At 41.2% G+C, this 288,358-nt stretch overlaps 1 protein-coding gene across 5 annotated transcripts; it reads right to left on the bottom strand.

The window, feature by feature from the left end:
* Positions 1 to 70,112: 70,112 nt before the first annotated feature.
* On the bottom strand, positions 70,113 to 266,524 carry CRADD (CASP2 and RIPK1 domain containing adaptor with death domain). 5 transcript variants are annotated; one of them, XM_060025372.1, is made up of 4 exons: positions 266,157 to 266,334; positions 264,300 to 264,603; positions 228,390 to 228,457; positions 73,489 to 73,595 (listed from the first exon to the last, which is right to left on the bottom strand). In XM_060025372.1, exons 1-3 carry the CDS (start codon positions 266,286 to 266,288, stop codon positions 228,420 to 228,422), a joined length of 474 nt encoding a protein of 157 aa, XP_059881355.1. In that variant the 5' UTR covers positions 266,289 to 266,334; the 3' UTR covers positions 73,489 to 73,595; positions 228,390 to 228,419. The 5 variants fall into 5 exon arrangements, with proteins under 5 accessions (XP_059881353.1, XP_059881355.1, XP_059881354.1 ...); XM_060025374.1 differs by lacking the exon at positions 73,489 to 73,595 and adding an exon at positions 199,774 to 201,430 and having other exon boundaries at positions 266,157 to 266,335; XM_060025370.1 differs by lacking the exon at positions 228,390 to 228,457 and having other exon boundaries at positions 70,113 to 73,595; positions 266,157 to 266,316.
* Between the last annotated feature and the right edge of the window lie 21,834 nt (positions 266,525 to 288,358).

Genomic DNA, 288,358 nt, shown 5'->3' with positions numbered 1-288,358 from the left:
AGATGGAGATGGAAGCCCACCCTGCAGGGCTCCCAGTAAGACTGCCGGGTCTATGGGCATATACGTTCAGATTTCAATAGCCAGGTTGTGGTAGCTTTGAATCGGACACAAAGTTGAGTAAGGACACTAAGAAAATTCCGGATAAAGGAAGCCAGGCCCGGCCGGCACCGACCCCAGCCACTTAGGCTGACAGACACTGCTGCTGTCTGCCACTGCCAGCCCTGTCCTACCCAGCGGCCAAGCGCGGGACTGAAGGCGGGGCCTCGCCTCCCAAAGCCAGTGCGGTGGCCTAATTGGCGCCAGGCTTCTTATCTGACTTTAGTTGTGTAAACTCTCAGGGCATATGAGAAAGCACGGCTTTCACCGCCTTTGTTTTTGTCCAGAAAGCTCTTGAATGGGCGGGTGAGTTCGAAGGCTGCAGTCTTCTGAGAATCGGAGTTTCTTGGAAGTTTTTAAGAGCCCAGGCACTATTCCCTGGAAAATGTGAGGTTCCTGGGGTTTATTAGAAGCTTAAACTTTTGGTCAAAGTTAAACATCTAGAAAAATGTTCCTGGGAAGTGTCGTCAACACCTTCTTAATTGGCTGCCTTGGCACTGTCTCAAGGCTGTGGTTTCTACTTCAGATACTGGAACAGGACCAAGCCCTGCTCGGGGTCCCCTTCTGGGATGGAAGATAAGTAAGAACCTCCAGCCTGCGTTTCCGAGTCAGGGAAATAAAAGGAGCCTGGCTGCGGGAGTTGCATGAATCATATTTACATTAGTGTTAGAAAGTGCATTTCTCTCCAGGAGATTATATCCCTTCAAGGGTTTGCCCTCCTCCCCTGGCCTCCCCTCCTACCTCCATCCCCACAGTGAGGGTGAGAGGCGAGAAAAGAAAACTTGGGACATCCCTGGTGGTGCAGTGGTTAAGAGTCCACCTGCCAATGCAGGGGACACGGGTTCGATCCCTGGTCCGGAAGATCCCACATGCCGTGAAGCAACTAAGCCTGTGCACCACAACTACTGAGCCCGCATGCCACGACTACTGAAGCGCACACGCCTAGAGCCCGGGCTCTGTAACGAGAAGCCCCCGCAGTGAGAAGCCCGCGCACTCAACGAGGAGTGGCCTCCGCTCGCCGCAACTAGAGAAAGCCCGTGAAGGCCCAATGCAGCCGAAAAAAAAAAAAAAAGAAAACTTGATTCTTCTTGGATGGATACCTTTGTTCTGGGCTCCAAGGGGCAAGGACTAGGACCCAGGAAGCCCCCTGTGTGTTTGCATCCAGATGGGCAAGAGCATGGACCACAGGACCTGGGTAGAAAGAACAGCCAAGGGGACGCCCCCCCATGCCTCCTCTTAGAAAGCTGTCCTCCAGGTTGCGACCTCCCAGCCTGCTAGGAGGAACTGGGACCCCTAGGGTCCTATAAGCACAGTGGTGTGACCCCGCTGTAAAACTGTATCTGGCATTCCTTCCACCTTCCTAATAGTTCATCTCATGGCCCTTCTACCCTTCAAAGGAGGCTGTTTGGAGTTTTTGCCTGAGTGATGGGAACTGAACAGCAGAAGAGAGAAAATGGGACCCTCTCCTGACTTTTTCTTTTGAAAGCTGTGCCCTTAAGAGGAACAACAACGACAACAAAAATTCGGAGGATGAATAATAGATTTGGAAGGTCCCTTGAGGAAGAGGAAAGCTTCTTCTGAATTCTCTTCAGATGCTGGGTGGAGGGGGTCAACTAAGGAGGAAAATCATGACTCCACAGGCACTTGTAGGCCCTGGGAAAGGAGAGCCTGCATTTTCATCCCAGGCACAGCCTGGGCAGGTGGTAAAGAGCAAGAAGAAATGGTCCAGAGATGTGTGTGTGCAGGAAGGGCTTTAGGTAACCAGGGAGCATGTCCTGGGCCCTGGTGAACTGACCTCTGTGTCTGAGAGTGATATGCAATCAATAGGCCCCTCAGACAAGCTCACTGAGTTTCTTGCAGCTGGGAATGACCCAAGAGGAGCACAAACATAGCTAAAAGGATGGGGTTCTTGCAACAAGAAAGGGCTCAGCAGCACACTGTATGGACTGGTGACTGAGCACTGAAGCAGGTGAGGAGACTTTGACCCGAGATTACATTTCCATCCCTGCTCCCCCAAGAAAACACAAGCCTATGACATAAATTAAGTTACCTGAGTGAGTTGATTGATATTCTTATATCCTATTAAGAGTAGAATTCCACTCTTGGAAAAAAATTAATAATACTTGGGTCCACTGAAAAAACACTGAAAAGATATACATCCAACGTTCAAGGTGGTTGCCTCTGGCAGTGGAATTACTAGAGCTCTCCTCTCTCTAATCTCTCTATTCTTTCCTTCCTTCCTTCCTCCCTTCCTCCCTCCCTCCCTTCTTTGCTTTCTTCTCTTTCTTTCTATGTATCTTCTTTTGTAATTTTTCACAATGAACTATTTTCTAATTTTCTCCAATAAACTTGTTAAGAAAAAGCAACACAACAGAATAAGAAAAATGAAAAATAATCAGCATTCAGGGTTTATTCCGTTTCAATCCGAGGATGAAGGCGTTTCTGTTGACATGTGTTTGATTTTCCTGTTAGACCCGGGACAAGCCAAGGATCTCCTGTGTGCTCTGGACTATCCTTCACCCTTCCTCTTCTTCCACACATATCTGGGATCTGGGCTTTCTAGAAAACCTCCAAGAATATTCTTTGCATAGAACCTGCTGTTTTTATCTGCTAAACTGGCTCTTGTCCTTCACGGTTTGGGAGTTTGCAGCTCAAAGTACATTTAAGGCACTTCCCTCCTTCATCCAAGCAGGATGCTGGCCCTCTCACTTGCCTATACTTGGGAGGCTAAAACAACTTATACATTTGTATCTGAGGGCAAAATCTAAATAATATCAAGGGCGTTTATCAAGAGGAGGGGATTGTGCTAAATTCCCATCTCCCTGTAACGTAGAGCAATGGCTAAATTAGTCATGTTCAGTTTCAGTTGGAAACAGTTTGATATGAACATCTGATAAGGAATTTGATTAACCATCATGTGAACTATCTACCTTGTATGTTTCTAATCATGGTCTGGAATCCCCGTGGTACCCAGCAGGCCTCTGGGGATAGCCTGGCCCCTGTACCACTCTGTGAGAACCCAGAAAACGAAAATTCACTTAAATCTTGGTCTACAGCTCAGCAAGTAAATTTATTGCCAAAAAAAAAAAAATCATATTCATTCTGGTTTCAAAGTTCTAGGCTGAAAGAATTTTGCACATTTCACACCATTAGTTACTACCTACCTCAGCCCCTACATATGGAATAATGAGGAAAAGGCTCAGGGTGAGTCTTGATGGCTTTCAACATCCAGAGGTTGCTAGACGGAGATTTTTAATAACTTCCTGATAATGTGATAAGTCAAAGACTTGACTCCTTTCCCCTACCTTCCCCCAGACATCCATGTCCTATCACTTCTACCTCCTACACATTTCTTGAATGAAAACAACTCTGCTCCATCTTCATAGTCACTTCCCCAGGTCAGACAGAGACGCTGCCATCTTAGCTTCCCACCTGGTCTTCAATAGGTGCCCACCTACTAAAATACAGGTGTGATCCTGCCCTGGTCCCTTCTGAAGTTCTGCAGTAGATCCCCATTGCTCCTAAATCTCCCGTTGCTCTTAGGGTAAACTTGCAACTCTTTCTCATGGCTTTCAAGGCTTTTCCTTAGAGATTACAAACCAGAAGCCTGTGGAATGATAGGTTTTGCTTGGCTCACACAGTGCTTTTCTAAATTTCAAGTACAGCCAATGTTTATAATTTTGAAAACTTTGTGTACAAATCCAAACGTATGGCTTCTCTTGAAAAATCAGGGTATCTGGTAACTCTGGGCACAGGTTCCCACATGGAAAGGGCCTCCTACATGGATGGGGGCTTTGTGTTCCAGTTCTGCGCCACGCCTGCTATATACCCTTCCTCTGGTTCACGGAGGCTACCTGTCTGATGATGCCGACAGGTGGGCTCCACATTACAGGGCCCTGATGGCGCTCCTGTTCCCTCTCTCACTGCTCTCCCCTGACACATGCCTGGGGGGAGAGTCTGGGGAGCTAACTTCTCTCAGTCTCCCTCTCCCCATCCCACCCCCTCATATGCACAGGCTGGGCTCCCTCTCACCTTGCTGCTCTGTAGAGGGAACCCACATTTGGGAATGTTTGATTGCAACTCATTCTTTGGGTCTCAGTTTAAATGTTCTCTTTCTTAGGATTGTCTGCCCCGGCCTCCCCTACCCAGGCCCCATCCCCAAGTCCTGTTTTAATTGTCCCTCCTTCGAATCCCCTATGGTGTAAGAACTAAATTTGACACTCAATATTACATGCTGCCTTGATGTCTGGTGAAATCAGGGGGGCCTCAAACGGCATAATGGCAAGTTCCCCTCCCCACTCTACTCCCATGGATAATTCCCCTAGTCAAACAGCCCTCCTTATCAAACCCCCCAGGTACAGTTCCCATTAATCCCTGAGCAGTGGGTTTCAGTTTCCTGGCAGCTCACAGAACTCGTCAAACAAGCCAACCACATCCTCTTGCAGGAACCAGGGGCCTCCTCACCCTCTTGATACTACAAGCCTACCTCTCACAGCCCCTGATGGTTCACTCGGCTCCTGAGTGCCATCCTTGTGTGACCTTGTATGGCGTGTGGTTTCCCCTGCCCCCCACCAGGCTGTGAGGATATGTGATTGATAAACTGCTATCAGTCTCAGCTGTCCAGTGCTGAGTGTTGCATATTCAGCCAACCCCATAACCCTAGGTCAGGAATCCCTCTTTCAGCAATAGGGTGAATAGGAGGTGACTAAAACAGCCCACACGTACCATAACTGCTTGCTTACTCGCCTCCTCCCCCACTAGATCACCGACTCCATGAGGGCAGGGGCTAGGAAGACAGGGATGGGTATACTGTTTGCCTCCAAATCCTCAGTACCTAGCACAGAGCCTGTCACATCACAGGTGTTCAATAAACTCTGGTTGACCATCTCAGCAGGGTGGTAAGTATCTTATCAGCGGAAGTATTCAGCCAGAGCAGAGGAAATAAGCACCTTTCAGACATTGTAGAGGTTTCTCCCGGGTGATGCTTACTGCACATTTCAGTTCTTAAGAGTCTGTGATTCCAATAGTTTGTTACTTTGTTTCTTCATCGAGTTATGGCAGTCCCTATCTTGCTGAATAGGACAAGGTAGACAACCAGTTATCTTTTACCATGAAGCACGCTCTCAATTTTCAAGATGCCGTCGCTAATGTTAATAGGCTTTGTTTTCAAGAACTAGGGCCCCAGTTCAATGAGCAGGACATGGCTATGCAACATACGAAGAGGCTGCACAATTGAGCCCATTTGTTCTAAAGAGCTCTATCACAGCCCCTGGTGTTTACTGGGAAAAAAAACCCTACCATCTGCAGATGGTTTAGCAACAAATGTATACCATTTCCATGTGTTAGTAATGCAGTTCTAGAAACGAATCTAATCAGAGTGCTGTTTTAGCAGGGAGGATGTTCTCACTTAAATCCAAAAAACCATTTCCATCATTTACAGATTTTTTTTTTTAATTTCCAGATTTTTAAGAATCAAAATCCAGCTGTCTTTCTGCAATATGCCATTTAGACATCTTGGAAATAAATCTACATGTTAAAATAGTAGCAACACTCATGGGTTATCACTGAACATTATAAAATATCACCCTGTAACCTGAGGGTACCTTAGAGAGGATATACTTACAATTTGGATTTCAAGAATGTGTCACTGCCTTTTCTTTCATTTATTGAGTTAAAATCCAAACTATTTTAGAACCATAAATTTTGTAATTTATGCAGAATTTATGCCCATCAGAGCAATCAGAGAAAGACCTTTCAGTGCTTCATTTTAAGCTATGCCTACACATGAAACTAGTCTGACTAAGGTCAATTCTTATTTGATCAAACCTTTGGCTTAAGTAAATCTTAATTTTGTTCAAACTCTATTTCAGGGGTGAAGAAGGATGTCCCATAGAGATAAATTATCAGAAGAAAAACACCAGCTCTCCACAGGAGACAACAGAGGTGAGTGGATCAGAGCTCAGGCCTTAGATTTCACTGCCCTGGGTCCTAATCTTGGCCCTGCCACTTATTAACTGACTCAGTTTAAACTTAACCACCCCCAACCTCATCATCTTAAAACGGCAACAGTGAGAATACTTCTGCCATGGTGATGTTGTGAGGATTAAAGGTGAAAATGAATACAAATGCTTATCACAGCTATTGGCACTCAAAAAGCATTCTATAAATGTTAACTATTATTTTTTGGTAAACTGGCTTCACAAAATGTCCTAGCAATGAAATCTTTGAAAATTTGATTCTGCAACTAACTATTGGAATCTGGAATTTGCCTCGTGGATTGCCAATGCCATTGGATCCCCACCAGTTCTCATGATTTAATTAATGAACATATAACTGCCAATTTCCAGAAGGGAGAAAGCCAAAGAAAAGTAGGGATGGTATTATAGACAATAACTCATTGTGAATCAGGAAGGGACATAATCTTTCTAGTCATTAATGAATTAGAAACCCAGCCAAGAGACTTGCCTGGTGGCGCAGTGGTTAAGAATCCGCCTGCCAATGCAGGTGATACAGGTTTGATCCATGGTCTGGGAAGATCCCACATGCCGCAGAGCAACTAAGCCCGTGCACTACAACTACTGAGCCTGCGCTCTAGAGCCCCACGAGCCACAACTACTGAGCCTGCATGCTGCAACTACTGAAGCCCGCACGCCTAGAGCCCATGCTCCACAGCAAGAGAAGCCACCACAATGAGAAGCCCGCGCACCACAACGAAGAGTAGCCCCCGCTCGCCGCAACTAGAGAAAGCCCGCGCGCAGCAACGAAGATCCAACGCGGCCAGAAATAATAATAAAAAAACCAAAACCCGGCCAAGGCATGAAGCCAAGGTATGAAAGGGGATCATCAGCACACAGAGGTGACTGACTGCAAATTTCCTTGGATCGTGCTTTGTGACCGCCTGGAGGGGTGGGAGGGAGGGAGATGCAAGAGGGAAGAGATATGGGAACATATGTATATATATAACTGATTCATTTTGTTGTAAAGCAGAGACTAACACACGATTGTAAAGCAATTATACTCCAATAAAGATGTTAAAAATTTTTTAAAAATTTCCTTGGATCCAGGAGCATTAGCCCCAGTCATCACGTGTTGTCCCTTGGGGCTTGTCATGCCATCACTGGTCTTGGCCATTTGGAGTCCAAGAAACAAAGCCAAGAGACTGAAATGAGAGTGGGCATCCAGAGTTTTCATAGTGAGAACATTCTAGTTTTCACTATGAAACCTGACTTGGAAAAGTGGGCCTTGGCACTGGCCTGTTTTTATCCCTCTCTTCAATGCCTGTCTTCTTCCTCTAGCCCTGATTTTCTGCAGCACCAACACACAACACTTAAGACATTGATTAAGGAAGACAGACAAGACCATCCTTCTTCAGAAAAGGACAATCACCCAGATAAAACCAAATATGCCCAGTATTCTGACAATTATCTCACCACTACTTATAGGAATGCAGGTAAGAAAGTCTATTCTTCTTTACCTCCCAAGATGCAAGTACTTAATGGGAACAGGGACACACAATTCCTTTATTGTGACCTCCATATCTAAATTTTTTCAAGGTAACATAATCTACACGCACAATTTGGAAATATGTAAACATCCCGTAGGCAGGAATCCTGGTTATCTTACTCACTGCTGTGTGCAAAGAAACTAGCACAGTATCTAGAACGTAGTATGTATTCATGAATATTAAATAAACAATGAATGAATGTATATGGGCTCACTCACTTTTGCGCTTCTATCTGAAATCTCTTTCTACCATGGCCCATTCAGCTAACTTCTACTCACCCTAATAGTCTCTGCTCAGTTGCCATTCATTCTACGAAATCATTTCTTTCATTTCAGGAAGGAGAAGACCTCTTTGCCTCTGTTACCATACAATCTAGAGCATGTCTCCATGTAAAGTTTTCTCTATGCAAACAACAAAACCCATTCTGGGGAGTTCAAGCAGAAAGTGACTTGTTAAAGGATATTGGGTGGCTCCCAGAATTTGGAGGAGGGATGGAGAACCAGGTGTGAATGCTACCTACCTAAACATAACAGCCAGGAAAGAGCCCGACCATGCCAGCTGCTTGACAGAAACACGGCAACAGCTGCTGCTTAGCACTGATCAGCCAGTGTAGACCTGAGGATGTAAGCATGGCTACTACCGCCTCAGAATAACTAGACACCTCTACCACTTTCCTCATCAGAAGATCCCATCACCCGTGCACTGCTGCAATCTCACGTTGATCACTTCCACCTCCGCTTGTACTAGCACAACCAATTAGAAGAATGTAGACTACGTACCTGACATCTAGCCACAAGGGGTTCTGGGAAACGTACGTTTTAGTTGTCCAGACTCTGTAGCAGAGGAAGGTGAACTAGAAGGTATGTTGAGTGAGTCATCCAACTCTATATGTGCTACGCTCCATGACACCACTGTCTCCTTCGCTTGGTATGAATTCCCTAAAATCTGAGAGAAAAAAATCAGCACCATGGAGGATCAATGCAGAAAATCCAACATGTGACCAATAGGAGTTCCAGAGAGAGAACAGAGAAATAGGAGAGAAAGAAATAATACAAATTAATTTCCCAAGATGGAGGACAAGAGTTTCTATACCGAAAGGTGAGAATTTAAAAAGACCCTTCCTAGATACATCTCTGTGAAATTTCAGAACACCAAAAATAAAGACCCTAAAAGCTTCAGAGAGAGAAAAGGGTCATCTACAAAGGAAAAAGAAAGAAACCGATGGGCATAGCAGCACTGGGTGCTGAAAGAAAATGGAACAATATCTTTAAAACTGAAGAAAAATGGTCTTTGACTTGAGTTCTATCCCAGATAAAATGTCATTAAATAATGATGGCAGGATATCTTTATATATGCAGGGCTCAGAAAGTTTACCTCCTATCCATTCTGCAGTTGAGAGTTACTTGAGAAGATGTGCTCCAGTCAAACGAGGAAGTAAATCAAGAAAGAGGAAGTTGGGCTTCCCTGGTAGCGCAGTGGTTGAGAGTCCACCTGCCGATGCAGGGGACACGGGTTCGTGCCCCGGTCCAGGAAGATCCCACATGCCGCGGAGCGTCTGGGCCCGTGAGCCATGGCTGCTGAGCCTGCGCGTCCAGAGCCTGTACTCCACAATGGGAGAGGACACAACAGTGAGAGGCCCACGTACCGCAAAAAAAAAAAAAAAAGAAACAGTAAGTCATAAGATCCAGGGGATGGTGTGCCCGATTTAAAGGAGAACCAAAGGGGAGGAAAACAACAGCTAATTATCGGTCCCAGAAGACCATCAGGCTACATTAGAGGAGGTAGGTAAATGGAGAGTTCCAGGAGGAAGGCTCCGGGGAGAAAAGAACCTCCATAAACTACACAGTATGCTGGAGACATTTTAGGAGCATAAGCAGATGATAAAGGCAGAGAATACAAAAATTAAGGCAATTAGAAATTCCAGGAAAAATTAAAAACTGTAAGAAGATAAATGTAATCATAGCACACTACTCTGCTCTCCAGAAAGATAATACTGTAAAGACTCTAATGATTTCTAATTTTTAAAATCAGCAAGACAAAGCACACACAGAAAAGACCAGGAGTATTATGAATCTTGTTAGTGTAAAACTACAAATTCAAATGAGAGATGTAAGAAGGAAAGAGAGAGGTGAAAGGAAGGAAGGGGTGACTATGTAATATAGGATGCCTTACAAATCGAGGAGTATAGTACCCAGCATCCTTAACCCCCTCTGCTAGTACTAGCACCTCAATTTCCCCTTGGGTCATTTCTCCTCCACAACATACAGGCTCAGTGAGACTGTTCATCCACATGACCTACACTCTCTAGCCAGTGGGTGAGCGTGTGGCCCAATGTAAGCCAATCAGACTTTCTCTTCCTGGTAAATTAAGAATCCCCACTGATTCACATAGGGGAGTACCCTAAAGACAGTGCATTAATCCCTGCTCCTTTTGGATTCCCAGAACAATTCTTATTCCTTGCTTTTCTAAAGCCTGACTCTTTAGCAAGAGCTGGTTTCAACTGATAAGATGTAATAAGATAAATAGAAATTTAATTACAGTGTTTTAAATTTCAAAACCTGGGAACTGAAAATAGTGACGTAAGTTTGTGAAGGGTGAGGGATTAGAGGAGGGATTAAGTAAGTAAAACTCTCATATCTTAACAGGAAGTCAGTGTAAAAAGTGTAAAGCTGGTACATCATGAAAGGGCAGCACTATAGCAAATTATTTATCAAGGTGGAGGCAACCATCAGAAAATTTAAAACTTTGAAATTTAGAAAGAGAAATGGTTTCTGGGAAAAAAAGGCACCAGGCTAGGGAGAAGTAGAAAAGGAGACTATTTCTTTTTGTCATAAACTCATCTTAACTTCTTAGTTTTTTCCCGGTGTGTATTTATTAATTTTTTTTTTTTTTTTTTTTTGCGGTACGCGGGCCTCTCACTGTTGTGGCCTCTCCCGTTGCGGAGCACAGGCTCCGGACGTGCAGGCTCAGCGGCCATGGCTCACGGGCCTAGCTGCTCCGCGGCATGTGGGGTCTTCCCGGACCGGGGCACGAACCCGTGTCCCCTGCATCGGCAGGCGGACTCTCAACCACTGCGCCAGGGAAGCCCCTGTATTTATTAATTGATAAAATTTTTAATGTTAAAGAGGTGGGAAAAATAAAGGTTTTTGGCCTGTCTATAATGGAGATGGCTCAGAATTTCAAATCCATCTTAAATAGACAGAAATAAGCTCTGGAAGCTGTTCTGGAAACTGGCACATTACCTAACATCCCTGTCTCAGACTCCAAGGGAGGAAGCAAGACTCCCTCCATTGGTGGATCGCCCCGGACTCCTGGTCTAGGCAGAAGCCACTGCCTCCTCTGAATGCCCTCACAGGGACCCCACCTGTGGATCACCTCGAGCATGTCTTTGCACTTTCTTACCATGCCCTTGCCAAGTTCAGAGAAGTTGGCACAGGATTCAGATGCTTTGGCTTGTTCTCTGCCCATCTCCTTACCCAACCTTCACCCTACCTTCCTAGAAAATCAGAATCAGTCTTATCTCTACTCTCAAGGGATAAAGAAAACAACATCTCCATATCTTTAAGACCATGAGATTTGTTTTGAATGTGAATCAATTTTTACTGTTCTGATAAGACAAGGATAGACCTTGATACTGAAGGTATGGAGACAGCACTTCTTCTGGGCTGAATTAGAGGAAATCAGAAGCTTCAAGGTATGTTTGTCTTTCTCTACCAAGTAAACTCTGAAGGTGACTGAAGCCTCAACAATGACCCAAGTCATAATAGGAGGCAAAAGGTGGCTACATGCGTCTTTTCCCCACCTTCACATTCCTGTACTCTTGGGCGAGAGTAAGCAGCTCCTTTTTCCACATTCCTCTGCCGTGCTCAGTCCTAGTTCTGAAAGATGGTGGGTGTTCAGAGGAGAGGAATGAAGGAGTCTGAGGCTGGAAGATGTGAGGGAAGAAATGAGATCAGTTAGAACTTTTCAGGCTGCAGACATACTGGAGTCAGGTAAAGAATTACTGACATTTTAAAGGCAAGCTGCCCAGCACCTTCAACGTGTCACTGAGTCAAATCTGGTAATTCCCAGAGGTGTCTCATATGTGCTCATGACAGTCCCCTCATCCTCTATTCTGGTTCTCCTGTTAAGATGTTTACTTCTTTGCTCAATTAGCAATTATAAAATGGAAGTGATAATTCTGGCCCATAAGAAAAATGCATGCAATCACTTAGCAAGTCAGAGGGAATATGCTCTGTAAAACCAAGGTACGGTCCTTTTCACAGTGTAGTACCTTGGACAGGAAGTACTGACATCAACAAATGGACTTATAAAATTTATCCAGCATATCATTTGGGCATATCATGGTGAGATTCTAATCCCAACCTTATGGATCAATATTGGTCCACTGGCACAACTATATGTGCCAATAGCACTATTTTAATAAATTACAAAGAACTATTATAGCAAATTTAAACTCAACTGAAATCTCAAATGATTACCGCTCAAATTCTAGCTCCATTTTTTAGCAGCTGTGTGACCCTACAGGGAAGAATCTAGATTTTGTAGGGCCTGAAGCATATACAAGCTGGGGAACATTTAAGAAAAAGAATATGAAATGCATAGATTCAAAATCAGTACAGAGGGACTTCCCTGGTGGCACAGTGGTTACGAATCCACCTGCCAATGCAGGGGACACGGGTTTGAGCCCTGGTCCGGCAAGATCCCACATGCCCCAAAGCAACTAAGCTCGTGTGCCACAAGTACTGAGCCTGTGTGCCACAACTACTGAAGCCTGCGTGCCTAGAGCCCGAGCTCCGCAACGAGAAGCCACCGCAATGAGAAGCCTGTGCACCGCAATGAAGAGTAGCCCTCGCTCTCCGCAACTAGAGAAAGCCAGTGCACAGCAACAAAGACCCCATGCAGCCAAAAATAAAATAAATAAATAAATAAAAATCAATACAGAGACTTGGAAGAGGCTTGTATAAGTGAGAGGACTGAACTTAAACTTTATTAGCTTCATTAGAGACCTGCCACTAGGTACCTGGGAAAGTTACATGACTGTTCTGAACAACAGTATACTTACCTATAAAATTAGGACTGTTCTGAACGATAGTATACTTACCTATAAAATTAGGATAATAATCATTACTCTGTGGAATTAAGGAATATATATATATATATAGATGATATATATATGATCTATCTATATATATAATTTTTGAGTTCCAGATGCTCTCAACACAAGATTTTATATATATATATGTAACTTGTTATGAATATTCAAATGTAGAGTCCATATAATCTAATGATTAGGTTAAATTTTTTTCTTTTCATGATTTCTGATTAATTGTGGTTTTATATGGATAGATCCCAATGGACACAGAGACTAGATGCTCAACAGCCAGTAACATAAACTCTCAGAATTGACAATAAAGCATGGAAATGGAGCAGCAGTTGTCAGACGGGATCTTGGCAAAGACAAGGAAAGCAATTTGAGGGACGGAGGTAAGTAGGGTGGCATGCTGCAGATTTGAATGTTGAGACCACTCCACTGCCACATCACCCTCTCAGAAAGGGTCTTAACCAACACAGCCTCGCTTGAGCTCATAGCCCCTATGAGGTAAAGGTGATGCTCATCCTTCAGAGGGTCTTCTTAGCCAGCTCATTCCACAGCCCACTTTACATGTGGCAGAGAATCGAGCCTAACACCTTCATCATCATTTACTGACTGTCTCTCAAATGTCAGATTATAGTGCTAAGTGCTTCACACGTGTTTTAATCTTCCAAGTGCCATTATTTCTATTTGACACTGAACCATTGGAGCTGAAGTTCAATATCTTTCCAAAGATTTGCAACTAGTAAGTGTCTAGGCACCAACGATTTTTCTAACTATGTTAACAGATTTGGAGCCCATTTGGGACCCGCAAAAGTTCTGGAACCAGCAGAAATTACTTCAGCCCTGGTCTGCATCTAAAACTGAATCCTTATCCTCTATAAGGGAGTATAATCTCCTCAGGAATTGACATGGATAACATCACTAAGACCACAGGTAGATTAGATCATTTCTGGGGCTGTTTCTTATTTGTCTCTGTATTGCTAATGTCTAGTACAGTTGCTTGCAAAGCAAATGTTGTGAGATGAGGGAGCAAAACGAATACTTTGGTCATGCGACACATGAGGGGCAGGGCCAGGAAACCCAGATCTTCTGACTCTTGGCTGTCGACGCTACTACTGTTGACACTACTGCTCCTTCTCTATGTCACTTTGGCTGCTGTAACAAAAAGACCCCAAATACAATGGTTTAAACACATAGAGGATTATATTCTTCTTATGTAAAAGTCCGTGTAGTCAATTCAAGAGAAGAAGATGCAAAGGAAAGCAAATCCCTTTCCTGTAAACACCTAACCAGGAAGCTTCAGTTATCACTTCCAGGCACATTCTACTAGCCAAACAGTCATATGGCCACATCCAGCCACAAGGAGTGCTGGGAAATGTAGTCTTTACACCCATCTAAAATTTCTATTAGCAATAAGACAGGACAATGGTAGTCCTGGCCATGGAGAGGCAAGTCACTGTGTACAGTGGGAAAAGGACTAAACTCAGAGATGAGTATAGAGGGGTTTTTCTCACCTGCAAAATATAATAAAAATCATAACTACCTTGACTCAGTTTTTTCAACTCTAAACAATAACAACAACGGTAATTAGCATTTACTGAGCATGCCCCATGCTCTAGGGGCTATACCATATACTTTACACATACGATTTAATTAAATTTTCCCAAGAACCCTCTAAGGCTGGCATTATTATTGTCTCTTTCATTTTAGAGATTAGGAAACCAAGCCTCAGAGGAGTTAAGTAGCTTGCCCCGTGTTCACAGTGAACGTGTGAGTCACAAAACCAGACCTGGGCTCGCTGACTCCAAAGCCCAAGCACGGCCCCTCGGCTACACCTTAAGTGGAGATCATCGCAGTATCAGCATTGCAGGGCTGTTGGGAGCATGAAAGGGGATGTGACGGATGGAGCACACAGTAGGCCTTCTCTACCTTCCTCAAGGAAGGCAGTGTGTCTTGCTGGGGCTTTAGGCTCCCTTGTCTGAGTTGAGTAAAGAACCTGGCTCCAGAATGGGGACTGTCCAGAAACAGTTCACAGTCGCTGGAGACAGGCTGGAGCCGAAAGGAGGAGGAATCAGGTTTGAGAGAGAAGAGGAAAAAAGCAATAAACTGAAAAAAATCACAGCTCTGCAGGCAATGGAATCTATTACTCAGAGATTAAAATGTCACAAGGAGTACACGTCAGCTCCAGACTTCGGAAAATGTTTTTTTCCATCATAATTACTGCTCGCCACTAACACAGAAGACTATTTCCTTTCCTAGGGAGGAGCTTGCCCCACTTGGTGTCTTTCTAGCGTTCTGCAGACCTCAAAGTTGCTTCTTACATTTGTTCAGAGTATTAACAATGGCCAACACCAGTAAGCACTTACCATGTACTAGCTACTTAGAGCTTATTAATCCTCCAATAACCCTGTGAGATGGACACTATTCATTTCATCCTGTCTTACAGATGACGAAACTGAGGCACAAAGGTTTTAGGTAACATGCCCAACCTCACACAGCTGGTGATGAGAGAATCAGGTTTCGAACCCAGCTCATCCGTTCAGGAGTGTGATCTCAATCACTCCTCGAAATTTCCCTCTCACAGCCCAATTCTGTTCATGGGAAAGTGGGAAGTAATACAAGTCCTCCCAGAAAGAACCTGGCAAGTCTTCCGTTTTTTTCTTCCACATTGAAGTACAATGTGAACCAAAAATCTGAGGCATGGAGGGAGTCCACGTCTAATGTCAAATCCAACCTCAGCTGGGGTTAGTAAACTACATTAAGATTCATACCCAGTGGGATCTTACTAGCTAACCTTTAAAAATGATTTTGTAGAAGAATATTATTAAGTAGGTGAGATCATAAACAGCATGTATAGTGTAATTTCCATTAAAAAAATAAGTTTCTAAACACACACACACATAACTGGAAACTCACACATCAAATCATCATGAGTCCTTCTACCTGAATAGCAAGATTATGGACAGATTCGTTCATCTGATGGCTCTCCTTCCCCCCGTTTCCATCCAGATCCCTATATTTTTAAATATTTTTAAAAATCAAGTTTACTAGCCTTTATGTGACTGATTTATTTATTTTTTACTAGAAGAAATACCTTAAAGCTGATTTTAGCCTAGCTGTGTCAGTGAATCTTTTAAAAAATGTTTCCTTTTTAGGTTGGGAAAAAAGGGAAAATTTAAAATAAAAATTCAGTATCAGAGCATTCATTTCTCAGATTTCTAAACAACAAATTAACACCTTATCGTTTATTCTGTGAAGTCATATTTTTATTCATTTAAAGGAAGATAAAAGTTGAAGAGGACAAGGAAGTATAACAAGAAAACTATGAGAAAGGAAAGGATGACCAAGAGACATCAAATATGGAAGGCATGCTGTCACCGGCCAGCATTCAAGAGCCTCCCAAATCTTGCCGGCATCTCCACTCACCAGGAAAACTCACAAAGGTGACTCAAGTTCAGGAACCATCACAGGCTGGTACCTGAAATCACCTGGAAAAACGCTGAGCATGGCTACCTCCTAAACAAACAAGGTACTGCTTCTTTCTCTTCTATTTTTTTGAACCAAAATTACACTAATAGAAAACTTGGAGGACAGCACAAAGAATTATTTTTTTTCTAAGCCATTTGGTAGTTAAGTTGCCTAACAGATGGCCCATCACTCCTGAATACTTCCATGTGCAATCGCAACAATCAAGGACATCATCCTGTATAACCACAGTCCAAGCTTCAAAATCAGGAAATGCACACCGATACACCACCATGGTCTAGTCCTCAGACCTCATCTGAGTTCTGCCAATTGTCCCGATCACGTCCTTTACAGCAAAACGACTCAGTCCAGAACCGAGCGACAGTCGTTGTCTGTCTCTTTTCAGACTATTCCTTTAGTCTGGAATAGTTTCTACGTCTTGTCTTTTGCAACCCGACACTTTTGAAGATTTCAAGGCCAGTTATGTTGTAGAATGTCCCTCAGTTTGGGTTTGTCTCTGTGCTGTGACTTTGTTAAATTAACATTTGTTAGGTTGGAGCACAGGGTGCTGGATGGTGAGATGCGGTTCAACAACAGATCATAGGAGAAATTGACGCAGAGAAACTTACCACTCGCAGGTCCCGGAGGAAGGACATGGCATCCCTTCAGGGGCCACCTGGGGAGGTGGAGGCAGAGTGCAGACAGAGGCAGCACCTGGGCAAGTGCCTTTCTTAGGGTCCAAGCGTGGAGTGCCTGGGGGTTCCCTGGGCAGGGCCACATGGGTCAGTTCAAATCAAAAGAGCAGGCAGATACTGAGGGCCTAACCCCTCAGGTTGTAGGTCTGGCAGGGAACCCAGAGAAAGGGTCAGCGAATCTGCGGTGGCCGTGAGGAGAGGCTGATCGGATTTTTGTTGCTGTGGAAGAATTAGCAAAGTGCTCTGACCACCACTGAGGACGTTTTCTTTCTGTGTGTGATAAACAGCAGGGCCAGGAGATGTGGGGAAACAGGGGAGGTAAAAGGCATTAAAAGAAAAAAAATCACAGGGAATTTAGCCTCACATTTGGAAATCATGTTCTCCTCCATCGTCGTAATTGAAAAGGCAGGGATCACATGCACACGTTATGGATCCAGTGCTCAGAGGCAGGTGAGGTCAGGATAGTTTTCGTCTGGATCTGCAGGCCAGTGTTCCGACAGAGCAGCAGAGGCCAACAGGCCTTCCTCATCCCGTCCCCAGTGCCGCCTCTCCTCTCCCCACTCCCTCCTTCTCCTCAACCTTCCTTTTCTCATCCTTCCAAAAGCAGTTAGTCAAGATTTCAGTGAGACCGAACTTCATGAAGAATGGGAGCCCCCCCAAGTTTTTGTTTTTAATTAAATTTTTATTGCGTAAAATATACATGTCATGAAATGGACCATTTTAATCATTTTTAAGTGTACAGTTTAGTGGCATTAAGTACATTGACACTGTTGTGGAACAATCACCACCATCCATCTACAGAACGTTTTTCATCTTGCAAAACTGAGACTCTGTCCCCATTAAACAATAACTCCCCATTCTTCTCTCCCCCAGACCGTGGCAGCCACCATTTTATTTTCTGTTTCTGTGAGTTTAGTTACTCTAGGTACCTCATCTGAGTGGAATCATACAGTAGGTGTCCTTTTGTCACTGGTTTATTCCAGTTAGCATAATGTCTTCAAGGTTCATCTGTGCTGCAGCCTATGTCAGAATATCCTTTTTAAAGGATGAATATTCCATAAGATTTTAAAAGTTATGTAACTACAGTAGTCTGCTAGGGCTGCAAAATATAGCAGGCTGGGTGGCTTAGACAATGGATATTAATTTTCTCACAGTTCTGGAGGCTGAAAGTCCAGCACTAAGGTGTCGGCAGGTTTGGTTTCCTCTGAGGCCTCTCTCCTTGCTGGCAGGTGGCTGCCTTCTTGCTGTGTCCTCACATGGCCTTTCCTCTGTGTGCTTGCATCCCTGGTATTCAAATTTCCCCTTCTTATAAGGACACCAGTCAGACTGGATTAGGGCCCATCGCAATAGCCTCATTTTAACTTAATCACCTCTCTAAAGGCCCTATCTCCAAATACAGTCACATTCTGAGGAACTGGGGGTTAGGGCTTCAACATATGAATTTGAGGGGGAAACACTTCAGCCCATAACAGTAACCTTCCTGAGAAATGAATTCCTCAACTGTATGAAAAGCACGGTGGCCACCCCATAGGTTGCTGGTTCAGAAGATGCCCATGAAGAGCTTGGCACGGCACTGGAGCATGGCCACCTTTCTACGAGATCAGCTAGCATCACTGTTTCGTTTTCCCAAATCCTAGTACGTGTCTTTCCAGCATATGTTGAGTGCACAGTTAACAACGTGTGTTACTTCTTTCATCTTGGATTGGGTGGGGTCTTGGACAGCAAGAGGAAGGAGACCCAAGAATACATCATTGCAGGACAGGAAAAAGATGGGGAGGCTAACACAGACTTCAACTGCTAAGTTCTCCTGTCCCAGCCAACCTGAAATTTTACAGCTGCCTTATTTATTTTTCTTTTTTGTGGTACGCAGGCCTCTCACTGTTGTGGCCTCTCCCGTTGCGGAGCACAGGCTCCGGACGCGCAGGCTCAGCAGCCACGGCTCACGGGCCCAGCCGCTCTGCGGCCTGTGGGATCTTCCCGGACTGGGGCACGAACCCACGTCCCCTGCATTGGCAGGCGGACTCTCAACCACTGCACCACCAGGGAAGCCCCTGCCTTATTTTAATGATGGGTGAGCATAACGGTTATAACTGACTGTGTGCCAGGCACTGAACTAGGCACTCTATAGAAGCTGTCTCATTTAATCCTCAAGTTGGTACTATTACTATCCCAGTGCTCAGATGAGAAAGCCGAGGCCCAGAGAGTTTAAATAACTTGCCATGTCATAGAGAGGCCAAGTGCTGGAGTCAGCATTCAGACCCAGAAGTTCTGCATGGTGAGCCCAAGGGGATCCAATGACCATTACATAAAAATTAAATACGAATATGAATAAAATGATAAAAGTACTATATAATAAGGGGGTATGGTTAGAGGATAGGATATGGCTATTTTCTGTCATTTAAAATTTTCTGCTTCTTCAATAGTGTCTGTGGAATTCATTATTTTTAATTTAAATTATTCTAACACAAGACTTTGCACGCTGGGGCACTTCTCTCTGAAGGATTAAAAAAAAAAAAAAGTGCATATACCATCTATCAGGTATTGCTGCCTAAAGAATTGGCCTGTTTGTCCTCACCTGGGATTTTAAGAGCAAGCATCCACCTGCCCCCTTACAGCCCCATCTGTCTCCATCAATAATAGATTTTCAAAAGACTGCTTTTTAAATTTTTTTCTTCTTTCTTTTTTTCCTTCCTCTCTTTGTTTTTAAAGAAATACATATGTGTGAGATCATATCAACTTATCCTTGGAATATGTGTGTGGCAAGCTCTGGGCCCCTCAAGTTTCAATGTGATGGATGTCTTGGATTTGAAGAGTTCTGGGAAGAATCACAGAGGGTTGGGTTGTTTTGTTTGTTTTCCTAAACTGTAGACTATTTTATTCTCAAAGCAGTAAGAAAACCCTAACCTCACCACACCCACCCTTCCAAGCCAATTTCTAGGTTGTTCCTCTAAGAAATGCATGAAGTCCCACGTATTCCCTGGTGGTCCAGTGGTTAAGACTCCATGCTTTCACTGCTGAGGGTGCGGGTTCGATTCCTGGTCAGGGAACTAAGGTCCCACATGCCATGCAGCATGGCCAAAAAAAAAAAAAAAAAGAAAAAAATTGGTGAAGTCCCTATAAACGACAGTAAGAAAATCCCTTCCTCTGCAAATTGTCTAACTTTCTGGATTCCATTAGAAGAACCATCTTTTTAATTTCTGACTTCTTTGCCCTGAACCTTGGACAGATTTTGATCTTGTATGATTGAATTTGCATGGGATATATAACATTAGAGGTAATTAAGTCTCCTCAGTGCTCTCTCAACATGACCCAATCTTACTTTCAGCTCCATGGAGATCTCAATGACATCTCCAGCTCACTCACCATGTATACACCATAAAACCTACTGGTTTCACAGCTAGTTACACAGCTCCTGAGAGGGTGGACTTTGACACACCTTGTCAGGTGACTGCTATGCTGGCCACAGCTGCCACTCCAAGCCAAAGACGTCCAATATGGGCCAGACCTAAGGAAACTGTGAGGTGGTCTGAGCTGAGAATGCATCCTAGTTGGGAAGCCCCACACTAAATGGTAAATATGCAGTCTGATCATCTTGAATGCTGGACGCAAAGAATATAACCACAGCACAAAGGCAGGAAGAGGAAATCTAGAGACAGAACCAGAAGCAGAGAGAGTCCTGAGCAGGGAAGACTCAGTAAGCAAAGAACAATGGTTTCTCCTCTTAAGAGAAGACTAGACTGTAGTAACTGGAATTGCTGTGGTCTCCCGCAGTTTTCCAGTTGTCCATTAGGTCTGAGCGTGTAGCTGCTGAGATGGTTTTCTCTGCTAACTCACTGCACACGTGTATTTCTATCAAAATCTCCCATCTCTTGTGGTGTTCTTAAGTGTACCATTTTTTTGTTTTGGGGTTTTTGTTTTTTGGTAATTGGAAAAAGCCCAACAACACCTTATCTAAAAATGAATTCATAATCCTCTCTCCCAAACCTACTCTTTCTTATTCATTGCCTATGTCTACTTTTGGTATCACTATCCCAGTTTTTCGATTTCTCCCAATACCTTACCAGTCTGTCAATCCATTTGCCAGGTCCTCTCAATTCTATCTCCACAATACAGCTCCAAGATATCAGGGTTGGGTAAATATTCCTCTCACATAGCACTACCCCCCAACCCTTCACTCTTGGCAGACATCACTTATTGATCACTGCACTCTTTCCACTTACCTAAGCAAGGCTAAAAGCCATAATAGATCTACTCCTTGAATGTTTATTTCATATATAAGGTATTATGCTAAGCATTTTGCATGCCTTATCTTATTTCTCATAGAAACCCTGTGAAAATACTCTATTGGTTTTTTCATTGTATAGGTGAGAAAACTGAGGCTCAGAGAGTGAGGAGAAATACCCTGGTTCCTCCCCCTTCCTCCAGTCTTCTGGTCTTTCTCTGTGGCCACCCACCGAAGGGACTCAGCTGGAATCAGTTGGCAGGGGAGCCAGGGAAATAAAGTTTGCAGGAGTTAGCTCCTTGTGGTGCAGAGCAAAGCAGAAAAAGAACAGGAATTGGATCTGAGACCAAAAGAATGCCTGGTGAGAAGCTTCTTCTGATTTCACAGTCAAAAGGAACGTGTCCTGACTCTGAAAGATGATAGCACTTGATCCAGAAATTTCCTTCTGCACTGAACACTATTTATCATAGTTGCTTGTGTATATAATATATTATTTGCAAGTCTTTTCTCCTTTGGTCGATAGCCTGTAAAATTCTCTTGGGTAAGATACAAGTGCAAATTATTATCACTCCTGTCGTAACGCTTAGCCCCACGCCTTGCTCAATAAATATTATTTGATGAGGAATGATGGATTTTCAATGCCTGTGCTTCTTTAGACTAAGGAGTATAGTAACATGTCAGGAGGGTATGCCAACTACAAGACAAACACCTTACATTTCCCTGGAGAGTCAATTTCACAGTGTGGCAAGTAACTTTAGACACAATTTTTATACGAAAACAAAAAATGAAATCAAACAAAATGTACATGGTTTTCTTTAAGATAAATTACTTCAAAAAATACTAGGCTCACCGCAAAAAAAAAAAAAGAAAAAAAAATACTAGGCTCTCTATGTATTCATTTTTTAATTCTTTTGTTTTTCAACAAGTATTGACTGAGCATTTTCTATATGCCTGGCACTGTTCTAGACAGACCTGATTCCTGCCTTCAGGGATCTTACAGTCTAGTGTAGAATTCTATAAAGGACCAACAGCAAATGTTTTAAGCTTCCTGGGCCAAACATTCCTTGTTGCATTACTCAACTCTTCCTTGTAATATGAAAGCAGCCACAGACAACACCGAAATAAATGAGTTTTTATGTTCCAATAAAACTTCATTACAAAAACAAGCAGCAGGCAGGATTCAGCCAATGGGTCATAGTTTGCTGATCCTGTCTAGCAGGGAAAACAGACATTAAATAATTTAGGATGACACACTGTTAGAGAATAATATAAGATGCTCTATGGGCAAAACTAGGGTAAGACACTTAGCCCAGGAGCAGGACCAACTTTGTGGGTGTGCAAGCAGGGCCACTCAGAAGGGACAGCGTGCTTGGTTTAATGCTCTGTTGTCAGAGTCTTGAAATTCTTAATTATATTTGAACTTGTGAAGTCAGAAAGGACAATGGAGCACGTGTGTGAGCAGAGCTGCTGTGCCAGGCATTAGTGCACACACGTGGGGGCTGGAGCACACAGGCGTGGCAGCGGGCAGCACCACGCACCCGGCCTGGCCTTCTGGTGAGCATGTGCACACCTGGGGCTGTCCAGAGCCCCTCGGAGCAACGAGGGCAGCCCTGCCTGGGACCTGGACCCAGATTGGTTGATGGCGGCAGCAGCAATAGCAGATGCAGTGGTGGTGGCAGCAGTGGCAGCCGTGGAGAGTGGAGTGGTTCCAGGGGCAGTGCTGGGACGCATGGTGGGAGATTGGCTAACCCGTTTCTCCCCAGAGCCTGTCCCTGTGGCATCTGCACAAATATTAACTCTCTAATATGAGCACCAGGACACTCAGGCACTCAGGTGGTAAAGCTTGTCAGTCAATTATTACAAATTAAGGGCGTACACATTGACATTGCAATAAAGCATGTCAGGGCCTTATTAAAATTCTTCAAAGAATTTAGAATTTCTGGTGTTGAAAACTGTTACAGCATTGCAAACCAAACATACACGGGCTCAGAAATAGAAATTAAATGTAAAGATTGTTCCATTCAATAGAATAGAATACTGCCTTCACACAAAGTTTCAGATAAACAATTAACAAGGAAGACAATATGTAAATGAATTTTCTTATATTTGAAGATACAGTGATAGAATGCATATCAGGCATTTTGAATTATATAAAAATCATGAAGCCACTTTGGTTTCTTATAGATTTTCACAAGTTGCAGGAACTGTCAGAAAATACTAACATTAAATTTGTGTATAAAAATCATATAATTAACTGATTAGGTAATATAAATGCTATATGTAAATACCACTAATTTAATTATTTATAAATAATATAAATTTGCATATTAAATTCAGAATTACATGAAACTGATTTGTATAAAGAGTTAACTCTGTAGAAAATAGTTCCACGGGAATCATCACCTCTAGAGGTACCGAAACTTATATTTCGAAATAATTTACCAAATGTGTACCCCAATGTTGTCATAGCCTATAAAACTCTCTTATCTGCTCTGGTAACAACTGCATTAGTAGATTTTAATTGTCAAAATTAAAGTTATCAAAAAATATTTGTAATTTTACATTTGCCAACAGCAAATGACGTTGCTTTCAAGTATATAAATTGAAAATTAAGTTATTAAAAGTACACATTTTTATGACCTAATGAATGAATATGTAGGAAAGCAAACCAGAAGAATCTCGGTATCATATTAATCAGTATTATTCATTGTATTATATAAAATTATGACATCAAAAATATGTTTTACCGTTAAAAAACCATCTGTGGGCTTCCCTGGTGGCACAGTGGTTGAGAGTCTGCCTGCTAATGCAGGGGACACGGGTTCAAGCCCTGGTCTGGGAAGATCCCACATGCCGCGGAGCAACTAGGCCCGTGAGCCATGGCCGCTGAGCCTGCGCGTCTGGAGCCTGTGCTCCGCAACAAGAGAGGCCACGATAGTGAGAGGCCCGCGCACCGCTATGAAGAGTGGCCCCCGCTCGCCGCAACTAGAGAAAGCCCTCGCACAGAAACGAAGACCCAACACAGCAAAAATAAATAAAAAAATTAATTAATAAACTCCTACCCCCAACATCTAAAAAAAAAAAACATTTGTATTGTTACTCATGTATCACTACACTTATCACATTTTATAAATAAAATTATTATAAATAATATAATATTTTAAAAGGAAAAGCTTTATATTTTACCTGTAACTGAACCTTTTTTCCCTGCTTTTCGAACAAGAGGTCTGTATTTTCATGTTGCCTTGGACCTCACAAATTACACAGTTGGTGCTGTCCAGGAATCCAGGCAAGCTTTCCTGAGGAAATAAGTAGAAAAGCCCAAAAGCAAGAGAGAGCTTGTCACACTAGGGCTGTGCTTCCTAAAGGGTGGTCCCTGTACCAGCAGCAGAATGGCAGATTCTCAGGCCCCACTATGGGAAATCTGATTTTACACTCCCCCCAGGTGGTCCTGACGCCCCTCAAGTCTGAGAGGCACTGCTGCAGGGGGACTGAGAGAAGAACAGTGGGTGTGTTGGGAGGTGGGGGAGGAGCCAGGACCAGGTTCTTAGGACAAGGAGGAGAAAATGGAGGTTTTTAAGCAGGAGTAAAAGCACAAGGTCCTCAAGGGTCAGTACATCCCACCCCCATCCCCTTCCTGATCTCGTCTTCTACTGCTCTCCGTCAGTCTCAGCCACACGGCTGTCCTCTGACACGTCAGGCAGTCCCCTGCCTCAGGGCCTTTGCGCCAGTTACTTCCTCTTCTTAGAATGCTTTCACCCCAGAGCCCTTTGCATTCTTTGGATGTCTGCTCAAATGTTACCTTCTCAGGAAGGCCTTCCCTAGCCCCCCTATTTAAAATCATCCCCTCAATGCACACATACACACACTCACACCTTGATCCCCTCTTCCGTGTTTTATCTTTCTCCCTTGCACATACCAACACCTAATATATTATACCACTTTCTTAATTTTTGGGTTAAGTGTCTATCCTCTCCCATTCCCCACTGGAATGCTAGTTCTACAAAAGTAGTGGCTTTATTCTGTTTCATTTACTGATATATTCCTGGGGGCCTAAAAATACTGGTAGAGAGGGAACACTCAATAAATATTTATTGAGTGAACAAATGAAGAGGTTTCAATTCAAGTAAATACATGACTATAATTAATAAGAAAGGGGTTCTCACAACCTGGTTAATAAAGTTGCTAGCAGTTGTTCTTAACTTGAGGCTAGGAGCTGGGTTTATTCATGGAGGTAGAGACCACCACAGCTCTGGAAAGGGAAAATCCATGTGCTCCCCTCCCCTCCTCGCTTGCAGGGGTTGAGGCCATGTTACCGTACTGCACAAAGGACTGTGAGTAGAAGAGGCACGACCAGACCATGGATGTTAATGGGAGTCTCTCCTCCACTTCTTCCGTCTCATTTGGCTGTGACCTTGCATGTCTGTGTGGAGCCACAAGGTCAACGCAGAGAGGAAAGTTCCTTAGGCTTTCTGTGAGGGAGAAATAAACCTTTGTTGTGATAACAGCATTGAGATTTCAGGGTTTATTTGTTACTGCACTGTAGCCTAGCCTAGCCTGACGACTACAGTCATTATCAACAAGCAGAGATAGAGAGCAAATTCAGAAAAGTTGAATCTTCTGAGCAATTCTACTATGAAGGATGTGTATTTGGTAGCTTTAAGGACGATCTTGGACCTTGTCCACAGGTGTAAGTATACAAAAATGCCACCTGACAACGTCCCAGTTCTAAAAGGCAGAAACTATGAAATGAACACATAAAAGTGTACAGAGGCAGAATCTGTAAGTATGGACTATGGATCAGTCTGTCTGGGTTTGAATCTCAGCTGCCCCACTTACTGACCTTGACCAAGCTAATTAGCCCTCTGGGCCTCAGTTTCCTCACATGTAAAGAAGGATAATAATTTTAACTACTTTGAGAATTGTTAGAGGATTGGATGAAGTAAGGGAAGTAAAGTACTGGGTTCTCAGTGCTTGACACAAACTCATTAAATTTTCACAGCAACTCCATGGGCTAGATACTATTTTTACCCTCGTTTTATAGATGACGAAGCAGTTGCACAGAGACATTAAATAACTTACCCAAGGTCATGCAGCTAGTAAGTAATGGAGCTGGGATTTGACCTCTGCAGTCTGACGGGAGGGACAGGGATGAATCCTGAGCTGGGAGTTAGGCGGACTGGAGGCAAATCTCAGCCCGAACACTCACTAATCAGTTGACTTTGAAACAGCAACTTAACTTTTTGCAGTCGTGATTTCTCTACCTCTTAAATTAGGGAAATAGTAATATGAAAGATAATAGTATCCCTACAACATCAGGCAGTTGTTGAAGGCCAGCTGGGACAGTGTTTATAAAGCACCTCCCACATGCCTGGCCCAGAGGAGATGCTTGCCGAGTGTCAGCTACTGTTGTAATGACAACATCCCGTGTGGCCACAGTCTGAGCAGCTGTCTGGAATAGAGTCACAATACGGTGGGCCACTGGTCAGTCTCTTCTGCTCCTCACTGGAGTTTATGGGGAGACCTATTCCCTTGCTCTGGTATCACACATCTAATAGCGCAGCCCAGGTAACCGAGGGCAGCCCCATTTCCATTCCCCAGGATACATGTGGGATGGGGGGGCTCCAAAGCAGGGTCCCCTCCATCCCACCACCACCACCATGACAGCTTTTCCCTAGGAGGTATGCATCTCTCATCCCCCTAGAAGCCTATTAAGGCTTCTCTCTTTGGGTCAGGCCAACCTGGCCTCCTATCTGCAGGTCAGAGAACAAGGGGATTAACAACTCAGGAAATCTCTGCTGTCTGCATGCACGCCCTGCTCATCGCCACTTTCACCCCGAGGCAAAAGAAGCTACTGATTTTCTGAATCATCGTCAACAACAAAAAAGTTCCATAGAATCATGACAACCAGCTCCGTTATATTGTTCAGATGCCAATTCTTTGAAAATCCACAATCCTCTGATGACAGCAATGTGGGTGCGGGTGAGTCGGGTGAGTGGATGGGGGAACAGGTCTTAAGGTTGGATATAGTCTTAGGTTTGGTTTCAACCTGCCTCCAGGGTAATATTGGCCTAGATGCTGCCATCATAGCTTGAGGACTCATTACTCCCTAGTGGTCACTGTGGGTTTTACCAGATAGAACAAAGAGCAGCAAAAGATACAGGAACAGTGTTTAGCTAAGGAAACGGCATTTCCCAGGGAAACAGCATCCTGTGAACTGTCTCAGCATTTTAGGTCTTTCTGAGATGTTCCTGTTTTCATCCTTCCTCAGTACTTCCTGTTTCTCTTTCACTTAGTTTCCTTCTCCTTCACTATGCCTATCTCCCTTTCTTCTTGATCTTTCTCTCCCCTTCCTTGCTACCCTCTTCCTTCCCTGCTTTCCTCCTCTAACAGCTATGATCTTTCATATGTGTTGAATCTGTATTGCTGTTCCCTGTTATTAACAACTAGGACAATTTATCCCCCCAAATAGAAGTGACCAGATTTAACAAATAAAAACACAGCGGCCAGGTAAATTGGACTTGTAGATAAACTTATACCAAAAAGATTATTTGTTGTTTTTCTGAACTTTAAATTTACTTGGGCATCTGATAGTGTATTTGGCAGCCCTACCACCAACTAATTGTAGGTCAGTGTGGGTCTCGAATAATGTTTGTCCTGTGAATCAGTGGCTTTTAGAAATGAAATAGATGTCCCATACTTGCTCTGTGGTAAACTTCATAACGCTATTATTTTTAAAAGGTGAGGAACCAATATTCCCTGAACCCTCCACATAGCGGTTTTTGATTTCTTGCTTTTTTATAATGCCTACATCTTTAAGGAGTTTTCTTTGAAGGCAGCTGGCCTTCTTAGGGCATCCCCAAGCCTGGCAACCCCTGGGCAACCCCCCCAGAGGCTGGAGAAGGCCGTAGCTCAGAGAGCAAAGAGTTCCAAGTGGTCAAATTTCAACAGGAATGTCAGGCCTCTGTGAGGGGGAAGGTTACTTCTGCAGGGGGTGAGGGGAAGGGTGGCTTATAAGATTTTTCTCTCGTTATCACATCTTTGCCTCTTATTTGCTATATTCCCACAGTCACAGTGTGCGTGGGGTTAGTGGGGTGGAGTGGGGAATACTCGCCCTTTCTTATGTTCCTTTGGCGCTATTTGAGAGTGAAGCTTACAACAGAAGGAGTGATGGCCAAGGCTCCCCAGATGACACTGAGGTCAATCACTGCTGACAGTTAATACCTAGTTAATACCTGGCCTCCAAGCCGGATAGCCTTCCAGTCCGCTGGTGGCTGAACAAACACAGCAGGCATTTAAAGGTCACGGGGTTGCATGAGGTCAGCAGGGCCCGACCTTCTGAAAGGTGTGGTCATCTCCCCTCCACGCTGAGAACGTTTTTAAACGACTCCAGAAGCTACAGCTCCTCTTCCCCAAGGCACTGCCAGGGCCTGCAGCCAGGCCCTGCCGTTTCTGAGTGGCGTGGTCCAGGCCGGGCTTTCTGCTCTCCCTGCTGGAGGCCCGCCATCCTTATTGAGTGTATTTCCAAGAAAGCAGTTGACAGGCTTGGCAGTGCTATTCCTGGAAATGTTCAATAGGCCATCTTCTGGCAGGGGCCGCTGCTGACGGATGGGTCGGAAGGGGAGACCACGTGCTCAGCGCCATCTCCACCCTGGCCTATTCCCAGGTGCCTCCGAGCAACAGCCGTCCCCAAATACCACGGGCTGTCAGCTGTGGGGGGTGCTGCGGGCCTCTGCGGGACTCACTTCCTCCCTGGCAGGGCAGCTGCCAGCGAGCTTGCTGCTAAATGAAGACAGGCGTCCTGCGACTATAAATTATAACACACAGCAGCTCCAGCTGATGCACTGCCTGTCCCGCAGGAAACTCCACAGGGGACACTTGCCCGCTGCCAAAGGGCATTCTAGACAGTGGCTTCAGCTCTTGTGGCAGCCTCGGGAGAGAGGCCAAGCCTGTCGCTGGGCAGAGGAGCCCTGGCAACTCCCAGAGGTTGGAACTTCCGTCTGATGTGGGGCGCACTCCCGACCTTGGCTTTTCTGCCTCTGCACTATTAACCTTTAGGGCCAGATACTTCTTTGTGGGAGTAGTCTGTGCACCGTCGGATGTATAGCAGCATCCTTGGCTTCCGCCTACTGGATGCCAGTAGCACCTGTACCTGTGCCCTCCTCTGCCAGTTGTGTCAACCAAAAATACCTCCAGACATTTCCAAATGTCCCCTGAGAGGTAAAGTTGCCGTTGGTTGAGATCCACTGGTATACAGGAAAGGAGAAGGGGGCCTTTTCAGGGTGATGCCAGAAAGAGACAGACAGAATCGCAGAATTTGGTCTCCATTTGAGCTGTGTGATGCCAGGCAAGTCAGAGAAACCTTGGGCCTCAGTTTTCTTTTCTCTAAAATGGAAAGAAACAGAAGGGCAAACCAAGGGAATGGGGAGATCAGTTGAGATAATGCATGGTAGGCACTTTGATAGGTATTAAAGCACCACAGAGAACATCATAGTAGTAGATTACCTGATGCTTGAATCCTTCCCTACCTCAAAGGGTCTGGCTCCCTTTGAAAGGAAAAAATAGCTGAACATTTATAAAATTCCCAAGACTCTTAAAAAAGAAACAAATACTTTAGAAAGCTTTTCTCTTTATTATTATTTTTTCTTCTGAATTCAAACAAGGTTAAGTATGCTATGACTGCCTGAGGTTAATGAACATGATTTTTTCTTATCTTCCTTGAAAGAGGTTTTGTATCTTTTCTTTTTTTTTTACCAACACCCTAGAAATTGCACCCCTCCAGTGAAAGAACAGAAAGTAAGAATGGGAGGGTCCTTCTATTTTCTTCATAAAATTAGTACCTTTTTCTTTATAATTTATAACAAAACCAATAAATGAAACCCCACAGCCCTATAGAAAGACACTGTTGCTTTAAATGAGCTTTGCTGTTATATAATTCTCTGGCTGACTTCACCCAGCCAGCTTTCAAGGAACTGTAAAGAAATCTTTAAACACTAATATTTCTCTTATTCACACTGGCAGGAAAACACAAAGGAAATGGACAACCTGAACTACGTCAACGGTAAAAAGTGAAGAGCCAAGTCCTTGACAACAGGGCTACGTATGCCACCCCCGCTCCCCTGCACCGGCCCTAGTCTTGGGGTCCTTGTCAAGCTCCAGGCAGCCATGGCCCTTCCTTTGTGGCTGTTGTCCATTGGAAGATCCAAGGCCACATGTGCTTTGGGAAACAAGATACTGTAATTAATCAAAGAAAACAAAAACAGCTTCTTTTCCATAATGGGCCCATCGAAGGGCTTTTCTAGGAAAACCCCGATCAAGCTGCTCCTTCTATTTCCCTAAAGGCTAACAGCCAAGGGACAGGGTTGGAGGGGTGTGTGAGGAGGTATCCATGGAAGTTTATTCCCAAATAGTCCCTTCCCAGAAAAAGACTTCATTGTGCTAACTCAAACCGCTGAGCATCAGCTAACAGCAGGGGCCCCGTGGAAGAAATCAAGTCTCCTCTTTCTGAGGCATCACTGATCCTGTACCGACCCAAGAACTCACCTTCTTCTACAGAATTATTCTGATCAGACAGGATTCCCAGAGGGGACCTGGGAAGTGAGACTCTGAACCAAACTAATGAGGAAGTGTCAGAAAAGGCAGCCAAGTAGCACTGTTGTAAAACCAACTCTTACCACATGCTTACCTTGTTAGAAGTAAACACAGTGTAATTCTGGCACAGTGGTTCCCCCTTACCCGGGAGGGATACATTTCAAGACCCCCCAGGGGATGCCTGAAACCTCGGATAATACTATATTTATATACTATAGATAATATGCTTTTTCCTACACGTAAATAGCTGTAAGAAAGTTTTGTTTTCAAATTAGGCACAGGAAGAGAATATCCCAATTGCCAGCATCACTACCCTTGTGCTTTGGGGCCATTATTAAGTAGAAGAAAAGTTACTTGAACACAAGCACTGTGATACTATGACAATTGATCTGATAACCAAGACACTTACTAAGTGACTAACAGGTGGGATGCGCTGGACAAAGGGATGATTCTCGTCCCAGGCAGGATGGAGCTGGAAGATGTGAGGTTTCACCACGTGACTCAAAATGGCATGCAATTTAAAGCTTATGAGTTGTTTATTTCTGGGATTTTGCATTTAACATGTTCAGACTGAGGTTGTCTGTGAGTAACTGAAACCATGAAAAGCAAAAGCATGGATAAGGGAGGGGTTACTGTGCTAGGTAAAGACAGGTAGGGTTGGGACTAGGGTGAGGAGGGTGAGGCATCACCTCTGGTGCAAAATTTAAAGATACCAAATAAACCCAGCCATCAAATAAATAATATAAATAACATTGTAATGCAATATTAAAAAATCAAAATTAATGTCAAAAATTCATGATGAACAAAATATCAAAATTTAAAGACAGGATCTGGTTTCACAAGTATTGTGTGTTCCCGGTGACCAGCACTTGACTTTGAATGGACTCATAGGTCTCGGTGAAGCAGGGTAACCAAAGGAGCCAGGATTCAGAGTCAGAGACAGAAGATCAGCCTATGGCTATGTGGCTTTCAGCATATTCCCAGCCTCTCTGAGTTCTGGTCCTCATTTGTAGAGTGGGCTTAATATTGGCCCCACCTGCCTCACAGGGGTTGTTAGGACCAAATGAGGTCTTGTTCACGAGAGCATTTGATAAACTGTTTATCTTTGAGAAGATAAACAAAGTAACCTAAGGCATCCTTGAAATAGATAACAGAAAGTATAATAATAATACTGGTAATTGTAGTAGAAAGTGATATGGGACATACTTGGGGAGGGAAGGAGAGAAAAGGCAGAAGAGAAGAAAAGGGTGGAGGCGTAGGGTAGGCTGTGTGCTGGGAAGTGGGAGGAGCCCTGATTCCAGATTCTGACCTGAATTCAAGTCTCTGCTCAGCTATTTACAATTTGCAGAACTTCGGCCCATTTTCCAGCCTCTCTGAGGCTCAGTTTTCTCATTCTTAAAATGGGGACAATAATGGATTGACCATGTGAAATAATGTGTGCACAGCACCCAGTATGGTCTGGTACAAACTAGGTGTTAACCCCTTTCACCACACACACACACACACACACACACACACACACACACACACACACACACACACCCCTCCCTGCGTGATTACACCCACACCCCAGACTTCTCCCGTGAAGAGTAAAGAAAGGGTAAGAAGGAGAGAAACAGGAGAGGAAGGAAGAATATAAGCCAAGATTGGAGGAGGTAAGAGAATAGAATAGAAAGGGGCAAAGAGAGAGGAAAGGAAGGAGGAAGGAAAGGAAGAGAAGAAAGTGGGCACACTCAGTAGATACAGATGATTTTACTACTGTTTTCCTTTAACCTTCCTACTAGCTTTATAAGTGATTGATCAGTAGATTGCTTGCTGTCCTAAGCTGAGAGCTCTCATAGGCGAGTCAGTTCAAGTTTCCTAGGAAACACCCATGGAAAGAATCAAGATCAACAACATATTTAAGATTTACCTGTGATGACACACATACCTCTGATTCTTTTGTTTTACCTGTAGGATATTTTAGAACATACCTCCGTTTACATATCCATTCTCTCAAGGGTAGACATTTAAGTTGTTTAAGGGCGCTTCGATTGTAACAGTAATACTTCATTTCTTAAGTTGGGTGGAAGGTATGGAGAAGTTCAATATACTAGTTTCTTGTTTTCTATGTCTGAAACAGTTGAGCTCATCTAGAACTCCTACTGATTTGGTCAAACTTCCAGGCTTTGCTCTTCAGTTCAAGACAGGCGGGATTTCTGGGGGTGGATGAAGCACATCCACATGAACGGTCTGTGTAGAGTGGGCACACTGCCGGAGTCTGCCCAGCAGCCACACTGCCACACAGGGGGACCATGCGCCTAGTGGCTCTGCCTGTCCAGGGGAGTGAAGGTCAAGCCACACTGACTGAGATGCAGCTAGAAGGCCTGCAGCTTCCCAGACAGACACCGCTACCTGAGATCTTGCCCTGCCTGGAAGCCTAAGGCCAGGCCCCACAGGCAGTTCCAGACCCAGTGCTGGGATTCTGTGGAAGCCTTGGATGAGAGATGCTGAAGGGAAAACAGTTTTCTCCACTAACATCTGAGCTCCTCTGAATCAAATCTCTGTACCTTTCATGGAACAAAGGGGGAAAATGTTTGTAAGCGTGGGGGGCTGACAGTCACAGTTGATCCCCTACAAGTCAGTCTGTGCATTTCCTTCCTAAGGAACTGGAGACATAAGAAGTGCCAGGAATCCAAAAGAATAAATCTTCTGGAAACTGTTCCTGTTTGCCTTTGGAATGTCTTGATCCTTCAGTAGATTTGTTTCTTAGAGACTGTTTGCTTTGGCTACAATCAAAATTGGTCTGCATTCCCCAGTATCCACCTGCTCTGTGGGGTGATTGTCTTCCCTCAAGCAGCTATGAGGGCTGAGTACCTGCCTCCAACAGACAGCCTGTTACACGGACAATCCACTAAATCATGACTTGGGGCTGGGATCTAGGTCAGGGACTAGGGTGAGAAAGTGAGGTGTTCACCTTGGACACAAAGGTTAAGGGGACATCCAAAAACTCAGAAAGTGAGATAAGTAATATTTTAATGAAACATTTTAAAAAATCAAAATTAATGCAAAATAATCCATGATGAACAAAATATCAATATTTCAAATAAAGATGGGGTCTATGCAGAATTAAAGGAGCAATAAAAAGTTTTACAGACAAGCAAAAGCTAAAAGAGTTCACCACCACTAAACCAGCCTTATAAGAAATGTTAAATGGAGTTCACTAAGCAGAAAAGAAAAGGCCACAATCGTCTTAGAAATAAGACAATTATGAAAGGAAATATCTCACTGGTAAAAGCAAACAATAGAAAAGGTAATAGATCAATCACTTATAAAGCTAGTAGGAAGGTTAAAGGAAAAAATGTAGTAAAATCATCTATATCTACAATAAGTGAAGAAAGACACAAAATTAAAACATGTAAAATGTCAAAAAAATAAAATGTGGTGGGGGGTTAAAAGTTAAAATTATATGGCTGTTATAATGTGTACAAGCTTAAGAGATTGTCAACTTAAAAAAAAATATACACACACACACACACACACACACACACACACACACACACACACACCCCTACCTCTTAGTAACCACAAACCAAAAACCTATAATAGATACACAAAAAGTAAAGAGAAAGGAGTCAAAACATAACACTAAAGACAGTCATCAAACCACAAAGGAAGAGAGCAAGAGAAGAAAGAAACAAAGAAGAACTAAAAAAGCAATCAGGAAACAAAATGGCAATAAGTATCAACCTATCAATAATTACTTTAAATGTAAATGGACTAAATGCTCCAATTAAAAGACATAGAGTAGCTGAATGGTTTAAAAAAAAAAACCCAAGATCCATATATATGCTGCTTACAAGAGACTCACTTCAGATCTAAAGACATACACAGGGTGAGGGAATAGAAAAATACATTCCACGAAAATGGAAATGAAAAGAAAGCTGGGGTAACAATACTTACATCAGATAAAACAGATTTTTAAACAAAGACTCTAAAAAGAGACAAAGAAGGGCACTACATAATGATAAAGGGATCAATCCAACAGGAAGATATAACACTTATAAATATATATGCACCCAACATAAGAACACCTAAATACATAAAGCAAATATTAAAAAGGGAGAAATTAATAGTAACACAATTATAGTAGGGGACTTTAACGCTCCACTTACATCAATGGACAGGTCATCCAGACAAGGAAACATTGGCCTTAAATGACATGTTAGATCAGATGGACTTAATATATATATGGAACATTCCATCCAAAAGCAGCAGAATACACATTCTTATCAAGTGCACATGGAACACTCTCAAGGATAGGTCACATGCTAGGCCACAAAACAAGGCTCCATAAATTTAAGAAGGCTGAAATCATATCATCTTTTCTGACCACAATGGTATGAGACTAGAAATTAACTACCAGATAAAAACTGGAAAAAACATAAACACATGGAGTCTAAACTATACTAAAAAACCAATGGCTCACTGAAGAACTCAGGGAAATAAAAAATACCTTGAGACAATGAAAATGGAAACTCATTGTAAAATCTATGAGACGCAGCAAAAACAGTTATAAGAGAGAAGTTTATATTGATACAGGCCTACCTCAGGAAACAAACAAACAAAAAATCTCAAATAAACAACCTAACCTTACATCTAAAGGAACTAGAAAAAGAAAAAAAAAAAAAAACTAAGTTAGGTGAAGGAAAGAAATAATAAAGATGAGAGCAGAAAAAAATGAAATAGAGACTAAAAAAAATAATTAAAAAATATCACTGAAACTAACAGGTGGTTCTTTGAAAAGATAAACAAAATTGATAAACCTCAGCCAGACTTATCAAAAGAGAGAGAGAGAAAGAGAGAAGAGAGAGAGAGAGAGAGAGAGAGAGAGAGAGAGAGGGCCCAATCAATAAAATCAGAACTGAGAAAGAAGTTACAACAGATATCACAGAAATACAGAGGATCATAAGAAACTACTATGAACAATTATATGCCAACAAATTGGACAATCAAGAAGAAATGCATAAATTCCTAGAAGCATACAATTCTCCAAGACTGAATCAGAAAGAAATAAAACAGCTGACCAGACCAATTACCAGTAATGAAATCTAACTAGTAATAAAGAAAAACACCCAACAAAAGTCCAGCATGAGATGGCTTCACAAGCAAATTCTACCAAACATTTAAAGATTAGTTAATACCTATCCTTCTCAAACTATTCCAAAAAATTGAAGAGGAAGGAATGCTTCCAAACTTATTCTGCAAGGCCAGCATCACCCTGAATCCAAAACCAGACTAAGACACCACAAAAAAAAGAGCAAATTACAGGCCAATATCACTGATTAATATGAAGGCAAAAATTCTCAACAGACTATTAGCAAACAGAATTCCTTTAAAAGGATCATACCACATGATCAAGTGGGATTTATCCCAGGGATGCAAGGATGGCTCAATGTCTGCAAATCAATTAATATGATATATCACATTAACAAAATGAAAGATAAAAGTCATATGATCACCTCAATAGATGCAGAAAAAGCTTTTTGACAAACACTCTTCACAACGTGTATATAGAGGGAACATACCTTAACAGAATAAAGACCATATATGACAAATCCATGGCCAACATCATACTCAGTGGTGAAAAACTGAAAGCATTTCCTCTAAGGTCAGGAACAAGATAAAGATGCCAACTCTCACCACTTTTATTCAAACTAGTATCAGAAGTTCAAGCCACCAAAATCAGAGAAAAAAAGAAATAAAAGGCATCTAAGTAAAACTGTCACTGTTTGCAGATGACATGATACTTTATTGAGAAAACTAAAGACTCCATCAAAAAACTATTAGAACTAATAAGTGAATTCAGTAAAGTTGCAGGATACAAAATTAATAAACAGAAATCTGTTGCATTTCTATACATTAATAATGAACTATCATAAAGAGAAATTAAGAAAACAATCTGATTTACACTGCGTCAAAAAGAATAAGATACATAGGAGGAAGTCTAACTAAGGAGGTGAAAGCCTGTACTCTGAAAAGTATAAGACATTGATGAAAGAAACTGAAGATGACAGAGACAAATGGAAAGATACCTTGCTCACGGATTGGAAGAATTAATATTGCATACCACCCAAGGCAATCTACAGATTTAATGCAATCCCTATCAAACTACCAATGGCATTTTTCACAGAACTAAAACTAATAATCCTAAAATTTGTATGGAATCACTAAAGACCGTGAATAGCCAAAGCAATCTTGAGAAAGAAGAACAAAGCTGGAGGTTATATGCTCATGATTTCAAACTACACTTCAAGGCTAAAGTAATCAAAACAGTATGGTACTGGCACCAAAAGGACACATATATCAGTGAAACAGAATTGACATTCCAGAGATAAACCAATGCTAATATGGTCAATTAATATGTGACAAAGGAGGCAAAAAAATGTTGAAGACAGCCTCTTCAATATATGATGCTGGAAAAACTAGACAGCTACATGCAAAGGAATAAAACTGGACCACTTTCTCACACCATGTAAGAAAATAAACTCAAAATGGATTAAAGACTAAAGATATTATGTCCTTGTGCACACTGCTGTATTTAAAATAGATAACCAACAAGGACCTACTGTATAGCACTGGGAAAAAAAAAGAGTATAGCTCTATGCTAAGTAGTATGGATGTATAAAAAAGAAGAATAAAATACTATCCCTGGTCTCAAAAAATAAAAAATAAAATAAAGATATTATATCTTCCTACTTAATAGAAGTTTCCATTAAAAATAAAATTTTAAATGCAATATTTTTAAAAAATCAAAATTGATGCAAAAAAGTACATGATAAACAAAATATCAATATTTCAAATAAAGAGGGGTCCACGCAAAAGCTCCTGAGTTGAATGCAACTGGGAAGTGCGAGGATCAGCCTGTCCTTTGTGAATCCTGGTATCACCATGGCAGGTCAGGAAAGAAAATGTTCCCTCATCCCAGAAACATGAATCTATCCCACAGCAGGATGGCAGGGTCCAACCTGTACCGACTAAAGCAAGCCACAACCCCACACCATGGACCCAGGCACAGCTTCAGGCCTCTTCCTCCCTCCAAGCCGCTCAGCCTCCCGTCCCTTCCCCTCCAGGACAATTCAGCCTCTGCCATACATGGATCTATACACATGTTTAATCATATATGGTACATACCATGTATAATCATGCATTAACTATTTACTCCAGAGGTCTCCAGTGGACTGCTGGAGGTCATCTTATTTAGCTCAGTTTTGTTGTTGTTGTTTTTTTTTTTCAATTAATTACTTAAAAATTGGGAGAGCCTCACCAAAAAGTCCAAATTTCTAGCCTATCTTTAAAAAGCCAAATTTCGGGCTTCCCTTGTGGTGCAGTGGTTAAGAATCCTCCTGCCAATGCAGGGGACACGGGTTCAAGTCCTGGTCCGGGAAGATTCCACAGGCTGCGGAGCAACTAAGCCCGTGTACCACAACTACTGAAGCCCAAGCACCTAGATCCTGTGCTCCGCAACAAGAGAAGCCACCACAATGAGAAGCCCATGCGCCGCAACTAGAGAAAGCCCGCTCACAGCAGCGAAGACCCAACACAGACAAAAATAAATAAAAAATAAATTAATTTTTTTAAAAAAGCCAAATTTCCAGCTTGAGAAATCTGTAAAAATCCAAATGTTTGGCAACTGATAACAACAACAATAATAATAATTTCCATTATTGAGAATATATTAAATGCTGAGCTCAGTGCTCAGTACTTTAGATATTTTTTCTCTTTTAACTGTCACAGCAATTCTGTACTTACCACACGCATTTTACAGATAATGCACCTGAGGCTCAGAATTCTTAAATAACTTGTCCCAAATCACACACCTAATAAGCAGCCCGACCAGATTCAAACCAGGGGAGTTTGACTCTAAAGCTCGATCTTTCATTCTTCTGTATCTTCCACCATCCTGGGGGCATGGACTAAACTACCGTTTTTCAAAAGTGTTCCAAGAAGCCTAAAAGGCCCTGTGTGAGTATTAGGGGGTGGGATGCCCCCACCCCCACCAGGAGGCTGGCTCAGGTCCCAGGGCTCCCGCTTTTATCATAACAGTTCCTTTTTTTTTTAAACCATTTGATATATTGGAGTCCGGTTCAAGAATTCTTTGAGGAAAGAGAATTCCGCTGCTCAGGAACAAAACCAAAACAAAGCCGCAAACCCAAACTGTCTTTTTATCTCTTCTCCACATACTATGATTTCCTGGATCATCAGGAAAACGTCCTCCTTCTCCCATTCCCAACCTACCAGATCTCTCTCCGTCTTATCGCATCACTCTGGTTCTGCCTTTGAGCATTTGGGTGCTCGTTGGGCCACTTCTTACAAATGGTGAATGGCCAAGTATCCAGCGACTTAGGAGCCATGGAGCCATGGACCTTCCTCACAGACCTGCTGTGGGCAGACAGGGGCAGTCTAAAACTGTGCTGAGGTCAACACAGGGTGGACAAGGGTGATGGGCTGAGGGCAGCAGAAGCTAAAATCCACTGAGCCTGGTAGAGAGGCTGTCCCCTTGCTTCTCTTAGGTCTTTTATGGGTCATCATGAATTTCAGTCCTGTCATGGCTGTCTGTGAATTGAGGGTATTCTTTTTTTTTTTTTTTTTTGCGGCATGCGGGCCTCTCACTGTTGTGGCCTCTCCCGTTGCGGAGCACAGGCTCAGAGGCCATGGCTCAAGGGCCCAGCCGCTCCGCGGCATGTGGGATCTTCCCAGACTGGGGCACGAAGCCGTGTCCCCTGCATCGGCAGGCGGACTCTCAACCACTGCGCCACCAGGGAAGCCCGCGGGTATTCTTTATGCAGTGTCAGGACAAGTGGCTTCAACGACTATCCAGGGTAGTGAAAAGAGCCCTGGCAGAACCAGAGCTGAGCTCTCTCAGTGCGTGGCGCTTTATGACCTTGGACATATATAAAATGTGCGTTGTTTCTCTCTGTGTACTTCACCCAACAGTCCTAGGGACACACGGCGACTACTTTCAAAAGCATAAAGTGACATAAGAATGGATATTGTGTTTTAATTACATGTACATGGTCTGATCAAGAAAATCAAGAAAAAGTGGGAGCTTCCAGATCCTCTTTGAAGACAGGATGCTGGAGCTAGCCTTGCCAATGTGATTTCAGCCTTGGATTCAAGGGCCATCCACTTACCAATGACTTCCAAATCCAAAACTCATTCAGATTTCTGTCCTGAGATTCCAACACATGGTTCCTACTCTGTATTGAATAGCTCCACTTGGATGTCCTGCACACTCCCCCAGCAATTTCCAAAATGGAACTCACCCACACCTCTCTGAAACCTGCTCCTTCAGCAGTGTTCTAGTTCAGGAGCTGGCAATCCCATTCATACCTCCCGGAAACCTGGGAGCCATCCTCGACTGCTTCCCTGTTTCATTTCTCATGTTTAATCAGTGTCAAGTTTCTGTGGATTCAGTTCACTCCTCAAGAAGCTCTTGGATCTCTCCAGTCTCTCCACCTCCAATGGTGTGACCTGGACTAGACCATGCCCGTCTCTGGCCTGGATGACTACAATTATCACCTATTGGTTATCCTGCTTCTGGTCTGTCCCCCATCCTGAGTCTCATGCTCCAAATCACCATTTAGGTCTTTCTGAAACACACACATACAGATCTTTCTAGAACACAAGCATGATCATGTTAGCCTCATGCTTAAATCCCTTTGATGGTTTGCAGTTTTTCTTAGGAAAATCCTAACTCTTTAACCTGCATGGCAAGGTTAGCCCCCTGCCCATCTCTCCAGCCATCTCTACTCTCAATACTCCAGCCAAACTGCATTTCTTTCAGTTCCCCAAACACATTCTATTTTCTCACTTCTACCCCTTTGCACATGTTCCTCCATCTGCTGAGGATATATACCCCCTGTGATGGTTAATTTTATGTGCCAGCTTAACGGGGCTAAGGAGTGAGTGGTAAAACATTATTTCTGGCTGTGTCTGTGACAGCGTTTCTGGAAGAGATTATCATTTGACTCAGTAGACTGAGTAAAGATCTCCCTCACCAATGCAGGTGGGTACCTTCCAATCGGTTGAAGGTCTGAAGAGAAGAAAAAGATAGAGGAAGGGTGAATTTGCTGTCTGCTTGAGCGGGGACATCTATCTTCAGACTGGGACTTCCACCACTGGCTCCCCTGGGTCTCAGGCTTTTGGACTCAGACTGAAGTACACCACTGGCTTTCCTGGTTCTCCACCTTGCAGAGCACAGATTGTGGGACTTCTAGGCCTCCATAACTGTGTTAGCCAATTCCTATAATAACTCCCCTCTTATATACATCTCTGTATACCTCCTGTGGGTTCTCCTTCTCAGGAGAACCCTGACTAATCCACTCCCATCAACTCCTACTCATCCTTGGGGTCTCAGCTTAGATGGCACTTTTTCTAGGAAGCTTTCAATGACCTTCTAAGACAGAGGTAGCTCCCCTTCTGTTGCATTTCCACAAGCACCCTGTCCTACCTTCATCGAGCTCTTACCATAATGCACAGGTTATAATTCCTTGTTGACTTAACTGCTTTCCCCATCAGGCTAAAAACTCCATGAAAGCATATATTCTGTTTTCATTTGTATCCTCCGTACCTAGGTCATAGCCAGGCACCTAGGATGTGCTCAGTAAGTTTTACTTTTCTGACCAGAGTGATCAGACTACCAAATGTATGAGTTGCCTTGTAGCAGAAATATTAAGAATCACTAGCGAGAAAGCGTATGCTTGTTAAGGACAACATTTCAGTCAGGTGTGCAAGTCAGACTGTGCTCTAACAACACCAAGAACTGACCATTAACACCTTGGCAATTTGATAACTTCTCTGTTTCCTAGAAGTCCACGTGTTTTGGGGTTTGTTTATAGAAGTTGTGAGACAAAGTCTCTTTCTATGTATTTGAGAACTTTCTGAGTTTCACTTAATTTCTTCTTGCCAGACTGACACACCTTTAAATCCTTGTTTGAGGCCCTCTGTATTTTGTTGTGACCTTCTGTAGCCTCCACTCATCAGTGACCCTGGTGTTGAAATCTCCTCCTGATGGCAGTGTCTAAAAAACAGCTGTTATTAAAAGTGTATCCATGTCTGGTGTCCAGAGGTAGGAGAAGCGTGGGGTTTTTATTTTCCACGTTTAATCTACATTTTAACCTCTTTCTCCAAAGTTTCCAAACTATGGGCAACTGGTTAAACTATTTTAATTATTGTATCTCCCCACACAGTTTCTCTCATTTTCAAACACAGGTAAATGATTCAAAATGCATCAGACTCTCCCTGGTGTCTGCGCTACAGAAAGTGCAAAGACCTGGATTCAAGTCTTAACTCTACCATTTACAAGCTTGGGACCTTGGACCAACTACCTAACCTCTCTGAACTGCATCTTTCTCCTCTGCAAAGCAAGAACGACACCAACCTCACACCTCACTCTCTGCCTTGGGTGTGGGAGGCACTGCATAAATGTTGATGCCCTTCCCAAACAGTTCTGCTATTAATTATACCCATGATCATACAATGGTCTCTGTGGAATCTCCACAGATTGAAATGATTTTCTGGGCTAATAAATCTCCACTGTTAGTAGGAGCAGTTGCCATCCAGTCTCAATGTCCATACTCACTAAAGCAGCTAAAACCTTTAAGACTCCCATTAAATGATAGGGTTGTTTGCTTTCTTCCCTGCAAAGCAGTACTCACACTCTCTGCTCATTCTCGTGGCCTTGGGGAGGGGGAAAACCATCCCACATGAGGGATGACCTCATCTGGACGCTGGGTCCAGAATTGAGTCACTGACCTCTCTGGACGCTGGGCCCAGAATTCAGCTGGACCACCATCAGGGGAAATAAAATCAGACAAAGAGGAAGGGGTGCAATGTGCAAAAGTTGAGAGTCAAAAAATTCTAGAGGAAGCAAAATATAAGAAGCTGGGGGCGTGGCCATCTTAGCTCGGCAGTTGGAAACTGCATAGATTTAGATTTCCCGAAAGTGATTCTTTACCTTTGCCCAGTACCTGGCGTCTACAGAGATTTTTCACAGCTGGTATCTCCTTTCATCCTTACAACTATCCTGAGAGGTTGGCAAATATTTTTATACCAATGGTTTAGAAGAAGAAACTGAGGAGAGTGTGCCCAGATCACACAAGTTTACACAAGATGGAGCTGGGACTTAACCTGGGGCTTCTAAGACCAGTGCTCTTTCTACCACATTCTCCTGCCTCTCATGCAGTTGGGGAAGAGGAAGATTCCAACAAATGTCAGGGGAGCATATATTCAGGAACCCCATCACAGTGCCACAGCGGGAAAACACGAGACTGGGGTATAAAAGATCTGGCCTCCATTCCCAACCATTAACTCTTGAGATGTCAGTCTCCTTACCTCTGCAAAGAATAGGCAGCAATAAATGATTCAAAGTTCCCTCTTGTGTTTCTATTTCTTGAATGTGTGTCTTCAGTTATTTTAATGTATAACCTAGAAGAAACGCCAAAAAAAATTTTTGGAGTACATCACAAGTTCAGCAGCAACGATGGTACCTTTGACCTGATGTGACCACTATGGCTGATTTTAAAAGTTGAGATTTTCATTCATGGTTTCTTAGAATTAGGCCTCACTAAACTTCAATTAACCTTTCCACATCTCAGTTTTCTCATATGAAAAACAGGGATGACAATACCTTCAGTACAGGCAAAAGGAATTTTCTACTCCTTCCTCCCTGCCATCTTGCTTTTTCCTAGCCTCCCTGCCACCAACCCAAGGGAAAAGGAGTTGCTCATCTGACTGGTCAGTGTCTGGGACCAGAAATAGAACCTTGTACAGTCAGCCCTCTGTATCCATGGGCTCCATGTCTGCAGATTCAACCAACCGTGGACCAAAAATATTTGGAGATAAATTTTATAAAGTTGCAAAAAGCAAAACTTGACTTTGCCACTCGCCAGCAATTATTTACACAGCATTTACATTGTATTTGGTATTATAAGTAGAGATGATTTAAAGTATATAGGAGGTTATACGCAAACACACACCATTTTACATAAGGGACCTGAGCATCCATGCATTTCGGTATCTGCAGAGCCCTGGAACCAATCCCTTGTGGATACAAAGGGACAACTGTAATTGGGGGCAGGGTTGCCACCCCAGGAGTGGTTCTCTTTCTTTTCTGTTATATACAGTTGGGTGGGCAATAGGACTCAGCCTTCTCTCTGACTCTCCACCTCCTCTATGTAAGTGCCTAAGAAGGTAAGTTATTAGTCACCTTATTTTCTCTGTCATTTTGTCATCTTTCCTCCATGCATCCTTCTAGAGGGTACTAAGATCCCAAGATTTAGATTCAGGAAGAAGTAAGAGGTTCTCTTTAGACCTCAAGGCCTAAGGCATGTGCTTTTATTCACTTTTAATCAAAACCTTAATGGGGATTACTGGATGGTGGCTCAGTTAATAAAAAGCAGTACTGTCTTCTTTGACTCTTTCTAGGAACTGAGGTAGCTAGTCTCCCAGACAGTCCCCCGTGAGCCCCCAAATTCCTGGTGTTCATACCCTTTGGCAGTCCCCTCCCACACTGTACAGGGTTGATGGGTGTGACCAAGAGGATAAGGCAGGAGTGATGGTATGTAACTTCTGAACTAGTGGTAAGAGACTCTGTGGCTTCTGTCTTGGTCTCTTGGATCCTTTACTCCGGGGAAAGCCAGCTGCCATGTTTTGAGAAGCCCTGTGGAGAGGCCTCTGTGATTCCTTCTAGAGCAAACCCATACTCTTCTCTTTCTGCCCCACCCCCACCCCGCCCCTGCACTGCCCCAGTGCCCAGCAGCCCTCATTATACTTCATCATCCTGATATGAGGCCTTGTCTGACTTCCCCTTGCTCCATGAGGCCAGGAAGGGACTATTTCTTACTAGTCTTTGAATCCTCAGTGCCTAGTGCAGTGCCTGGCACAGAGCAGTCTCTCAATAAATGCTTGTTGAATAAACAAATGGAAGGAAATTTAGTTTTATATTGATAATCATACCTCACAGGTAACTAATTTTTTTCCTTTTGTTCAAGTATCAATTTTTAACAGCTTTATTAGAGACAGAATTGATACACAAAGAACTGCATATATTTAATGTGTACACTTTGATAAGTTTGGACATATGCACACACCCGTGATACCTTCATGACAATCAAGGTAACAGACACTTCCAGCACAACACCTCCCAAGGTTTCCTTGTGTCCCTTTGGGGCTTTTGTTGTTGTTTTTGCTTGTTTGTTTTTTCTAGGTAAGAACACTTAACACAAGATCTACCCATCTAAGTGTGCACTTAACAAATTTTGAAGTGCACGATAGAGTCCTGCTAAGTATATGCACTAGGTTGTGTAACAGATCTCTAGAATGCATTCATCTAGCATAACTGAAACGTTATACCCAGTGAACAACATCCTCCCATATCCCCCTCCTCCCAGCCTCTGACACCACTATTGTATTCTCTGTTTCTCTAAGTTTGACTTTAGATTCCTTATGTAAGTGGAATAATTCAGCATTTGTCCTTCTGTGGCCGGCTTATCTCACTTAGTGTAATGTCTTCAAGGTATATCCATATTGTTGCAAATGGCAGAACTTCCTTCTTCATTAAGGCTAAATAATGTTCACATTTTAAATGTCAAAAGTATAAGGTTTGAAATTTTTCCTTCAGTAGAAGCCAAATATAGAAATCTATACTAGATTTCATAGACATTTAAGATCACTGAATAAGTCTGTGTGTAGAAATAAGGGACAAGTCTAAAGAAATCTCTGGAACTTAAGTAGGGGTTTCTATTTTGTCTCCAAATTCACCCTCATAATTTTAGTTCTAGTGTGTACCATAGGGTGAATCCCTTCTTCATAATTGGAGAACTTTATTTTTTCCCTTCTGTGTCCATATGCCTACTTAAATTATACCCAGGGTTTATCAAATTATACTCAAGCTGAATATTTTGGCCCCAAAGATGTATTCATTCTAAGTCTCTTACTGTTGCCACTTTGGGGGTAACTGTTTTTACTCAATTATACAGTCCCCTGAGATTGGTGGATATTAATTCCAAAGACTGAGAGGACCTCTATGAAGCAAAAAACTGGAGGGCAAACCACGAAGCCCAGGCTGACATTTTCTTTGTCCCCTAAATTTGCATTCTCAGAATTGAGCCAAAGGCCCCGTGAAATTTGTTCCCAGCTTTCTGTACCTGCTTTCTCCTTCCCTCAAAAGCAGTCTTCAGAAGTTGATCAGTTGATTTACATGTAGGTACTGAAAGGTTCAAAAACTCAGAAAGAGGCCAAATTTATTTTAAAGATGATTAAGAAGAAAAATGAAGAGTTACCAGAAGGAAGAAGTATAACTAGATATTATACTCATGCTATATCTACCTCTCTATACAAATTTAGGTATGGGGGTGTGTGTGTGTGTGTGTGTGTATGTGTGTGTGTATACAAAAACAAAGCAAACTTCTGTACACAAACTTAAGTGACTGTGTGTGTGTACATACATACATATATGTGTATATATACACATAGGTATATACATATATACAAATACTATATATGCATATATTTTTAAATCACCCACTTCTTTGGTATAGGGTACAGAGTTCTCATATTACTCTGGGATAATCTCCCAAGGAGCCATTTTATCTGAACACACAGTTCTATTTATCCAGTTTCTGATGATTAGTCTCAGGGGCAACTTTATGCAATACATACTGTCTATGACACAAGGCTTCTCTACTTAAATCAAATGTCCAAACTGAGATCCAGTAAGACAAACAGTACCTTCTCTTCTGCACGTGCCAGTGTCTGGGTATGTGGGATGGAATAAGACGCTGGTAGTGAGGAAGCCAAATCTTTTGAAAATCTTCATCCCCTCCCTTTTCCTAGATGATTCTGGGATTTAGATGTGCAACAAACAAAAAGAAGAGGGACATTTTCTTGGAAGCTACAAAAGACCAATTCACTTTTTTTTTTTTGAGCACTGCGAAACACACATAAAATAGAACATGTCTCTAAGAAGCTCTGACATATCTATCAGCCATGATCTCCTTTGTGTTAAAAGAAACCAGCCACAGAAATATTGTTGCTGCCAAAAAAGCGTTGTCTGCATCCCTTTTCACTTCCTCCCTGCAAGGATGCTTCATCAAATCATCACCAGAAGACAAAATCTGTTGCTTTGGGGCAGACAGTCAACGGAGGTTTGGTTGACTTTGTCACCTTGATGTGGTCACAGAGGTATTAGAGGTTGACCATGCAGCTGTTGGTTAAAAATGATAATCATCTGAAGAAAAGTACACATATACTGTCTCTACTTTCTTGGAACTGGGAGTTGGCTTCCTTGGACCATCTCCCCCTCCTTCCAGCTTCAAAAAAAGGAATTGCTAAATATTCAATTTGGTGTTTGCCTAAGGGTAGCTAAACAAGTCTCCTAGTGAGGTGTTTGTCTTTATTTCTGAGAAGGCAGCCTATCACTCAGTTTGATTCTAACAAAAATAAATCTCCCAAAACCAGCAGGGGAAAGGGGACTCATCAACAAAGGTCAACTAGAATAAATATCGTCTCTAGTTGAAAATAAGGTTTTCTGTCAAAGCTCCAGGAGCAATTGAAAGGCATAAAGAGATTTTTGGGTTCCAAAGAAGACCCGAAGACTCCAGCTGTCTGGTTGGTCTCCAAACATCAGGGAGTAAAGCAGTATTTGAATAGTGTCAGCAAAAGTTTCTTCTTCAGAAGTGTTCCTTGGGTGGTGATGGGGTGTGTGTGTCAGGAATATATGGTGGACCATGAGGGGGTCAAATATTCTGTTCTTATGCTCCCGAACTGGCACTTTCTCAATCATATTCTTAAACTCACAGTTGTTAAGATGATCATGAAGAACGTTAGCAGCAGCAGAATCGGAAAGCAAAACAGGGAGCTGCATAGCCTCATCCTAGGCTTGTTCCCTAACATTAGAATTGGTCTAGAATTCTGTAATTTTTCCCCCTGATCTCCAAAGAGACACCAGTTCCACAGCCAGAGCCAGTGTAAGAAAAAGTGTATTCAAAGCCTTCCTTCGGGGTGTGGCAACTACCTATTTTGCTCCTGGGTCAGAGAGTACATCTGAACTCCAACTGCCATCCCTCTTCTACTTGAAGAAAAAAAAAAGCTGGTTAGTTCAAGATCATGGACTGAGCCAAGATGGCTACTTCTCCTTCCTCCCAAACACTAGGGAAATGAGATACATAACATAAGACAAAGTCTTAGTCCTAGGTAAGACTGAGTCCTAGAAAATGCCAGTTGAATAGAAACTAAAGAAGTTCTGAGTAGTAGCAGACTGGCAGAAATACCAGAGAGATGAGAAACACAGCTGAAGGAGGGGGCTGCTGGATGAATAATTCTCTAGCCTGTAAACTTCATCAGAACAAGTCATCATTTGTCTTATTCATTATTGTATCCTCTCTTCCTCGTATAGCTCCTGGCACAAAGTGGATGTTCAATAGTGACTATTAAATATGAATACACTGGTTTTCCTAAGAGAAAAACAAACTCAGCGTCAGCAGGAGAGAAGTGTATTATGGGATATCGACCGAGGAGTTGAAGCACTGCCAGGCCACTGTCCCCCAAGTTGCACACTGAGGAGCTGGTTATGGTGTTTGCCCTCAGGCTCTTAGTAAAGAACCAGCCATGGGGGCCTCCTAGAATATGGATGGGGCCAGACAGAACAGTAGGGCATGGCCCAGACATTACTGAATTGTTATGTAAGGAAAGGCAACTTGGAACAGGTGTGAAATCCTCTGAGGTGCTCCAAGGGGTAACTTTCCCTACTTGCTTATTTGAGGAATGCCTCCACCCTGCTGGCCCATCCCCCTGCCCATAAACCTTGGGGCACAACACATCTGTCAGTCAGTCATCACATTCCAGGGGCATGCCTGGTAAGGGGTGTTGGAAGAGGACCGTAACAATTGCTCAGGAAATGATATAGCTACAAATACTGATAAATGTACATATGGAAATGAACAACCCACAGGGGGAGACAAGATGGTGGAGTAGAAGGATGTGACCTCACCTCTTCTTATTGAAACACCAAAATCACAACTAACTGAACAACCATCAACAAAAAGATGCTGGAATCTACCACAAAGATACCCTATATCCAAAGACAAAGAAGAAGTTACGGCAAGACAATAGGAGGGGCGCAATAGTGATAAAATCAAATACCATGCACGCTGGGCGGGTGACCCACAAACTGGAAAATAATTATACCACAGAAGTTCTCCCACAGAAGTGAAAGTCTGAGCCCTGCATCAGGCTCTCCAGCCTGGGGGTCTGGCAATGGGAGGAGAAGCCCCCAGAGAATCTGAAAATGAGCAATCCAGAACCATCAGACCTTTGAACCAAACTCAAAAGACTAAAAGCTGAACCAGTAAAGAACTTGTTGCAACAAAAATATAATTGAGGTTTTGTTCCTCTCCTGATAACAGGGAAAATAAAGGGAACAGTCAACAGGCTAGAGAAGAAACATAAACTGGCCTGAAAGAGTTAATCAATCTTAGATGTATTTTAACTGTTCCTAATCTGTAGTGTCTGTAATTAGATTTGTCCTTCACAAAGTTAACCTGTCACCCCCCTAACTTGATGTAAATTACGTTCTGCACCTATTACCCCCTAATTCTGTGTAATTTACATCCTGCACCTGGTATTTACTCTCCCTACACTTTCTTGTAGCAAATCACCCCTTGTAGCTGTTTGCATTTCAGAAAGAAGGTCATAGGCCGATAACCCACAGACAAAAGGATTCAATTATGGGGCTGCCAGGCCCAATTACCAGGCTGCCTGACGCCAGCAGTGACTTTAAAAATACTGCAAGAAGAACACAAGACCTTCACCACTTTGATCCTTATCACTTACCCTGGACTGCAAGTTCCACCTGTAAGACCCCTGTCATTCCTCAGGAGACAGGGGCACAGTTCTTGAGGCACTAGCGTGCTGTGTCTTCCCTTTGCCTGGCAGAGGAATAAAAAAGCCTCTCTATTTCTTTTCCTCCAGATCTCTGTCTCCATATTTCTATTCAGCATTGGTGAACAGGGAGCCAAGGTTTTTGGCAACAAACTGACATCTGAGGAATGAGCAAATGTAAGAAGCCTTGAAAATATTTTATTTAGTACCTGAGATACAATGGATATCACATCCATTAAACAAGAGTCAGCTGCCACAGAAAAAGCAGCAATCAGAGAAAAAGAAAGACAACTTAAAAATTAAAAATAATGATGAACAAATTCTAAAACTCAGTGTTGGAGATGAATTACAGAATAGATACAACTGAAAAGAGAAGCAGTGATTTGCAAGACCAAATCAAAGTATTTTTCCCTAAACATATAGCAAAAAAATCAAAGAAAAAAATTTTGAGAGAAAAGAAATATAGAAGATCCAGATGGAAAAAAACCTGTTTAGTAGGAATTCTAGGACATAATGGGGGAAGTGAGACCTGGCCCTCCCACCATGACTCCCTGGAATAGAGCTCCTGTGACTTACTGTTTTGCTGAGAAGAGGGTCTGGGGAGTCCTGCCTCAACAACTCCCTATTTGTTATTTCTGGTGAACAATCTTCAGTCATTCTATCTTTATTCTTATGTATATGTTGTGTCTTTTATTTGGCTGTTTTTGAGATATTTTTCTTTATCCTTCCTTTTCAGCCATTTAACACAATGATGTGCCTTGATATGAATTTCTTTTACGTATTTTCCTCTGGGGTTTACTGGGTTTCTTAGACTTATGGACTGATATTATTAAGCAAATTTGGAAAACTTCAGCCAAAAGTTCCTTAAATACTTTTTGCCCCATTAGTTCTCTCCTCTCCTTCTGAATAACACGTATGTTAGATTGCTTATTTTCCGATAGTTAAGTGAAGCTCTGTTCATTTCTTTTCAAGTTTTTTTTTTTTTCTCTTTTCAATTTGGTGATATTTGTTGACTTTTCTTCAGGTTCCCTGATCTTTCCTTCTGCCATCTCCAAACTGATGTTAATCACACCCAATGTTTTTTCAGGTATTCTATTCTTTATTTGAGATATTGTATTTTTCAGTTCTGCGATTTCCATATATTTCTTTTTGTTTTTCAGCATTTTCATAACTTTCCCCAAATCCCCATGTCTTCACATATTATATCCACTTTTGTATAAATTATTTAACATATTTATAATAGTAATTTTAAAGTCTTTTTTTTTTTTTGCGGTACACGGGCCTCTCACTGCTGTGGCCTCTCCCGTTGCGGAGCACAGGCTCCCGACGCGCAGGCTCAGCGGCCATGGCTCATGGGCCCAGACGCTCCATGGCATGTGGGATCTTCCCGGACCGGGGCACGAACCTGTGTCCCCTGCATCGGCAGGCGGACTCTCAACCACTGTGCCACCAGGGAAGCCCTGAAGTCTTTACATGCTAATTTCACCATCTGCTTTGTCCGTGGGTCTCCTTTTATTTGGTTTTTGGTTTTTGGTGTCTTTATTATGGGTCACATTTTTCTGCTTCCTTGTGTGTCTGGTAATTGTTACTGTACACTGGACACTGTAAATGACATACTGCGGACAATCTAAATTCTGTTATCTTCCTCTGATGAGTACTGGGGTTTTGCTCCAGAAGGCAGCTAAATTGCTTGTGGATAACATTACTCTTCTGCAGGCTTGTTTATCCATTTGTTAGGCTAGTTATATTTTAATTTTATTCTTAGTCTTAGGCTCATAGTCCTTAGCTCACAGTCCTGAGATATGGTCCTTATATCTAAGGCATGATGCTTCCAGCATATCATAGAAGTGCAAGACATATTTACCAAGCCCCTCTAATTTGGTAGATTTTAACTTCAAACTCTGTCTCCCCAGTACCAGGCAACTGCTGAAGTCTCTGCTCAGTTCTTTCAGCCATCCAGCTGTTGTTTTCTGCTCTGCTCCTTGGAGACTTGCCCTGTGCCTTTGCAGTTGAAGAGTCAGCCAAGCTTTTGAGAAGGTTTTGTACATAGATCTGAGGGCTCCTCCCAACCATCACTCCTACCCTTCTGGGATTTCCCTGCTCCCTTCAACTTCCAGTTGCTCTGGCAGCCTTGTAGTCTGGCCTCTAACTATTTAGTCCAATAAGTCTGTGCTCTGCAGACTAGTGAATGTCTGCAGGGGAAAAGCCAGTTAAATGTGAGTTATCTCTCCTCCTGTTTGTGCCTGATTTTGGTCCTTCTCCAGTGGCTTGAAGTAGATATATAAGCAGAGCTTATAATTATTATCAGTAGGATGTTTAGTCTGATACAAACTACTTGCCATTACTTGAAGCTGGAAGGCTTTATATATTTTAAACATAAATAAGTTCATGTTACATATTTTATTTTATAACATTTAAAAAATTGAACAGCATATTTTAGATATTGTTCTGTGTCAGTATATATTAATTGACCTGATTTCCTTTGTCTGACATATGGGTGCCCCAAGTATTCGACGATAAGGCTGTATAACAGAGATAAACTGTTAAGTGGAGTTGTGGGTTACGAATTAGACCTCTTTCAATGTTCATTGAAATATACTAAATTACCTTCTTTTGAATGCAGCACCTTATGAAGACTAGTTATATCTGGGTATGCAGCATCATGAATTTAAACAATCTTCTATTAATGTTTTTTTGGTTGTTTCAATTTTTCTTATTCCAGGCAATGATATAATGAACATCCATCCTTGTATGTTAATTTTTCTATAGAATCACTATCCTAGGGATGGAATCACTGAGTAACAGTAAATCCACATTTTAAATTTTAATATATTCAATATAATTACCAAGTACTCTCCATAAAGGCTATACACATATATACACTCCAAGAGTATATGAGAATGCCTACTTCTTCATAACTTTAACAACACTGGATAGTATTCTTTTAAATCCTTCCCATACACAGAAACCACCCTAATGGCATTTCATAAGAGGGGGATTGTCCAGCCCTCTTTTGCTGTCCTCAGTCTTGATTCTGAGCTATTGTCCCTTTCAATTTTCCAACACTGTGTCTCTGCCTTGCCCTTTGAACTAGACCATTGATGTCTGTCTCTGGGCCCCCCATCAAAAACCATTTGGATTCTCCTTCCAGGCATGCTTCCTGACTTTACTGGTAAAACATAATCTCCAGCTCAACCTGGCCCAGGGCTTTATTCTTTAGTGTTGCTCCACCATGAGTATTCAGTTTACCTCATTCCCTTCACATCCCCTCACTTACCTTCACAATTTACCTCACTCCCTCAATCTAAAATCGACATTTTTGTCTTTGTGAATTAAGGTCAGTGCAATCTCAACAACATATGTGCAATAATTGGTTCAAAAGTACTGTCTCAGTAAGAAATGCTCTAAAATGTCTCCAAAATTACTGCTGTAGCTTCCTTACCTTCCTTCCTTTTAAAAAGTAACCACTAAGAGAGCAAATAACATCTTGGGACATTTTCTCAGTAAAATATATGTGAAGGAAGAGTATAAAGCACTTCAAATATAAGAAACCAAACATACATATTTTCCTGTACTTTCTCTGGATCCCCACTAACTGACATGAAGGGATTTTTTTTGCAAAGACATAAATCTAAGAGGGAAAAGAGAACTGGAGACAAAATGATAGCCACAAAATGTTGCAAATTAGAAAACAGAAGAAGGAAAGACAAGTGACCTAGCAGACCCAAGAAAGCTATGTCCTAAGTGAGCAAGCTAAGTCACAGCCCATTTTCCAATACATATAGAACCCCAAAGGCTCAAGAGTTAGAAGCATCAGGGGTTTATGATTCAGGGAAAAAGGAAAGGACAGAAGTCTAAGGGGCAGCTAGACCTCCCTCCCAAATCCTCTTTCTTACTTTGTGCAACCAGGTGACAAATTCTTCTACCTCAGCAGAAAATGGGGATTCTGGACAAAGTAAAAACAGAAGGTCTCTGAGAGGAGGACACATGGTATAGCTGAGGGCAGTAACCATTTTGAAAGCAGAAGAATTAAATACTAAATATTGAAACCCTCCCCCTAAAGCTCCTGGCCCTCTTCCATAACATGGTTTTCAGAATACAATGCAGGATTATTAGAAGATTCTTCTCAAGAGGGAAGACAGTAGAAGCAAGAAAAGCTACAATCCTGCAGCATGTGGAATGAAAACCACATGCACAGAAAGACAGACAAAATGAAAAGGCAGAGGACTACGTACCAGATGAAGGAACAAGATAAAATCCCAGAAAAACAACTAAATGAAGTGGAGATAGGCAACATTCCAGAAAAAGAATTCAGAATAATGATAGTGAAGATGATCCAGGACCTCGGAAAAAGAATGGAGGGAAAGATCAAGAAGATGCAAGAAATGTTTAACAAGACCTAGAAGAATTAAAGAACAAACAAACATAGATGAACAATACAATAACTGAAATGAAAACTACACTAGAAGGAATCTATAGCAGAATAACTGAGGCAGAAGAACGGATAAGTGACCTGGAAGACAGAATGGTGGAATTCACTGCTGCAAAACAGAATAAAGAAAAAAGAATGAAAAGAAATGAAGACAGCCTAAGAGACCTCTGGGAAAACATTAAACGCAACAACATTCACATTATAGGGGTCACAGAAGGAGAAGAGAGGGAGAAAGGATCTGAGAAAATATTGGAAGAGATTATAGTCGAAAACTTCCCTAACATAGGAAGTCTAGGAAGCTAGGAAGCTCAGAGAGTCCCATACAGGATAAAACCAAGAAGAAACACGTTGAGACACACAGTAATCAAACTGATAAAAACTAAAGACAAAGACAAATTATTAAAAACAACAAGGTAAAAATGACAAATAACATACAAGGGAACTCCCATAGGGTTAACAGCTAATTTCTCAGCAGAAACTCTACAAGCCAGAAAGAAGTGGCATGATATATTTAAAGTGATGAAAGGGAAGAACCTACAACCAAGATTACTCTACCCAGCAAGGATCTCATTCAGATTTGATGGAGAAATCAAAAGCTTTACAGACAAGCAAAAGCTAAAAGAATTCAGCACCACCAAACCAGCTCTACAACAAATGCTAAAGGAACTTCTTTAAGTGGAAAACGCAAGAGAAGAAAATGACCTACAAAAACAAACCTAAAACAATTAACAAAATGGTCATAGGAACATACATATCAATAATTACCTTAAATGTGAATGGATTAAATGCTCCAACCAAAAGACACAGGCTTGCGAAATGGATACAAAAACAAGACCCATATATATGCTGTCTACAAGAGACCCACTTCAGTCCTAAGGACACATACAGACTGAAAGTGAGGGGATGGAAGAAGATATTCCATGCAAATGGAAATCAAAAGAAACCTGGAGTAGCAATACTCATATCAGATAAAATACACTTTAAAATAAAGAACGTTACAAGAGACAAGGAAGGACACTACATAATGATCAAGGGATCAATCCAAGAAGAAGATATAACAATTGTCAATATATATGCACACAACATAGGAGGACCTCAATACATAAGGCAACTGCTAACAGCTATAAAAGAGGAAATGGACAGTAACACAATAATAGTGAGGTACTTTAACACCTCACTTACACCAATGGACAGATCATTGAGACAGAAAATTAATAAGGAAACACAAGCTTTAAATGACACAATAGACCAGATAGATTTAACTGATATTTATAGGACATTCCATACACTTTATTCCCAAGTGCACACGGAACATTCTCCAGGATACATCACATCTTGGGTCACAAATCAAGCCTCAGTGAATTTAAGAAAATTGAAATCATATCAAGCATCTTTTCCAACCACAACACTATGAGATTAGAAATCAATTACAGGGAAAAAAATGTAAAAAACACAAACACATGGAGGATAAACAATACGTTACTAAATACCCAAGAGATTACTGAAGAAATCAAAGAGGAAATCAAACAATACTTAGAGACAAATGACAATGAAAACAAGATGATCCAAAACCAATGGGATGCAGCAAAAGCAGTTCTAAGAGGGAAGATTATACCAATACAATCCTACCTCAAGAACAAGAAAAACCTCAAATAAACAATCTAACTTTATACCTAAAGGAACTAGAGGAGGAAGAACAAACAAAACACAAAGTTAGTAGAAGGAAAGAAATCATAAAGATCAGAGCAGAAATAAATGAAATAGAAACAAAGAAAACAGTAGCAAAGATCAATAAAACTGAAAGCTGGTTCTTTGAGAAGATAAACAAAATTGATAAACATTTAGCCAGACTCATCAAGAAAAAGAGGGAGAGGATTCAAATCAATAAAATTAGAAATGAAAAAGGAGAAGTTACAACAGACACCACAGAAATACACCATAAGAGACTACTACAGGCAAATCTATGCCAATAAAATGGACAACCTGGAAGAAATGGACAAATTCTTAGAAAGGTATAAACTTCCAAGACTGAACCAGGAAGAAACAGAAAATATGAAAAGACTTATCACAAGTAATGAAATTGAAACTGTGAGGAAAATCTTTCAACAAACAGAAGTCCAGGACCAGATGGCTTCACAGGTGAATTCTACCAAACATTTAGAGAAGACCTAACACCGATCTTTCTCAAACTCTTCCAAAAAATTGTAGAGGAAGGAACACTCCCAAACTCGTTCTATGAGGCCACCATCACCCTGATACAAGAACCAGACAAAGATACTACAAAAAAAGAAAACTATAGAACAATATCACTGATGAATATAGATGCAAAAATCCTCAACAAAATATTAGCAAACAGAATCCAACAGCACATTAAAAGGATCATACAAGTGGGATTTATCCCAGGGATGCAAGGATTCTTCAATATATGCAAATCAATCAATGTGATACACCATATTAACAAACTGAAGAATAAAAACCATATGATCAACTCAATAGATGCAGAAAAAGCTTTCAACAAAATTCAACACCCATTTATGATAAAAACTCTCTGGAAAGTGGGTATAGAGGGAACCTACCTCAACATAATAAAGGCCATATACTACAAACCAACAACAAACATCATTCTCAATGGTGAAAAACTGAAAGCATTTCCTCTAAGATCAGGGACAAGACAAGGATGTCCACTGTCAGCACTATTATTCAACATAGTTTTGGAAGTCCTAGCCACGGCAATCAGAGAAGAAAAAGAAATAAAAGGAATACAAATTGGAAAAAAAAGGTAAAACTGTCACTGTTTGCAGATGACATGATATCATACATAGGAAATCCTAAAGATGCCACCAGAAAACTACTAGAGTTAATCAATGAATTTGGTAAAGTTGCAGGATACAAAATTAATGCACAGAAATCTCTTACATTCCTACACACTAACAATGAAAGATCAGAAAGAGAAATTAAGGAAACACTCCCATTCACCATTGCAACAAAAAGAATAAAATACCAAGGAATAAACCTACCTAAGGAGGTAAAAGACCTGTACTCAGAAAACTATAAGACACTGATGAAAGAAATCAAAGATGACACAAACAGATGGAGAGATATACCATGTTCTTGGATTGGAAGAATCAATATTGTGAAAATGACTATACAACCCAAGCAATCTACAGATTCAATGCAATCCCTATCAAATTACCACTGGCATTTTTTACAGAACTAGAACAAAAAGTCTTAAAATTTGTATGGAGACACAAGAGACCCTGGATAGTCAAAGCAATCTTGAGGGAAAAAAACAGAGCTGGAGGAATCAGGCTCCCTGACTTCAGACTATACTACAAAGCTACAGTGATCAAGACAATATGGTACTGGCACAAAAACAGAAATACAGATCAATGGAACAGGATAGAAAGCCCAAAGATAAACCCACACACCAATGGTCAACTAATCTATAACAAAGGAGGCAAGTATATACAATGGAGAAAAGACAGTCTCTACAATAAGTGGTGCTGGGAAAACTGGACAGCTACATGTAAAAGAATGAAATTAGAACACTCCCTAACACCATACACAAAAATAAACTCAAAATGGATTAAAGACCTAAATGTAAGACCAGACACTATAAAACTCTTAGAGGAAAACATAGGAAGAACACTCTTTGACATAAACCACAGCAAGATCTTTTTTGATCCACCTCCTAGAGAAATGCAAATAAAAACAAAAATAAACAAATGGGACCTAATGACACTTCAAAGCTTTTGCACAGCAAAGGAAACTATAAACAAGACAAAAAGACAACCCTCAGAATGGGAGAAACTATTTGCAAATGAAGCAACGGACAAATGATTAATCTCCAAAATATATAAACAGCTCATGCAACTCAATATTAAAAAAACAAACAACCCAACAAAAACTGGGTAGAAGACCTAAATAGACATTTCTCCAAAGATGGCCAAGAGGCACATGAAAAGCTGCTCAACATCACTAATTATTAGAGAAATGCAAATCAAAACTACAATGAGGTATCACCTCACACCGGTTAGAATAGGCATCATCAGAAAATCTACAAACAACAAATGCTGGAGAGGGTGTGGAGAAAAGGGAACCCTCTTGCACTGTTGGTGGGAATGTAAATCGATACAGCCACTATGGAGGACAGTATGCAGGTTCCTTCAAAGAGAAAAAATAGAATTACCATATGACCCAGCTATCCCACTACTGGGCATATACCCAGAGAAAACCATAATTCAAAAAGACACATGCACCCCAGTGTTCACTGCAGCACTATTTAGAATAGCCAGGTCATGGAAGTAACTTAAATGCCCATCGACAGATGAATGGATAAAGAAGATGTGGTATATATATACAATGGAATATTACTTAGCCATAAAAAGGAACGAAATTGGGTCATTTGTAGAGACGTGGATGGACCTAGAGTCTGTTATACAGAGTGAAGTAAGTCAGAAAGAGAAAAACAAATATCGTATATTAACACATATGTGTGGAATATAGAAAAGTGGTACAGAACCGGTTTGCAAGGCAGAAATAGAGACACAGATGTAGAGAACAAATGTATGGACACCAAGGGGGGAAAGCAGGGGGTGGTGGTGGGATGAATTGGGAGATTGGGATTGACATATGTACACTAATATGTATAAAATAGTTAAGTAAGAAGAACCTGCTGTATAAAAAATAAAATAAAATTCAAATTGAAAAAACAAAAACAAAGAAGATTCTTCACTGAAAAGCATCTTAGAATCCGAAAGAAAAGACTTAAAGATACTGACATTTGGGTTATCAAATTAAACTGCCCAGCCTCATCACCCTGCTTGTGACCTGGTGGTCTTCAAGCCCCACCCACAATAGAGAGCTAGTATTAAGCTTTTTAGTGCCCCAACTTAAAATATAAATGACAGCCAAGGATCACCAGACATTAAGAAAGACTCAAACATAACAGAGATTACAAATGTAGAGATTAAAGTAATTTGAAGGTAAAAGAAGGTGAAAACTGTCAGAGAGGTAAGAGAATATTTGCAAACATGAAGCAAAAGGATGCTATTTTAAAGGGAGTATCCATAAAACAAAAACATCTTAGAAATGAAAAAATATGGCATAAATTTAAAAATCCAATAAAAAGGTTGGATGAAAAATTTGATAAAATTTCCAAAAAACAACAAAATGACAGAAAATAGGAGAGAAAAGTTAACATTTAAGGAGGAAGCCAGAAAGTCTGATATCTAAACCCAATATGAGTCTTAGAAAGAGGGAAAAAAAGAAAACGGAAGAAATGAAATCACGAAAGGAAGATGAGATGACTCCATAGTGACTCTACAGTGAGAAGGCAGTAGATGATGCCTAAGCCTGGAAAACAATCATTGGCTCAAATGTTTTCTGAATTAGTTAACAAATGGAACAACACTCCTAAACTAAGTCCTGTAGGCAAATGAAGTCATATTATATGACACCTCCTCTGAAATACTGTGGTCCTGGGATGCAGGGCTCAGGACAGTATATGCTGCCCAGCTAGGGTGAAGGGCCAGGGCACAAGAAATGGCACCTCAATGCCAGTGCCACAGAATCGGGACATTGAACTTATGGTAATGTTTCCAGGTTACAAGCCGTTGTGCAGCACGCCGACCTTCCTCTCCCCATTTCCACAGCCATCGACTAGCATTCGTAGAAGAGATCATTATTGATAGCCTTCACCCTCTCATCTTTGGCTGTAGTTCACAGAACCAAGGGGCTTTATGAGAGGTGCCATCTTGGAGAGAAGGACCCAAAGGCCCAAGAAATAGTGCAACTGAGTCACCCTAATGGAAGGTTAACAAAATGAAGGAAACCCAGGACCTCAAGCACTGAGGGAGAGAGTGGGGAACCAGATTGTCCTCACAGGAACATTTGAGGCTTCCCTTCAGTATGACCCCATAGCTCGCTGATCTCTTCCTTCTTATCACTTGTCACAGCTTGTAACTTTTCAAGCTGATTGTAAGGTCCATGAGGATAGTATCTATGCTTGTTTTGTTTTGATGTCACTCATCTGCACTCAGCACTAGGAGGTGCTACCAAAAAATTGTTAAATGAGTGAACGAAAGATCCAGGTAAGAGCAGAAAAGTTGGAGCTGGCAAGTGAGATACAGAGCCCAGAGAAATTTCCTGAACTGAAAAGAAGAGGAAACCATGGTGACTTGATACAGGATGCCAACAGCCTGGACAGGAGAGGGAAGAGGTTCTCACAGGTGCCAATTGTGTCTGGAGATTCCAGCAGTTAGACACATACGCATGGGTTTGTGCCTGAAACAGTCACTGTGAATCCTGAATACTGGCCCCGTTCCTGCCAAGGCCAGCCCTGCCCTACAAGGGCGGCCACCATGGTTGGAGACCTGTTTAGTTCCTAGACATGGGGCTGGAAAGGGAACGCCTCAGGTTTTTACGTGGAAGCCCAAACTTCAGGTTGACCAAAACCACCTCACATCATCTTTGCTGGAATTAATAAACTCAGATGATAGGTCATGTCCCAATCGTGTGGATGATTTGACAAGATGAGCTGTTTGGTAGGCAGGACACAGTCACAGTCATCTGCAAAAGGCAGGAGGATTACTCCTCAGAGGGTAGAGTAGGCTAATGACGTTTCATTTTGAAAATAGTCTTGGAGTCCGTGGGGACAGAAGGAAGGCTTTGGGGTAGAGATAGAGAGCAACGAGGATTGTGAGTGACGTCAAGAAGAAGCTCAGATTTCATTTGGCTAAAAAGAGCCAGAATCCTCCCCAGAACACTCAGATACTAAGACAACTTCTTAGTACAGCCCCACAATTGTGGGAGAAAAACATTTCAACTGTTCATCTAAAATCGTTTTGCTAGGGATGGGATGTGGGATCTCCCTGCTCCGAGAAAGGGGACAGGCCTCTTCTCTCTGAGAATCTGGCTTTTCCTACACTTTCTCATGCAAAAGACCTATCAGGAGAAGGTCATGAATAGAGCACTTTTCCTTCAGCCAATGAGACAAACACCCTATTCAAAAGCTCTTGCCGTGCCCTGCCCACACACTGTCTCAGCCAGGATTATTTTGGCTTTTGACGAAATCCCACGGGGTAATAAGAGCAACCTCAACTCTGCTGTGCTATTTCACATGACTCCACGGCTGGCAGCAGGCGGGAGCTATTAAAGATCATCTATTTTATGAACATCACCCACTTGCTGTCTGCAATAATGAGGGGAGAGAGCTACCGACACCAAAAACCCAGCAGGTGGGCTGGAAACATTTCAGTATGAAGCTGACAGCCATGCTGGGGTCCTTGGCAGTACCTGGACTATATACTGGGGTTATAAAACCACTCACATGGGCCTGAGTTCAAATTTTGACACTGCTATGTATGACCTTGGCTGGGTTAGTTAACTTCCTTGAGCATCAGTTTTCTGACTTGTAAAATGAGGGAAATAAGGCTAAAATCCTGACTCCTAAGGTTGTCAGAGGATGGAATGACACAAGGCACTTGAAATCACCTTCCCTGAGCCTGGCTCCTAATAAATGCTCCACCAGCGCTGCCTTGCCTCCTTTGTCCTCCCTCCCCCACCTCTATGCTCACTGTCTGTGAATGCAGTGTTCCTGCACAATGAGTCAGCTGAGGCGACCAGGAATTGAGTTAATTGGACACGTTCTAGCATTGTCTCAAACAAACACCAGGACGAATCTCTGTGCGGCGGGTGACTGAGGAGGGGGTGGGGCTTATCACCCTAGGTTACCTGTTCTGGACGAGCTCTTCCTGTGCTGAGAACTGTAGCCGGACCCCCTGGCCAGGGCTAGGGAAGTTCTGTTTCAGCATCTGCTGCTGCCCCTGGGAACAGCTGAGGATCTGGACCTGGAGTGTAGGAACACTGTGGCCCAGTATCTGTTGATTCACTCTTTCAACAAATATTGAAAACCTGAATATAAGACAGACACCATCCATTCGTCATCAAATATTTCTATAACATTTATTCTATGCCTGACACTGATTGAAGCACTTTGCAAACATTATCTCATTGATTCCTCATAACAGTGCTGTAAGGTTGGTATTATTACAACCTGATTTCAGAGGTAATGAAACTGAAGCACAGAGAATTTACAGAACTTGCCCAAGAAACTTATACGCAAGACTTTTTGGACTCAGTGACAGTAGCATTTACAGTCCTCCATTGTACGTCTGGAGGAGGGATAAGCATACACTCATCTGTTCATGATCTCATTCACTTACTGAGAATTGCATTAATCACAAAGCGTGTGTCAGACTCTGCTTTAGGAAAGGTGGGGACACAAGACCCAGGTCTGTCTTCACGGAGCCTACAATCCAAGGAGGTGAATGCCAAGCGAGCCTCATTTTTATCCTTTGACTTTGCAACCAGCAAAGAGACAGCTGACTTGGGTCAAGGATGCCAGTGGAATAGACATCTTTGTATAAATGACCTTTATGGGCCATTAAACACGTGGCCTTTGCCCTTATAAGGCCCGGGCTAAGGAGTCCATCAAACACTTGCTTAGACCTTCATATTTCAGAAGAGAAATGTGTTTAAGGCTAATGCCCTCACCAAAACCCCAGAAAGGTATGCAGCCATAAGCACTGCCTAGTGTTCCCAAACTTCATATGTGTATCACTAATGAAGAATATTTTGTATGAGGGGTTAGGTATTTATTTTTACGTGTACTTTAAATCACATTTTAAAAATAGCACTGACCTATTACTTCAAACACACTATTGCTTAAAGAAAAAAAATTTTTGAGTTAACTAAAAAAAATATTGGCACAGGTGGTGCATTACAAATGAAAAATTGTCAAAGTGGTACTCAAATGACTGGAGTCTGGGAAGCACACAGTGATTCTCACTGGGGTCATTAAGGGCATTTGGGGTGAGGCAGCTCTTCACTGTGTAGGGCTAGTGCCCACAGTGCCAGCTGATGCCTAATATCTTTGGCCACTGCCCTCTCCATGGTAGTAGCACCCCCCTCCAATAATGCATGGTGGGTGATAACTCCCCACGAAGAATGCCTCCAAACATTTCCAAATGCCACATGGTAGAAGGCTGGGGGGATGTGGTAACACTCCTGGTTGGGAACTATTGCTAAACTAAAGTTAAGGTCTTGCCGGAGGCCTTACTGGGAAAACAAGCTATTTTCAGATTTTTTAAAATAGAATGAAAGTCAAGTTCAATTACCAAGTGGCTTAGTGGTGGGGGGTGGGGACCAGAGTAAGCAAATGAGAACCCAAATGAGAAGACGGCAAAGACATAAAAAGTCGTGGCAAGAGTGGGGACAGACAGAAAAGGCCTGGCGCTGCAGACAGAGCCTCCCTGGTTTGGGGCTGCCGTTAGGAGCAAGACCAGTTTCTTCCTGCTTGTCTGACAGGTGCCACCTGGCACCTGACAATGACCAGAGAGAGTGCCCGCTACCTGCTGACGAACAGGCAGTGCAACCTATTGCTTGAACTAAATGCAGTGTGACACCAAGCCAGAAAGGTATTCTGCAAGGATACAAGAATCATATGATGAAAAATGCAAAAGATTTATCAATCACTAAAGAGGGAAAGAAGGTCCCAGAAAGCCACGAGTCTCTTTCCAAGTGACCCATAACGTGCTGCTAACGGTGAGGATGAATGGTGAGGACGAGAATAAATTGATGCTATTTGTACACCACCCCAGATACCGTTCGTGCCCTTTAAAAATCTTGGTTATTTGTGGTACCTTTGAGCCCTACTTTCCCCAGCACACTCCAAGGTTTTGTGTCCTCTGCCTCAGTATGTCTGTAGAACACATCTTTCCAAAGTTGTTAACAGGTGGTCACGGAAAAAAAGCTTCCAATGTTAAGTTTGGTAAATACTGCACAATTCCATTTTGGAGATGCACAATGCACACTGGCACCTTAAAGCTTTTGAGAAGATTTCTTCTGTTCCCTTGGTAATTTAAAATGCAAAATCCAAACTCCTTGCCTGGTTTTAAAAGTCAGCTGACTTGCCCCACTTTACCCAATCGATGTAATTTTGTTGGGAGGCATACGCATCACTACTGTTCCTAGTATCCGTCTTATCCATCCTCACTTCTCGCACATTCCTTCCTCCTCTAGAAACCCCATTCCCAGCCTCTCCACTGACTTTACACTTCTGTCAAGCCTCAGCTCAAGATTCATGTCCTAACTACTGTTCCCCACAGTGAATTTTCTCCCTACTGTGACTTTTCTCAGAACTGTATCTATAAAAGGGGGTGGTGTCATGTCACGGTGATCCCTTCTAGGTTGCCTTGGGATCACTGTCTGGTTGTGTGATATATGCAGTCTGTAAGCAGCTTTGCTTCTTTTCAGCTTCTCATGGGAGCCTGTTACTATACTGTGGATACTACGGGTCTCGCAGAAAAAACACTTCTTGATATATACCCCGGTGGATGTGCCAACGGCTGGCTTTGTTCCCTTGTAAAACCAACTATCGCTATTTGTGTCTCTATGAATTAGCAACCCCCGGGTAATGACTGAACATATGTGTTCACACTGTCTACGTTTAATTACTCTGACGTTCCTCCAGTGAAATGAAATGTTGGCTACAACAGATTATATCTAAAACTGAATAACATTGGGAGTATTCAAAGTTAAGAGTCTGCTCCTGGAAATGGAAGTTGACTTTTCACCTGTATGAATATTAAGAAATTATTTTTATTTCTAATATATTTCCTAACTTCCACCACCCCCCTCAAAAAAATCCCTGCCTTTCTCATATCAGTTCATAACGATTCCATCTTTCCATTTGTTAAAAATGCAACCTTGATGTTTCACCACCAGTTTTTGTCATTTTAACACCTTATCCAACCCATCAACAAATCCACTTGGTTCTACCTTCACAATGTAATCAGAACCTGACCACTGCTCACCACCTCCACGTCACAGGATGCGTGCGCCTGGAAGCTGATTCTGAGCTGGAGCTGGGTGGGCAGGAAGGTGATTAGAGAGTGCTCCTGGGATCGACACCTGTTAAAGGGAAGGAAACAGGCTTAGAAAGGGGGGGAAGTGGGGCTGAGATACTGTCACAGAGAAGGCCTGAGCTGACTCCACAAGGAGCCCTGAGCTGGGATGGCCCTTGGGAGCTGCTCTGAACTGAGGTGGGCGGCCAGGCCTTTATACCGCTTCACCTATAGTCACTGAATGCAGGCTGCCCAGGAAGGGGCAAGGCCATTGTGCAAGATGGCTCTCCTCAGAGGGGGCAATTCTTAAAGAGGGCTGACAGCCAAAGGCTATCAGCTGGAGACCTCCCTGCTGCAGGAGGAATAAATCTTTCATTTCTGAAGGGGACCTGAGCAGGGTAACACGCATCCACTGCACTTCACATGCCCATCTTGACCCAAGTCTCCATCTTCTCATCAGGATTAGTGCAACAGCCTCTTCACTATTTCCCTGCTTCAGCTCTCTAAAAATGTCAGCTAGAGTGATCCTTTGGGACTGTAAGTTAGATGATGTCATTGCCTCTGCTGAAAACCATGCAGTAGCTTCCCATCTCACCCTGAGCAAAAGCCAGTAGCCTGTCAGACGCTCCCCCTCTGATCCTCCCAGCTCTCCGACCTCAGCCCCTACTACCTGCCTGCTTGCCCACCACACTTTAGCCACCCTGACCCCCTTGCTATTCTTTGAAAATGTCTGGAAAGCTCTTATCTCAAGCCTTCACATTTCATTCTTCCCGTCACTCAGAATGTTCTCTCGGGCCTCAGCGTGGCTCTCTCCCTCACCTCCAGGTTTTTACTCATGTCGCCTTCTACTCCATCCCCCTGGCTCTCCCTGTCCCTTTGTTGCATCCTTTTCCTCCATAGCAGGGAGCTCTACAAGTGGAGAAATTCTGGACTGTTGCATTGACTGCTGTACCCCTAGTATCTATAGCCATGCCTAGCACATAACATGTGCTCAGAAAAACAGATGTTGAATGAACTTCTGTAAGTTACAGAAAGAGTTTCCATGATTGGCCCAAGTTGAAAATCATTCCATGGGTTCTCTAGGTCCCTAAGAAAACCATAACAGCTTTGATTCCCCTCCTTTTGTTAAGCTTTAGTCATGCAGGTTTTCGGTTTTCTTTACCCAAATTAAAGGAGGAGTAGCTTAAGTGTCTTTTGTAGAACAGGCAATCGAGATGCCAGAATTCTGATTTTATCTCATACCCAAACCTTACAAAAACATCTTTTTCTTTCAAATTTGCTTTAGGCTCTTAAAAGTTGAAGAAGACATGGTTTTTGACAACGATGAAGTTTATCTGGGATGCTCCTGTGCTCCCTGAAAGCAGTGATGGTTAAGAAATGCCCCCGCTTTGTGTCCCAAGAAACAGCTAACCACCACAAAGGACAACCCAGCCTTCCCATATTCTCAGATAAGACCCGCCTCCATCCTTTCTCAGGAGTCCCACAGGGTTTGTGGATGACTCCCTTGTTCACTTGTCTCTATAAAACCCAGGCCTCCTTCCTTCTCTTTGAGACATTCCTCATTAACAAATGTTCTCCCTATTGCAAAATTATATCCATAATTGACTGGTGCAGATTGTCTTTCACACTTCATAAAGAGGGGACTTGTGTTGCGAGGATTTATTTTTAGCCTCAAAGATAGTATCCGTTGGAAAATCAACAGCTGACAATAGTAAGTGACAAAATAATTCTTGACAATAGACCACAGACAACCAAAGGGTCCACTCCCTTAGCAGAAAGCCAGCATGGAGCTCAGTTTCAGAGCAGGGAATAATTACTACTTCCAGAGGCTGACAGAAACTTGATTCAAGCAGGTGGCTGGACAAAAAGATAATGTTGGAAATAATTTCCTAGGATATAAAGTAGATGTGGCTCTATATAATTTTCTCCTGAAATTAATTAACTCCAGTGTGCTGGGCACAGAAGTCTCAGTCTTGCCCTGTCTAGGATCCCTGGTTCTAAAGAAACGGGATGGAGGCAGGATGCTCCTAGAAGCTAGAGGCTGTCATACATTACATGTCTGCAAGCTCTTACCTTTGCAAGAGACGGGTCCAAGAGGTCCACCAGCCTGCCCTCCTATAGGGCAGAAGATCTGTGGTCAGCTGTATAAAGATCACGGTTTAGATAAATGGCTTCAACTTTATTCCAATACCTTGGTTAGTCCTTCATAACAGAGTTTACATTCTTGTGCAACCCCACAGAAACACTTAGCTCCATTCTGTTGGACACAAGCCCTCCCAATACCCTACAAAGCCAAAAAATGATCAGTCAGGCTTAGATGCTAGTGAGGTCTGGTGCCCCTTTATAACCTATAGGCTTAGGGTTCTTGGGGTGAGTAACTTGGATTCAGGTGTACTGGGAATCCCCTAAAAATTATATGCCAAGTGGGGTGTGGGTGTTTGTGCGCACGTGCATGCGTGTGCACTTTTCTAAAGAATGACTCCACGGTCTTCTCACATTCTTAAAGGGATCCCTGCCCCCTGAATGGATAAGAACCACTACCTATTACAGACATTCTGGTCCTTCAAAGAAATATTCCCTAGGCAGAGCCCCCTCATCCTTGGCTTTGACACGGCCAGGAGCACCAAGTCCACCACCAGTCTATGAGTAGGCTTACTTACTTCATTTGTAGGCACTCGGTCTTCTCCCAGAATCCACAATGAGCCATTAAGTCATGCCAAGGACCTTGGTATCAGCTAAGTCTGATTAAGTCAATTCATCTGCTAGAAGCTGACAAGAGGGAGGTTGTAGGACCTAATCCAACCCATTTGATATTGTCTGTTAGGGCTGCTATCACAAAACACTACAGACTGGGTGGCTTATAAACAACAAGAACTTACAGCTCATAGTTCTGGAGGCTGGGAAACGCAAGATCAAGAAGCCAACATGGTCGCGTTCTGGCGAAGGTCCTCTCCTGGTTCATAGCTGGAGCCTTCTCACTGTGTCCTCACGGGCTGCAAGGGGCTCTGTGGGGCCACTTCCATGAGGGCGCCATCTTATGACCTCATCCCTCCCAAAGGCCTCATCTCCTAATTCCCTCACCTTTGGGGGTTAAGATTTCAACATATGAATTCTGGCGGCAATGGGGATACAAACAGCTTGGCAGAGCAGATATTTTCCACAAATATTCTCCATCAACAGTGTAATCCGACACCCGAAATAGCACTGGCTAGAGACAGAATGTAAAACTGAAATGGAAACATATGAGTATTACCAAGATGTTGGGTCTACTTTTTTCTTTTTCAGTACTGAAACCTGGATTTCATGGTCTATGTTTTGAATCAATAATAGCTTTTAGAGTTATTGCCACATATTCTGCATAATTTTAACAGACAAGCTTAATTGGCTCAATGAACTGTGTCTTTATGAGACTTTAATTTTCCTATAAAACAGCAAATGCCAACAAGATAGACATCCCTATTCTAAGCTGTCTACAGTTCTAAGAAGTAAACAGGCGGTTATTACATTAAAAACGTTCCTTGTATGCCAGCAACATCTAATTTTAATCTGTGGGACTTTTCGAGGAAGAACTAAGGGCTAGAGATGGCACAAAGAACCCCCACATGTGCCTGATATCTAAAACCTGAAGCCTGACCCAATTCGCCTGTGGTTAAATAAACACATGCTTCTCCACGTCCTTGTTGTCTTGATGTACAGAACGGGATAACATTGGCCACTTAGTCTATCAATGAAATTCTCTTAGCTTCTAGATTGCTTTGAGACAGTAACTTGGAGGCATCTCGTACACCCGTGGCGAAAAGTGCCATTTGTCACACTGGATGTAAAATAAATTAAGTGGAATCCTGGTATCCATATGCATTAACTTCCCTTTAAGGGACCGACATACTAACTTGGGCAGCACTTACAAATCTCAATTGAAGTGTCACCTCCTCAGTAGCCAATTCTGTTGCTCCCTCCTCTGTGATACTGGCCAGTGATCGTAATTGCTGGCTGTTGTGTTTGTCTCCTCAACAGGCTGAGATCCTACAGGGCAGGGACTATGTCTTATTTATCTTTGCACCTCTGCTGGCGCACACAAATTGCTAGCTTGCTGATTGTAGAGATTCATTTAATGATAGCCAGGTGTTAGATCAGAATCCCATCCCAATTCTGAATATGCTCTGAATTGTGCCTACCAGTTCACATTCCTTGTCTTTAAAGTCTTGATAAAAGTACCGAAGGACCATGTACTTCCTATTTTCATATGCAAATCACAGCAGGAAAGGGTGATTTTGACCCTCACGCTTCTCAGGGACCCGGTAGGGTGGAGAATATTAGACAAACTCTGATAGCTGAAATAATTCAACTCAATGATTTAGCAAAACATTTTTGCTGTGCCATGCACTGTTCTAAGCTTTAATTTTGTGGGAGCCTGATTGTAAGCACAGTACTGTTATTGCCCACATTACATATGAAGAAACTGGCACAGAAAGGTAGAGTAACTTGCCCAAGAGATGAGCCTTATATGAGTATTCTCCACGCCTCTCACCTCTGAAGCAAGGCAGAGTGAATCCTTTCTCCCCTGTGTTCCCACAGACTCACTACCCAGGCATGGACCTCATCATCTCATATTGTGATTAGAGATCCATGTCGGTCTCACTGGCCGAACAGTGAGTTTCTGGAGGACCGGGACTGTGGTGTATCGGTCACCTTTTTGCCTCGCCACTTAGCAGAGTAACTGGCTCACGGGAGCTTCCTGATAAGTGCCTGCTGAATAACTGAATGAGGGAAGTCTCTTCCTAAAACTACCACTTCTGAGGAATTCCTCAGAGAAAGGGATGAAGACAGACCCATTCTACTGCCTCAGTTGCCTTTGTAACCTCTGGTGGAATGTAAATATTTAACAAGGACTTTCCTTGCATTACTGTTTGTAATAGTGACAAAGGAAAAACCATTTAAAGATCCACTTAACACAAGAGGAAAGTGATCTGCAAGTCATGGTAGGTGCATATACTGGAAAGTATGCCACTACTAAAAATGATGGTGTAGACCAGCGGCTGCACGCAGATCAAATATGGCGTCCCACCAAATTCGGATCGACGCACAATATTACTGTCCCCCAGAACACATACTTGTAGGAAGAGAACACTGCGCTGAGTGGATCACATGCCACAGTGGAGAAGGCATCTTGCTGTAAGAAAGAGATTAAAAACTTAGAATAAAGCCCCAAACATTTATGGGAATGTGTTCAACTTTGCTTTTTGAGGATGTAAGAATGCACAGTGGGGACAGTCAATAGCTCTACTCAAGTAACAACAGGGCTCTAAAGGGGGACAAAGCAAACAGTGGGATTATGCTGGATGTTTTGACAGCAAAAAGACATTGTTATACTTAATAGCTAGTCTCTTTTAATTTCTTCAAATATGCTGCTAAAAATTATAGGATTTTAAAGTGTGCTCCGAACACAGAGGATGTTGAAAATCACAGAGGATGTTGAAAGGTATAGAAAAATCTTTAATGACATGGAAAGACAGTTATATGTTAAATAAAAGAAGCCAACTGTAAAACAGCATGTACGATACAATCCTGTTTTTATTACAGAGAGAATATGCAGGCATGGGAAAGGAACTGGAGGACACAGACCAAAACTGGGCTGTAAAAGTAGTTATCTTCGGAAGATGGGAGTGGGAGCAATTCTTTTTTTTTTTTTTTCTTGCTCATTGGTATTTTTTCACTGCTATAAAAAAGATGTACTATTTTTGTACTGAGAAAATTTCATAGAAGTTACAGTTTTTAAAAAGTTACGGGGCATACTCACGCACGTGCATGTGTGTGTGCGCACACACACACACACACACACACACACCAAACGAAAGTGGAGTTAGACTTTTTAATCATTTTTTTTTGTCAGCACCTACAAATGCTCTACCACCTCACTGTACTCATTAAGAATTTTATTGGGAGTAGGCAATCTCCGGGATTGTAGAACCTTCTTCCGTGCAAAAACACATGGACTCCTTGCAGGCAATGACCTATTGGATTCTCTTGGGAGGTAGGCAGATGCCATGTAGCATCACTCTTCTCAGTAAGAGGTAGAAATTAGGCAGTGATTTGATGTTCGGTTCTTGCATTCTGCAAATCTTCTGCAAGTGCATGAGCAGGCCCGAAGAGCTGCAGCTCCTAGTTGATGGTGGAGATGCCCTGCTCATTCAGGGCAACAAGTCAGCGCTCCAAAATAACCCCATCAGCCCATCATGGCAAGTTCTTCACAAATTGTCCTTCACTGCTGACAGAACACAAAGGTACCTGTGCATAACAGATGCCCTACAAATGGCAGGAATGCCCTGGGTAGTCATCAGACCCACTCCTAAAATGCCATCTAGTCAGAGGCAGCCGAGCCCAGTTATACTCGCTCATCCATACATGTGGTGAAAACAAAAGCTCCTCTCTGTTAGCAAACCCAGGGGGATGAATAGCGACCTAACAAGTCCAAGGTTCAAGATGACAAGCAGTTATTGAAGATGCCGTGGAAGAACAGTCTGTCACGGGGTGCAGTGATGGGGCCAAAAGTGTGAGGATTTCACAAGATAATGAATTAATGGCTGGACTCCAAAATGGAAAATTAGAGCTGATAAAGGCCAGTGGACCATCCTTCTGAACTGTTTGTTGAACCGTAAAATAACCGATTCTTTTTAGGAAAGGGAATATGGTTACTAGACATCTGAAAGGATGTAAGTAACTCACGACTGTCACCATTTTGAGCACCACTTTCTGTCCAACCTCAGCACTGTATATGCTTGCCCTCAGAATTTTTTTTCCCTTTGAAAAATTCTGAGTTAAGTTAGTATTAGGAAATAGATTCTCTAATTATTCAGAAGGATGGATCACAGATTGGGAATGTTCACCTGTGTCTCTCTTGATTGGACCCACTGTAGCATTAATAAAGCCACATCACATTGTACAGCTTAGCAAGAAACGTGGTAATGGCACTTCCTCCTACAGTACCCTCAGCTTTAGCCACTGTTCAGCTTGGTCTGGGAACTGCATCCGTGTTCAGCCACAGCAGCGAATTAACAGCTACCATTTCCCAAGAGCTGGTGATGGGCCAGGCACTAGATGAGCCTGTGGCAGATGTTATTCCTTTAATCATCACAAAAATCTTGGAGGTGGGGACAATCATTGCCTCACTCTACAAATGAGGAAACTGAGGCTTAGAGAAGTGTAGTAACTTGTCTGAGGAGATGCTGCTAGCAGGAGGAGGGCAGCAAGCTTCTTCCAGAGCATGTGAGAGAGAGGATGGAGCAGGATGGAGCAGCTGGAAAGGGCACACAGGACCAGTGCTGCAAAGACACACGCTCACTCATCCGGCCCAGGCAAATCGCTTCATCTTGATACAAGACGGGGCTCACCTCTCTTACCTAACTACTTCATAGGCTTTTTGTGAGGTCCATATGAGATCACATGTGTGAAAAGCCCTGAAAACAGTAAAGCATTTGACAAATACCATGTGTTATTAGCAAAAAGTCAGAAAACTAAATCACAGTCCTTAGGAGCACAACACTTCAATCATCAAGGCTTCAACGGAAAGACCACACTGCCCCCCAACCCCCAGTCCTTTAAATAAAGGGCGCGGGATTTTCTTAAGCAAATCTTTTAAAGATAAAGGGCTCAGGTATGCATGCTGGTACTTGAACTGGTTTTTGCAGGGAGCTTCAGTGTCTTAAATTTAATGCAGACACCCTGCCTGAGCGATTTATCTTGACTAGAGAAAGTAACCATTTCGCTGTTACTATTCTGTCCCAAAGAAAGGACTACTGTAGTTTTACACCCTTAATCTATGCAACACAAGAATGAAAGAAAAAAAACACAAGCAATACTTTCTCATGAGAGGGCCACATTACATACAGTCATTCAATTTTTATTATTAACATCATGATTGATAGCTAAGTCCACAGTTCAGTTCCCAGGCAACATAAAAGTGGATGTTTTATATATGGAACACCTGTATTTTTTCTTTTACATCTTTATTGGAGCAGAATTGCTTTACAATGGTGTGTTAGTTTCTGCTTTATAACCCGTATTTTTTGGAGCCACTAGGATCTACCAGTCTATTAAATGGCAACCACACAATTAAAACCTGCACAATTCAAATAATGTGATCTCCGAGCAATGAGAAACAATGAATTGTCAAATCACCGTGGGAGATCAACTGAGTCATCCCGCCTTTCAAGTAATGTCAAGTGGAAATCCCATTATCTGCTTTCATCTAAGAAATCACTAAAACAAACCAACCAGTCCCCCCAAATCTACCTGCACTGGGTGAGAGTCAGGATCCGGCACACGAGACTAGGGGATGGACTCCCCAGGTGCTGACGGGGCGCCATCATCCCAACATGTGCTGGAGCACCGAGGGGTCCACGTCCACGGCCTGGAGACCCCTGAGCAGGCTCTGGAAGGTGGCCTGCTTCCCGAAGCGCTGCCTCCAGCGAACCAAGGCCTCCACCATCTGGGACTGAACATTGTGGGGATGGTTGGCCTTACAGCGGTAGATGTCAGTCTGGGACAGCCCCAGAGACAGCACCACGGGCTCCCACTCGGGGCCCAGCCTCTGGGCCAGCTGGTTGATCTGCTGGTCGGAAGGGGAGCTGTGGAGGATGTGGGGGGGGATTCCAGCCAACCGGTCATCTGGGGAGGAGAAAGACACGAGGGTGAAGAGAGCGAGCAAACACATCAGACAGGGGCAGAAATTAAAAACGTGGCAGAATGACACACACTTCCAAATGGCAGGGGCCAACTTCTCCTAGTCTTCATGGCGGCTACTCAGTACAGAGCCGTACATAGGGGCTTAAGAAGTACCACCCAGCATCTTTGGAAATGTTTATGACAGAAAATTTGAAAACAAGAAAATAAAAATAACTTGAAATTCCATCAGGGAAACCCATTCATAATAATTTGATTTATTTCCTTTTTTTAATATCTTTATTGGAATATAGTTGATTCCCAATGGTGTGTTATTTTCTGCTGTATAACAAAGTGAATCAGCTATATGTATACATATATCCCCATATCTCCTCCCTCTTGTGTCTCCCTCCCACCCTCCCTATCTCACCCCTCTAGGTGGTCACACAGCACCGAGCTGATCTCCCTGTGCTATGTGGCTGCTTCCCACTAGCTATCTATTTTACATTTGGTAGTGTATATATGTCATTGCCACTCTCACTTTGTCCCAGCTTACCATTCCCGCCCTGTGTCCTCAAGTCTGTTCTCTACATCTGCATCTGTATTCCTGTCCTGCCACTAGGTTCATCAGTATCATTTTTTTAGATTCCATACATGTGTGTTAGCATACAGTATTGGTTTTTCTCTTTCTGTCTTACTTTACTCTGTATAACAGACTCTAGGTCCATACACCTCACTACAAATAACTCAGTTTTGTTTCTTTTTATGGTTGAATAGTATTCCATTGTATATATGTGCCACATCTTCTTTAAACATTCATCTGTCAATGGACACTTAGGTTGCTTCCATGTCCTGGCTATTGTAAATAGAGCTGCAATGAACATTGTGGTACCTGACTCTTTTTGAATTATGGGTTTCACAGGGTACATGCCAGTAGTGGGATTGCTGGGTCATATGGTAATTCTATTTTTAGTTTTTTAAGGAACCTCCATACTGTTCTCCATAGTGGCTATATCAATTTACATTCCCACCAACAGTGCAGAAGGGTTCCCTTTTCTCCACGCCCTCTCCAGCATTCATTATTTGTAGATTTTTTGATGATGACCATTCTGACTGGTGTGAGGTGATACCTCATTGTGGTTTTGATGTGCATTTCTCTAATGATTAGTGATGTTGAGCATCTTTTCATGTGTTTGTTGGCAATCTGTAAGTCTGTTTTGGAGAAATGTCTGTTTAGGTCTTCTGCCCATTTTTGGATTGGGTTTTTGTTTTCTTGATATTGTGCTGCATGAGGTGCTTGTATATTTTGGAGATTAATCCTTTGTCAGTTGCTTTGTTTGCAAATATTTTCTGCCATTCTGAGGGTTGTCTTTTGGTCATGTTTATGGTTTCCTTTGCTGTGCAAAAGCTTTGAAGTTTCATTAGGTCCCATTTGTTTATTTTTTATTTTATTTCCATTACTCTAGGAGGTGGGTCAAAAAGGATCTTGCTACGATTTATGTCATAGAGTATTCTGCCTATGTTTTCCTCTAAGAGTTTTATAGTGTCTGGCCTTAATTTAGGTCTTTGATCCATTTTCAGTTTATTTTTGTGTATGGTGTTAGGGAGTGTTCTAATTTCATTCTTATACAGGTAGCTTTCCAGTTTTCCCATCTCCACTATTCAAGAGGCTGTCTTTTCTCCATTGTATATTCTTGCCTCCTTTGTCAAAGATAAGGTGGCCATATGTGCATGGGTTTATCTCTGGGCTTTCTATCCTGTTCCATTGATCTATATTTCTGTTTCTGTGCCAGTACCATACTGTCTTGATTACTGTAGCTTTGTAATATAGTCTGAAGTCAGAGAGCCTGATTCCTCCAGCTCCATTTTTCTTTCTCAAGATTGCTTTGGCTCTTTGGGGTCTTTTGTGTTTCCATACAAATTGTAAAATTTTTTGTTCTAGTTCTGTGAAAAACACCATTGGTAATTTGATAGGGATTGCATTGAATCTGTAGATTGTTTTGTGTAGTATAGTCGTTTTCACAATATTGGTTCTTCCAATCCAAGAACATGGTATAACTCTCCATCTGTTTGCAGCCATAAAAGGGGTAATTGACAGTAACACAGTAATAGTAGGCAACTTTAACACCCCACTTACACCAACGGACAGACCATCCAAACAGAAAATAAATAAGGAAACACAAGCTTTAAATGACACATTAGACCAGATGGATTTAATTGATGTTTATAGGACATTCCATCCAAAAACAGCAGAATACACTTTCTTCTCAAGTGCACACAGAAAATTCTCCAGGGTAGATCACATCTTGGGTCACTGATCTATTTCTTTTCAGTCTTTTATACATAAAACATACATTTAGGATTACATTGCAGGTACTGCTTTGTAACATGCTTTTTTCACCGCCATCTCTTTTACTAGAGAGGTCAAGCCGAGGCTTCTGGGAGAATCTAAGGATGCCTGCAGGGTCCACCTCCCTCTGGCACTGGCCTGTGGGTGGAGGAGTGACACTCTCTCCTACAGGAATGGCTAGTGCTATAGGGTAAGGGGCTGAACAGAACAGCCACTCTTTCCTAACAAACTTGGACACCACCAAAAAAAGTGACAGCTTCTAACAGAAGCAGGTGCTAAGAGGCCCCCTGAGAAAAAGAAAACCTAGAGGCCATGAGGGAGCAGGAAGAGAGGTGAGCAGAGTTCACTGTCCCAGCACAAGTCACAGGAGGAGAGTAACCATCCTGGCTGAGCCCAGAGAAGGAGAGGAAGTACGTGCTGTGTAGGGGCAATGAGAGAACCTGACCTTGCACTTCCTAAACTGGAGCCCTATCTCCCCGAGGCCAGTCTGCTGAGGAAGTCTGACACTGAGTGAGTGACTACAGATGTGCTGAGAAGTGCTACTGGTTAAACAGAAGGCCTTCCAGAGGAAGGAGGTTAAAGCTAAGTCCCGAGCATGAGTAAGAAGGAACCCAGTGAAGGGAAAGGAAAGGAGGTGTGCCCTGTGCCGTGAGAACTGCGCATGAAAAGACCCCGAGGCAGGGGGACATGGCAGGTTCAAGGAAGAGACAGTCACTGTAGCAAAGAGCAGAGGTTGAGATGGACTCGAAACACCCAAAATGATGATGCCGGTGATGGGTTAGGCCAGGACTGGAACCTCAGACTTCAGTACAATAGCACATTATACTACACTTTCTGTCACCAGCATCACAGAAATTCAGGTCAATCCCACTTCACACTCTCCAGCTCACTGTTTTGATTTATGAATTCAATGAGAAGGCAAAAAGCATCCTGTTAGAATAGCTGATGTTTTCCACAGCATGTGCCTTTGGTCTCTAGGCAGTTGCCAATACCTTCGGCATGAGTTGCAAAAATATCGTCAAGGACTCTCTCTGGTGTCTGTCAAGACTGCTTTTTTTTAAATGACTAAGAAGCAAATTAGAATAATGATACTACTGACCAAACTATTTTATATTAACACTGACATTTTTACAGCTTTTATAAAAATATGGGCTCATCTTAAAAAATTCAAACAACACAAAAAAGTACAAAGAAGAAAACAAATTATCCACTATCCTACCATCTTACTGACAGTTTGTGAACATCATTCGGGACATCTCTTTAAGTGTGTATACTGTGAGAAGGAGAATATAACAAGTTTTTTTTCTAATAAGAGTAACTTAATTTTGCTTGAATATAACAGAAGAAAAAGCAGCCAAAGTGAACCTAAATGGCTTTCTGACCTGCAATTAAATGCTTAAAAAAACAAAACAAAAAAACAAACAAAAAACACATACACACAAAATATCTAATGCTGAGAAAAAAATTAATGAAAATTTAAGAGGTAAACTACATGTCTTCACACTGATGCTTTATAATGAACACTTTATATTTCCTCTTTTTCCTCATACGTCTAGATTTTTTTGCTTATATCATTTTTCTTCTGTTGGATGCATAACATTTACATGCTTCTGTAACAATAATCTTCTCCCAGCTGTCTAGTCTTAAAACTATATTTTTAATGGTTTGAATGTTCACCAGTGTTTTTTGTTGTTGTTACTGTTTTTTAACCATGGCTTTTGGGTCTGTTATTTTGATTTGAGTCATTTGGGTGAATCTCTTCATCGGGTGGTTTTCTTCAAGAAAGGTTCATGGTTACTATACTTCTTGAGTTCTTTCAGATCAAGACTGTCTGCTTACTGCCTTCACTGCTGAACAATATTTATAAAAATAATGTCATATTATTATATTCTGAATTATGAATATAATTTTATATTATTTAAATATTTTTATTCCTCTTACATGTGTAGAACTTGCTCATATTTTATGGTAGAGGATGCTGGTATGGAGAATTCTGATACTGACTTGAACATCCCCCTTTTTGTATTATTTGCTTTTTCTCTCTGGAGTTTACAGTACTGAAGCTTTAGACCAGGGTTTATCTTGGTCACTCTTCATCAGCCTTTCCATGTATGTGGCATGGCCTTCTCACCAAAGATTTAGTTCTTCCTCCCTTTCAGAAAAATCTCCCTGTGTTATATCTTTGCATTCTTTATTTCTATTCCTTATACTGGAGGGCTCTGCCTGTCCTCCATGGCTATCATTTTCTCTCTTACTGTTTTAACTCCTTTCCTGTGATTATCTCATGCCTTTCCCCCATGCCATTCATTTGACTGACAGTTAAGGCTATTCTGTATTTTTTTCTTCCTGGTTCAACTCTTATATCATATTTTTGTTCTTAATTTTTCTTGGCTCTTCAATCTATCTTTTAAAAATCCCTTTCTACTGCCACCCATGAGGATGGCTACTCAAAAAACAAAACAAAACAAAATAAGTATTGGTAAGAATGTGGAGAAATTGCAATCCCTATGCACCGTTGGTGGGAATGTAAAATGGTGCAGCTGCTATGGAAAACAGTATGGCAGTTCTTCAAATAATTAAAAATTGAATTATGATCCAGCAATTCTACTTCTGGATTATATTACCCAAAAGAACTGAAAGCAGTTACTTGAAGAGATATTTGTACATCCATGTTCATAGCAGCATTGCTCACAACAGCCAAAAGTAGAAGCAACTCAAGTGTCTATCGAGGTATGAATGGATAAACAAAATGTGGTATGTTATACATTAGAATATTATTCAACCTAAACAAGGAAAAAAATTCTGACTCATGCTACATAATGGATGATTCTTAAGGACATTATCCTCAGTGAAATAAACCAGTCACGAAAGGGACAAATACTCCATGATTCCATTCATATGAGGTACTTAGAATAGTCAAATTCAGTGGGACGGAAAGATTGATGGTTGCCAGGGGCTTGGGGAGGTGTAATGAGGAGTTGCTGTTTAATAGGGACAGAGTTTCAGTTTTGCAAGATTAAAAGAGTTCTGGAGGTTAGTTGCACCACAACATGAATGTACACTTAAAAATGGAAAAAGATAGCAAGTTTTATATTTTATAATTAAAAATAAAAAAAGAATCTTGTTGTTTAATCATAACATTGAGTTTTTATTTCTACTGGATTGATACTGAGCTCTTCTACAGCATGAAATAGTTGTGAGGTTGAGTTTCTTTGGACTCTGGGTTTTCTCCCAGACCAGATTGGTTGCATGTTTATTTTCTGCAAGCCGTGTTCCTATATTTCATTCCTCTGCTGTAGCATTTTCGCAGAGTTTTCATGACATTTAGTTTCATCTTGCTGATACTTAACATGAGTATCTCTGTCCAGAACTTCTGTTTGGTCTTGTACAGTAAGCTGATGCATCCTTGACACTCTGCTCACTCCATAGGGGTCCTGTTGCCTTTCTCCCTCTGAGCTACACTCTGAGGTTAGCTTGGCTTTCTATGCAGTGCTCTGGCGTGAAGGAGAAGTAGGACTCACAAGGCCAGCCCTTGCCGGGGGTCCTATGCACTGCCCTCTCTTTTGGAAGCCAGTTAAATGTCTTACAACAGAGCCCGCTCTGCCAGGGTGCACTCACTCCTGTGATCTCTTTCCCGTAACTGGGGAGATGGCTTGCTCCGAGCTGCCTTCCTGCCTCTGCTGAGGCTGTTGCCTGACATTCACCCACTCACCTTCTCAGGCAGCTTCTTCCCATACTGATCTGTGTTAGTGGGAATCCTCAGGATGCTGTCCCCTCACCTCCCTTTCCCGGCATTGCTCCTGAGGGGTCAGGATAGACGGTTTCCTTCATTACCTGCCACTGGTCAAAGTGCACAGCACAAAGCTGTGATTGGTTTTCTTGTCTGTTGGGTGGTTGCTGGCGAATGTTTTTGTTGTGAACTGCTTTTTGGGTCAGTTCATTGGGTGTTGGGGCGGGAGCATCTGTGGTTCTGCTACACTCTGTCATCATTCTGACTCCTGGCCAACTATTAATGCAACATATGCTTTGAGCCAATGATGTGGAAGTGAGGACGGTATTTGCTCTCCTTCCTCTACACTCTCAGGGTCACATATCCCTTGTGAATACTGCCATATAACTGGGAGGTGGCCAGCAATCTACGGACACAGGCTTGAGCAAAGATAATTGGCACATAAGCGCGACCCAGCCAAGAACAAATCAAGCCCTTCCAAGGAGATCTTACACACACAGAGACAATAATAGCTGTTTGTGTCGTCTGACCTCTATCTGGAAAAGTATCCTCATGAGCCTTCCAGCTCATGAATTCTGCTGAACATGAGGTTAATTAAAAATGAGAGTCCTGAGGCGGTAGTGTCAACTCCCAAGGACATACTACATCAAATCAGGTCGAGCTATAAATCAATCCACTGTGACCGCCTGGCCACTGTTCCTCAAAGCTTGATGTGCACACCACTGGTGGTGGGCAAAGTGATGCCAGGGGTACAGAGGGGAACATTCTGTATTAGAGTAGTCATGGATCTATTTTAACACGATTAGAAAAGTATAAATAGCATTTCAAACCCGTGACTGCAAGGATTAAGTAAATAAAAAAGCAGATACAGAATGACCAAAAAGTAAACAAAAGAGAAAAGTAAGTTTTAAAATAAAAAGTAAACTTAAATAAAAGCATTAGATTAGTGGTACAGGTGTTAAAAGATAAGGCAAGAATCGTACAAGTAGAACAGAAATGACTGAAGCTTGGGAAGCCCGGTGTTTCTCAACAGGTGCGCTGTTGGCATCTCAGGCAGGACAATCCACTGTGCAGTGCTGTCTCCACTGCACAGCAAGGTCTGGAGCATCCCTGCCTGGCCTGCACCTACTAAGTGCTAGTAACATCCCTTACCCCAGCCTTAGCACACATGTGCACATACCCTGGGGCAAAGCAGTACCACCCCTGGTTAAGAACCACCAGATACTGGGACAGAAGAATGGCTATTTTATAAAAAACCCTAAGCAGGGGGTTACTCCTTTTATACTGACAAAATGCTCTCCCTTATACAGATCCTATCTCTTTCATGCAATCCTTTAATTCCATTCTCAGTGAAGTTAAACCTCACCTGTTTCAAAAGAAACAACATTCTCTGATAAACTCATCTACCATGATGAAGCCAAAAATCCATTTGAAGGGATCAACACCCCCCAGTCCCCACCCCCCATCTCCCCACTTAGCCACCCACCCCTCTACCCTCCGTCTCTGTGGTCATGACGTGGATGAAAACAGCATACTGACCCCTCCTCTCTAACCAACTCTTCCTCCCACACTCATACTTATCAGTAGCTGCTCTGGGCTCAAATCTAAAACTCACACATAACTTTTCTGTTCCTTATATGACATTGCTGTCTCCCAAGCTCCTTATGTGCAGAGACCAAGTCTTCGACTTCTGTGCCCTTCCTTTCCAACCTTTAGGTTCGCCGAGTGAAGGAAAGTTCACAGGCCCAGTGACCTGTCTGGTTGACCTCTGCTTTGTACCCTGCATCCTACGATATGTGGCCACCTTAATGGTGACCCGAGAAGAGGACCTATACAAAGTTCAAAAGTACGGTTCAAAGACTGAAGGCCATGGAGTAAAGGAGCGGCACAGCAGACATGTAAACAGCTGCTAGGAAAGTCAGATAAAGCCATGGTCAGATGTCTAGAGTAACAGCAAGCATTTTAACTGTAGAACTGCGTTTTAAACTTCAGCTGTTTTGAAATATAACTGCAGATTTGGTAAGCACATATGAGTGCTTTATAAAGAGACTCAGTTGGACATGGGGGAGCACTTTGCAAAACCATACACATTCCTTTGGAGAGCTGGTGAGATAACCACTCTCCCTAACTCACTGACGGAAGTGCCGTGTGCTTCAGGTTTGTTGGACCAGAAAAAAAAAGTTGAGCTAAGAGACTGTCCCCTTCTGGTGCAGCCACTTTTCAGGAGAAAAGGCTAACCTCTTCCCCGAGGACATGTAAGGCCTCTGCTCAGGTCAAGTCTACTAACGTTCCATGGACCAAAGCAAGACATGTGGCCAAGCCCAAGACCAACAGGACAGGTAATTAAATCTCACAGGGTGGGAGGAGCGAAAATGTGCTGAGCAATAATCTGTAAACACTCACAAGTGAACTAATAAATTTTTAAAATGTAGATGAAGTGATATATTACTGGGAGTATATAAAATGCCAAAGTTGGTACAGGACAAAATAGAAAACTTCAATAAACCAATGTATTAAATATACCGAAGTGGTAATCAAAGCCCTCCCCTGCTAAAGAGCCCTGGGCCCCAATGGTCTTATAGGTTAGTTCTATCAAATATTCATAGAACTTTTCATTTCCTAACTTATGTAAGTTGTTCCAGAAAATAGAAAAGGAACAAAAACTAGCCCATTTTATTAAGTTCCTGTACCTTATATTCCAAACAACAAGGAGAACACAGAAAAGAAAAATCACAGGCTCATTTCAGTTATAATTTTAGATGTAAAAATCCTAAATATTAACTATTTGAGTTTTTAAAAATGTATTTAAAATAATACATTGTGAACAAGTAGAATTTATCAAACGATTACAATAATTTCAACATCATAAAAATTATCAATTAATTCAACATATCACTAGCCTAAAGAGAAAAGGCAGTATATTAATACATGAAAAAAAAAGGATACCTATTAGAATTTGATACCTATTTACCATTAAAATTTTCTTCTTTAAAAACTAGGAATATGGGCAACTTTTAAAACTTGATAAAATTATAAAAGCCTTCAATAAGCATTTGACTTAATGAAGAACTTTAAAATGTATCCTCTTTAAGAATGGGAACAAGACAAGTTATGCCCACTAGCACCATTACTATTGAATACAGTAGTGGAAGTCCTGACCAATGCTGTAAAAAAAGAAAAAGAAATTTTGTATTAACATTTGAAGGGAAGCATTTTCAGAGTATGATTTAATATGTAGAAAAAGGCCAGGATCAATAAACAATCCATTAGAACAAACAAGAGAGTTGAACAAAATTGCCAGATACAAGATCAACTCAAAACAAAAATCAACAAAACAGCATTTCTACATTCTGGCAATAATCAAATACAAGATAAAATAAAATAAAATAAAATAAGCAATGAAAACTATAAAGGATCTAGAAATTAAATTAACAAAGATCACATAAGACCTCTATGCGGAAAATTTTAAGCCTTCATTAAAAAAAAAAAAAAGACATAAAGCAAGATCTGAATAAATGATCATTCATGTGCTGGCTGGGAAGACATTATTATTACATAAAGATGATAATTCTTATAATGACAATTAAAATTTCATAATGGGGTAGGGAGAGGCTTTCTCCAAATCGGGGAAAGCTAGCTAATTATAAATATTTAAAAAGAAACTGGACTTTTACATCACACCATAAACAGTGACAGATTCCATGTGGATAAAGGCCCAAACATAAAAGGCAAAACTATAAACTTAATGGAAGATAACACTGGATTATCTTTATGACCTGTGGTGGGAAGGGACCTTTTTTTTTCGAGTTTAAGAAAAAAGTTTACTTAATTTTTTAAAATTGAAGTATAGTTGATTTACAATGTCATGTTAGTTTCAGGTACACAGCACAGGGATTCAGTTTTATATATGTGTGTAACATATATACTTTTTCAGATTCTTTTCCCTTATAGGTTATTACAAAATATTGAGTACAGTTCTCTGTGCTATACAGTAGGTCCTTGTTGGTTATCTATTTTATATATACTAGTGTGTATATGTTAATCCCAACTTCCTAATTTATCCCTCCCCTACCCCAGAAGTGACTTTTTAAATGACTCCCCCAAAGATGAATTTTTTACGTCAAAGGAGACTATGATTCAAGTTGACAGAGAATGGGAAAAGATATTTGTTAATGTCTAAAGCCAAGGAGGGAAAAATTTCTGCATTTATAAGGTACTCCTGAAACCAACAGGAAAAAAGGTAAGAATCTCCAAAGGAAAAAGGACAAAGGAATGACCAGGCAATTCAAATTAGAGGAAATGCAAAAGCAAGCATATAAAGAGATGCTCAAATGCAGAAATTTAAGAAACAACAATTGAAACAACAATGATAAATTACTTTATGTGCACAGAAATCTAGACAATACCAAGTTTTGGCTGGGATGTGGCCATGTAGGAAACTTTATTCACTGCTGGTGGGAATGAAGACTGAGCAGCCATTCTACAAGCAAGTGGGCAGCGTGAATAAAACTGAATACAGTTTTATTGTTCCTAGATGCATGTACCCAAGAAAAATTCTGAAAAAGATCGATAAGGGACATGCAGAAGGCTGTTTGTACATAGCTAAATCACTTGTGTTAGCAAACATATATACCTTATAACCCAGCAATCCTGTTTTGGGGTTTATATATCCCAGAAGAATTCTCATTCAGATCAGACCCCATGAGGGGTCATGTATGAGGTTGTTTATACCAAGTAACACTGGGAAGAAAAGAGCTGGAAGCAGTACAAGAGCTCAATACTAGGGGAGCAGATAAATAAATATGAAGGAGCATACAGGGAATAGAAAGAATGGACTAAGGTGAAAATGTTAAAAGAAGAATGATATCTATAACAATGCGAATTTTAAAATATATGTCTAAAACAACACCATTTACAAAAACACACATAAATAAGACTATGTATCGGACAGAATAATTAGTTATGGAAGGGGAGGAAATAGGGGGAGGCCGCCAGGCTGAGAAAACTAACATGACAGGCCACCTCCCAGGGCCCACATGTTAACCTGCATCCCTGAGTGCAATGGTTTTGCAGAGAAATCCCTTTGGCCCAAGGTCTGACTGGCTACCTGGAAATGAAAGAAAAGCACCTTGAAAAGAAAACTAATTAGAACCCCTTGTTCTGGTATATAATCACAGAGAACAATCTGGTCCTCACAGAGAGGTGGAGAAATAAACTGGTCTTTCTAAAATCGATTTTCAGCTAGATGAAGCCCCTGTTGCAAAATGCAAGTAAATCATACTTACTGTCATAGAAAACTTGATTTGCCATCAAGTCCATGGAAGGTCAACAACAAAACTATTAGCAATAATTGAGTTCTCACTGAGTTAAAAGGAGGGAGGCAGGGCAGACAGAGCTCTGGGCTAAGAATTGGCAGGCCTGGCTACTATCTAAATTTGAATCTGCCGCCAACTTGCCATAAAACTGGTGATAAGTCATTTAGCTTCTCTTGGATTGTTTTCTCATTTGGAAAAGGTAAAACCAGATGACTTTCAAGGCCTAATTTAGATATGACATCTATCATTATACTATCCTTTAAAAAAGCAATTTTATTTTCTGCATATCTCATGCTTTTTTTTTTTTTTTTTTTTAAGTGGTACGCGGGCCTCTCACTGTTGTGAGATAACTCTCCCGTTATCGAGCACAGGCTGCCGACGCGCAGGCTCAGTGGCCATGGCTCACGGGCCCAGCCGCTCCGCGGCACGTGGGATCTTCCCAGACCAGGGCACAAACCCACGTCCCCTGCATCGGCAGCCGGACTCTCAACCACTGTGCCACCAGGGAAGCCCTCTCATGGTTTTTGACTTCTCACTAATCAATAATTATTCACGTATTGTTGCATCACTTTTCCCTACATGTCTTCTAAGAGAGAACCAAGACCTTTGGGGTTTTAGTGATGCTTTTTTGCTTGTTCTTGCTTCCTAAATATCACTCATGGAAACTTATCCTTCCATTGCAAAAAAGTTAATTGAACATTGGTAGAGCAAATTTTTTCAAAACAGGATTTAAAACTTTAAAAGTTCATGTTACAACTTGCCGAGCCACTCATTTTTCTCACACACTTGTGCAGACCTGACCCAACTCCATCAATTTACCATTCATCCTGCCCCCTGAACACACCAGTCTGCCTGGAACCTTAGGGCCTTGTGCTAGCTGGTCCTTCTCCCTGGAACATTCTTCCTCTGACTTCCTCCATCGAGTGTGACTTCTCAATGAAACCCAGCCTGACTGCCCTATTCTCAGTGACAACTCCCATTCCACTCTGTGATCCCCCTTATCCACGTATCACCTTCAAACATATCATATATTTTATAGATGCATTGTATTTGTTGTTGCTGACTGGCCCCACTCCACACACTCATCCCATCCCAGCTAGAATGTAAGCTCCTCACAGGCAGGGGAATTTTGTCAATTTTGTTCAGTGATGCTCAATGATGTATCCTGGGCACCAAGAATAGTACCTAGCACATAGTAGGTTCTCATTACATAAATGAATATTGTTGGATAAATGAACAAATTAAAAGGAATGATCCATTACAATTACAACATACTCATTTAGCTGTGCTCTCTATGGCTACAGTGTTACCAAGTGCTCCTACTTTTAGTTACTTAGCACTTAAAAACCAAAGAAATTAGACTGTATCATCTGGGAGTATACAGAAAATTTTAAAGGGGGGTGGGCGACTCTATAACAGTAAGATGTTGTCAAGGTTCAGCATAGGCAGGTTCCCACTCTCTGTACTGAACTGGGCCACAATGAACTCCTCCCTCTACATAGATGGTTAATTTTAAGAGAGTTAGAACCACTGACAGACCCCAAGATGGTTTCTGGGTAAATACTCTGATTCCAACCTCCCAGTACCTAAGGAAATAAACAAAAGGTACTAAAAATGCAGCCCACCCCCCCCAAAAAAGATGGCAGAACCACAGTCCAATACCCCCCTGAAGCTGTATCAATCATTCAATAAAACTCAACTCTAAAAGAGAGACTGATATACCCAAATCTGGAGAGGAACAATGAATTAAGTGGGCTTTCCTATCACTTCTCCTCTGACTTCAGTAGACTAGGGATGGTAATTGCCACAGGGAAGGATGCAGAGATCAGAAGTAAGAACGGATTTGAGGATATACCAGTGAGTAAAGTTAAGATTCCTTAACTTTACCTGTGAGCTTGCCTGTGAGCTTGCAGTCTAGGAGAAAAAAGATTAAAGAGAATAAACATAATCAATAAGTAAACTGCCTAGTGTTTTTAGAGAGAAAAAGTAGAGGGCAGAGTAAGAGGGATCAAGAGTTGCAAAGGGGAATTGGGAAGATGGCGGAAGAGTAAGACGCGGAGATCACCTTCCTCCCCACAGATACACCAGAAATACATCTACACGTGGAACAACTCCTACAGAGCACCTACTGAACGCTGGCAGAAGACCTCAGACCTCCCAAAAGGCAAGAAAGTCCCCACATACCTGGGTAGGGCAAAAAAAAAAAGAAGAAACAGAGACAAAAGGATAGGGACAGGACCTGCACCAGTGGGAGGGAGCTGTTTAGGAGGAAAGGTTTCCACACACTAGGAAGCCCCTTCGCGGGCGGAGACTGCGGGTGGCGGAGGGTGGAGCTTCGGAGCCATGGAGGAAAGCACAGCAACAGGGGTGCGGAGGGCAAAGTGGGGAGATTCCCGCACAGAGGATCGGTGCCGACCGGCACTCACCAGCCCAAGAGGCTTGTCTGCTCCCCCGCCGGGGCGGGCTGGGCTGCGAGCTGAGTCTCGGGCTTCAGTCGGAGCGCAGGGAGAGGACTGGGGTTGGCGGTGTGAACACAACCTGCAGGGGGTTAGTGCGCCACAGCTAGCCGGGAGGGAGTCCGGGGAAAAGTCTGGACCTGCTGAAGAGGTAAGAGACTTTTTCTGCCCTCTTTGTTTCCTGGTACGCGAGGAGAGGGGATTAAGAGCGCTGCTTAAAGGAGCTCCAGAGATGGGCGTGAGCCACGGCTAACAGTGCGGACTCCAGAGACGGGCATGAGACGCTAAGGCCGCTGCTCCCGCCACCAAGAAGCCTGTGTGCGAGCACAGGTCACTATCCACACCTCCAGGGAGCCTGTTCAGCCCGCCACTGCCAGGGTCCCGGGATCCAGGGACAGCTTCCCCGGGAGAACACATGGCCCACCTCAGGCTGGTGCAACGTCCTGCCGGCCTCTGCCGCAGGCCCGCCCTGCACTCCATGCCCCTCCCTCCCCCTGGCCTGAGTGCGCCAGAGCCCCCGAATCAGCGGCTCCTTTAACCCTGTCCTGTCTGAGCGAAGAACAGACGCCCTCCAGCGACCTACACACAGAGGCAGGGTCAAATCCATAGCTGAGCCCCGGGAGCTGTGAGAACAAAGAAGAGAAAGGGAAATCTCTCCCAGCAGCCTCAGGAGCAGCAGATTAAATCTCCAGAATCAACTTGATGTACCCTGCATCTGTGGAATACCTGAATAGACAAGGAATCATCCCAAACTGAGGAGATGGACTTTGAGAGCAAGATTTATTATTTTTTTCCCCTTTTCCTCTTTTGCGAGTCTTCCTTCCTTCCTCCCTTCCTCTCTTCCTCTCTTTCTTTCTTTCTCTTTCTTTCTTTCTGCTTTTTCTCCCTTTTATTCTGAGCCGTGTGGATGAAAGGCTCTTGCTGCTGCAGCCAGGAGTCAGTGCTCTGCCTCTGAGGTGGGAGAGCCAACTTCAGGACACTGGTCCACAAGAGACCTCCCAGCTCCACATAATATCAAACGGTGAAAATCTCCCAGAGATCTCCATCTCAACACCAACACCCAGCTTCACTCAACGACCAGCAAGCTAGAGTGCTGGACACCCTATGCCAAACAACTAGCAAGACAGGAACACAACCCCACCCATTAGCAGAGAGGCTGCCTAAAATCATAATAAGTCCACAGACACCCCAAAACACACCACCAGATGTGGACCTGCCCACCAGAAAGACAAGATCCAGCCTCATCCACCAGAACACAGGCACTAGTCCCCTCCACCAGGAAGCCTACACAACCCACTGAACCAACCTTAGCCACTGGGGATAGACACCAAAAACAACGGGAACTACAAACTGCAGCCTGCAAAAAGGAGACCCCAAACACAGTAAGATAAGCAGAATGAAAAGACAGAAAAACACACAGCCGATGAAGGAGCAAGATAAAAACCCACCAGACCTAACAAAGGAAGAGGAAGTAGGCAGTCTACCTGAAAAAGAATTCAGAATAATGATAGTAAAGATGATCCAAAATCTTGGAAATAGACAAAATGCAAGAAACATTTAACAAGCACCTAGAAGAACTAAAGATGAAACAAGCAACAATGAACAACAAAATAAATGAAATAAAAAATACTCTAGAAGGGATCAATAGCAGAATAACTGAGGCAGAAGAACGGATAAGTGACCTGGAAGATAAAATAGTGGAAATAACTACTGCAGAGCAGAATAAAGAAAAAAGAATGAAAAGAACTGAGGACAGTCACAGAGACCTCTGGGACAACATTAAACGCACCAACATTTGAATTATAGGGATTCCAGAAGAAGAAGAGAAAAATAAAGAGACTGAGAAAACATTTGAAGAGATTATAGTTGAAAACTTCCCTAATATGGGAAAGGAAATAGTTAATCAAGTCCAGGAAGCACAGAGAGTCCCATACAGGATAAATCCAAGCAGAAACACACCAAGACACATATTAATCAAACTGTCAAAAATTAAACACAAAGAAAACATATTAAAAGCAGCAAGGGAAAAACAACAAATAACACACAAGGGAATCCCCATAAGGTTAAGAGAAACTCTGCAAGCCAGAAGGGATTGGCAGGACATATTTAAAGTGATGAAGGAGAAAAACCTACAACCAAGATTACTCTACCCAGCAAGGATCTCATTCAGATTTGATGGAGAAATTAAAATCTTTACAGACAAGCAAAAGCTGAGAGAGTTCAGCACCACCAAACCAGCTTTACAACAAATACAAAGGATCTTCTCTAGGCAAGAAACACAAGAGAAGGAAAAGACCTATAATAACAAACCTAAAACAGTTAAGAAAATGGGAATAGGAACATACATATTGAAAATTACCTTAGATGTAAATGGATTAAATGCTCCCACCAAAAGGCACAGACTCGCTGAATGGATACAAAAACAAGACCCATATATATGCTGTCTACAAGAGACCCACTTCAGACCTAGAGACACATACAGACTGAAGGTGAGGGGATGGAAAAAGATATTCCATGCAAATGGAAATCAAAAGAAAGCTGGAGTAGCAATTCTCATATAAGACAAAATAGACTTTAAAATAAAGACTTTTAGAAGAGACAAAGAAGAGCACTACATAATGATCAAGGGATCGATCCAAGAAGAAGATACAACAATTGTAAATATTTATGCACCCAACATAGGAGCACCTCAATACATAAGGCAAATACTAACAGCCATAAAAGGGGAAATCGACAGTAACACATTCATAGTAGGGGACTTTAACACACCACTTTCACCAATGGACAGATCATACAAAATGAAACTAAATAAGGAAACACAAGCTTTAAATGATAAATTAAACAAGATGGACTTAATTGATATTTATAGGACATTCCATCCAAAAACAACAATACACATTTTTCCCAAGTGCTCATGGAACATTCTCCAGGATAGATCATATCTTGGGTCACAAATCAAGCCTTGGTAAATTTAAGAAAATTGAAATTGTATCAAGTATCTTTTCCGACCACAACGCTATGAGACTAGATATCAATTACAGGAAAAGATCTGTAAAAAATACAAACACATGGAGGCTAAACAATACACTACTTAATAACGAAGTGATCACTGAAGAAATCAAAGAGGAAATCAAAAAATACCTAGAAACAAATGACAATGGAGACACGACGACTCAAAATCTATGGGCTGCAGCAAAAGCAGTTCTCAAAGGGAAGTTTATAGCAATACAATCCTACCTTAAGAAACAGGAAACATCTCGAATAAACAACCTAACCTTGCACCTAAAGCAATTAGAGAAAGAAGAACATAAAAACCCCGAAGTTAGCAGAAGGAAAGAAATCATAAAAATCAGATCAGAAATAAATGAAAAAGAAATGAAGGAAACGATAGCAAAGATCAATAAAACTAAAAGCTGGTTCTTTGAAAGGATAAACAAAATTGATAAACCATTAGCCAGACTCATCAAGAAAAAAAGGGACAAGACTCAAATCAATAGAATTAGAAATGAAAAAGGAGAAGTAACAACTGACACTGCAGAAATACAAAAGATCATGAGAGATTACTACAAGCAACTCTAAGCCAATAAAATGGACAACCTGGAAGAAATGGACAAATTCTTAGAAAGGCACAACCTGCCAAGACTGAATCAGGAAGAAACAGAAAATATGAACAGACCAATCACAAGCACTGAAATTGAAACTGTGATTAAAAATCTTCCAACAAGCAAAAGCCCAGGACCAGATGGCTTCACAGGCGAATTCTATCAAACATTTAGAGAAGAGCTATCACCTATCCTTCTCAAACTCTTCCAAAATATAGCAGAGGGAGGAACACTCCCCAACTCATTCTACGAGGCCACCATCACCCTGATACCAAAACCAGAAAAGGATGTCACAAAGAAAGAAAACTACAGGCCAATATCACTGATGAACATAGATGCAAAAATCCTCAACAAAATACTAGCAAACAGAATCCAACAGCACATTAAACGGATCATACACCATGATCAAGTGGGGTTTATTCCAGGAATGCAAGGATTCTTCAATATACGCAAATCAATCAACGTGATACACCATATTAGCAAATTGAAGGAGAAAAACCATATGATCATCTCAATAGATGCAGAGAAAGCTTTTGACAAAATTCAACACCCATTTATGATAAAAACCCTGCAGAAAGTAGGCATAGAGGGAACTTTCCTCAACATAATAAAGGCCATATATGACAAACCCACAGCCTACATCGTCCTCAATGGTGAAAAACTCAAAGCATTTCCACTAAGATCAGGAACAAGACAAGGTTGCCCACTCTCACCACTCTTATTCAACATAGTTTTGGAAGTTTTAGCCACAGCAATCAGAGAAGAAAAGGAAATAAAAGGAATCCAAATCGGAAAAGAAGAAGTAAAGCTGTCACTCTTTGCAGATGACATGATACTATACATAGAGAATCCTAAAGATGCTACCAGAAAACTACTAGAGCTAATCAGTGAATTTGGTAAAGTAGCAGGATACAAAATCAATGCATAGAAATCTCTGGCATTCCTATACACTAAGGATGAAAAATCTGAAAGTGAAATCAAGAAAACACTCCCATTTACCATTGCAACAAAAAGAATAAAATATCTAGGAATAAACCTACCTAAGGAGACAAAAGACCTGTATGCAGAAAATTATAAGACACTAATGAAAGAAATTAAAGATGATACAAATAGATGGAGAGATATACCATGTTCTTGGATTGGAAGAATCAACATTGTGAAAATGACTCTACTACCCAAAGCAATCTACAGATTCAATGCAATCCCTATCAAACTACCACTGGCATTTTTCACAGAACTAGAACAAAAAATTTCACAATTTGTATGGAAATACAAAAGACCCCGAATAGCCAAAGCAATCTTGAGAAGGAAAAACGGAGCTGGAGGAATCAGGCTTCCTGACTTCAGACTATACTACAAAGCTACAGTAATCAAAACAGTATGGTACTGGCACAAAAACAGAAAGATAGATCAATGGAACAGGATAGAAAGCCCAGAGATAAACCCACGCACATATGGTCACCTTATCTTTGACAAAGGAGGCAGGAATGTACAGTGGAGAAAGGACAGCCTCTTCAATAAGTGGTGCTGGGAAAACTGGACAGCTACATGTAAAAGTATGAGATTTGATCACTCCCTAACACCATACACAAAAATAAGCTCAAAATGGATTAAAGACCTAAAATAAGACCAGAAACTATCAAACTCTTAGAGGAAAACATAGGCAGGACACTCTATGACATAAATCACAGCAAGGTCCTTTTTGACCCACCTCCTAGAGAAATGGAAATAAAAACAAAAGTAAACAAATGGGACCTAATGAAACTTAAAAGCTTTTGCGCAGCAAAGGAAACCATAAAGAGGACCAAAAGACAACCCTCAGAATGGGAGAAAATATTTGCAAATGAAGCAACTGACAAAGGATTCATCTCCAAAATTTATAAGCAGCTCATGCAGCTTAATAACAAAGAAACAAACAACCCAATCCAAAAATGGGCAGAAGACCTAAATAGACATTTCTCCAAAGAAGATATACAGAGTGCCAACAAACACATGAAAGAATGCTCAACATCACTAATCATGAGAGAAATGCAAATCAAAACTACAATGAGATATCATCTCACACTAGTCAGAATGGCCATCATCAAAAAATCTAGAAACAATAAATGCTGGAGAGGGTGTGGAGAAAAGGGAACCCTCTTGCACTGTTGGTGGGAATGTAAATTGATACAGCCACTATGGAGAACAGTATGGAGGTTCCTTAAAAAACTACAAATAGAACTACCATATGACCCAGCAATCCCACTACTGGGCATATACCCTGAGAAAACCATAATTCAAAAAGAGTCATGTACCAAAATGTTCATTGCAGCTCTATTTACAATAGCCAGGAGATGGAAACAACCTGAGTGTCCATCATCGGATGAATGGATAAAGAAGATGTGGCACATATATACAATGGAATATTACTCAGCCATAAAAAGAAACGAAATTGAGCTGTTTGTAATGAGGTGGATGGACCTAGAGTCTGTCATACAGAGTGAAGTAAGTCAGAAAGAGAAAGACAAATACTGTATGCTAACACATATATACAGAATTTAAGAAAAAAAATGTCATGAAGAACCTAGGGGTAAGACAGGAATAAAGACACAGACCTACTAGAGAATGGACTTGAGGATATGGGGAGGGGGAAGGGTAAGCTGTGACAAAGCGAGAGAGAGGCATGGACATATATACACTACCAAACGTAAAATAGATGGCTAGTGGGAAGCAGCCGCATAGCACAGGGAGATCAGCTCGGTGCTTTGTGACCACCTAGAGGGGTGGGATAGGGAGGGTGGGAGGGAGGGAGATGCAAGAGGGAAGAGATATGGGAACATATATATATATGTGTAATTGATTCACTTTGTTATAAAGCAGATACTAGCACACCATTGTAAAGCAATTATACTCCAGTAAAAATGTAAAGAAAAAAAAAAGAAAGAACGAGGACTGACTGTTCCTGGAAGAAGTGATGAGACATTTCACAGGGTCTCAGGAGAGACTGCAGAGCACAGGTATTACAGTGTGGACCACACAAACAACTCAGATGAGCTCCCTGCTCCGCCCAACTCTTCTGCTGACATGTGCCCTTAAGCTAAAGAAAGTGGACAGAATAGGAAATATCCAGTCCTCAAGGGGCAACAAATAGGGGGATCACAGGGGTGCCAAGGAGAATCCACTCCATTCTGTTAGAGCACCAAAGGCTGAGCATGGCTGCCCCAACATGGGCAAGATGGAATGAAATGGAACAGCAACTAACATACTATTGTAACAAGTGATTTATTTTATTTTATTCTATTTATTTTTTAATTAGTTTATTAATTAATTTATTTTTGCCTGTGTTGGATCTTCGTTGCTGTGCATGGGCTTTCTCTAGTTGTGGTGAGCAGGGGTACTCTTCGTTGCAGTGCGTGGGCTCTAGGCGCACGGGCTTCAGTAGTTGTGGCACACGGGCTCAGTAGTTGTGGCTCACGGGCTCTACAGCATAGGCTCAGCAGTTGTGGTGCACGGGCTTAGTTGCTCTGCAGCATGTGGGAACTTCCCAGACCAGGGCTCGAACCCATGTCCCCTGCATTCGCAGGTGGATTCTTAACCACTACGGCACCAGGGAAGTCCCGTAAATGATTTAAAAAGGGAACATTATATGGGAAAAAAACTGACAAAAAATTCACAATCCTCAAGGAATAAGAGAAAGTAATTTGTCACAGAATAATTTAAAAGCATAATAGAAACATGAATACAGTAAAACAAGAGCTTAACAATGAGACAATAAAAATAAAAAAATGAGATTTTAAAAGAAGCTTGTCATACTAAAATGATAAATGGACGACCAAATAGCATCACCATGAAACTAATACATAAATTAGAAATACCAAGGAATAGCGTTAACGTGACCCCAGATTATATATATTCAGGAAAGGCTTGAGATGAGGGCAGAATTTAAAGCAATTAGAGAAAAATGATAGATATGGAGGAGAGCAAAACACAGTCCATTGAAAGGTTAATGGGGGCCTTCCCTGGTGGTGCAGTGGTTAAGAATCTGCCTGCCAATGCAGGGCACACGGCTTCAAGCCCTGGTCTGGGAAGATACCACATGCCGCAGAGCAACTAAGCACATGTGCCACAACTACTGAGCCTGTGCTCTAGAGCCTGTAAGCCACAACTACTGAGCCCGTGCACCACAACTACTGAAGCCTGCGTGCCGAGAGCCCATGCTCCACAACAAGAGAAGTCACCGCAATGAGAAGCCCGTGCACCGCAACAAAGAGTAGCCCCCGCTCGCCACAACTAGAGAAAGCCCGCATGCAGCAACAAAGACCCAACGCAGCCAAAAATAAATAAAACAAATGAATTTAGAAAAAAAAGGTTAATGGATATTCCTGAGGCAGAAAATCCAGCCCAAAGTATTCAAAAATCTAATACAAGAAAATATCCCTAAAACGAACATATGATGGAATCTAATGTCTAAATTGAAAGAACATACTCTGTTTTAGGAAAAATCTGATATAGAATAATCAACTATGAGACATATACTGGTTAAATAATTGAATTTCCTGTTCCAAAATATAATTCTTCAAGCAGAAAAAGCAAATTGCCTACAAGAAGAAAGTCAGTCAAATTTTTCAACAGTGCTTTAAGTGCAAAAGATAATGCAATTCCACCAAAATTTTAAGGGGAATAAAGAGTAGTCTCTGAATATTATTCTTAGCCAAGATGATTTTCATATAAAAAAGGTAATCAGCAGATATTGTTGAACATAAAAACAACTCAAGAATTCACTGTTTCTTCCGAACCTTCCTTTAAAAGCCTTGACAATCTAGTCAGTGCAATGTATAAAGTAAATATATCAGCAGTGGCATACCAAGGGTGGGTAGATGGAAATGGTTTGCTTCAGATGCAGGCAATAAAGAATGCATTGTTTATAGAGAATTTAAAAGTAGAAATAAAACCACTAAAAATCACTCTGCTTTTCATATCACCATGTACCAACAATCTAAGTAATGCAAATGATAAAACATCCCTCTTTTCTGGGGTGGAATATTCCCCCACCAGGCAGTCAGGATCCTCTAAGCCCCTGACCTGCTTCTTAATAACAGTGATTGGAAAGCCACAGTAAAAAGATCAGTACTGGATATTGAATTTATTTAAATATAAAACTAATTTTAAACACCTGAACAGAACATAATGTTACATATCTTGATTATATGAAAACAATAATATAACTAATCAAAAGCAAGGCTAGATTATAGAATAGAATGTAAACACTAAATTACCCTCTGTGAAAATAACAATGCAACTAACCAAAATCTAGAAGGAAGAAAGGAAAGAGTGAGAGTGCCTGTGAGCCCATTTATCATGGCAGGGAAATCTATACTGTCTGAAGTGGAGATGGCGGCAGTCAAGACAGGCTGTTATCTATGGTAGGAAATAAGCCCTGAATCTCATGACTTAACAGAACGGGTTAAGTTCTCACTCATACCTTCCACCGCAGGCCCACGTGACTCTTCAGGGCAGTGCCTCTGTGAGCTGGTGCTGCATTCCATGCCACACTGACGTTATGCTCCTCCACATTCACATATCACATAAGATAAGCACTCACGCCCACCAAGACAGGAAGAGAAAGGGTGAGAGACTGGAGATCTGGCAATTAAATACATCCATCTGTACGTGATGCTAGTCACTTCCGCTCGCATTTTGTGGCTAAAGCAAGTCACACCTAACTTGAAAGGAGTGAAGAAGTACAATTCTCCTATACCCCAGAACAGGGAGAGAACTGGGTGAACACCAATAACGTCTACCAAGAAATATACCTGGAGAAAAACAAAAGCCAGAACCAAAAACATCAAGTTCATCACCTCTTTTCTGAACCTAAGAAAAAAAATAACATCTCTTACTGTGAAAAAAAATATTTATTTAAATTTCAGTAATTTCTTAATTTTCACTTAGTTTCTTTTTATCCAGTTAACTTCAAATAAAATTAAAAATGTATTTAGTTTTAAAATTTAAAAATTAGCACGATTCCACTTTTATGAAAGCATTTCTATCTATGTATCTATCTATCCACCCATCTACCTATCTACCTACCATCCATCCATCCAGCTTCTCATCTACAAACATGCTTAGAGAGATGTCCAAATGTCCAGCAGGATGTTCACTTAATGAGGCTTATTTATTTTTTTGTTTGTTTTTGCGGTACGCGGGCCTCACACTGTTGTGGCCTCTCCTGTTGCGGAGCACAGGCTCCGGACGCGCAGGCTCAGCAGCCATGGCTCACGGGCCCAGCCACTCTGCGGCATGTGGGATCTTCCCGGACCGGGGCACGAACCCGTGTCCCCTGCATCAGCAGGTGGACTCTCAACCACTGCGCCACCAGGGAAGCCCCATGAGGCTTATTTCTGAGTGTTAGGATTTTTTATCTTTTTCTTTTTACTTATCTGCATTCCTTGGATTTTTAATAATGAGAATGTATCATTTTTATAAACACAATAGAGTCATTATTAGAATATGAATTAGCCAAAATAATGCCTGGCTTTCAATTATCAAGCCTTAAAATCACCAGATGCTAAAAAAAGGAGATTTTTACATTGCACTAGGAAAGGGAGGGGGCAGGAGAAAATGTGGTATTTCATGATTGTTATACACTGTTTGAATACAAAATGGGTAAATGCTCATAGCTTCAGGCCAGGCAGCTGGTTTGAATAAGGTATGTAAAAGGACATACATTTCTATTTTACCAATTTTTAAGTCTTTTATATCTTGCTGGTACAGGTCATTCTTACCAAATATGTGGTTGCTTATTGAGTTTAATAGAGGTGTACTATAGAAACAGAGTTGGTTTTCCCCATTTTAAAAATATGGACATTAAATGCAAAAGTACAATTAATAAATTGAAGAGGAAATATATCTTCTAGTCAGAGCAGACTTACCCATTACGCACAGTGGGGATAGCGCTGAGAGCCCATAGTACTTTTGAGGGCCTGTGAAAATGTTTTAATTTCTTGTAAAAGTCAGAAGAAAAAATAAACTTTAGGTCAAAAAAAATATTTGAATATATAATATTAATATAGTCATCTATATAACAACCCAGTCCTAAACTGTACTTTTTCATATTTTTTTTATGGAGGAAAAGGCCCACAAAGGCAGCAGTGCCTCCAATCCATGAAAGTTCATAATGTGGCCCTGTTTCTAAGTCACAGATTCATTGGCAGATGGCAAAAATTACTTGGTTTATTGAAACATGTACTTAAAACACTACCTTTCCAAATTAAAAACAGTGTAGTTGTTGACAGACAAAATTCCAAAGTGCCTTGTCAGTTCCTCAGAGTGCACAGATGGCTAATGTTAATTCTCAACATTAATGACACTTTTTTCACAGTCTAACGGCATTAAAGATTCCTTTATATGAAGTTGCATTAAAAGGATATAAAGTTTTGAGGGTTTTTTTTCCTTTCTAAATAGGGAAAATGAACTCCTTAATCACATTAATCATGTTATTTCCCACAGATAATTGTTCTCCCAAGTCTTCAAAATTGTTTAAAAATATTAGTAAATTTATTTTAGTCTTCAAGAGATCAAATACATAAATATTTAAACTGATACTCAAACTGAAGAAAACAAGCTGCCCCCATGGTCCCTTGATTCTGTCTTTGCTGCTGGTCCCTGGGCAGTAAAGAGAGTTAGTTTAAGAAGCTTCAATTGCATACTGAAATCATAAAATAACAACTCTGACAGATTTAAGTTTTCCTTCTTGGTCCTAAACCTGCTTAGGAGAAGGACAAGATAATCAAGGAGTGCTTACAGAACTTGACTTCAGGCATCAAAAGTACATGCCTTTGAAGGGAGTTCAGCTGGGTTGAGTGGCTTTGCGATAAGACCAAAGAAATAAAAAAGGATGAAGGTCACGTAACTTTGCCAAGCAAAATCTTTCAAAGCTATGATACAACAATAATCTTAAAAATGAAACTCTCAGTCCTCTTATCAGCAACCTAGGGAGAGAGATAGAAGTCAGACTTTTTAATTTACTGCCTTCCCCTTCCCACAACTGGAAGGGACAATGAATGTGGTGACTGACATAATCAGGAGTCAAAATAATTTGGATAGATTGATGGAATGACACTAACGAGATTTAATTTGTTTGGGGATAAATGTGACATCCTACCAAACTTAAAAAATCAATCATAAAGATACAGACCGTTTGCAATCTGCCTCAAATGCAGTTTAGGAGAAAAGGTTCAGATGTTTTAATTGACTGCAAATGCAATGTGACCCTAGCAAAAAAAAAAAAAAAGAAAAACTGACACAATGTTAGTTCCAAATACTGTACGTAACTTTGGAATCAGGAAGAGGGAGATGACAGTCTCACAGATTCGCAATAGTCAGACTGACCCCTTCCAAATCAATGACCTGATTGCATATTATTGGGACAGAGAAGCAGGCAAAGCCTGAATGAAGGTCTGCCCAAAGACATTAACGTGTAAGCGCATATGACCTCAGTATGAAAGCAAGCATTTGGCATCTACCACGGTGAACTATGAGCTCTAGCGAGGTGGAAACTGTGTCTGTCTTGTTCATAGCAAGGACCTAGCACATATCTGGTACCTCACAGCTGCCAAGAAATAACTTTTAAGACTTTAGTTTAAAAACATATGGAGCAGTTGCATTTTATACAGGGGATGCATTCAGAAGAACTCACATAATGGGAGACTAACCTGGCAAAGCACAGGAGCACTGTCTTGTAGCAAGAGCTTAAGCACTGCAGAGAATTCCACTTGGCTTTGGGATTTTGTGATTCTTGGCAAAATTTAAATTTTCTAGGATTTGCATTATTTCAAATTTTGTACCTGAAGTGTGACTTCAGTAACAATTTTTACCAACTAATTTGAATATGCCTAATATCAATAAAATGCAAGGGCACTCTGAGGACAGATACATTCATTTAGCAAATATTAATCGAGGTCTATTATGTACCGGCTACCTTTTAGTGCTAATCATTCAGCACTGGGCAAATTTAGCTATTTATGTAAACTGTCTGCAGTCTGTCTAAAGCACCTCCACGGAACTTAGGGCTTTACAGCTATCTGTCTAAACCAACTCATTAATTTCACCAATGAAAATATAAAATGAAAGGAATTAAAGTTACTTGCTCACTCTCACAATTAATTGGCCACGGAGCTCTGAAGACAGTGACCTACAGATGCCTATCCCAGCGGGGATTCAGTGCCTGCTTACAGCTGCAAATGAGCAGCTGAAGTTAACAATTTGGGGGCACATTTATGAAGGGATCTCAGAAATAATACAAGATCATAGTTAATAAATATTCTTTTAATCTCCTTTTTAACATTCCCCCCAAAATGAAAAATTTTCCAGACTATGTTTTTCTGTTTTTTAACCAATTTCTTTTACAAACATAGATGTATTAGAAGCATGTGCATGTATGTGTGTGTGAAACTGAAAGAAAAGTTTAACAACAAATCCTTACCTTTACTATATGTTATCCTATTTTATTTTACTCTAATCCTGATCAGCAACCACTAAATTGACTTTGCGTTCCACTAACATGTAGCAACATTGTTCTAGTGTACATTCTGCTGGCTTATTACTACTCTCCCATTCAATAATGGGCTCACATGTCATCTCCTCTGAGAAGCCTTCCAGGACTCCTCCAAGCACAATCAACCATGTCCTTCTTTAAAGCCGGACATGAGTGACAGTGAGGATATGGGAAAGGGGCAGATTTAGGAGAAAATAGGAGGTAGTGCTGGAATGCCTCTCTGTGCCACACCTGAGCTTCACGTCGGAGCAGGAGTCCCTCAAGCTCAGGGGTGAGAGGGGCTTCTCACCCCTGATCGATTTCTTGGGCACCGAGCACTTCCTGGAGCATCATAAGTACTCATTAAGCAATTGTTGAAATAAATCCTTTAGGGAGCTGATGAAAGAGCTGACCCTGAAAGCAAATAAAAGAGCCCATCCATCAGAGGCTGCACACTGGGAGCCAATGGACTGAATTTGGCCCACATATGTGTTTCATTTGGCCTGTGCAGTGCAAAAAACTACAGAGACAGCATTTGAAAATACGGAGATTTCACAAAATGCTAGATTTGTGGCTTTGCTTGTCAGTTCACCAGAGTCATCCTCAGGCTGGTCACCTCCGAATCTCCACTCTCTCCACGGCACACATGAAAGGCCAGGTGCCAGGCTGCTTTCCCATGTCCAGGACCTCTCCCAGGTCCTAAAGGTGTGTGATTCGTGACTCTTGTACTAAGCAATGGGAGAAAAGCATGTGGAGTGAATGAGCCTCCAGCCATCTGGGGGAAGAAAGGGAGCATAGCAAAAAGGACCCCTCCCACTCAAGAAAGCACAGACGTATCTGTGTATCTGTGATCTTTTCGCAGGGGTGAAAGGCTGCTCGAGAGAACTGTCTTTATTCTCTTTCTCTCTCTCTGGGAAGAGATGAAAAAAAAGGCAGAATCATAGGAAATAAGGACCAAAATCAGAACATTTTATTTTTCCTTGTATCCGTTGGCATTGAATAACACCATTTTGCACAGGTGGGTTTTCAATAAACTTGGAAGAAAGGCTGTAGAAAACTTTTTAAATGCTGTACTGGTCTCAAAATTCCAGTTGTTCAGATATAAAAGTGGTGTTTGAATGCCTTCCTCCCATGGGCACATCCTGATGAAAGCCCTAAAACTCTCAATCAAAATTATTCTCAATCAAAATCCCAGCATATTTTAAAAACAGAAATTGACAAACTGAGTCTAAAACTTATAAGGAGATGTGAGGGCCAAAATAATTTTGAGAAAGAACAAAGTTGGAGAAATTATACTACATAGGGAAGCAAGAAAATGTGTCACACTTACACCAAACTAAGGATGCTGAGTTATGTTTTACTAATGTATGCAACTCTAATTTTGTTTAGCACTGTGTTGATTACAAGACTTATTCTAAAACTAAAGAAATGAAGAGAGTGTGCTATTAGTAAAATGATAGACAAATAGATCAATGGAACAGACTGAAGTCCAGAAATGGATCTATACCTTTATGGACAACTGATTTTCAACAAAGGTACAAAGGCAATTCACTGGAGAAAGGACAGTCTTCCCAACAAATGATGCAGCCACAATTGGCTATCTACATGCACAACAATAAAGAGAAGTTCAATCCACACCTCATACCATACACAAAAATTAACTCAAAATTGATCATAGACCCAAATGAAAAACCTAAAACTGTATAACTTCCAGAAGAAAACATAGGCAAAAAAAACCACAAAACATTCGCAACCTTGGCTTAGGTAAGGTTTTCTTAGAAACAACACCCAAAGCATGATCCACATAAGAACAAATTAATAAAGTGGATGTTGTCAAAATGCAAAACTTCTGCTCTTTGAAAGACACTGTTAAGAGGATGAAAAGACAAACTACAGACTGGAAGAAAATACATGCAAATCATACTGACAGGGACAGAGTAAAGGGACAAAATAGGTGACTAAATAGTTAATCCCACCAACGGATCGTAAGTAAAGAAAAAAGTATGGGAGATCCCTGTAAGTTACTGATCACTCAAGAATGCAGGTTTGCTTAACCACGAAACCAAGCAGGCTTGCTTAGCAATAAAACTGTGCAACAGAAGCATGAGACATGCCCCAAAACAATAAAACAATGGTGGAATGAGACCCACATCCTGCCCAGTGAGGTCATTAAGTTAATGATTCCTAGGACATACTCCTCTGCACACAGTAAAAACAAAAGTATAAGGAAAAGGTGACATCATACTGAAACCTGAGATGATTTACCATATTTTAGTATATGTTACTGCCTTTTTGCTCATTTCCATTGCACCATGACAGTCCTGGCTTGACCACGAAGGGACAAGAAAACTCCCCCGCCTGACGTGGAGGAGGAACTGATGGTGGAAGCTTGACGTCTACTCAAGAATGAGGAAGAAGGTGGTCTTCTCCCCCTCCCCACTTGTCCTTTGATTATAAAACTGTAGCCCACTAGGTTCTTGGGGCAGCACCCTCTTACCCACCCACTTGTAAAGCTCACAAGCATCCTGTTCTAATAAATCACTTCTTATCTATCACTTTGCCTCTCACTGAATTCTTTCTGCACTGAGGCATAAAGAACCAGAGCTCCTTGAAGCCCCCCGCCCCCAGACACATTTCTGCAGTTTCATATCTTATAAAGGACTTGTATATAGTATATACAGAGAATTCTCTAAGCTTAACAAGAAAGCAACTCAGTTTAGAAATGGGCAAAGACTTGAACATATATTTCAGTTAACAAGATATACGGATGGCAAATGAACACCTGAAAAAATGCCCAACATCATTTGTCATTAGAGAAGTGCAAATTAAAACCAGAATGAGATACCACTATACACCTATTAAGTGGTAAAAATTAAGAAGACCAATCATACAGTGTTGGTGCGGATGTGGAGGAACTGGAATGCTCATACAGTGCTGGTCGGAAAGTAAAATGGGACTTTGGAAAACGGTTTGGCAGTCCCTTAAGAAGTTAAACATACACCTCCCATACATTCCAGCCATTCCACTTGTATGTGAATACCAAGGGGAAAAGAAAGCCTATGTCTATACAGAGACTGGTACACGAATGGTCAGAGCCGCTTTATTTGTAATGGCCAACAACATAGGTGTCCATCAACAGGTGAATGGAAAAACAAACTGTGGTATATCTGTACATTGAAATACTGTTCTGTAATTTAAAAAAAATGAAATATTGATGCCCACTTCAACATGAATGAGTCTAAAAATAACTATGCAGAGTGAGAGAAGCCAGACAAAAAAGAGCACTATATAACTCCATTTGTATAAAATTCTAGGCAGTGAAATGAATGTATAAGGACATCAGTGTTTGCCAGGGTAGGGGTGCCAGGAGGAAGGAATTACAAAGGGGTATGAGGAAGCTTTGGGGGTGATAGGTATGTTCATTATTTGACTGTAGTGAAGATTTCATGGTGTAGATATGTCAAAACGTGTACACCAAGAATATGTGCAGTTTACTGCATGCCAATGATACCTCAATAAAGTGTTTTGTTTCTCAAAAAAACAAAACAAATAACAAAATAAAACAAAAAAAAACAACACTCAGTTGTGCTGTCCCGTTCTTGTCCCCTGACCCCATGTCACTGTGTTAGGTCCTCTTTCCTAGACCTTCCCATAGCACCATATGCTGGCCCCAGTGCAATCTTTATTACTGTGTATAGTTTTCATTTAACTATAAGTTGAGCCAGTATGACACTACCAACATTCCACCATTTCTGATCTAAAACATGGCAGCTTCGTGTGGCGCAACCTAAGTGCTTGATTGTCAACTGTACTTGAAGGTGAGCCCTCTGAGGTCTGAGGAAGATCTGGCCCAATAATGTTTGCTGAGTCAATGTGCTGTCACTTTGAAAATCCTTTTCTCTCCGGCTGCCCACTCTCTTTTGGGTCATCACAAGCAGCTGAGAAAAAAGGCTACGGGGCCCTGCCTTTACGGCCTCATCCCTTTTATCCATTTAAAATCACTCAAACACCCTGGAGGCTAAAACCTCCTTTTGCATAATTTAAAAACTTCCTATTTGAAAATGATCTCTCAAAAGCAACAGAAACACACCCTAGGCTGCTAGAAGCAGAGGATGTAGCTTTGAAAATGTAAAAAGTGTTAAACATTTGAAGTAACCAAAAATCATAGTACAACTCTGATTCCTGACATCTCTCTGAGGAAAAATTCCAGAGGCTGCAGTACTTTAAAATAATATCATGTGCTCTGGTCCCGGCCTTGGCTGCCTCTCCCTTTTGGAACAACAAAAAGAACCATGCCAGCTATTAAAGGAAGTCTTGTTATATAATGCAGTTAATCTCACATACTCTTCCCTGTGGGACTTAACCCAAGTTTCACAGTGGTCTATTTTATTTAGCACTGATAGTTTTATTCGTTTCTTATTAAAGAGATCTTTCCGCAAAACTGGCTGCTTTCTCAGCCTTGGCTCGAGAAGGAAGAATATCTGAATTAAAAAATCTGTGCAACAGATGGACTTCGGTTACAAAGACTATCTCTGGCTTCAGAAGTTCCTCACGGAGACAGGTGTCAAGCCTGTTAGTAAGTTCCTGGCTTTCACATTTTCCTGAAGACGGTTGAGCCCTTCCATTTATGCACTCTGCAGGCCGAACAGAAAATGAATAAAAGCACAGTGCTCTGTAAATACTTGTCGGATTCTCGGGATGTACTCGCCTCACTTTCTGTTCATTTAAAAGGAACTGTACTTTTACTCATGGGAAAAACAATTCCATCAGGCAGATATGAGGAGGAGGGAGAGAGGGGACATGTGGGATGGTTCCCATGCCCGCCCTCCTGCGTGGGTGGGGTCTGTGCAGTGAAGGGCCTGAAAGGTCGTGCATGGGACATCCTGTTGGCCCCTCCTTGGTGCGGTGGCCCTTTGACCACCAGGGAGGGGCTGAGAAAGGGCACACGGAAGGGGCTTTCTTGGCCTCCTGCCACTCTTCCTTAACCAGCCCCTACGTTTCCCTGCCCAGCTACTGGATGGATAACAGAGAAGACAAGCAAGATAAGTCGTTTCCTTCTCACTGTATTACTAATATGACAAATGCCCTGCTCCATGCTTCTAAATAGTCTCAAACACAGCCCTGTTTGGTTTCAGAGAGTTCTCATTTAAGTGTGTTCCATCCTGTGTCGTTCTGAAACAAGAAGGGAAGACAAAGGAAACACTTTTGCTCTTAAAGCCATCACCATGAGATAGGTATCATCATCATATCCTTTTTGTAAAGAAGGCATTACTATTAGGATAAGATGAATGACTTGGCTCAAATCACTCAGCCGAAGAAGTGACAGTCTGGTTTCAAACTCAGGTCTGTCTGGCCCCAGAGTCTGTGCTCTTCCTGTGAGTTTCTCTACACTCTCTTTTCTCTGTCTGATTAGATGAGTGTCAACAAATCCCTTAGGAGAGATAGAGGATTACTGGGCAACAATTCTGTGCTGGTTTAATGTAGTTCCCAAACTGTGCAGATACTCAGAGATACCTACTAAATGGTTGAGACCGGAGCCAATGTGTAAGGAGGTTGCCTGAAGAGAAGAATTTATTCACTTTACAGACTGAAATTTGGGGGTAGGTGCACTTTAATAAATAATACCAACAACAAAAACTTATGTTCATGATGGACTTAAAGCCCTTGTAAATCCACGCCTCTAATGTCTATCTCACTGAAAAGAAAACGTGAGCATTTAATTGACAAAAAGATGGATGGGTCCAAAGGGACACCTACTTTAACATGCTCTCTCCCCACAACATGCTCTGCTTTGTCTAGTGGCAGCTTTTACCTCCTGCTGCCCAGTCACATTCTGGGGACAGAAGAGCCATTCTCCCCCAGTAGAGGAGATGCAGACCCCAGAACAAGCATCTAAAATTTTGGTAAATGAATACTGCTCAGCAGAAGCCTAGGCTTTAGCTTCAGCTATGATATGTCATTCTAAAATATTCTTCTGTGTTAACACAATAGTTCCATTAAGTAAACTGAACTCTAACAAACACACTCAAAGTAGGTTTTTTTTAAATTTCCTTCTCTAGCAGCAAGGTACTTCTTTAAAAAAGAAAGAAAGAAAGAAAAAACAACAACAGAAAGACACATGTAATATTCTTCTAGACTACTTACTGGCAGCATTGTGTGTGTGTGTGTGTGTTCCAAAGAGCACAGAAGTAGCTTTTATGGTTAGAAAATTGAAGTGCTATCAAACCTAGGAAATTACAGGGATGGAAAACAAAACAGCTTATCTACATATGTCCCATCTGCTTTTGGTTTTGTGTTTTGCACAATCAATTACTGGAAGCCTTGGAAAGTATGCCGAGACACTGAAAATGAGAGCCGGGTGTGTCATAACAGCGGCTAGAGGTGGGGACAAGGCCGCCATAGAGCCTGAATCAAAACTCACAGACTCCAGGAGAGTTTTCAGGAACCATCAATGCATAATATTACAAATGAAAACACAACATGCACCAAACTGGAGCCAGTGTTTTGGAACATGGGAAAAAGCAAATTTCCATTCACTGGGGAAAAGCCATCGATTTCATTATTTTGTCAGCATGAGTCACTGTTCTCCACAACTCAGCATTTTACTGCAGAGAGCAGTTGCGCCCAAGCTGCTGTGACTACGGACTCTCTGCTGTTGATAATTTCCCAGACTTGAGCAGCTGGGTTTTTATGCTGGGACTCCCTTACAGCTCAGTCTCTTTGCACCACTCCATTCCAACAACCCTACTTCTTTCCCCTCTGAACAATTCCCCACTCCACACCCACCTCCATTACCTACTTCTAGACTCTCCCTGCACTTTCAACACAATCATGTCTCCACTTCTGTGTGAACCACAGGCAAGGAAAAAGACCTCGTTTTTAAAAAGACAAAGTCAGACAAAGACGAGAATAGCAATGGATTCACACTTCAGATGAACAAAGTAAATGCCTGAACTGAAGAGGTATTATAACAAACGAATATTCTTTAGCTGAAAGAACTTGGTGGCAGAAAACTCTTAAAAGAAATGGAAAAAAGCTTTCTATTGAATATGCCTGTTGATCCAACCAATTATGAGATACGCCATTAGTAGAAGTAATTTTAGTCTGAATTTTGAACATTACTTTTGTCTAAGGGGAGGGAGTAGAGGGGGATGATGACAGTTATTGATCCTTTACTCACTCTTTTAGTATATTCTTTAAGGGGGGAAAACAGATAAAAGCCCAGGGGATTCTAGAAATGAAATCAACCATGTGAGCCTATTCTTCAATGAGTACATTTCATTTGCATATATCACCGTGTTCATTAGTCTGCTGTTGTAAGGAGAGACAATCTATGAAATCATAAATCTGATTTCCATTGTTGAGCAATGAGTCAGAGATTTGAAAGAGAGAATGTCTAAAGGAAAATTTTCTTACTGATAAAATATTCTAATTACATTGGCTTAATCACGAGAGTGTTAATATATGCAGAAGTTCTTAGATACATTTGAATACAGATTTTTAAAAGTACTATTTAATGATACTAGGTATCATTAAACATTTTTAGACTCCAAAGCGAAACAAAAAAGAGAATAATACAATAGAGACACAGACCCCAAGGGGAATTCATGTAACACCAACTCCTTCCCATGCCTTGCCTTTGGGAACCCATCTTGTAACTCCTTTCTCTCTTCATAAACAGCCTGCCTTTCTACAGCTTAAGAGGAAGGAGCCCAGAGTTGCCATGAGGATGGAGTCTCGAGTCGTTCATGACTTGGAGCAGTCTCTCGGCTTCATGGCATTGACTCACTGTGGTACAAAGAGGATGCAGCATCCAGGAGGACCTGGCAGCTAACTTCCCTACGGCACGATTTGGTCACCTTCTCTAGTGAACACAGGAAGACAATTTCCATCTGACTCAAGGCTCTGGGGCTGTGCTTCATTCCCATTCCTCTTGATTGACCAAAGTCATTGCTTGCCAAGGTAAATTGCAAATTTCCCTTTTGTGCAGTGATCGATCCGTCCATGATCATTCTCAGGGTGTGACAGTGTAGTATGGGGCACTGAGGCCAAGATTTGCTCTCCAGTCTTTTCCCCGCCTCTGACTCATTGCCATCTGCATCTCGATTTCTTCATCCCTGAAAAGGTGACAACCCAGCTGGCTCCCCCCTTTCTGTAATACCACAAGGAAGAGACTGTGCGCTTCTCAAAAGATGTCCAGATTTTATTTTTCCTGTCATTTCCAATCCTCCCCATTTCTCCTTTTCTCTTATTTGGGCTAGACTCTCACGCCGAGTTGGCGATATTCACAGAACGCCATTTCAATCCTCTAGACCAAATGTTCTAATTTTCATGTGGTCACAGATATAAGCAAGATAACTAAAGGGCGTGTCGTCTAGCAATCACAGCAGGAAGAATAATTAACCAAGTTGTACGGTGTGTTTCCCTTCTGTCAGTAACTGAGAGGCAGCTGTGATTCAGTAGAGAGAGCAGAAGCCATGAGAGGGTTCATGATCCAGTACAAGATCTGGAGACCGACGTGCCACCTGTCTAGCCTCAGCTTCCCCCCGCATAAAGCGAAGGGGTTGTGCCCGCTTAGAGGCTGCCAAGGCAGATGTCTACCAGGGCCTCACAGATAGCATGCATGAAATAAAGTATAAACTATGGAGCAGATGTCTACCAGGGCCTGACAGATAACATGCATGAAATAAAGTATAAACTATGGAGCCGTGGGAGCTGGGGAGAACCAGAGTGCGCATGCCCCAGCTGGGGGGAACAGCTGCCGCTCAACACCAGCCGACTGTCACCCTGGGAGGAGGAGGGTCCATCATCTCCGCATCTTCTAATCTTTCAGGAGAAGCCAAGAATCTATACTTCAAGGGAAATCTCAATTTGAAATAGTGTCACCTAATTTTTAAAAATTGTTTTATGTTGTGTGAGCCAAACAAAATGTGTCTGCAGGCAGGCTACAGCCCCTAGGTGTTCAGTCTATGGCCTCTGCACTAGGCGGAGTGTCTCTCCATTCTCTTTAAGGGCTAATGTTCCACAATCCACCCCAGAGCTAGTTGTTGCAGCAAGATCTCCTACCTGATTAATGGCTATTAATACGATGGATATTAATATTTCACTGCAGATGACAGGATGAATCTCAGATCTGATTCAGAGCTCAAGGGCAACAGAAAGCCATGAATGACTGGGGATGGGGTGATACTGGAGAGAAGCGTGGCATGATCCAATTTACATTTTAATAAAATCACTCCAACTGCTGTTGGAAGACTCAACTGGAAGGAAGGGCCACTGCACATGGTTGAGCAGGTGTTAAAGCACAAGGGTGCCAGCTAAGTAGACAAGTGAGGGGTGAAATCTGGCTGCAGTCTGCTCACAAAGGCCTGGCCCAGGGCTGCATCTCCTCATATGGGCAGTGTACTTTTCTGCACCAAGGTGCCCTGTAGGCTTTCTGGCCTTGGGGCACAGGTAAGACAAGACGGCCAGTTAGAAAGTTACCGCAAGGGAGAGATGATGATTCTTTGGACTAGAATAGAGGCAGTGGCTATGGAGAAAAGTAGATGGACTCCAATCATATTGAAGAGGTAGAATGGACATCTTTGGGTGATTGATTAAATCTGGGGACAAAGTAGAGGGAGCCGTCAAAGATGATTGACTGTCAAGTTTCTATCTTGGGTGACTGGGTGCTGGTGGTGCCACTTCTGGCACTGAAATGGAGAAGGCTGAGGGAGGAGCATGTGGAAGCAGGATCCACAGGTGAGTTTTAAACATGTTAAAGGTGAGATGGCTGGAAGATACCCAAGTGGAAACGTCAAGATGACTAGATATGCAGAACTCACATGGCTCTGGGTTGGAGAATAAATCCATTCAAACTCTAGCATTGTCTTCACTCATTATTTTTCCAAGTCCCTTACTGGGTAACTCTAATAATAAGTTAATCTATATATTAAGGTAGATTTTCCATCCCTGATTCTACTTCGGTTATCTGGTACAACCCACTATCTGCTCCCTACCTTCTTATGTATAGTAGCAAATACTTATATAGAGCTCGGTTTGTCAGGCACTGTTACAAGTGCTCACCATGTATTAACCTGCTCAATTCTCACAACAGCCCTATGAGACAGGTATTGGGTTGGCCAAAAAGTTTGTTTGGGTTTTTCCGTAAGATGTTACAGGAAAAACCCAAACGAACTTTTGGGCCAACCCAGTATCATATTATCCTCACTTTCTTAAATGAGGAAACTGAGGCACAGAGAGGTGAAGTTACTTGTCCAAGGTCACAAAGGTTGTAAGTGCCTTAACCAGAATCTGAATTCAGGCAATCTGGCTTTGAACCACCACACACTATATTCACCATCTCTTCAAACATCTGAGATGATGATGTTCATGGCTTTAGTCTCCCTCTTCCACAGTAGCTACCCCTGGTTCCTCACTTGAACTGGATTCTAGATCTCTCATTAGCTGTATTTTCCTCCTATGAACTGGTTTCTAGACACCCCACCCCCTGATTAGCTATTTTCTGCTCTTGAACCACCAAAGTTTGCTGGCTTGGACCGTATGTATGAATGAGTCTTCTTTTCTGGATAAAGGGCAGGAAGCAGGCCCTGTGTTTATTCCTTCTGAATCCTTTACAAAGCTGCCAGGAGCGCACACACAGAGCAGGCCCTCATACACGGACAGGGACAAACCAGGCAGGGGTAACAGGCCTGCTCGCGTGAGTAACAGGAGTCCGCTGGGAATACACTTCTATCTGTCACAACCCTAATTAAGGGTCAAGCCTTATTCTGTGGCTAGAAATGCCAACATAATGAACTGGCACACTGTTCCATCTTGCCGCAGACCTTCTCCAGCGCTGTCTCCAGGTCACAGCACTGAAGCTGGAAGGCACCTTACTTGGCTGCATCACATGATACGACTGACCTTGTATGGCATGGCTACTCTGGGGCCGGGCCACCTTTCACAGTGTTTTGTTTTTTGTTTTTTGCGGTACGCAGGCCTCTCACTGCTGTGGCCTCTCCTGTTGCAGAGCACAGGCTCCGGACGCGCAGGCTCAGCGGCCATGGCTCACGGGCCCAGCCGCTCCGCGGCATGTGGGATCCTCCCCGACTGGGGCATGAACCCGTGTCCCCTGCATCGGCAGGCGGACTCTCAACCACTGCGCCACCAGGGAAGCCCTTCACAGTGTTTTTGATCCTGCTCTGTCTCTTTGGGGTATTGTTCTGGGGCGGGTGCTGCCCCTTCAAGACAGTGGGGCAGAGCCCCCCTTATCTCTCACTCTCTGGTTTTCCTTCCCATTCTGTTCCCCAGGGCCTAGGAAGGGTCAGGGAATACTCACCATCTGCTCCCTGCCAGGCACCTGGGAACACACTTTTCTACTGTCACTGGGTAGCTCCTGGCTCGCCCTACACCCCTCCTTTGTATCTTACCCTCTAGAGAATGCAGATCTTTTTAACTCAGCAGATCCCTGCATGCCTCTCCTCGCAACTGGCCTCTGTCATCTCACTGCTCAGTATCTCCCCACCTCCCACCCTCTGATCTGTCAAGCAAAAACTGGTCCAGGAGGGCATCCCAGTCAGAAGACATAAGTCACCTGGCCTGTGCAGCAGGTACATCTCCGCTCAGGAAATGGAGGCCCCAGACAATCCAACTTGTGGAAGAAGTTCATTATCAATAAGGGTTGCCTCTGGGGAAGGGGCTAAGGAGAGAGGGTTGGAGGAAGCCTAGGAGGGAGGCTGACCTTTTTCATTAGGTGCCCTTTTGTATCATGTCCTCTTCAACTACAAATACTTAATTTTTCAATAATAATCTAACTCTCCTAGTTCTGATTCCAGGTGTGTTAACACAACCTTCTGATAAAAGTCTGGCCCCTCACACAAGGTTTCCTGTAGGGTGAAAAACGTACTAACCTGCAAACATGAATATTTGTGTCCTCTTAGGAAAACATGTTTTCAACACATTAACGAATAGGTCTTGTGATTTGTACACCAGTCTCTAAGATTGGTTCTCATGAATCAGTTTCTCCATCCCCTTTCCCAGGTTGCTCCGCTCTGGTCCGAGAATCCCTTGGTCGGCAAAGCTGAGGAACAGACCTGGATGGGGGCCTCCTGGCAAGGCAGTGCCCACCTGCGAGGTCTGCTGAGTGGCCACAAAGCCCCCTTCTGGTCTTGGGAAGCAGCTTTTCTTCCTATGAAAGGCTAAGGCGGCAGCAGCAGCTCCCTGGTCTGGATCCCAGGAGACGACAGGCAAGCTGGACCCCTGACTGGCTGAACAGACCTGATGTAAGTTGAATGTCACATGTCCCCAGACTGAGCCTCCTGAATAAGGAATCTGAGCCACCAAGTGGAACACCAGTCTGAGGGCCACAGACAGTGGACGACAAGCCAAGCCCCCAACTTGTTTTATGATGAGCTGCTCCTTACCTGAAACACGTCTGTGGTGAAGGGGTGAGGGAGGTATGGAGGAGAGGATGCCATGGAAAAGAAAGACGGATAAGAAGGGGTAGGCAGTTTGCTGCCAAGAAAGAAAATTCTGCCAGCCAACCATCAAGAATGGAATGATGATAGCTACTGGGACCTGGAGCAAGTTACTTAACCTCTTCTGCCTCTGTTTCCTCTTGTAGAAAATGAGGATATCTCTTGGATCTACTTCAAATGGTCATCCTACTGAGTCAGCAGGGTGAACAGCACTCTGCCCAGCCAGGCTCCACATTCTCTGCCCTCCCCCTCCCCCCACCACACACACACCCCTGGACATGGCTCCCAGGCTTTTTTTTTTTAACATCTTTATTGGAGTATAATTGCTGTACAATGGTGTGTTAGTTTCTGCTTTATAACAAAGTGAATCAGCCATACATATACATATATCCCCATATCCCCTCCCTCTTGCGTCTCCCTCCCATCCTCCCTATCCCACCCCTCTAGGTGGTCACAAAGCACCGAGCTGATCTCCCTGTGCTATGCGGCTGCTTCCCACTGGCTATTTTACATTTGGTAGTGTATATATGTCCATGCCACTCTCTCACTTTGTCCCAGCTTACCTTTCCCCTCCCTGTGTCCTCAAGTCCATTCTCTACGTCTGCGCCTTTATTCTTGTCCTGCCCCTAGGTTCTTCAGAACCTTTTTTTTTTTTTGGATTCCATATATATGTGTTAGCATACAGTATTTGTTTTTCTCTTTCTGACTTACTTCACTCTGTATGACAGATTCTAGGTCCATTCACCTCACTACAAATAACTCAATTTCATTTCTTTTTATGGCTGAGTAATATTCCATTGTATATATGTGCCACATCTTCCTTATCCATTCGTCTGTCGATGGACACTTAGGTTGCTTCAATGTCCTGGCTATTGTAAATAGAGCTGCAATGAACATTTTGGTACATGACTCTTTTTGAATTATGGTTTTCTCAGGGTATATGCCCAGTAGTGGGATTGCTGGGTCATATGGTAGTTCTATTTGTAGTTTTTTAAGGAACCTCCATACTGTTCTCCATAGTGGCTGTATCAATTTACATTCCCACCAACAGTGCAAGAGTGTTCCCTTTTCTCCACACCCTCTCCAGCATTTATTGTTTCTAGATTTTTTGATGATGGCCATTCTGACAGGTGTGAGTGATACCTCATTGTAGTTTTGATTTGCATTTATCTAATGATTAGTGATGTTGAGCATTCTTTCATGTGTTCGTTGGCAATCTGTATATCTTCTTTGGAGAAATGCCTATTTAGGTCTTCTGCCCATTTTTGGATTGGGTTGTTTGTTTTTCTGATATTGAGCTGCATAAGCTGCTTGTAAATTTTGGAGATTAATCCTCTGTCAGTTGTTTCATTTGCAAATATTGTCTCCCATTCTGAGGGCTGTCTTTTTGTCTTGTTTATGGTTTCCTTTGCTGTGCAAAAGCTTTTAAGTTTCATTAGGTCCCATTTGTTTATTTTTATTTCCATTTCTCTAAGAGGTGGTTCAAAAAGGATCTTGCTGTGACTTATGTCATAGAGTGTTCTGCCTATGTTTTCCTCTAAGAGTTTGATAATTTCTGGCCTTACATTTAGGACTTTAATCCATTTTGAGTTTACTTTTGTGTATGGTGTTAGGGAGTGTTCTAATTTCATTCTTTTACATGTAGCTGTCCAGTTTTCGCAGCACCACTTATTGAAGAGGCTGTCTTTTCTCCATTGTGTATTCTTGCCTCCTTTATCAAAAATAAGGTGACCATATGTGCGTGGGTTTATCTCTGGGCTTTCTGTCCTGTTCCATTGATCTATATTTCGGTTTTTATGCCAATACCAAGCTGTCTTGATTACTGTAGCTTTGTAGTACAGTCTGAAGTCAGGGAGTCTGATTCCTCCAGCTCTGTTTTTCTTTCTCAATACTGCTTTGGCTATTCGGGGTCTTTTGTGTTTCCATACAAATTGTGAAATTTTTTGTTCTAGTTCTGTGAAAAATGCCATTGGTAGTTTGATAGGGATTGCACTGAATCTGTAGATTGCTTTGGCTCCCAGGCATTTTGAAAACACATTTCAAATACTTCAGAGCCACTGTCAGGGAGACCTGGCCAGAAGCTGCAGTCCCTTGAAGGACCAGGTCCAAGGTTCTGATGGACTGCCTTCCAAACTAGGAGACAGTAACATGGACAGGGAATGTCCTTGGGAAATCATCTGGCCCAATACCCTTTGTATGTGCTTTCCATGAAGGAGTTAAATGAAAAGATGAAAATAGAATGAGAAGAAAAAGGAATTACTTAAAAAAATAGTAAATTTGTGGAATTCTATTGTAACATTCTATAGTACTGAGCCCTCGAATTGCTGGCCACCTCTTGGCCACTTAACCACTTCTCCAAATTCAGATCTCTCATTCCAGATCAGTCCTCCCTTCTGGAGCTGTCACTCCAGAACACTAAACTGTGCAAGTAGCACTCAGTGGGAACCTCCTGTATTTTCAAAGCCTTTCACTCTTGTTCAGAGAGTGGGTGGGTAATGGTAAGCCACCTCCTCTACCCCCATTCTCCATCCATTGTCATTTTACAGGGATGGGGGCGTCCTCTAGATTAGGAGTCACTGCATGTAATGAGAGAAGTTCCGATGGGAGTGCCTAGATAGGGGAACTGGGTGGAGGCAGAAAAAGGGCTGAAAGCCATTTCACTAGAGTTGAACTGTCCAATATGGTCGCCACTAGCCACTTGTGACTGTTGAGTACTTAAAATGAGCCTCATACAAATTGAAGTGTGCTGTAAGTGTGAAGTTCACACCAGATGTGAAGACTTAGTGTGGAAAAAAAGTGTAAAATACCTCACTAATAATTGTTTGCTATTCCTTTCATGTTGAAATGATAATAGTACTTTAGATATATTGGGTTAAACAAATCATTCAGACTAATTTCACATGTTCTTTCTACTTTTTAAAATGTAACTACTAGAAAATGTAAATTACATATGTGGTTCACATTGTGGCTTGCATTATTTTGATATTTCCATTAGATGACACGGCTGTGGAACCAGCTTTCTGTACTCTTTTCCCTCTCACCACTGCCATCCTCATGGTCAGTCCTTACCCTTCCCATGAGTGAGCAGTGATACCGGTGGGACGCTAACTAGCCACTCCTAGGCTTTTGTTACTCCGGGGGAAAAAAGTAGAAAGTAAACTAAAATCACGTTCTTTTGGCTGGTGGTATACTCCTCCCAGCCCATCCCCCTCCAATCATTACAGCCAGAAACATTCCTGGCCTCAGAATGCCAGGCTCCCACCTCAGGCCCCTGGAGCACTGGCACAGAAAATGAACCAGTCTTCAAAGCAATGGTGGGTTCTAGATGCAGCTGAGCTACTAACCAGCTCTGGGATTTTCTATTTTTTATTTCTTGGCATATATCTCATCTTGGCTGCCAAGCTGAAGGCCCCTCAAAGACAGGGATCACGTTTTTGTCCATAGCACCCAGCTCTGTACCCACACCTCTAGGAGGTAGTCAATAGATATTTGTTGAAAGCAATGCATGAAAGACTTAGTGGGCTTCAGTTTACTCTCCTGTAAAAATGAAGGCATCAGACCAAATAATCTGATAGGTTAACAGAATTTTGAAGCTAAAAGGGACCTTAGGATCCTATGGCCCAGTGGTTTTCAATCCAATCAATTACAATGCATTTTTATAACATTTGATAGTACCGTATTTACTAATCCAGTACAAAATAATATAACCTACCTATACACATATTTTTAAATTAATGTGCAAATTGTAATACACAGGAGAAATGAAAATAACTTCTATAAAATAATATGTATTTCAATATATAAATACTCTGTATGACTGCTCTAAAGTACAATGAAGCCTCAGATTCACACACCTATAGAATCACCATGAATGTGACAGCTACAATGCAGACTTTACAGGTGTGTTGTTTTGGTGACTCAAACATCTTTAGTGTTTGCTATTGGTGATCTGATTTTTCTGAAATGATGAATACCTCCGTAAAGTTCTGAGCAAAAGAGAGTACAGTCTTACCTCTTTTTATACCTATTCCTGGAAAATTCAGTGTATACATTTATTTGTAAAACAAAGTTGGATTCTTTGAATATCTGACAGAACATATGAAAACCATGCAGGTTGTGGGACAATTCTTCTCTTTGCAGAACTCTCCAGAGTATTATATAGCAGCTCTGCCCCTGCCCATCAAATGTCACTAGCACCCCACCCCTAACCACTGTGACATCTAAAAACACTCCCACAGGATTCTAAAAGCACCCAAGGGGGTGAGGCCAACCTCCGTAGAGAATCTCTGATAGGCCAAACTTTTTAATTACTAGCATAATTTGAATAAAAGGTAGGGGCACAGATATCAGATACAGTAATGTTAAGTTTTGATGTTCTATTTTCAAGAAAGTTGTGTGTATATACACTATGATAGAACGAAGGGAATCGTGAACTTAGGTTTCACAATTTATGTGGCTGATCACTGTTGGTTCTGCCACGTTTCAAGTTATAAAAAAGACTTGTCTTCTGAGATGCTTTGCCTGCATTCTCACTGGACAAAAGAGGCCTGGAGGCTCAGAGAGTCAGAGGCGGGCTGAGCTGGAGAGGCCAGGGCTCCCGGCTGCCAGGTCCTTGTTTCAGGCTCATTTCCTCTACATATTCAAAAGTTTCTAGGATGTCACAGCAGAAGCTGCACTAGTTGCAACACTTGTATAACATCTCCAGCGGCAGTGTTTACTTTCAGAGCCTCCGTCATTGCTGCTTACGTGTGATTCTAGGATTTATGATAAGAGTAAATATTTAGATCCTTCAAACAAGTTAAACCGCAGTCAAACTGCAGTCCTACTGGGTAACCCCACTTGAATCTCGTTCACTTTGGGGGGAGGGTGCATTCTGCCCATTTCATTCAAAACTTCATATATAAACAGAAGGTGAAGTCAGCTCCTCTCCTTCTCCCTCGACCCCTCAACTGCTTATTTCGGAATGGGGATGCCATCCAGGTCCTCAGAGGATCTCCTGGCCTTCCTCACAGCAGAGAGTATGTGCTCAGTGGGGAAATCTGCTCACGCCAGGAAACCAGATCCTGTTTGAATGACGGTAGCTATGGGAAAACAATACGTCTACAGCCAGCACTGAAGTATGGTCTGTACTTTGTGGCCGGCATTGCCCCAGCAGGGAATCGGCAGGCAGTGGAGAAACCCTGCATGAGCAGCAGGCTCTGACAGCCAGCTTGACTACTGCCCTTGCTTGCCCCTACCTGTCTATGCCCCTCAATTTGACCATTTGGTCTGCAGGCAATATTCTCTGGGTCAACTTCTTCTCTGTGACACCCTCAGCAGGTGGGGTAATAGGTGGTTCTGGCTTGCCCTGGACTCCAACCTGCTCTCAGATTCCCCAGAATCATCTTTTTTTTTCCAAACATATATTCTTCCCCTTTCTTGGGGAGCTTGAAGCTCATTCTGCCCCCTTCCCTGGCTCAGCTCCATGCCCTTCTTCAGGCCAGTGGTTCGCCAATATCCACAGAACCCAGGCCAAGCCCACATCATGCCAGCAAGTGCCCCTTGTTGCTGGCATTTGTACCACTGAGGTCCCCTTGGTTTTGAGATAATCTGTCATACAGGCCCCAGTACATGAGCCAGAGACCTCAACCTAAAACAGTTATGGGGATGGAACAAAAGAAACCAATGAAACTGGTCTTTCAGATTTCTCTAACAGGAGTGGATAACGTGAATGTGAGAGGAGGTATTTAGGCACAGATACATGAAGGAAAAAGAAAAGGAAAGGAAAGAGAGAAGTATCTCTCCCAACTTCCCCTAATTGCTTGTAATTCCACGTCTCTGAAATGAGCCAAGAAAAGCTGCCAAGCAAGAGGTAGAGGATAAGGACATAAAAGTCCCATTTAATTTTCAGTGCTTTGTAAAAGCCCAAAGACTATTTACTGCATATGCTTGACAACTTCTGCAGGGTCGCGCTGGATTCAAGTTCTGTGGGATTTGGCCAATTTGGACATTTTTGCATGGTTGGGCTCCTAGCATCTAGTGAAAAAAGGAAAGGGATTCCAACACACTCGATTTCCAGTTATAGAATAGGTGTTAGTTCTTATTTAATTATACAATCCCCGCTGCTCTATCAGATGTTGGCAAAGTTCTCTGTGCACCATTTTAATGCTTTGTGATGTAATTCTTTTATGATTTAACATGTGTCACTTAAATTTATATTTCCTGCCTATTCTTCCCACACTAATTTGAACCATACAAAAAAACTTACACAAAAGGGGAGAAACTGCATCTAGGACAAGTAAGGATATTGTATTGAAACAATTCCTGATGAAAGTTAGCATTTTACATAACAATACAGGATATGGCAAAAATCAACTCAAGATGCCTCGTATTGCAATTGCATTATAACTAACCAACTCCAGACCCAAATTTTACACCAACTGTAAATCATGACTGAAATAAAACTCATGCCTGAGCCAGAGGTTGCTTTCCTTGGATTTGGCAACAAGTTATTAAGTTTGCATAGGACAGACAGCAGAGGAGGAAATGGTTATAAAGGACAGCTAATTCTCATTTGGTAAACAGCTAGATTTTTAAATAATAATAATATCACTTTTAATTAAAACTGATGCGTCTAACACAAACAGAAACTACGTCTAAATGACATTACTGGAACTTAGAGTAAGAATAAAAATAATAAAATCTTTAGCGTCTAGTATGTACTAATTAGTAGGTTGTTAGTTTACATACATTGCCTTGTGCCTTTTTTTAAAAAAACTTTAAGTCCATAGTTTACACTAGGGTTCAGGCTTTGTACTGTACATTCCAAGGATTTTGATAAACATATATGCCATGTGTCCACCATTACATCAGATAGAATAGTTTCACAGTTCTGAAAATCCCCTGTGCTTCGTGTATTCATCCCTCAGCCCCTCAGCCCCTCAGCCCAAACCCCTGGCAACCACTGATCTTTTAATGGTCTCTAAAGTTTTGCCTTTTCCAGTATGTCACATAGTTGGAATTATACAGTGTATATCCTTTTCAGACTGGCTTCCTCCACTTAGCAATATGCATTCAAGCTTTCTCCATGTCTTTTCATGATTTGATAGTTCATTTTGTTTTATTACTGAATAATACTCCATCACATGGATGTACCACAGTTTATCCTTTCAATTATCAAAGGGCATCTGGGTTGCTTCCAATTCTGGCAAATATGAATAAAGCTACTCTATGCATTTGTGTGCAGGTTTCTGTGTGGACATAAGTTTTCAACTATTTAGGCAAATACCTAGGAGCAGGGCTTCTGGATCATGTGGTAAGATTATGTTTAGCTTTTTAAGATACTGTCAAAATGTCTCCCAAAGTGGCTGTTCTATTTTGCTTCCTATTGCTTAATCTTTTAACTACCCTTCAATATATGTATTTTATACCTGTTAGATGAGAAAATTGAGATCCCAAGAGGTTAAATAATTTGCCCAAAGTCACACAGAAGAGTAACGACTAAGGCCGGGACTCCAGTTTGGGTTGATCTGGCTTTAAAGGTGGTGGTCTTGCTACAATGCTGCATCTCCAAGCAAACCAAACATCAGCCAGGTCAGGGTCCTTCAATGGTGTTAAGTGTATGTAGCCAATCTCTACTCTATGTGTTAATGTCCCTGTCCTGAGTCTAAAGCCAGACACCAGGGAAATATGCTATTGCACAAGCCTTGTAACTTTTCCCCTCCCCTACACCAGAGTCATCCTCTCCCCCTCCTCGGCCACAGCTCCAGGAAGAGGCTACAAGCCCTGTGAATAGGCAGAGGGCAGGTATTACAGGAGCCCTGCCTCAATATCTCAATACAATACAACTCTAGCTGAAGGCAAAGACATTAAACTCTGCATTAACACCCCATAAAAACACTGTCAGTATATCAGTATTGTAACCAAAAGCCTCAGCATCAGGTTTCTGAATTCAGGGCTTCTTTCAAAGATCTAGAACACCAGCAGCTGGTTAGGATGGGAGGCTGAGGGGAAAAGTCACTGGCTGCCCCTTCTAAGTTTTTTTGCCAGAAACAACGAAGATGACAATCACAGACTCATACCTGTAAGCTAACTAAGAGATTTAGTGACTTAAAAATGCTTTCATATCTTTAACTCAAGACAGGGGAGTTCTGCATTGCACTCTTGAGGTATGATCTGAGATACTCCTAATTTTCAAGCAGGGCAGAAATCCAGATACACCTGCACTTCAGTTAACTGATCATCACAACATACAGTTGTAGGTGTCGGGGAGGAGTGACAGGCAGGGACGCCTGGGGAGAGCAGAGGCCAAGGCCAGCCTGTGTTCACTGTTGGGCTTACTTAGTCACTTACTTAGTCACTTACTTAGTAGGACCTTGAAGCATGGTATGGAGACCATCCCACCAACTAGAAGGTAGAGAATAATATTTTCCACATAATAATACACATATCGGCCATACTGTATACTGCAAAGAGCCTAGTGAAATTCCCTATTCTTAAAGTGTATCAATTCTTTCTCTTCCCCTCTCCTCCTTTCAGCAATTCTAGCTACGTCAGTCATCCAGCCTTCAAACGTGGCACAGAATGTCCTGCTTCAAGAGAGCACAATTAGGTACAGCCTGGAGAAATAGCTTAAGAAGCCTAAGAAGAACAGTGATGCTTGTTCTCATGGATAATACAATCTGGTTAATTGAGGGAGTGTGCTTTACATAGCAATTTGGATGAGCCTAGAAGCATCACCCTTTGCTAATTGTAACTGTCATCTCTTTAAAAATTTATTAAAAAGGTAGATAACTTTTTGGCTGTTAGTAGAGGTTATAAGAGAATATTTCTTTGGCTGCTACTTGTAGAAGTGACTAGATTTCGTTCAGAAAGGACACAAGTTGAGGGGAAGAGATGAGACTGCTGAATATGAAAGCAGGCTAAATTCATGGAAACCTTATGCCCATGTCTTTATTTGCCAAGGGAGGGATATGGATTTAATTCATATTTCCCTCAAGATAGAAAAGGGGAAAAGGAATGTGTAAACCAGCTATGCCAAGATGCCCACTCCTTCTTTATTCATTCAATAATGAAAAATATTTACTGTGATTATGAATAGTAAAGAGGTAAGGGCAGCCAGTTGTACAAACTGGACCTCACAGTTTAAAACGCAACCACTCAGACCCTACAGAGTAATGGGTCTGGCATTCCAGATTCTATGTCATTTCAGAATGACAGAAGGAAGGGACTTTGTGATTATCCAGTCTTATTGCTCACCTCCCCTGAATTAAGATAAAGGAAAATGAAGACAGCTTGCTTTAAATGATTTTCCCAAGGTCACGCAGCTAATTCATGGCAAAGATGGGGCTAAGAATTCAAAATATCTCCATCCTTGACCCAGTATGCTTTCCAGTATATCCATGTTCCTCAAACTGAAGCAGAATCACTCCCTGGGGCACAAGCAGTATGCAAGGCAACAGGATAAACATAGTGCATTTTCCTGGAGGGCTGACACTATTCAGTGATAAGCATTTTTTATAGTTAAAAAAATGCAGCCTTCATCAAAAGTCTACAAATAACAAATGCCGGAGAGGGCGTGGAGAAAAAGGGAACCCTCCTACACTGTTGGTGGGAATGTAAATTGGTGCAGCCACTATGGAGAACAGTATGGAGGTTCCTTAAGAAACTAAAAACAGAGCTACCATATGATCCAGTAATCCCACTCCTGGGCATACCCCCAGAAAACACGAAAACTCTAATTCAAAAAGATACACGCACCCCAATGTTCATAGTAGCATTTACAACAGCCAAGACACTATTTACAACAGCCAAGACACAGAAGCAACCTAAGTGTCCATCAACAGATGAATGGATAAAGAAGATGTGGTACATATATACAATGGAGCATTATTCAGCCATAAAAAGAGAATGAAATATTGCAATATTGCCATTTGCGGCAACATGGATGGACCTAGAGATTATCATACTAAGTGAGGTAAGTCAGACAAATATCATATGCTATCACTTGTATGTGGAATCTAAAAAAATGATACAAGTGAAATTATTTACAAAACAGAAACAGACTCACAGACATAGAAAACAAACTTATGGTTACCAAAGGGGAAAGGGAGTGGGGGGTGATAAATTAGGGGTTTGGAATCAACAGATATACACTACTATCTATAAAATAAACAACAAGGACCTACTGTATAGCACGGGAAACTATATTCAACATCTTATAAAAACCTATAATGGAAAAGAATCCGAAAAAGTTTTGTATATATATAAAACTGAATCACTTTGCTTTACACCTGAACTAACACAACATTGTAAATCAACTATATTTCAATTTTTTTAATTTAAAATTTTTTAAAAATTAAAATGCATATAGTACAGAATGGAAGTTAAAACATGTTTAAGATAAAAAGAAGGTTTCACAGGACTTCCCTGGTGGTGCAGTGGTTAAGAGTCCGCCTGCCAATGCGGGGGACACAGGTTTGATACCTGGTCCAGGAAGATCCCACATGCCACAGAGCAACTGAGCTCGTGCACCACAACTACTGAGACTGCGCTCTAGAGCCTGCGAGCCACAAATCCTGAGCCCGCCTGCCACAACTACTGAAGCCCGCACGCCTGGAGCCCGTGCTCCGCAACAAGAATGTTATGGAGAAGCCCACACACCGCAACGAAGAGTAGCCCCCAATCGCTGCAATTAGAGAAAGCCTGCGCACAGCAACGAAGACCCAACGCAGCCAAAAAATTAAAATTTTTTTTTAAAAAAAGAAGGTTTCCCAAAGATTTTGGGCTTGAGATGAGCGAGTACAGTCTAGCTTCCCAGACCCTCCTAGGAACATGGTCAGTCTGATGTGGAGGTTCTTTAGAGCAAACCAGGAGAAGCATTCAAGTATTCATGGTGTTCGGCTGTTCAATAACATTGGTTTACTCACAGGTGACCAGGGACTGGAAATGTATTAGCAAAGAGCTATGCTGATAAGATACAATGCAGAGCGGTCCAAAATACTGTCACACACCAACACCTAGTCTCACTGGCCTCCTAGGAAACTGAGTAGGAGCAGTGTTGGAGTAAAGGGGAGACGCATAATTTCAGGACATAGTAAAATCAAACAAATCTGTAACAATGGCATGATGTTACCTCTCCAAAGGAACTAAATACTTATACGGGCCAATCAGGATAACTTCTTCCATCCCTTCATGACAAAGCTTCTTTAATAATTTATCTAAATCAGCTATTTCCTGTATTTTCCACTCCTCTCACGAACTTGTAACAGAAATGACTGAATGATGGATAAAAATGGAAACTTTAATGAATTTATAAATAAAATAACTTTCTGAGTTTTGTGAACCAACCCAGTTCCAGGATGGAATTTGGAAAAGAGCCATGGGCGACAATGAGCTCTTAAAAGTTTTTTTTTAAATTTTGTTTCCAAATTATGGGGCCATAGCCTGTTTAGAACCTAGATACTGAAGAGATGATATGCTCCGCTCTAAAGATTACACACAGCATTGTATCAAATTCAGAAAACATTTTAGGTAGTAAATATATATTTCCTTACTTCGTATTCATTTTCTTGAAAGACAAAAACACTAGGTTCTCAGTCCTATCCTGTTAATAAAATTGAAACCATCTAGGGAGAGTGTCCTATTTATATAGGATAGGAATAAAGAGCTTATGTGTAGATATATGTCTTAATTCCTCATTTTTTACACAGCATGCCTGTACTGGTAATCCAGGATGACCAGCTTACACATCTGTGCTCGAAGGTCACTAAAAGAAAGAGTCACTCTGGTTTTCAGAGCACCCCCAGCCCTCTCTTTCCTTGGCTCCAGATCTGCCTACTCCATTACAGTTTTTACCAAGTCCAGACTCTGGATTTCTGCTCTTTGTGCTTTTGAATGACCTTGGATTCCCCACCTTGATCCCCTATGCCCTCTAAAAAAATATGGCTGTGTCTAATCCTGTGGCTCTTTGGGCTCTGGGCTGCTTTGGATGGGTTATCTAAGACCCAACCAATTCCACTTGTATTCTATCTTCTCCCAAGGTAGAAGACAGGTCTCAGAAATTATATTTCTTCCATATTCACAAGTGAAAGAGCCTCATTCAATAACTTTTTATTGTTCTAATCCATGGCTAGTAGTCATACTTGATGGGAAGTATCAAATTTATGCTGAAAGGTTTTATAGTGAACACTGAAGTTGCAAAATCCAACTTTCATGACTCCAATACAAATATTTTAGAGAAGCGTTAAAATTTCTACAATTTTAAACATTAAAGTTACTAAAATCGGTGGGGACAAACTATATGATTTAATCACTGACTTCTTGGAATATATCAAACTAGAATGGGAAAAACAAGTTTGACCACTATCAGTTAGTTTAAATACCTACTCTCCCAAGGGCAAAAACATTTTCCAGGTCATCTACATGTTATACAGTGACTTAATCTCATGGTTTTCTGTGTTTGCCAAGACTCTTTGGTATAATTTGAACTTCAATTTTATTCTTGGTGCCAGAGCTAAGAAAATGGAATTTCACTACATTTAATCCAGTCTAGAAAATAAAGAGATATATCTTTTATCATTTTTTCCTGAGTTCTACAAACTATTATAAAGTCTTTATAATAGATAGCATTCCTGCCACCTGCCTTTATATCTGGTCACCATAATGCAGTCTCCGCAGCTTTCAATTTTATCGCTAAATAGCCTTGGAAACAAACAAAAAAACGGAAACATTTAATATATTTAGTATACTTTGTGTCTCTAAGTTAAAACAAGTATAAAATGCTACCAAAGAGACTCAAGAAGATATCAGTTTCATAAAAAATACAAACTGATTAGAAATCTTGAGAATGAGAAAATACGATTATTGAAATAAAACCAACAGCAGAATAGACACAGTTGAAGCAAAAAAGAAAAGAAAGAAAGAAAAAGAAAAAAAAGAAAGAAATTGAGAACTGGAAGACTGACAAAGGATCCTCCTTCCTCTCTGGAAGAACATGGCTCAAAATGACAAAGGTGGATGGTATGAAAGAAAAATTGAGAGACAGGGAGAATAGATTCAGAAATTCTAATATCAATCTAAAAGAAGTTAGAAGAGGAAAGCAAGAATGGAGGACAGGAAATAATCAAAGAAATACTATTTTTAAAATTTTTGACTTGGAAGAGTGATCAGGCTAGAGTCCCATCAAGTACTGAACCCTCTCTTCCTGAATGCCTCAATACTTATGGGAGAGACAGGCTGCCATGAGGTCACATGAGCCCCAGCATCTACCTCCTCTTCTCAAGAGCAAGACCAGCAGGATCAAGACGTCAAATTGCCAGTTTTCCCAGTGCCGTGACACCTCCAACTGCATCTGAGGTCAACTTCCCCAAAGCCTTGACTCTTATTAAGTACTCAACAAATGTTACCTATTATTGTTGTTGTTGCTATTATTATTATTTTATCATCATCATCCACGCCCATGGCTTCACACATTACTCACTCATTTGCTAAGGACGTGTAAATGTAAGCCTCCAGCCAAGATCGCTTACCTGAGTTTCAGATCTGTATTTAACTGTGCATTTCACATTCCCACTGAAATATCAAATAGGAATCTTAAATTTAACATGACCAAATCAGCTTTATTTCTCTCTCCCTACTCTACACCCAAATCCACTTCTTAACACAAATCCCCCTGCCTAGCCTTCTTTATATCAGTAAATGGTACTACCCTCCACTCATTTTCTCAGACTAGGACATCTTTGCTTCCTCATTGCCCCACATTTCTAATCAATCAGAAAGACCTGTTGGATCTACTCCAAAAATACATGGATCCAACTATATCTTACCATCTATGCTGCTATTACCCTAATTTAAAATTGTAAATTCTTCAGGATATTGTTATATTAGCAACTATGTTAAGGATATTAGCCCTTTGTCATTTGTGGTAGAAATATTTCTTAACTTGTTTATTTTTACTTTGCTTATAGCTGTGTCGCTGAACAGAATTTTTAGATATTTACATAATTAAATTTATTAGTTCATTCCTTGATGGCTTTTTGGTTTTGAGACAGGCTTATAAAGGCCTTTCCTGTACCAAAACTATAATTAAATTCCTTTACATTTTCTTCTTAGTGCTTTTATGGCTTTGTTTTTATCTTTGATCCTACTGAAACTTTTTTTTTTTTTAATTTATGGCTGTGTTGGGTCTTCGTTTCTGTGCGAGGGCTTTCTCTAGTTGTGGCAAGCGGGGGCCACTCTTCATCGCAGTGAGCGGGCCTCTCACCATTGCAGCCTCTCTTGTTGCGGAGCACAGCCTCCAGATGCGCAGGCTCAGTACTTGTGGCTCACGGGCCCAGTTGCTCCGCGGCATGTGGGATCTTCCCAGACCAGGGCGCGAACCCGCGTCCCCTGCATCGGCAGGCAGAATGTCAACAACTGTGCCACCAGGGAAGCCCTATCCTACTGAAACTTTTAAATAGTATAATAAAGTTTGGTCTATTCAAATTTTCTTCTCCTTCTCTAGTCAGTTTTGGAAACTGATATTTTCCTAGAAATATCCATTTCACCCAGGTTTTCAAATTCTTTGCATAAAGCTATACTTAAAAGAATATTAAAAGGTAAAAAAAAAAGCTGTATCTCTCATATCTCATGTTTCATTCCTAAAATTCCGTACTGTTGTTCTTGCTTCTTTTACATGATAAAACCTGTCAAAGGTTTGCCCATCTAATCTGTCTTTTTGAAGGACTAGCTTTTGGTTTTATAGACAAAGTTTACTAATTTTTGTACTCGTTCTATTAGTTTCTGTCTATGGTTTTTGTTAATTATCTTCCTTCTACTATTTTAGGATTTATTTTCTTGAGTTGTTTTTTTTTTTTTGCTTTGCTTTTCCTAGCCTCCTGAATTGAATGCTAAGTTCATTTACTTTCCATTTGTCCTAAATGTATTTAAGGCTGTATGTTTTTTTCTCTCCATACTAACTTCAATGGCTGAATACCCTCAGTGTTTAATATGTAGTTCTCTTATTTTTCTACTATAATTTCAGGTTTTATTTTCTCTTTACTTTGTAATTATTTAAAATGTTTTAAAAAACACTTTAGCCCTTCTTTAGTAATTTTTACATTTTATTTTAATTAATCGATTTTGTGTTGTAATTAGACATGTGGCCTATATGATTTCTGCTTTGGGAATTAGTTGTAATTTTCTTTGCCATCTTGTTATAAAATTAAGCTCTCAATTCTCAAAGTGATTTACCTAGCAAAGTGGAAATCTAACAATTTCTCCTTATGTTTGTATGCCTTTACTACCTTTTTACATTTTGATGCAATGTTATCAGGTTCACAGTGTATCTCTTAGCACTTCTTTGCACACTGCAAATTTTACCAACTGTAAATTTTATCAACATGAACAATATCTTTCTTATATTCGATACTTTCACCTTGAACTCTATTTTGTCTATTTCCAGTATTGTTATACTTGCTACCATTTGCCCCTGAATGTCTGGCATCATTTTAACAGCCTGGATGTATTTCAGCTACTGAGGAACATGCCCATTGACATCCATCTTGTCAAAACGCATTAAGTAAGTACCCAAGTTTCCAGGGATCGATACTAGGCACTAAGGACCTTTAAATGTGAGTACTGTACAGAGACAGATACATAGGTAGGTAGATAGATAGATAAAAATTTAAGTGTTTTGTGGGTTTTTTTGTGGGATGGTATACTAGTCTTCTATTGTTGCCATAGCAAATGACTACAAACCTAGCAATTTAATCTCACAGTTATGTAAGGCAGAAGTCTGACATGGATCTCACTGAGCTAAAAATCAAGGCATCAGCAAGGCTGTGTTCCTTTTTGGAAGCACCAGGAGGGATTCTGTTCCCTTGCCTTCTCCAGCTTCTAGAGACTGCCTGCATTCTTTGGCTCATGGCCCCTTCTTCCATTTTCAAAGACTACAACTGTGGGTCAAATCCTCACATCACATCTCTCTGACCCACTCCTCTGCCTTCCTTTTCTACTTTTTTTTCATGTGATTAGAATGGGTGCATCAAGATAATCCAGGTTAATCCCTTCATCTCAAAATGAGTACCCTCAGTCACCTCTGAAGAGTCTCTTTTGCCAGATAAGGTAACGTATCACCAGGTCCTGGAGGTTAAGACATGTACAACTTTGGGGGTGGTAGGATCATTATTCTGCCGACCACAGATGAGTTTCTATTTTGTTGTGTTTATTTTCCATTTCAGCTGGAAGTAATTTGAGACTTCTGCTTCTCAGAATGCCAGGGGAGACATCTCCTGAGTTAAGACTTGCTAACAGCTTATTGGTAAGGCAAGGCACTTGCAAGGCACTTACAGATTTTTGGATGGTTTTAGATGCTTAATGCCAAAAGGTGGATGTGAAATGACTAAGAGACAAAGTGTATTTGTTAAGGTAGGTGCAAATACAGTAGATATTTCTTCTCTTACTCACAAACGGCACTAGGTGGGTGAACAGGTTGAAGAGGTGGGCCTCCTCCCTGCATTACAAATGGGACTGCCTAGCTTCATGTACCTCCTGATGTGATATATTTGAGAGCGTACAGCACCACCAATGAAGTATCCTTGCCTGAACTATTTAGCCTAAATTTAATCAAGCCTCTAGATCCAACTACTAGTTTATAGGAAATATAGGGAATGGAAGAACGTATTAACCACCACCACAAGAATAAAATTACCCAAATCCAGAATGTGCAAAAACGTAAAAGACAAATCCACCTTAATAGTGTATTCCAAAATAAATAACATAAAAAATTTAAGTGTAATGAAAAAAAAAAACCTATCCACTTGTTACCACTCATGAATGCTGTAAGCTGGTATATTCAGAGATGGGACCCATGCACTGTATCTACTCACAAAGCAAATAAATACAGCACTGGGTGCTGTGGCCCAGGTTGCTTTGATGTAACTGTTTCCTGACCTCTGCTACAAAACTTTGCTTTTCTTACAGCAAAGAGATTCTGATTTAGCTTTTTGGGGGTGAGTACAGTTGACCCTTGAACAAGGTGGGGGTTAAGGGCGCCAATTCCCAAGCAGCTGAAAATCTGCATATAACTTTACAGTTAGCCCTCGGCCCTCCGTACCCCATTCTCCATCAGTGATTCTGCATCTGCAGATTCAACCAACCGCAGATCGTGTAGTACTGCAATAAATATTTATGGAAAAAAATCCACGAATCAGTGGACCTGCATGGTTCAAATCCATGTTGTTCAAGAATCAACTGTAATTCTGATTCACAGTCATAAACAGATTAAATTGCTTGTGTATTTCCTCAGTAATCCAGAACAAAAGTCATTATTTTATACCTTAGTTTTCTTCTCACAACCTCAAGTCAATGACTCCGTTTCTTAAGTTACTGAAATCTCTGAAATCAGTTAAGAAACTGAAGATTTATTCTATAATATGTCTTTCAGTGGGAAGTTTCCACTGCAAAAGAAAAGAGCAGCCCAGACATGCTCACTGTTGAATGCCATAGTCTTTCTAACTGAAGTCTGTGGGTCGTGACTAGTTGGGGAAGGGAGGGGAACAACAGGTACTTCCTTTGTAAAAGGGTAAATAATACTTTAGGAAATGTTTTGTTGCATTTATATTCACATGGATGTGTGTGCTGGGTTAAAATGTAAAATGTATTTCAAAAAGCCTGAACGTGGCTGCTTTAGTGACTGATACACACCCAACACAGTCACCATCACAAAGGCAACTTTAGAAACTGAAATCAAGAGGCAGGAGTCCCTTAGAAGAAGATCCCAAAAAAGGTTATACTAATTTCTTAGTTAACGTTTAAATAAAAATACCTAGCTCTCACAGAACTTCTGGGTCCCCTGGGTCCTTAGACCCCAAGTTGAGAAAGAATAATCTAGTTCAAGCCATTCATTGTAAGATAAGGAAACCAAAACGCAGACAGGTGGGAATACACGCCCCTTCTCCATCCCTCGCCCTGTCCCCACCTACGCTCTCAGAATTCTGTTCCTGGAGTCCCTTTCTCTTTTGCAAGCTGGAAGAGGGCTACAGAGCCAGATTACAAGACCTCGGGTGGGCTGCTGGCATTCCCAGGGCCACAGAGAGAAATTCCTCGGCCTGCTTTCCTAGGACTCACCTGTCCTCACTATCTCAGCGTTAAGTAGGGGAAAGGCTTGCAAAAGGAATCAGCCACGTGGTTCAGTTTAGCTCTTTAGTGATATTGCCGTAATAGCAACAGCTGTGGCCTGGCCAGTAATACCTGTTGAGGACCTGAGCTCTCGCAGTCTCTTCCAACCTTAGAGAGAAAGAATAATGGTTAAGAGCCCAGTCTGTGGGGCTTCCTTAGTGGCACAGTGGTTAAGAATCCGCCTGCCAATGCAGGGGACACGGGTTCAAGCCCTGATCCAGGAAGATCCCACATGCTGCAGAGCAACTAAGCCCGTGTGCCACAACTACTAAGCCTGTGCTCTACAGCCTGCGAGCCACACCTACTGAGTCCACATGCCTAGAGCCCGTGCTCCGCAACAAAGACACCTCAATGAGAAGCCCGTGCACCGCAACGAAGAGTAGCCCCCGCTGGCCACAAGTAGAGAAAGCCCATGCACAGCAACAAAGACCCAATGCAGCTAGAAATAAAAATAATTAAAAAAGAGTCCGGTCTGTAGAGTTCAGATCCCAACTGCCACCTATTAGCTGTGTGACTTTGAGCAAGTCACTTGACCTGTGTCTCAGTTTCTTCCCCTATAAAATGGAGGATGGGCTTCCCTGGTGGCTCAGTGGTTGAGAGTCCGCCTGCCGATGCAGGGGACACGGGTTCGTGCCCCGGTCCGGGAAGATCCCACATGCCGCGGAGCGGCTGGGCCCGTGAGCCATGGCCGCTGAGCCTGCGCGTCCGGAGCCTGCGCGTCCGGAGCCTGTGCTCCGCAACGGGAGAGGCCACAACAGTGAGAGGCCCGCGTACCGCAAGAAAAAAAAAAATTGGAGGATGATAATCGCTATCTCATAGGGTTGTTATAAGGAATGAATGAGTTATTATATATAAAATGCTTAGAACAGTGACTGACATAGTCTTTCTTTTACTCCATCAATCTTATTTCTTACTACACCTCTTCACTTATCCTTCATTCCAGGAGGAAGAAAATGAAAACACTTTTGCTTCTACTATATCCTTACTCATGTCCCCAAAAACATTCATTCAGCAAATATTTCCCGGGAGACACAAAATACAGACAAGATACAGTTTCCTGCCTTCAAGATAGGTACGACCTCCTGGGAAACAAAGACAAATACATGTAGCCAATTACAAATAATGTGCGAAGTAGAGAAACTGAGAAATATACAAAGTGCTACCCGACCAGGGAAGAGAAAGCAACTGAGTTGACCAGGAGGAGTCTCAGGGATGCTTCAGCAGAGTGGTGAGGGAGGTGACACTTCGACTGAGGCTTACATGGTGTGGGAAAAGACTGTTTCTGATCTTGCACAGAACTTTACTGGTTCCCGTAATAAATTACGCAAAGCCTGAAAGATGTTCCTAGAATGGAAAAACAAAAAAAGCTGATTCACACGGTGCTGGGATTGTGGACTCAAATCCGAGAGCTGCTGAAAGACAGGAACTGCATCCCCTTGGGCTCTCTATTCACACAGCTCTGCCCTGAAGACCTTCTGCCAGACATTTGAGACACATTTGGCTGAATGTGTCCCTTTGTCTTTTTTTTTTTTTTTTTTTGCGGTACGCGGGCCTCTCACTGTTGTGGCCTCTCCCGTTGCGGAGCACAGGCTCCGGATGCGCAGGCTCAGCGGCTCACGGGCCCAGCCGCTCCGTGGCATGTGGGATCCTCCTGGACCAGGGCACGAACCCATGTCCCCTGCATCGGCAGGCAGACTCTCAACCACTGTGCCACCAGGGAAGCCCCCCTTTGTCTTTTGATTTGATATTGTTCTTGGTACATAGTTGTGAATTGTTCTAATGTTATTTGTGCAATAAAGAAATTTTTAATAGAATTACAGATATACAAACACACCAAACACACATAAAATACAATATTAGTAGTTGAGATACCTATTGCAGTAGTGGTAAAATTCCTTGGCCAAAAGTATACCAGGTACTACCTAGATGTAGCCCAGATGTTAGCTGGGGCCCTCACTGACCTTCAAGAAATTGGCTCAAGCCTCCGTGAACTCTATGCCCTCTGAGATCCCAAAGCCCTTCTCAACGTTTGGTGAAGTTATGTTCTCAGGGCCTCCTTTACTTTCTGGGCTCCTGATCGTATGAGTGTCGTCTCCACACTGTACTGCATCAACTGTGATGTGAATCTCTGCATCTCCAACTTCACCTCTGAAATCCACTCCATGCCAGGCATGCGCAGGCGGAGGAGACCTCACAGACAAGTTGGGGACCACAAGGAACAGTGGCAGCATGGTCCTCCCCACAACCTCCTGCCTTTAGCTGATGCTCTGTCCCTCCTCCTCCCGCCCCTCTCTTTTGTTCTTGCATGTTATCCCCCTCCCTCTCTCAACAAGCAATAAATGCTTCCCCTGGACTCTCACAGAGTAGCTCTGCCAACATGCAGGCCTTTGGGGCCTCATATTCTTTCTCAAACACTCATCAAGGTGTTTTCTCCAAGGTTATTTCCTTCATAAAGCAAATTCCAGATGTTCAGATGATAGCATTTCCATTTTGCCTAGCTTCCCTAGCTAAAATTTATATTTGAGAGGAGAGGCTGATCCCAGTGGAAGCAGCAGCTGTGCCAAGGGATGCAACAGGGGCCAGTACAAGTAGCAGAGGTGGTGCCAGGACATGTCACATGCCCTCAGGGCTAAGCTCAAGGGCGGAAGAGAGATTTGCAAAGGGCTGGAGCTCTAATAGAGGCAGAAGGAGATATAAACCAGCAAAATTAAAAGTATTAATGTCAAAGAGACCCATTAACCCTAGGGCCTTAGGAAACAGAGGCTTCAAGTAAAAACTCTTAAGAAAAATTATAACCTTGACAAGGAAAGTTCTAGCCCCATAAAAATGTTTTCAATGATCTAATAGTAAATACTTAACATTTATAAGGAATAAGTATTATTCAGATGATTTTTATATGGTAATTCATAAAGAATGATCTTGACAAAAGAACAGTCTTCCATGTATACCATGCAAAGAATGTCAAGTACAAAACTGTTAGCTGTGGCAGGAAAAAAAAAACCCAATGGCTAAGCTTTATATAAAGTTTTTCCTTAAGATATAATTCTTTGAGAAAGAGCCTAAAAGTCTTCAGGAAAGAAAAATCTTTAACCTCCCAACCACTCCATCAAGTAGACACAGATAGCTATTACTATACTCATTAGATAAGTAAACAAAAGTTGGTGATTCCAACTGATCCCCAGTCCAGAAGACTCTTCAAGTATTGATCTACTCTGAGACATAAGAAAGGATTTCACTTTGGTCAGGAGTTTCCTTATGCCCTCTTCAGAGAAGAAAAGAATTTGCTCAAATCCCTGGGTCAGACCTGACAGTCAGATTCATAACTTTACCCTTGCTCTAGCTATTTTACAGAAGGCTGCTCGATTATATTAAAATTAGGATGTAAGCGTATAGACAAGCCTGGGAAATGGTCTTTCTAGCACCTGATCTCACTAAACTAGAAATTTATGAGTTGTTTTCTATAGGAAGAGACAAACAGAGGGGAAGGGAAAGGAAGGAGCAAATTGACAACGAAAAAACAGGCAGAGAAAGATAAGAAACAAGTGTGTCTTAGATCAAAGAGTAAATGGAACTGACAGATATCTGTTGCTCTTTGTTCTGAGGAAGGAAAGGTCCTAGCTCTGCTGATGAAGGGTGTGAAGTTCAAATACTGCTGAAGAGGAGATGCAAGCAACCATGAAAGTCTTTGAGAAACTGGGAAACGGGACAAGAACTCTCCAGGTGGCACCCCAGATAGAATCTGAAATTACAAAGATCCTAAAGTACAGTATTTCTTTAACGTACTTAAGAATGTTGTACAAGGGTCTTCCCTTGGTGGCGCAGTGGTTAAGAAGCCGCCTGCCAATGCGGGGGACACAGGTTTGAGCCCTGGTCCGGGAAGATCCCACATGCTGCGGAGCAACTAAGCCCGTGCGCCACAGCTACTGAGCCTGCGCTCTAGAGCCCGCAAGCCATTACTACTGAGCCCATGTGCCACAACTACTGCAGCTCGTGTGCCTAGAGCCTGTGCTCTGCAACAAGAGAGGCCACCACAATGAGAAGCCCGCACACCACAGTGAAGGGTAGCCCCTGCTCGCCGCAACTAGACAAAGCCCGCACACAGCAACGAAGACCCAACACAGCCAAAAATAACTAAATAAAATAAATAAATTTATAAAAGGAAGATAAAAAGGAATGTTGAACAACGTTTACCCAGTACGCAAGTACAGCATCCAGATGAGCTGGGGATGAGGATGGGGGAAGAAGTAAGGATAAGGCTGCTTAAATAAGCTCTTGGGAGCCAAGTTCTTTGATGGAGAATCAGAAACTAAAGTGGTTTGCTCATTCATGCAATAAGTATCAGTCTCCATATATTCCAGATACTGTTTTAGGTATGGGGTAGAGTGTGACCTGGGGTTAGGGTGCTTTAGATAGGGTGGTCAGGGAAAACCTCCCGGGAGAGGGGGCTTGAGCTGAGGCCTAAATAACGAGAGGAAGCCAGCCTTATATAGTGGCCTGTATACCAGCGAGAGAGGAGAGAACTGCAAAGACCTGAGGTAAGATCCCCGCTTGGGATATGTGAAGATCAGAAATATCTGATCTGACTTAAGTAGTGAGCCATGGGAGAGCGATAAGAGATAAGGGACAGGCTTAGGCAGGAGCCACAGCATAAAGGAGTTTGGAATTTCTTCTAAGTTCGACAAGAAGGTGATGCAGGATTTTAAGCAGGGGAGTGACATTTCTGTTTAAAAAGACCCCTCCGGCTGCTATCTCAGGTAGACTGCAGGGGCAAGCATAGAAGCAGACAGGCAGGTTAGGAGGCGATGTGGAAGTCCAGTGAGCGATCAGAGGTTTGGACTGGGTGGGAGCGGAGAGGAGAGAAGATGGATCTGGGTAAATGCGGGAGTATTTCAGTATGTGATCCTGATAGACTGGATGTGGGAGATGAAGGGGAAAGAGCAATCAAGGATGACACGGAGGTTTGGGGATCAAGCAATTGGGTATATAGTGGGGTTATTTACTGAGCTGGGGATGACGGGGAGGCACAGGTATGATGGAGAAAGGAGGAGTAAGATTAAGAGTTCTGATTTGGATACATTAAATTGGAGATGCCTCTCAGACTTCAAGTCTGGAAGTCAGGGTTAAAGATGTAAGTTAGTAAACAGAAGGTTCGTAAAGCAATAGGACCCACTAAGATTACCCAGAGAAAGAGTAAAGAGAAGTCCCAAGAGGCTTTCCAACAGCCAGAGGCCAGAAGGTGGAGGAACAACCAGTGAGGTGCAGAAAAAACAAGTCTGAGTTGACGTCAGCCAAGAAAAGAAAATATTCCAAGAAGGAAAAAGTGACCTATTAAAGCAAATGTTGCTGAAAGTCAACTAACATGAGAAAAAAAGAATCGGGCTTCTTTGGTGGCGCAGTGGTTGAGGGTCCGCCTGCCAATGCAGGGGACACGGGTTCGTGCCCCAGTCCGGGAGGGTCCCACATGCCGCGGAGTGGCTGGGCCCGTGAGCCATGGCCGCTGAGCCTGCACGTCCGGAGCCTGTGCTCCGCAACGGGAGAGGCTACAACAGTGAGAGACCCACGTACCGCAAAAAAAAAAAAAAAAGAATTAACCGTATATATGGCAAGATGGAGATCAGTGGTGCCCTTGACAGAGGTACCTGCAGTGGACTGATGGGATGGAAGCTAAACGAAGTGGTTGAACAGAGTGTAGGATGAGGAAAGAGAAATGGCTTATATAGACAGTTCTTCCTAGAAGCTCTGCTATGAAAGAGAGCAGAGAAATGAAGCAGGTAGGATGGGAGTCAAGGAGGGTTTTGTTGTTGTTGACTTTTATGTCCTAAGATGCAGAAAAGTAGAACAGTGGATGAATCCCCTGTGTCACCCAGCTTTCACAGCTATCTCCTCCTTACCACACCTCTTATCTATTCCCCCCCCATTCCCAACTCATTCCCAGTTCCCCACCCTTTGGGTTATTTTGAAGCAAATCCCAGACATTATTTCAACGAAAGATTATTCTTATTTTGCTTTAAGTGAGAAATATTATTTGTTATAAAGAAGGAAAACAGGAAGCCCTATTAAACAATGCTATCACTGAGAAAATTCAAGCTCCGTGACATTAACAGAGTATCTTCAATAAAAGGTATAAAAGTTATTTTTCCTTTAAAGCAGGGATTCTCAAGAAACTATGGCCCACAGTCCACAGATGAGCCATGAGGGGGCTTCCAGATGAGCAGCAAACTGTGACAAACCCAAGTTCCTCCATCAGCTCTCATGGATGGAGAAAGAGACAGTCCAAGTTCACGGCCTTTGTTTTGTTTTTGTGCATGAATAAGTCGCATAACTTATTTAGTAAGATGATTAGGTTTACTAAAATCAGTACGTTACTAGAGTTTGCGAATGACTCTTATTCAAAATTATGCTAAGCAGTCTGACTGCCAAACAATGTCTGGAACTGTTGCAGAACATTTACAGATGGTGGGAATTTCTGTACATTGGGGGGAAGGATGCCTCATAACCCGTGCGTGTCTTGAGTTACTTATGTTTGCAATTCTCCTATTTTTGCTTTTTGACTACAAATTACTTAGCTTCATCAGCAACAACATAGTTTATTGTGGGTTGTGTGGCTAAACCCTCAGTATACAGTGATGCGTATTTGTATTATTAATACGAATTTGCCACTTGTTCATTCATTGGTTAACTGTGGTTCAGGATACAAAGATTTGAGACATAAAGCTTAAAGCCTAGAAAATTCTATATACTGTTAACTTTTTCTGCGGATTAAGGGGGACTTTATAATTTTATTTTAGCTGTGGAAAACCTCGATCCTGTTGAGACAGCATAACAGTTATCAGCCCTAACTGGATCTAGAGAGTCTAGGTTCAAATCAAGGCTTTGCTACTTAGTAGCCGTGTGACCTTGGAAAACTAAGTTACTTATCCTCCTCAGTTTCATCATCTGTAAAATGGGGATAATAAATATCTTTAAATGACTGAATATCCATAACTGGAACAATACCTGGCACCTATTAAGTTCTAAATTTTTCCATAGAAAATATTACTACTACACCCTCTTACAACAACAATTGCTACCATTATTACAGTTTGTGATACCAGGGATCTAAAAAAGGACACTTTGAAAATCACTAAAGTTTAACTTGAAATCAACCTAAGTGGTAGATATAAGAGAATAAATGGTGGCTAGCTTTATACACAAATCTACTTAACCCATAATATAACCCAAGTATTCACTAAGAATATTAGCCTGAATTCTCTATCTTGGAACTCCAGTGCAGAAAGCAGAGAAAAGGTATGAATCCTTTCGTGAATACTGGGCCAGCCTTAGAGAACATTCTAAAATATGTTGAGGAGGGTCTTCAGCATCCTCTCACCTTTCTGCAAGCCTGCCCTACTTTCTAACTCCATTCTTTCTAAGACCCCAAGTACCCTTATTCTGTCCAGAGTCCTTTACTGTAATGCTTACCAGGCCAGTTCTCCCCCAAAGTATACTCTTCTTCAGAAATGAATGCTTTCTCTAGGATCTTCTGCCCCCAGCTATGTGTGAGGAGCAAAATGCTTTTTAAAAATCTACAATTACTTGTATACGACTATTAACACCTTTAGAGTCTCAGAAGTATCTCTGTTTTTGAAAGAAAATTCTTACCAAAATACCTAATTACTAGAAATTTAGGCAGAGTAACAAAGTTAAGTGAAAAAATTCAAGCAGTCGGGGCCACCTAGAGCCTTTTCTGGAAGGGGACCTTGACAAGAAAAACTTATTAGCATGATTTTCATGGGTTCTTCTATTTTGAAACAATGTAGGATTTTATTTAATCTAACTTCTTTTTTTCTTCAACAGCTCCTGTGGTAGTGAAGGGAAGGAAGAAAAGGGGCTGAGGGGGCTGGAGTTAGCCATCTGCATGACGAGAGAGAGAGAGAGAGGAGAGAGAGAGAGAGAGAGGGGGGGGGAGGGAGAGAGGGAGAGAGAGGGAGGGAGGGAGAGAGGGAGGGAGAGAGAGGGAGAGAGGGAGGGAGGGAGAGAGAGAGGGAGGGAGGGAGAGAGGGAAGGGGAAAGAGAGGGGGCGAGAGAGAGAGAGAGAGAGAGAGAGAGAGAGAGAGAGAGAGAGAGGGAGAGAGAGAGAGACAGGGAGAGAGAGAGACAGGGAGAGGGAGAGAGAGGGAGGGAGAGAGGGAGGGAGAGAGAGAGAGGGAGAGAGAGAGAGAAACATTTTACTTTTGGAGGAGACACTGATAATCAATAATCACTGTTAATTCAGTGGCTTTTTTCTTTTCTTTTTTGGGGGGAGGGTTTAAATATGATTATTGTTCATAAGAAATTCACACCTAGTTAAAACTTGGGACCAAGAGAGTTAATTCCTAAGGTCAGGGGCAAATTTGAGGACTGATCATGTTTAAACCTAAAGAAACATATTGGTTTTTCAAATTTACTATAATCTCTGGTTTTTCTAGCCCAAGTATCCCTTGCCCAAAGAAAAATCAACAGATTAAATCATAGATTTCATTCTCTGACCAATTACAAAAAGATTTTAGGGGATTTCTGTCAAGAATATATAAAGGTATCAATATTCAAAAATATACAGTCTTAAGACAGGGAGATATAAATAAAATAGAAACTCAAGACCGGTGGAAATATGAACACAAGTATGCAGACTATGGCTGTTAGAACTAAGCTTCAAGTAAGTTTACCTCTGAGTTTCTTGAGGGCCAGAAAGAAGAAAGGAGTAGCATCTGTTACAGTTATCAGAAAGGAGAATACATACTGTTTCCATCCAGAGAAGCAAAGCTCTTCCTGAGCTGAACTCCGCAAGTATTTTTGAAATGGGCTATAACTTTGTGACCTTGAATAAGAGAGCTGACAACATCCTCGACTCTGAGACCCTGGGCCCTGGCCACACTGTTTAGGAGTTCCTGCAAAATTCCATTAAGGGACAAGCTCCCCTGAGGGGTGGAGGAGGCTTGTGTGCAATTTACAGAAGAAACATGCACACTATTTTCTAAAACCATGTCTACTACCTAGATTACAAATTTAAAAGAACTTCTAAAGAGTTCAGACTACTTTTACATGTTGTGAAATCACCAATTAGCCCAAAATAGAGAATTTGTGAAGGAAGAAAAAAATGAAACATAACAACTTGGACTGTGTTTGGTTTTTGCTAGAATGCTATTCTCTACAGCAAAATCTCTTTTCCAAAATTTCCCTCCTTTCAGAATAATGAAACTGTACAATTTTTACCAACCTTACTGAAGTATACTTGACATACAATAAACTGCATATATTTTGGTATGCATTTTGTTACAATTTGATATAGGTATATATCTGTGAAACAATTACCACAACCAAGATAATACACATATCCGTTATCCCCCAAAGTCTCTGTCTGCCCCTTTGTCATCATTCCCTCCCACCCTGTTCCCCCGCCCAATCCAGGGCAACCACTGGTCTGCTTTCAATTTTTTTTTTTTTTTTTTTTTGCGGTACACGGGTCTTTCACTGTTGTGGTCTCTCCCATTGCGGAGCACAGGCTCCGGATGCGCAGGCTCAGCGGCCATGGCTCACGGGCCCAGCCGCTCCGCAGCATGTGGGATTTTCCCAGACCGGGGCACGAACCCGTGTCCCCTGCATCGGCAGGCGGACTCCCAACCACTGCGCCAGCAGGGAAGCCCTCTGCTTTCCATTTTTAAAGCTATACAATTTTAAAAAAATGTTAATCAAAAATGAAAATCTAAATTTAACATTATTTTTTGCATGTGTTCCTTAGTCATTCCCTGTATCTTCTAAACCAATCAATTACCCTATGTTCTACCTCTAAAATTATAAACTACTGGAAGTTCAACGCTTTGTCTTCTGGTTCCTTCATGCTATCACAGAGCGTGGTGTATCAAGGCGGCACGCACAGCCTGCTCAGGAAAGATGGGGTGACCACCTTTCCCTGGAAGCTTCAGCTTCCGAGGTAACACTCTGGAGTTAAACTAACCGCATTCTGAAAGTAAATGACTGCATCAGGCACTTATCAGCCTCTGCCTGGAGAAAAACATGGACCTAGCCTCCCAGAGAAAAACTCTGGCAACTCAGGGAAATAAAGAGATTTTGTTAGTAACACAGGAAGTGGGAAGACAGAATGCTTGGGGGTAAGGGGAACAGCGCTACAATCTCTGACCTTGTAAAGCTTGACCTCAGAAGATAAGATATACAGATAACCCATAGGAGGAAGAGTGCTAAGGGCAAAGGGCCACGAAACAAAGTGCTACAGGACTCCAAGGGCAAGACAGCTCCTCCCATCTCAGCGCAGCCAAGGCTTCACTATCAGGACAATGAAGACCTCAAGGACTCACATCCACAGTCCCCAGAATGCTTTCACGTACCCCATCTCTCACATTCCCCACCACAAGGCTGTGAATAAAACCATGTTATAGGTCTCCCTTAGAAGGTGAGAAAATCGAGGCTTAGGTCAAGTGACAACTAAGGAGAGAGCAGAGCTGGGACTAGAAAGTGTGCCTTCTGATTCCAGTGGCACTGCTGTTCCTACTTCCCCAGATAGCATCCTTAAGAGGCGATGAAATGTGACAACAACCTCAGCGCCTCCCTCTAGAGCCAAGAACATCAATCTAACGAAGACTTATTTAGCATTTGGTAAAGACGTCCTCTGAGATTGATCCTTGGACCTCAGGGACCACACACATGGCAACCAGGTGCTATGACAGAGACGTGTTTCCCCAAGAGTGTATACACATTCCAGTGGTCATAGGATGAACCATATTTCAAATGCACTAGAGAGACTTGCCACTTCATAGAACTCCAAATTATCCTTTAAGGAAAGAGATAATTGACAATATTACTATTAAATACACTCAAGTTACCTGTTGCATAGGTTTGTATTCTTGCATATCAGGCTTCCTTGAGGTGAAGCATGTTTGTATCATCATCACAAGTGCCTGATAATGCCTGGCATACAGTTGGCCTCAAAAGATGTATGTATTTGTGGAATGCTTGAATGAGGTCAACAGGCCACATCACAGAACTCTTTAATTCTAATGTTCAACAATGGATGGGCAATTTATTTGCCCCTAAATCATGGTAAAATAATCATAGTCAACAATGAGGCAATTGTTTGCAGTTTAGGTAACTTTAAAGAACTTGGTATAAACGTGTACTTTTTCCCCATTAAAGTCTCCTTAGAGTAGATCTAACTTGTTTCATTTTCTCGGAAGAAATATATCTCTGAAATTGGTAGAAGGTCATACATTAGAAAGGAAAAAATAAACAACTGGGTTTACTAAGAGGTAAGTACAAGGCTCTTTAAGGACACATATTATAACATATGCACAGATGAGCACCACTCCTCTCAAAGCCACACTCTGTTGGGAAGCTACAAACATATTCCAATGATACTGGTTTTGAGCGAAAAACTTACAGAATGCCTCTTTTGGAGCCGCCTTCATCTCTAAAATCAGTTTACATGACATACAAGAAAACCTGTCATATTACTTATGGTCCTGGCTTTTTTTTTTTTTTTTTGCTTAAATATATCACTTAATTTTCACCAAAACTGTATTAAATACATTATCTGATTTAATTTGCACAAAAATGATCTAAGGTTTTGTCCACAAAATTTGTGTCGCAAACGTAGTATATGATACATGTTTGTATGACGCCACTGCCTTTGCTCTTTACTCTTTCTACAGTCTTGTTCTATCCCTTCGATAATAATTTATCAAAACAAAACTGGGAATCATTCCTTACAAGACAAAAGGATTCATCATGGGCCTCCTTTAGATCACAAGTATCTCCGATGCACTTAGAACTTGATTTAACTATATGTGATCTACATGCTCTTTTTTGAGGAAACATGCATTGTGCAATGTGCAACTATACCTTAAACTGTCATCCTTGGTTTTAGTCCTTATCTTAAATAAGATAAGTAAACTTTGGAACAGAGATTAGGGTTTTGTTTCCATAAGAGTTTAAAAAAAAAAGGTAAGCAACTGTCATATTTTAAATTGGGAGATTTCACCCAAAATGGGGAATTTCAGTTTCTCTGGAGAAATCTGAAAAATGGACAACAGTTGGCTTGCATTCTCACATAGCACCTAACAACAAAAGCCTTTAGAAAGGGCGTGAATTAGCCAATGCTCTGCAGTCCTCACGGTCCTGGCTTATTTTTAACCAAACATTATTCTAGGCAGTTTGATTGTCACCTATGTGGCAGACATAGTGATGAACAGTTCTTGGCCAGTCCCCCGAATCAAATCCACCTTCCAAGAATAAATACCAGAAATAGAGACACAGATGTAGAGAACAAATGTATGGACACCAAGGTGGGAAAGTGGTGGGCGGGGTGGTGGCAGTGGGATGAATTGAGAGACTGGGATTGACATATAGACACTAATATGTAAAAAATAGGTAACTAGGGCTTCCCTGGTGGTGCAGTGGTTGGGAGTCCGCCTGCCAATGCAGGGGACGCGGGTTCGTGTCCTGGTCTGGGAAGATCCCACGTGCCGCGGAGCGGCTGGGCCCATGAGCCATGGCGCGTCCGGAGCCTGTGCTCTGCAACGGGAGAGGCCACAACAGTGAGAGACCCGCGTACCGCAAAAAAAAAAAAAAAACAGATACCTAGTAAGAACCTGCTGTATAAAAAATAAATAAAATAAAATTCAAAAAAATAAAAAATAAATACCACCAGTGTAAAAAATCTTCAGCAAAATGGCTCCAAAGGCAAATTCTAAAGAGAGATTTCAAAGACATCTTAAGCAAGAGCAGCATTATGGGACAATCTCTGTATCCTTTCAAGGAGAACTCATACACAATTCTGTACAAACTGTGATCTGAAAAGCCGGGATGGTCTTGTACATAATAATTCCACTATGTCTCAGTAATCTTTATATTATTCCCCTGGCAGAGCCCGGCACATAGTAGGGCATGTAGCAAATGCTTTTCAAAATACATTTCCCTTAAGAATAATCAAACTATGGAACAAGAGGGCCTTTATCCACCAGATTTTTTCCTAAGGAGGAAATGCGGTCTTATGTCTCCTCATCATCAAAGGCAGTTTTCAAGAGTAACGAATGTTCTCTTTGATTAAAGTGTCTCCTTTATCCACTGGCAAATGGATAACTTATCCCTCCGAATGGTTGTCTCTTCGAAGTGAAATCTTTATTTTTACATAATTTAAATGTAAGTTAAAGAAATTTCAGAATCTATCGAAAAGCACTGGTATTTACCACTCTTTTCTAAATTTTGAGCAACTGGCCATCAAGATAAAAATGAAAAAATATATATATATAGAATATCTACCACCATAGCAAAGGTAACACAATTAACATTTAGAATGTGCCTACTCAGGAACCAAGACAGCAGAGCAGAAGGACGTGCTCTCACCCCCTGTTGCAAGAGCACCAGAATCACAGCTAGCCGCTGAACAATCGTTGACAGGAAGACACTGGAACTCACCAAGAAAGATACCCCACATCCAACGACAAAGGAGAAGCCACAATGAAACGGTAGGAGGGGCACAATCACAGTAACATCAAATCCCATAACTCCTGGGTGGCTGACTCACAGGCTGGAGAACACTTATACCACAGAAGTCCACCCACTGGAGTGAAGGTTCTGAGCCCCACGTCAGGCTTCCCAACCTGGAGGCCTGGCAACGGGAGGAGGAATTCCTAGAGAATCAGACTTTGAAGGCTAGTGGGATTTGACTGCAGGACTTCGACAGGACTGGGGGAAACAGAGACTCCACTTTTGGAGGGCACACACAAAGTAGTGTGCGCATCAGGACCCAGGGGAAGGAGCAGTGACCCCAGGGCAGACTGAACCAGACCTACCTGCTAGTGTTGGAAGGTCTCCTGCATAAGTGGGGGATGGCTGTGGCTCACCATGAGGACAATGAAACTGGCAGCAGAGGTTCTGGGAAGCACTCCTTGGCGTGAGCCCTCCCAGAGTCCGCCATTAGGCCCACTGAAGAGCCCACGTAGGCTCCAGTGTTGGGTTGCCTCAGGCCAAACAACCAACAGGGAGAGAACGCAGCCACACCCATCAGCAGGCAAGCAGATTAAAGTTTTACTGAGCTCTGCCCACCAGAGTAACAGCCAACTCTATCTACCACCAGTCCCTCCCATCAGGAAACTTGCACAAGCCTCTTAGATAGCCTCATCCAGCAGAGGGCAGACAGCAGAAGCAAGAAGAACTACAATCCTGCACCCTGTGGAACAAAAACCACATTCACAGAAAGACAGACAAGATGAAAAGGCAGAGGGCTATGTACCAGATGAAGGAACAAGATAAAGCCGAAGAAAAACAACCAAATGAAGTGGAGACAGGCAACCTTCCAGAAAAAGAATTCAGAATAACGATAGTGAAGATGATCCAGGACCTTGGAAAGAGAATGGAGGCAAAGATCAAGAAGATGCAAGAAATGCTTAACAAAGAGATTGAAAGAAAAAGAACAAACAAACACAGGTGAACAATACAATAACTGAAATGAAAACTACACTAGAAGGAATCAATAGCAGAATAATTGAGGCAGAAGAACGGATAAGTGACCTGGAAGACAGAATGGTGGAATTCACTGCTGCGGAACAGAATAAAGAAAAAAGAATTAAAAGAAATGAAGACAGCCAAAGAGACCTTTGGGACAACATTAAACACAACAACATATTATAGGGGTCCCAGAAGGAGAAGAGAGAGAGAAAGGACCCGAGAAAATGTTTGGAGAGATTACAGTCAAAAACTTCCCTAACATGGGAAAGGAAATAGCCACCCAAGTCCAGGAAGTGCAGAGATACCCATACAGGATAAACCCAAGGAGAAACACACCAAGACACACAGTAATCTAATGGCAGAAGTTAAAGACAAAGAAAAATTATTGAAAGCAGCAAGGGAAAAATGACAAATAACATACAAGGGAACTCCCATAAGGTTAACAGCTGCTTTCTCAGCAGAAACTCTATAAGCCAGAAGGGAGTGGCATGATATACTTAAAGTGATGAAAGGGAAGAACCTACAACCAAGATTACTACACCCGGCAAGGACCTCATTCAGATTCGATGGAGTAATCAAAAGCTTTACAGACAAGCAAAACCTAAGAGAATTCAGCACCACCAAACCAGCTCTACAGCAAATGCTAAAGGAACTTCTCTAAGTGGGAAACACAGGAGAAGAAAACGACCTACAAAAACAAACCCAAAACAATTAAGAAAATGGTCATAGGAATATACATATCAATAATTACCTTAAACATGAATGGATTAAATGCTCCAATCAAAAGACACAGGCTTGCTGAATGGATACAAAAACAAGACCCATATATATGTTGTCTACAAGAGACCCACTTCAGTCCTAGGGAGACATACAGACTGAAAGTGAGGGGATGGAAAGAGATATTCCATGCAAATGGAAATCAAAAGAAACCTGGAGTAGCAATACTCATAAAATAGACTTTAAAATAAAGAATGTTACAAGAGACAAGGAAGGACACTACATAATGATCAAGGGATCAATCCAAGAAGAAGATATAACAATTATAAATATATATGCACCCAACATAGGAGCACCTCAATACATAAGGCAACTGCTAAGAGCTGTAAAAGAGGAAATCGACAGTAACCCAATAATAGTGGGGGACTTTTAACACCTCACTAACACCAATGGACAGATCATCCAAAATGAAAATAAATAAGGAAAGAGAAGCTTTAAATGACACAATAGACCAGATAGATTTAATTGATATTTATAGGACATTCCATCCAAAAACAGCAGATTACACTTTCTTTTCAAGTGCGCACAGAACATTCTCCAGGAGAGATCACATCTTAGGTCACAAATCATGCCTCAGTAAATTTAAGAAAATTGAAATCATATCAAGCATCTTTTCTGACCACAACACTATGAGATTACAAATGAATTACAGGGAAAAAAACGTGAAAAACACAAACACATGGAGGCTAAACAACACGTTACTAATTAACCAAGAGATCACTGAAGAAATCAAAGAGGAAATCAAAAAATACCTAGAGACAAATGACAATGAAAACACGACAATCCAAAACCTAAGGGATGCAGCAAAAGCAGTTCTAAGAGGGAAGTTTATAGCTATACAAGCCTACCTCAAGAAACAATTAAAATCTCAAATATACCTTACACCTAAAGGAATTAGAAGAAGAAGAACAAACAAAACCCCAAGTTAGCAGAAGGAGAGAAATCATAAAGATCAGAGCAGAAATAAATGAAATAGAAACAAAGAAAACAATAGCAAAGATCAATAAAACTAAAAGCTGGCTCTTTGAGAAGATAAACAAAATTGATAAACCATTAGCCAGACTCATCAAGAAAAAGAGGGAGAGGACTCAAACCAATAAAATTAGAAATGAAAAAGGAGAAGTTACAACAGACACTGCAGAAATACAAAGCATCCTAAGAGACTACTATGAGCAATTCTATGCCAAAAAAATGGACAACCTGAAAGAAATGAACAAATTCTTAGAAAGGCATAACCTTCCAAGACTGAACCCGGAAGAAACAGAAAATATAAGCAGACCAATCACAAGCAATGAAATTGAAACTGTGATTAAAAATCTTCCAACAGGGCTTCCCTGGTGGTGCAGTAGTTGAGAGTCTGCCTGGCGATGCAGGGGACACGGGTTCGTGCCCTGGTCCAGGAAGATCCCACATGCTGCGGAGCAGCTGGGCCCGTGAGCCATGGCCGCTGGGCCTGCGCGTCCGGATCCTGTACTCTGCAACAGGAGAGGCCACAACAGTGAGAGGCCCGCGTACCGCCAAAAAAAAAAAAAAAAAAAAATCTTCCAACAAACAAAAGTCCAGGACAGATGGCTTCACAGGTGAATTCTATCAAACATTTAGAGAAGAGCTAACACCCACCCTTCTCAAACTCTTCCAAAGAATTGCAGAGGAAGGAACACTCCCAAACTCATTCTATGAGGCCACCATCACCCTGATACCAAAACCAGACAAAGATACTACAAACAAAGAAAATTACGGATCAATATCACTGATGAATACAGATGCAAAAATCCTCAACAAAATACTAGCAAACAGGGCTTCCCTGGTGGCACAGTGGTTGAGAGTCCGCCTGCCAATGCAGGGGACACGGGTTCATGCCCGGGTCTGGGAAGATCCCACATGCCGCGGAGCGGCTAGGCCCGTGAGCCATGGCCGCTGAGCCAGCGCGTCTAGAGCCTGTGCTCCGCAACGGGAGAGGCCACAACAGTGAGAGGCCCGCGTACCGCAAAAAAAAAAAATACTAGCAAACAGAATCCAACAACACATAAAAGGATGATACACCATGATCAAGTGGAATTTATCCCAGGGATGCAAGAATTCTTCAGTACACGCAAATCAATCAGTGTGATACACCATATTAACAAATTGAAGGAGAAAAACCATATGATCACCTCAATAGATGCAGAGAAAGCTTTTGACAAAATTCAACACCCATTTATGATAAAAACTCTCCAGAAAGTGGGCATAGAGGGAACCTACCTCAACATAATAAAGGTCATATATGACAAACCCACAGCAAACATCATTCTCAGTGGTGAAAAACTGAAAGTATTTCCTCTAAGATCAGGAACAACACAAGGATGTCCACTCTCACCACTATTATTCAACATAGTTTGGGAAGTTTTAGCCATGGCAATCAGAGAAAAAAAAGAAATATAAATTGGAAAAGAAAAAGTAAAACTGGCAGTTTGCAGATGACATGATACTGTACATAGAGAATCCTAAAGATGCTACCAGAAAACTACTAGAGCTAATCAATTAATGTGGTAAAGTTGCAGGATACAAAATTAATGCACAGAAATCTCTTGCATTCCTATACACTAATGATGAAAAATCTGAAAGAGAAATTAAGGAAACACTCCCATTCACCATTGCAACAAAAAGAATAAAATACCTAAGAATAAACTTACCTAAGGAGGTAAAAGACCTATACTCAGAAAACTATAAGACACTGATGAAAGAAATCAAAGATGACACAAACAGATGGAGTGATATACCATGTTCTTGGATTGGAAGAATCAATATTGTGAAAATGACTATACTACCCAAAGCAATCCACAGATTCAATGCCATCCCTATCAAACTACCAATGGCATTTTTTATGGAACTAGAACAAAAAATCTTAAAATTTGTATGGAGACACAAAAGACCCCGAATAGCCAAAGCAATCTTGAGGGAAAAAAATGGAGCTGGAGGAATCAGGCTCCCTGACTTCAGACTATACTACAAAGCTACAGTGATCAAGACAATATGGTACTGGCACAGAACAGAAATATAGATCAATGGAACAAAATTGAAAGCCCAGAGATGAACCCACGCACCTATGGTCAACTAATCTATGACAAAGGAGGCAAGGATATACAATGGAGAAAAGACAGTCTCTTCAGTAAGTGGTGCTGGGAAAACTGGACAGCTACATGTAAAAGAATGAAATTAGAACACTCCCTAACAACATACACAAAAATAAATTGAAAATGGATTAGAGACCTAAATGTAAGGCCGGACACTATAAAACTCTTAGAGGAAAACATAGGAAGAACACTCTTTGACATAAATCACAGCAAGATCTTTTTTGACCCACCTCCTAGAGTGATGGAAATAAAATCAAAAATAAACAAATGGGACCTAATGAAACTTAAAAGCTTTTACACAGCAAAGGAAACTATAAAAAAGATGAAAAGACAACCCACAGAATGGGAGAAAATATTTGCATATGAATCAACGGACAAAGGATTAAACTTCAAATTATATAAACAGCTCATGCAGCTCAATATTAAAAAAACAAACAACCCAAGCAAAAAATGGGCAGAAGACCTTCTCCAGAGAAGACATACAGATGGCCAAGAGGCACATGAAAAGCTGCTCAACATCACTAATCATTAGAGAAATGCAAATCAAAACTACAATGAGGTATCACCTCACACCGCTTAGAATGGGCATCATCAGAAAATCTACAAACAATAAATGCTGGAGAGGGTGTGGAGAAAAGGGTATCCTCTTGCACTGTTGGTGGGAATGTAAATTGATACAGCAACTATGGAGAACAGTATGGAGGTTCCTTAAAAAACGAAAAATAGAATTACCATATGATCCAGCAATCCCACTACTGGGCATATACCCAGAGAAAACCATAATTCAAAAAGACACATGCACCCCAATGTTCAGTGCAGCACTACTTACAATAGCCAGGTCATGGAAGCAACCTAAATGCCCATCGACAGATGAATGGATAAAGAAGATGTGGTACATATATACAACGGAATATTACTCAGCCATAAAAAGGAACGAAATTGGGTCATCTGTAGAGACGTGGATGGATCTAGAGACTGTCATACAGAGTGAAGTAAGTCAGAAAGAGAGAAACAAGTATCGTGTATTAACGCATATACGTGGAATCTAGAAAAATGGTACAGGTGAACCGGTTTGCAAGACAGAAATAGAGACACAGATGTAGAGAACAAACATATGGACACCAAGGGGGGAAAGCCTGGGGTCGGGGGGGGAGGCTGGTGGTGGGAATAATTGGGGGATTGGGATTGACATATATATGATAATATGTATAAAATAGATAACTAATAAGAATCTGCTGTATAAAAATAAAATAAAATAAAATTCAAAAAAAAATACCAAAGGGTAAAAGAAGCTATGAAGGATGCCCCAAAAAAGCATCCTTGACTTCTAACCCACAGGTCAAGGATTGGGAAGATGAGGAAGGTACCAGTGGGTGACTCATAGGTCATGCATACCAGTGGCTGACTCGAGCCTACCACCCTCTGGAGGCGACAACATTTTTATTTTTATTTCTGATGTTAGCCAGGGAAAAATCACGTTGAGTCACTCTCCATTATTACATAAATACTAACGCATATTCTGATCCTATAAGCTGGCAAAATTTCTCCTCCTTACTCCCCATGGTACCAAGTTTATCAAATTTAAATTTTAAATCTTCCTCTCCAAGACTAGGAGAAGACACTAAAGAAACAGCCTGCCAATTGCAAATTATTTTTAGAGGTGTTTGTAGCATATGCATTATCAAATACAGTTCCTATGAAAAAAAAAAAGCAAAACACCATGTTGTGCTCATTCCAATGTTTCTATATGTGACTGAAGCCAGGAATAGCATTTGTGAAAATATTATTCTTTTGAGAAAAGTACATCACATTAATAATGAATACTGAGTTGGGCCTGAAGAGGTTTTAGAATTTTAAAGCAAGCAGGTTCCATGCTTTTCTAATAAGTTGATAAGAAATAGACATCCCTTTCATTAATCAGGACAGGTTTTAAAATTTATACCAAGATTGTATCTTTGCCCTTGGTTTTCATTTCACTTCTGAACTAATTTCTGACAGTCTTGAATGAATATCCATGCTTATGTCCTTTAACCATCTTGCACGGTAGCCAGGCCAGCTGGCTTTCCCGCTAGACAGTAATCATTCTGGGACTCTGTGTTCTAATACCAACTCTGTGTATCTAATACCAAATACCAAAGATTTGCCACGTGTACTTTTATCAGTCTCTTCATCTCTTTCTGCTTGGCTCCAGACATCTGTAACACTGTAAAATGGAGCTCTGTCACACAACAAAGGTTTTTAAGGTGCCCTGAAAATTCAGAGGGACAAGTCATGGCAGTGTGGATTACTGGGTGTTCACATCTTTCTGCTGGTGCTCTGAGACTGCCACTTACTAACAGCTCTGCCACTTACTAACTGTGTAACCTTGGGCAAGTCCCATAACCTCTCTGTGCCTCAGCCACTTCTGCTTTAAAGTGGGATTACTGAGAGGGTTAAACGCAATTATGTATTTAAAGGGCTTAGCAGAGCTCCTGGCATCCAGTACACTCAATAAATACTGACAGTATTTACTATTCATCCATTTTTGATGACCTCACCAGCATGCCCTGGATATGGGTAAAATTTTTTCATTCAGCTTGACTGAACTTAGTGCCTTGATTCTTGAAGGAAACAACAATGTCAGACCCATCAGTCTAATTTTCTAAGATTCTGGTCAGACAGCTCGAGGGCATAAATCATTATGTGGAAGCAGCACACAGCCGGTGTTTTGGAAAGTCACACTAAATCTTGTAAAGCAGAGGGTATGATTCACAGACGCCCGGCAGCAGGAACTCAGGGAAGCTCTCGCTCTTGTTCCCTGACTGATGACTGCTATATCTTACAACTAGAGCATCACACATGACAGATGACAGTGTCATGACTGCACATGTCCACGGGCACAACAGCGTTTTACAAATGCCAAAATAATTTTGCAAGACAGTAAAGCAAACAGTGGCCCGTGGGAAGCTCAAGATTTTATTTGTTTGCTTTGTTAGTTTGAAAGGATTTCTTTATTTCATCAGTCCTAAAAGTATTGTACAGACGCAAAAGAAATTAATCAGCCTTTTTTTTTCTGGCCTTCATTTCTAGTAAGAAGACGATCAAATACATGACACTGAAGAACAAGCATAAATAAACCTTATTTTGTGGCTTAAAGTTACAATTCACAGAGTTTTCCTTTTTTATGAATATTAAGAAAGTTGCTATGGATTTCTCTTTCATCGCCACTTTGCCTTTGATTAGGTCTTTGTAATTATCACGATAAGAAAGATATCTTACATCTTTCTCACACGCAAGTAATATATAGATGCTACTCCACTTGATCTATCCTCATTTACTCATTGTGAAAAATTTATCCATAAACAAAATTGAAATTAAAAAACTATAAAATGAAAGGACTATTCCTGGGAAGCAGCACAAAATGCATAAGAGCTCAGATTTTGGTGACAGGCAGATGTGGGCTTATGGGCAAGACACTTAACCCCTCTCAGCTTCAGTTTCCTCATCTGTAAAGTGAGAATAGTAAGAGTCTCTATATCTTGTAAGGCTGGTAGCACCAGAATAGTGCCTGTTGCAAAATGTGGTTCAGTAAATAATTTTTGAAGAAACAGAGGAACTGAAGAAATGTAAAAAGGAAGGGAAGGAGGAGGAAAAGGAGTGAGTAGCCATGACTCTCCCTGAGTTATACAAATAGAGGCTACAATTCAGGCCTTTTGCCAGGATTCTGCCTCTAAAATAGCACAACTTAATCTTTTTTACTATGTAAATTTCCCATATACAACAAAGTAGAGAGAAAACTATAAACAACCCCCATGAACACATCACCCAGATTCAACAGTGATTACATTCTACCATTCCGATTTCTTCTATTTGCCTAAGCACATTTTTTTTTCCTTTTGATGGAGTATTTTAAAAGAAAATCTCAGGCATCACATCAATTCAAGAGCAAATGTTTCTAATAGGTAAGGGCTTTAAAAAAATAATCACAATACCACTATCAGAATCAATAAAATTATCAATCATTTCTTAATAACATGGAGTAAACAGAAAATCTCATTCTCTCCTGTTGTTTAAAAAAGAAAGGCATTTTTATAGTTCGTTTGTTCAAATCAAATTCCAAACAAGGTTCATACACTGAATTTGTTTCTAGGTCTCTTAAGTCTTTTTCACTTATAACAAACAGTTCCCCCTCCTTTCCCCCCCCCCCCGCCCCCGCCCTCATAACATTTATTTGCAGAAGACATTGGGTCATTTGTTTTGTAGAATATCCCACATTTACGACTTGACTGATGTGTACTGTCCTGGTGGTGTTTAACATGTTCCTCTGTCTCCTATATTTCCTGTAAACTGGTACTTAGATATGGAAGCTTGAGATTCTGGTTCAAATTTGTACGGAGGGGGTGTGGGCAAGAATAATTCACACGTGGTGTTGTTTCTTTTCTATCAGAGCACATCAGGAGGAGTATAAGTGTTTAGCTGTTCCACTTGAAGTGATGTTGAGATTGCTCAGTGAGTTCAAGTGTTGTCAGGCTGATTCTCCATTAGAAAGCTCCAATTTCACCTCGTGATTTTAGCATCCGTTAATGATTGTTGTCACACTCCATTATTCATTAGATGTTGTGAAATAGTGGTTTTCTATTTCCAGCATCCTGTTGTATTTATTAGCTGTAATTCTCTATTAAGAATTTACCCTAAAGTATCCACACACATATACATTAAATATATTTTCCTTCCTGCAAGTAGCATACTATGTAAACACTTTTTTTTCTGCTTTATTTTTATCACTTAATACAGATCCTGAAGATAACTTCATGGCAAAAAGTAGAAGTCTTCCTCATTCCTTCTTAGATTCATATTATTCCTCTTTATGATTGTACCATTTGGTTATTCGATCATTCCTCTATTAATGGATATCTGAAAGGTTCCCGTCTTCAGCTATTACCAGCAATGTTATAATAAATAAACTTGTGCTTGTATCATTTTCGATTTTTACAACATTTAAATGAACTTTTCAGTCTTCTCTTAAGAGAAGACTGGAAAGTTCCACCTTAAAAGTGATATTTTTAGTACATCACAATTAAAAAGAAGCTGAAACCCAAAATACAATATAGTGTAGAGCAGGTTTTTTTCAAGTGTGGTCCAATACACATCTGCATCACAATCAGTCTCCTGGGGTGTGTTAATTTCTAAGCCCAAGCCCAGACCTTCTGAATTGTCAAGTGTGAGATTCCCTGATCTAGTGGGGAAAGCACTGCACAGGGAACTGGAAGACTGCCATCTGGGTTCAGTCACGAGACCTGAGCCAACTTGATCAAATCTGGTTTCTTTAGAAATGATTCTTCGCATGTTGGAGATAATATCTTTCCTACAACTTCACAGGATTGCTGGGAAGTTAACATTCAATTATGTATAAGAGAGCAGTTTGGAAACTAAAGTAAATTTAAATGTTAAGATGTAGCAAAAAGAAGGGCATCTGCTCAAGCAATATCCCCATCTTCTCCATTAACAAATATCCTACTCCCACATTCCATCTTAAAGATAAAAATAAGGACCCACCTTTTGCCCCTAAATGCTTATATTCTTTCACTGTTTCATTTTTGAAGGTTCACATAAAACAACCTGACCAGTCGGCATCCAAAACGCATTCTTTACAGACTATATGCTGCTCTTCAGGAATACCTACCTCTATCTAGGACACCATAAGGCAGCCATGACAAGGATTTGGTCCAACAGAGAGAGGAAAAATAGCTCCAGCCCACTAAGAGTCTGCCTCTGATTAATTTTACACAAAGGTGAAAATGCTTGATGCTTCAGAAATCATTGCCAGCAATGAGACACACAAAGAAAGAGAAGAAAAGCCCAACCCACCATCAATGTCCTATAGAAGAATTTGTTCTGCCACAATTTGGTGCATGGTGTACTCTCAGTCTGGTTCTGTAAAGCCAATAAATCCAGACAGGTTCAGAGTCTGTTTATTTTTTAAATGACAGGCAAAACCACTGTAATTTTTGTCATCTCTCCAAAGTAGAAGACTATGCACTATTCAGTGGCAGTTTTTTCCTTAAGGATCCAGAACAGTTCCTACCATGTGATTGTGAAAGTCATTCCTCCAATACAGGGCCTGAAGTACAAGGTAGGGCCGACAATATGCAGGGGTAAATAGGAAAGTTTTCAGGAGGGAGCGGGGTGCTGGATGGGTGGGAAGAAGCATGGATGTTTTCTATGTCTACTCTAGGGAAAATATTTTTAGTCAATATTTATTAAGACTTCAGAGAAATTTTAAACCCTTAACGCAAGATGAGAAGGCTTTAGATGATCTTTCAACTATTAGATCTGAGTAAAGCATTAAACATGCATTTTCAAAATGCATGTTAGGGGTTAGGTTTTTTTGTGGATAATTAAATTCAAATTGCCTTTTCTCTGAATCAAGAATTTACTATCCACAGATGGCCAGGTGACACTGGACTGGGACGTCTGAAGTCAGAGCCTCTATTCCCCATGAGCTGTGGACTCAGAACAGGCACAAACAGAAACGAGTGTCCTTTTCTAAATGAATGTTGATCTTCCAAACACACATTTAGGTACAGAGCAAACAGTGAAATCAAATTATTTCTTTTCACAAACGTACATCAATACCACTGTGTTTTGGTGAGGTGAAGGTGTATGTTCAGAAAACGTACAAGCGGGGGAGTTACTCATCTCTCTCCCGCTTAGTAAGAAAGATTTCATGAAAGACAAGGGATTTTGGAAGGCTCTAGATGCTCTGTAAGGGGGACCAGCTGACACACATGGACAGCCCACAGGGAGTGAGATGGAGGCAGAAGATGAGGTCCAGGTTCGGGGGTGGGCAGATGATTTGCAGACACAGACTGGAGGAACAGGCAGAAGATGGCAGGCCAGAGGAGAAGGAAGAATGAATGGGAAGCAAAAGATCAAGGAAACCCAAGCAGTTCATGGATGAGTCTTAAACCATGAGTGAGGCTCTTGGCCTTTATTCAAAATAATACTTGACATTTATTGAAGGTCTTTTGTTTTTTAGGGAAGGATTTTTTATTTATTTATTTATTTATATTTGGCTGTGTTGGGTCTTTGTTTCGTGTGAGGGCTTTTTCTAGTTGCGGCAAGCGGGGCCACTCTTCATTGTGGTGCGGGGGCCACTCTTCATCGTGGTGTGGGGGCCACTCTTCATTGCGGTGCGTGGGCCTTTCACTGTCGCGGCCTCTCTTGTTGCGGGGCACAGGCTCCTGACGCGCAGGCTCAGTAGTTGTGGCTCACGGGCCTAGTTGCTCCGCGGCATGTGGCATCTTCCCAGACCAGGGCTCGAACCTGTGTCCCCTGCATTGGCAGGCAGATTCTCAACCACTGTACCACCAGGGAAGCCCCTATTGAAGATCTTATTATGGGCTTTTGGCTTTAAGGGCTCTAAGTAGATTAAATCAACAGTCCCGTGATGGCAGTATCATTCTCATCTCCATTTTTCAGGAGAGGAGACTGCGGTACAGAGGTAACTTATCCCATGTAACACAGCTAGCATGGAGCAAAAGTCAGGGTTCTCACCCTGGCATTCTGACTCCAGAGACCATGACCTCAACCAGCCCTCAATGCTGCCCCTCTGCAAGAAAAGATGGAGAGTTACTGTAGGATATACTGGAGGAGAACGGCACAGTTGGCCTGGCAGAAAGATGAATTCTTCCACAGCGTTCAGACTTGTCTGAGAAGAAACAGGAAATATAAAGACTAAGTCATGATAAGCGAAGTGAGAAATGGCCTAGTTCTAACCAAAGGGCTAAACAGCGCTGAACATTTGGTGACATCATATAAAATGAGCATAATTTCAGTATCCTTTGAAAAGTGTTATTTCAAGGACTCACCCCAGTCTGTGTTTTGGTTGAGGAAACAGCAGTGAGGGAGGACAGGAATGACAGAGAGAAATAAAAGAGCAACAGTGAGGCTCAATCCAGGGAGGCTACATGGTGTAACAGAAGGAACATGGAATCAGGAACCAGAGACACTTGGATTGAACCCTGGCACTTTCTGTTTATTTCTGTGTGACCATGAGCTGGGTACCTCTGGGTCTTTGCTTCTAGACCAATAAAATATTTTTCAAACTGAAAGCATTACATATGATTAAATACAGAATATATGCAAAAGCATTAGCACAGTGCTTGGCATGTGTGAAGTATTCCAAAAATACAAGGAAGGAAAGGAAAGAAGGAAGGGAAGGAGGGGGAGGAAGGAAGGAAGGAAGGGAGGAAGGGAGGAAGGGAGGGAGGGAGGGAGGGAAACTACACCAGCTGCTGCATCTTAGGATGGCGAGATTGGCAGGAAGGGCTGCAAAACTGGCAGGAAAGGGAGGCACGACTGCAGCAATGTCACAAGCGCCACTAAAGAGAGCCTGTTTGCCACATGCACAGCAGGATACCGATGTCTGTACTGGTCAGTCCTATTCCAGAAGGGTCTGCCAGTACATAGCAAAAACAGTTTGCCAGTTCATTCGTTCCTCCCTTTGTTTATTCAGCAAGCATTGGTTACAGCCACAGAGCTTGGCTAGACGCCTGCACAACTGAGGAGATGTGAGGGTGTGGACCATCATGATGTAATGGCCCCCTGGAGCTTTGTGATCATCAGCGTAGTGGCTACGTGCAGCAGTCGGGATCAAGTACAGTGCAACATGGCTAGGACGCACTGCACAATTGCCCTCAAGGAGCTTATAATCTACTAGGAAAGAGACACATGAATACATTTTTACAACACAGTATGGTCACTAATCTGAAGTGCTTTGGAACAGGGCGGTAAAAGTTTCAAAATCCCATAAGACACGTTATAACTGTCTACACCATCATAATCCATGTCCCACAATTGTCATAATCAGGCAAGATCAGTGATGGTTACTCCAACATTACTCATCTTGCAAATTTATTCAACAACAGTTGTATTTTATCAGTCCCTTGTTCATTTCGTATTGTTAAGCACCAAGTGTGCACTGAATATTATAAACCTATTCTCTGTTATATTCTTCAAATGCTGATGTTGCCATGGAATTCACCCAAAGACTGGTCCTGAATACCAGCTATAACTCCTGGCAATGTTTTGTTTCAACAACAAAATACAATCCTGTTAATCCCATTATTTGAGGTAATTTATTCATTACTGAGGGGGGAAATGAGCTATTTTCAAAGAACCACTACTTGTTTTGAAAAAATGAATACTGACTGCAACTCTCTGTCCTGGCAAAAATCTCACAAGTGTTGCTTCCAACCTACCTACAGGGCGATGCCATTAATTAATTCCATTTCATTTCAAACTTCTGCAAAGTTTTAATCTCAACACAGTCACGTTATATTCAAATAGGGTCCTAACCAGAATTTGATTTCTCTTCTTTAACAATCAATAAAAACAAAACCACTTAGAACAGTGCTATTGGAAGAGCAGGCAGTGGTGATAACCAATCATTTCACAGTAATAAACTGAAGGGTCCCTAAAATAGGTCCACTGCCCAGCCACCCATCCCCTCTGAATAACCAAGGCAGCAGTTACTCTTCAGAGCTTGAGACTGCACATACTTTTCTTGGATAATAATGGTACCATAACAAAATAGTCTTTGATTTCTAAGATTTTGACAGTATCCAAGGGCTATCCTATTTTTGACTGTATATGAAACGAACATGTCTGTAATCATGAAATCTTAGTGTGAGAAGGTTAGCTTCTCTAACATCCCATTAAATGTATGAATCTCCTCTTTATATCTCTACCAGATATACTATAATCTCTGCCTGGCCCCTCCAAATTATTAGAAAGCACTTCATTATATTCATGTGAAATCTCTTTATTTGTAACTTCAATTACTGTTCCTACTTTAAGCCATCAGACACTCTGCATGCCAGATCTAATTCCTCCTCAAACCTCAAAAGGTAAAGCATAAATAAGGGTTAAAGCCCCCCAAAAGTAAGAATATGCCTAATTCCTTTAAAGGACTTCAAGCACCAAGCCAAGGTAAATTATATTCTAGGAGCTGAATGAACTGACAGGTATAAAGATGTGGAATACTCCGAGCAATCAAAGAGAAGGCAGACAACCCAGCCCAGATTTTAAAAATGATTAAAGAGTTTGATTCCCTAAATCACAGATCAATGAACTTGATGTCTATCCCTGGCAAAGTTTAAGAACAAATTATTACACAGATCAGCATTTCCCAAACTGTGCTTTCGTGAGATGACACCTATTAACTTTTCCAACATCTATAGAGTTCTTGAGAAAACAGCTTGAGGAACGCTGACATAGATAATTCATAAGCACTTAGGAGGCAGTAAATACCAGAAACCACAGGGGTTTAGCAAGAACAATTCAGGCCAAAAAAAACTTCATTTCCTTTTTTTTACAGAGCTGCTATATGGATAGACAGGGGAAATGCCATAAATACGGTATTTTAATTTCACTAAAGCCTGTTTGTCTAAAGTCAATAATCTGTATAAAGTAGTTCAAACAAATATGAATCTACTCAACTGAGCCTAGATTAATTCAACTTGTTTATAAGCCATACGGGACTCTGTCAAATGATAGGGTTACCAGTTAAATAATTAGGAAGGAAGGGAGGCCAGGAGGGAAGAGTCTCACTTGGGATGCTTTGTGAACCTCTGCTGCCTCCTAAGGATGCTTACTTCCATTTACAACTGTTCACTTGCAGAACAAAATCTCAAGTGTGCTGACGATCAACAGCCAGCTCTTTGCTCTAGATAGTCTAAGGTGAACCTTTAAAAAAGAAATTAAGACAGTCTTTGTTTTTCATCGCTTTGATATTCCATTTTCCTTGTTTCCCCTGCGATTACCCACTGTGGCTTTTCAATAACATCTACTGGATTTTTGTTTGTTTATGTGTCTTAGAACATAACTTAAGTTGAAAGACACAATCCTATTTAACACAGCTAGGGGCTGAAAGGCATGGGAATCAGGGTGTCCAGGCAAAGAGTCAGGCCTGAATCTGAATTTTAGCCCATCTCTTACTGGCTATGTAACTTCAGGCTTGTTACTAAATCTTCCTGAGCCTCGGTGTTCTCACCTGTAAAATGGGGTTGATGACAATAATACCTACCATGCAAAGCTGCCATAAGCCCTTGGAAAAAAACAAAAAACCTTAATACTCAGTCCTGAGTAGAAACTCAACAAATTATAATTGCAACTATTATTATCATCACTGATCCTGCGTGCTTCAATTTATTCTTAACCATGTTTATGTTACACATTCCAGTGTGAAGATCACTCTCTTTGACAGAGGAAGAGAGGAACCAAGTAGTTGAGTAGGTCTGCTTTTCATCATGTTAACATTATTCCATCTGCCCCAAGCAATGAGCTTAGCCTTTACTTGTTCTTCTTGTTTGGAACATAGCTTTAAAGAGCCCTTTTCTGTTGTCTTCAGCATTCTCTCCAGCCTCAGTTCAGTCTGGACTTGAGCTTTGCAGATATTTTCTTACTGGTTTTATACCACTTTTCTGCATTTGTCCTTGAGCATGTGCTTGCCTTTCAATCCTCCGTACATGTTCTCTTAATATCCAAGCCCATCAAAAAGTCCTTGTTCTTGAAATGGTTCTATCCTTTTTTCTTCCTCATCCCCCCAAATTGTAACTTTTGCTGTCAGAATTTTTTTTCTTTCTTTCTTTCTCTTTCTTTCCCCCTTTCTTTTTGTACTGTTTTCACTTTTCAAGTCTCTGGACATTGAAAAATACCTATCCTTTCTCTAAATGTATATTTTCCTAAAGTCAACATTACTATATGGTTACACCTCACTTTCCTTTCTTTTGCAGTTACAAAACAATACTATCATGGTTACTCCCCTCCCAAGATTTTAGTCAATTCTACTTCAAGAAACAGTTTTTCTCGCTGGTTAGAACCAAGTTCAGAGTAGTATTTCTATCTCATTGCTTCCTCAATCTGTGGTTTAAAAAAAGAAAATGACAGAAGGGGTTTTGCTTTCCATGAAACATCTATCAGACACTGAGAAGGTTAAAGAAACTCCTCATCAATGAGTATATCTTGGCTTGTGGCAATTTTGATATTTAGCTCAATCTAAGTATGTGCAGTATCATCAACCAGCAAAGTAAGACTCTCACTCACTTGTCTACGCTAACCTATAATAGTTGTTCACGCATAATTTAAATGTTTTGGCTCTGCCACCAAGAGAACAAGCTGTGCTTTGAAGTTGTCATGACAGCTCACACTCACGATTTCCAAGTGGGTTGGCAAAGGATGAAAGTTTCTACCTCCAACTCAGTAAGTGGTAGAAACACCTTGCTCTTGTATTTGTTCCAGTTGGGTTTTTTAATTAATTTTTAAAATTGAGATATAATCGACATATGATCTCTTACATTCTGAGTCCTCCTGTGAATTCATTGCTACTTCCAGAATGCTAATTCAAGAACACAAGAAGGAATTCTAATACAGGCCATAACTGATTACCCTTAAAATACATTTAAGAGAAACGAACCAAAAAGTAAAACAAGCCAAAACCAAACAAAAACCCTGTGTAGCTATGTGCAGTGGTTAGGATTTGGTTAATAGCCAGAAATAAAGAGCAATTTTAATTATCTCAGTTTGACCGGTTAAAAGTTTCTTCTTCGTTTATTGAATGAGAGGGAATTCCATGAGAGGAGGTTTGCATTTCTACCATCAGCTAAACACACTTAAGTTTTCCCAAAGGCCTAAATAGTGACATATTCAAACTAAAACCTCTAAGTCTGATAAGTGTAGCTGAGCGTAGTTACCCCCTAGTTAACTACAGGCCTTGGACTAAGAAGAGCAGTAAATATAAAAATATCCACCAGCTGTTATTCAACTTGTGCACATGTGCCAGAATCGCTCCCTCCCCCTCCCTTACACTCTGAATCATCGACCAAATTTTCTCTCAATGCTAAAGGTTCTTTAGAAAGTCAAATAAAATCAGAGGAAAAGTTACCTCTTGGGAAGGTTTAAAAGTGGATGAGATGCCTGTTTACATCCTAATCAAGCACCAAGACTAACAGTCTACTATCCGTCATATATACTTCTATGAATTTTCTGGAGAACAAAGCACAGTCAGGGTAGTGAGTCAAATACAGTGACAAAGCGAAAGACTTCTACCTGACACAGAAGAATTTTGCCATTAGGATCTACACCGATCCACACATGTGCTGTCCTGGGCTTCTAAAGTAAACTGCTGGTAAACCAGTCGTAGCCACCTAAAGACGATTAACCTTCAAAACAGAACCATGGAGACCTACTTCAGCTCTTTTCGAAGCCAAAAACTTCGGACCTACAAGTAATTAAGAAGGTTTCGGACGTTACAGTTCGATCTAATCTGTGCTACAGAGTCACAGTAGTGAATGAGAAGTAAAGAGCATGTTCAAAAAGCCACAATTACAAAGAAAACTGGGCTTTCACAGAAAGGTGTGTTAATTTTCCTTTACTTTTCAGTGTTTACTGCAAAATTAACCCTCTTTCCCTCGAGTGAAATTTTATCAATCAGTGCAACTCATAGGCCACTTAAAATCATAACTTCCTTTTAAACATTCTTAGCATGATATTTACTAGCAAACACATTCCAAAAGAACAGTCACTTCCACTGTGTAGAAAAAGCTTAATTGCTGATTTAAAACTGACTACTTGCTCTTATTCACAAACGAGGGCCTTATTGTCCTTTGTGACCCTAGGTCTTCCTCCCCTTCTCCTTGACTCAGCAGCTGAGCTCAGCTTCCTCTCCCTGACCTTCCTTTTCCAAACGCTGGAGCACAGCAGGCATTTCTAGGTCAGCAAAGGAAACTATTACTGCCTTCCAGGAGAACAGTATCTTCTGTGTATTCGAAGGACTGAACAAGGACAACAAGTTAGTAATTCAGTGTCCTAACCCCCATTCTCACCCTGCCCAGGGCATGTGATAACTGCCTCTTGTCCCCATTCTGCTGGGGGGGAAGAAAACCCACCATCCACCTCTCCAGCTGGCTACCATCAGCCACCTGAACGCTCAGCTCGGTGTTACTCAGAGGAATGTCTTCCGCATCCAAATTCCCTGCCACATGGCTATAACAGTGTCTTCCTGTCTGTCCCACAGGCCCATGCTAATGGCCACATCTTCATCCTTTCCATTCCATTCCATGCGTTCTGCCACCACTCTTTTTTTTTTTTCCAACAGCTTAATTGATATATAATTCACACACCATAAAATTCACTCATTTAAAGTGTACAATTCAATGGTTTTTAGCATACTCACAGACTTGTGTAACCATCACCACAGTCTAATTTTAGAATATTTTCGACCCCCTCAAAAGAAACCCTATACCTCTTAGCAGACACTTCCCAAATCCCCCTCCCACCTACCTCCCCAGGCCTAAGCAAAACCACTATTACACTTTCTATCTCTGTGGATTTGCCTATCCTGGACATTTGATATAAATATGTGTGGTGTTTGTGACTGGTTTCTTTCACGTAGCATAATGCTTTCAAGGCTCATTCATGTTATAGCATGTATTACTCCTTCACTCCTTTTATTGCTGAATAGTATTCCACTGTACGTATATACCACATTTTGTTAATCCATTCAACAGCTGATGGACATTTGGGTTGTTTCCACTTTTTGGCTGTTATGAACAGTGCTGCTATGTCCAAGTTTTTGTGTGAACATATGTTTTCATTTCTCTTGGCCACCACTTATTTTTAGCAGGCTCTCTCCTCTTTGCCTTCTTCTCTGGCCCTAAGTCCAGGATCCTCTTTAAAAAGAAAAATACTCAGAAAAAAAGAATTTGCATACACTGTGGACAGAATGAAAATAAGTACAGCCTTTCTGGAGGACAGTTCAGCAATATCTATCTAACTTTTCTGACCTAGGAACTCCACTGCAAATACCCTACAAATAACTCCTCCACAATTCTGCAGATGGCTACAAGGATGCTCTCTGCAGCAGAGTGTGTAGTAAATAGCAAAGGATTAAGAAAATAAACTTAAATATTATTCAATAAGAATCATGTAGAAGCAGTACAGAGACTATTCTGCTGATTTAAAAAATAAGACAGAACTATGTAGTAGTAGGAAAAGCTATTAATTAGCTTTTAATTCACATGCTAATTATAGAAAGGTTACAGAAAATGCATATATTAAATGAGTCCACTTAAATAAAAAATGCTGTATCTGTGTGTGCTAGTATGTCCAAATAAAATGTCTAGAAAGATACTTTTTTTAAGTTGTGGGTTTTTTTTTTAGCCACGCCCCACAGCATGTGGGATCTTAGATCCCCAACCAGGGATGGAACCCACGCCCCCTGCATTGGAAGCACGGAGTCTTAACCACTGGACCTTCAGGGAAGTCCCCAAAAGATACTTTTTTAAAAATGAGGATTAAAGGTTTCGGAAAAGAGGGAGAGTTACTTTGCATTTTATATCCTTTTTGTACAACTTGAATTGTTACTGTATAAGAATGCCTTTAGAGTTTAAAATGTATATTTTAAAATAGTACGAGTCTTCCTGACACTCCACTGTGAATAGGTTATAAGAGGATGTGAGAAAATATATGCCAAAGAGAAGAGAGACACACCACAGAGGAGCCAGGGTGCTGAAAACAAACACCTTCTGCTTCCTAGCTGATCCTGGGCAACCCTGATTCTAAGCTGTAAATTGGACAGCATCATAGGATTCTGACTCCTCCCTGCATTCTCAGAGAGGCAGGATGGAGCTGTGGGAGAAGGACAGACGTCAGACAAGCCTGAGCGCTCAGCCAGCCTCTGCCGCTTTCTGTGAAACTTTCATTCAATCTTTCCTTGCTGAGAATTCTCCTTGCCAGACTATGAAATAGCCCATGCTCTTCCAACATGACTTAATAGCTATACCTGAGATGCCAACTCCCAAGCATTTCCAAGAACTCTACGAATCTAGGTTCCAAATAGTACCTCTCAGAGAAGCTTCTCTGAAAATCAAGCCCCCTAATCTAAACCTATGTACATTTCCATGTGTCATATGTAGTGCCTGTGTTCCCCTCCCCTTCATACTGATTCACAGTTTTCTGGTATCTCTTGCATCTTATCCCTGCCTCTACAAATTCTTTTAAGGGTCTGTACCTAACCAAAAATTACACAAAGTCCATTGGACCTAAAATGACAGTGTCAAGAACTTGCTGGCTCACAATAAAATATTTGCTGATAATGATTGACCTGTATTCAAGGGTTATTTTCTGTAATTATTTACTGGTAATAACTTGACAAAATGATAGATGAATGGTAAATGTGAGTGCTAAATGCTAATTTAACACAGGAAACTTGATCACGGCTTTGGTTTTTTTGCCTGTTTGGTTTTCTTACCCCATTTTTCTCAACGCACAGTCACAACCAGGCAAGATTACCTATACCAATTATATAAATACATACACAAGTGTGTACGTTTTAAAGCAGATCGAATTCCCAATAAACTGGATTCTTTAAGATCCAGTTCAAAGACCTGCTTCCTCCATGAAGCTTCCCATACTCCCTCTCCCTCCGACCCCAGCAGCTGGTCACTTCTACCTTACTGCTTCCACTGCACTCTCATTTTATGTAGTACTTATTGTTTAAATACTTGAGACCTTCCTTCGGCTGTGAATGTTTCTGTCTTCATCACCGCTGCACCCACATCACCTTGTATAATTCACTGCATATAGAAGGGGGCTAAAGAAAGGTTGCTTAAACATGAGAGTGGGTGAATGAAGATTAATTCTCACACTTAGTGCAAAATACTAAAAAGCTGTGGAGTCTCCAGCCTCTGAGGGTTATCTCTCCACCACCCTAAAATACCAAATTCCTCTTTCCAAACAAAATTGAAGTCTACCTACAATGACCAGACTAACATATCTTAAAACTCCTCATCTTCACATGCCAAAGTGCAAGGGCAACCCTATGGCAGAAAACAAAGAATGATGTTTCAAATAATTAAACACAGAATAAACAGCAGCTTTTGGGAAAACAGATTCAGGGTCTCTAGTCCTGCTACTAATATCTGGAAGATCCTGTATAGGTCACTAAGTTCCCCAGGCCCTCAGGCTCCCCATCTGTAAAAAGAAAGGGTAAAACGTAATCACTTCTAAGGCCCCCTATCAGCTCTAACACTCTAAAAGTCCACGGAGAGGAAAATGAACAGAGAATCCATTTATTCTTTCTTTCATTTACTCAACAAATATTACTGGGTGCTTGTAGTGGAGGACTAATTGTTCACCAAACAAACCTATTTTATCTTCCTCCTAAGACACACATTTCCCAGGCTCACTTGAAAGTAGGTGGATCTATGGAATTGCATTCTAGCCAGTGGGAGACGAGTGGCAGTGCTGTGCACCACCTCCAGCCTGGCCCATAAAGTCTCCTGTGCAATCCATATGCTCACACTCTTCCCTTACCTGCCTACTACCAGAGACAGATAATCCACTGAAGGGCTCCATGGCCTTAGGGAATGGCACGACCACTGGATAAAAGAAGTCTGGCTCACTGAATGTCTGTATGGAGCAGAGCCCTCCCTCCTCCAGAAGGAAATAACCTAAATTAAACCAACGTGGAGACCTTCAAGATGGCAGAGGAGTAAGACGCGGAGATCATCGTCCTCCCCACAAATACATCAGAAATACATCTACACGTGGAACAACTCATACAGAACACCTACTGAACGCTGGCAGAAACCTTAGACTTCCCAAAAGGCAAGAAACTCCCCACGTACTGGGGTAGGGCATAAGAAAAAAGAAAAAACAGAGACAAAAGAGTAAGGACAGGACCTGCACCAGTGGGAGGGAGCTGTGAAGGAGGAAAAGTTTCCACACTCTAGGAAGCCCCTTCACTGGTGGAGATGGGGTAGTGGAGGGGAAGCTTCGGAGCCATGGAGGAGAGCTTAGCCACATGGGTGCAAAGGGCAAAGGGGAGACATTCCCACACAGAGGATCGGTGCCGACCAGCACTCACCAGCCCGAGAGGCTTGTCTGCTCACCCGCTGAGGCAGATGGGGGCTGAGAGCTGAGGCTCGGGCTTCGGAGGTCAGATCCCAGGGAGAGGACTGGGGTTGGCTGCGTGAACACAGCCTGAAGGGGGGCTAGTGCGGCACAGCTAGCCAGGAGGGAGTCTGGGAAAAAGTTTGCATCTGCCTAAGAGGCAAGAGACCATTGTTTCGGGGTGCGCGAGGAGAGGGGATTCAGAACACCGCCTAAACAAGCTTCAGAGATGGGTGTGAGCCATGGCTGTCAGTGCATACCTCACTATCCACAGCCCACACCTCCCACCCTGGGAGCCGGTGCAGCCCACCACTGCCAGGGTCCCATGATCCGGGGACAACTTCCCTGGAGAACACACGGTAAGCCCCAGGCTCCTACAATGTTGTGCAGCCCTCTGCCGCTGCGGTCTCACCCTGCATTCCAATTATAACCACCGTACCCCTCCCTCCCTCCGGCACAATGAGCAACAGCACCCTAATAAGCCGCTGCTTTAACCCCCTCCTGTCTGGGCAGGGAACAGATGCCTGAGGGCGACCTAAACACAGAAGTGGGGCTAAAACCAAAGCCGAATCCCAGGAGCTGTGAGAAAAAAGAAGAGAAAGGGAAATCCCTCCCAGCAGCCTCAGAAGCACAGGATTAAATCCCCACAATCAACTCGATGTACCCTGCATCTGTGGAATACCTGAATAGACAACAAATCGTCCCAAAATTGTGGCGGTGGACTTTGGGAGCAACTGTAGACTTGGGGTTTGCTGTTTGTGACTGATTTGTTTCTGATTTTTGTTTACCTTAGTTTAGTGTTTAGTGCTTGTTATCATTAGTGGATTTGTTTACTGGTTTGGTTGCTCACTTCTGTTTTTATTATTTTTTTTATTTTAACAACTTGTAAAAATTTTTTTAATTTTTATTTATTTTTTTCTTTCTTTTTTTCTCCCTTTTCTTCTGAGCCATGTGGCTGACAGGATCTTGGTGCTCTGGCCTGGTGTCAGGCCTGAGCATCTGAGGTGGGAGAGCCGAGTTCAGGACACTGGACCACCAGAGAAATTCCTGGCCCCACGTAATATCAATCGGCGAGAGCTCTCCCAGAGATCTCGGTCTCAACACTAAGACCCAACTCCACCCAACGGCCAGCAAACTCCAGTGCTGGACGTCCCATGCCAAACAACTAGCAAGACAGAAACACAATCCCACCAATAGCAGACAGGCTGCCTAAAATCATACTAAGTTCACAGACACCCCAAAACACACCACCAGATGTGGCCCTTGAAGTACAAGATCCAGCCCCACTCCCCAGAACACAGGCACCAGACCTCTCCACAAGGAAGCCTACACAAGCCACTGAACCAACCTCACTCACTGGGGGCAGACACCAAAAACAACAGGAACTACTAACCTACAGCCTGCAAAAAGGAGACACCAAACAGTAAGTTAAACAAAATGAGAAGACAGAGAAATATGCAGCAGATGAAGGAACAAGGTAAAAACCCACCAGACCAAACAAATGGAGAGTATATAGGCAGTCTACCTGAAAAAGAATTCAGAGTAATGATAGTTAAGATGATCCAAAATCTTGGAATTAGAATGGAGAAAATACAAGAAGCGTTTAACAAGGACCTAGAAGACCTAAAGAACAATCAATGATGAACAACACAATAAATGAAATTAAAAATTCTCTAGAAGGAATCAATAGCAGAATAACTGAGGCAGAAGAACGGATAAGTGACCTGGAAGATAAAATAGTGGAAATAACTACCACAGAGCAGAATAAAGAAAAAATGAAAAGAATTAAGGACAGTCTCAAAGACTTCTGGGAAAACATTAAATGCACCAACATTCGAATTATAGGGATCCCAGAAGAAGAAGAGAAAAAGAAAGGGTCTGAGAAAATATTTGAAGAGATTATAGTTGAAAACTTCCCTAACATGGGAAAGGAAATAGTCAATCAAGTCCGGCGAGTGCAGAGAGTCCCATACAGGATTAATCTAAGGAGAAACATGCCAAGACACATACTAATCAAACTATGAAAAATTAAATACAAAGAAAAAATATTAAAAGCAGCAAGAAAAAGCAACAAATAACATACAAGGGAATCCCCATAAGGTTAACAGCTGATCGTTCAGCAGAAACTCTGCAAGCCAAAAGGGAGTGGCAGGACATATTTAAAGTGATGAAAGCGAAAAACCTACGACCAAATTACTCTACCCCTCAAGGATCTCATTCAGATTCGACAGGGAAATTAAAACCTTTACAGACAAGCAAAAGGTAAGAGAATTCAGCACACCAAACCAGCTTTACAACAAATGCGAAAGGAACTTCTCTAGGCAGGAAACACAAGAGAAGGAAAAGACCTACAAAAACAAACCCCAAACAATTAAGAAAATGGTAATAGGAACATACCTATCGATAATTACCTTAAACGTAAACGGATTAAATGCTCCAACCAAAAGACATAGCCTGGCTGAATGGATACAAAAACAAGACCCGTATATATGCTGTCTACAAGAGACCCACTTCAGACTTAGAGACACATACAGGCTGAAAGTAAGAGGATGGAAAAAGATATTCCATGCCAATGGAAATCAAAAGAAACCTGGAGTAGCAATTCTCATATCAGACAAATAGACTATAAAATAAAGACTATTACAAGAGACAAAGAAGGACACTACATAATGATCAAGGGATTGATCCAAGAAGAAGATATAACAATTGTAAATATATATGCACCCAACATAGGAGCACCTCAATACATAAGACAAATGCTAACAACCATAAAAAGGGAAATTGACAGTAACACAACAGAAAGGGACTTTAACACCCCACTTTCACCAATGGACAGATCATCCAAAATAAAAATAAATAAGGAAACACAAGCTTTAATTGACACATTAAACAAGATGGACTTAATTGATATTTATAGGACATTCCATCCAAAAAAACCAGAATACACTTTCTTCTCAAGTGCTCACAGAACATTCTCCAGATTAGATCACATCTTGGGTCACAAAGCAAGCCTTGGTAAATTTAAGAAAACTGAAATCATAGCAAGTATCATTTCCAACCACAATACTGTGAGACTAGATATCAATTACAGGAAAACAATATGTAAAACATACAAACACATGGAGGCTAAACAATACGCTACTAAATAACCAAGAGATCACTGAAGAAATCAAAAAGGAAATCAAAACATACCTAGAAACAAATGACAATGAAAACACAACAACCTAAAACCATGGGATGCAGCAAAAGCAGTTCTAAGAGGGAAGTTAAGTGCAATCCAATCCTACCTGAAGAAACAAGAAACATCTCAAATAAACAACCTGAACTTACACCTAAAGCAATTAGAGAAAGAAGAACAAAAAAACCCCAAAGTTAACAGAAGAAATCATAAAGATCAGATCAGAAATAAATGAAAAAGAAATGAAGAAAATGATAGAAAAGATCAATAAAACTAAAAGCTGGTTCTCTGAGAAGATAAACAAAATTGATAAACCATTAGCCAGACTCATCAAGAAAAAAAGGGAGAAGACTAAAAACAACAGAATTAGAAATGAAAAAGGAGAAGTAACAACTGACATTGCAGAAATACAAAGGATCATGAGAGATTACTACAAGCAACTATATGCCAATTGAATGGACAACCTTGAAGAAATGGACAAACTCTTAGAAAAGCACAACCTTCCGAGAATGAACCAGGAAGAAATAGAAATATAAACAGACCAATCACAAGCACTGAAATTGAAACTGTGATTAAAAATCTTCCAACAAACAAAAGCCCAGGACCAGATGGCTTCACAGGCAAATTCTATCAAACATTTAGAGAAGCGCTAACACGTATCCTTCTCAAACTCTTCCAAAATATAGCAGAAGGAGGAACGCTCCCAAACTCATTCTACGAGGCCACCATCACCCTGATACCAAAACCAGACAAAGATGTCACAAAGAAAGAAAACTACAGGCCAACAGAACTGATGAACGTAGATGCAAATATCCTCAACAAAATACTAGCAAACAGTATCCAACAGCACATTAAAAGGATCATACACCATGATCAAGTGGGGTTTATCCCAGGAGTGCAAGGATTCTGCAACAGATGCAAATCAATGTGATACACCATATTAGAAAATTGAAGGAGAAAAACCATATGATCATCTCAATAGATGCAAAAAGCTTCTGACAAAATTCAACACCCACTTATGATAAAAACCCTCCAGAAAGTAGGCATAGAGGGAACTTACCTCAACATAATAAAGGCCATATATGACAAACCCAAGCCAACATAGTTCTCAATGGTGAAAAACTGAAAGCATTTCCTCTAAGATCAGTAACAAGACAAGGTTGCCCACTTTCATCCCTGTTATTCAACATAGTTTGGGAAGCTTTAGCCATGGCAATTAGAGAAGAAAAAGAAATAAAAGGAATCCAAATCGGAAAAGAAGAAGTAAAGCTGTCACTGTTTGCAGATGACATGCATAGGAAATCCTAAAGATGCCACCAGAAAGCTACTAGAGCTAATCAATGAATTTGGTAGAGTAGGAGGATACAAAATTAATGCACAGAAATCTTGCATTCCTATACACTAATGATGAAAAACCTCAAAGAAAAATTAAGGAAACACTCCCATTTACCACTGCAACAAAGAGAACAAAATACCTAGGAATAAACCTACCTAAGGAGACAAAAGACCTGTATGCAGTAAACTATAAGACACTGATGAAAGAAATTAAAGATGATAAAAACAGATGGAGAGACATAGCACGTCCTTGGATTGGAAGAATCAACATTGTGAAAATGACTCTACTACCCAAAGCAATCTACAGATTCAATGCAATCCCTATGGAACTACCAATGGCATTTTTCACAGAACTAGAACAAAAAATTGCACAATTTGAATGGAAACACAAAAGACCCTGAATAGCCAAAGCAATCTTGAGAAAGAAAAACAGAGTTGGAGGAATCAGGCTCCTGGACTTCAGACTATACTACAAAGCTACAGTAATCAAGACAGTATGGTACTGGCACAAAAACAGAAATATAGATCAATGGAACAGGAAAGAAAGCCCAGAGATAAACCCACGCACATATGGTCACCTTATTTTTGATAAAGGAGGCAAGAATATACAATGGAGAAATGACCGCCTCTTCTATAAGTGCTGCTGGGAAAACTGGACAGCTACATGTAAAAGAATGAAGTTAGAACACTCCCTAACACCATATACAAAAATAAACTCAAAATGGATTAAAGACCTAAATGTAAGGCCAGACGCTATAAAACTCTTAGAGGAAAACATAGGAAGAACACTCTTTGACATAAATCACAGCAAGATCTTTTTTGACCCACCTCCTAGAAAAATGGAAATAAAAACAAAAATAAACAAATGGGACCTAATGAAACTTAAAAGCTTTTGCACAGCAAAGGAAACCATAAACAAGATGAAAAGACAACCCTCAGAATGGGAGACAATATTTGCAAATGAAACAACTGACAAAGGATTAACCTCCAAAATTTACAAGCAGCTCATGCGGCTGAATATCAAAAAAACAAACAACCTAATCCAAAAATGGGCAGAAGATGTAAACAGACTTTTCTCCAAAGAAGACATAACAGATTGCCAACAAAGACATGAAAGCATGCTCAACATCATTAATTAGAGAAATGAAAATCTAAACTAAAATGAGGCATCACCTCACACCAGTCAGAATGGCCATCATCAAAAAATCTACAAACAATAAATGCTGGAGAGGGTGTGGAGAAAAGGGAACACTCTGGCACTGTTGGTGGGAATGTAAATTGATACAGCCACTATGGAGAACAGTAGGGAGGTTCCTTAAAAAACTAAAATCAGAACTACCATACGACCCAGCAATCCCACTACTGGGCATATATCCTGAGAAAACCATAATTCAAAAAGAGTCATGTACCAAAATGTTCATCGCAGCTCTATTTACAATAGCCAGGACATGGAAGCAACCTAAGTGTCCATCGACAGCTGAATGGATAAAGAAGATGTGGCACATATATACAATGGAATATTACTCAGCCATAAAAGGAAACAAAATTGAGTTACCTGTAGTGAGGTGGATGGACCTAGAGTCTGTCATACAGAGTGGAGTAAGTCAGAAAGAGAAAGACAAATAACGTATGCTAACACATATATATGGAATCTAAAAAAAGAAAAGAAGGTTCTGAAGAACCTAGGGGCAGGACAGGAATAAAGACACAGACATAGAGAATGGACTTGAGGACACGGGGAGGGGGAAAGGTAAGCTGGGACGAAGTGAGAGAGTGGCATGGACATATATACACTACCAAATGTAAAACTGATAGCTAGTGGGAAGCAGCCACATAGCACAGGGAGATCAGCTCGGTGCTTTGTTACCACCTAGAGGGGTGGGATAGGGAGGGCGGGAGGGAGATGCAAGAGGGAGGAGATATGGGGATATATGTATATGTATGGCTGATTCACTTTGTTATAAAGCAGAAACTAACACACCATTGTAGAACAATTATACTCCAATAAAGATGTTAAATAAATAATTAATTAATTCAACCAATGGAATTTGGGGGTTCTTTGTTAGAGTAGATTGCTTACTCTGCTGTGTAATACCTGATATACATTACCACCTTTAACCCTCCCAACAGCCTGAGTGGTAGTTATTACTATTTATATTTCACTGATGAGAAAACTGAGTCTCAGAGAAGTAATTTATTCAAGGTCACACAGCTTCAAAGTGGCACAGGCAAGATTTGAACCTATGAATCTCTAACTCCAAAGTCCCTCTTGTTTATTCTTTACCACACGGTCACTACCCAAGCCCCTCTGCACCTCCTTCCTGGATACCTTGACTTGTTGCTAACCGCTCCTGCAGATGCTGCTACTGCATAAACTTGTTGCTGAGAAGTAATGCAAGGTACGGCAAGTAGGCCTTTCTAGAAGCCATAATCAAAGAAAGGTCAGAACCCAGCTTTGCGGCAATCAAGGACAGTGGTCCCCCCTTATCTGAAGAGCCTATGTTCCAAGACCCCCCGTGGATGCCTGAAACTATAGATAGTACTGAACGCATATACTATGTTTTTTCCTATACATACATACCTAAGATGGAGTTATAAATTAGGCACAGTAAGAGATTAACAACAATACCTAGTAATAGAGCAATTATAACAACATACTGTAATAAAAGTTATCTGAATGTGATCTCTATCCTTAATCAACTTCCTAAACTCCGCTGGAAATATGGCAGCAGCTTCTCATGGACAGGCTCAGCCTCTCCAGTAATCTTTATATTTTTCAGTCCAAACCTATTCATGAATCTGTGTAACCATCTTTACTTGCAGTAAATGGCTTAGTGTCACTCATTCAGGGGATCCCTTGCTGAAGACCATGTAGACTCAATGCTTTCTGGCACGATACGTTGCTATCAATCGGAAGACATTTTCTGTTCATGTCTTCCACCCACAAATTTAATGCCTTTTCCATCTTATCACCAAGCACTTATCACACACTGTGGCCATAACTTTTGCAATTTGAGGTGCTACAGCAAAAATAGCATAAATTTCTTTTTCCTTCCTCACAATTTCACAGATAGAAGACTCATTCCTACTGTAGATCTTAGCAACCTCAGCATACAATTTTTTTTCTTTCCTTATTAAGTCAAAAATTTTCAACTTTCACTTAAAGAAAGCACTTTACGGCTTTTCTTTCACATATCTGAATTGCTGGCATCACTACTCTTGTGCTTTGGGGCCATTATTAAGTAAAATAAGGGTTACCTGAACGCAAGCACTGTGATACCGAGTCAGTGTATCTGATAACTGAGATGCCTACTAAGTGACTAACAGGTGGGATGCGCTGGACAGAGGGATGATTCACATCTTGGGTGGGAGACAGCAGGGCGGCACAAGATTTTATCACGCTACTCAGAACAGCATACAACTTCAAACGTATGAATTGTTTATTTCTGGAATTTTCCATTTACTATTTTCAGACCACAGTTTACCACAGGTAACTGAAACCGTGGAAAGTGAAACCACGGATAAGAGGGTACTCGGATCTGACTCAGCCTGTGAACAGTAGAAGATTAAAGCTCCCACTAAGACCAAATAATCAGAAATACCAATAACATGCCCTAGGAAATAATTAGATGATGACTATACCATTTTAATTTGCCCTTCAGAGTCAATCTGACACCATTAAGAGTGACATTTAAGTGCTAATCGAAAAAGCAGTGTTCCCATGTCTCTAGACAAGTATTTGCATGTTAATTAATTCTGAGAAGAAGAAGACTGGCTTCCAATATGAGGTGTCAAAAGGAGACAGAGTTCCTTTGCAGAGGAAGGTAAAAGGCTGTGGCAGAGACTTAATCAAATTACCTGGTTTCAAGAGTTTTAAAAAGAAATAAGCTATCCTTTGCAATGCAAATTCATATTGCCTCTTTTGTGAAGAATGCATTTTAATGAAAGGACCAAAATATAGATTTCCAACATCAATGCCCATTTAATGCAATGCCCTCGTTGCAGATCAAAATGGCTTTTACCCGAAAGGTGGCTAATGACCTCACAAAGGCTGTCAATATTGTAGACAGAGCCCAGTGCCCTAGAAGCCAATACACCACAAACACACTCTGCATTGTCACAAAGAACATCAGCTTGAATTTTTTAATAACAAGTCATTTCTTTTTAAAGGAGTCCTGCAAATTAATACAGACCCCAAAACCACAGACTCAGAATGATGTTAGGCTGAATATTTTATTAATTAGGTTACCTCAAAAGATGATAATTTTAATAAAGTATACATTCAGGTTGCTACACTTATACCACACTTATTAGCACTATAATTTGTATTGTTTAACTTTTACTGTTTGCAATATTTTTTCACACATGATCTCATCTTAACCCTGTGAGATATATGATATACATTTGCCCACTATACAGATGAGGAAATTAAGGCTCAGAGAGACTATGTGGATTAACCAAGATCAGAGAGATAAAGAATGGCGGGGCCAGCCCTAGAACCCAGGCTTCCAGCTCTAATTTTAATGATCTTCCCACTCTATTATATTATCTTTCTTCTATTTTATCTAGTTGCTGATAGTCTCTGCTACCAAGCACATTATTATTGTGATATTACTAAGTATGCAAAGGACACAAATATTTGAAGAATAATCACAATTTAGACACACTAAACAGGGTCTTCCTTTTTTGCTCTGTTGCAAAGGCCCACTCTAATAGCAAAAGTATACTGGCTGATTCATTTACTGTACAGATTTATATTTTGAAAATATACATAACAAAGGATTTTTATCTATGATATATAAAGAGCACTTACTAATGAATAAGAAAAAATTAAAAACACTGATAGAAAGTAAGTAAAAGCCATAAATAGGCTATTCACAAAGAAACTACAAATGGCCAACTGAAAACTTGCTCAATCTCACTAGTAATAAAAGTACAAATTGAAAGAACAATGAATATTTTTTCTTATCAAGTTGAAAAATACTTAAAAAAAAAAATCACTAACTCTCTAGGTTGCAAGAGTGGAATCCTTTATAACTGTGAGCGAAAAGTTTAAAATGACACAGTTCACAGGGGAAGGTAAGAGCGCATGCTATCTGACACCAAAGTGCCAGTTTCAGGAGTTAATTTTTTTTTTAATTGGGGTATAGTTGTTTTCCAATGCTGTGTTAGTTTCTACTACACAGTGAAGTGGAGTTCCCTGTGCTATACAGCAGGTCCTCATTAGTTACCTATTTTATACATATTAGTGTATGTATGTCAATCCCAATCTCCCAATTCATTTCCACCCCCACCTTTCCCCCCTTGCTGTCCATATGTTTGTTCTCTACATCTGTGTCTCTATTTCTGCCTTGCAAACGGGTTCATCTGTACCATTTTTCCAGATTCCACATTCAGGAGTTAATTCTAAGGAGACAGAAAGGTACTAATGTAAGGGTATTGATTAAATAAATTTTGATATGTTATCTACAAAATTCTATAGCTGTTGAAAAGAATTACGTTAAAGCCAAATAATTAAAATGTAAAACATCAGGCAAATTAAAGAAGAACCAAATAGAAGATATTCCATACACATGAGCTAAAAGGCTCACTGCTGCAAAGATGTCAATTCCCCTATACATTTAACTGTCAAAGCAACTGATGCACAGAGCCAAAGCAATCTTGATCAAAATCCTTGCATGTCTGTAGAAACTGAAAAGCTGGTTCTAAGCTTTATTTGGAAATGAAAAGGGTCAGAGAATATCATCAGAAATTGGTACAAAGAAGACTGAGTCTTCAGTTTATTAAGCTACAGTAATCAAAGCATATATCAATACAAGCACAAGAGAAACACACAAATAGAAGAGAATAGAGTCCAGAACTGAATCTGTGCATATACAGATACTTGATTTATGCAAAACAATGGGGAATGGATGGTCTTCTTGATAAATGCTGCTTGATCAACTAGATACAAATGTGGAATAAAATGAAACTTAACCCTAACTTCTCACCATATACATAAATTAATTCCATGTGAACTACAGAGCAATTATAAAAGGTGAAGCAATAAAATTGATGGAAGATAATACAGGAAGATATCTTCACAACCTCGGGATTGGGTGTAAGCAAGGATTTCTTAAACAGGATTCAAAAAGCACTAATAATAAAGGGAAAAGCTTGTAAACTGGATTACATTAAAATTAGGAGCTTCCATTAACCTCTATTAAAAGAGTAACAAAAGCAGAGTGTGAGAAGATATTGTTAATACGTATAACTAACAAAGGAACTTATATCTAGGATACATGAAGTATAAATAAGAAAAAGTCTTCCAATTCTATAGAAAAATGGGCAAGAGACTTAAAGAAGCACTTCAAACCCCCGCCCCCAACCAAAGATACCCCAATGGCCAATAAATACATGAAAAAGTGTTCAACCTCATTATAGTCATCAGGAAAATGCAAATTAAAATCACAAACCTACTACCACAAACCTACTGGATTGGATAAAATCAATAAAACTGACAATACCAAGTGGTGTCAAAGCTGTGGAGCAACAGAAATTGATACACACTGATGATGGGATATAAATCAGTACAACCTCTTTAGCAGTATTTCCTGAAGTTGAACAGAAACATATCCTCTGACCTACCAATTCCATTCCTAGCCATATAAACAAACAAAAAATTAAAGCCTGCTCATGTATACCAAAATTCAACTACAAGAAAGTTCATAGCAATATCTTCATAATAGCCCCAAACTATAAACAACTCTAATGGCTATCAACAACAGAATGAGTAAATATTTTGCCATGTTCTTTCAATGAAAACATATTCAGCAATGACAATGAATAACCAAATAATGCATGCTGAACACATGGACAAATCTCACAAACAAATGTTAAGAATATCAAAAAAAAAAAAAACCTACATTCATTTCTTTTACATAAAGTTTAAAAGCAGATACTACTGCATTAGAAGTCAAAATAGCAGTTATCACTGGTGGGGAAGAAAAGGCCATGGGGGGCTCCCAGGACACTGAAAATGTGGTTTCTTAACCTGGGTGTGGGTCACATGGATGTGTTCATTTTGTGACCATTCATTGAGCTATACACTTAGAAGTTATGCACTTTTCTGAACATATGTTATATTGCCATAAAATACTTTAATCTGTATTTATCAGCTTGGAGATATGTGCATGATGTATGTATTAAGTGAAAAAAGTAGCTTAGCAAATTATGTAATTCTCCTTTTGAGACGTAAAGAGTAGAAGCATTCTTAATCTAATGTGTCTAGGACTAGAAGTTAATGACTTAATTTCAGAAGCTAGTTAAAGTGAAGATTCATAAAAGATAACACTGCAGCCTAAAACACTTTATTTTTCACTAAACAGTAAGGACTTGAGAATCTGCTTTACTAGAACTCCACATCATCTTTCCTGTATAAATCATATCCATCATCTTATTTTTAGTTTTGTTAACATGAAAAAAACATTAATTACACTTGTGAAGCAATATGAATATGGAATCCTTCATGACTTTTAATATTTCTCTTTGAATCGTTTAGTTGTCTCACCCACTCTGATTTCCAGAGCAATTAATTTAGAGATTCGTCGATCAAATTTTGCTAAAGCATTCAACCTGATTTTAGTGGAGAAAACAGCTCTACTTTTATACTCATATTTCATTGGTTTATGTAATATTTAATTACATTACAAATTGCTATAAGTTCAACGGGCATAAACAGGGCTAAGAAAAAATACAAATGGCTCTTAGAAAGCACACAGCTTTGGGTATACTACAGAGAAATTTGTTTGTTAGCAGAATGCATTTAGCTTTAAGAGCACTTATATATATACTTAATTCTCTGCATAAGAAATATAGAATGATATGCTCCAAAATGTTAATACTATTTTATCTTGATTGGAGGGGTTTCTGGTAATTTTTATTTCAATTTGCTTGTGTGTATTTCTTCAGAGGACTTGTATTCACACATTTTTTCAAGTCATAAGAAGCTGGCTATAAGACCACTTTACAAAATACTCTCGAAGAATGGTAGAAATAGGGGGAAATAGATGTCGTGATCCCTGCCCTCCCTAAGAGAATGTGAAATGTGATTAAGTCTTTTAAATGAAAAAGATCAAAACTGAAACTCCAGCTCTGTCATTTACTAGCTGTACATTCTTGGGCATGTCTCCTTTCTAAAACTCAGGTTTCTTTTCTGTAAAATAGGAATAATACCACCTGCCACAAACAGTTGCTATGAGAATTAATGTGACAATGCAGGATCTAAACCCTAAGCACAGTGCCTCATACATAGTAAGCCTCAATACACGTTACCTTAAAAAATGAAAACAGAAGGGAGAGACCAAGACGGCAACATAGGAAGATCCTAAACTTCCCTCCTCCCACAGACACAATGAATGTACAGCTACACACTGAGAAATACCCTCCAAGAAAAATCCAGAAACTGAGTGACACCTACACATTGTTAATGTGAATGAGAAAATACCCACATTGAAATGGGTAGGAAAGGCTGAGACGCACTCTCACCATAAACCCCACCCTAAGCACAGTGCCATTCAATCAGGAAGGAACTTCCAACTCCAGGATTCTCCCTGAGGAACTAAGGGTTTAAACCACATATCTAGTGCCCCAACTTTTAAGACTCCAAACCAAGGGACAGGCTCCCAAACACCTAGCTCTGGAAGCCGATGGGGCTGTGTCCACAAGACTACAGCAAACAAAGAAGCAGTTCTTAATGGGCATGTGAGCACTCGCCAAGGCTGTTCTCCAGAGGCTCAGTGCAAAGGGAGCAGGCAAAAATGCCCATCTCCCAGTCTCTACCTAGAAGGGGTTTCAGCGCAACTTAATACGCTGCTGCCTGAGGGTCTGACTTCTAACTTAGCATGCAGCTAGGGGCTGGCTGCAATCCATACCAGAGCCTGGGGAAGCTAGCTGGTAGGCACTTCCTCCACTTTCTCTCTCTGGCCTGCTCCAAGGATAAAACCAAGTTACCAGCATCTCTCTGGAAAGAACTTGTACGCATGTCAGGTGCCCCAGCTTTTTCAGCTGCCACCTGAGAGATGGGCCTCCAGATTGCCTAGGTCTGAGAGCCAGCGGGGCTTGCATTCACGAGTCCCATAAGGCTGTAGCAAATCAGTTCTTAACAGGCACATGTGAGCACTCACTGCTGCTATACCCCCAGGGCTCAGCACAGAGAAAACAGGCAAAAATGCCCATCTCCTAGTTTTCACTGGGAGGGGTTTGACTGCGTACTCTATAGGCTGCTGCCTGAGGATCTGGCTTCTAATTAGCATGCATATAAGAGCGGACTACAATCCTCCCTGGAGCCTAAAGGAGCCAGTAGGCACTTCCTCCTCCTCCTTCCAGTTTGTTCGAATAATAAAACCACGTGGCTAGGATCTCCCTGGAAAGAGTTTCTTCACATATCTAGTACCCCACTTTCAGGGCTGACCTGAGGGACAGGCCCCTAGATCACACAGCTTTGATAGACAAAAGGGCTTGCATTCACAGTCCCACAGGACTATAGTAAATAAAGAAGCAGTTTTTAAACAGGGACAGGCATAAACCACCCCCCACCCCCACGGCCTCATGGCTATACAGCCAGGATCAGCACAGAGGGAGCAGGTAAAAACACTTATCTCCCAGTTTCTCCCTGGAAGGTGTTTAACTATTTACTTTCCCAGCTGCTGTCTGAGGGTCCAGCTTCTAATCAGCTTGCATCTAGGTGCTGACAGCAATCCACCCCTTTGGAACACAAATGGGTCTTGACACACATTCAACTTCTGGGAGCCACCAAGAAAAAAGATGGCAGTTGGACAATCACAAAATTCTGAGAGACAACAAGGAGCTCAGGCCAGGCTGATTGACAAGGTTCATCTCCTACATAAAACCAGTCTGTCAAGAATGGAAGAAGTGGCTGTTTTACCTAAGGCACAGCAACCAACACAGAGAGTTAAGGATAATGAAGAAACAGGGGACTATGTTCCAAACAAAAGAACAAGATAAATCTCCAGAAACCAATCTCAATAAAATAGAAATGAGTGACTTACCTGATAGGGAGTTCAAAATAATGGTCATGAAGATGTTCACTGAGGTCAGAAGAGCGATGTCTGAACAAAGTGAGAATTTCAACAAACAGACAGAAAATATTAAAAAGTACAAACAAATCATAGAGCTAAGGAATACAATAACTGAGCTGAAAAATTCAGTAGAGGAGCTCAACAGCAGACTAGATCAAGTGGAAGAAAGGATCAGTGAACCTGAAGACAGGGCAGTGGAATTCATCCAGAGGAGCCAAAAGAAAAAGAATGAAAAAGAATGACAAGAGCTTAAGGAACTAATGGGACACCATCAAGCAGACCAATATTTGCATTTAAGGGTCCCAGAAAAAGATGAGGGAGCGAGAGCAAGAGAGAGAGAGAGAGAGAAGAAGGGGCAGAAAAAAGTCAAAGAAGTATGGCTGAAAAATTCTCTAACCTGAAGAAACATATAACCAAATACGGGAAGTCCAAAAAGTACCAAATAGGATTAATCTAAAGAGACCCACACAGAGACATATTATAATTAAATTGTCAAAATCTTAAAAGCAGCAAGAGAAAAGCAAATTGTTACATACGAGAGAACTCCCACAAGACTACTAGCAGATTTTTCAGCTCCTGTTAAGGCTTAAGAGAAGTGAAGAGTAGAAACCAACAGTTTAACATTTCACCGAATCTCTGGAATGGGAAGGATATGAAATTATTCCACTTCCTTCTTTGCAGGCCAGAAGGAAGTGGAATAATACATTCAAAGTGCTAAAAGAAAAAAGCTGCCAACCAAGAATACTCTACCCAGCAATGCTGTCATTCAGAATTAAAGGAGAAATAAAGAGTTTTTCAGACAAACAAAAGCTTAAGGAGTTCATCACCACCAGACTACAAGAAATGTTAAAGGGAGCTATTCAAGTTGAAATAAAAAGATGTTAATTATTAACAGAAAAACATATGAAAGCATAAAACTCGCTGGTAAAGGTAAACATATAGTTAAATTCAGAATACTCTAATGTTGTAATGGTGGTGGATAAATAATTTCTAACTCTAGTATAAAGGTTAAAAGACAAAAGTATTAAAAGTAACTATACCTACAATAATTTGTTAACAGATACACAATATAAAAAGATGTAAAGTGTGACATGAAAAACATAAAATGTGGTCAGAGGGGAATGTAAAAATGTAGAGCTTTTGTACGCATTTGAAGTTAAGTTGCTATCAGCTTAAAATAGAATGTTAAAAATATAAGATTTTTATGTAAGTCTCATGGTACCTATAGTAAATACACAAAATAAGCCTATAGTAAATACACAAAAAATAAAGAGAAAGGAACCTAAGCACACCACTACAGAAAATCATCAAATCACAAAGAAAGAAAGGAAAAGAGGAAGAAAAGAACTATAAAACAGCCAGAAAACAATGAACAAAATGGCAGTAGTAAGTCTATATGTATCAATCATTACTTGAAATTTAAATGGATTAAATTATCCAATCAAAAGACACAGAGTGGCTGAATGGATTTAAAAAAAGACTCAACCATATGCTGCATATAAGAGACTCACTTTAGCTTCAAGGATACACATAGACTGTAAGTGAAGGGGAAAGATATTCCATAAAAAATGGAAACCAAAAGAAAGTAGAGGTAGCTATAATTATATCAGACAAAATAGACTTTAAGCCAAAAATTGTAACAAGAGGGCTTCCCTGGTGCCACAGTGGTTGAGAGTCTGCCTGCCGATGCAGGGGACACGGGTTCGTGCTCTGGTCGGGAAAGATCACATGCCACGGAGCGGCTGGGCCTGTGAGCCATGGCCACTGAGCCTGTGCGTCCGGAGCCTGTGCTCTGCAACCGGAGAGGCCACAATGGTGAGACGCCTGTGTACCGCAAAAAAGGGTCAATTCATCAAGAGGATATAACAACTGTAGATATTTATGCACTCAACATGGAATAAATTAGAATTAAATCAGAAATGAAAGAGGAGACATTGCAACTGATAACATAAAAACACTAAGAATCATAAGAAACTACTACGAACAATTATACACTAACAAATTAGATTACCTAGAAGAAATGGATAAATTCCTAGAAACATACAACCTACCAAGACTGAATCATGAAGAAACAGAAAAATTGAACAGACCAATTACTAGTAAGGAGATTAAATCAGTAATCAAAAACCTCCCAATAAAGAAAAGTCCAGGACCAAATGTTTTCACTAGTGAATTCTATCAAACATTTAAAGAATTAATGCCAATACTTCTCAAACTCTTCCAAAAATTAGAAGAGGAGGGAACACTTCCAAACCCATTTTATGAGGCAAGCATTACCCTGATACCAAAGCCAGAGAAAAACACCACAAGAAATGATAATTACAGTCCAATATCCCTAATGAACATAGATGTAAAAAACTCAACAAAATATTAGCAAACTAAATTTAACAGTACATTAAAAGGATCAAACGCCATAATCAAGCAGCATTTATTCCTGGGATGCAAAAATGATTCAATATATGCAAATCGATAAATGTGATACACCACATTATAAAATGAAGAATAAAAAATGTATCATCATCTCAATAGATTCAGAAAAATTTTTTAACAAAATTCACCATCCTTTCATGATAAAAACTCTCAACATACTGGGTATAGAAGGGACGTACCTAAATATAATAAAGGCTATATATGACAAGCCTACAGCTAACATCATACTCAGTGGTGAAAACATGAAAGCTTTTCCTCTAAGATCAGGAAGAAGTAAGGATGCCCACTCACACCATATTATTCAACATAGTACTAAAAGCCCAAGCCAGAGCACTTAGGAAAGAAAAAGAAATAAAAGACATCCAAGTCAGAAAAGGAGAAGTAAAATTGTCTCTGTTTGCAAGTGACATGATACTATATACAGAAAACCTGAAAGACTCCACTAAAAACTTTTAGAACTAATAAATGAATTCAGTAAAGTTTCAGGATAAAAAATCAATATACAAAAATCAGTTACATTTCCATAAACTAACAACAAACTATCAGGAAGAGAAACTAAGAAAACAACCCCATTTACAATAGCATCAAAAAGAACAAAATATATAGGAATAAATTTAACCAAGGAGGTGAAAGATCTATATACTGAAATCTGTAATACTTTGATAAAAGAAATTGAAGAAGACACAAATAAATGGAAAGATATGTGTTCATGGAATGAAAGAATTAATGTTGAAATGTCCATACTACTCAAAGCAGTTTACAGACTCAATGAAATCCCTATCAAAATTTCAATGGCAGTTTTCACAGAAATAGAAAAAATATTCCTAAAATTTGTATGGAAGCACAAAGAACCCCAAATAGCCAAAGCAGTCTTGAGAAAGAACAAAGCTGGAGGCATCACACTTTCTGATTTCAAACTACATTACAAAGCTATAGTCATCAAAACAGTATGGTTTTGGCATAAAACCAGATACACAGATCAATGGAACAGAATAGAGAGCTCAGAAATAAACCAATGCATATATGGTCAATTAATTTTTGACAAAGGAGCCAAGAATATACAATGTAGATAGGACAGTCGCTTCAATAAGTGATGCTGGGAAAACTGGACAACCACATGCAAAACAATGAAACTGGACCCCTATCTTATACCATACACAAAAATCAACTCAAAATGGATTAAAGACTTCAACATAAGACCTGAAACTCCTAGAAGAAAACATGGATGGTAAGCTCCTTGGCACCAGTATTGGCAGTATTTTTTTTGGATTTGACACCAAAAGCAAAGGCAACAAAAGCAAAAATAAACAAGTGGGACTACACCAAACTAAAAAGCTTTTCTGCACAGAAAAGGAAACCATCAACAAAATGAAAAGGCAACTTACCAAAGAGGAGAAAATATTTGCAAACCATATATCCAATAAGGAATTAATATCCAAAATATACAAGGTACTCATACAATTCAATAGCAAAACAAACTAAATAACCCAATTAAAAAATGGGCAAAGGACTGGAATAGACATTTTCCGAATGAGACATACAAATGGCCAACAGGTATAAGAAAAGGTGCTCAACATCACTAATCATCAGCAAAATGCAAATCAAAACCACCGTGAGATATTACCTCACATCTCTTAGGATGTCTATTATCTAAAAGAGAAGAGAGAAGACATGCTGGATGTAGAGAAAAAAGAACACTTCTACACTGCTGGTGGGAATGTAAACTGGTACAGCCACTATGGAAAACAGTATGGAGTTCCTCAAGAAATTTTAAATGTACATACTACGTGATTCTGTAATCTCACGTCTGCATATATATATCTAAAGGGAATGAAATCACTATCTCGAAAAGATATATCTGTACTCTCATGCTTATTGCAGCATTATTCACAATAGTGATGGTATGGAAACAACCTAAGGGTTTGTTGACAGAGGAATGGATAAATAAAATGTGATATATAGATATATAATGGAATATTATCCAGCCTTAAAAAAGAAGGAAATCCTGCCATGTGCAACAACATGAATAAACCTAAAGAGCATTATGCTAAATGCAATAAGTCAGAGAGAGAAAGATAAATACTGCCTAGTATTATTTATATGTAGAATCTAAAAAAAAAAAATCTAAAATCTGAAAAAAAAAGTCAAACTCATACAAACAGGGAGTAGAATGGTGGTTGCTAGGGGCTGGGGGATAGGAGGAAAGGAGAGAGGTTGGTAAAAGGGTAGAAGCTTTCAGTTATAAGATGAGTGAGGTCTGAGGATATAATGTATAACATTGTGACTATAGTTGATAATACCATATTGTATAATTGAAATTTGATTTGCTAAGAGAGTTGACCTTAAGTGTTCTCAGGAAGAAAGAGGTGAGGGAGGAAGGGAGGGCGGGAAGGAGGTGGGGGAGGGAGGGAAGGAAGGAAGGAAACAGAATTGAAGAATTTTTTAATCTTAAATTGTTCTCAGTAATCATTTTGTTGGTGGTAGTGTGAGTATTGTTACATTGAGACTATTGTGTGTATGTTATGAAATAAAGTAAATTCATTATTTTAAAAAACTGAAAACAGGGGAAACAGAATAACAAAATAAATGCAAGGCAGCACAGCACAACCTACTGGCAATATGCTGAGGAAACACAAAGTGAGGTATGAGCAGGTCTAAGCGAGATGGGGTTAATCAGGGAAGGCTTCTTATATAAGAAGGGGCTCCTGTTAAGGCTTAAGAGAAGTGAAGAGTAGAAACCAACAGTTTAACATTTCACCGAATCTCTGGAATGGAAAGGATATGAATAATAAATAAATACTTTTGTTGAGACCTTTTGCATATGGGCTGGAGCTTGGAACATATAGATAAACCTGAAGAAACCAGATTCTTTGTGAATGTGAGATTTAATATTTTGGGAAGCACAGGCAATGGGCTTTCTCCCTAGGCCTAGACAGAAAGGACAAGGGCTTTGTCTCTGGTTGGGTACAAGTGAGAAGGAAAGAATCATGGAACTGTTCCAAGCCTATTCTATATCTGTCACTTGCAACCATGAGTCCTGATCTCTACCCTGAGCCAGCTGTCTCCAGAGAGTCCGACAGGGAAGTTTCATTCCTTTCATCACCAATCTTTCTTTACAATGTTCCAGGCCCTGTTCTGGGCACTGGGAAGAGAGGGATGGATAGAACAAGTTCATTGCCCTCATACAGCTTATATTCTACAAGGTTTGACTCTCTCCCACCCAGCAAAAGATAGTTGGGGCCATTTACTCTTAAACTAGCCATCTTCTGTGAAGGAGGAATATCAAAGAAAGAGTGAGACACACCACTTTCCCCAGGACCAGCTGCACCTTGGAATTAGTTTTAACCTCGACCAGAGGGAGAATGAATACTAGAAAGCAGCATTAGAAGCTATGACAATTCAATAAAGGGACTGCAAGACATCAGCCAGAAAAAAGTCCCAGAGCAGCCAGAGGCAGCTGACCATTCAAATCAGATGATACAGCCCATGGGCAACTGCAGAAAAAAAAAGTATACTGTTACAGGTGACAAATGAGAGCCTTCTGGCTTTCGTTTTAATCAGAAAAAAGCAGTATCTTTAATTACTTTGAGTATTCCCTTACTACCTCCCCATCACTAAAAGACCACACATTTTTGGCTAAATCATGTATAGTGACAGACATTGTAAGAGAGGGAGAGGGAAGGAGAAGACGCAACATGAAATGGTCTATCCACTAAACTCGACCACAGAACCTTAAGATTCACTAAGCAAGGCTTGAGGTACAAGTCTCAAAAATAACCAGAAACTAGTTTAAGCTGTCAGAAGATGGATGACAAGTGGAACAGGCAGGCATTTGGAGTTTTCCACAAGATAATTACCAGCTCTATCTCAAAAATAAGGTTGGCTGGGGACTTCCCTGGTGGTCCAGTGGTTAAGAATCTGCCTTCCAATGCAGGGGACACGGGTTCGATCCTTGGTCAGGGCACTAAGATCCCACGTGCTGCAGGGGCAACTAAGCCTGTATGCTCTAGAGCCCATGTGACACAACTAGAGAGAAGCCCACGCACCGCAACAAAAGATCCCACGTGCCGCAACTAAGACCTGATGCACCAAATAAGTAAATAAATAAATATTAAAAAAAAAAAAGAAACATCCAGGCCTGGCACTCACTTAAAACATGGATTCCCTTTTAAAAAATAATAATAATAAGGTTGCCTGTATAATGCTATTCTTTCAAATATGAATAATTGAAAAATCTATACAACTGTTCCTCAGAAGGCAATAAACTACCTTTTTAAGGACGTCCATTTCAATCACTTTCCAAATGTTTGTTAGCGGTTCTCAAACTATGCCCCCAAGGATTACTGGTTGGAGTTCCTCAATCTGAACCAAGATACTCTGCTGCGATCATACACAGCAATCTTTTACTAATTCACAGAAAAGAAGTTGATAATTAAAACATTCTCGATGTATTTTTCACATTTTTTAAAAACCTGTGGCACTAATGAATGAATGCTTTTCCTAAAGAATGCTAGAGGAAGATAAGAGACAAAGAACTAAAATTAACTGGAAAAAAAATGAGAAATAGCTGATCATGCTTCATCCAACATCTTTTTTGTTTCCACTCACACATGTGACTGGAGCTAACATAATCCTGGGAGAGCACACCCAGGAGACCGTTCACTCCCTCACCCTCCCTAAAGAGGCTCCCCCCCCCTTCCCTGCCACACAGCTGCACTGTGGAGACCATTGTAAGGCACAGGGAAATTGGTGTTTACTGGAAAAAGTACTGCTCCAGGAATCAGATGACCTGAGGTAAACTCCTTGGATCTCTGTTTCCTTGTCTCTGAAGTGGAGTTAAGCATATTTGCCCTGCATACTTCACACAGGGCTAAATGGATCATGCATTTTAAAGAGCAGTGTAAACTACTAAGCACTATACAAATAGAAGGCGTCATTATTTTTATGATTATTATTAAACAAACCTTCCTTAAAAACAAAACAGGAAACCAGGAATCCCCTCTTACCCTCTCTCCGAATGACTTCAAAACGGCCTTCACTCCCTGAGCAGCATGCAATTTGTGCTAAAATGATGTTTATCTTCAAGCATAACAAGCTCACAGTCTAATCATTAATAATTTCAAAAATATTGAGCCTGTTTTGCTTTCTGGATTGGACCTAGCCTACATCTTACATTTCCAATTTATGACCATGCTCAAGGTTTAAAATACCCATTCAGCCATATCTCAATTTCTGAATTTCTGCATTAGAGAAATGTATTGATCCCTTAAGTTCATGTCTCCATAGAGATTTCTTTCCCAAATAATTCAAAATTGGATGGATGCCTTTCACTAAAATGAGGCATTACCCTCTTTACCACATTCGTAGAAAGTTGAATTCCATAAAGATAATGTCCTGGCACATAAAACTGCATCAAAAAAATTATTAGGAGAGATAACATTTTTTACATACTATAATGATCTCTGTTCCACTCCCTGTAGACAAATAATAATAATAACTAAATACCACAGAGAATTCTGCAATTAGGAAGAAAACTGTTCTAAGGATACCACAGACACTTTCCTAGCAGGGAGGTAAATTTCCTGCGCAACTGAGACTCTTAAACCCTCCTCCCATGAAAAAGTAAAAAGAAAGAAAAAATGGGGGGGTGGCCAAAAAAAGCATGAAGAAATATGATATGAAAGGAAGTACGATAGGAAACTCTGGATGACTTTATTAAACCCCATCAAGAAAAGAGAGACTAAGAACCACCTCCTCTGCATGGCCTTTGTCAGCTAAGAACGCCACCATCCAAGCAGTTACACAAACAAGAAACTCCCAAGTTACTCTTGAGTCCTCTTCCTCCTCTCTCTTCCCCACATCAATCCCTATTCTCTGCGGCGAGCCGTTTCTGACCGGCAGAATAACGAGCCGCCACACGCAAGATTCTTCTCGTATCACACTTTATTGGAGCACAGCTTGGTTGAAGAAAGATGGAAGGAAGACCCCGCAATCCTATAGCAGTCTGCTTATATAGGGATTAAGAACATGTGTCGCTCTGTGATTGGCTTTCGCCGATGGTGCGATTTGTGAGCCAGCATCGGATAGGTCGCTACTTTAAAACCTCATTAGTATACTTAGCGCAAGCGCAGTGGCCACAGGAAGGATGACTCAGCTTATTTCAGCTTCCTGCCGCGTAGCAGTTAGCTGACCGCGCCCTACATCTCCCCCTTTTTTATTTATTAGAACACCAAGCAGAATGTAGCCCGTACAAGTGTTCACCTCATGATGTGCTCACTGTTCGAGGGCAGTTTTCCGTTGGCATGTTTGAGACACCTTCCTGCGTGCAATGCCAACAAGGGCTGCAGGGTGCAAAGGCTGACTCAGAATAATGGCTGATTCCCTATAGAGGTGCAATGGCAACAAGGCCTCTCTGTGCAAGGGCAATCAGGACAATGAATGACTCCCTATAGAGGTGCAATGGCAACAAGGCCTCTCTGTGCAAGGGCAATCAGGACAATGAATGACTCCCTATAGAGGTGCAATGGCAACAAGGCCTCTCTGTGCAAGGGCAATCAGGACAATGAATGACTCCCTATAGAGGTGCAATGGCGACAAGGCCTCTCTGTGCAAGGGCAATCATTTCGAATTATTCAGGGCGGAGAGCCAGGCTGCGGGAGAATCTCCTTCCTTAATAGCCAGAAGTGCCTGAGTGAGCAGGACCCTATCTCGATGTGCCCTAATGCGCACACGACAGACCAACCAGAGACACAGCATAATCCCAAATACACAGCAGACTCCAAAGATTCCTACCCCCACCCACTCCCCAAAGGAGGAAAAGGCAGAAGAGAGCCAAGAGGCAAAATCTCCAAAGGCAACGGGCTCCAGCCCGGCAGCACTCAGTTGCACAATTTGAATAATCCTTTGTGGAATTCCAACTAATACAAAAACTTCGATTAAGAATCGTCAGGAACATCCAGCTCAGCATCTTCTCTGAAGTTTTCTTCAACAATTCTCGTCAGTCTTGATGGCACCCAGATCGGATCTTGATCCGACGGTTCACTCCGTGTGTCGAGTTCTGAATCGGTCCTCCATGCAGGGCGCGAAGTTCCCGGGTTTCGGCACCACTTGCGGCGAGCCGTTTCTGACCGGCAGAATAACGAGCCGCCACACGCAAGATTCTTCTCGTATCACACTTTATTGGAGCACAGCTTGGTTGAAGAAAGATGGAAGGAAGACCCCGCAATCCTATAGCAGTCTGCTTATATAGGGATTAAGAACATGTGTCGCTCTGTGATTGGCTTTCGCCGATGGTGCGATTTGTGAGCCAGCATCGGATAGGTCGCTACTTTAAAACCTCATTAGTATACTTAGCGCAAGCGCAGTGGCCACAGGAAGGATGACTCAGCTTATTTCAGCTTCCTGCCGCGTAGCAGTTAGCTGACCGCGCCCTACAATTCTCTACCTAAACATTTCCAGAATTCTCTCACTTGCCTCCATCCCCACGATCAACACTCACTGGGGTTATATGTAGCCTTCAAACAGATCTCCCTGACCCCAATCTTATCACTTCCACTTCACTGTTCACAGAGCAGCCAGAGTGATCTTTCTTAAGCCAAAAACCTGGTCATGTCTGACCCCCTGATTAAAATACCTCACCAGGAAAAAAGTCCTAAATCCAACTAAACTCTTCACAATCTGAGCCATGCCCATGGCTCCAGCGTCATCTCTCAACGTGAGCTGGCCCCTGACTGTGCTGAGCTCCTTACAATTCCCTGGGCAAGTCATACTTTCTCTCTGCTTCTGGGCTGTGGGAATGACAGAGCAACCTAAAGAGATAGGGTTTATTTCTCTCATTTAACAAGAAGGTCACAAGTAAGGGCAGGAGACACTGGTGAACATTCCGATGGTTTCAGAGCCAGTGAATTGCTCTTCTTTTGGCCTCTCCCTCAAGGGCCCAGATGGAAGCCCCAGACGCTGCATTCATATTCTAGGCATGAAGAAAGCAGGAAGAGAAACTGGAAAATAGGGTGGGACTAAGAAAAATAATAACAATAGCCAAGAGTATGTTTACTTTGGGCTAAACACTGTTCTAGGTCCTTTATACTCATTTAATTCATTCAAAGCTTTGAGGTAGACATTCTATTCTGTTCCTCACTTTTAAGGGTATAACTTGCCCAAGGTTCCATGACTAGAAAGTGGACGATCCAGGATTCCAACCCAGAGTCCATGTTCTTTAATCAGACCTACTCAGCCTCCCCCAAACAAACAAAAATGGCCTGTCAAATACGTGCTAGATGGGAGCTCTCTTCCCAGCCTCCAGTTGTAATTCACCATGTGTCACTGCTGAGATGCTGCAGGAGGGCCATGGAGTCCTCTCTGCCACAGGGTCTGGGCATTGGGAGCACAGCCTGGGACCACAGTTACACATATGCACACGAAGAAAAATGTGGCCTGTGCAAAAAAGCAAGAAGACGATTGTCTACCCAATTTTGTTGTATTTTATGCCTTCAAAACAATCTTTTTCAAAGGAGAGGCTGGACAAAAAGAAATAACAAAAAGAATTTCTAAACTTGAATCCTAAATGCTCATTAGAAGTATATATTTGTTATTCAGGAGACTCTCATCATTTCAGGTTCAAAAACTCAAGATGAGAGAGGCAGTTTATCCACATTAAAAAAAAAAAATACATGCCTTGACTTACAGCCCCTGTAACTGAGCTGTGAATTTGCTCTTTTCCTGTTAGCAGATTTTTTTTTTTTTTTTAATAGAGAGGAAGAAAGTGTCTGCTCACTTTTTTCTCTTAGGTCACCACAAGTTCACACCAATGTCTCAGAACTTAAAGCCACAGGCAAAAAACATGGCAGCAGTGATACCAGAAATACAGCACCAAGACCTTCCCATCTAGAGAGGCAGCCTGATAGGTGCAGAGAAAGGTCGGGTTTAGAAGTGGGCGCAAACCTTGACAGCACCTCCTATTTCCCCTGTGGCCTGAGTCTCAGCTTCCTCATCTGAAAAGAGGGAAAAGACCACCTTGTGCAGCTGACACGGAGATCAGAGAAAAGAGTGGTGAAGTTCTAGCATAGCATCGCATTCAAGACAATAATTATCGTTCTCCAAGCTGTGGAGGGTTCACGGTTGCTTACCTTTCAGTTACCAATATTCCAATTGGTGTGGAAGCAAACTTCTCAGGGAAAGCAAATCTCAGTCAGGTGCTGCCCACCACCAATAAAGCAGCCCGGCACAGCTGTGGCCTCCCAACAGGAAAGCAGCTTGTTGGATTTCTTTTGGTTTGGTTTGGGTGTTTCTTAGCTTTCACATTCTTTACTACATTTTAGCGCTTAGGAAGGGATACATTTTAAAAATGAAAATATTTCATCAATTCGAATAATAAACCCTACAGGTGTGTAAAAGTATTACATTCTATCCAGGAGGGACTGTAAGAAATGAGTCACAGCACTGCCTCTGGGTTAGGGGGACTGAGGGACTGGGGACAGGAGTAGAAAGGAGACCTTCAGCATTTGTAACCTGTGCACGTTAGCAACTCAAAATAAGTAAAATGTTCAATATTAACACAGAGCATTAGATAAAGGTCTATATATCATTTAAGGTCCAGCTCAACTTCCACCTTGACTCAACCAAACACTTGAGAGCCAAGTCCTATGGCCCATAAGGACTTCACTGACCTCATGGCTCTTCCTGGCTGACCTCCCCTTGCTCTGAGTGGCCACTGTTCTCATCTCCATAATTTAGCTCCCAATCCCATCGCATGTAGTTGTGAACTGGTTCAAGAAAGCCGGGCATATTTTTCCAGCACACTGCAAATCCTAAAAGGCAAGGAGCAAGCCCCCTGATTCTTTACTGCTCTCAGCCTCATCCCAGAAATGGTGGCAATAAATATTTATTGATTAATCACTGCCTGACATAACTCAGAGAGTAGCAATCGCAACTGATCACACCACCTGCAAGTTAGCTTTATTCAGAAGATATCATGATGAAACCCAGAAGAAGCAAACTATCACTTTAAGACAATGAATCCTTTCTTGGGCTTAAAAAAAGGTTTCAAATCTTTAACCTTTTCAAATTTATTTTCAGGTCTTTTACTTTCTGCTGAGCTGGATCTTGGTTTCAGGTTTTTATTGCCCTGGGGTAGTATTTCCTTTAATGTTGAGAAGAAACAAAGCACAGAAGATGGCAGGAAAGCAAGTTCATCCTCCAAGACACCGCAGCTTTCTGAATTCACAGTATTCATCTGCCCCTCCTTTATTTTAAAGCATGGGCAGAGGGACTTCCCTGGTGGCGCAGTGGTTAAGAATCCACCTGCCAATGCAGGGGACACGGGCTCGATCCCTGGTCCAGGAAGACCCCACATGCTGCAGAGCAACTAAGCCGGTGCACCACAGCTACTGAAGCCCGTCCACCTAGAGCCTGTGCTCTGCAACAAGAGAAGCCACCGCAATGAGAAGCCTGCGTACCGCAACAAAGAGTAGCAGTCCCCGCTTGCCTCAACTAGAGGAAGCCCGCACCCAGCAATGAAGACCCAACGCAGCCAAAAATAAACCAAAAAATAAAAAAAATAAAGCATGGGCAGAATTTTTCTGAAAATTAGCAAGAAATCCATCAGGGCCCAAAGCATACTGAGAAACAGAGAATTAAAATTGGGGAAATTACTGAGAATTTTCTCTCCATTCCTATTTGGCATAAAAATGAAACTAGTGCTCATAAGACCAATTTGGTCACATAGTGATTTTTGCTGAAACTATGGCAGAGTCCATACCAGGCAATACAACCTGATAGTACTACAATAGAGAAATGAACTGAAAGAGCTGCAGAAAGTCAAGATGAGCTGTATCCCACAGGAGCAGTATGAGTTTGCCAGGAGACACTGGGAAGGAGATGACAAGTCAGGCCAACTAATCCCTCGCCCCTCTCCCTGCATCACCAAACCTGACTTTCCTTCAGTTGCCCCTCACTCAACAAATGGCCCTCTGTTCTGTCCCCAAAACTAGGAGTCATCCTTGATTTCTCTCTTAGCCTCACTCCCCGCTTCCTGGAAGTAACCACTTCTCATAGTCGCCACCACTGCCACCTTCATTTCAGCCACCATCACCTCTTGCTTACAGCACTGCTAGAACCCTGTGACTAGGCTTCCGGATGACACCCTTTACCTTTCTCCTTCTGCTTACCTGGCACACTACACACTACACACTTGGTACTGTACATACTACAAAGTGGTCTTTGAAAGAAGGACAATCCGATTATATCATTCCCCTCCACAAGCTTCCCAGTACAATCAGAATAAATTCAAGCTCACATTAGAGTCACCTGGGGAGCTTTGTAAAAATGCTGATGCCTGGGTCCCACCAGAACTTGTGATGTAGGTGGTCTGGGGTGTGGCCTAGGCCAGCTAGAGGACTGCTGTGTGCAGACAGGGCTAGAGCACCACTGGCCCGCCGTCCAGTCCCATCTGGCCACTGGACCCCATCCACAGCGGCCTCTGTCCTGCTCACATGCCCCAAGCTCATGCCCACCTTATAGCCCTGGCATGCAAGCCCACCTGTTTGAACCAATCATCTTCCCCTTGATCATCAATTAGGCTTCAGTTCAAATGTCACTACCTCAGGGAGACCTTCTCAACCTGGATGAAAGCTGCCTGCCACTGTGCACAGTATCCTAAGTCATCACTAAAGAAAGCTGTCAAAAACAGCAAAGCACATGGAGGGTAGGGAGCCTCTCACGTGCACCCAGGATAAACAGTACCTGCAACAGTCTGGTGCTCAGCGGATGCTTGTCGAATGAATGAATGAACAAAGGAAACAACAAAGACATGAACCTTTAAATGTTAAGCTCCCACTGAGGAGCCCCATTATATATCCAGGCTGTGACTACATACAGGTCAGTGAGATGCTAAATGCCAGTGACGATGGGGTAGGGCAGATTATATGACGTCTAACACCTCAGACATCTAATTTTCCAAAAACAGACAACAGAACTGCAAATCTGGCTAATTTTTCTACAATACAGAACCAAGAACTGGGAAGATTTCCCATAGCAAATAAAACATGCCTAAATAAAATAAACAATTAACCTTCTATTTATGTTAGCCAAACTCCTAAAAATATGGCCTTGCATTCAAGACCTCATATTATCAGGCAGAAAGGTACACTTTCCTCCCCTGACATACGTGCTCCCCTGCAGTCATACAGAGTAGGCTGGCCTTTTGCTAAATCACCTCATGCCTCTCACCCCCCATACCTGGATCATTCTGTCTCTTGCTCTAGAAATTCCCTTCACTCCAAATCTCTGCTTGTCAAAATTCCAACCAGTCTTAAAAGCCCAGATAAAATATTGCCACGTTCATAACACACTTCTTAATCCCAGAACTTCCTAACACTCCTTTTGTTTTTCTAGAGGAGAGATTTTTGTGTGTGTGATTTCCATGCTTCCACTCTGGCCCCCTAAAATCTATTCTCCATACATCATACAGATTGGACTTTTAAAAATAAAACCCCAGCCATGACTTCCCACTCCACCTAGAACTCAAGCCCAGCTTCTCACAGCTCCAGGCCGCCTCCCTTTTGGATCTCGTCTTGGCCACTCCTACCTTGTTCCTCCAGCCATCCCGACCTCCTGTCAGTTCTACAGAGCCACCCACTCTTCTCCTCAGGGCCTTGGCACTTAGTCCCTTTGACCAGGCCACTCTTCTCCTAGCTCTCCCCAGGACTGGCTTCCTCTCATCCCTTGGATGTCTCCTGCAATATCCCTCCTCAAGGAGCCTTCACAGACCACACAAGGAAGGCAGCTTCCACTTTACTCTCTGCCACTGCAAAGAATAACTGTTTCCGGGACTTTCCTGGTGGCACAGTGGTTAAGAATCCACCTGCCAATGCAGGGGACACGGGTTCGAGCCCTGGTCCGGGAAGATCCCACATGCTGCAGAGCAACTAAGCCCGTGGGCCACAACTACTGAGCCTACACTTTAGAGCCTGCGAGCTACAACTACTGAGCCCACACGCCACAACTACTGAAGCCCGCGCGCCTAGAGCCCGTGCTCCCCAAAGAGAAGCCACCGCAATGAGAAGCCTGCGCACCACAACGAAGAGTCGCCCCCGCTCCCCGCAACTAGAGAAAGCCCGCGTGCAGCAACGAAGACCCAACGCAGCCAAAACTAAATAAAGTTATTTTTAAAAAAAAAGAATAACTGTTTCCTTCAAAACCCTTTTCACAACCTGTAACTATTTGATATTCGTTTGCTTGCTTCCAGTCTCTCGATCAGCACATAAACTCCTGGGAGGCAGTGACCATACCTACAAATTGCCCCTGTTGTTACACTGTCCCCTCAGTTCCTGGCAGAATGCCTGGCATACGGGGCGGGGCGGGCGGGGGGTAGTGAATGAATGAATGAACAAATGAGTGCAAAAAGTCACATTTCCCCACAAGCAGATAAAGTCCTTTTCCTCAGAATCCCCATGGAATTTTGTTTTCTACCTCTCTAGCAGTATTCTCATGGGGTGCCTTGTATTACAGTTATTTGTATGTGGACTTGCCATCAGCCAAGCTAGATTTGTTCTTAATGATCTTTGTTTTCGCCACAGCACCAGGTTAAGCTCAAAAAGAACAACAACAACAAAAGGAGGGAGGATCAGGAGAGAGGAAAGAAGGAAGAGAGAAAACAAAGGAGAGGGGAAAAGGGAAGGAAATCGGGAAATTGTAAGAAAGAGATAAGAAAGGACAGCCTACAGGGAACATGAATATTAGAGAAGATTCCTTTATAATTGATGAATAACACACAGATTGGTAAGATAACTGTCTTCTCCTAGCTGTAACTTTGGGGCCACATTTCTGTGCTTTTCCCTAGCCTCTTTTCCATCTCCTTTCCACTTCAACTGAATAACCCCCCACACCCTTATGCTGCTTTTACCTTGGGGCCCAGATTTGACAAGTGACTAGTATTCTCCACTCTCTAGTGGATGGGTTAGCCCGTTATGTCTACAATTAACAGACTGACCTTAAAAACCCAGCAAGGGAAGCTGGCACTCCTCAGCATCAGACAGGAGTAACTAACAAGGTGATCAGCTCCGGATCAAAGTTTATTTTGAAAAGAGCAGACTACCAATAATCTCCATTCCTGGAAATCAAATGAACAGTCTCTGTTGTTCTGGCATTTTCCTTTGGCTAATTCTGTCTATCTGGGTTGAGTTGAGCTGCGTGTTTTCCTGTGTTTCCTGTTGCGTGTTTTTCTGGGATCAGACTGAGGTAAGCTGCCCGGGAATGTATTGTACAGAAGGGATTTTTCAGTTGGTTCATAAAAGAGAAAGTGGTGGTTCACAAGCTCCTTCCTTGGCTCTAGGAAGAGGTGGGAGCAAGGGGAGCAGTGGGGTGGAGGAAAAGGCAGAATGAGATGGGGAAAGGCTCTCAGCAGGCCAAGGGCAAGCTCAGTTGGAAACAGAAATGATTTCAAAATAACCAAATGGTATTCTCTGGGGACTAAAATTAAAGACAAAGAGCTACAGAGAGCAAAATAACGGAATTAGTTTTTCATCCAAAAATCCCAAGAGGATTTCTTTTTCCTTTATCACGTACCTAAGCAAAGAAAGATGGAAGAAGATTACAAATTTTCAGGAAAGCTACGTGGAAGTTTGATTATTACTCACTCATCTGTGCAGCTCTTTTTAACTCTAATAATTTTACTGTAATTGGTAACAGATTTTTTTTCTCTTCTTGTGTCATACTCCCCATCACCCTCCCCTGGCAAGATTATATCAACAATTATTTTTTTCTGTGTTTTTTTCCATTCTGGTTACATCATGTGTAATAAAAGTAAAATTATTTACAATATAACATGTGTATAACACAATACACCTCTCCATTTTGCTGGTCCTCAAAACTTAAAAAGGAATAAACACTCTATACTCACACAAAATTAAGTGCTTTGGTATTGCAAATTCTTAGTAGACTGTTTCTTGGCCCTTGAATTCCTAGCAACCTGTAAGGATAGCTCAGAAGAAACAAGGTACTGCAAAAGCACAACAAATAATGGCCGCAAAATGATTTGAGAACTTGATTTCATAAGAGTAAAGCGTGAACAGTCCTAGCCTCAAGGTTCCATACTTTTCGTTCTTATAATAAAATAATATAATAAGATTGGACACTTGTACTTAAAATGTGTACCCCAGGATTTTAATAAAGCCTTTGAATATAAATCCACATGAAGTGATATCAGGTTAAAATCTACCAAATGTAAAATTAATGATAACATTTTCATGTAAATCAAACTAATAAATCAAAGAATTTGAGTAATGCCATATGTAAAGGCTTCCACTGCATCTAAAACCCTTATTTCATTCAATGCTGCCATGAACTATAAAGAAACAAAAAATTTAACTAAAAGAAATGAGTTAAATTGTAAGTTATATTTCTTACTATCCTATGAGGAATATTTAGTTACTTATTTGGAGATTTATATTTATTTCCCTAAAAATGGTGGAGTTTCTATACAAGCCCCCAAATTATCTTTGTTTGATAAATTATATAAAAGAATTGAGAGAAGGAAAAATCTTATGTTCATTGCTAAACATATGTTCTGATACATCTTCTGCACCAGATTCTAGATTCTAACCTCAAACGTTTGGATCGCTTGCCCACAAGATAGGCACTGTTTTTCATTCTATACTGTATGTGGTAATGTTACCTTTGGTGAAAATCCAACCATGGTAATATTAGTAGCGATGAGTATTAACTGATACACTTAATTCCTTAGCAAAAACAAATGTAGGATGTGAATACTCATTACTAAACTCTAATAATAAGAGCAGCGTACCATATTATCTGCTCAGGGCCAACACCTGACCCTACAGGCTCTACCTCAATTACATACTCTGAGTCCAGCCATCCTTCACTACATGCACCACTTCCACACCTGTCCAAGTCATCATCATCCCTCACATGGACAACCTCCATGGCCTCTCGACCAGCCTCCATGCTCCCTCCTTAATCCTCTACAATCCATTTTTCCACTCCAAACCTAGAGGAATCTTTCAAAACTATCTACTAGAACATGACAGAACCTTGCACGTTTTCCCTTCCCTTCTTCCTCCTTCTTACCCAGAAACAGAGAGACTGGATAAACAACATCCTATTGTTGTTTCCTCCTTCTCAAGCTCTGATGAGAATGGGGCTAAGAAAAGTGGCCCCCCAAAATAGCATATTTTTAGTACTGATATCCTACTACTTTCAAAATTTGGAACAGAATAACTACAAGAGTCTTCAACACCTCACTTATCCAGAAGCCACAGGTCTGATGAGCCTAACTTTCCAGAACACTCCTGAAAAGAACCAGAGATGGGAGAAACTGGAAAGGAGACTCATAGATACCACAAAGTCCACCCACTGAAGTTCCCTTGTGTTTTAGACAAACCTCGTAAACTCAGTCATCTATTTTCCTACACATAACCAGAGAGAATATACTCTTGGGGACCAGGAGCTCTTGGGGCAGGTGTATAAGTGGCATCAGGAAGTGAACACTAACAGCCTACCAGAGAGAAGGAGGTAGCTAAACTATGAAAAATGAACAAGAGAATTCAAAAAACAACAATATATGGTCTTCAGTGTAATGGAAAAAGCCCATCTGGAGTAAACCCTAAGTGTATCACTGTATTTACAGCATGGTATTTCCAAAACGATCCTGAAATAACAGGAAAACATTAGACGATATTCCAAATACTTTATTAAGAAGATGGGGAAATATACAATGCTTTAGTAAAGTTTCCAACAAAATGGTTGGAATAGTTTTAAGTGATTGTGCTTAAAAGGTTACAATTCATTCATCCCTTAGATGAAAAATGGATTCCTCCAAGACAATGGTAATAAAGTGAGCAAATATAATGACTCACTTTTAAAGAAATTAATCTTCTGGTTAAGTTGAATTATTTCTGTCAGTGGCGTGTTCAGCCTCAAGAGGGCGCTCAAGGCTTCCCACCTGCAGGTATGCCAGGAGGAGAAAGGAGGCATACTATTACTGATGAAGGCAGGGAGGCTATGTGTCCTCACTACTTGGAAATTCCCTGATACCTAACAAGCTAAGAGGTTATGGTTTTATGCCTGTATAGCATATCTCATTAGCTTTTTCCCATTGGACCCATTTCCTCTTTGGATTGCTCCTCCCTCTTTTATCCTGTACATAATGGCTACCCACTACTTGGAAAGATTGTGCCCTTCTTCATTCAAAAAATATTTCTTGAGCATCTCTTACCTATCAGGCCCTGTTCTGGATGCTGAGGATGTGGCAGTGAACAAGAAAAGCCCTGGAATAAGCAACTTACGCCAGCTCTGCCCTAAGCCTGCATTGTTCTGTAGGGTACAAGATGAAGCTAGGACACAGGTGAAGGACCTTCCAAATCAGGAGATAAAAGCCTGCATAGGGGAGATGCAGGACTCCTCTGACATGTGGCCTCATAAGCCCACCACTCCTTTGTGAGGGATAAGGTAACACTAAGGAGCTTTATCCATTTTACCATCAGATATAGCCTTCATCCTAACTGGTTGGAGTGTATCTTACCCAAGATAAGTAAAAGCTACAGCTCTTAGTAAAAGTATGTGTCCAAGTGCCTCATGTCTGCTAACCCACTAATTCACAGGGGTCTCAGGCTCTCATAGCCTAAACAGTGTTAATTTGACCAGTCTCTTTCTCCTGAAGACTTAACAGGGGGTGTGGTCTCAGTACTTGACAAAATGAGCTACCAAAATTCCTCAGTGATCACTATCACAACCTAAATTCCCTGCCTTTAATATTAACATGGCTGACATCCTTAGCAGTCCTAAACAGAAAGGCCTTATAAGTGACCCAAAGGGTCGCCACATTATGAGTAAGCTAGATGGTCACCATCCCCAATCTTTAATGCTAACTGTACTTTGGAATCCTACCTGGAAACCTTCAGCAAAGACTCTACTTTACCCTCCACTGGAGTTCAGAGGGAACAAGTATCCAGGAAAACATTCATGGCCCACCCTTGGCAAGTAAACATGCTTTCAAGGCTCCCTCAAGTACACTGCTGGCAGTTACTTGCCTGCCACTTCACCTCAAACCTCTGAAGGCAAAAAACTATCTTATTTCCTGTTTCCTCACTACTTTCTTCAGAGTTAGGTGCCTATGTGCACTCTGTTTATTGTTATCAGGTTTTCAGGAGCTGCCCCTTTGTCACCACACAGTTTTGGACAGAACTTCTGAGTTCAGTCTGTACCAAAGGATTACTAGTAACTGCAGTTTTTATACGAATACAAAAATATTCTAGTATCAGTAGAAAACTGAGAAAAACAACTAGATATGGGTATACTTAAAAAAAAAGTTACTGTTAATTTGCGGGTAAAAGAATCTAAGTTTTAGGTTTTAAAATGTTAAGCCTTAAAAATTGTTTGCTTTAGGGCTGCCCTGGTGGCGCAGTGGTTGAGAATACGCCTGCTAATACAGGGGACACGGGTTCGAGCCCTGGTCTGGGAGGATCCCACATGCCGCGGAGCAACTAGGCCCGTGAGCCACAACTACTGAGCCTGAGCGTCTGGAGCCTGTGCTTCGCAACAAGAGAGGCCGCGATAGTGAGAGGCCCACACACCGCGATGAAGAGTGGCCCCCGCTTGCCACAACTAGAGAAAGCCCTCACACAGAAACGAAGACCCAACACAGCAAAAATAAATTAATTAATTAATAAACTCCTACCCCCAACATCTTAAAAAGAAAAAATTGTTTGCTTTAGAAATCAGTTGCATTACCTTATACTAACAATGAAATATCAGAAAGGGAAAGTTAAAAAAAAATTCCTTTTAAAGTTGTGCCAAAAAAAAAAAAAATACCTAGGAGTAAACCTGACCAGGGAAGTGAAAGACTTATATGCTAAGAACTATAAACATTAATAAAGGAAACTGAAGATGATTCAAAGAAATGTAAAGCTATTCCATGCTCTTGGACTGGAAGAATTAATATTGTTAAAATGGCTATACTACCCAAAGCAATCTGTAGATTTAATGCAATCCCTATAAAATTATCTATGACATTTTTCACAGAACTAGAACAAACAATCCTAAAATTTACATGGAACCACAAAAGACCCAAATTGCCAAAGCAACCCTGAGGAAAAAGAACAAAGCAGGAGGCATAACCCTCCCAGACTTCAGACAATACCACAAAGCTACAGTAATCAAAACAGCATGGTACTGGCACAAAAACAGACATATGGATCAATGGAACAGAATAGAGAGCCCAGAAATAAACCCATACACCTATGGTCAATTAATCTTTGACAAAGGAGGCAAGAATACACAATGGAGAAAAGACAGTCTCTTCAGCAAGTGGTGCTGGGGAAGCTGGACAGCTGCATGTAAATCAATGAAGTTAGAACACACCCTTACACCACACACAAAAATAAACTCAAGGGCTTCCCTGGTGGCGCAGTGGTTGAGAGTCCGCCTGCCAATGCAGGGGACAAGGGGTTCGTGCCCCAGTCCAGGAAGATCCCACATACCGTGGAGCGGCTGGGCCCGTGAACCATGGCCGCTGAGCCTGCGCGTCCGGAGCCTGTGCTCTGCAACGGGAGAGGCCACAACAGTGAGAGGCCCTCGTACCGCAAAAAATAAATAAATAAATAAAAAAAAAATAAACTCAAAATGGCTTAAAGACTTAAACATAAGACACGACACCATATAACTCCTAGAAGAGAACATAGGCAAAACGTTCTCTGACAGAAATCGTACCAATGTTTTCTTAGGTCAGTCTGCCAAGGCAATAGAAATAAAAGCAAAAATAAACAAATGGGACCTAATCAAACTTATAAGCTTTTGCACAACAAAGGAAACCACAGACAAAACGAAAAGACAAACCTATGGACTGGGAGAAAATATCTGCAAACAATGAGACCAACAAGAGCTTAATTCCCAAAATATAAAAACAGCTCAGGGCTTCCCTGGTGGCGCAGTGGTTAAGAATCCACCTGCCAGTGCAGGGGACACGGGTTCCAGCCCTGGTGTGTGAAGATCCCACATGCTGCGGAGCAACTAAGCCTGTGTGCCACAACTACCGAGCTGCGTTCTAGAGCCCACAAGCCACAACTACTGAGCACTGCAACGAAGAGTAGCCCCCACTCACCACAACTAGAGAAAGCCCACGCAGCAACAAAAACCCAACACAGCCAAAAATAAATAAATAAAAATAAATAAAGTTTAACAAAAAAATAAATAAAAACAGCTCATACAACTCAGTAACAAAAAAAAAAATCAAAAAATGGGCAGAAGACCTAAACAGACATTTCTCCAAAGAAGACATACAGATGTCCAATAGGCACATGAAAATAGGCTCAACACTGTTAATTATTAGAGGAATGCAAATCAAAACTACAATGAGGTACAACCTCACACTGGTCAGAATAGCCAGCATTAAAAAGCCTACAAATAACGAATGCTGGAGAGGTTGTGGAGAAAAGCGAACGCTCCCATACTGTTGGTGGGTATGTAAATTGGTGCAGCCACTATGGAAAACAGTATGGAGATTCCTCGAAAAACTAAAAATAGAGTTGCCACATGATCCAGCAATCCTACTCCTGGGCATATATCCAGATAAAACCATAATTTGAAAAGATACATGCACCATACGTGCACCCCTATGTTTATAGCAGCACTATTTACAATAGCCAAGACATGGAAACAACCGAAATGTTCACCTACAGATGAATGGATAAAGAAAATGTAGTGTATATATATACAATGGAATACTACTCAGCCATAAAAAAAGAATGAAAAATGCCATTTGCAGCTACATGGATGGAACTAGAGATTATCATACTAAGTGAAGAAGTCAGAAAGAGAAAGACAAATACCATATCACTTATATGTCTAAAATATGACACAAATGAACTTATCTATGAAACAGAAACAAACTCACAGATATAGAGAATAGACTTGTGGTTGCCAAGGGGGAGAGGGGGTGGGAGAGGGTTGGATTAGGGGTTTGGGATTAGCAGATGCAAACTAATATATATAGGATGGATAAACAACAAGGTCTTATTGTATAGCACAGGGAACTATATTCAATACCCTGTAAGAAACCATAATGGAAAAGAATATGAAAAATAATTTTTAAAATTGTTTGCTTTAAAATATATCAGCCCTTTTGTAAGATCCAGCCTGCAAAATGACCCAGTGATTCTTTCCTCCTAGTATTCACCCTGTGTAGCTCTCCCACCCCCCTCCCTGACCCAGGGAACCAATAGGATACCACAAAAATGACAGGGAAATGTGACTTCCTAGACTAAGTTTTTTTTGTTTGTTGTTTTTGCGGTACGCGGGCCTCTCACCATTGTGGCCTCTCCCGTTGCGGAGCACAGGCTCCGGACGTGCAGGCTCAGCGGCCATGGCTCACGGGCCCAGCCGCTCCGCAGCATGTGGGATCCTCCCGGACCGGGGCACAAACCCGTGTCCCCTGCTTTGGCAGGTGGACTCACAACCACTGCGCCACCAGGGAAGCCCCTAGACTAAGTTTTAAAAGATATTTTGAAAAAAAAAAAAAAAAAAAAAAAAAAGATATTTTGGCTTCCACCTTGTTCTCCAGGCTTATTCGCTCTGGGGGAAGCTGGCCTCCACACTGTGAGGACACTCAAGCAGCTGAGGGAGAAGCCCAAATGGGAAGGAAGTGAGACCTGCCAACAACCAACACCATGTGAGCTGTGTCAGCCTCAGCCTCTCAATAGCGATGCTATGGCTAGGAATACCTACGGCATCACCTAGGTCTGTATGACTTGTGAGGAGGCCCCACGGACATCTTCCTGATTGAAGCCAGTGTTGTGGCTGGTCCAGCCCTTGTGGTGCTTATTATGATCTCAAGATGCACTTCAGCAATTCATGAGGGAACTTTGAAAAACAAGATTTATCACTCACAAGTCCTGGAGGGCACACAGCATGTCCAAGGGTAACAACACAGCGAGGTCATGGGTAGAGAGAGAAGAAGGAAGTAAAGACCTGGGGCTCTGCCTTTATTAGGGTCTGAGGGTGGGGTGCCTAGGGTTTCACGGGTTCACTCTTTATTGGCAAATGTAAAGCATTAGGGCACGGGAAAGGAGAAGCAGGGTCACTCAGGTGGTCAGTTATCTAGGTTACCCAGATAAAAGGGGAACTTCATGGGTGGAGGCAGCCAGTTCCTTATCTCATTGTTCTGCTAATAGCAGCAGTGCTATACAGCTGGCAATATATTTATTCAAGATGGATGTCTTTGAAATGGATGCCTCAGCAATCTAAAGCTTAAAGCCAGGTGCTTACATCACCATCAAAAAGCATAATGCTAAGCACTTATACCACATGAGTGCACCATCTTGGAAGCAGCAGTGCCATGCAAGAATGACTCTGGTCCCAGCTGACATCTTGAGATGTCATCAGAGACACCAAGCCAGAGCTATTCAGCTAAGGAACTCTCAAATCCCTGACCAAAAGAAACTGTATGAGATAATATATGCTCACTGTTTTAAGCTGCTAGATCTAGGGGTGATTTGTTATGCAGCAATAGATTACTAATGTAAAACTTTATATTGTTAGGTTGCTCGCTGAAATGAAGCATTAGATGTTAGCTATCAATTCATACTAAGACCAGCAACTGCATACACTTGAATAAACAATTCTTATATACTGGTAGTCAATAGCATGGACTCTGAAGTCAGACTAACCAGGTTCAAAGGTATGCTCCATACTGTGTGACCCAAGACGAGTTATTCATCTACCCAGTCTTGTAAAGTGGGGATAAGAATAGTATGTATTTCATACGACTGTTGTGAGAACTGAGTTAATCCTAGTAAAGAGCAGTGTCAGGAGCACAGCAAGAGCTCAATAAATACAAGCTAGTATGACATACGAATAAATAAACGAGGCTGTTCTTTATAAAAGGGGGAAAATGATAGCAGAAAGGACTGAAGAAACACATTCATCTGGCTGTTACTCTTATGTTTTTTTGGCTCCTGCCACATGTAGAGAAGGAAAAAAAGGGCAGAGAGACAAAAGGCGGCAGACAAGATTGGGGCTAAAAAGCCTTTAACCACATCTAGCCAGGGCAAAGAAGTGTGGCCATATAATTTATCATGAAAAACATGGACACTTCTGAGAGTAAAAGCAGCCCTACTGAGAATCATGTTGAGAAAAGAAGCATAAAACAGGACGGTCCCTATCAAAGCAGGTATATAAACACCCTTAAGTGACTACAGTATAAATAAACTGCTGAAGTTGAGAACGAAGCTCTGAAAAGGAGATTCAAACTCCAGAGCTATCCTGAGAGGAGCAAAGATAAAGACTGAGTCAAGTGTGTAAAGCATTATACTAAAACCCTGACTGAGGTCACTACTAGGATTCCTTTAAGCAGTGATGGAAAAATAATAATTTACCAAAAGGTAATAAATGAATGTTTTATTTCCTTAGTTCTTCTCTTAATGTGTCATCTGTTTAAATACAGTATTAATCTTCCCTTTCTTAACAGTTTCTAATGGGGCAGAATACATATTAATGTAGGTTCAGCTCATAGTGACTTTAACTGAACTTCCAGTTTAGACCAAAAGGCTATAAACATGGCATCAGCTGTTGACAGGCTGCCCTTGCTGCAGGTGAAGTATCTTTGAGGAAATAAACACCATCCAGGGCTGAACTTTCAAACGTGATTGGTGAGATTTTTGTGATCTGTACTTCGTGACTAACTACGCTATTGGTCTAGTGATTCTTTATGGTAAGTACTTCAGAATCGGGCTTCCCTGGTGGCACAATGGTTAAGAATTCGCCTGCCAATGCAGGGGACACGCGTTCAAGCCCTGGTCCAGGAAGATCCCACATGTCGCAGAGCAACTAAGCCCGTGTGCCACAGCTACTGAGCCTGCATTCTAGAGCCCATGAGCCACAACTACTGAGCCCACGTGCCACAGCTACTGAAGCCCACACACCTACAGCCCGTGCTCTGTAACAAGAGAAGCCACCACAAAGAGAAGCCCGCGTACCACAACAAAGAGTAGCTCCCGCTCGCTGCAACTAGAGAAAGCCCGCACGCAGCAATGAAGACCCAACACAGCCAAAAATAAATAAATAAAAACAATAATTTTTTTAAAAAATTTCAGAATCTACTTTTTCCTATAATGATGTTCATGCTTTTTTTTAAAGCAAAAAAAAAAAGCAAGATTTGTATTTGTGGAATGTCTCTCAAGTTTACTTATTTACTTTTGCCACCATACAAGAAAGAGCATGGTAAATAGTACAGGGACAGATGCCCTCTAAAAGTACAGGTTTTCTGTAAGTAAAATTTTTACCTCTACCTCATACTATAAGGCCCTTTATTGTGACATCCATGATGTTTCCACTCAGGAATTACATGGTAGCATAAAATGAGGAAATTTGGATAGTGACTTGCACATTCATGTCTAAGGACTTTACTGAGTATGAATGTCAAAATACAGTTTTTAAAAGGTTAGGAATATAATTCACATACAAATATACAGTGAGTATATTATACATATACAAATATACATATGTCAAAGACTTACGTAACTCATAATGAGGAAAATAGCAAGGTGGTAAAGAAACTGATACAGTAAATTAAAAAAAAAGAATACTGGAACAAGATTGCTAAATTACATACAACACTAGTTAATATTCTATAGGGCAATAAAATATAACCTTTGGGGTTATCTTCTCTACTTGCAAGAAGTCATTTGCATCATAACAATTTTCTGTAAGTTCTAACTTTAATAGAGTCTGAGGACTAATTAATAGCAAATAGTAAGTAAAACAAAGTTACATTCTCTAGAGAATCAGATGACTCTTAGGTCTTATTAGACAATGACTCTGAAAGGCTGTATCTCCGTCTTAACATCTTATTACCAAATTTCAGAACATTTTTCTTAATGTCCATAAAATCCTGATTCAGTTGTCCATAATAATAACAACTATACTTCTCTCCCTGAAAAATCCACCTAAATAAAAAGCCAGAACAGAGGCTGGATCTGAGGTTCAGGGTCAAATTCATCCTCCAAAGTTCCTTTCCACACTGTACTTACGTCCCTTTATTAGTGTCCTATGACAAACACTGACTTTAGATCCTGAAGTGGCCTGCTTAAGGGCATAAACAGGACCTATTCATCTTCAGGTTCATCACAAAAGCCCAGCAGATCTTGCTGTTTATTCATTCACATAACAAAACTTTACTGAGTACCTACTGTGTACAAGAAGCTGTGTTAGGTTTGTTATATTGAATAGAGTGCTTTAAAGGAAATCAGTATAGCCAAGAGAGAATGCCTCAACAGTCCTGCAAGAAATGGACAAACACAAAAAGTCTATCACAACTGCAAAACCAAGGGAGGAAAAGAGAAAGGATTAAAAGAGAAAGCATGTCAATGCTGGCAGCAAAGGATGGGTATGCTGGAAGATAAACAGACAAAAGCCATAGTAGGAAACAAAAACCAGGTAACAGGAGACTTGCTCAATATTACAGAGGTGACCGCTTATGCATTCTTTAACCAAAAAGCTAAATATATGATGACAGTTAATTGGATTTGAAGAGAAAATCTAAAAACTAAAGAGAAACAAGTGACTTCAAAGTTTTCACATTTGAGTTAAAAACAAGGGAAACACTGGAATATTCCCAAAGGAGCCTAGCCTAGTTTTTAATATCGCATGACATGCACTTGAGAGGCCAAGTGAACTTATGCAAACCATGTTCCTCCCCTGCTTAAAAACCTTCAGGGGTTTCCTGTTCTCTGAATGAAATTCATATTGCTGTCCAGAGCATACAAGGTTCAGCAAGGTCTAGCCCAGCCTGCCTTTCCCTCTACCCCGGATCCTTGCCCCTTTGCTCATGAAGCTCCAACCTGGCTTCTGAAAGGTCCTAGGACACACCAGCTCCTCCCCATCTTAGGACCTTTGAACTTGCTGGCCCTCTATCGAGGATGCTCCTGGCATGGCTACCTCCAACCCATCCTTCAGGTCTCAGCTTCAATGTCACCTCCTCAAACAGACCTTCCCTAACCACCCCAACTCACCCACCCACCCACTCACGTCTTACTCTTTGCTAACATAGTACCCTCATCTGTTTCCGTGACAGCAGGGATCTTGCCTATGTCATTAACCATTATATACCCAGAACAGTACCTGGCATTAACTAAGCACATAATATCATTGAAAGAATTCATGTAATCAATATGAAGAGCTAGAGTGCCACCAAGCAGCGCCCGTGTCAAAGCCCTAGAATAGCTGTGAAATTTCTAGTGGCTTCTTGAAAGTCTTATTTCTACTCCTGTTGAGCCTGGCCCATGGGGCAATATCAACCCTCATGGCTGCAAACAGCTTTCAGGTAAACTCCAAAGATAACTGGTTCCAGCCTAACTCCCACAAGAGCCTGCAGATGATTTTTTCTTCCAGAAACTTCCCAGTCTGAGGGTTTACCAAGCCTAGATCAGACCCTAAAGAGGGACTGGATGCCTTGGTTGAGCCAGATACAAATGCCTACACTTTGGGGCCTTCGTGCCTTTGCAGAGCACTTCTCCATCACAACCGCCATACTCATCACCTGAGAAGCTTGTCCCCTCCTGCTCACAGATACACTGCATCTCCACTGGGTCCTGGCTCCCTGCTTCTCAGCCAATGTTCAGGGGGAGAAGGAAAGAATTACCAGAAGATATGTGAGGGGACCACAACGGTGAAGGATGCCACCGTTTATTGAGCTCCATTCTGTGTGAGGCACTTGCACATAACAGCACACTGACTTCAGAACCTAATGTCTTCTCAACCACCCTAGGAAGCAGATCGGATTTTTTCTTTGTTTTATTTCACAAGTTGAGCAAACCACCTAAGGTCACACAGCTAGAGGGTGGCAGAGGCAAGATCTACACATAAGTTTAACTACCTTTAGAAGCTTTATTATTTCTGACACCATTTGGTGTCTTTATAGGCAGTTTTGGGGAAAGGGTGGGAGTGGAGGGGAGGGAAATGCCACGCCTCATATCACTGTCGGGCTCCCTGCATTAACAGGAAAGGAAGAGTTAAGGGGGGGGAAGAAATGAATAATAGAAGGGGAAGTCCCACCTTGTTCTCCCACCTCCCTTCTCTCATACTTCTTACCAGTCCCCTGCCCTGGATCTTGAACCTTCACTAGCAGCTGCCTGACAAGTGCCCTCTCCTGGGTTACATAGGAGGGCATTTCTGCTCTGAGTCCTGCCTAATGGAAACACTTCATTCTTGCTGTACGGCTGCAATATAGTGATGGCTTTCTGGTTTTCCTAATTGGAATTCAACACATTTTTCCATAAAAGAACATTACATTGTGGTTAGAGTTTATAATACCAGTGGCTTTTTTATTTAAAAAATGTATAATAGAGATACACTAATCTGAAATCCAAAACGCTCTGAAAACCAGAAGTTTTTTCATAACTCATTTGGCAGCAAAACCTGACCTGACCTGAACTCATTTGGCCTGAATTCATTTGGAGACAAAACCCGACCTGAACTGACACGAGGCTATTTATAGTTTTTATTTATCCCACTGAGTGTGAATATTCATCAGTTTCACTGCAGAAGTATTAATGTGTTTGATTATAGGATCCTGCTCCAGACCACACTGCAGTGCGACGTAATAACGGGTATACGCACAATATTATCCTTCTCAAAATACAAAACAAAACAAAACTCAAAGTCAGCAAATCTGGCCTCAAAGGTTTTGAATACAGAATTGAAGACCTGTATTTATTCAGATTTAACCTCCTTGAACCCTGGGTTCATTGCAAGTCTGAAATTAGGTCGCAGACAACATCATTTCTTTGGGAAAATATATTCTTAATTTCAAACAAGCAACTTAAAAATGAACTTTTGGAACACCACTAATTCATGGGTTGGAAACTATATAAAAGTATACAATAAAGAAAAAATTCTTCATGATAAAAGGTTTCCATTCTGAAAAAAAAAAAAAAAATCAGATTCTGCTTCCCATTCTCACAGAATCTTCAGGGAAGCCTTCAGCTTCCAAAAAGAACGGCTAATCTTCTTGGACCTCTCTGTGCACTGAGGAGAGCACTGGAACATTAGAACATGAACCAAGAAAAAGAGAGGGAATACTAGAAATCCTGCTAACTGCTCCCATTCTGCCATTCTGTTCATTCTTATTTCTGCCAAAATTATGTTTTTATAAGTTTAATTGCAATTCAAAGCTAACCTTTCTAGCAGAAGGAAAGCATAAAATGTCCCTTTCAACACAAGATGAGTTCAAAGGAAAATTCCAATCTTCTTATAATCATTTTATGAATGTGATGAATCCTATAGCTGATTACTTTGCTGCCATTTTGTTTTGGCTGCTAGAAAAAAAATCAGAGCCAAATTTATAGCCTAGTTCTAGCACCTGTATAGAATTTTATACTATATTTTCTTTGCATTAAACCTACCCAAAGCAGCCTTGTTATTTTTCTCCTAATTTATTTTCCTTTTGCCTAATTTCTTCATCTACTTATTTTATGTGGTGGTGGTGGTGGGTATGTATGTATGTGTAAATTTCCTCAAAATCTTTTTATAATAAGGTGGAGTCCAGATAAATAAACCAATAAGTAACTGTATGCTTAATAATGCACTGGTGTGGATCCACTTAATTCCAGCTGAAAAGACTTCAGTAATAACAGAACTCTAAATCATTTTGCTTGATTAATTGCACAGATCCTGAGCCCTAATTAAAACCTTCTATATCAGAATGCCCATGACCATCATTCATTACATGAAAATAATCATAAATCAGGGAAAGCAAAAGAAGCACCTTAGCTAAATTGCGTGTTTCAAATATATAGTCACCCGAGATGTGTGGTTGTGATTTGATCATCACCTCACCCCGAGGGCTAAGGAGGCACGAGTTTCAAGTCTCAGCATACATGCTGCCTATCCCTCTGCCCTGTATCTCCAGACCATCAGTTATGTCTCACAGCACCACGTCTGAGCCTGAAACTGGCAGATCACCACTTCTTGCACCAGGCCCCCTACTCGCTGGAGTTGCTGGAAGAAGGTGACAAAGTCCTAAAGCGTATTCACAAAACTCCCCAAGAGCCAACACTTTCTGTTTTACTGCTACATCTGATGATCAGCCTTTTCTTTTCAGTAGCTCTAAAGCACTAGAATTTCCCCATGTATAATCCGTACTTCTGAACAGTTGTCTAGTTAAAACCTCTGAAAGGAAAAATTAGAATTTAAATAACGAATGGTAATCAGGATTCATAAATAGTAAATTAGGATGCATAATGTAAGCCTGCACTCCCCTGACCCCAAGCTGTAAGAACTATGCAGCTCTACAAAAAGTGAGGAGGGGGTTTACATGTGCCCTACAATTAGGAAGTTGCATATTCAAGCACATTTTAGGTATGAGTAAGTGGCAGCTAGGTCATGGGACCCGGTTTCTTAGCCAAAATTGGATTCTAGTAGAATTCTATTTGAATATATCAAAAACTCTCCAAGGCTGAAATGAGACTGCAGAGGAAAACCAATCTTTCTTAAATGCAATTATTAGTAGTATATATAGTATTGGTACTACAAACTGACTTCTATCTGATGCTATCTTAATACAATGCCCAAAACAAGAAGACTGGGAAAGGTTTTGCAACATAGAAGTTTGAATTTTTTTAAAAAAAGCATTTATTGTTTTATTAAACCTCTAAAAATTCTTTGTAAGTAATATTTAATGCTACCTGACTTTTTCAGGTCTAATTTCACTTTGCAAAATTTTGAGAATTAAGATGCTTAAAATCTCTTTAAAATGTTGGATTATGACTATAACCATCCCAGGAAAGCTGTACCTAGAAGGATATGGTAAGCAGAATTCTAAAGATGTGCCCCCAAGATTCCCATCCCCACAGTCATAAATCAAGCACTAAGTCAGGTACTGCTGTGAAAAGAATTTGCTGGGTAATTAAGGTTACTAATTATTTGACTTTATCCAGGTGGGCCCAATGGAATTGCATGAGTCCTTTAAAAGCATAGGAACGAAACAGAAGGGGAAGGCAGAGATATTCAAAGCAAAAGGATTCCACACACTATTATTGACTCTGAAGATGGGGGGTGGTGGAGTATGAGTTAAGGAATGTGGAGCTGAGGAAGACCAGCTAGCAAGGAAATGGGACATCAGTCCTACAACCACATGGAACTGAATTCTCCCCCAGGACCTACAGGTAAGAGTCCAGACCTGCTGATAGCTTGACATGGGGCCTTGTGAGGACATGAACAGAGAACCCAGAAGAGCCATACTGTGCCCAAAGCTCAGACCCATAGGAAGGTGAGATAATAAATGGGTTTTGTTGTAAGCTACTAACTTTGTGGTGATTTGTTATAGCAGCAATAGAAAACTAGTACAGAGGTAAAGCAAAAAAGAGCCAAAAGATGCACATTTCTGAGTCTAGTAAACTTATTTATCTTTATTTAATGATTTCGGCTAAAGCACAGAACATTCCATAGAAAACTAAAAGTAAACCAAAAACGACCATAACAGAAAATTAGGATATAAGTATCAAATCAAAGGGATTTTTAAAATGAAAAGTGTTGCCAATATATCATTTTATTGCTTAATCTCAAGTACTACCTTGAAATGGGAAGTTCTGCCGTTGTTTCTAAGCAGTTCAAAAGAAGATTCATAAGGCACAAAGCAAGAATTTGGAGCCCAAAATGTGGTTATCATTACTATGAAGCTAATCTCTTGTCTTATCATGATCTTCAAGTATATACCACACTCACTAAAATATATGAAAAAAAGGTGTTTAGGCTTTTATTATTTAAAGGAGAACAAGAACCAAGGAGAGAATTCAATTTAATAAAAGGAATAACATTTTAATAATTACAGCTCTCCAGCAACAGAATGGAATGCCTCAAAAAGTGGTCAGAAATGTTATAAAAGAGATTCTTACAATTCCATTTAAAAATTGGCCTAAATGACCTCTACACTCCATTCGAACTCAAATTCTGTGATTCCAACAACTTAGTAACACAGTTAGATTGGCTGCTATACGAATACTGGCATTATCGGAGTACTAGGTAAGTTACATGTGAACACATTAAACTTTAACATTAGGTACCAGGGCAATTCTCACAGCAACATGAATTACTAGCATTCTAAGTTTCTAGGCAGATACGAATATCCAAAAACGAAACTATTTTGAAGGACAGCCTTTTTTTGTTTTTGATTCTACAGAATTCCTTTTCAAAGGCGACGTTTGGATGCATCCTTCTGGTTCTGAAGTGGGAGACGAGAATGGGAAAGAGTCCCTGCCCGGAAGATAAGGGCCCCGGAACACAAGGTGTTAATATTCTGGCGCCGCACAAACACCTGACTCCACTAGCACAGTCTGCCCCTTCAAAACAAAATCTGCCGAACCTGCTCATCACACAAGGACAAGAAATTTCCCGGCAACCTGTGATTGCTAATTTACCGAGGATGGGCAGCAGGCTGTTGAAAGGAACGCCAATTTTCCCGGGATTCTCTTCACGAACACAAATCCAAGTGTTTAATGCAAGATTCACACTTCACTCAGGTTTGTGTTTGGTTTGGTTTGTTTCCTGGAGATTGGCTGAGTTTCCCTGGTTTTGGTAGAGCGAGGAAGAGCCAGTCGCTTCCTAGCTACCTTTCACTAAGGCCAAATTGGACAAATGCAAGTAAACACGTCTTTCAAGTATACCTCTGTCACTCCGGGCGCCGCCTTTGCGTAAGATGCAAGGAACGAAGGGAAACTGCCGAGTCACCCACAGATCACACCCAGGGCGCCCCCGGGGTGGCGGGATGACCACGCTGCAAAGGACCGCGGAGCGCCCCAGCCAAGCTCTCTGCTTTATCTGCTATTCGCACAGCGCCACCGCACTCACCAGTTCCTAGAGAAGGGATTCTGAGAAAAAAGAAAGAGCCTGGTTCCCTAGAAACATTAAATTAACACAAGGGATCTGGAAACGAAACAGCAGATGCCTGAAAGCCTTCCCCTTGACTGTTTCCTGCCTTCTTGGAAAATCTTTGCGTTAAAATAGATTGGATTACTCTGCACAGCCAGATGCTGCTCGAGAACTTCGTTTTGGGTGAACATGAAAGCAAAGTTTGCCATCTTTTAAAACGATTTTTCTTTCCGAGGTGGTTTGAATAGCGGGTTTGGGTTGTTGATATCTGCTGAGACCTGAAGCTGAGGCTGTCTGCATTACAATAGAGACTTTCCATAACATTGACTTGCAAATCAGATAACAAAAAGCAGGGCGTGCAGAGTAGAAAGGTAGAGCTCCGAAAGAGTAGTGAGAGTTCAGAATCCAGAGATTCACATCTCTGGAAACTGCCTAGGAAGAGCACGGTCCAGCCCCCTTATTTTACAAAGGAGAAAATAATGTAAGTTTTATCTCTAAGCCTACTTACTTTGACCACAGCTTTAAGAACACAGAAAAGTAAAACTAACAGCATTTCCAAAGCGTCAAAAACGGAAGCAGAAAGGCTGATGAGTAATACCTTATCAGCTTCCTCATTCTAAAACCCCATGTACTAACCTCCATCGACCCTATCTGCAAATTAATCTTATATAATTTATACATTCAAACCAAGATTAATAACCATGCACCTTGAGAACAGTGGGCCTTAAGAACAATGTACTACAGTCTCATGTCATCTTTACTTTCATATTTAAACATTTTTGGTACCTGAGAATAAGATCCAAGTCTTCCTATGAGATACCACGGTTTTACAGAGGAAATAAGGTTTTGACTGTAGTAGCACCTTCCTTGATATTTTAACTTTTTTCTCTTGATAACCTTTAAGGTGGGACTCCATAATCATTAGCCACTATTTTACATGCATCACGCTTTCTAGTAAATCAGACAGCAACCTGCAGCCCAGAAAGGATTCAATGCTTATCCCAAATTTGGGAGCACAAGATGGGGGAGAAGTATATTACATGATACACTGAACAAAAATAAATTTAAATATCTTTGCCTAAGCGTGAAAGCAACAAACTCATTTTAAAGCAATACAGTCAGGCATAATCATTTCATCTGTAATTGGGCAAATACAGCTCCATGAGAATAGCAGCCCTCAGTATTTGTTTTAACAACTTACAGGGGATATGCAAAAATCTATCATTCCTCCCTAATATATGGAAAACTAAAGGGCAATTTCATAGCAACTTCAGTGCTTTCTAACGTAACCGTTGAACTTACGAAAAAGCAAGGAAATTTTTTTAATGTTTATAAGAAAGCAAAGGAAAATGCTGCAAAAATTATTTGGCTGGCAGGCCACGGAGAAAGCCGGACTCTTTGCAGGACTCACCAAACTACAGAGCTGTTTTAAAACCGAAACTCAAACAGATTTGCACAGGTATTAAGTATTTTATACAACAAAATTACCAAATGTACATACTTTGATAATCACAAGTAGAATCATTTCCAACTAGTTTGAAAAACCTATAGTTATACAAAAATAACTAAACTACTCTGACAAGAATAAATAACGAGCCACACAATTATTATTAGTCGATGCTGCCCCTAAAAAAAATGACCAGAGAATTTCAAAATGATTAAGAATGATCAAGTATGACTCCTATATTTTCTAGGTAGGTACTGACATTAAGAATGTGGTTTTCACAGAAATATACTCCACTTATTTTTAATCACAGTAACAAACAAAAATGACTGACTACAAACAAAAATGAATTGATTCAGATAGCTTCTTTTAAAAGTTTTTCTTTTTTCTTATTAAAAGCAAAACCTGTGGTAAACCACAGCGTTAGGGAAGCTTAACAAATTTTAAAATCCCCTCCAAATTATTTAAAAAAAAAAAAAGAAAGAAAGAAAAAAGCAGTATTCATGCCATAGAAAAGTGTGGCTAGCTTATAATCCTCCGAATTCCTTTCATGTAGCTAATGGGTATCTCATTTCTGGGACTTCTTCACACTTAATTGAAATGTTAAAGAAAAGGAGAAATATTTAGATGTTGATAAAGTTATTCTAATTACCCTGCTTCACTAACTTCAGCTCATCCAAGTTCAATATCTAGTAAGTGCCTGGTCTGCTTCGGCAGATTTTTCTTTTTCTATTTTAAAAGTCATTACTAAACAAATGAGGTTACTACTAGTTAAAACTCTAAATCCAGATGTCATTTGCTCTGTTGTAAAAATGTGCACAGTATTAGGCAAGTATACTTTTCCTCCCATATATTTTTGTATCTTTGGCCAAACTCCCCCAGTAACGTTTTAGTTTATGGTCTGTATCCTAAAATAAAAACATTTGTATTTTTTGCCATAAAAATCAGTAAACTTCTTTTAAAGTTAGATGCTTCAAAATAAACAATACAAATATTGTATGAAAGTCCTATTATAATTAAAGAAGGTCGTTGGTAATGAGGAAGAAAATTGAAGGCATATTTGCAATAAATCAAAAGCAGAGTTGTCAACAGTAGCCTCCACAATTATTAGTAGTGTTTATTTATAAAATACTGGTCTTTGCATTAATTCAGGAGTATAAGCTGGCAGGGTTTTTTCTTAATAAATGAAAAATAGTTTTTGTACTTTTAAGGTGAGAATGACTATTTTAAAAACGAAGACAACTTCCAGGATCTTTCTCTTTCTCCATCTCAAAACTATGAGTTTTATTTTTATCTTTTTGAATTCTTGAAATTCAATGACATTGTCATAGCTCTGTGAACCAAGATAACAGAAACCACCAACTGTAGGAGCCCTGATGCTTTCGATTATATTTTCCTAGAAAGATTTATATGATATTGATATTTAATCTCAATAGCTTTTTTTTTACAGAAATCCTCCAATGCCAATAAAAGTTAGATAATCTAAATCTCAGTAGTTCAGACAAATTTAGTCCATTGGCATACCCTAAAAACAGGATAATTTAATAAGATCTAAATAACATTATATTCTATATTAAATAATACTTTCAAGACACATGTTCTGTTAAGATAAGCGAGTAACAACCTCAAATCTGTGTTGGAAATGAGCAGGGGACGCATTTTTTTAAAAGGAGAAGAGGCTACATTAACCACTGCTCAAATCTCCCCGTTTGGGTGTAGGAGAGAGAGGTGGAAAGTACAGCCAGCCAGGTCCTTTATCCAGGCAGCTGCCCATCTCGGGGCACCACACTTCCATGTCCTGACCATTGTCAATCAGAATAGCTCAGTTTAAGCATCTTTACGGTCAGATACCTTTGTATTTTGCTGGGAGAAGAAAGGGAAAAACAAAAAATATATAAAGCTCTCTTTTCCCAAGCTCCCTGCATCCTTTCAAAATCACACTTTGCTAACAGAAGTTAGTATGATGAAGAAAGAAGCCACCAGGAACCTAAATGATTTCCCTTTAAGACAAGTTTTAAGGCCGAGAGGACACGTTCTTTTTTCTTTCTTTTTCCTTTTTTTCTTTTTTTAAGCCAGACTCTCTGGGTTACTTATGATTTTTATTCTGTTTGAATCTGGTCCCTGTTACCTTTTGTAATTTTCTGGAAAGAAATAAGATTTCCATTGTTTACAAGATAAAACAAGAGGTTGACACTTTACGCACAAAAAAAGAATAACCAAAGGTTACAGTGACGTCAGTTTTAGTTTTTGCTGAGGGCCGGTGGTTTTTTTTTTTTCTTTTGTGCAGTGCGGGTGAAACAGGTGTGAGACACTGACTGTGTGTTCTTAAAGGAGGAGCGGACTTTCACCTTCTGTCAGTGTTATCCTGGTTCTAAGGAGGGGGCCTGCTTTGCCAACTCTTCTGGGTAGACTTCATAACAGATTCAGCAGGCTCTATTCTCTAGGAAGGCTGAAGTTGGCAACCACATCTCATGGAAGATTCCACAAAAGGCTAAATTAGGATGAGATCGTCAACAGGCTTCAAAAAGGCAGAGTTCCAGGCCCCATCCCTGAGGCCAAAGTGGCCTCCTTCAGGTCCTCGTCCCCACAGTCTGACACTCTTGGCCTCTCCTCTCTCCTCTAGCTTCCCACCCCATTCTTCTGCCAGCCCTTCCTTTTTCCTCTAACCCTGCAAAAAGTGAGCAGCGCTGTTGTTTTGCTCCAACTGACAAAACAGCTAAGAAACAGCAGAAGAACATGACTGCCCTTTTCAAAATGGGCCACGTGATCACCCTATTTAAATCCAGCTCTTACAGTAAAAAGGAATAGAGAGGGAGGGAGCTGTTTATGAAACTCTCCTACTTGCCTTCATAATACTCTCATCTCCCCTCTCAGCCTCCTAAATACCCAAGTGAAATTATATAATAAGCTGTATTTTCTCACTCTGAAATTTTTCCTTAGTCCAAATTGCTAATGTGGCAGGTTCCAGCTGCCTAAATTCCCTAAACAACATTCCCTGTTCCATAAAAAGCATGCAACTGCAAGCACAGCAGTCCTGCTCCAGTTCTGAGAACTAGAAACTGACTAGCCAGTTCCTTGGCCTGGGGAGGCCGTGAAACAGGCAACATGGACGATTTAAAGGTACACAATATCCGAGGTTCCATTTCACTCCCAGGCAGCCAAGAGTGGCCCAGGAGAGGCCACCCTCCATTTTTTTTCTGACTCTTACACTGATTACCTGGGAACTACCTCTGCTCCAAAAGAAAACACCCCTCCAATGGAGAAAGGGGGACACTGAATTTCTACTGCTTTTTATGAATGCATTTGTTTCATGAAGAGGGAGAAGAGTTCCACAAAACAGAGTGCCTTAGTTAAGTGACTTGAAAACTGTACATCCCAGAATAGCAAATACAGTAAAGTGCAAAGTTTGAGTCCTTTCTCTTAAATTATTTAATACAACTTCAACATTTACAGAAATAGTCATTGACCTTTCTCTGACACACACAGTATTTGCCTCTACCTCTGGCAAAAATACTACCCAAACCATCCTAAGCAGACATAAATGCTTCATTTTGAGTTTTAAGACTTCAAAGAAAGAAATTCTATAACCTACCTTGGCATTGCCAGACTTCACAACAGCCTTCGTACTTGACAATCAAACAATATCTAATTACTTGGAGTTCCCTGCACCCGCCATGCTAGTACATGTCTCTGTGTCTCTCCACGCGCTTTTTCCTCTAGTTAGAACAGCCTCTCCAACCCCGTCCACACAGTGAGCTCTACTCTTCAGCAGGCGGCCTATGCCACCACTCCTCACCTGTCCCACATCTGAGTCCATCTCTGCCTCCTGTGTCACTTGTATACATACCGGCACTGCCTCTATCAGAGAGTACCATGTCTGTTCATGCATCTGTCTCCCCTGCTGGACTCAAACTCCTGGAGGAACTAATTGTTTTTGTATCTCCAGAGCCTTGCATATTTTGCATGAAAAAAAACAGGTGCTATAAACGAGAACTAACCTGATGTGGCTGTAAAATGACTTCTAGCTTTTAAACATAATGAGCCTAGTGCAAGGCCCATGTACATCCTGCCGGTTGGTCCAAACTCTGTCCTGCTGTTGTCTGAAACCATTTGTTCTTGCTCTATCCTCAGAGGAAAAAGGAAAACTGGTCACACTTCTCTGTCCTCTGTATCATAATTAGATGGGGATGGGAGCTGGGGTACGGGAGAATAATCGGGCTACCTAGTCACATCCTAAAAGAAATCAGTGTGGAACTCAAGGAAATTGGTGGATCTATCTAAATTTAACACACCTTCCATCCACCCATCAAAAGTATTTGAAATGCCATTGATGGAAATAAAAGAGAGAATTTACTGTGGAGAACAAAATAAAACTATTAGAAGAAAGAATCTGAGGAAGAGCTGGGGTTAGGTGATGTTTGTAAGTAAAGATGGGAAAAACATAAATGACGGAGGTCAAAACAGAAAGGTTTGAACCTAAGGACCTTAGAAATCATTTTGGTTTCTTTTTCTAGTAACAGGCTGACCACAGACAAGAATAATAAGAACACTATTCTCCAATTCCTACACAACGTCCTGCATTGCTGTTTAAGCATCTAGCGTCATGCTTGCTCTGATAAATGTGAGTGCCACGTACTGATTCATGTCACAGCTCCAGTGGCATGATTTTCTTTGAAGTTCTCTTTATTTATTTTAACAATTTAGGTACCATAATCCTCAAAAGTTTTTCTGGGACTAGATCAAAGGGAGAGAGGCAGAAAAGGGGAGCTAAGATCTCTCGAGGACCTCTTACATGTGCCAGTCACTTTATACACCACCCTCCCAATAAGCCCACTTGGTAGGCATACTTATTCCCATTCTCAATGCAGTTTTAAACCTATATCTATCTGGTTCTAAATCCAGTATTCTTTCTATAAATCATACTATTCCTATTTCCAATTTCAGCCTTAAGAACACAAGAAGGCAGCTTCAAAGGTAAGAAGTATATCATTCATTCATTCAACATTTATTCAAGAGCTACTATGAGCCCGGCACTGTACTTTCTTTCAGAATATAAAACATAAACAAGTTCTGGTGCTTGACTTCAAATTGCTCAAAGTTTAGTGGGAAAGGAACACAAAAACAAATAACTTGTTTTATTCTCTTTCCCCCCAGGCTCTGTATGGAGTTTTGTTTCTCCCCTTTGTCACTTTTTGCTGCCACTTTACTAACTTTCCAAACCTTAGTAGTTGCTTTCCCATGCCTTATTTAAACGTTAATGAAACATGAGTAACCTACACCGTTTCATCAACTGCCTTCATTGTTAGAATCAGATTCCAGAGGGATGTGAAATTGAACAAACCATAAATTTGCTCCAGGCACTCTCCATTCCATACTTTTGGAGCATCTAATATAAGGCCCAGTGCTAGCTGGGGAAACAGTAGTGGAAACAAGATAACCAGAGTTCCTGCCCTCATAGAGCTTATCTTCTAACCATTCCAAGACGGGAGGAAGGCAGCAAACAAATCCATGGATTGTGATAGGCTTGTTACGAAGAAAAACCACAGGATGCTGTGAGAAAGTATGTATGGCACAGGGACCTGACCTTCGGCTGGGGGATGAGGAAGGCTTCCCCGCAGAAGTGGCATTAAAGCTGAGATCTATGAGTTGAGTGAAACTCCATGAAGGTGGGCATGGAGGGACAGGAGGGGGAACAGAGAGAAGCATTCCAAGCAGAGGGAACAAAATGTGCAAAGGCCTGAAGCTGGAAAGAACACAATGCTTCTGAGGTGAGGAAAGAAGGCAGGTTATAAGAGGGTAAGTGTCCCAAGACAAGCTGGGAAGGTGGCATAGCCAGATGCTTTGGGGCATTGTAGACGACAGTTTGGATTCAAATCTCACCCTAAGAACAAAAGGAACAGACTGAAAGGTTAAAGCTTGTCCACTGAACTCAAATTCCCTGGGCTACCTGTGACTGATATATCAAGAAGAAAACAGTATGAAAAAGTGCTCTGATAAAGGAAAACATATTTAGAATAGAAAGCATAGCGTCATAGGAGAAAGGGTGCTAAACCATGAATGAAAACTAAGGGGTTCTACTCATAGTACTATTATCCTGGGTGGGCCATTTCATCTCTAAATATCTCCACTTCCTCATCTATCAAATAAAAGTACTAAAAAGTTCAAAACTCACATACTCATTGTAAAAAGCAAATGAGATACTACATTTGACATTTCAAAATGCTTTGAGGGGCTTCCCTGGTGGCGCAGTGGTTAAGAATCTACCTGCCAATGCAGGGGACACGGGTTCGAGCCCTGGTCCGGGAAGATCCCACATGCCGCGGAGCAACTAAGCCCGTGTGCCACAACTACTGAGCCTGCGCTCTAGAGCCCGTGAGCCGCAACTACTGAAGCCTGCGCGCCTAGAGCCCATGCTCTGCAATGAGAAGCCTCTGTAATGAGAAGCCCCCGCAATGAGAAGCCCGCACACCGCAACAAAGTGTAGCCCCCGTTCCTGCTCGCTGCAACTAGAGAAAGCCTGCGCACAGCAACGAAGACCCAACGCAGCCTAAAATAAATAAACAAGTAAGTAAATAAATAAACATGCTTTGAATCTCTAAAATGTAAGATCCTTGAGGCAAGGATTTTATCTGTTTTTCACTGCTATAGCTAGCACTTAGAGGATGGATGGATGGATGGATGGATGGATGGATGGATAGATGGAAGGAAGGATGAATGGATGGAAAGAAGGATGGAAGGGAGGGAGGGCAGGAGGACAGGCAGACAAATGGATACAACAAGCACCATACCATGCAAATATGAAGGAAGATGGACCGTGTGTGGACAAAGCCCACCTGGGAGGGCAGCCTCCACAGAAGGACTCATTAGCATAACATCACAAGTGCTTGCCAGCCAGCCGGGCCTACCCTCAGTGCCAGTGCACCAGGCACCTCCAGCAGCTGTTCTAGAGGACTGGCCAGTTGGTCAGCCAGCACAGGATCCGAAGCCCATGACATACACGTCCTCAGTGTAGTAAGTGACAGGGGGTGACTATGAGAAATGAAACCACTGCCCTTCATGCTGCTTCTTCCTGAGAGACCAGTCCCTGACAAGGGCCCCAAGGCCAGGCACTATGTACACATCCTTCTCTGTTAATACAGTCCATCACTTCAGACTCTTATTCTTTTGGTTTACCGAATGTAGTACATGATCAATTCTATATAACTTCTTTAGCTTTTCTTATATTGCATAGTCCTGGCTATGTGTACCCAGTTTCTTAAAGAATTGAAACTAAAGGTAAAAAACAAAGAGGGAAAATATAAAAAGCCCTTAAGAGGTTCTTTGATATTTATTAGCTTCCATAGCAATGACAATAGTTACCATTCACTGAATACCTACTTTGCTCCAAACACAGAGTTTGACACTTGGCCTATCATCTCTAATCCTCACAACATCTGACAAAGTAAGCATTATGGAGGACCCCGTTTCATGGAGGAGAAAATTCGGGCTCAGCACATAAGTGACTTGCCCAAGATTATGGGGTTATTAAGGGGCACAGCCAGGGTTCAAATGTGGGTTCATTAGACAGTACAACATACATTCTTTCCATTATACTACATATTATTATAAAAATATTCTAAATAAGATTGAACTATACATAATCATTAAAGCAACCTAAGCATGTACTTGTGTCAGATGCTATTAAGCTCTTTATAAAAATTATCTCACTTAATCTTCTCAACAGCCCTGTAAGGTTGGTATTTTTGAGATGAAGAAACTGAGAGAGACCTAGAGAGACTGGGTAACTTGCCAAAGGTCAAAACACTACTATGCAGGAGAGTTTGGATTTTAACACAGGTCCGCCTGACTCCAAAATGCACCCTCTTTAACTGCTACATAAGAGTTGCACTATTCAAATAGTATCGGTGTAACTTATATACCTTTGAAAGAGAATGTCAAAACAGAAAAACAGGGTCAATAAACCACTTTAAAGATAATTTAAAATAACAACTGCATTAAGACACTATCTCTAAGAGCCCATTACTAACCACTTTCTCGGTGATTGTCACCTCGTTCTGTTGCCCCAAATGGCCTTTAGAACTATCTACAACCAGCATTTTCACTACAAGTGTTTTCCTTTTTCATTCGGTAAGCAATTTAAAAATCTGTTTCTTAAACTGCCAGTTCAATCAAGTGGAACTCAAATCCCTATATCCAAATCTTCAAAAACCACCAAAATGTACACTCCTTAGTCCACAATTCTCATCACTAAACAATGCTGAGTGGCTAGAAAGATGTTGAAAAGCACTGTGCAAATTGCTCACGTGCCATATATTAGTTTTCACAGTTTCATAGTATATTCTAGGTTATATCAAGCCTTTTAAGATATCCCCAACATGGCCGCCTCCCTATCAGAAAAAATACTTTTCTAAACCTTTCCCTTGGGCAGGATTCCTCAGCTACATTTGTTAAGCCTACTTTTAAAACCTCCACTTGTTATTAAGAAGGTGTCAGCCCAATAACGAAATCTGACCTTGATCTACTGATTGGGCAAACATGAATAGGACTTCCTTATATCTATTAAAAAGTTTATTCACGTCAATTTCACACCGACTGGCTTTTGTAAACCAAAGAGCTGGCAAACTATGACTTTAAACACAATCAGTGAAAAAGAAATCTGGCAATTCTTTGAAAAACATGTGGGAAATCATGTGTATGGGTAAACTCATGCCCGTGTCAACTTTCAAAGAGTAAAATGTAAGTATGGAAAGTACCTAAATACCCCCTAACAAAAGCAAAGTAAATTTACAGACCTGGATTAGATCCCCAGAACTTTGTGCTTAATCTTCAAGTTGGGATGTTCCATCAGCACGGGGAAATTATATGTATTTTTAAGTACTTTTTAAAAATCAGAGTATATGTGTAACAGCAAAAAATAAATCAATAAACATTGCAGAAACATATAAAGAAAATAAATCACTTATAATTACACCACTGTCAACACCACGTCCCAGACTTTTTTCTTGGCATACATGCATATATAAACAATTTGAGTTTCTCAAATATAGGGTTGCACCACATGGGCTGTTTTGCAACCTGCTTTGTTTTGTTTTATTTTTCCATCCAATAATAAATTTGAATAGGACAATGTTCAAAATTTAATAAATATAGCTTTATATCATCAATTCTCCCATAACTGATTTAACCAATCTTTCATTGAAGGACAAGTAAGTTTCCTTCAACCTTGTGGTTTTATAAACAATATTGAATTGAATATCCTTGTACATACGAGTATTTGTCAAATTAGTCCTTTCAGATAAATTCCTAGAAGTAGAAACACTATGTCAAAGGATGTGGCTTTTGATACATATTGCCTAACTGCCTTCCAGAAGGATCATGCCAATTGATACTCCCACCAGGCTTCTCCACATCCTGACCTTCCCTGGCAATGAGTATTCTTTTCAAATCATTGCCAATCTGATAGACAAAACAAATGGTAACTTCAGGCTGCTTTCATTTGATTTTCTTTTCATAAGTACATTGATATATGGAGGCAGTAAGTCAGTGTCTACTGAAAAGCAAGCGCTTTGGAGGCAAACAGTTCTGAATTACAAAAGCCCTGCTAAACGTGTGACCTAGGACAAGCTGCCTCGACTCACTATATCGTGTACTCCTCATTGCAAAGTGTAAATAATTACACCTGTCTCAGTATTTTCTTAAGCATTATGTGTAAAGCCCTTAGCCCAGTCCCTGGTGCACAATAAACACTCAGTAAATGGTAGCGGCTGGTTGTAGCTGCTGCAGTAGCTACAGAAGCTGTAGTAGTCCTAGTTGTTGTCTGAGTACTGGTAGAATATTGGCAGCCATTTGTATTTCTTCTCTTGCAAACTGCCTTTTCATATAATTGGTCCTTTTTTGTGCTGGAGAATTCATCTTTTGTTTATTAATCTGTAAGAGCTTGTTATAAATTATGGGTAATAACTCTTTGGCTGCTATTATATATGATGCCAACATTTTTCCCGTGTTGGTATTCATTTTTAACTTTATTATGGAGTTCTTTGTTGCACAGAAGTTAATTTTTACATAGTTTAATCTCTCTTTTCTTTTTCTTCTTTGTTTTTTAATTCTTTAGTTTCTACCATTGGTGTAATGCTTACGAAGATCTCCACTATCACAAGATTGTAAATAAAGACTGGGTATATAGTTTATTCTATCACTTTTATAGATTCTTTAATTTTTTAACAGTAAAATCTCTATAAATCATTGGGAATTCCCTGGCAGTCCAGTGGTTAGGACTCTGCACTTTCACTGCTGAGGACCTGGGTTCAATCCCTGGTTGGGGAACTAAGATCCCACAAGCTGTGTGGCATAGCCAAAAAAATTAATTTTGCTATAAAGCAGGGATTTAACTTTATTTCTTTTTCTCTTAAATGACTAGTATGTAATCCCAACACCCTTCAGAAGTCCTTTCATCTCTGATTTGAAATGTGCCAACTTTATGTTAAAAAGCTGATAATTCCTTCCCTGAGATTCTGAAATCATAAAGCTCTTGAAAACAAAGAACTTTCTGTTTGTGTTTTCTAAAGTTTGGTGCCAAAATTATGTGGTAGCAAAGCCTTACCTGAGGTAATGTTGATGCTATTTCTGGCCTTTATTTATTCCATTTAGTGTCACTATTAATCAGTTTTGCTGTGGAAACAAACACAAATTTGACTATGAGATGTTGTTAAAAACCCTAAATTCTGAAACATGTTTGGCCCCAAATGTTTCAAATAAGGGATTGTAGATTTGTACCAGGTTTCCATATGTATACTCAAGTCTGTTTTTAGACTAATTCTAAATTCTCTTTTATTCTGTTAACATGATAAATTACATGGCTTTCAAACAGTAAACTGACCTTGAGCTTCTGAGATAAACTTCATTTGGTCATGATGCATTATCTTTTTTCATTTTGCTAGATTCAACTTATTATTTTGTTAAGGAGTTTTACATCTATGTTAATGAAGTCCATATTTTTTCCTTATAATGTCTTCATCAAGTTTTGGAATCCAGGTTATACTGCCTTCTATCTTATATGCTATTTTGTTTTTATTTACTATATTTTACAATGTCTTAATATGTGATGAGATGAACTCTCCCCTGTTTTTCATTCTTCATTAGTCTCAAACAATATTATTCTGGACTTATCAAGTTCCACAGAATAATCATCCCATTGCAAGTTCTATTGGAATAGCATTAAATTTTAGACTAATGTGGACAAAAATGATATTGATACATTTACTATAATAACTCTTCTCACCAATATACATGATATGTTTATTTATTCAAGTGTTCTTTTATATGCCTCAGCTAAGTTTGGAAGTCTTTTTCTCATAAATTGTGCCCAATTCTTACTAAGTTTATTTCTATGTATTTTATAATCACCTTTATTTTTCAGCTCTACTCATATCTATGCTACTGTATTTCATTAGTCTGAGTACCAACTGAGGATAATCAATATAATTTCTGATAAAATTCTGTCCTTGGACAGGATGGAGTACCATGCAGAATAAAGGGGCTGAACGTTACTATTTCATTTATTTAACAAACATTTAGTGAACACATAATATGACCTAAGCACTGAGAATTAAAACAGTGATAAGATATACTATCCCTATCTTCAAGGGTTCACAGTCTAGGGAGATAAAAAAGGAAACAGACAAGCATAACACAGCATCGTAAGTTCTGTGTTAGAGGCAAGCCCATGAGAACAACACAAAGTCCTCCTCCAGGAATACAGAGTATTGTCAGGAAAAGCTTCATAAAGAGCTGATGCCAACCCCTAAGGTGGGTCCCAGTTTCTCCCCTGAACATGCCTGGCAAGGAGGAGGCACATCTAGAAGCTGCATTCAGTCCTTCAGACCTAATGCCTGCCATTAATACAGAGCTGGGTGTGCCCTGTCTTCCACATCAGGACACGTCAGCAAACCCTGTCCACGTGCTGGCTTCTCCCACTGGCTCAGCCCTCCTGGCAGCCCATCGCTGAGTTGGGGGCTGGGCACAGTGGGTAAAGGAACCACACTTCCCATACCTCCCCTCCTCAGTAACCTCAGGAGATGGCCATCAGTGTCAGGTTGAGTCATTCAGCATTAGTTACTAACAGGCCTGGCTCTAGACTCCTCACTGCTATCACTCACTTCTACACAGGGACATTATGTTCTGGGAGAAAACGGTTCCATTTCATGCCTAAAATGGTGCCAAAGCAAATGAAAGCAAAACTGCTGCGTGTCTCCTGGAGAGGGATGGGTTCTGGTACCCAAAGAAGCAGACCTAGGAAAGCTTGGGGATCCACTGCTTGGAGGACTATCTACCTGTCCTCCTGGATTCAGTATGAGCTGTGGAATCATCCCACAACTACAGAGCCCTCTGCAGAGTGACCACAGGAAGGTATGTGTGGACAAAGGGGGCAAGAATACACAGTCACTTGGGTTATCCTGAAGAGACCCCAGGGATCTGTCCAGTTATTCAAAAGCACATCTGGAAAGAATTCACCTGCCTTGAATCCTGCTTTTGCTCAACAGCAAAGTGAGTGCAAGTGCCACAAAATGCTCGATCATAGTGATCTTTACAGATGCTGAGGCTGAAAGTTTTCCCACCTGAGCATCTTAAATGAGACAAATTGCGTAATAGGATAATAAGAGTTGTTGCTGAAAGATGCAATCACAAAATAAAAGGACCTTTCAAGATCTGAGTATGGTTGGTAATTATCCAGGAATGGAATATAAAGAAGAGCAATTCCAAGGTTCCTGCTTCTTCGCGTTATCATGCAACTGAGATGGCCAAATGCCAAAGATGACTCTTCCAGTTACAACAGACCTTCCTCTGTCTTCGGCAACAATTCTGTTCCTTTCTGTTAACTACTCTGCTGTAGGTCACTCACTGTCTTATCAGTCTAATCTCAAATGCCACAATTCACAAAGTTGCTACTTGTTCTTTCCTGCCATGAAAATTAAACTTCTACCTGGTAAGATGCACAGCAGAAAAGAATGGGGAAAAATAATAACTTGTAGTTCTTTATTGTCATGGCATGTATTTGTTTATCTGAATAAGATTTTTGCCTGATAAGAGAGGTATCCCTCCAAAAAAGAGTACTAGTAAAGCTTGGTTCACTAATACAAAAAGTAAGACCTGAGAAAAGTCAAATATGTAGTTAAATGTAAAAATACATTGCTCCAAATAAATAATACATGGTCTCAAATGAATAAACCCAAAAAGTTGAGAGAGTCATCGAATAGCTAAACTATTTACTTGTTGCCAGTTCAAGAACATTAACCGCAAAAACAATCAGAGCTGCAGACTTTGCAAACATTCAGACTAACTCAGTAGGAGAGTCACAGGTCTTGGAGTCAGCCTTGGGTTTAAATAACAACACCATGATGTATTAGCTTTCAAACCCTGGAAAAGTTCATCTCTCTGAGCTTCCTCCCCTGTAAAATGCGGGAAATACCTTCCTCATAGAGGTTTTTAAGGATTAAGAGAGAGTTATATATAATGTATAGACAGAGGAAGCATTCCACAACTAGCTAGTTTCCTATCAAATTCTCTGCCCTCTAAATGGTCAAAGTAAATGTCCCCAGCTTCTCAACCCACAATGGACCCTATTTCATATATCAAATTCTTTCCATTATTACACACCAACCTCATTTTGCCTTACAATACTCCACAGGTCAATTCTCCTCTTCAGCAAAACTTGATTTTCTTATATATTTCCAACCTCTCATTTTCTTGCTCTCACAAATACCAACGCACCACTGCCACCACCATCATTTCCCAAAGTAGTTCACAAGGGATTTTGCTAGGAGCAATGGGGCAGGAAAGGAGGCAGGCGGTGGGGGGGACTTGAGTCTTTAAAGGAGGTAGTGGAATCTGGTTCAATTTTTATTTTTTTAATCCATCAATAATATTTTTTTCCTTCCAAGCAGAACGGTTTGAGAATATGCAACTGCATATCCAAGGAGTATGTATAGCAGCTGGTGACAATCAGATACTCAGCTGAACACTGCCAGTAATCATGGTGGCTTAAAATTGTTTTATTCTTACACATATATTATTCCACTCGTACTCATAATGGGCCACTGGTTTAAAAAGAGAAGCACAGGGAACACTGATAGGGAAATTCAACAAATTAATGGGGAGACAAACGTAAAAACTATAAGGCTGTTCCTTACTGTACACGTTACATTCACCTACTCAAAAGTCTTTCGTAGAAAGACAAAATGTCTAAACCTACATTAAAAAGATCCAAGATAGTGGCAATTATATCCAACATGCCCTATCATTTGGGGGGAATATGCTGTCCTTGCTAACGAAGTTAGTGAGGTAGAAGGGGCAAAGTGAGACCTCTTAGTCCTATCCTACAAGTTCAAAGGCATGAACGTCTCTGGTCCTCAGTTTTCTCATCTCTAAAAAGGAGATGTTGAATAAAACTCGACCCAGGCAAAAATCATCAGTGGCCACTGGATGATGGTCCTTCCCTCTTGACCCCAAAGCACCTGAATCAGATTTGGAAGCGGCGTGGCCATATGACTCTTTTAGCCATTGAAACAAAGGGGGAAGTGTGCTGGCAATTTCTGAAAAGACTATTGCTTTTCCAGATAAAACGGACAGACGCATCAGGAGCTACTCCTTCCCCTACCTTCCAGCCTTACAGATGCACTGTTGGTAGTTGCAGCCATCTTGCTGCCAGAAGGAAAACAAAAGCCAAGAGAAGAACAGAGACACTTGTCCTGACGCCTTTGAGCCAACGAACCGATGCCAGAAGCAGCTGACCTCCAGACTTCCTGTTACATGATTGAAATAAGTTTCTACTTATTTTGCCATTGTCAGTTTGGTGGATTTTGTTTGTTTGCTTGACTTGTTGGCAAGCACATTCCTAACCAATGCACACTGCTCACCAGATGCACCAGGCTTAGAGAACCAAACGGTTGTCTGTAACCAAGAACGCAAAGCTCCTCAAAGCTCCTAAAAAACATTCATATGAAAGTTTAAAGGAAAAGGAAACAAAGAGTGAAGTAAATTTTGTTTTCTTCTCCTGTCCACAGAACCCATCTATTTTATATTTCTGTAAAAAATATAAAATATAAATATATTTTATAAATATAAATATATATAAATATAAATATATAAATATATTTATATATAAATATATAATTTTTATATAAATATTTAATAAATAAATATATAAATTTATTTAATATATAAATTTATTTAATATATAAATAAATAAATAAATAAATTTTATATAAATATATAAATATAATTATATATAAATATATAATTTATATTTATATAAATATAAATATAAAAAAATCAGCCCTCTGCCTGATTTTATTTCAGGATCAGAATCTCAGGATTGGAAGGGGAATTCATTTTAACCACCTGAGCTCTCTCCGAATAACCTATTAAGCAGCTATCTAGCCTCTGCTTGAGTTATGCATAATGATGAGGGATTCACTACCTCTAGAAAGAGCCCATAACCATATCTGGACAACTGTTTTAGAAAGGTGTTTCTTATATTACCCTGACATTTCTACCATTTGTCTTCCTTCCACCTTCTGAGAAATACACAACAGAGAGAATCTCTTTTATGAATGAGAGCCATCCAAATGGTGGAAGGTAGCTGTCATATCACCCCACCTGCACAGTGATGTTCACCAATTCCTTCACCTCTCCTCCTGGGAGAGGCAACAGGTTTACTGCAGCACCATCCAACAATGCAAGCCACACACACAATTTTAAATTTTCTAGTGACCTAAGCAGCCACATTTTTAAAAAGAAAAATGAGGTGCAATTACTCTTAATATTTTTTTTTTTTTTTGCGGTACGCGGGCCTCTCACCGCTGTGGCCTCTCCTGTTGTGGAGCACAGGCTCCGGATGTGCAGGCTCAGCGGCCATGGCTCACGGGCCCAGCCACTCCGCGGCATGTGGGATCTTCCCGGACCGGGGCACGAACCCGTGTCCCCTGCATCGGCAGGCGGACTCTCAACCACTGTGCCACCAGGGAAGCCCCAATAATATTTTTTAGGTAGCCCAATTGACAAAAATATGATCACTTCAACAGATACTCAAAATAAAGTAAATAATTATGAAATATTTTACCCTTTTTTTTGGTACTAAGTCTTTGAAATCTAGAATGCACTTTCCACTGCAGGACATATCCGTTTGAAGCAGCCACAGTTTCACTGTTCAAAAGCCACACATGGGAGGCTGCCGTACAGGACAACACAGGTCTAATGGAAGAACGTGCTGTTTTCTGTACATGGACAACATGCACTGTTCGGTTACTCAGATAAACTGGCAAAACATCACAATGCCGAGTTTCTTAATCTAGAGTACTGCACAGATCTCTTTTAAAGGAGTGGGGAGCGGAATTAAATCTCATGGACCTCTGAGACTATGTCCTTTAACTTCCAGGGGTCAATGTTCCCCAACTGAGAAAATGTCTTCAAAAGTGGGTTTTTTTTTCCAGCTAATCCTCAAAATAAAAACATGCAAAAAGACTCTATGGTGTATGGAATTTGAGGAGCTCTAAGATCCCAGTTTGAAAACACCCTTGGAACAGAATCAGGGGGTCTTTATTCTCATTTTGATTCTGCCACCAAACTAAGTGGTGACCTGAAAAGAACACAATTTATTTTTCTAGGTCTCTTTCTCTAAGGGTGCCCCACTTTCCCACGAAGCAGCACTGTTCTAAGCATTCACAAACCATCCTTTCAATAATCCATTCTAGAACTCTACCCACAAACAGCATGAGGCTCCCTCTCAGTCTATGGGGGGGGGGGTTCCGTTTGTTTTGTTTTGTTTGTTTTTGTTTTTTAATTTTTCTTGGAGTATGGTCGCTTTACAATGTTGTGTTAGCCTCCACTGCACAACAAAATGCATCAGCCATGCACATACAGATACTCCCTCCCTTCTGGGCTTCCCTCCCATTTAGGTTACCACAGTGCATTAGGTAGGGTTCCCTGTGCTATACAGTATGTTCCCATCAGTTGTCTATTTTATACATAGTATCAGTAATGTATATGTGTCAATCCCAGTCTCCCAATTCCTCCCAACCCTCAGTCTATGGTTTTTGAACCCATATTCCTCACTATTGAAACTCAGGATTGCATCTACCTTCATTCATAATTGTGATATTTCTCCACTCTTCAAGATTCCATAAAGATAAAACAATAATTAATTATCCCCAAGTTTCTTCAGTGTCCTGGAATACAATTCTTCTGGATCAAAAATCTTACACTCATTTTGAGCAACTAAGAAGTCTCTTACATTTTACAGGTACGTATTGAAGATCTACTGTATATGCCAGCAGAATGGGAATACAAATGGGACATGAACAAGACAGGCAAAACCAGTCCCTGCTTGCAAAGAGCTGACAATCTAGTGCTGGGTGAAAGATAATAAACAAGCAAATAAGTGAGCAGGTAGTAAAGAGTGACATAGTAATACAGCTCACACTTGAGAGCATATCATGTGCCAGGCAGCCTTCTAAATATTAACTAATTGAATCCTCCTAACAGCTTTATGAAGTATGTTCTGTTATTATCAACCCCATTTTTATACACGTGAAAATTGAGAAACGGGTTCAGTTCTAGAAAGAACAGAACAGAGAAATTGTGAGGGAGAATGCCTGGTGCACTACTATAGTCTGGGAGTCATGACAGGTCTCTCTGAGGTCATCTAGAGCCAGCCGCACAGGGATCTAGAGGAACAGTGTTCCAGAGAGAGGGAACAACAGCAAGTGTAAAGGACCTAAGATGGGATGAACCTGGCAGGATAAACCTGGGGGGCTCCAGGAACAGAAAAAAACAAAATGTGGCTAAACCATAAAGAGGGGGGAAGAGTCATAGGAGGGGAAGCTGAGGTGGGAACAGGAGCCAATTTATGATGAGTCTGTATTTTATTACAAGTACAATGGAAACCCACTGGGGGGTTTTAAGCAGGAGAATGACATGATTTGATTTACATTTTTTAAAGATCTCTGGTTGCTATGTGGGAAGAACAGAATCACAGAAACCAGTTAGGGCAGAGAAGATGGAGGCCAAACAGCAGCTGAGTAATTCAAGTTTCCCTCTGCCATCTGTTCACATTATAATATCAGCCGAGAGCAAACTGGCTTGTTTCCTTTTGCTTTGTGGCCTGTGCTTACCTGTCCTGCTGCTGGAGTCACCTGCTCTAAGTTACACTGAGAACCAGAGAAGAGTTCGGGACCACCCTTCAGATCTCTTGGCTTGTGATTCCAACTTCCACACAAATGAAGGGAACATGTACAACACAATATAAATGGCAAGGAGAGCAAAAAACAAGGTCAACACAGTCAATGATCGTCTTCAGCTGCTACTGAATTATGCCCAAAATGTTCACAGCACTTCTCTCTAGAAACCATTCAAAATTCAAAGCCAAAGGGTTCAAATAATACTCAAAGGCCTGAGACGCTACTAAAAATGTTCTAATTCTCATTGAAAAGATAATATTAATGAATATCTAAGCATGCTGATGTATATAGTCTGTAAACACTGCCATTAATAATTCCTCCCATCCCTGAATGTGCATGATCCCCACTCCATCCAGAGGTGACATTTACTTCCCCTCCCTCTGAATTTGTGACTCATTTTGAGCAACAAAATGTGGTGAAAGTGATGCTGTGCCAGGTCCAGATCTAGGCCTCAAGAGAAGTGACAACCTCCATTTTGACACGCTTGGAATCCAGCCACCGTGCTCTAAGGAGGCTGGTCTAGATACCAGAGGAAATGAGGCCTTATTGAGGAGAGCAAAGTTGTTCCTGTTTACAGCTAATACAAGACATGTGAGTAAAGGTGCCTTGAACATTCTAGTCCCAGCCAAGCTCCAAAACCAAAAGCATATGCTATATTGATGACAGTAGCCAATACCACATGGAGCAAAACAACCACCCAGCTGAGCCTGGCCAACCCACAAAATTGTGAGAAATAATAAACTGTTACTGTTTTAAGCCACTACATTTTAGGATGGTATGTTATGCAGCAAGAGATAACCGAAATAAAATGTGTAAGTTGTTGATTTTACAGACCCTTTGCAAATCATGAATGCAATATGAGGAAGCTAAACAGATCCAATAGACCAGGAAAATCCATGCATGAAGATACTTTATTATTGCTTTGTTTCCTTGGGAATTTAGCATTGCCTCTTCTGATTTCTAGGCATACGCATTTGTTTTACATTAGAAGCTGAAGTACACTCATTTCTCATATTTAATTAAATTTAACACATTTTTATTAAGAATCTCTTATGTACTGTATAGGTAAATAAAAGATGAATTAGACCCAGGCTCTGCCCTCTAAGAGTGTGAATTCAAATGAAAGAAATACATGTACACAAATACATCCAGTTGAAGCAGAATGTCCTTATGTTATAATCAAGTCATGTAAATATTAAGTACAATGGAGGAAATGGATCACTCACGTGGAATTTCAACATCACAACAAAACATGGGATATTTCAGATAGAAATATGAACAGGAGTAAAGACAAAGAAGTGGTATAGTACAGAGTATTTTTCAGGAATGGCAAGTTCTCCTACAACTGAGGCCATGTATGACCCAGCCACTCTAGTCTGAATGAATCACTCCCTGTGTAAGCCCTAATTTAGTGCTTATCACATAGAGCTAGGAAGAAGGTAGTATGAAGGACCCAAGGTTATAAAACAATGACCCCTGATGTCAGGGTATTGAAACAGATAATTTATGAATGTACCATGTACACTTTCGTTTCTCTTTCACTCTACCTTGCAGGCAGCCAGCAACATCATCTGTTCTTCACTTTGCTAAATCCTTCCCCTGTTTCAAGGTTCTACATTCACTTACCCATTTATTCATCCAACCATTTTTTACTGGGCACCAGTTATTTGCCGGGCACTCTTCTTGTTGCTGAGGATATAATAATGAACAAGGCAGACAATGGCCCTGGCTTCATGGAGATAAATGGTGATGAAGGGTAGAAAGTAGACACGGTAAGTAGTCAGGGAAGGCTTGAGGAGGGCATATCTGACCAGAGATCTGATTGCAGTGAGAAAAGAAGCCATGAGAATATCTGGGGAAAGAGCATTCCAGATAGAGAAACAAGCAAATGCAGAGGTCCTGAAATGTCTGCATATTCAAGGAAGGAGGCCAGTGAGTGAGGAAACAAGAGGCAGAAAAGGAGCTGAGAGGAAGCAGGGACCCAGGTCACATAGGGACTTGCAGGTAATGGGTTTTATGTTTCATTGTGATGAGGAGCCTTTCTCCTTACATCTCTTCCCAGACCCAACAGCCTCTACTGATCACTTCTCTTTCTGTACACATTTCACCTGTACTTGTATTTGCCACTCAGTCTATGAATTTCTATTCATCTCTTACGTATCAGTCCTATTTTCTCAACTATGTCTCAAGGGCAAGAATTCTGTTATATTCGCCTCTGCATTCCCAGGGTCTGGCACCCAGTAGAGCTCAATAAATCTCTTTGGAAGGTGATAATGATGATGTAATCCCTTAGAGTCCCTTCCAGCTGTAAGATCTATGATTCCTTTGAACTCTTTCGACAAACTAGTTTGCACAATGACTCAGAGGACTGACATCTTTCTAGATATTATGAGATGAGATTACAGTCATGCCACTTTTAGGGCACTACATGACTGGAATGGAGGACCTCAGAGATGGTGTTTAATTGGTGCCCCCACTTGGAATGGGGGTACCAGTACATGAAACTACTTATTAGTATTTGTACTTTAAGCCACTTGAACCTTAGGAGAGGCATAAATTGAGATTAAATAAATGCTATCCTGATGTGATTCCATCATCAGCCATTAAACTTGGCCTCAAATTCTTTGCTTCTTCTCCCACTGAAAGGTGGAGGATAATTCCCCTCACTTTGAGTCTGGGTCAGTCTTAGTGACTTACTCGACCAATAAAATGCAGGGAAAGTGGTATTCTGGGACTTACAGGGCTATGTCATAAGAAGTCTTGAGCCTTAAAGTTTCCACCCACACCTTCTGGGAATGCTCCCTCTAAAAACCCAGCTGCCATGTTGTGAGTAACCCAAGCACATGGAGAAGCATGTGGCAGTGTTCAGACTAACAGCTCCCAACTGAGCCCCCTGCCAAGAGCCAGCATCGACCATCAGCCATCCCGACCCCAGAACCAGACATATGAGTGAAAAAGGCATCTGAGAAGCAGATCCTCCAGCTCCAACCACCTCAACTGACAGCACAGCACACGGATCAAAGACAAACCACCCAGCTGAGCCCTTCCTGAATCCCTAACCTTCAAAATAAAATGGTTGTTTGAACCTGCCAAGTTTTGGGGTAGTTTGTTAGACAGCAATCTTTTTTTTATTAAAAAAAAAACATCATAGAACATCACTACTTACAGAGTGTCTCTCCCCCAATCGTTTTTTAAAATGACAGATAGACACAGTCCAAGGTTTGTCCTGTATCCAGCGGCTGCTCTGCTCAGAGATTTGATTCTTAGGACATGAGGAAGACAAATTAGGTGACTTTGAATGAGTACCCTGAATCAATCTTACTAATAAGATTGCAGGCCAAAACAAAAGTCCTCTGAAAGTTATCCAGTGCAAAAAGCCATAGCATACATTGGATTATACAGATCGCAGAATTACTATTGGGCAAATTATACATAGTTTCACTCAGTCACCCTGCAGGTAAGAAAACAGTTTACTACACTACTTAAAAAGCATGGGTGGGACTTAAACAGAAATGAAATGTGTACATTTCCACCGGGAATTCCCTGGTGGTCCAGCAGTTAGGACTCCATGCTTCCACTGCAGGGAGTCCAGGTTCGATTCCTGGTCCGGGGAACTAAGATCACGAAAGCTGTGCAGTGCAGCCAAAAAAAAAATTAATAAGATCCAACTGCTAAGCTATGATTGCATGCAATACTAAAAATCTCTGAAAATTATTCTCTGTCAGATGCTACCTGAATGGAAAACACTCAATTGCAAATGGTCCTCTCCTTTAAAACATCCTTTTGTTTGTACAGTGAAGTTCTATTATGAAAGCAAAACCTCCTCAAAATGGGCAGGTATTTTCACCTCCCTCAGTGTGAATATCACTTCTCCCCAAAAGCAGTCATTTCAGACCCTGCAAGTGAGAGGCTCCTGGGAAAGCAGCCTGCTCATTTTATACCCCTCCAACTCCTCCCTCCCCCCCACTACCTTCTTCAAGTCATGTTTGGTTCACAAAAAAATATAGAAACCTTAAGAGCACCTGAGGAGGGGGGAGAGGGTAACCCCAAAAGAACAAATTTTGGTCATAAATGCTTTAAAGCATCAATTTTTCACACAGACTATGACTTTGAAGTACATCTAATCATATTCTGTCACTCACATTTTTCATAATATGATCACACTCCCTACGACTACACCATTTTAAAAAAATCCACAGAAGAAAATGTCTTATCAAGAAAATACCCTATAAGCTAGGGGCATAACAATGTGAAAATGGCAAAATGCTTTTAAGAGAAAAATATCATCTTCCAGATTTACAAGTATATATTTGCTTGGAAATTAATTCATTAGCAGTAACAACAATAAAAACATAACAAAAGGAACCAAAAGATCAACATTTATGTCACTGGAAGCTATATGGGTACATGCATTTTTCTAAAGAGAACTCGAGAATTTAATCAAAGAGAAAGTGTATTATTAACCTCTGGTAAGAATAGTCAGTGAAAGACTAACCATTTCTTTCACACAAAAACCATTCCTTCAGCAGCAGTAAATCACTAATTCAGCATAACACATGTCTAAAAACATATGTATTTATATTCCTATACTACATTACATTTCTAAAACCGCTTAAATGGCACAAGTGGCTGGTAACACCATCAAAAGTAAATAGAGTGACATTTTGGTTATGTGGCTCTGACAATCAATAAAGTGGAAGCTAAACAGGAATTTAAGAAATGATTTTTCTTAAATTCTTAAAATTTAAGAATTTAAATTTTTCTTAAATTCTTAAAATTTAAGAATTTAAAAAATGAAGCAGAGGACATAAATTCTGTTCTTTCCATTTAAGTCAGAACATTAGCAGCTCCATGTCTTCCAGTTCTGGGAGCTTTTCTTACATGTTAAATTCAAAAGAAAAGGGATGTGTTCAACCTAAACTAAATAATGAAAGCAAGTCTGACTAAATGCCAAACCACATGATACTAAATTTCTTGCACCTTCTGTATGAAAACCTGCTCAATGGTCTCTCTAATGCAAAAGCTCAGCTGATGGGGGGGGAAGTGAATGGGGGGGTTTCAACTTTACCACTTAAAAGCACTAAGGTGGTCTGTCTGACATGTTCAGGCAAACAGGAACCTATCACCAGGGTACAGAGGACTTCTCTTTCCCATTTGAAATGGTCCTGCCTCCGCAAAAGACCTGTTACTAACACATGGGCACACAAAAGGGAATCCATAGTATACAGGAATTTAATCAAAATGTTCTCAGAGTCCTAAATATGGGAAAAAATTAATAATCTTTTTTTTTTTTTTTTCCTTTGCAGCACACGGGCCTCTCACTGTTGTGGCCTCTCCCGTTGCGGAGCACAGGCTCCGGACGCACAGGCTCAGCAGCCATGGCTCACGGGCCCAGCCACTCCGCAGCATGTGGGATCTTCCCGGACCGGGGCACAAACCCGTGTCCCCTGCATCGGCAGGCAGACTCTCAACCACTGCGCCACCAGGGAAGCCCTAAAAATTAATAATCTTAAGCATCAAATTATTTCACTTAATTAAGTAATTTTTTTCAATTTCAAGAACCTCTGTGATTACCTGGTGCTTTAATGCACCTACTCAAAAAATAATTACTGATGCCTTCTATGGGGCAGGCACTGTCCTTGGCTCTGGGATGGAGGGTGAACCAAACAGTTACTGCAACCCCACTTCTCAAGGAGCTTACAGTTGAAGGAAGGGTAACTCACTAGCCAAGTAAAAACAAGTCCAATCAAGTGCAGAGGTTAGTTTCAGATTATGTTAGATGCTATGGAGGAAATAAAGCAGGATGATGATACGATAGAAAGTGACTTGGGAGGTGTCTAATTTGGACTGACACCTAAATAAGTGTCCAGAAGGGGCTAGTTCACAGCAAAACTAGGAGCTGGGCATACCCGACCGAGGGAACAGCTAGAACAAAGCCCACAAGGAGGACTACGGTGGCCAACTGGACAGACAACGGAGGCCTGCGGGGCTGTAGCACAGTGATAAGGCAGGAGAACGTCAATGGGATGGGAGCAGCCCACCACAGTGGCCTCATGGCTCTGGGCAGGAGCTCTGATCGGATTCTCGGGGCAATGGGAAGCCACTGGAGGAGGATTTACGCAGAGCAACAACATAATCTGGTTTGTATTTTTAAAAGATGGTTGTGGCTGCTGTATGGAAAATGGATGGTACAGGGAGTCCACGTGAGGCTACTGCAGTCATCCAGGCAAGGGAAGGAGACTAGCAGACAGATGTGGGGGATATTTTAGAAGCCCTGCTCATGGGATAGATACTGGGGAGGACGGTTGGTGCAGCGCAAGATGAAAGAAGGATGAGTTCTACGTGCCTGGCTGGAACCACGGGAATCAAGATTTCTGTTTGGTATAGCTCCCTCATTTCTTCTCCAGTTGGAGAGATGGAATTAGAACCTGACCTTCTACTTCCTAATCCAGAAGTCTTTTAATTAAGAGTGTTAAATTCAGATTTCCAAATTAATAATTTCCAGTTTTGCTATTTTGCTACTATTAATTATTTACACAAAGGCTCAAAATAATTTCAAGATAAGTGTGCATTAAAAACCAAAAGCAGGGCTTCCCTGGTGGCACAGTGGTTGAGAGTCCACCTGCCAATGCAGGAGACATGGGTTCATGCCCCGGTCCGGGAAGATCCCACATGCCGTGAAGCGGCTGGGCCAGTGAGCCATGGCCGCTGAGCCTGCGCGTCTGGAGCCTGTGCTCCGCAACGAGAGGGGTCACAACAGTGAGAGGCCCGCATACCACAAAAAAAAAAAACCAAAAGCATACACGAATCTACACATGTGACATAATTTCATAGAGCTACACACACACACGCAGAGTACACGTAAAAACTATCCCAATAATGTATTTAATAGTATTAAATCAATGTCAGTTTCCTGGTTTTGGCAGTGGACTATGGTTATGTAAGATATTTTCATTGTGGGGTGGGAGGGGAATGGGGACTGAGTGTAGGGTACCTGGGAACTGTTTTACTGCACTTGTCTTAAATTATTTCAAAGTAAAAAGTTTTTTCTTTTTTAAATCTTGTCTAAGGACACAGAACTAGTAGGAAACAGGAAACATCTGAGCCTAGATCACCTGATTTCTAGTCCTTTTGATTATATTCTCAATTACTCAGAAGTTCTTTTTTTAAATTAAACTATAGTTGATTTACAATACTGTGTTAGTTTCAGGTGTACAGCTTCAGATTCTTTTCCATTGTAAGTTATTACAATATATTGAATATAGTTCCATGTGCTATACAGTAAATCCTTGTTGTTTCAAATGTTCTTTAAATTAAAAGGATCTTATATGGAAAAAAAAAGCAATACCTAATTGGCACCTCTTTCCTTCATGGTACCTGTTTTCTTACTTTTGCAGGGGAGGAAAAAATTTTCCTTCTTCCTTTCTAGGTTCTTTGGCTGGCCTAATAATTAAATTGACCTAAGACAGATTAGCAGCAGAAAAAGAAATTTAATTTTACATGTACTGGAGCCCCATAAAAATATGAGACCCAAGGGTGAGCAGGGAGATTGAGCCTCATATAGATTCCTGAGCTAAAGAATGGGCTAGGAGTCTGGGGCTTCAAAGGGGAAGAGAGTAATTCTCAGGACAATAAGAAGACCAGATGTTCGGTAAATAGATATTTGCCCTGCCAAACAGATAAGGTCATTCTGATAAAAAGTTATCTCTGGTAATAGCTCTCTTTCTGGGCCAGGCCCCCTGTCTAAATTCTTGTAGATAGTTAAGGGAGAGCTAAAAGTTCTTCTTCAGTCCGCTGGGCCTTGATTCTCTTCAGCTCAAAATAATCCACATGCCAAAGGAGCACATCTGGGGGCAGCCTGTTCTGCTCCCCTTCACCTTCTAAAGGGAAACTGCTGTTTTGTCCTGGGCGGTTTTCACTTCTGCCCTCAAGAACACAGCATGCAGTCAGCAACCTTGCAGCCAAGATCTGCATTTGGCTGGCTGTGGGAGTCTGTAGCAGGTGTGAAACACTGTAGTAAAACAATTAAAATGTCTATGCTTTCCTTTCCTGAGTGAGTTGAACAAAACAATGTAAATGATTTAAGCCTTTGTGGAATGAATCAGAATGGAGCTTACCAAATCTGAATGGCCCAGAGGGCGGAAAAACCAGTGACCTCGGAGTGGGAGAGTTTATCCTATTTGTCCAGGACCACTGCTCTCATGGCCCTGCAGAGAACCATCAATAATGCCAAAGACCAACAGCTGCATTCCCATTCGCAGGCCACCACAGCACCTATACGGCATGCTGGCCTGAAAAGGGCTGTGGGGTTTTTGCTTGCTTGTTTGTTTCGTAGAGTGTACAGGAAGGGTGGAGGGAACAGTGGGACAGTGTGAACCATGCTCTAAGAAGCCTGGAGGGAAGCCTGGAGGCAAGAAGACCATGAAAAGGAGTCAAAGAACAGGTGGAGACATTTCCCTTTCACAAGGGAAACTGCAGAGTCATGTCAGGTAGAGCCACAGTTGGATGCCACCTCGAATGTGGGATTTTCAGTCCCCCGTCAAAGCCTATCACTATCAGGACCTAGCAGCTGCACCAACCTGAAGCCAACTCAGGAAGGATTTTCTTAGTTACGATGAGTAATGCAACGCAAGTCTCTAATCTCAACTAAAATCTGGGGAAATCAGGAAGATATGGGGCAGTTACTGAAGTCAGCCCTGGAAGATGGGAGTTGGGAGAGTTCTTCTCTCTCCCTAGGCCAGTTTCCTCACACTCCAGCCTCACTCCACTACCCTATCGAGCCCAAATCCAATCCTTAGAAAACAAGAGCATCCACCAACTCATCTTCTCTCACCTGTCTCTCTCTCTCTCTTTTTAAAAAAATATATCAATTCTTCCTTTGAACCAAACAATCTATGTGCTGTCCTTCCCCTCACAGAACCCACTCATTCAAGAACCTACTTTGTAAAGAGGGCAGGTATATAACTCAGAAAACAAAAATGACATGAATGAGAAGACTAAAGGCAGGAGGAGGAGCTGGATTTATCGGGAAAAATTCGTTCCATTTGCAACATGATGGGTTTAATGATCCAGCAAGGCACCCTGAGAAGATGTCTAGGAGAAAGTACTCAGCATCTACTCTGTCTGGACTGGCTTCTTCCCGAGTGAGCAATGACTACATTCCATAAAACCCAGTGTCACCCTAGAAGCACTTCCTACTTTATCCTCCCCACCCCACTGAGACCATGCCTTCGTGTTGCATGCTCTGGTGGACCTCCATCCATTGGTCTTTCTTTGTAGCCTCCTGTTAAATGTTCAGAATTTCACATACATGTCACCCCTCTCTTGTGGTAGCGATTACAGACTCCTTGTTCTACCTTCTATTTCTGATGAAATCCTCTGATACCTTTTGGAGCCCACAGCACTCTGTGAACACTCAAAATGTATTGTTAACAAATGCCTTAAGGGGTTGAGAAACCCAATACAGCCACACTTCTGAATAATAGACAGAAATAGCACAATGGCTATCTCTGAACGAATGGGAAGAAATTCTTACCCTTGCTTGGCATTACTTGTCAGGAGGTTTGAGTGTCAGTGATAATTTCCTTTAAAAGACATGAAAACAAAGACAAGGTGGGGGGTTGTAAAAAAAAAAATACACAAAATACCTAATGGATGGGAACAAAAGGCAAATGCTCATGACTGCAAACCTTGCTCAACTATTTTTGTGGTTAGTACTTAAATGCTAAAATTATCTCATCACCCTAATACTTAAAAATCTTGAGACTAAACCATGAGTGAGTATACACGTTAAGCTGAAATTTAATCCTGGTGTGACTGTGCAGAGTACAAAGGAGTTTTATCTGTTTGGTTTACCTAACTCTTCTTCTCTTATGTACAATTTTAGAAATGAAAGAAAAGGTTCAATGGCTCTGGTATGACAAATCTCTTCTGGCAAAATTTTAGTCAAAAGAAAGGGCAAAGATAATGACATACTTTCACAGGAAAAGTCTGCCCTGAAGAAAGGCCTCTCCGGTTTTGACTCTCAAAACAATTTTAGAACTAAGCATTAGCTTTAATCCAGCCCTCTGGTGAGCACCAAGAAAAGAAAGGTAAACAAAGCTGATTCCTGTCGTGCAAGACTATTTTCCGGCCCTTCTCACTCTTTATACGAAGAATGGGCAGACTTCATCTGTAAAGGCCCAGAGTAAATATTTTTTAGCCTTTGCGGGCCACAGGGTCTCTACTGCAGCTACGCAGCTCTGCTGGCACGGCGTGAAAGCGGCCACAGACAACAGATAAACAAACAAGCGCGGCTGCCTTCCAAGCAAACTTTATTTATAGACACTAAATCTGAATGTCATATAATTTTCACAGGTCATGAAATCTTCTTCTTCTTTTGTTTCGTTTTTGTTTCAATTCTTTAAAAATAGAAGGACCATGCTTAGCTCACAGGCCATGCTACAACAAGGAGTAGACTGAATTTGGCTCACAAGGATTTGGCCATAGTTTGCCAACCCCTGCTTTACAGCAAAGGTAAGTAGCAATGAAAAGTCAAAATGAGCTTAGAAACTGTTCAGCCTGTGTCTCAAAGGAGAAGTCCGTTGGAGAAGGAAAGAAGTAAGGAACAGAAGGCGAATGAAACAGGAGGAGAAGGGATGCCCGTGAGAGATTACGAGACTGTAGCCTGAGGGAGAGGAACCCAAGCAAAGGAGGTGACAGCTGGGGGGCGGGGGAGTACTTGGGGAGGGGAGAAAAGAAGAAAGCAGCAGGAGGCCAAGACTCTAGGGCACCTGTGGGAAATGAAGGGGTAAAACGGAAGTCAGCTAGTAACTAGCCCAGGGGATGGGCTATAGATTAAACTGTAAGAAAGCTGAACTGCAGATTAATGAAGGAGCCCAGAACTGAAGAACCAAGGCTACTTACTATGTGCACAAAACTATTCTCTTAGCAGGCAAGGAGTCATGTTGTTAGAAGTCTCCTGTGATATGTGCATGTTGGAGGGGGTGATTTTCATTTTGCTTTTACTTTGTACAGTGTTCCTAGGAACATCAGTTCAAAGGGGCCGATACTGAAAGCCTCAAATCTTCAGTCTTTGAATTCCCCTCATCTTTAAAATGATTTGGCCCTGGGCAGAGCTGGGCTTCAAGGGTTCTGACTGCTGTACCCACTCCTATACTTAACCTGTACCTCCACAACTGGAATTTTCAGCAATAAGGAAGTTAAGGAACACCACCCCCCATGTGAGATTTCATTATTACAACAGTTACTAATAATGCTGATAAAATGGATTAATACCCAGACAGACAGTTCAGAACTTATGCTACACAGGGACCAGAACAAACTCTGTTTTAAGTTTGGTAAAATGAATGGCTAATGGCTGGTATTCAGCAAACACTAAATAGAAACGATTAAGAAATGCCAAAGAATCACTTTCACGGAGGGTCAAGAACTAAAGAGTTATTATCTGCTGCCTATCCAGGATGAGCTGAAAACTAAGATAAAGTCTTTCAAAAAGCAATAATAGTGTTATGGGCTGAACGGACTCTCCAAAATTCATATGTTGAAACCCTAACCCCTAATACCTAAGACTGTGATTGTACTTGGAGTCTTTACAGACGTAACTGAGTTAAAATGAGGCCATTAGGGTGGCCTTAATCCAACCTGCCTGGTATCCTGATAAGAGAGGAAATGAGGACACACAGAGAGACACCGGGATGCACACACCGGGGGATGACTATGTGAAGAGGCAGCAGGAGGCCAGTCATCTACAAGCCAAGGGGGCCTCAGAAGAAAACAAACCTGCTGACAATTTGATCTTGGACTTCCGGCCTGCAGAACTGTGAGAAAATAAATTTCTGTTGTTTAAGCCACATAGCCTGGGTATTTTATTATGGCAGCCCTAGCAAACTAATATAAATAGTTATGGTACTTAGAGATTAAGAGGGAAGTGAGGGGAGCAAATAAGGCTACCACAGATCACTCATTCAACTAATGTTTATTGGGCCCACTAGGTATCTGGCAACATGTTAGGTTCTGAGTCTATAAGGTTGTAAAACTAAGTTCTTGCCCTCACCAAACTCAGAGTATGCTTGAGGACAAAACTCTAACATAGTATGGATGTGCCATAACAGAAACATGCCCCAAGCCCTCTGGAAACACACAAGAGGAGTTTCTCAGCTAGCCATGAAGGGGTCATGCAAAGCTTCAAGAAAGAAGTGATGTCCGGAATAAGTGCTTTAAAAAAAAATAAAATAAAATAACAATTTAAAAAAGCCCACTTTTGGGACTTCTCTGGCTGTCCAGTGGTTAAGACTCCATGCTTCCACTGCAGGGGGCACAGGTTCAATCCCTGGTTGGGGAACTCAAAAAAAAAAATAAATAAATAAAGCCCATATATAGGAATATATTTTTGAATTGGAGAAAAATAAGTATCACTGAGGAGGAGGAAGTTTGATGTGTGAAATGAGGGGTCGTATTTTGGCCATGTTGAGCTAAGGTACCAAGGACTGGAGTGCAGCTATCTATTTGGGCTGGAGACAGAGATTTAGAAGCAGTTCTTACTGAAGTGGTCATCGAGCCATGAGTACAGATGGGCTTTGCCCAAGAAGAATGGTGCCAGTGAGAGGAGAGGAAGGATGTGACAGAACTCAGGAGAAGACAAGCATTTAAGAGGCAAGCAGACTAAGAAGAAGTTGAGAAATGTAGATGGAGAGGCAGAAGGAAAAACAGGACCAAGGAAGGAGGCAACATCAAGAATGAGAGAGTGGCCCCCAACGTCAGATGCTGCCAAGACAGCAAGTGGCAACCTGAAAAACGTCGATCGACCTAACCAAAGGTCACCGATGACCTCTGTGAAAACAGCTGTAAGGGGCAGAAGTCAAATGACTACAGCTTGAGAAGTGAATCACTGTGTTTAGATGGGAGGAGGTTCATGAAAACCCATGGAAATAAAAGCTTCCTTAGTCATCTTCTGGGATGGATGATGGGGAAGAATCAGACAACATGGACGTAGTTGCAACAAAAATGGTGGAGGGAGGGGGTGGGAGGCTCTCACTCTGTCCTTCCAACACCCCTGGGAGCTACCTGAACACAGAGGAGAAAGGTAAGAAGTACAGCAAGGGAGAAAACAGCATTTACTGTGGGGTACCAGCTAACATTAAAAATACTACCTACAGGGCTTCCCTGGTGGCGCAGTGGTTGAGAGTCCGCCTGCCGATGCAGGGGACACGGGTTCGTGCCCCGGTCCGGGAAGATCCCACATGCTGCAGAGCGGCTGGGCCCGTGAGCCATGGCCGCTGAGCCTGTGCGTCCGGAGCCTGTGCTCCGCGACGGGAGAGGCCACAAGAGTGAGAGGCCCGCGTGCCGGGAAAAAAAAAAAAAATACTACCTACATATACACATACGCTTTAGAAGATGTGTTCATATCTCCTCTCATTTAACGTGAACAACTACTCTTGGAGAAGAGCAAGAGGCAGCTCTATTTTATAAACAAAGGAATTATATTCAGAGAAAAAAATAATAATAATCCCCAAGGTCAAACAGCAAACAAAAGGTAGAAGCAGGACTCCATCCTGAACCTAGACCCACATCTCCAAAAGCTTACCAAGCATTTTCACTAAAGGAAATGCTATGTGGCCCTGGGCTGGGTCTCAGCTTCCTAATCTTTAAAACGGGAACAATAATATTATAGTGTCTACTTCGCACTACTGACAAATGTACAGCACCTAAAGGAGCTGGCTCACAATAAGTGCCCAATACCTGTGAGTCACTACTAGCTTAAATTCAACGAGCATAATCTGTACATCAACCATACCTCCTGTGTATCCGGTCTTGGTGAATTTCAATAAGTGTCCAAACCAGAAACCTGGGCGTCATCCCAGAATCCTCCGTCTCCCTCAGCCCAGGGTCCAATCAGGTAACAAGTCCTTCCCCATCCAGTGCTTCTCAACCTTATTTTCATTATTGTCTCCCTAAGACGACTTTTTAGACATTTTTTCCTAGTTGTATGCCTCCTATGAAATTTTACTAACATTCAGCAAACATTAACTGAATGTGTAATATATGCCAGGCTCTGTTCTAAGTACTTTACACGTATCATCTCATTTATCTGGAGCACCTTGAGGGCAGGGATTATACCTTAACTTTTGTATACCTGTTTAACTCCTGGCACGTAGTAGATATTCAATAAGTGTTTGCTGAAATCATGCAGGAAGCAAAGTTCTGGTGTTTCTCACACCTGCTCTTTTCTCTGACTTATCCAGCCCCTCCTACAATGGTTTATGGTATTACCCTGGTAATAAAGAGTGAGGGGCGTGGGATATGTCTATTCTGCCAAAGGTTTTAACAGTTTCTTTGAAATATACTGATTTGTTTAAAAAAAAAAAAGGTATTCGGAATGCCTTTCCAAGAGCAAGGGGGAAAAAATCTAATCTACAATTCAGAACACTAACATATTTACCAATCTAGTCAATTTGAAGGACATCAATATATCTTAACACGCCACAGGCAAAGGCTTAATCACCTATAGCCCAACAGTTTGGGAAAAACAGTGAAGAAGAAAGATTTAGAAATGTAGTAGTATTTAAAAGCATACAGACAGGAGACTTTGAAAAAATCAGGTTATATAATAATCTAGTGCAATACTTTGAAATACTCACAGAAAAATAAACAGAAAAATACTTTAAATGGCAGAGTGAAAAATACCACTCGTAGTTCCCTAAGAGTCACTGGAGAAGGTCATTTAAGTCCAGGGTTCCCACACCCACCCTCTGCTAATTGAAATAGCAAGGAGCCTTCATAATAATGTGAAAAGACTACTTCAGGTTGATTCAGAAAGTTTCACTCTCTGAAGAAAAGTATATATTTTTACACACACACATATAATCTGAATTTTTTTCTTTATTTGGCATCCCATGGATTTCAGTGTTAGTATCAATAACTTTCTCAAAATGACTAGCGCTCAGAAAAGAAAGAGCTTCTAAAACAAAATTTCCTGTGGTAAAAACCCAAATATTGCATTTCACTACTCATTTATTATAAACCGTGGTTATCTCTGGGCAATAAGATTATGGGTGATTTCCATTTTCTTGATATCTTTCTAGAGCTTTTTTTTAAACAACAAATACGTGTTGCTTTTATATTCGGAAAGAAAATCCATTTTCACTTTTTAAAACTTTCTTGTTAAACATTAACAACATCAAATAACATTTGTTATTAATTTACAAGTCACTTTCATACAGGGCAGCTAATTTCCCATTTATGATAAGAGATACACATATTTTAAACCACTATATCTGATAAGTACAGTAAGGCCCCAAAATGATTGACATACCCCCCAGGAAATGTGAGGTCTCTATCTCCTCTCTTTGAATCTGGGCTTTGGGACAGCTTAACTGAAAGAACACAGTGAAAGCCAACACTATGCCAGTATCCGGATCCAGGACTTAAGAAACAAGCAGCTTCTACTCCCTGCCCTTTGAAACACAACCACCATACTGTGAGGAAACCCCAGCTACCTGTAGAAAGGCCTACGTGGAGAGAAACCAACAAGCAGCACCAATTTACCAGAAATGTGAGCAACCCACCTGGGAAATGGATCCTCCAGCCCCAGGTAAACCACCGCAATTGGCACGGGGTGAAACAGAAATGAGCTGTCCCACCTGAGCCCTGGCCAGACTGCACATTCATGGGTAAAATACAGGACTGTTATTTTAAGCCACTAAGTTTTGGAGTAGCTTGTTACACAACAAAAGATAACCAGAATACTGTATTATATCAGTACTTAAGTACTTGCCTCTACCTTTCCCCAGTTGCAATTTAAACTCTCTGATGGGAATTCCCTGGCAGTCCAGTGGTTAGGATTTGGCGCTTTCACTGCTGGGGCCCCAGGTTCGATTCCTGGTCAGGGAACTAAGATCCCACAAGCTGTGTGGCACGGCCAAAAAAAACCTAAAATAAATTAAAATAAACAAACTCTTTGAGGGTACTACTCTGCCTTTACATTCATTTTTATAGTCATTCCTTCATTCATTCAATAAACCTGAGGATTAACATGTATCTAGCACTATGCTAGACAGATTCTACAAGTACAGAGAAAAAAACAGCCTCTGGGCTTCCCTGGTGGCGCAGTGGTTGAGAGTCCGCCTGCCGATGCAGGGGACACGGGTTCGTGCCCCGGTCCGGGAGGATCCCACATGCTGTGGAGCGGCTGGGCCCGTGAGCCATGGCTGCTGAGCCTGCGCGTCCGGAGCCTGTGCTCCGCAACGGGAGGGGCCACAACAGTGAGAGGCCCGCACACCACAAAAAAAAAAAAAAAAAAAAAAACACAGCCTCTGCCTTAGAGAAGACTGCACTCTTTTTGCAGGGAGGAACAAAGAAAAATAGACAATGACAATCATAATCTCAAAGCCTTAGCAGAACAGCCAGCAATGGTAGATAAAAAATGTTGCCTAATGAATGAATGAATGAATCAGCGTCTAAAAAGTACTTCGGGATTTATGTACTATCATCCTTTTACAGATGAGGTGCACCAATTAGCAATGTATTACTTCTTGCTAATACAATGTATTCACCCTATTTGCCCTGCTTTGTGATACTGGGGCTGGACCCTGCAAACATTTCTCCTTTGTCAGGTGGTGCAGTGTTAGTTTTCATCAGTAGAGGGCACTAGAGGGATACTGCAAGGCCATTGCAGAGGAAGGGGCTTTTCATTCTGGTTTGGGATGCTTTATCCCCCCTGAAGTGTACTACTGCCAGTGGTGTTTGGGAAACAAAAGGTGCTCACTATCCAGGGAATTTCTCTACCACTCAGCAGTCTGCTTTCTGAGAATCAACTCTGCTCTACCCACATTCTCTAACAAGTTTCTCAACCTGGTGGGCAGCTCCTACAGACCAGCTCCAGCCTGGAACCTCCGGCTAGTTCCCTGGCCACCGGCAGGCTGCATACTCATGTGGCAGTCACCTCACCTCCAGTGAGGTCTGAGCCACAGCCTTGGGAGTGGAGAGGGGCCTCGTGCAAGCTCGTAAGGCCTTCAACCTGTACTCTCTTGCAGCCCTAGAAAAAGTAGCTTCTTCCACTTGCTATTCCTGTATTCCTTGGAGACCTCTTTTACCTCTGTCAGTAGTTAACCATTGTTAACTTTTTACTAGTGTATAATTCTTTATATTAAATTTTCCTTATTCAAATAACTAGTGGTTTTTGTCTCTAGAATGGATCCTGACAGACACATGAAGGAATAAAAGGGCTCAAACAAATAGGAGAGGCCTGAAAAAAGCACATTTTCCCATGGCACCATCAAATTGAGACTAATTGAGAATAAAAAGAAATTGAAAGGGGAGAGAAGAGTTTAAAGACTCAACAAACAAAAATTGCCATGTCAATCTCTTAAAATCTTTGTCTAATCACATTTCTTAAAAAACATTTTTTATCCTCTTTGGTATATCTTTTAATCTCCCATTTGGTAAACTGTATAAAAAACAAACAACAACAACAAAAAAAGCATGAAAATGTTGGCCACAGGTGAGACCCAAGGCAAAAAGGGGTCAGGAAATAAAGAAGCTGTGCCTAGCCCAGGTCAGGTAATCTAAGGCACATGACTCCAATCAGAACCGAGAACTGGAATTGCCTAGTGATCAATAAGACTGGAAGACCAGACTGTCAGTGTTCGAATCTCAGCTCTGCTACTATTGAGCTGTGTGACTTTGGGCGATTTACCTACTGACGGTAATAGTACTTACTTCAAAGGTCTATGAGGATAAAGTGAGTTTATATATGTAAAGCCCTTAGGCTAGAACTCAATCCAAATTCTCCTTCTAACCTCCTCTCTACTTCAACATTCTCAATCCATTTTTCCCCCCAATATCGTCTGATTTTGAAAAGGTTTTAGAAGACCTATCTTCTTTCAAAAACTGTTCTCCTTTACTCTTCCTACTACCTCTGGCCTTCAACCTGGGCCTTGCTATATTAAGATGTAGAACAGGGACTTCCCTGGTGGCACAGTGGTTGGGAATCCGCCTGCCAATGCAAGGAACACGCGTTTGAGCCCTGGTCCGGGAGGATCCCACGTGCCGCGGAGCAACTGAGCCCATGCGCCACAACTACTGAGCCTGCGCTCTAGAGCTCGTGAGCCACAACTGCTGAGCCCGCGTGCCACAGCTACTGAGGCCCGCATGCCTGGGGTCCACGCTCCACAACAAGAGAAGCCACCTCAATGAGAAGCCTGCACACCACAAGGAAGAGTAGGCCCTGCTCACTGCAACTAGAGAAAGCCCGTGCACAGCAACGAAGACCCAACGCAGCCAAAAATAAATAAATAAATAAATTTATTTTTTAAAAAAAAGAAAAAGAAAAAAGATGTAGAACATTCTCCTTCCTTAAAGGGCTACCAGTTCTTTCCAGGCCCACAAGTGTAGAACCTGTTAAATATAAAAAGAATGGGCATGATACTGATGAAAACTAACACTGCACCACCTGACAAAGGAGAAATGTTTGCAGGGTCCAGCCCCAGTATCACAAAGCACGAATGAGCTTTCACCTCTTCCTTTTGGAACTGTCCCTTCCCCACTCCAGGTGACTCTGGTGTCCTAAGGGAAGGGCTCATGACTCAGCCTAGGCCAACCAGACTCTGAACGTCGAGAGAAGACAAAGTGGAGGAACTGAGCTGGAGATGGTCATCAATGCCCAGAAATCCCCAGGGTTGCCTGACTCCTGCCTTTACTGAGCCCTGAAATTTTAGCAACTACTTCAAAGTTGTGAACTACCCAGTGCACGTTAGAGAAATTTCCACTTTTGCTTATGTTAGCAAGAGGTCTACTGGTTGAACCAAAGAGTCCACATACATGTTTGACTGATACGCATCTCTTAGTTCCCTCATCTGTAAAGTCTCTGAGGTACCTTCCGGCTCTCACCTTCCCCAGTTCTAACAACAGGGCAAGTCCCAACAGATGTGCTCTGCTTGCTCTGTAATTCTCCATAACAACTGCATCATTACCACTCAGCCCCCATATACCTTACGGACAAATGGTGGGACTGAGAGATGCTTTAAAAGTCTTATATTTAGGTTATAAAACCATAAGCTCTCGTTTGCCACTTACTACATCTCAGCAGTTTTATTTTGGTAACAGTGTCGCCACCCTCTCTGCTATGGTGCTGAGCATAAATAGAACATGAACATTTCCAGGAATTGTCAACTTGGCGCTTCTCACAAGGAGTTAAGATTTCTTTTATAATGCTAACAAAAGTAAAGCCTAAGACTAAAACCTGCCCCAAACTTCTAGAAGTTACATTTCCTTCTCAATTAAAATTTACTGTTTGGAAAAGTACAATGTACTCTTTTTTTCCTCTGGGGGAAAAGTCCTCCAAAGAATCATATTCATATACTCCTTACTGCTCAAACAGAGGAACAAGTATAAACACAGCTGCCTATTAAAATTAAGTAAAGGCAAACATTCCTGCAGCTAGCTACAACAGCAGCCTACAAGTTTGAACTATACCCATGAAAAGAGAACACTACCTTGCTAAACGTACAGTTAAACTCTGAGGCCACGCCACCAGAAAAGCTGGTTATTGGAACTGATGACTTTCCATAGCATGATTTAGGAGCTGGAAAAGTGGGACCTGATTCCAGGACCAGGAGAGCCAACACACCATCTCCTGATCACAGCCAAGAAGACTGAGTTTTTTTACTCTCAAGGTTGCAAGTGGGATGGAAGCAACCCAAGGGCCCTGTCCCTTGACCCCCTATGGCTTCACATTAGACCCTCCCCCTCCCCACCCCACCCCCAAAAAGGATAAAATGAGAGATGGGAGAGAGAGACCAACCAGAAATTAGTCTTTGGACAATAGGTGGGAAAGAAAAAGACCCTGCGGCTGCATGTCTGGGAGAGCCTGGAGTAGGCGGGGAGGAAAACGTGGGGGCTGGTAAATAACAGGCTCTGAAGCAGCCACAGGTTATCAGAATTCGGGAGGAGAGAAAAGCAAATTTTGAGAAAGAGTCTTTACAGGACATGAAGCAGCAGGCTTTGAAGTCAAAGTGCCTAGATCGCAAATTTGGCTTAACTACATTGTATGACCTTGAGCAAGTGACTTCACATCTCTGTGCAATGAGGGTAATAATACTTTCTACCTCATTAAGTTACTGTCAGGATTAAATGAATTAATAAATGCAAAGGACCTGGAACAGTGCCTGGCACATGATAAGTTAAGCTGCTGATAAATACTATGATTATTATTTCACTGGTATTATTTGAGGTTCTTGGTGAGACACAGAAAAGATTAAAATTCATTTTTAATTATAAACAGAAACTGTGGGCAGATTGTCTGACCAACCCACAGATGGACAGACTAAGCCAGTCCCAGTCTTCCCGACTGGCCATTTGTCTCTCCTCCTCTCATCCATCCTCAAGCCATCTTCAGCTCCCTCTGTAGCTGAGAGCAGCACCCAACTCACTCTCCTCCAGCAGGTTCTGTCTCCATTTGGACATAGCTTGATCTACAGGGCACACAGTATTGTGGATGGTCTGTAATTACTAAACAATGTGAATAGACAATGAATGGAATTCCCCCAAATCCGAATTCACCAGATAGTTCAAAACCCTCTCTTCAGTTTTGATCTGTGAACACGTAGCCTATGAATCCCCAAGGAGCGCTAATGGAGTCTAATGTTGGTGGTAGAGTCACACCTGCATGGGGTCTGCGATGCTAGAACCTTCTTAAGCAACAACATTCAGGGAATTCAAAGAATTAACAACAATGGTGAGCACAGATTTAAAACAAAGCTATCTATCCTTCTACATCCTATTCCTAGCTCCCTTCCACCTTCCCCCACCTGAAAACAACAGCAACTCTTCAAGCAAGCACACAGCTTTGGGAGGCCCATACCCAGGGAGCAATAAGTGAGAAAGGAGCCATGTGCACGATCTGCTGGTCGGATCTCAAGGTTCTCAATCCTGGCTGCACTTCAAAATTAACCTAGGAAGGTGTCTGTGCCTGCGTATGCGTGTTTGTGCCCAGACCCCACCTCCACAGATTTTGGCATGAACTGGCCTGGGGTGAAGCCTGAGGATCATTAGGCTTTTTTTAAAAGCCAGAGTTAAACAACACTGAGCTAAATCAACCCTGAGGGTCAGTAGGGTGATTGATGTAGCCAAGCGACCCATACATCCACAGGAGGGAGAAAAAAATGTCACAGTGAGAATTTCTAAAAGGAAAGAACATTAAATCCATTTTTTAGATGGATATGGAGGCATCCCTGCTGAGGAGAGACCTGTCACACGGTTTGCTATTCCTAGAAAGAGCTGCAGTTTGCTGCCAACAGATGCATTATTTCATCAGTCCCATAAATACTTGATAAAAGTCTTCCGCCCTTTCTGTATGTCAGCCTTGCAGAAGGGGGTGGGGGGGTGAGGGGTGGAGTCTTCTGACAAAATGCAGTACTGACCCATCAAAATTTCCTTTTAAATGATTAAAATTGGCACTGAAAAAAATTAAATATTTTAGTAAAATCTCATCCCAGTATACCTCTAAAAGCCCTTGAAATTTTCCTCTTAAAATGAAGAAAAAAGCATTAGTACGATTTTTTTAAAGGCTAATTTCAATGATTAACACTACAGCATAATACAATTCCATTTCAAACCCAGCAGGGAGCCAAGACTGCATAGCAAAAGTCTTAAATCCAGAGTCGGGAGGCCTGGGTTCCAGTCCTGGCAATAAATTACATTAACTAGCTGTGTGATCATGGGCAAGTTGTCTTAATCTCTCTAGCACTCCGTTTTCTCAGAGAAAAATGAGATGATCTGCGACCATCACCCTCCCAGTCTTAAAGTCTGGAATACTGGGATGTGTCTCCATTTTGCTGACTTGTTACATCAGCAAGCGAATGCGTTTACAAATTAGACAACTTAAAATTAAGTCATTCTGGCAATTCTGCTAATAAATTTAACCAGTTCCCAGCCACTGTGCATCCACTGAATACGCAAAACAGTAAAGTACCTTGAATATGGTGTTATCTTCCATTTGAACTAGAGCCAGAGCCTTCCTGCCCCAACTGTGCCAGCCAGATGATGCTTCCTGCCCCAAACTCCTGTCGCTCTTTTCAAATGAGAAAATACATGACACGCATCTGCACACTTTTTGCCATATTGTCATACCATTATTATTTTCTTAGTCTTTTTCTTTATGTTGACTCATTTTTACTTAAATACAATGTATTTTAAAGTAAACAGAAAACAGTTTTACTTGCCATAATGTCATAATGTCATAAAACCATCAAATTGATACAAGGGGAAAAAACAAGCAAAACAACTAAATTGTAACTAAATACTGTTGTCTACAGAAGGCTTTAAGCATGAGGAGCTTTTGCTGTCTGTTACGAAGAAAAATCGGCAAGTGTCAAGAGATGTTACAGAAACACTTGTACCAAATGGAGGTTTTCACTTGGATGTTATCAGGATTGAAACAGAAAGAAAAAGGAAATAGCTCTTTCACCTTGTGATCTAATCCCATGTCCACATATCATCTAAAATCATTTTAAGAGCCACCCAAGATCATGGCTGTGCACACATCTCACATTCTGGGAACCACAAGGACAAACAGTCGAGACTGGGCCTTTACAACCGGCAATATGACGTAGCATCTCTCTGGGAGAAAGATTATTCTCCCAGAAGGGCCTGGGCTCTAGGCACCCTGTCACTGGGGCTCCACTTGAGTTCCTTTGCACTCGTGGTCCCCTCTATCTGAAAGCTCTTCCTCCAGGTATCCACTCTATTGAAGAATTCAGGTCTCTACTCAACGTCCTCTCATCAGAGAAGCTTTCTCTGACCACCCCACATACTACGGAAAGCCCTTCCTCAACACCACGCACACTGTTCTTCAAAGCACTCTCACCACCTGATGTATTATTTATTCACTTGCTCGTTGTCGGTCCCCATCAGACCACAGAATATAGTGAGCTCCAGAAGGGCAGGCGCTTTGTTTACTACGATGTACCCAGCACCCAATGTCTGGCACGTGGTCAAGACTAATACCTGTTGAATGAATGAACGAGTCTTCTCAGCTGATCTGGAGATCTTCATGTATCTTTATCACCTAGTGCCTGGCATCTAGTTGGTCCTCAGGAAGTATATGATAATCATATTGGAGACACATAGAAACCTGGGCTCTCTGTAGAATCTGCCCTTAGCACAAGGAGGGGTCTTGCTCTGAATGCTGACCCACCATCCCCTCTCTAAGACACAGGATGACACAGAGTGAACACTACTCAGCCACAGTGGAAGTGCCTGGACAGACCACAAGCTGATGAACTAAGACAACACTGAAATTACCATACCCAGAGTAGGTATGAATTCATGGTATGATTAAAGAGTCCCAGGCTAGAAATCTCTCTAATAAACCTATTACAATACCTAGAGTAAAAACTTCATTGCTTTTTTATTGCTCAGTAACTTTATTGCTCAGTAACTTCAGATGTATCCAAGTATACATCTGACAGCCAGAGTATATCTCAAAACAGCGGCTGACGTAGCTCTACGTGGTCACACGAGGCCAGCTCCAAAAGGGACAGGCTGAGCCCTGGACCCTCTGGGCAGAGGGGAAACAGGCCAGCCCTACATCCTGCTCCAGTGAGGACAGCCACAGAGTCCAGGGCACAGGGTCCATGGCGAGGACCAGCTCAAGCTCAGGCAAGGCTACAACAAATGTCAGCCCCAGGACAGCTACTCCAGCAGGCCAGAGTTGAGGCATCTGATGCTAAAATAGGAGTTACTGAGCTGCATTATAAGATATTTATCTTTCATCCTTGCTGGTGGCTAAGAGAATATAAAGCAGAAATTTAGCCTAGGAAGAAAGAAAAAAAAAAAACTCCCAAGCCTAAAAAAGACTGGGGTTAAAGGAAGGGTTGCCAGGCTGACTGTTAAGTGGGAATCATGGCAGAGACCCAATCCCACAGCCAGGGCCAACATGGTAGAACAGGGAGTCCTTGGGCCCAGAAGTCACTCCCACCATGACCTAAGGCTAAGTCCTACCAGCTGGTGAGACAGGGGCTGCTGACAAACCTCCTTTCCAGATCCAGATTAGCTCAGGCACCAGAGCGAGCTTGTCAGCCTAGACAGGGCCCATGAGTAGTGGGAAGCCAGGCAGGAAGACACATGCTGCCTTTACCCAGATTCAGCACTATCCTCATCTCCTAAGTGATCTGCCAGGAGCCCAGGGAGGATTTCCAGCTAATCTAGTGTCTACTACGTGACCTTGTCCAGTAGGGGACATACCATGAAGTGTGCCTTCCATGGTGCCAAGCGGGATTAAGTCATTTTATTGCCAGAATTCCTCTTTTAAAATATAAGAGTCTTGGGCTTCCCTGGTGGTGCAGGAGTTAAGAATCTGCCTGCCAGTGCAGGGGACATGGGTTCGAGCCCTGGTCCAGGAAGATCCCACATGCTGCGGAGCAACTAAGCCCCTGTGCCACAACTACTGAGCCTGCGCTCTAGAGCCCGCGAGCCACAACTACTGAAGCCCGCACGCCTAGAGCCTGTGCTTTGCAACAAGAGAAGCCACCGCAATGAGAACCCTGTGCACCGCAACGAAGAGCAGCCCCCGCCCGCTGCAAGTAGAGAAAGTCCGCGCGCAGCAACGAAGACCCAACGCAGCCAAAAATAAATAAATAAAATAAATTTATAAAAAAAGATTAAAAAATAATAAAATATAAGTGTCTTTATAAGGTGAGGAAAAACACAAAATCAATTATCCATTAACATCTTGGTCTTTTTTTTTTTTTTAATAGGGATAGGGATACCAGTCATCTAGGCACACTGAGAGAATCAAAAGTTTAACTTTTTTTTTTTTAATGTTTTGGAATTTCCTGGGGGCATGGTTTAGAAGAATAGAGAGAATCAAGATACAACTTGATTCTTCTCTAAAAAATGACACCCAGGGACCTCCGTGGCGGTCCAGTGGTTAAGACTCAGGGCTTCCACTGCAGGGGGCATGGGTTCTATCCCTGGTGGGGAAACTAAGATCCCACATGCCACACGGTACAGCCAAGAATAGAATAAAATAAAATGGCTAGGTGTCTATTAAAAAATAAAATAAAAATTAAAAATAAACAAAAAATGACACCCAGAATAGAAATTAAAAGCAACTAACCGGGATCAATCACCAAAGAAGGCCTCTGAAGTAGCTCAAAGTTTACAAGTGAAACACAAAAGGTAACCAACAAACAAGAGGAAAACCAGGAATCTCTGAAAAGACCAAAACAAGAAAACTTTTTATAAAATAACATCAGTTCATTCAGATCAATCAGGATAGACCTCTCGGCCAAAGAGAAAGCCATTCCTCCCCATTCGTTTACAAAGCCTCCCAAGAGAAGACCACCAAACCTGTACAAATTAATTAATAACTGCAACTGAAATGAGTAAAAAGTCAGAAGAGGTTATTGTATACACATACATACATAAGCACCACATTTTCCTACATTCTAATTCTTCAAAGTTCAAACATGCCTTTACAAAAATTTAAATGGACTATTTAAAACCTTGTTAAAATTACTCCGACACTGGAGAAGCACTGGGGTCCTGGAAAATAGGCCTCTGGGTCCATTCGCATTTTTTACATTAAAACTAAGGCATTTCAAGTCTAATATACTCTTTCCAGGATTTAAAAAAAAATAGGTTTCCAATTAATTAAGTCCTAATTTAATTTCATAATTAAAATACAGCCATCAAGTTAATTTAACACAAAGTTTAAGGTCTCAAATAAAGAAGGCTGTTAACTAACAACTCCTTTAAAATATACCATTTCCTCCACGCCTTACGTATATAGATATTGCTGAAACTTATGGTGTAGTGAATTTTCCATAACATATGTGGATTTTAAAAGTGAGTTTTATGAGATGGAAAATTACAAAGTGAAGAAGGAAATGATAAACTCCAAATTCAAGGTTTATCGGTGAGCGGAGGTTGGGGATGAGCTAGGATTGAGAGGAGCACCCAGGGGTCCTCAAAGGCCATGTAATTTTTTTTTTTTTTTGCAGTACGCTGGCCTCTCACTGTTGTGGCCTCTCCCGTTGTGGAGCACAGGCTCCAGAGGCACAGGCTCAGCGGCCATGGCTCACGGGCCCAGCCGCTCCGCGGCATGTGGGATCTTCCCAGACCAGGGCACAAACCTGTGTCCCCTGCTTTGGCAGGCGGACTCTCAACCACTGCGCCACCAGGGAAGCCCCATGTAATATTTTTTAACTGAGTGATGGGGAGACAGGTGTTCACTGTACCATTGTTCTTCACACCTTACTTATATTTTGTAATCTTACTTAAAATATTCAGTAATTAACAAAAACTATTTAAAAAGTGAGTTTGTGTCACTGCCACTGTGGAAAGTATACAGAACGCTATGTAAATCAAATTCTCTCTTCAGGATATTTTTTTCAGTAGCAGTGTTACTCAACAAGAAGTAAAACAATTGAGAGGACTTCATTTGTGCAGTAGCCAACCTATCGTTCCATTTGACCACTTCCACAGAATTAACGTATTAACGTTATTTTTCCAAACTTCAGCACAGATACACTGAATTTTTTCCTGCTCCGCAATGTTTCATACTGCTCACTTAAAAATATATATGTTTTTCTTTTTTTTCTTCAACATCATTGTAACTTTCACCATTTGGTAAAAATAACTTTTCTTGTTCTTTGAATGAATCAGAAGAAATGAAAACGGGGTCACATCTCTTTGAACAACATACAATCATACTATTTACAACACCTACAATGATTATAAAATTAAATTAAGTATTTCAGTAGTAACAGGCTTTCAGCTTTGCCTGTTTTGTTATTTCCAACTATGTGTTGCCAAGAGGAACCTCTAAGTCAAATACCATGAAAAGATATCGGACACCCTAATATTTCTTTTAACATCTCCCCACTTCTATGTTATATATTCTGCTTTCAATCAAGCGGTAGAAACATTTTACCTACTTCAGTTTGGCTTTGTTCACACACCTGGAGTATTTTATTTTGTAAGAACAATCCAACCTGAAAATTCCTGCGGTCCTCAAAGGCCAGCTTTTTTCAGTATTTCAAAAAGCCTGGAACATACATTTACCTGTAATTTGGCCATGCAAGGAAATGAAAATATTTTTGCTTTTTCCACTGGGATTTTCCCAGGCCTTCCTAAGTCACCCAGTTATCTCATGTTGATCAAATATTCAGACATATGTCATTAATAAAAATATTAGAAGAATTAGTCATGATTACTTATCATGTGGTCTGGAAAATCATTCAAAATATGAGGTCCATGGGGCAAAAATAATAAAAGTAGTTTCTTTATTACCGGCATTTGTGTTTTTACTAGTTATATTGGTATTTGAAAAACAGCAACAACAAATTCTGGAGATCCCTGAGTTGGGGTAGGTCTAACTATCACTGCTATAAAAAACTAAGAATGTCAATTTCCTAACTCTGTTAAAAATTTACAAGTCAACTTTCTTTTTTCCTTCTTTTTTTTTTTTTGCCAGTTCAGTTCTCTGCTCCTCAATCTCTGTAAAAAGTAGACTGTCATGGGAGGTGTTGAGAAGAAATAAGTGTTTCATCTCACATCTTCCTGCTACAAGCCAGGCTGATAGCACTAGGACTGTTTCTCTTTTCTATAGCTTCCAACGTTCCTTAAAATCAAAATAAGACACCTCCCCCCCCAAAAAAAACTACTGTCCTTATAAAATTAAATACTCCAGGTGTCTGAACAAAGCCAAACTAAAAAGGATGACTTTAAATCAATAGTCTTTAAAAACAAACTAAGCCAGCCTTCCAAATAATCCCTTTTGGCCATGCAGGACAGCCCAGGGAACAGGTGCAAGGCGTGCCTTCCTAGAGGCTGTCCCCTTCTTCATGAGTCTGACCTTTCCCGGCCGGCCGCTCTGGCACCCCACGAATCAGTTATCAGGAAGCCTAAAGCCTGCTTTCCCATCTGCACTTTCCAAATGGCTCCCAATGCCAAGGGCTGAGATATGACCTGGCTCTCTGATGAGAACAGGCCTCCCAAGTGACTTGCCAACTTTCCCTGGAAGCATTTCTAAATGTATTCTCTGAGCTCCCTCGTCACCCTCTCAATCGTGTTCCATTCCTCCCTCCTTCCCTGCACTTCCTAACTCCATCTCCTCAACCAGTCCCTCCAGCGCCACATGCCTGCAAACCAAACTCCTTTCCCACTTTCAGGACCTGCCAACCCCCACCCAGCCTAAAACCCCAACTTCAAATCCAAAGGGCACAGTTCCAACAATCTTGGAGGTGGTCTGGAATGATCTTTTTGAGGCCTACCTGCAGGCAGCTCAACCATGGCTTCTTCTCTTGCCTTCTCCAGTTTCTCCCTTACCCAGGGGAATTCTTGCAGGGAATCTAGGAAGGCATCGAATGCTTTAGGACCCCTGGTAGGTAGGATATCCAGCAGAAGCATTGTTTTCCGGAGGCCTGTGGCTTGAGCTTTAATTTCTTGAACATGGCTTTCCGTCAAGACCCCTTCCTGGTAAAGATACTGGAGGACCAGTCCCTCCACCAGTACCTCTGCACCCAGCTCGAGGCGAAGGGAGCGAAGCACTTGCTTGTCTCTAGCCTCCATCTCCCCCTGGGAAGACACAAAATGGTAGCTCAGATCACAGGAAGCCTGATGAGCCTCTAAAGATAGTGTCTTACAATGCAAGCTCCTTAAGGTCACGGACATCTTTGAACCCTAGCAGAACGCCAGGCCATGGTGTTTAATACACGGCTGTTAAGCCAAGCTGAATTAACTTCGAATGCTTCAGAACATGAATCATCTTCTCTGCTTTTACTTTCCACACAATGGGGTCCTAGCTCCATTCCTTGTTCCATAAAGAGATTTGGGGAAAAGTGGATTAGAGACCCTGCTTAAAAAGCAACTTTGGGGGCTTCCCTGGTGGCACAGTGGTTGAGAGTCTGCCTGCTAATGCAGGGGACACGGGTTCGAGCCCTGGTCTGGGAGGATCCCACATGCCGCGGAGCAACTAGGCCCTTGGGCCACAACTACTGAGCCAGCGCGTCTGGAGCCTGTGCTCCGCAACAAGAGAGGCCGCGATGGTGAGAGGCCCCCGCACCGCAATGAAGAGTGGCCCCCGGCTTGCCACAAGTAGAGAAAGCCCTCGCACAAAAACGAAGACCCAACACAGCAAAAATAAATAAAGTAATAAACTCCTACCCCCAACATCTTCTAAAAAAAAAAAAAAGCAACTTTTACCTGAGGATTACAGAGGAGCATTTCATTCTAACATACTTGAGAAGAAATAGTGCTTTTCCTTTAACATTGCGTTCATCAGAGATACCCCATTACCGCAGAAACCGCCAATATGCACACAAGTGCCCTTAAGACCGCGGGCATCTGCAGAACCTGATCATCAATGGAAGTGGGGCAATAAACCGGCAGGTACCAATAAGTTTAAGGATCTTTTTCCCTAAGAGAAAAGGCCTATACACCCTTGCCTTCAAGGAGAACACTAGGCATTCATGCCCAGTCTACAGTAAATCTTATATATAGTCACAGACTCCAGCCCTCCTCTGGAAGAATTTCGAATCTCCATCACAACACTGTCATAGCCACACATGCACGGGACGTTTAATGTTGTGCTTTTTTTTTTCCTTTAAAAGATTTTTTTTTAATGTCCACACGCCATGGAAGGCTTGTTTCTAAGACCACTGCACCAGTGAGCAGAGGGACGGCTAAGAGGGTAAGTGGCGGGGAAGGGAGACGGGGGGCGGCAAATGGGGCTTTATGACACCCACAGAAAGTAGAGCCACAGCGGGCGACCCCGAGAGGCGGCAGGTGAGCAGGAAAATGTGCCCTTTGGGCTGTCCCCGCCGATGTGGAACTTTTTATTTCTCGCCTCGCCAGCTGAAGCCCTGTGGCATTAGGAACGGGAAGAACTATGAAAGATTTTAGGGGCCACCTGACCCGCTATAAAGCGGGTGCTGGGAATGACCTGCAGAGAAGACCGAGGGGAGAGCAGGGCCCCGAGCACCTCCACCGCCACCCCAGCCCGAGCGGCTCGGGAACGCCGCGAGCAAGTTAGCGGGCGGGGGAGCCACGCAGGGCCCAGGCCACAGACGCCGCGGCGCGGGGCCTTCGAGAAAAGATGCATACGGGGGTTCTGGGATCCTGTTACTTACGTCTGCAAACACGTATCCTAAGGAAAAAAAAAAAAAAAACTGCAACCGGACATCCAAAGTGTCAGGGAACCTGTACCGTAAACACCATTTTTGTTGAAGGCAAAAGCCCCGAACAGGAAGTATTGTCGCCATCTTTGTTAAGGGCAAACACAGGAAGTGCTGTGGCCATCTTTATTGGTGGCCCAGATATCAGGATGAAGCCTTTTCCGCCATGTTTGCTGTGGGTAGAGAATATAACCACCTGGAGATGGAAAATAGCATCATTTAGGGAGTTATCTAAGGAAAGGAGTAATTGGATAATTGCATTTTAACACATGAACTCCACCAGGGACTTGTACCCAATTGACATAATAGTCGGGTCTCAAAAGTCACCTTATCAGGGAAGCCTTCCATGACCACTTGTATTTAAAACTGCAGTACCCACCACCACGGTATTTAAACTCACAACATTCACCTCCTGCGCTCCACATCCCCTTTTCCAGCTTTATTTTTACCTGAAGGACATATCAGTTACTAAAACTTTTACTTAATTATTTGTTTATCATCTGTTTTCCCCCCACTAAAATGCAAGTTCATTCCTCTATATCACAGGGGTCCTGCCCCCAAAAAGTGTACAAATCAATCAGTCAGGATTCAGTTACAGCAAGCAACCAGTTATTCTGCACAGATAGGGATTTGTCATGAGGAATTAGGGACATTAGCAGTAAGTGTGTCTGGGGCATGTAGTTTGGAGTTGGAAGGCAAGATAAATGCCTGCTCCAAATATATAAAGAGAAAAGAATGTTAAATTGAGGGTCCTTACTCAGATTCCTTTATGAAATGAGGCAATCAGTAAATACATTCATTAAATCACTTTTAAGTCAATTGGGTGACATACACAGAAAGTTGTACACCTGCTAAAAGTGGTTGACAGTAACAGAAGAAAACCTCAAAAATCATTATTTCTATAGAGGTTTTTCATAGCCAACACTTCTAGTGGAAGATGAAAATATCTTTGTAAGCAAATCAATGGAAAGCACTTCTAAACCTCCCTCCTCAAAACATTCTAACTTTTGTAACAAGTTTAAAGGGTTACTATACCAATATGCCATTTTACTATGCCAGTGACAATATTTTTACATTGGGTGGCAAGTATTATTATTATCATTAGCATTTTACACGTTCCACATGTGAGGACCATGGAATCAAAGTGGTCAAGTGTCTTAGCCAAAATCTCAAAGCTAATATATAGCAAAACCTGAATTATAACCAGGTCCCTCTGATTTCATGCCCTTTCCAGTACACAGTACATGACACACCCCTGTATGGTGAAGTGTCTACTATTCTAATGACAGCCAAAATATTAGTAAATCATTCTGGTGCCACCTCCTATTCTTGATACTCTTGAGTTCCAGGTACTCTCTTCACTCTCACCATCTTCTTTCACTCTGGAACTGCCATCCTTTCCTGGGCAAGATTTTCCTCCTGTTGGTGGACAGGTGTTAGCAATATTCTGTCTTCATCCAGATAAAGTACAAAGCTCTTGCGATAGTGTCAATAGCTGAGGTTACTGACTTTGGGGGAAGGAAAAAAAAAGGATTTTTTCCAACTGTAAACTTTGATAACTTTCAAACAAATAGCAAAGTTGAAACAAATAACACCAAAAACACCCATATAAAACTACATATTTTAAAAATGCTTCTTAATGACTCATTGTATTTGGAAAGGCTTGAGATCTCCTAGGAAAGAGAAGGAGACATTGCTGATGACGTACAGGGGGAGGTGGTAAGCCAACAGTGGGTTCCATGAGAGCTCACAGAAGAGAAGAGAGTGAGAGATGGCATGAGCAGAGACAGTGCAGGAGCTGAGGCACATGGAGTTCTTACGGTGAAGAACTTGAGAGGTTGGCTATTAAGGATCTCACCTAAAACCATAAGGTGAAGCCCTTGGCCATCAAATTCCCCTTTTGGAAAATTGAGCTAAGCATCCATGCTGCCCCCTAAATGACTAGGCTGGCTCTCTGATTGGCTAGCCAGCTGCTATCAATCAGCCTGTTGGAGGACCACCACCCCACCCTAGCATATAATGATAGTCTGAGTAGCACGCCAAAGGCTCAGCTTCACTTTTATAAATATCCAAGGCCAGCAGGTCCTGAAGGAATCAAACACAGATCAGAATCACTAACACAGGTGGTTGCTCCTTCACTCCATCTAGTTCCTCTCTATAGGCTGGAATTATGCCCCCACAGAGGATTAAGCACCTGTTACTCAGTGGTAACAAATCTGTTTTCAGGAAGGACAGATATTTTCCTTTTTCTCTGTCCCCTACGTGCTTTCTTGTGTCAAGATATACCCATTGTGAGTTTGCCAAAGAAAGAGTCAAAAAGAACAAGTGTTGTATTTTCTTTCATTTTGGTCTTTGGTTTGGCAACCTCCAAAACAAAAATCAAAGGAGTTGGATATTTTTGGTTCTTCTTGTTTCATAGATGTGGAAATTATGCCATGGAGAAAAACAGATTCTTTTCAAGCATATGTGAAACAGTTACAGAAATAGGTCATGAATTAATTCACAAAGAAACTTCAATAAATTCAAAAAATCAATAGCCTACAAACTATGTACTCTATCATTTTACAGTAAAATTGGAAATTTTAACAAAAGAATAGCTTCCTTAAATCCCATAAGTTTGGAGACTAAATAAAATACCCTTAAACTCTTGAGTTTAAAAAAAAGTCACACATTTCTAATGGTATAGCCATATGGAAAACAGTATGGAGAGCCCTCAAAAATTAAAAATAGGACTATCATGTGATCCAGCAATTCCACTTCTGGTTATAGATACAAAGGAAATGAAATCAGTGTCTCAAAGAGATGTCTGCACTCCCATGTTCATTGCAGCATTACACACAAGAGCCAAGATATGGAATCAACCTAAATATTCATGACAGATGAATGGAAAAAGAAAATGTGATACATATATACATAGATAGATATAAATATCATTCAGCATAAAGAAATGTAATATAAATTTATATATATAATACATAATATATATATTGTATATATATAATTCAGCCTTAAAAAAGATGGAAATCACATCTATTAGAATGGCCGGGGCTTCCCTGGTGGCGCAGTGGTTGAGAGTCCGCCTGCCGATGCAGGGGACACGGGTTCGTGCCCTGGTCCGGGAAGATCCCACATGCCGCGGAGAGGCTGGGCCCGTGAGCCACGGCCACGGAGCCTGCGCGTCCGGAGCCTGTGCTCCGCAACAGGAGAGGCCACAACAGTGAGAGGCCCCTGTACCGCAAAAAAATAAATAAATAAGGAAACAAATAAAATTGATAATTACAAATTATTGTAAATGCAATAAAGGAAGAGTGCTTTGATAAGAAAAGCCAGTCCAGGGGGCTGGAGGAGGGGAGCTGATTTCAATGGAGTCTTCAGAGAAAAGCCTCTTTGAGGAAGTGACCTCTCCTATTTTTCTTCCCCCAAAATATTGCAGTAGGTATAAAACTGTACTACACACATTTAAAAGATGGATAAGAAACCAGTTGAGAATTTAAAATATTAGGATACCTAAAGATATTAGGACTTGCTAAAATAAGTTCTTAGTTTCCTGGCATTCACAATAAAAAAAGAAAACCATTTGTGTTGTATAGTTCCTATCTCTCAAAGAAAGAAAGCATACTGAGTCATCCAAAAAGACTAATATGTCGACACTAGTTTCAAGAAGGAATTTATCATATGATTCTTTATATAAGGAACATCAAATAAACTAATAAACTATGATTTTCCTGTGTTCTTTTGTAGAAGATACCAAAATGTTCTTCAAATGTACATTCTCGGTATTGACCCACCATAAAGCACAAGATAATACAGTCTAGGTACCGACTTTCTGGTGATATAACCAAATGCAGTGACTGAAAGAGACCAGTAAATGGATGCCATTTAGACCCTCCCAAGTACCCGCTAACAACCGAACCTAAGTATTCTGAATGGTAAAATTTAATAGCTGAATTTTCTTTCTGCTAAATATCTACTGGGATGACATCATGTATCACTGATTGAAGAGAAATCCATACACTTCAGATAGAATATATAAAGGGATTTTCAACATTTTGTGATGAACAATTTAGTAGCTAACCTTCCATTCTTGTTCAAGCAAAATGACACAGAAGCAAGCTATGCTGGTATCAGGGAAAAGGGTCAAAATGTTTCTCAATGAACAACAAAATGTTTGAACCTGTTTAAGCGTATGGCCAAGTATTTGGCTGAGACCACAGAATTTGACATCATAAAACACAAAGAAATTATTTTGCCTCCCACCAAAAAAAACCCTAAGTATTTCTATTACCAGTTGGCCACACTGACGACAAAAAAAAACTTCACATGGACTTTACTGTACTGAGAATTTCTTTCCAAGAAGAACTACATCATCATGAGTCTGCCTGGATGATTTATCAGCAAATGCACCATGTAGTTGAATGAACTAAGCTTTTATCTGGATTTATTTAATAAAGTCCACTTAGAAATTAGACAATGACTACTAAATATAATGATTTTTGTTTCAGCATAATTGATGCTAGACTGTTCTTTCTGGTAACAAGCCTCCAAAAGGTTAGGCTGGGTCTTAATAAAGCAAATACAACCATTAGCCCAGAAGAGGGTGCTTCCCTTCCTTCCCATCTGCACTGATAAGTGGGCATGCATCCAATCCATCCACTCCATCCACTAGCTATACAGGAAGTATAGAATTTTGAACAAATTAGAACTGTTCTTCAGGGAAACTGTGTTTGAGTTAATAGGGCAAAGAAATTAGCCATTACAAGTGCTGATGGATTCTTTATGTCTCTTCTCCCCAGATAATGAGAATATGAATGCTGGGATGCTTGGAGGACCAGTCAACTAGAAGTATGACATGGGCTAAAATAAGTTTCTCTGCACCCAGGGAAGCTCTCCATTGACCAGAAGTAGAAGCGAGGGGAAAAGACAAAATGGATTATGAACTGTGGCCTACTTCACCAAGTTCATTTGGCCTACATAGATTTCTCCTAATGGCCTAAGAGCATCAGATACGCAAAAGGAAAAGGAAACACCCTCTCCTTATGACTTTTGAGTGGTTTGTTCTCCTTTTTTTAAAGTTTATTTATTTATTTATGGCTGTGTTGGGTCTTCATTTCTGTGCGAGGGCTTTCTCTAGTTGCGGCAAGTGGGGGCCACTCTTCATCGCGGTGCACAGGCCTCTCACTATCGCGGCCTCTCTTGTTGCGGAGCACAGGCTCCAGACACGCAGGCTCAGCAATTGTGGTTCACAGGCCTAGCTGCTCCGCGGCATGTGGGATCTTCCCAGACCAGGGCTCGAACCCGTGTCCCCTGCATTGGCAGGCAGATTCTCAACCACTGTGCCACCAGGGAAGCCCGCTGTTCTCCTTTTGAGTGGCAGTTTTAGACTGTCTTCTCTTAGGGACAGAGAATTGATTTTCCATTTTTGTGGTTTCTTCTCAAATCATCTAGTAGTATGTACACAGCATATGCTCAGTAAATATGTTTGACTAACAACATGACTGTTCTATTGGTTTCATTTTACACTAGTACATAATATGGTACCTTGCAGTAGGCACTCAAAAATATGGATCAAATGAATGTATATAAGACCAATGTATCACAACCAGACTTCTTTTTGGTCCCCACTTATGTATACTAAAGAACGTAAGAAAGTCAAAAATTCCTCTCAGTACATTTTTATGTAGCAAACTTTACAAGGGCTATATGTTATTACTATAAGATTTTGTTATGAGTCGTAAGTACCTGAAATTTTAAGAATGCTCCTAGAATTTCTCCTCTTTCCTAACAGTACTCTTTTCCCTAAGTATTCTCAACCAACCCACTCCATTAAATATTATGCAAAGGCAAAAACATCTCCCAAATGTTTAGTCCTGTCCTCATGTATCCAGTTGTCTACTTGACATCTCCACTTGGAGTTCAATAGGCAACTCAAATTTAATCTTCCCAAATCTAGGCTCCGGACTCTTCTTACCCTCAACCCACCTCTCCCCAACCTGCTCCACTTCTGTAAATGGTACCACCATCCCATCAAGCCAAAGACTGGAGACAACCTTTATTCAAAGACATCCTTGATTCAAAGACATCCTTGATTCCTCTCATTCCCTCACGCCTCCCATCCAATCCATTATTAAGTCCTACTGATTCTATCACTGTAACATCTCCTAATCCAATCACATCTCTCCATTCTAACCACCACTACCCTCATATAAATCACTACCATGTCTTGCTCAGACTCCAGAACTTTGCTCTATCTTGTTATTCAGGTGACATCTTAAATATCACCTTCTTAGAGAAGCCTTCTCTGAACACCTGATCTAAAATTGCTCCCAGACTCAAGCACATCACCTTGTTTTATTTTTTTTCTTAGCATTTATCACTACCAGTTAATTTTTTATTTATTTGTTTGTTTATTGGGAAGGGGAGTATTTTCATCTCTCCCCATTAAAAAAGAGATTTTTGCTCTCTTGTTTGCTGTCATACTTCCACTGTCTACAAGAGAATGTGACACATATAGGTGCTCAATAAATAGTTCTTTAAATAAGAAGTCAATGAATCAATTAGCTAATAAGCCTAAAATGCATTTGAACATGAAAAATAAGCAGAATGCAAAACAACACAGGTTTTTAAGTAAAGTAATATATTCATTGAGACCCAATTTAAATTTTCCAGTTTCCCTCAACAGTTTTAACCTTAACTTTTAAAGCTAATAATTATTGAACATTTACATACGCCAGGAACTATGGACATTCTTTACACACACCATCTCATCTAGTTTTGTTCAATCCTTGCACAGCCTTATGAAGTAGGTACAACTAGCCAAGTGGCAGAGCCAGAATTCAAATACAAATCAGTCTTATCCCAGAGACCTAAGTCCCAACCAAGGTTAGGTTGCCTACTGATACTATGCTCCCTTCAGATGGGCCAGGTTCCCTGGGAACATTCACCCAGGAGAGTAAGGTCAGGGCAGCTTAGCCTCAACTTAGAGCTCATATCCCTCTCCTGGAAGGTAACAGAGATAGTGTTCACTTGGCGAGCACATGGAGATCAAGTCTTGGCTACACAAGAACATTCTTCCTAGGATACACATCCTGCAAGCACAGCAAGACGCTATCCAAAACAGCATTTTCCAAGTTAGTTAATTATTAAATGTCTGAACCTTCTGCAGAACTTATAATGATTGTTACATGCTTTCTAATATTCAGGTCTACAAAGTTAAACATTTCTTTTACTGTACAGAAGGACCTGGTTCTCGTAAAGGTCAAGTGAGCTAGTGCATATCTCTCTTTGAAAAAAAATGTGAGGTATTTCACAGAGTGTCCATTATTTATACAATCACAAAATTCTGGAAATGGAAAGGAACTAAGAAATGACCTCTTATTTCACACAAGTATAAAAGGAGGCACAGAGAGGTAAAGTGACTTGTGGCTGCAGGGCTAGTAGCTGATAGAATGAAATTACATCATTTACCGAATTTAGTTCTCAATACGTAACTGAGCAATAACCCTTTCAGTCATTTTTCCTAAGTTAATACTCACGACTTCAAACTTTCAGGATTATGCCAAGTTTATGATATTGATGTACACATATTTTTTCTAGACTTTATACTTTATTTAAAACATTTCAGGTTACCAATCTCTCATGTAATAAGCAATGGACATCATTTCTCCTTCATGTCTCTGGGGAAAAATAAGAGAAAAATTATTATATATTCTTGGTAAATAAACTCTTCAAACATTGATTGTCACAGATGCAACTGGTGGAAGGCATTTATAGTTGGCTCCAATTTCAGCAGGAAGTAATTGAAAGCTACCTTGAAGACTCTCCTCCCTTACATGTGCTTTTTTCCTCTGCAGTTACTTTCTGAATTACAACTATAATTTTATTCCCAGTTCAAAATGGTCCAACAGTTCATCAGTGGTTCAAGATGATCCACTAGTGCCAAACTGAATTTATCTCTTCACTGTCTATTTTTATGTGTTTCACACAGTTATCCTGATTCTCTAAGTTCTCAAACTTTATACAACATGAGAATCACCAGGAGGAAAGCAGAGTGCTGGGTCCTGATCCCAGATTCTCTGATCCAGTAGACCCGGGATGGATGGGGCTCAAGATTTTGCATTTCTAACATGTTCCCAGGTGATGCTGTCTGGAGGCCACTGTTTTAAATTATGTGATAAACACATTTCCATCAAGATTAAGCAGTATTGAAATTACTTGAGATGCATTTTTATAATCCTGGATTAATCCTAGAACACAGGGAATGGTGAGTTGAAATCCAGATGGCAGATCCACGTCTTCCATACAAATGAATATTCAAAACCTTCTTGCTGAACTCTTTTACTCAGAGAACAGAACTGTGAGTTATTTTTGGAGACTCCCATGAAAATTAGTTATCAACTGCTGATTAGTGCTTTGAAAAATAATGAGTGTTATTGTTGCAGGTAAGATTCTATTAAGGATTTTCCATTTCATAATTCTTCATCATACTGAACAAAGAATTTTTACTCCTGTGCAGTCCAGACCTGGTTCTGTTGCTTAGCAATGTGCTCCACGAACCTTTACAGTATTGTGTTTTCCTCTTCAAAAAGGGACAGTGTGCCACAGGTACTTTTTAACCTCACCAGAGTGCTCCCATAAGAAAAAAAGGATTAAAAATCATTTTGTATTTAATCTAGCAGACAAAAATTGTCAAGATGAGAAGCTTTCTTTTAGTATGTTTTAAAATGCACTGTGCTTTCTTCAAAGTGAAGCTCTTTGAAAAAAAAAAGTGAAGCTCTTTGATTCACAATCATTGCAGTAACTTCTAGAGGGGTTATCTCTCCGACAAAGAACCATCAATCCATCAGTACATATTGTAGAGTGCCTCATCTGTGTTCAGCTGTGGGCTGGGCAAGTGGGAGATTCAAAAGACATGTAAAAGAATATCTTTAGACACATTTTGTACATTGTAAAGGTGCAGGTTTAGATATTAACACAGTTATCTCCTTCATAAGATCAATGATGCATAAGAGAGGTACGATTAACTTAGAAGAAACTGTAGCAAACTAAATGATGAGGCACTCCACCAAAAGCCTTTTAAGAATTCAGAGAGGGTAGAAACTAATAATAAGGAGAGCTGGCATTTATCAGGTGCTTCCTATATGCTTGGCACTTCAAATGCATTATCTCTTTTAATTGTCACAACAGTCCTGTGAAGTCAGAATTATTATTATCCTCATTTTCAGATGAGAACACTAAGGCTTAAAGGTTAATTAGCTCGTGAGTAAACAAACCCAGGTCTGGGTTAAGTAAAGGAGAGCTTCGTGGAGTGTGGCTACACAGAGACCCACCCATCATGCTGCCCTTTTCCCTGGTGTCTCTCTGCATTATTCATAAATGCAGGGCTTAATTCCAGGCCAGTGTTCCTCTGGGAGAAGACTTAAGCTTTAATTCATGTCTATAAAACTTTGTGGATGAATACCTATCCTTTCCGCCCTTTCAGCCAACAGAAAGTCCCCTGAACAGGGTAAAGGAAGGAGGATTTCTTTTCATGTATATTGTCTTTGAACAATGAGTTCTGTAGCGTGATACATGATTTGTATAGAAGTAATTATGTTGATATGTAAAAACACAGGCTGTTTTCATACTAGCAAAGTCACATCAACCTTCCAGATTTGAATTGTTCAGCACCTCTATCCAAACAACCTTTCTCCTCAATTGCATTAATAACGCCTGAGCCTATTCTGATGAAACTTTTAAAATTCAACTGTTCCTTGAATTTTATCTCCAGCCCTGTCTTAAAGTGCCCCAGACTCTTCAAATAACAGTATATAATTTCTCCCCTGACACTTCTCCCCCATTCACCACACACACTCAGAAAAACACAGCAGGACAAGCAGTCGTGTTTTCAGGAGGCTTTTGAAATGGAGGATAGACTGGCTGCATCCCCTCACCACCAGACTTGGGGTGAGGGGGAGTGTCAGGGCAAAAGCCAAACTCCAGGCCCAGAACTTTGTCAATTAACTTAAAATGTCTCTGAAAGTGTTGTTCAAAGTAGAGGAAAAAGAGCATAAACGGTGAATATTTAAACTGATTCCTAAGCCCTGTGTTGGGAATGAGGAGTCCTAGGCTCTAGAACTGTTTCTGCCCAAGTCCTGAGGTTTTTAGAGTCCATAAAATGTGGGGAAAAGAATGAAAAAACTCTGGGGCTTCCCTGGTGGCGCAGTGGTTGAGAGTCCGCCTGCCGATGCAGGGGACACGGGTTCGTGCCCCGGTCCGGGAAGATCCCACATGCCGCGGAGAGGCTGGGCCCGTGAGCCATGGCCGCTGAGCCTGCGCGTCCGGAGCCTGTGCTCCGCAGCGGGAGAGGCCACGACAGTGAGAGGCCCGCGTACAGCAAAAAAAAAAAAAAAAAAAAGAATGAAAAAACTCTAACACTCTTCAGCACTGCCCAGGGTGCGGTGAAGTGCAAACTCTCATACACTGCCAATGTGAGAGTACGTTAGTACAACCTCTCTGGACAGCACTTTGGCACACGGCACATCCCATCCTAGAGAAACTCTCTCACATGTGCAAAAAACATGTTCGTTGCAGAATTGTTTACAACGGTGAACTTCTGGAAACAACTATACCATCCACCAGGGTAGTAAATAACTAAAACGCGGCACTTTCATAAAATGCACTATAGCATTTAATAGGAGTAAACTAGTACTATATATTAAGATAGATCTCAAAAATACAACGTTGCATGAGGATAAAAGCAAGTTGCAGAATAATATGTATTATAAGATACCACTGTATAAATCTTAAGGAAATAACCAAACACGTATACAGAAAAATCTGTCTTGTTTATGGTTACTATATATAAGTAAAAATATTTTTAAATGGCTTGGAAGGATATACACCAAATTCACAGTAACGGCTGCCTCTAAAGAGAGTGTGGAATTTGATTGGGGGTGGAGGATAAAGAGTACCTCATTCTTACCTAAAATGTCCCAGTTCTTTAAATAAAAAAATTTTAAAAAAAGGCTTCGAAAAAACAAAATATTAACAATGATTTGTTCTGAAATTAATTGAAGTTCGTTACAGTATTCTGTTTTCCTGTATTTAAAAACACAGGCTTCATTAAAAAAAGAGAGACAAAGAGCTAAGAGCTGCCCTTTCCAGCTCTGAATTTTAGAGTTGGATAATTAGGAATGTCATGCGTTTCCATTAGAGGCTCAAGATGGACCTAATTCTGGTTGATGTAGGAGGTGCCGGAAGTAACCTTGCTCCGGCCTATGTATTCCCACTGAAGCAAATGGATGAGCTTCAGTGAAGCCCTGAAGTCCCTTCTAGCAAGGTGGTCTTCCTGAGCATGAGACGTGTATAGTCACACACCACCTCATGCTCTGATCAGAAGGACCCCACGCTTAGTTTAATGCTCTAATGTCACTGTCTTGAAATTCATAATATTTCACCTTTGAACTTGTGTTTTATAAGTGAAATCTAATGGGACAATAGAGTGTGCATATGAACAGATAAGACATGCACAGTATGCATGCTCATAGTTCCTTGCTGTCCCATTCACACAAAATTTCAGACCCATGATGTGTGGAAATTTAGTGAGACTCAAAGCAAATATAATATTACGAAAGTTGCCAGCTTCCATAGAGTGTTGATAGAAAGTGTGCATATTAAGAAGTGAAATTAAAACAATTGAGTTAGTTTAGTTTTGTGCAGCATTTCCACGGTTATGATAAGAACAAAACACATATGCATGTAGGAGATACGAAATATAAGTTGTGTGATTTCTGTGATTCCACACATGAATTAAATGCTCCGATATTTGCATTTAAAACTGGCATTGCATGATGTAAAGATGAATAGTAAGATTTATGCTAATAATTTAAAATTTTCTTTACTTAGAAAGACATTAAATAGCACACCAAAAATATCATGACATGTTGAGAGAGATTGTGAAAGAGGAAAAGGCTTCATATTTTAACAAATGTACTGGCACTTCTTTTCTGGCTTTTTGATCAAAGGGACCTGCATTTTGATTTTGCCCTGAGCCCTGTAAATCATGTAGCCAGCCCTACTTTCTGGCTTGAACATATGATATGCCTGAGAGAAATTGTCATCAAGCAACTGGGTTGTTGCCTGGACAGTTCCTGCAGCAAAGCCAGGGACTGTCTGGAGCTCAAATCTCAACACAGCCTGTTCTCTGTGTTCCCAGGAGCCCAGGATTGACTGATAACTTTGTGGAGGTGGCTCTTAACCCAGGTGGCCCTCACTCCCAGACAAATAAGGCTTCCGAATCATTTCAGAAATGTGGGTGAGGTACCTGGCTTCACCCAGGGGAAGATAATGGTTGAGAGACCAGACTCTGGAGACTGCCTAGATTGAAATCCCTCCTCACCACTTAAAAACCATGTGGCTTTGGGCAAGTAACTTAATTCCTTGGTGCCTCAGTTTCTTCATCTGTAAAATGGGCTAATAATTGAATAGGGTTGTTGTGAGGATTTAAGGAGCTGTGCCTGATATGTAGGAAGCCTTCAATAACTGTTAGCCATGATAAGCATCCCAAGGCCCCTCTTCTTACTTGGGTCTTCAGTGACTGAAGGGTGGTGCATGAGGTAGTTTAGAGCAGGGGCAATGTAGCCAGATTAAGTTCAAGTCCAGCTCTGCAGGTGGCTCATCATGGTTCAGGCAGGTTTCTTAACTCGTCCCTAAACTAAATTTCTGTCCTCAAGACCCAATTTAATGGAACCTCAAGCCATGAAAGTCTTGATTAACAGGTGGTAGCAGGTCCTGAAGGTAAGGATGGAAGAAAAGGGAGACCGCAGTAAGGAAATAAAACTGCCATCTCAAATTGGAGCACAGATCCCATCTCCCCAACATTGTTTTCTGTGAGCGCTAACTTCTGGAAAGCTTGATTTTAATTCTAGTCACTGTGTTATAATCATCTCAAGATCTGCCTCATATGACACCAAAAGCACAAGCAACAAAAGCAAAAATGGACAAATGAGACTACCTCAGATTTAAAGACCTCTACGCAGCACGAGAAACAATCAACAGAGTGAAAGGCAACCTACGGAATGGGAGAAAATACCTGCACACCATATATCTGATAGACGGTTAATATCCAGAATATACAAAGAACCCCTGAAAGTCAGTAACAAAATAAACAAATAGCCCAGTTTTTTTTTTAAATGGGCAAAGCACTTGAACAGACAAATCTCCAAAGAAGATATACAAATGTCCAATTCAAAAAGATACATGCAACCCAATGTTCATAGCAGCATGATTTACAATTGGTAAGATATGGAAGTGTCCATCAACAGATGAATGGATGAAGAAGATGTGAGATAGATATATATATATATATATACAATGGAATACAATATATACACATACATATATGTGTATATGTACACACACACACACACACACACGCACACGCACAGTGGAATACTACTCAGCCATAAAGAATGACATTTTGCCATTTGCAGCAACATGGATGGACTTGGAGGGCATTATGCTAAGTGAAATAAATCAGATAGAGAAGACAAACAGTGTATGATATCACATATATAGAATCTAAAAAATACAACAAACTAGTCAATATAACAAAAAAAGAAGCAGACTCACAGATATAGAGAACAAACTAGTGTTTACCAGTGGGGAGGGGAGGGGGTCCATATAAGGGCGGGGGTACAAACTACTGGGTGTAAGATAGGCTACAAGGATGTATTGTACAACAGGGGTATATAGCGAATATTAATAAGTGTTAATGGAGTATAATCTTTAAAACTGTATAAAAATTATTTTTAAAAAATTAAAATCAGAATAAAAAGAAAAAATTGGCAAAGGACTTGAACAGACATTTCTCCATAGAAGATGTACAAATGTTCAACAAGCATATGAAAAGATGCTCAAGGTCACTAACCATGAGAAAAATGCAAATCAAAACCACAATGAGATACCACCTCACATTCAAGGGATGGCAACTCTCCAAAACACAGAAAATACAAGTCCTGGTGAGAATGTGGAGAAATTGGAATCATTGTGCACTGTTGGTGGGAATGTAAAATAGTTCAGCCGCTACGGAAAACAGCATGGAGGTTCCTCAAAAAATTAAAAATAGAACTACCATATGACCAGCAGTGCCACTTCTGGGTATACATCCAAAAGAAGTGAAAACAGGATCTCAAAGAGATATGTCCACATCCATGTTCATTGCAGCATTATTCGAAATAGCCAAGAGGTGGAAGCAACCCAAATGTCGATGGCAGACGGATGGATTAACAAAATGTGATATCTGCATACAATACCATATTATTCAGCCTTAAAAAAGATGGAAATCCTGTCACACACTACAACATAGGTAAACTTTGAAGACATTATGCTAAGTGATATAAGCCAACCACAGAACAGAATACTGTACTTACCTGATGTACGAAAGTAGTCAAATGCATAGAAACAGAAAGTTGACTGTCGTTACGAAGGGCTGCTGAGGAAGGAGAAATGGGGAGCTGTTGGTTCAATGGGTACAGAGTTTTAGTCTTGCAAGATGAAAACTTTCTAGAGATCTGTTGCACAACAATGTGCTTATAATTAACACTACTGTACTGTATACTTTAAAACAGGGGTCCCCAACCCTCAGGCCGCAGACCAGTACCAGTCCACAGCCTGTTAGGAACAGGATGGCACAGCAGGAGGTGAGAGGCGGTCGAGCGAGCGAAGCTTCATCTGCCGCTCCCCATCGCTCCCCATCGCTCCCCATCACTAACATTACCGCCTGAACCATCCTCCACCCCCAACCCTCCCACCCCCTACCCCCAATCCATGGAAAAATCGTCTTCCACAAAACCAGTCCCTGGTGCCAGAGAGGTTGGGGACCAATGCTTTAAAATGCTTAAGGTAGGAAATTTTATGCTACAGTGATAACTTATTTTTATTTTGTTTTTGCGGTACGCGGGCCTCTCACTGTTGTGGCCTCTCCCGTTGCGGAGCACAGGCTCCGGACGCGCAGGCTCAGCGGCCATGGCTCACGGGCCCAGCTGCTCCGCGGCATGTGGGATCTTCCCGCACCGGGGCACGAAGCCGTGTCCCCTGCATCGGCAGGCGGACTCTCAACCACTGCACCACCAGGGAAGCCCCTACAGTGATAATTTTAAAAAAGCATGATCCATGAAAAGAAAATAAGTTGGACTTCATTAAAATGAAAGCTTTTTGTTATACAAATAAAGTTGAAATTTAAAAAAAGAGCAAGTGAAGTTATATATGAAAGAAGTAATTCATATATGCCACATATAACCGTGCCTGGCATATAGGAAGCCTGAATAAATAATGATTGTGTTGTTTCGTTACCAGCAAGATTCATACTGCAGTTTGTGTTCAAGTGATGAAGCAGTTCCATGGGTTAGAACAACACTTTCTTGAAATGATTAAAATGTAGTCTGAGAATTTCTTTAAAATGGGTTTTAAAAGCTCCATTTGCAGGCATCTAAACTAGAGAATACTCTTTCAAATGCACGTGAGACATTGATAAGAAAGTTTATTTCATTAGTGATTCACAGCACCCCCAGAAAAAGTAGAGGAATAGCCTATCTACATGTGACTAAATCTCAAAAACATTGCTAACAACAAGATTGCAAATTTTAGAACACTATGAAGTGCATTTAAAACATACATATAACAATTCTATGTATACACACTCACCTATGTCGTAAGCATTGCAAAATATATATGATGACACTCATCAGTTTCAGGATAGATATTACTTCTGGATGAGGAAAAAATAAAGGGATGAAGGATGGAACTTAACCTGTAACTATTGCATTTTATTTCTAAAAATTAAAAATAAAGAGTAAGGGGGAGCTATCTAAAACAAAGCTTACTTGTATTGCATTTGAATAGTGGATATACGGATGTCAGTTATAGTATTTTCTGTGTCTCCTGTATGTTTAATATGTTTCATAATTTAGAGTGTTAATATTAATTTTCATACGCATTTTTGTTATTTAGTAAAATTCAAAAGTCACCCCTCTTGAAAGCCTTCCTGGAATGCACTGGAAGTCGCACTCCCTGGGTTCCCATAGCACCTAGTTCACAGTCCTCTATTGTCAGTTATTTTTTTACGACTCAGGTGTAAACTGAGGTGTAAATTATCAAGTGCAATGACTGATGCTTAGTCACCTTCATATCTTATTCAAAGCTGAAGGCCAGAGTGGCTACATTAGTATATGTTTAATAAATACTTAGGCAATAAAGTAATGAAGCCAAATTGCATATTCTATAAGTGCTGATGAAGTGTGATAAGGTTGCTAATAAAAATGAGGAAAGATATTAATACAAAGAAAGGTATAGTCATGGGACAATACACCTGAGAAGTCCAGTTTGTTCATCAAATCCTCAGAAGCCTAGATCTCAGTCTGTCTTATCCCAGGCTGCCATAACAAAATACCATAGACTGTGTGCCTTAAACCTATGACATTTATTTCTCACAGTTCTGGAGGCTGAGAAGTCCAAGATTAAGGTGCTGGCCAATTCGATTCCCAGTGAGAGCTCTCTTTCTGGCCACCTTTTCATTGTGTCCTCACATAACAGAGCACTCTGCTGTCTCTTTCTCTTCTTGTAAGGGCACTAATCCCATCATGAGGACCCACCTTCATGATCTAACCTAACCCAAAGACCCCTTCTCCAAATACCATGACATTGAAGGTTAGGGCTTCATCATATGAATTTGGGAGTACGGGGTGGAGGAGGAGGGACACACAAACATTCAGTCCATAACATCAGTCCAAACTTAACCCTCCACCTCTGAACATTATATCAAAGTGAGCAGGCAGGGCTTCCCTGGTGGCGCAGTGGTTGAGAGTCCGCCTGCCGATGCAGGCGACACAGGTTCGCGCCCCGGTCCGGGAAGATCCCACGTGCCGCGGAGCGGCTGGGCCCGTGAGCCATGGCCGCCGAGCCTGCGCGTCCGGAGCCTGTGCTCCGCAACGGGAGAGGCCACAACAGTGAGAGGCCCGCGTACCACAAAAAAAAAAAAAAAAAAAAAAAAAAAAAAAAAAAAGTGAGCAGGCAAGGCTTGGGCTCTGGGGATGACTACCCACGCTCAGAGACTCTGTCTGGGTGAGGCAAGGAGAGGACAATGGTGGCAGAATCATATGGCTCTTTTCTTACCAGCGCATTTCTGTAATCTCTTCACACACCTGAGTGCCAATGAATTTTAACACTTAACACTTTGTAATTCACTCGTTAATTCTCATCAGCTTGTCATTGATTGCTCTCATGTCTGGATGATGGAGGATTATAGAATTTTGCAGTCAATTATTGAATTTCATAATCAATTACACAGCCTTGAACAGTCCACATCTCCTTCAAACAAAAGTCATTTCAGTGTTTAATTATTGAAAAATCCCAGTAAAGCTAAGAAAGAGCAATTTGATGCATTCATTCCCGATGGTTTATTTTTTTAAAAAGCAGACCATAAAAACTGTTAGATTTAGATAAATTATTGTAAAAATCAATTCAATTGCATTATCAATAATTACACATCTAAATAACTGTTTTCACAGGAAGGTTGGTTATGTTAACGTTAACTAGGTAGTCGGTTATTTTTTTTTTATTGGAGTATAATTTCTTTACAATATTGTGTTCGTTTCTGCTGTACAATGAAGTGAATCAGCTATATGTATACATGTATCCCCTCCCTCTTGGACCTCCCTCCCACCTACCCAATCCCACCCATCTAGGTTATCACAGAGAGCTGAGCTGAGCTCCCTGTGCTATGTAGCAGGTTCCCACTAGCTATCTATTTTACACATGGTAGTGTATATATGTCATTGCTAATCTCCCAGTTCATCCCACCCTCCCCTTCCCTGCCTGTGTCCACAAGTCTCATTTGTAGAGATGTGGATGGACCTAGAGTCTGTCATGCAGAGAGAAGTCAGAAAGAGAAAAACAAATATCTTATATTAAGGCATATATGTGGAATCTAGAAAATGGTACAGATGAACTTATCTGTAGGGCAGGAATAGAGACGCAGAGGTAGTCAGTTATTGATGGACCAAAGGGTGCATAATTATTCATCATCTTGGAGGATGATGCTAATATATGACTGTGCTGATGTACATCATTAACCACATAAAAAAGGAAGCCTGGTTCATTTATTTAAGGCTCCATTAGAAGGCTGTTCTTAACTTCTGTCCCTAATCCAAAAAAAAAATTCATTTTTTATTTTTAATCAAGAAATTTAAAAACTTGCACTTTTCTCACGCAAGGTCCTGGGTTTGTAAGACAAACTTCCAAGCCTTCCATTGTCAAAAGAAGCTTACAGCAGTGCCCGCTACACACAAACACTTATTCAGTTGCTATAAACCTCAGGATTCAAACTGATGACTTACCATATTAATTCTTCAACAAATAGACTGATATTTCTTTTTATTGCTCCCCGGAGTTCTGTAACTCTAGCCTTAAGAGACCATGACGGCTTCTTCTCACAGCAAATTCATTCTAATAATAATTATACAAGGACTCATTCACATAAGGATCTCTGTCAAGGTGAACAATTCTATAATTAATATCTGGGTTGCTTTATTTCTCCAGATGATGGATATTTTTCTCCATAGCCCATCAAAGCTCTTTTGGCTTAAATAAGGATGGAATCGTAATGGTCATTGTAAAACTGATTCAAAAGCTGACCAATGGAAAATACATTGAACTAATAGAAAAGTAGGCTGAGTTTGGATATGTAACTGCCTGATATGTCCCGGGAAAATCTCTTATTCTGTTTCCAGGCTGCCTTGAGTCTATATGCCACAACTATCCAGTCTCTAGAGTTCAATTGTATGGTGAACGACTCTCCCGCCTGTTCTTACTTATTACTACAAAACACACACAAAACTATATACATGTATATAGGTACATGTATATGTAGGCTTCATTCATCTGACAAGCCTTTATTTGGGGTTGACTATATGGCAGACACAGCCTTGGGCTCTGAAGGGTTCAGAAAGTAAAACACAGTCACTTTTGAAAGGATATGAATATTTGTACAATATGTAAAATAAAACAGCTACTCTCAACTCTTCCTTAATAACAAAAGGCCATTTCTTTGAGATATTGGGTGTGATAGGATACATCTGGGTGGTCTAAGCCAAAGGTAGTCTCCCTTCCCTTGCCAGTACCTGGTTTCTGCATATACACATGATGCAATTCTGTCCCTGAGACAAAAGAGTAATCTTCTGGGGAGGAGGGTTCCTCGGAAAGTTTTCCTCTTTCTGAGAAAGGGACCCAAGACAGTAACTTTCTTTGCTTTCTTGCCTTTGGATCTTTTTTGCATACCCTTTGACCCAGTAACTCTCTTTCTAGGTTTTTATCCTAAAGAAATAACCAGAGAGATATGCAAAGATTTACATCCAAGGTTATTCATCCCAGAATTATTTACTACAATGAAAAATTAGAAACAATCAAAAACATCCAACAATAAGTTTGCTCAAATAAATTACGGGATATCCACAAGTTATTACATATTCATTAAAAATTGTTTTGTAGATAAACAATTTTTCATGATACATTTGTTAAGAGGGAAAAGCAAGTACAAAAGCAAAATATTTTTGGAAATTATATGTATATGTACATGTGTTGTGTGCTCTGTGTGTGTGTGTGTACTGCACATATATTCCCCCTGAAGGGTGGGATGATGGGAGATTTTTATTTTGTTTTTTGGACTTATTTGAACTTTTCAAAGTTGGTAGCATTAACCTTTTTTGATTTTGCACTTAGAAAAAATGTCGTTTAAAAAAACAAGGCATATTTAGCTATTACAATGGAGCAGGAAAGAGAGATGGCTTAATACTAACTATGGGTTGCTAGTCCTGGAAGGTGTGCTGGAGCTGAGTCCTGACATCAGGCAGGATTCTTTGTAGGTAAGGGTAAAGGGATAGTTCAGGCAGAGGGGAAAGCATACACTGAAAACTGAGGCTTTAGAGCACATGATCCTCTCAGGGAAATGCTCCTGGTTCAGTCTGGTTAGAGGCTAGTGGACGGAGTGTGTGAGGACCCACTGGGAGGTCAGGCTGGAAAGAGCCACTCACCAAGGGCCTTGTGCGCCACCTCAGAAACTTGACTTCCGCCTTTTAGGTGGTGGGAGGCGACGTTGATATGGCGAATTGTTTACACAGAAAAGCAGACGTTTCTGTGAGCTACTTTTTTGTTTTGTGATATTCATTCCGTGCTTTGGAAGGAATCAAACTCCTATTCTTGTCTGCCATCTCAGACGACACCATCCCAAGGTCACTTTATGGGCTTTGCCGCATCCCACTTGAAGTACCAATGTACCCGACAATGATTCCTGCCCCTTACCTCCTGCAGATATTAGCATGGCCATCGTGCCTGGTGTGGTGCAGAACATGCAGCCCCTAACCCAGTGCCTCATGACACTGGATGGGCAATATTGTTACATTAAACCAATATTGTTTGAGGGCAATCGGGAAAGGCTATCCTGCCCCAAGAAGTAAACCATTACCTGATGACTGAAAAGCCAAGCCTTCCTTAGAGACTCATTATTTTGGGGGGTATGTAAGAAGAAAAGTATGTCTCCACTCCTCCCATGTTCCTTTTTTAAAATGTTATCACAGGTATAGAGCACTGTGGTAAGTATGTTTGGAGCTGGCTCCCCAGCACTGCCTTTCTGGAAACTGCCCCTCTTCCTTAACCTCACAGATAGCATCCAAAACCAGCTGGACTTAACTCAGTTCTCTCAAAGGAATTTGAAATATGAAATGTGTCTTAGTTGCGATCAAGCCTTTCTCTTGAACAGAAGAGGGGTCAACTTGGTTGCTTTTGCTGGTGGCCATTTTCCACTGTGATGAATACGAAGGCAGAGAAGGCTGGTGTGCAGCAAGGGAAATAAATGATGCCGGGGGATAGGGGGAAGCAGACTCAAGATACGGTGTATTAGGGTAGACTAACTACTGTAAGAAACCATCCCAAATCTCAGTGACTGCACACAATACAAGTTTATATCTTGTTCACACAAAGTCCAACACTAATGTTTTTGGTTGGGTGGCTCTCCCGTGCAGCTCTCTCCAAGCGGTGACTCAGGGACCCAGGATGTTCTCATCTCATCTCATGTCTCCACAGTCTTGTGGTTTCAAGATCCGCTGGGCATCATTCTACCCCATCCCAATATAGAAGGGAGGGAACATAGAAAATCACATGGGACATTTTGTAACCAGGCCTAGAAGAGGCCTATATCACTTCTTCCCACAGTCACATAGCTCCACCTAGAAGTAAGGAGGGCTAGGAAATTCAACTTAACTGGGCGTCTATGAAGGAGAGCAGGAGATACTGAACACTAGAAGGATCTCCAAGAGGAAGAGAACCTCTTGATTTCCCACAGGCCCTCAATCTTGCCTTATATGAGACTTGGTCAAACCCAGTATCCTTACTCAAGCTAGCTCAAGTAGGTTTCTACTGTTTACAACCCAAGGAAAAGACTAACAAATAATCAAAACACTTTTCAGATTACAAAGTATTTTGACTACTCGCAATCGCGTTTAATTTTGACATCAAGCCTGTGAGATAGATATGATTATCATTCTCATTTTGTTGATGAAGAAACAGAATCTCAGAGAAACTATATCAATTGCCCAAGTCCCATAGCAACAACTACAGCCAGGGCTGGAATTAACTCCTTCAGACTCCAAAGGTGAGCTCTCTTTCTGCTTCACAGTGTGTAAGAACATCCGGCAGGGGGGAAATTACGCTTCTAGCTCCTTACTATGAGTGGTTTGATCAGATTACTTGTCCTCTGGAGGAAGAGCAAATGACAGCACAAAGTCACCAGCTCTCAGGAGGAAAGGTGGATGGAACTGAAATGGAGAGTGCAGAGAGGAAATTCCAGCCACACCTGACACTTCTTCCCAATTTTGCAGAGCCTGTTATTTGGAATTCAGAAAGAAAATCTAATCAAAGCCAAAAGGGTAGGGATCCTTGCTCTATGGAGGCCTGCATTTTGTATTTGACATTGAAACGGTCTATGACACAAAAAAACTATTGAAAGCCCTGAAGGAAAGGAAGACAAATGGCAAAGATCTTGAGTCATGGCACCATGAAAGACATTGGGTTCTCCTGGCCTGGGGGAGAAGAACAAGGATTGAGAATTGTAAAGCCACCTTTGTGCACAA

The sequence above is a fragment of the Delphinus delphis genome, chromosome 11 (assembly GCF_949987515.2).
Source record: "Delphinus delphis chromosome 11, mDelDel1.2, whole genome shotgun sequence".
Classification (NCBI taxonomy): Eukaryota; Metazoa; Chordata; class Mammalia; order Artiodactyla; family Delphinidae; genus Delphinus; species Delphinus delphis.
The sequence above is the reverse complement of the archived record's forward strand: the minus strand, read 5'-3'. Positions and strand labels throughout refer to the sequence as shown.

What these genes read in the sequence shown, in the direction of transcription:
- CRADD (XM_060025370.1), bottom strand. Translation starts at nt 266,288, where the DNA reads ATGGCGACAATACTTCCTGTTCGGGGCTTTTGCCTTCAACAAAAATGG. An exon ending in TAGGATACGTGTTTGCAGAC is followed by an intron (nt 264,604 to 266,156) that starts GTAAGTAACAGG and finishes GTGTCTTCCCAG; the next exon opens with GGGGAGATGGAGGCTAGAGA. An exon ending in CATGGTTGAGCTGCCTGCAG is followed by an intron (nt 73,596 to 264,299) that starts GTAGGCCTCAAA and finishes TCTCCTCCCCAG; the next exon opens with ATGACCGGTTGGCTGGAATC.